At 26.1% G+C, this 224288-nt stretch overlaps 8 protein-coding genes across 18 annotated transcripts in view; 4 read left to right on the top strand and 4 right to left on the bottom strand.

Moving 5' to 3' along the window:
• Window positions 1–747: 747 nt before the first annotated feature.
• LOC112595821 lies at window positions 748–124766 on the top strand. The gene is made up of 6 exons (XM_025341187.1): window positions 748–839; window positions 78929–79105; window positions 85332–85502; window positions 104594–104740; window positions 111619–111850; window positions 122748–124766. The coding sequence occupies exons 2-6, from the start codon at window positions 78934–78936 to the stop codon at window positions 123340–123342; spliced, it is 1317 nt and encodes a 438-aa protein (XP_025196972.1). The 5' UTR covers window positions 748–839; window positions 78929–78933; the 3' UTR covers window positions 123343–124766.
• Window positions 124767–132484: 7718 nt separating this feature from the next.
• On the top strand, window positions 132485–134003 carry LOC112595973. The gene is made up of 3 exons (XM_025341397.1): window positions 132485–132995; window positions 133144–133293; window positions 133864–134003. Exons 1-3 carry the CDS (start codon window positions 132876–132878, stop codon window positions 133960–133962), a joined length of 369 nt encoding a protein of 122 aa, XP_025197182.1. The 5' UTR covers window positions 132485–132875; the 3' UTR covers window positions 133963–134003.
• Window positions 134004–135628: 1625 nt separating this feature from the next.
• LOC112596088 (rab11 family-interacting protein 4) lies at window positions 135629–158298 on the bottom strand. Of its 6 annotated transcripts, none has more exons than XM_025341578.1 (13): window positions 158046–158298; window positions 149927–150075; window positions 149772–149861; window positions 149615–149704; window positions 149457–149501; window positions 144778–144813; window positions 144574–144691; window positions 139655–139899; window positions 138529–138736; window positions 138239–138374; window positions 137713–137837; window positions 137300–137329; window positions 135629–136014 (listed from the first exon to the last, which is right to left on the bottom strand). In XM_025341578.1, the coding sequence occupies exons 2-13, from the start codon at window positions 150061–150063 to the stop codon at window positions 135892–135894; spliced, it is 1383 nt and encodes a 460-aa protein (XP_025197363.1). In that variant the 5' UTR covers window positions 150064–150075; window positions 158046–158298; the 3' UTR covers window positions 135629–135891. The 6 variants fall into 6 exon arrangements, with proteins under 6 accessions (XP_025197363.1, XP_025197362.1, XP_025197360.1 ...); XM_025341577.1 differs by lacking the exon at window positions 158046–158298 and adding an exon at window positions 157471–157998; XM_025341575.1 differs by lacking the exon at window positions 158046–158298 and adding an exon at window positions 154397–154415.
• A 167-nt stretch (window positions 158299–158465) lies between these two features.
• LOC112596087 (zinc finger protein OZF-like) lies at window positions 158466–161169 on the top strand. The gene is made up of 4 exons (XM_025341572.1): window positions 158466–158604; window positions 159482–160116; window positions 160188–160804; window positions 160867–161169. The coding sequence occupies exons 2-4, from the start codon at window positions 159483–159485 to the stop codon at window positions 161143–161145; spliced, it is 1530 nt and encodes a 509-aa protein (XP_025197357.1). The 5' UTR covers window positions 158466–158604; window position 159482; the 3' UTR covers window positions 161146–161169.
• A 7681-nt stretch (window positions 161170–168850) lies between these two features.
• Window positions 168851–169974, top strand: LOC112596009 (mpv17-like protein). Of its 2 annotated transcripts, XM_025341444.1 has the most exons (5): window positions 168851–168978; window positions 169064–169215; window positions 169279–169373; window positions 169460–169572; window positions 169647–169873. In XM_025341444.1, exons 2-5 carry the CDS (start codon window positions 169087–169089, stop codon window positions 169871–169873), a joined length of 564 nt encoding a protein of 187 aa, XP_025197229.1. In that variant the 5' UTR covers window positions 168851–168978; window positions 169064–169086. The 2 variants fall into 2 exon arrangements, with proteins under 2 accessions (XP_025197229.1, XP_025197230.1); XM_025341445.1 differs by lacking the exon at window positions 168851–168978 and having other exon boundaries at window positions 169087–169215; window positions 169647–169974.
• A 110-nt stretch (window positions 169975–170084) lies between these two features.
• LOC112595979 lies at window positions 170085–173804 on the bottom strand. Of its 2 annotated transcripts, none has more exons than XM_025341407.1 (4): window positions 173536–173804; window positions 172191–172301; window positions 171953–172096; window positions 170085–170298 (listed from the first exon to the last, which is right to left on the bottom strand). In XM_025341407.1, the coding sequence occupies exons 1-4, from the start codon at window positions 173679–173681 to the stop codon at window positions 170103–170105; spliced, it is 597 nt and encodes a 198-aa protein (XP_025197192.1). In that variant the 5' UTR covers window positions 173682–173804; the 3' UTR covers window positions 170085–170102. The 2 variants fall into 2 exon arrangements, with proteins under 2 accessions (XP_025197192.1, XP_025197191.1); XM_025341406.1 differs by having other exon boundaries at window positions 171953–172111; window positions 173536–173802.
• A 2966-nt stretch (window positions 173805–176770) lies between these two features.
• Window positions 176771–184725, bottom strand: LOC112595808 (sarcalumenin). Its single transcript, XM_025341158.1, has 11 exons — window positions 184553–184725; window positions 183131–183247; window positions 182928–183064; window positions 181352–182858; window positions 181239–181285; window positions 180885–181089; window positions 180693–180809; window positions 179275–179447; window positions 178559–178750; window positions 178086–178349; window positions 176771–177533 (listed from the first exon to the last, which is right to left on the bottom strand). The coding sequence occupies exons 1-11, from the start codon at window positions 184596–184598 to the stop codon at window positions 177168–177170; spliced, it is 3171 nt and encodes a 1056-aa protein (XP_025196943.1). The 5' UTR covers window positions 184599–184725; the 3' UTR covers window positions 176771–177167.
• Window positions 184726–206913: 22188 nt separating this feature from the next.
• The window catches only part of LOC112595780 (frizzled-5), a 71813-nt gene continuing 54438 nt past the window's right edge, over window positions 206914–224288 (bottom strand). For 3 of the 4 annotated variants that reach the window (XM_025341105.1, XM_025341103.1, XM_025341107.1), the window contains one exon: window positions 206914–209710. In XM_025341105.1, the coding sequence (XP_025196890.1) occupies window positions 207654–209564 (1911 nt within the window). In that variant the 5' untranslated portion in view covers window positions 209565–209710 and the 3' untranslated portion in view covers window positions 206914–207653. Of the gene's footprint in view, window positions 209711–220759; window positions 221200–224288 lie in introns of those variants that run through there. The other variant, XM_025341104.1, reaches the window with a different exon arrangement.

Below are 224288 nucleotides of genomic sequence, written 5' to 3'. Positions count from 1 at the left end.
CCAAAAACGATCGTTTCTTCGCGCGTCCTCGATCGTGCGACGGTATAGTTTTTAACGAGTGTCGTCGGTGACGTCGTGTCGTCGTCGTCGTCCACAACACTCGGCCGCACAGCGCACCGCCACTACCGGTCACCCTACGCCGACCCGGCGGCGGCGGCACCTCCGTCGTCGCTGCTGCCGCCGACACCGAACGAACGCGCCGACGATCACGTATCCGGCCACCAGCCCGAACAGGCCCAGGTTGCTGAACAGGTGCGCGAAGAACTGGAGCCCGCCGGAACCGCGGTTCCGCGGCGTATTGGACGGCCGGTGTCGGCGGCAGCAGCGACGACGGAGATGCCGCCGCCGCCGGAAGCGTGCGCCGGCAGGGTATCGGTGGCGGTGGCGCTGTGCGCGAGTGTTGTGGACGACGACGACGACGACGTCACCGAGACATCTTCGAAAACATACCGTCGCACGATCGAGGACGCGCGAAAGAAGAGAAACGATCGTTTTATTTCCGGAAAACGAACAAAACACGACGTAAAATTCGGAAAACGAGTCGAAACGTCGCAGACGTGCGCTCGCGGGAAACGGACGACGACGAGACCACGCGCGCACCACACACCTCACCGGCGACACGGCCACGAGACTACTGAAAACGGAATTTCGACGCACGACTGCGTGTGCTGTGCGCGCGGCGTTTGTAGGTCGCAGTTCGACGCGCGCGACAAGTCGTTCCTCGCCGGGCGCAGCGCACCCCGTGTTCCGGTTTCTGGAGGCCGGCAACGAGCGGCAACAGCGCGACCGCATCGGCCGGCTCAAGAACGACTGTCTGGGCGAGCTCTGGAACATCACAGGTACGTGAAAGGCTCTAGCCCCGAAGTCGCCACGGACGTCCGAGACGATAGGAGGCGTTTCGGTTTGAAATCTCTTGCGCGTTTGCGTGGATAGGTCAGGGCGCGTTCGGTGTTGCGCGCACCGGAAACGGCTGTATCATAAAACGTCTGTAGGCGGTGTTGACGGCTGCGACTGTATAGGACTGCGAAAAAACAAACAAAACCGTCCGGCCGACAAATCGTAAAACGCGGCGCGTCGATAGATATATTATTGTATCTGGCGGTTGATTTGCGGGCGGCCGACGACGACGGCGATATGCGCGTACTCGACTATTGCCCGATTCGTGGAATCATCGTACGTAAACGACTCTCGTGATAATGTTATTACCACGAACGAGCACTGCAAAAAATACGTCTTGCGGAAAACGGTTATTGATGCGGTATAGAGCGAGAGATTATTGTTGTTTTTATTGTCGTGAATTTTGGCGAACACGATGCCCCGCGCATACGCGTAAATGAGAAAAAAACACACACACACATAGCTTACGACAAATTACCAACATTTTCCGAATTCTCGCGGCTGCCCTAATTTATTACGCCCGGCCCGCACGTATGACCCGATGGTGATATTGTGTTTATATGCCTGTGTGCATGCGTGTTATCTATTGAAAATTTTACCACTTACCGTCAAAGCAGGCGACGGTAGAGGAAAACGTAAAAGTTCATAAAAATCGCATAGCGATGGATACGGGACTTATTACCTACCTGATTGTCAGTAAAAAAAAAGTTTTAAATAACTTTTGCGGTTTTACTGAAAACATTTTTTATACGACGTATTGTGTATATGTTATAGTAAAAGACGTTAAATTTAAATTAAAGTTATTCACGTTAATAGAATGTAATAATAAATATTTTGCTAGGCTTACAACGTTAATTACTAAGGGTTAACGTTAATTTAAAACGATATCAAATGATAATGTTAATTGTATTAAAATTATTTATTTTCATATGATAATGAACTAAAGTATTTTGAATTGCATAATTTCCAAATTATTACTCGACAGATGCATTTTATCGTTTACATAATTATTATTGTCTTACGTAGACGTCATTTAGAGCTTTGAGTGTCTATAAGGCTATTTACATCCTACTCCTTCTCAAAGTGTTGTCTTTTTTTCTCCGGATGATTTAAGTAGAGTTTTGAGATCAAATAAAATATTTTTATATGGTACAACTTAAGATCTTGTTTAATTGTGTTTAAGAAAATCATTTTCGGCACTTTATTCAATTGTAAACATATTAATACCTATACAATTTAATTTTGTATTTTATTTTATTTGCATAATTTATAAAATTTGTTGTCAAAATTAACAATAACTGCTAATAAATTGAGTAGGGGTCTGTGGGCTCTGTCAACATAAGGTATAGAAATAAAAACAGTTGTTCCGACTCCTAACTCTTGATATGTTTTTTTATTTGACTGTGTCATTATCCTTTCGGCTTGCTTTTTTCAAAAATATAAATAATTACTTCTTTCATTTGCAATATTTTATTAGTGCTTGTTAACTAAAATAAATTTTAATATTTAAAATAATTATAAAATGTCAGAAATACAAGGGTTGGGTGTAGTATAAATTATAATTATTATTTATTACTCATATTATTATATAGCCAATTTTACTATATAGTATATAGTTCAACTATAGTTATATTACATTTTTTAATCGTTTTTAAAATAATTAGTTTTTTTTTTTTTTTAACGAGCAATTAAGCGTTTTATTTTGAACATTTTAGAATTATTTTTAAATCAATATCGATCCATCCAATTTTTAATATTTGTATGTCACTGTTATGTTCACAAGATAAATTTTAAAATTAAGAATAAAATTACCAAATCAAGAAATTATTCGTCTCCGAATTAATTATCCTAATTAATAATAATAATTGTTCTCGGGCTATAGCATTATTTTTTAATATCTTTTTCAATACTTAAATTACAAATAACATTTATTGGAATATCAATTAATGGTAATTCAACTCTTGCTTTGCACCCAAATATTACTTTGTAAGGAGACCTTCCAATGCTTTTAAGTTTTAACTATTTAATATAATAAATGAAAAATGATTAAACAATATTAAATATTACAAAATAATATTAATATCTACCTGAATGCAATGAACGTTTTTTTGAGATCATAAAAAATGACCGATTTTCGCATTTATTTTGTGTCATCCACGCTAGCATGTTTTCAACGTTTTCGGTTAGCTTTCTCTACGGACCCTTAATTTTGTATGTGTCTAGTTTTTCCGTACACAATTTTTATATTTAGTTACATAGAATGAAATTCATTAATTATTGAATCAAAAAATTCTCGGCCATTGTTCAAAAGTAGAATGGCCGGTACTTCGAAGGTCGTATAAAGATCCAGAAAATGTTGTGCGATTTCTTCCACACGTTTGTTCAATAAAGCTCTGAGTAACACGAATTCTATAAGATGGTCTTGATAATTTAAAATGAAGTGGAACCCATTAATATTTTGTGATTGCATATCAATTAAATTGATTTGAGATTTTGAACTAAAAGTAAAATGTAAAATAAGTTTCAAAACTAAGCATCATCTAGGATTGGATCACTTTTTTAGCAATGTGTGCATATATTTAAATATGGCATAATAGTTTTGTTCGTGATAAGGTAATATTTTAACTTAATTCAAAATTCATTCTAAATCTTTAACCAACGATCAACAATAGAATGAGTTTGATGCAAATTATTGAACAAATCGTCAATTATAACGTAATAGAGTATAGTATCGTTAGTTACAGGTTTAATAAGACTCTCTTTTATTTTAAATTGTTAAAATATTTACGTTCCATTTGACAATCCCTTTATAGATTATTCTCCCTGGCATTTTCAACACGAAGTTTATTATTTTTAATTATTAAATACGAATATTGTACTCATCAATGATTAGGAATGAGTTATTATCGTTAAGTTTTTTATTATTTTTATCAGATAAAATATTATTAAATTTGTTATCAATTTTAAATTTATTTGTATTAAATTGTATTAATAATATAATTTAAAAGAAATGGATACAACATTTTACGATTATTTTAACACATTAAGTACATAATTTTCCTTAATATGCGGTTACTTATATAATATTAATATGATTAAAAATATCACTTATTAATGATATATAAAAATTCATATAATTTTAATTATGTCTGTTACCATTATATTTTTGTATAATTCGAAATCTTTTTAATCTGATATTTATATTTATTTTTTAGTTTTGTCATGATATATTGTGGTAATTATTTACTATTTTACCATCAATAATGACTATGGATTTTCTATAACCGTTGTATTCTATTAAACTTTATTAATTATTAATTTCTTGTAATCGATTCGTTAATGTTTTAATAACTGTACGTTAGTTACGATTAAGGTATTATGGTTCTCTTAACACTGACAAATCTATGCATCAAGATTATTTTTAAATTTCTATCTCTGCAGCATACTAACACAATAATTTACTAAATATTCACTATACAAAAACTAAGCTGTATTACATAAGCGCCAAAGGTACAAAAATTAGATATCATTTTCGCCAAAATATGTAAGATATAAGCGTCAATCTAATATTATATACCTGTTATACCCAACTTATGACATAAGTGCCAAAGGTATAGTTTGATGTTTCAATTTTATAAAAAATTATCAATAATATACATACAAATAAATATAATTTAAATTAATTAGTTGACTTTTTAATCAATTCTTTTTTTACATATTCCATATGATTTATTTCACCATCCTGGTAATTTCTTCTGTTGTACAATTATTTCTTTTGGTACACCTCAATGACATATTAGCACTGGCCATTTCTCGTAAAAATCTATATTTTTTATCTTCAAATAAAGTACATGCAATATGTACCTTAATTTGTAATAGTTTTTTATAAAATTCATTTTAACGAATACTAACAAAATATATAGTAACAATTAATTGTATAACATAAAATTGCTTACACAATGTCTGTGACAATCTATCGTAATCATATAATAAATTTGTCGATTAAGATTAAACGTTTGGAGTTTTTGAACGATATACTTAGTTTTAAAATTAAATAATTATTAAACTATCTAGGATTTTGGTGCATTTGTACGATACAATTTTGACGCTTTTGTAAGATTTTTTTTTTTTGTTCTTATCTCATTTTGGCGCATATATTTTCCACTACAAAATTACTAGAATTAGGTACATTATTTACTTTATTACATCCTATTATACCTATGTCTACTTATGCACTAATATCAAAAAAATAATTATATTCTCATCTCTAAACATTAATTGCAATATATTTTAATAATAACTGGCATAATCTACTAAAACTTACATTTAACAATAATAATTATATATATTTTTAAACTGTTAAGAAAATACAAATATTGTATAAATGTATGTTAAGCCAAAATATTAACTTGATATTTAAATACTAATTGTTGTTTTATTCAATTAACCATAATTATTATTTATAATAGTATCCATAATTAAGCTTGGTACATGATTAACAACTTGGACTATTTATAAACAGTGAAATAAATATTGAATTCGGAAACTTGTTTATAGCTTTAACAGATACACGGAAATTCCACTGGGATGAGTTTAGACGTTGAACAATCGGATTTACGATTAAATATGCCTATGGCCTAAGTGTTAAAAAATATGTTAGGTTAAAAAATCTCACGGTAGCAATAAAATCATACATTTTCCTGCATTTTAAGAAAATATACGTCGATACTCGATAGTATAAATCATACACTTTTAAATCACATAATTTTTATTTCATTAGTACGTGTGTAAAACAATAAAGTAAATTTATATTCAACGACATCCATAATAACAACAAAAATTATAAATGTGCTAATAATTTGAAATTCCGTATAGGATGTATTTTCACATAAAATAAATTAAAGTGATATTGAAAGTAAAATAAGTCCATAATAGTTGTATTATAATCAATTATTTAATAGTTCAATACCAATAATTTTTAAACACTAAATTAATTTAAATTACATTGCATTTTTTAACTTTTCTCTAATATTTACAAATATTTTGATTTTTATATAAATTAATAATAATAATTATTATTATTGTACAGAATATCTTTACAATTGAATACAATATTATAGAAGCACAGAACTGAGTAGTTTAATATTACCATAAGTCATAATCGCGTTTAGTTTTAATGTAATTTTTATCTATTTAAAATATTATTCATTCAAAATATAATACTTTTTTATTGGAATTTTTGATATGAATCAATGTATGGACAACTGAGCTGCTAAAATACTTTAAAATATATTGAATGAAATAAATCAAAACTATTCTGTTCTAGATTATCACCGTACAAGTATTTTAAAATTCAAATAACTAAAGACCTATATAAATATATTCTTAAAGTTGAACAATAATAAACAAAACTTTTTTTCACGATGAAATATATAGTATGGTATAAATTTACTTTAGATTTAACATATTTTTGATGGGTGATGTTAAAAAATGATAAACGAATGGAAATTTAATTTTTTTTAAATTATGTATACGTCGTTAGAATATTTTAAGCATACTTCTGTACTTTATTTTCATAGTACAACTTTTGATTGAGTACTGATTTACAATGAAAATATTTAATTTTATTTAATATGTCTACGTTTTAAGGACGCGTATACAGTATAAAATATAATATAATATCATATATTTCCCAGAGATGCATGTCTCCAGAGATTAATTTTTAATTTTATTATTATATGAATATAATGATAAATGAATGTTAAAGTATTCATGAAATGTTTTATTATTCTGCAAAATGTCTGTTTACACTCGTGTGTTGTTCTACACATGTGATGAAGTTTAACGACTTTTAAGGATAAACTATTTTGTAAGACATTATCAACACAACATACAAATAAATATATCAATGCAAATATGTTTAAGTATAATAATTATTTGGTTTGCTATTTCGATCGATATTCCTTTTAATTTTTCTACTATTATTTAAAATACGTGATTATTTGATCTCCAGTCGTAGATAAATTATCTATATTTTACCCTGACCCTTCACATACCAGTAATATATTTTTATGATAGTTTTTACTCAGCCATCGAAAAATATTTCATTCGTAATATTTATTATCTGCTTAGAGAGTTTTCATTTTTTTCTGCTTCAAATAATGTTTATTTTGCTTATCTAATGTACTTGCATAAATAAAATATGATTTAGATAATGTAGCATCTTTAAAACTCTTTAAATTATTGAAAACTTATATTTTATCTTAAATTGATTATTCTGTAAAATAGCTAATTACATTTCATGTTTAAAAATAATTAGCCTAATAAGTTATATACATTTAATATATTTATGTATTTCCATAAATATAATTTATTAAATTATTATCGATATAGCACTATAAAAATATAAAAGATTGTATAAAATGTGTCAGGAATCCATTTTCTTATTTATTTTTATGCCCGAACATTTTTACGAGACTGTATTTACAAGATGTTATAAAACAAAATTCAGTGAGGTAGTAAACGATGGAATTTTATAACAAATTTAATGATTTTTAAATGTTTACAACAACTAGAAAAGATATTTGATGTTTACAAATATGTACCTATGATAAATATTTTTATAAAAAACTATTTTTAATAAATTAATATATAATACTGTATATAAAAACAAAAAGAAAAAAAAACATTGCGAAACTTAAATAAACGTTTGTATAAACTAAAGTATAAATTCTCACTGAGGTGAGGGAGGTACAGGTAAATAGTTTCGAAAAAAAATTAATTCAAGCAAAATAATTTACCGTGTATTCATTGTATATTTATATGAACAACTTCCAAGTAAGTTTATGTTAGAAGATAAAAAAAAAATTCGTGAAAACAAATGGTGCTTAGAGGTATCAATATACACAACGTCCTTGTTACGGAGACATTTTAAAAGTATTCGTATAGGACGTTAGTAGGATAATTGTTTGGCATGTGCGTACAAAGTTTGCTTTAAGTCCTAAGAAAATCAACGCTCATAGACGGTACGAAAACATTTTCTTACTATAATATTCCTGTTCTTAGGTTATGGGATAGCACATATTTTCTAAGGGTGAGGAGTGAAAGTATGCTATGTAGAATTTAGTATATACCTAATGGCGATAGAAGCGGACAAAAAAAAGATCACTCCGAGGCCCAGGTCAAACGACAAAATGTACCTAAACGTTTGTATAATATATGCATATGTATATGTATTATATATGCACATATAAGGGACTTTATATCGTTAACCCTGCGGTAGCGAAAAAATCGCATCGATTTGCATACACACGGTTCAATTAAAATTTTGACGATAAACATTCTGCTATTCAACAACGTAGAGTAAACACACGGTAGAGAATACTGCATACGTTTTTATCAAAACCCATATGCGGAGAAGGCCGTGTTTTTTTAATACCAATATTGACGATATAAAATAAATAACTCTATAAATATAATATAACTGTGGTAGTTAAATAAGTATATATAAATATATATATATATATCTTTTTTTTTTATGTCGAGTCATAAATAATATTTTTAATAAGACGACGTTTTAAAAATGAGTTGCCATTTTTGTCTATTTTTCTCTTTCTCTCAAACGTTATTTTGATAATCGCCTATAATCTATTCAACTCAACAACAGTGGCTTATCTGAAAATATAATTAACCGCGTAATGTAATTACTAATGTTCATTAAAATATGTTTTTGATTTACGTGTAATTTAAATGAATATTTTTTTGTATATATATATATACATACTATACATACGGTAACAGTTATCTAAGTATAGTTGCTTTAATCGTTATTGTTTCTTGACTTTTTCTTATGAATCCACCTTAATAAATTTTCATTTGAAGGTGGAAAGTTTTTTTTAATTTAACCATGGAAAATAATTTTAGTATTATAGAACATTATAAATCAAAAAAGAAGATTGTTTTTGAGCAGTTCGAGTGAAGGAATAAAACTTTAATGATGATTTTATTTTTTATTTTAATTAAATTCATAATAAATTATTCTTACTGGCTATAAAAATAAAGTAAAATCACTATAAAGATTCAGAAGTGTAATATTGAAAATATAAGTTTTTATAACCTGTTTTTTAATATACCATATGTTGAACCTTGATTTAGGTAATACCAAAAAATGTTAGAATTTTTAAAATCATCGAAATTATAAAATTTAATTTTGTATTACTGTATAAAAAAAAAACTTAATATTATACGAGTATAATAAACAATATCCTTGATAATATGATATATAAATATATATATTATTATTATCTAAAGACTAAGGGATAGTTGTTGACATTCAGAGTTTATTATAACTGGACAATTAAAAATTGTGAAATGTGAAATTCAGATATTTTTTAGTTAAAAGTGCTAATGTACCTGATTTTTATTTATTGTTGGATAGTAAAATTGTAAATTTTCAAATTAAATTTATTGTCAGTAATATCTATTGGCGAGGGGTAAAATTTTGGCTCTACAGATAATGTATATTTATAATCATGATCTAGGCACTTTGTTAGGCATTAGTAGTCGATGGAGCATGAGAAGCGTGCATTGAGCGTTTGAAGAAAGGGGGGAGGAGAAATGTGCTACGAAAAAGTTTTCTGTTTGAAGGTTTTTCCCTGATGGGTTGAGGTATGATTCTGAACGATGAGGTTGTAGATAAACATATCGCGCGTTAAGATCTCATCTTTGTGTTAAGTGGTAGTTGCTTACATCGTTCGTAAATAGAATTTATTGTTAGGTACTGGTTTGTTATCGCCCAGTCAAGTGAACATTTTATAATTCAGCCATTTTGATTTTTTGCGTTCCGACAACCATAATATAATAGCAGTCAGTTTAAAAACAAAATATATTTAATTTATTCTGTGTTTAAACTGTTGTAGTGAGTTTGTTATGGTAAATGTTTGATTTATTAGTTTATTGTACAAATAGTGAATACCTAAAAAGTAATAGAAGTGATTTTTTTTCGAAAAATATCGGTACTTACCCATCATTTTAATAGTGGTATTAGTTTATATTTTACAAAAACAAAATTAAAATTAATTAATTTATATAAATCTACTTATACAGTTTTTTTTTTTTTTTTTAGTATATAAGTATATTTCAGATTATATAACACAAACTAAATAAATGTTCATCTTTTAATGATGTTAAATTTAGTATTTTTCTTTTAATGTAATTTTATGAATAATAAATTATTATAGCGTATTTTTAGGAAAAAAAAAAATGTAATAGTTTATTTTTTTATAATTTATTAAATCCAAGTGCTAGGTTAGTATTACTAAAAATCTGATTATTTTTTTTTTAAATTGATATCATTTACTGACCGATGTTTTCTTATTATAACACACATTTTCTCTGAAATATTAAATTTGTTTATGATGAATATTATAATATGTGATATATTGATTATAAGAGTAGTGAAACGATAACAATTTTATGCACCTTGACTCAAAAATAGGGCAATAACAAAAAAGTAGCTTGAGTTATTGTTTTTTTTTTTTTCAAAATCCACTTGACACCCATTTCTTCTTAAGAAAAAAAAAAAAATTATAATAACGCTTTTTGGATTTTTATTTGCAGTATGACAAAGCAATAAAGAATAAAAATAAGTTTTATTTATGTACCTATTTATTTGTTTAGTTTTTTGTAAAATATAATAATATATAAATATATGTGTTGTCATCGTGGTTACTGTATTTCTGTAACATATATATATATATATATAATGTACTAGAATTTGTCCGGAGTATATGTAAATAAGATTTTCCTGATATCGATAATAATATTTCTTAACATCATGAGATTTTTGTTACTAAAATCAGTCTTAAATGTTTTATTTTTGTTTTAAATAATTTTGGATAAGTATTTTAAATCCTAATAGATTAATTTTCAAATAATCCTAATAGTAATAATAATATAACCATGAGACACACAAAGTTCAATATTTATTTTTATTAATTAAATATAATTGATATTTATTATTAATTTAATTAATATTACATTTTTATTTCTATAATTAATCCTAAAATAATATGGCAATAAAGATATTTTAAAAATTGTATGCCAGTTTTAAACTTTTTCATTAATTCATGTTCCACAAATGTTATCTCATTCTCATAATGTATTATAATATGCTACAAATTAGCTTAAATGTATTTAATTGTCTACAAACATATTTGCATAAGCAAACATTTCAATTTCGTAACCTTCTTCAAAGTATAAATTTAACTAAGGCTACAAATTTAAACAATTATTAAACTTTTTTTTTAATAAAACTAGAATTTAAAAAAAAAAAATGATAGTTAATCAATGATTTTTTTTTTTTTTTAATAAAATGTCTTGTTAATTGTATAAAATTTTATTTTTACTTCAATATTTGTTATCATTTTATATTTTGTTTTAAATAATAAGTTATTATTAAAGCTTATTCATTCGGTCATGATAATACGTACTTTAATTTATGTATTTAATGTTGTATTTTAATTTGTGAATGAGAATTTTAATTAAGAATATCGTATTTTCAAATACAGTTGTATATTTTGGTAGAAAACCATTATTATTTTATCTTAAGAAAAAACAATAATTAAGTTACGTGATCTGTTTCTTTAAACTTATATGTACATCATTTGATTGAATTTAAAAAACAAAATGTTTATAATTACATTATAGGAATACTTATTGAGTTTAATAATTTAGTAAATTTGAGTAAATTATAAATAAACAGTCTGTGCTTTTTTTTTTTTTGTAATTTAAAGGATATTGACATATTTTAAGATTATCTCGAATAATAATTATTCCCAATAAACATTTATATACAAAGTTTAAACAAATAGAGTGAGGTATAATAATATGATTTACTTGCTACAGAGAGATATTTAATAACAAATTTGTATATAAACGTGCATTATAATATTATGATATAGGATTATAGTATGCAATATACTTGTATAAATGTATAATTATGAAAAGTTTTAAGTAGTTTATACTGAATTGTTTGATATTCACATAAATAAATAAATATATATATATATCAAGGAATGTTAGAATTTCTTAGATAAAGGCATAGATTATGCAACCAGACATCAATAATATTAAATTATTCCATACATACCTAATTCAATATTATATGTGATGTATATATATATTCTGAATAGGCCTGCAACCAATTACAGTTTTGTTTCTCGACTCTTGTGATATCAAATGTTGGTAAACCTACTATAATTAATGGATGAAACCGTTAACCTAATTAGTATGCACTATTATTATATTGTCCTAGACTTATGTAACCACGAATTCGACTATGTGTTAATTAGAGTTTTAGTAAAACTCTAGAAACATAAAAAACGTATTGATCTTATTTAAACATTAATTTACTTAGTATAAATTTTATTACTTTATAAGATCATTTGTATTTAATGCGTTTTTTTTTCTGAATAAATTGTAGTTTTGTTCATTTTATTTGGTATCTTTGAGTTAAAAATAAAATTAACATTTTGTTTTGAATTAATTGCGGAGCATAACGAACGGAAATATTCAAATACATATAATTTGTGCTTAAACCAATAAAATTTATTGTATGGTTCCTTTAATAACCATTCTCATTAATCCTCAATTACAATATCGTTTATATATTTTTCTTTTCTTTTATAACAATTATTATTATCGTAAAATTATGTATGAAATAAATTTAAAGAAATGTATCTTAGTACGTATTAAATTACTTAAAATTATTTTAACTGGGAATGTCTTGGACGGTCTTTTTATTTCTAATATTTAATTAAATTCAATAATTTACAAAGAGTAACAGAATAATGTGTTAAGGTTTTTTATGCAGAATATTATGAAGGTAAACACTTTGACAAAATTAAAGTTGTATAGGTACTTTTAACAATTTATTTTCAATTCATCTTTATTTATTTCCGTGGTTTTTTAATTTGTCATTGTTATGTAAATGTATTACATTTATTTAAAGTTAGTTTTAAATTTTCATTCTAAGTTGTTTAAAAGTGAGTTGCTTATAGTTATAATTGATTATATTTTAACTATTTTTACACTGTTAAAAAAGGTGACTTTTTTAAACAAAGCACTCATTATTAGAAACTATTTTTTTGTTTACCGAAAACAGTTTTTTTATCATAATAACTTAAGTAAAACTTTTTAAGGTCAATTAATACATTTTATAATTCCCTTTTTTAGAAATTATTATTTTTATGTTTAAAAAAAGAATATTTTGAAGATATTTTAACATGTATGTTTTTTATTTTAATATTTGAGACTGCTTTAAAATTTGTTTTGTGTAAAAATCCCTTTATATAAATAATATAAAACAACACTTTCGTAGAGTTTTATAATTTATAAATTATAATTATTTATCTATCCATACTAAAATATAATATTGAATAATAACTAGATTGAAACAACTTTCCATGCATATTGTATGCAATAAAATGGAAGAACAAGGTTTAAATTATTTAAAGTTTGTTTTCCTAAATTATTCTTAATAATATTTAATTTAATATTTTAATAATATTTATAATTTAAACAATAAAAGCATAGAATAATATTTTAATTATAAAACGACAGATTTCTTATAATTTACAACATTTTAAAGTTTTCATAAATGTTTTACACTCATTATAATTTTTAATATTTTATAACATGAATTATTTTTCATTAATTCTTCAAATGCCTCTAATTAAACAAACTAGTAGTGTAATTATTGATAACATACTTTGATGCAACATTTTTTAATTAATAGTAAGAACATATCTTACGCAGTCATGTATTTCGTTCTAGGATTATTATCTGTGGAAAAATTTGAAAATTTAAATTTTATTGTGTAAGTACTTTACAAAATAGCTTATGTTTTTTTTTCTTTTATTATTAAAATATACCTTTAAATTATAATTTATTCACATTTTACGTATGTTAAATATTACAATTCTTATTAAGACTTATATTCATAAAGTATTAAATCGGCAAAAGTGTTATTGTTTCGTTCTCGTTTACATTGTACATCAAATTAAATAATATTATAGTGATGAACTCGAAAAAAAAATGCTTAAACAACCTAGTGTAACTAGATACGATCTTCTAATAACAGTGTTTGAGTTTTGTCCGATTCGATAAACAAAAATTATTTTAGCGTATTATAAAAAAAATGTATATATTAAATATTGCCACAGACAATTATTTTTGCACATTTGTTTTCTCTTATACGTATGAGATATCGCTATATTATTATGTAGGTGCAACACATAATTTTGAAAGTTTCATTATTTTTCTCGTTGTTTTTAAACTACATCACCGCTATAAAATATTCCAGGGCGGTTTTGTCGTGGTTGTGCGTTTTAATTTGTATTCGTATTATTTGTACACTATACGCGTATAATATTATGTGAGCACAATCAGTATTTTATGTACCGTTTAATCGAGATATTTGTTATTTCAAAACGGTGGAACGAAAACCACACAAATCACCGAGTTTTGTGTTTGCCTGCCTAGACATATATAATACGTACAATAATATAATATGTGTACGTATATGGTTTACGGTAATTGGAGGTGAAGGTTCGATGAATTAAATTTCTAAATGTATGATTTCAAAAATTATTATTTTGTTAGGTAAATAAATAGACACGGTTTGTTCGTTAGGCAAATAGTTATGACTTTTTTTGAGTTTTGGAAAAAATACTCTTGATTTAGCACAGACGGTCACGTTGGAGCGTTTTAGATATCGACTTTTACATCAGCATTTGAAATTCTACATGCACACAAAATTTGGAATCATAATATATAAATATGGAGGAAAAAATAATGAATAAAAAGGAGATCATTTTTTTTTCCACCAAACAATAATTTTATCGATAAAAATACATGTATTGAAAGAATTTCTTAAAATATTCGTTACCATTTGTCATTTTCCAAGGATTTTTTTTTTTTACATTTTTATTATGTAACTGGAAGCAGAGTATTTTTTGGGGATTTTTATGTATAAAAGTTGAATTTAACATCATTGGTATGTAACCTAATTAATAAGTATTTTAAGTTTTAATTATTTTTAAATATTCATGCCTATGATAAAATTACATGTATGACAAAAAAAAAAAAAAAAATTATAAATTGACCCAAAATGAGTTCCTAATTTGGTACACAACACCTTTATACACGGTAAAAGCTAACTATATATCTAACTTCTTAAGCAATTTAATACGTGTGTATGGCGATTTTATATTTCAAAATTGAATTTTATAATAATTTTTGAATGGAAGTTTTTAATCATTTCAGAAATTTAATATTTTTTGAAAACGAAATCCAAAAATTTAAATTTTTTAAGATTAATTCATAAAACTTTGTAAATTTTATCATGATTTTTCATTTAATAGAATGGCATACTAGTTATACATACCGCGTGGAATTTTACCATACTTTTATCAAATACTTAATAAACAATTTCAGAAATGTCTTACTAACATCATGTCGCTAACTAATACTAACTATGCCTATAATAATAATAATAATAATAATACTATGTATGCATTGATGAAACAATGTTGGTAGAAATAACGCATGATGCTCTATGTATGATACGCATCGTCTGGACCTAAACTAATTACATCATGACAAACCGGAGCAATGTCGACCGTCACCGTTACGAACACCGTTTGAAATTAATCAGGTTATACGTGTCTCCTCGTAATTAGGGTAGCGGGTAGATAATATGCAGTACCTACATTTCTTTTGGGAATGCCATTAGCGGTGACGCCAAAGGCTCTCTAAATTGGGATTTAGGACGGCACTATATTGTACATGAGATTCGATTAATCCATGAGTATTTTGAGTATAGGTAGGTATGTAATATATTTCTGGGTTGAAAATACGGTGAAAATAAACTAAAAAGACAAAAAATAAAAAATAAAATAAACTCTGATAAAAAAAAAAAAAATGAAAATAGAGGAACCGGAAGAAATTGCTTTGGCGAGTGTCATATTATTTTAGTGTTATTATATACAATTGTATAAACTAGAAATCACACACTATTTAAAACATGTTTAACCACATTAGTAAAATTAAACAATTCGTATATATTTTCTTACTATAGGATTCATATAATTACAAGTACATGTCCTTAAATAGTTCAATGTTGATTTTATTTAATTTTTACTGCGATATTGATACACAAAAATAAAAAAAAAATCTAGAACACCTTTAAAAAAATACTAATAATGTAAAAAAAAAAACAAAATTTTGAATTAAATATTATACTAATATACTTTGAACCATTTAAAGATAAAAATATTGTAAAAAATTACTCAAAGTCATATTTAGTCATGCTGCACTTAAAATATTCTTTTCAACAGGCGTTAAGCAGTATTTCACTCTGAGAGATTTGTTGTTTGTGACAAGTCTATTAAATATCGTAAAATCTTTCTTTTTTTTTTTTACCGATTTTATACATAATAATTATTTTGGGCTAACAGTATTGAATTCCAGATAACATATTTATAAAGATTCACCTGACACATTATCAAATCAAAAAAAAAAAATAAATATTATTTGATACGTCCTACCTATACAAATATAATACTCTTCGCATTTTTATCATTTTTTAACACAAATCGGATTTTTAATGGCGTTTATTTATTCTATATTTATTCTATTTGTCAATTTATAAGTACTTATGAATATATTTTTTTCACGTTATCCGAGGAATATCAACTATGATCGTTAAAATGGCTTATAATAATCTAGCCATTTAAATATATTTTCAATATACAAAAGAAACCTTAACGAATTCTGTTTACTAATGTACCTAAATATCTATACGGCATTGTAATATTTATAGTATTTATTGCACTGGCGATTTAAAAATGGGAACAACGTGACTATCAGATAAAAGAAACTGTTAGAATTTTTTTTCTGAGCAGCTGTTCTTTTAAGCATAACGTGTAGGACTTACCATTGGCGTGAGTTTATAAGAAGATCCACAAAAGCAGAATAAATGGTTTTTTTTTTTTTGAAAATATTCATACATAAATTAATATTCAAACGATTACTTTCTGAGTTATTACACTTTATGTATTAAAGTTAATAGCCCCTAACTAATAATGGTTTTACATAAAATATAAAATTTATAGACGTAATATTTAGTTTAGTACTTATTATGTCCAGACAGTTTTTATAAAACATAAAACGCTAGTAGATTCATATTAATTTATGCAATTTTCATAACACCATAGATCTTTTATCTTTAAATTTATTAACATGAAATATTATCCATAAAATCTATAATTTTTATAATTTAGCAACTATTTTTTCAAATAATGAATAGAATAAATCAAAATTTTCTGAAAAATCGTCTACTAATTATTTAAAATACAAATGAGGTTAAATTGGACAAAAAAAAGTACTTATCGCTACAAAAACCTTCTTAGATGGCATACAAAATCGAATTATTTAAAATTTTACTTTTCATCAATTTGTAATGAAGCTATGCTCATTTGCACAATTGATCAATAGGTATTTTTATTTAAAAAAAGTGTAAACAATATTATTAATTTATTTCCAAATGTAATGTACAATAATTAGAAAAATAGTTGAAGAGTAACTATTCAACATGTGAATTTTTTAATTTTTTAAATTTTTTAATTTTCTTCGTTTTTTTTTTTTTTTTTTGGAATCTTTAAAATAATAAATTATCCATATGAATAAAATATGAAAGAAGATAACTATTAGATACTAGGATTATAATTCTATGTACTAAAACAAAAAATATTGATATTTAAATTTTATAAGTTAGTATTTCATTAGAAAATATAATTCTTTTATAACTTAATTTTAAATATTTTATAATAACTCTCAGCTAAAACTCGAGACAAAATAAACACTATTTATCACTCTTTACAATTCTAAAACTATCCCTTACAAACGGTGTATTCGCTATTATAATACAACTGTCTGCATTGGAATAGGTTATTAAATTTTATTCAAGCCTAAGGCATCCCGAGGGATTTTAACATCAGCACGTGGTGTGAATAAGTTCGCATATCATCGTGTACTGTATAATGTATATGTAGGTATTCACATGAAACCTACCTATATTAAGTTGGATTCACCACTACAAAATTGAATATATTTTTACCTTTGTCCGACTTAACTGACTTTTTGTTTAAAATTTAAAATATAGTAAATTTAAAAAGAATACGTTTAAATGTGATTTCTTAAATTTTTTAAACTAATTATCACTTATCTTAACATTGTATTTAAAAAAAAATATGTATTTATAAAAAGGTATTGGAAAAGTTTCTTTAAAAAGAACTCTCAAAAATCTAAAACACAATAGATTTAAGTAATGTTCTATAATATATAACTATGAATTACTTACTAATATTATAACATTTTGAGAAAAAAAAAATATTAATAATAACCCTTATTATACTGTCTAAGAAAGTGATGCAAAAACAAATAGAACATTTTTCTTAAATGGTTTTCGCTTCGAATGAGTAATATAGGTGCAGGCATCATCTGTATGACAAAAATATAATGACTTTCAATTTATAAAAGCACTGCAACTTTGTCTTAAATATATTATAGTCCAATCCATAACCTCCATAAACAAAAAAAAAAAAAAAAAGAAAAAGTTTTAAAAAAAAATGTAAAGCATTGGTTCTATTGTAAGCAAATTTTCTATAGTTTACGTTTGTAAAAAAAAGTCAACACAAGCGGATGTAGCTATTCTTAATATTTATGGTTTATAAAAATTTTTCAAGTAAAATAAATACTAGATCTGATATTAGATCTAATCTATAGACCATTTTTAAGAACTGTTATTCATAATTATTCTTAATATGAACATTTAAATAACTAAAAAACTATAAGTTAAATTGTTAAATTAGGTACATTGAATTAAAATAAAAAGTACCCACTAAACAGTTTACAATTAAAAATCGGGTTAAAATTATAAATGATCTTAAAGTATATTTGAAAATTTCAAAAATCAAATTATTGCAAATAGCGTTAAGTGTTGAAGAAAATAAGTGGGAAAGCATGTTTGGTGAATCATCTTATATATTTTAATAAATAACCCTTAAAACATACGCATAATACGTGTTGGTTGTTAGATATTTTTTTTTAAATAACACAAACTAACAGTTCACCATAATCTATACTTAAAATTATACAACACAATGCTATTATACCCTGTAACTATAACAGACCTTGTTGCACTTATATTCATATTGTGGTTTTAATGCTCATGTACACCACAATGACTATATTATTATACCATAACTTCAAAATTGCACCGTATACCATTACCTATAGGTTGTAACATCATAGGAATTGTGTTTTAACTTTGCTGAAATATAGCAATATAAATAATTAACCCGGAAAACTCGGCGGGATACATTTAATTTAGTAACTAAGTTTTATTTGTAGAGTGCTCCAGTCAAACAATAATTTATCATATACATTTAGGAAAATACATACGCATTGTTTCGTTTGAAAATGATTTATTATTTATCCTTTATTTTTAAATTTAATATTAATACAAGAAACTTAAAAAAAAAGTTTTAACCTATTCTGCTCTTAACTCAGATATTGTATAATTATATGGTTTGTATAGGTACAATTTATTATATTTTAAGTGCAATTAAAATTCACACTAGAAAAATTATTACCCACTTAAAATATTAATAGAATATGAATTTTATTGTGATTTTAGTTATGAATTATAATGTTTTAAATATATTAATTTAAAACATCATAGTAGATAATTACAAAACATATTAAATATAATAAATTATTATTATTATTATTTTTTTTAATTTTAAAATGACATGACATTGCAAATTTAACATAGTTAATCAAAAAAATTGTTTCACAAAATCTTCGAAGTTAGACAAGTATACTGTTGGAAACACGCCAAACTGCAATGGGCGGCATTCGTCGATTTACGGACAAATGTTTTTTATTTCTTTTGGAAACTATTCATTCATATATTTTTAGTTCAAATATTGGATCAACTGATTTTCAGTCTTCATTTATTTTGATAAAAATATTGGTTTCGTTGACAGTTGATATTATATACACTCAAAGAATTTCTATGGTATTTAGAAATTTGGTTTTTATTATTAGTTTAAAATAAAACAAAACAACTATAATAATTCAACATTTCTATAAATCTTTAAATAATTATTGGTGAATATTTTAATTTTATTATATAATAATGTATCAATATACTGTATATATAAACATAATAATATGATTACAGTACAAGTACCACCAACTATTGGGTACTCTCTATTTTCATTAAAATCAGCACAATAATAATAAATGATAAATCATAGTGAGTGGGTATTCGAAAAAATAAATCTCTATTTACTGTATAATATAGAGTTAATTAAAAAAAAAAAAAAAAAATGATTTACTCTTAAAATAACTAACTATCTAAGTTTTTAAAGTTTTGAGCATTTATAGATTATGACAATGCATAAATTAAAATTTTCAAGCCTCAAATCCAATTAAAATAAGTTTCAAAAAATAACATTGTTACATAATGATATTTATAATATTGATGGTTTAATCGATGCACCCTATCTTCTTCCCCAAGGAAAATACAGAGTTCCTCAATATTCCACTCGTTTCATCGATCCTTATGTAGTGTCCAGATGTGCTACAAATTATTTTCGAAATCATCTGCATTTAATGCTTCTGGTTAATGAGTAATGAGTTCTCCAACTAGCTATCTACATAGTTTTATTATCGTTTGTACTGAAAATAAATTTATTTACATCGTAATATATTTAATATATTATGTATAATGATTTATTGATTAAATTATAAAACACATATAATTTTTGAATTATTTCAGTAAGCATATTATAAAACACAAATCGTTAGTGAGATGAATGCCTATATAGTTTAACTTAATATTAGATATATTGGCCTCAACATTTGAATGCAAAAATGTAAATTTTTATTGCTAAAAAAATCGTAAAATAATATATTTGAATCTCGATAATGCATTGAATTTAATTACATAAATTCAAAACTTTTAAATTTTTAATGATTTCATAGATTACCATGGTGCATTTTGTAAAATTATTTTATACTGTTCATACCTTGTGTGTGTGTGTGTGTGTGTGTGTGTGTGTGTGTGTGAGTGTATGTTTAAAACTATTGAACAAAATATAAGTTAAAGGTAGTAAATTATTTCTTAAATGCTGAGAAAATGTATTAATCAATTCAAAACATAATTAAGTGAAGTTAATAAATAATATTATACAATCAATAAAAAAAAAAGTGCTCTATTTTTTACATCCGGTGATAATTGTTACTGTTGTTATTGCATTTAAGTATATTTTTATAGAATTATTAATGTTATAGATTTTAATTTTAAAAATATTAATTTTTAAAGGATACTTTTATTTTATTTTTAGTATATTTTTTTATTTTTTATAGATATTAGATTTTAAATGTTGTTAAATTATATTGAATAACATTTAAAAATTCATCCGTGTATTTAATGTAAAGTATTTTAAAATGGATTATATGAATGTAATACCGATTAAAAAAAATTGACTACATTGTTTTTTTTAAACATATTTTTAGTGTTTTTTGTTTAGATTTAACGAAATACTTTATCTATATACTTTATATGAATAAAAACAAAAAAAAATATTTATCAATTTATCAAACTTTATGCTTATTAATAAATTATAATATATATATATATAAGTATATTTTGTTCGTTTTAAATGATGGTTCTTTTTGGAAGGGGTCAATAAAAATTTACAACTAAAAAAAAAAAATACATTATACAACATCTGGCTAAAATATTCAGTCTATCTTGTTTGTATATTTATGGATCCATCTTATATGAAAGAGTTATATTTGTTTTTAATGTAAAATAATAGATACACACTATATTATTTTATCACATTATCCAAAAATTTTTTTCTTAGCATAAAACGTATTATGTTACTGCTAAAAAGTATTTTTAAAATAGCTAAAACGCTTGTTAATGTATATTTCGGTTTTTAAAATTTTAAACTAAATGCATCTTAATTCACTATCGAGTATTTCAAATAAATTTATGTTTCGCTTTTTTAGTAACTAAATAATTTAATTACAATATACTCCATGTCAAATAACATACCTATTTTGTTATTTTGATTACAAAAACTAACCTTATTTTATATTTATAAAAATTTAATGAACCTATTTCATTAAATCGTTATATTTCAATAACTTTTAAAATATATAAATATTTATCCCAAATAATTTTATAAATAAAAGCACAGTTTGAGTTTTTCATGGTAATTTTTCGTGTACTATCGCATAATTTTGACAGAAATAGATGTCACACTGTATACAAATTATTAAATCTATAGTTATTATTATAAAAGATAAATATATTCCTTACAATTATTGTTATATTAAATTTTTTTTTTTTTTTTTGTTAGTAATTTACGATATACTGTGATTATTTTATATGGTTTTTTACAGATATATTGTATCAATTGAAAATTTAACGGAAGTAATTATTTATAACTCATAAATTCATGAATATTGTATGAAAACTGCTTTTACGTTTATAATAATTCGTTAGTTTAAATTAAATTATTTTATTTAAATCATTTGTCAGCAATACATAATAATATAGACATAAGCAGATCTTTGTTTCACAGTTCCAATCTATTTTGATACCTAATTTTTTATCTAGAGAAATTGTGGCTTAATCCTATTTGAAATCGTTTGAGTTTAGTCCAAAAATAATAAAAAACACAATCAGTAAAATAATACATTGCCAGTTTATCATTACATAACGTTTTGTACATGTTTATATCTTGATTTTTCTATGACATAATAATATGTTTCTTACTATTTCCGTCATAGTAAATATAACGTTATTTTAGAATAACGCCTGTTTATGTTGAATAAATATTACTTATTATGATGAAGCTTCAGTGGAAAAATCTTCTTTTAAAGAAACATTCAAGAATTAAAAAAAAAAAAAATGCTAAATTTAGAATATTCTTTTAATTTATTAGTTATTAGTTTATCAATATATATTTTTTTTATTTAATATATTTTATATTACTCTATAATTATATATATAATATATGTGATAAATTTGTAGTTAAATAAAAATATATTATTATTTTTATAATGTGTTAAAATATAAATGTCTACTTTATGCTATTATAGAAGAAACTAAAATACAGTTTGTGTTTTGTCTAAAATCTAAATACATGATAGAATAAAGAGTAAGTAGATCTAAAACAAATTTAAAAAAAAAAACATTAAAATTAAGAAAAATTAATAGGTTAATCCTATCAACGTAACCACAAACAAGTTTAAATAAAAATGTTAGATAATTTATCGTTCTGATATAACAACATGCAAAACAAATTTAATAATGGCCAATAAGGAGAAGGTCTCTCAAATCTCAAATCTTAAGGTCACAAATTAGAAGACACAATTTTGAAACATTTTGAAACAACTAATTTAATATTTTAAACATGAGGAACAAACAACATAATTGTAATATAATTTTTTCTGTTTATGGAGAAATAAATGACGTTTTTATGAAAAAAAAATTTAAAAAAAATAATGAAGTCTTAAATATCCTAATTAATAACATATAAGATTTTTTTATCTTATGTTTTAAGTAAGTATTTGAAGAAAGAAAGAGTAAAATTAAATATTAAACCAAAATTACTGATATAATGATACGCATTAATGAAGATTTATTGATATGATAAGACTGGATAAGTAGAAATTGAGTTGTATAAAATGTTATAACTTTCTATTTTTTAATATTTAGAGGTACTTGGTAAATTAATTGTAAACCAATTAGACATACTGTCAATATACCGATTAATACTACCATTTGCAAGAGTTATAATTTTTCATTAGAGGAATAATTTATTAGACAAAATTATTTCAAAGCATCATAAAAAATTAGTTTCCTTGCATGTTAGAATGTAAATTATTAATACATTATAAAAATAGTTGAGAAACTAAATTTAAGCTCATTAGACAAGAGCTTAATTGAATCTGATTTGAAATAAAATGATTATATTTTACACTTTGTGTTTTGTTTGGCATGTAAGATAAAACAAGATTGTAAAAGATATGATTACCAATATTATGTAATTTAGACGTAAGTCTAGTTTAATTTTACGTGTGAAAAGCTTTAAGAAAGTTCGTGTAAATTTCATTAACTTTGAGATAGACGCAAAATTATCTAATATGTGTTCTTTATGTAACTAATTGATTTTGTAGCTGTTGATTTATCGCTTATAAAACTATGTTGATTAATAAAATATTATGCTGACGGTTGACAGAAAGAAAGATAGTTCAATATTTTTAAATATGATTGATTAAATATTTTAAGTATTATTAGTAGATGGAGACAATAATTAATTATTATACTAGTTTTACATATAAAATACCGTTTATATAATTTTCAAACAATTTTCTTTTTTGAAACGACTTCTATAATGAAGATATAAACCAAATCAGTTATTTACTAGAAGTTATTATTTTTTAATTGTTATTAATTTCTCAAAAAAAATATTGTAAATAATTTTAATAATTTTATTTAAACATTTATTTCTAAATAAACATTGGAATATAGATTTTATTAGTGGCTTATTTACAATATAACTAAAAAACAAAAATTAATTTAAAAAGTCAATATAATAATATAGAGGTTAAACATTTTATCTTCAATAATGGGAAAAATTAAAAGTAAAACTGGATGATACGGATAATCAATATGTAATTAATTTACTTAAAATATCGATTAACTTCAATAAAATTAAAGTACAGTACTGCTTAATATTTAACTAAATAATATAATAAATGATTTAATAGACAAATAATACATAATACAGAGACATGATTCAAATTATATACATAATTTATATTAATTTATCATCAAATTAATTTTGTTATAAAATTAATTTTGTAGTTGGTAGGGTAGTTTATTTAGGTTAGTCAGTAGAAACATGTCATACTAAAATGTTGTCATGTATTATTTTTATTTTTAAATAATTAAAGAACTATTTTTAATCATAATTATATAATTAATACTGTAATAATAATTAAATTGTTGACAAAACGAACTTCTGAAATACACTTATTAGTTATTAACATTAGTAATTAAATCATAAATTAAATTAGGTGGGTTTTGTTTACATACAATTTAAGCTCTTTCTTATAATATTCAACAAATTCAATATTAATTGTTATGCCACAAATATTATTACTTAATAATATTACTGTGAAATACTTAATGTACAAAGTGAGGCATTTGATAAAAAAATATATAATATTCCATAAAGATTTGATTTAATTTTTATAACCATATTTTTTTAATTTTTTTTTTTAGATTAACAAGGTGATAGTTTTATAAGTAAAAATTACATATTTAAAAATGTTACAAGAATAAATTTATTTTAAGTTTTCGGCTTAAACAGATTTAATTAATGATTTACTGTTTAATGTACAGTATAATAAACCTTTTACATTTTTTCTTTACAAATAAAATACTGATAATTGTAATGATGAAATATGCTTTTAGGTTTATTTATTCTTAACATCCCGAGTCAATATAACTTACATTAAAGGTAATCATGTGTCATGTTGTGATTAATATGTCCGGTTGTGTTGATAAAGTTTTTTTCTCAATGAATCGAGTTTTTTACGAAAAATGTTTGCAATAAATTTAATTAAATAATTGTTTTTGTTTGCCAGTTTTTAATGTTATTTTATCAAACTTGTTGCGTATGCTGCCAAAAAACAATCGATGTTTTACTTGATAATACATGATATTTATGCGGACACTTATTCCCTACCGTTGTCATTGCAAAAATTAGAAAACAATCAATTGGTATTGACGTTTGGTTTCTGGTTCGGTAGGTACTTAGACAAAGGTAGAAATTCTAAATACGGTGAAATGGATACTTTATTGACTTTCACATGGGTCAACTAGGTTTGACTTTATAACTTCTAATAATGAATTACTGGCAACTGCTGCTGTCGTCGGATCAGCACCGTTGGTTGTGCGGAGGGATGAGAGGATAAAGTTAAACACAACAATAAAATAAAATGTATAAATAGGTATTAATGGTATTACGTATACGACTGAACCTGGTATTAGTTTTGATTTGATGTTTATCACTGCCGAACAGGTATGTGTTGCAATAAATCAATATCTGTACGCTTTGATTTGGGTCTTCGTAGTTAATTATTTACATTATAAACGTTACGATATATTCACTATTGTGGCTTATTGTACTTCACGTGTATAGCGATACATCATAGAAAGTAATTGCTGAATCATATAAATATTACATGCATGATGTTTTATATTGACGTAAATAAAGATAAGCATACGTAACCTAGCGACATTACAACGAATTATCTTACGTTATTTGTTACTTAAACATAACATTTTGGTTAACTAAAGAGAAAAATTAATTTTACAATTTAGGGACGTAGATCCCAAAAACTCAAAAATAGTAGTTGTTGACAGTTATGTGTACATTAAATTGGCTGTTGCCTGTTTGTCATTTAATGGAGAACAGACAATGTGTATACAAAGTACCATGTGTAATAAACGCCAATAACCACTTATAACTGCCGCCTGTCGAACGCAAGCTAAATGAACACTGCCATCTCCGCATCGATTAGGTTGGTTGATTGATTACTGTAAACGACTTTTGTGAATTCTGCACACTTGTTGGCATGACAAGTAGCTCAAAACCTGGATATGTCTCCAAAAATAGTATTTGTCACACTCTATATATAGTTATATGGGAGTGATTCACTGATTTTGATAAGTTTTTTTTTCTGCTGTTATTCAAAATATGAATTTGTAATTTTTAAATATACTTTATCGCTATATTTTCGTCTATTTGAGATGTTTTTTTTTTTCATTTTAAGAATGAGATGATATTTACTTCTGTTTTTAAAATGACTATCACCCTTTTTACTAGATTTTTTTGAAAACTTTAGATGCATCTAAATTAAGATTCGAACGAGTAATTTTAACTTCTTTAATATTATTTATTAATGAGAGAATTTATGATACTTTCCTGAGAAATCTATCAAAAAAAAAAAACAAAATGTAATAGTTACTTAGCTATTACCTTATTAGTTATTTTAAAAATAACTATTATAATTTATCTATAAATAATCTATAAGCCCCATTTTATCAAATTTCTTATCAATTTTTTTTCTAAAATATAACATAATATTATATTTTATGTTATGTGTATACTCTTATCTATTATCCTTATTATGTATTGAATAAGAAACTACTCATTTGCATTTTTATTTAAACATAATAACATTTTAAAGAAAAAATAAATATTTTCTGAATAATTAAAAAAAAAGGAGTGGCTTTTGTTTAAAAAACGTACATGTCAACACAAAACAATTCTTAAATGGTAGTATTGGTACAACAATCTCAAGTATTTAAAAATATAATTTTAAGATGTATTAATTAATTATAAAATATTTAAAAATCAGATTTTTAACAACTGTATTTATATAAAATAAAAGAGTAAGTATGCTCAGTATAGACTACCTAATGAAATGTATAAGTTTACTATATTTATTTTGATTTTAACAGAGTTCGAAATAAAAATGTATTTTGCTTTGGCATTCAAATACTATTGAGTTCATGGAAAATTATTATATCTAACTCTATTATTATTATTGTATAGTTATTTAATTATTTGGTTGACTTGTATTTGAAACAATATTTCTAATAATGTTAAGATATTAATAAGATTATGATATAATGTACTATAAAATTATCTACGGTTAAATTCATATTTTACTCTTATAAAACATTTAATTCTTAAATTCATTGTTTGATTAGTTAAGAAGTTAAGATTTATGGATTATAAATAATTTAAGAAATCACAAAACTTTCATACATAATATGGTTATATTTATTTATTCAAGTTATAACTCTTATATTAATTACATTTGTACCCTAATGCAAGTCAAATACATTGTGTACATAAAGATGTCCGATCTAAATCAAAACTATTACTGAATTGGCTACAAAACATCATTACTTGCTTACAATTAAATTTAACTACCATAAATGATTCATTAATATTAATCACATCAAATGTAACTATCAGATTAACTACACTACTAATTAAAAAGGAAATATAATGGGGACCATCATTATCATTATAATAAAATCTAACATATACGATATGGATTAATAAACATAATAATAATATTTAATCGTCACTACAATGTTTTAAAAACAAAATTTTGATAAAAAAAAGGACGTTACCCAAATAAGTAATTTTTAAGTAAACAAAAAGCTAATGTTTCTTTGAACTTTTGAATGGAAAAAAGTAGCAGTGAAAACTGAAAACTGTCTACTACAGAATTATTTGGTAATCCCGCAAATATTCTGTCCAAAACAGATACTTATCCATTCTATTGAACAAAACTGAATTTTTTTGTCTAAACGAGTTAATATAATATTTTGCTCGAATTTGAGTTTATCTAACTAATAGGAATACACGCATACTTAAAATGCGTATTTAAATAATAATATAAAATATTATCAAATAGTTATTGCATTTTGGCATACTTATTGAATTTTATTTTTATTTAATTAAGTCATAAGACCTATTAAAATATTATTTTTTCACGTGTTGGTGTTTTTCTAATTATTTAATGAGTTAATTTTTAGTAAAATTAATAGGTAAATGCTTGTTGATATGCACTACCCATTTTTTATTTTTTAATATTTATTGAATCATGTTTTGCTTCTAAAATAATATTATTTAATTAATTTTTATATGATCTAATAATTTATGTTCTAATTCTGGGCTTATTAAACATTGATTATATGACTTAATAACCTAATTAAACAAATATATATATATATATATATATATATATATATAAAGGGAAAATATTAAAACTTAACCGTATGATTAATTATGATAATCATGAAGATATATTTATTGTTTAACATAAAAATAATTATAAAAGTATCGAATTATATTCAACATTTTATTTTTAAATAATTCGACATATTTTTTTTTCTATTAATGACAAAAAAAAACAATAGATATGTAAACATTCAGAATTGTTTTTTGTGAAATACATTTAAATTTTAATAGTGCTAAATGTGAACATAGATATTATTGGATCATGTATTGTTTTTACCAGTTTTCCAATGGCTTATGAGGTTTTTACTTGATATGTCTACTTATTAAGTTCAACTATATTATGTAAATCGACTTATTCATAGTTATTTTGTGCTAATTTGTAGAACTGACCTAAATGAGGATATTAACCCAAGGGTAACAATACAGAGGTTAAGTCCTATATGCATCAAAGAAAAACGCATAATTAAACGAGATCAAACTTAATCTGCCCGTTTAAATTACATTTACTGATATACTTATACATACTTGTACTGTATCCACAACGATTCACGATTCATTTGAATAAGAACCGGATATAATGCACTTAATACTGAAACTAATTTATTAGATACGTAAAATTACTTTGTCCTATATGCGGAAACAATGTAAAACTTTGTTATCTCTTTTATTCTAATTTAATTTATTTCATAAATAAAACTTTTAAGATGTGTAAATACATTGAAATACTATTGCAATACTATACTATATATTATTTACAAATATATGTTCAGTTCAAGTTCGAGTAAATTTCTTTAATTTTTAGATGGATCTAAGCGTCTTTTATTTATTTTCTTAACTTTGACAGGTATTTCCTTTTTTAGTCAACTCTATGTATTTATTAACATAAATCAATAAATTTTACGCTTATATTTTGTAATATTCAAATGTTTTTATAAAATGTGTTGTAAAACGTGAGATTTATCGTTATATATTTTTATAACTAAATTCTTTTTGAAAAATGTTGTATATTTTTATTCTTTTACTATTTAATGATGTAAGTACTATGTTATATTCAACTTTAATATATATATATATCTGTATATATATGTTATGAGTTTAAAACTTGTTAATATTAGAGTATTTTTTTATTTCAAGGTAATTTTAAAAATATATATTTTTAAAAACATGAATTCAAATGTAATGAATAAAAATATATTTTTTTACGTAGAAATTTTTTATTACACATCATTAATGATCTAAAATTATATTGTTTATATAAAATAATATAATCTTATATATAATATATTATTTATGAATACGAACAATACCAATCAATAATTTCGATCTTAAATACATTAGTACCAATTTAAATAAACATTCGTAAATTTTGATAAATAGCAACAAATGACTGTATTTCAATTACTTTATTTAACTTTTTAGTATATAATATGTATACATCAATGCTCTAATTATTATCTTAATATTCATATAATCAGTTGTTTTTAGAATTGATTATTTTATAAATCATATTATTTTTTTTTTTTTTTTTTAAGAATATAATATTAAAAGTTTCTAAATAATAAATTATCTTTTAAATTGTGTTGACATGCTTTTCATAAAATTACCATCACATGTGTGTAATACGAATATGTATGGTTTCCACCTTTAGTAGAAATATAGTGCAAATTTCCCATGAGATTTCTGTTTAAAATTAAATAAACAAACAGAACGGAAATAAATAATTTTATCAATTTACGATTTCAAGTTATATAATTTTTCATAAGCATACTTATATATTTTTGAATGACTTTTACGCACCAGTTAATAACACTTTTTAAAGATACATTTTCCATGATACTCTTTTCAACTGTTTTCTTCGCCATAATTAGCTTAGTATAGGTTAAGCAGTATTTAAAAAACGTACAATGGAGTGCTTTTGTGCTAAGTGATAATTTATATTTGTTTCGTGTCAGTACACAAACAGTAATATCTTCTATAATAATCACGCAATGACATATTATAGGTGACGGTTAAAAATAGATTTGAAAAGTTTATAAATATTCCTTTTTATTTTAACATAGAATTTATTATTTAGTAAACTTAACAGACTATGAAGAACACGAGTCACAATTAATGAATCAGTGGTAGTATTCATAGAAGAATTTGAAAATAAGAAATATTTTTTTTTTTTTTTTTAAGTTAAAATATTATGTTTCAACAATCACGTTGCAAAACTAAAATTTTGATAAACACTGACGTATTTTTATTTTTTAACTTTAATGGGTATTAGATATTTAGCCTATATTATGCTCATGTATATACAAATGATACATTTTTTAAGATAATTTTTTGATTTAATTAATATTTATTTAACTGAAAGATAATGTGATGTCTATAATTATACGGTTCCAGATTTCAATCTCTATTGTAATAGATCCAAAAAGTAGGGCCTTGAACAAAAATTAAAATTTAATGACTAATTAATGAAATTTTCAATTTTTGAAAATCTAAGTAGCTTAACTCTTTTTTTTTGCCACAATATATTATAGAATATTATACATAGACATTATTATATTATAAACATTTATTTCACTTATTTTAGTTATATAATATACAATACCAAATTATATATAATTTTATTTTTTTTAGAAGTTTTAACCTGGAACCATTTAAACATAATTATGGACGTCGTTAGTCGCTTTCAATTCAATATTTTTCTAATCTAATCATGATTATGTACCTCCTTGATTTATTTATATTAGTGTAGTAGCATTTAAAATATTTTTTTACAAATCATAATCATAAAATATTTTTTTCTTACTTTTTTTATTTGTAAGTAAATAACTTGTTCTAAGTACTTATTTTATAATACTCTTTTACTTGAAGATTGTCGATCTAAATCTAGAACTATAATTGAGGAAAATAACTGAACATAATAATTTTTCCATATAGTGTTAATGAGATAAATTAAAATATAATAAATTAATATAACTTCATCAGGTCAAAGTAAATCATATATTCTCAAAAGTAGAAAAGGTATCTTTACTCATTTATCAACATATTCATGAAAAAAAAATGTATTTTTATTTTTAGGTATTTTAAATTGAAGATTGATTTATGTTGTTAAACAGAAACAGAAAAATACACTTGGTTACCTTGGTATAAACATTGTTTACGATAAATTATTAGTAGTTTATTGTAATTGAAAACGGTTGCTTGCTATTTATTTATACTTTTATTATATTATTTTTAATAATGATTGTACACTTCTAAATATACGTATATTAATTTACAAGTATTAGTAAAAAAAAAGAAAGAATTATCCAATTCTCTATTATACAACTAGTAGTGCTAATTAGGAAAGTAATAGTTTAAAAGAATACCTTTAATGGATTATATGAATTATAAAATATATTATTGCATTTTGTAATAAAACAATACAACTTATATAATTATTTTTGTATTATACCATTTATACCATAGGTTATATCTGGATAAGAATTCTATTTTTATCATCGGTTTTTTTGTATATAGTATAAAAACTTAAAAATAAAATATAACAATGTACGAATGACTTATAGTATTAACATTTTTTTCTGGTATAATTCCTGGAACCTTATAACAATCATATCCTAACATCAAGGGATTCTTTTCATGTACAACAGACTAAAATATAAAGATAAATTTGAATCCTCTTACAACGGGCTCCATTTCAATACAAACTTAATATAGTAAAGGGAAAGTTTAACAATTTAACTAATACGTGGAATTTAAGCATAAAAATGTTAGGTAAAATATTCATATTTTATATACACTAAAAAAAACTAAAAAAACTTCAAATTTTAATGTAAAATTTAATTAATCAACATATAAAATATATAAGTTCAAAAAAAAAAAAAAAAAAAACAATTAAAATATAATATGACTTGTATTTTTATTTTGAAATTATACTCAGCATTTTTCATCATTTAATATAGGTGTGTTAATATTATTTAAGTATCTAAAATTTATATTTTGTTATTACTTATTATTGTTTTTTATTGTTACAAATTTATTGATAGGTAACTTATTATTTTGGGAATACAGTTTAAATAAAATTCATAAAATTCTTAAGGTTATGAATTATAACTTACTAAAGATTTCTTTCTTACAATAAAGCCACGATAATTATTTAAAAAAATAAAAATAAATACTATTTATTAATTATTTATTAGTAAAATCGGTTATATTTGAGAAAATAGGTACTTAAATGAAAAAATGTGGACAGTGGATACTAAACTATATCGTGCTCCAAAAACATTGAACGAGTGCAATACAATTTAAAACTGCACAATTTAATTTACTAAGTATAGGTTTTTTGTTAAGGTCTTTGAAATTATATTATATTTACAAAACACTTTCACAATATATAATTTAAATATTGATAAAAATGAACTCGTCAGCCGATTAGAATAATATAAATTAAGGAATTCAAGTATTTATAAATTACAATTATTTTATAGAACAAGTTGTTTAATTTATATTTAAGTATTTAGTTCAACAAAAAAATAAAATGATTTAACAAATTATATACCGCTAATTGCTATATTATATTGAAAATATAATAATCATAAATATGTAATAAGTAAATTATATAAAGTTATTTTATTATTAATATATAAAATAAGAAAAACTTTTTTTTTTATATTATGTTCACTGTAAATTATTAAAAATAAATAATTAATATATGAAAAACTAAAATATTAAAATGGATATATATATATATATATATATATATATATATAATACTAATTAGTGAATTTCATATCTCGTCTACAATCACAATCATTGTACACAAATTTAAAAACTAAAAGGAATCTTCTATTCCCCTTTTTTACACACGCATATACGTTTTTACTCGACTATAGGTTGGCAAATTGGTCGATTACGTCATACGCAAAAATAGATACCCAATTTTTGTACCTTGAGTTTAGTGTGTGCGTCATGTATATGGTTCAAAAATAAATCCTAAAATACCTTCATGACGACCCAATATCATGGAAAAAATAGGTATCATTTGCTCTGCTGATCTGAAAGACCACGTTGTACGTGACGAAAGGTTACATCTAAAACGTGAAGTTATAAAATATATAATCCGAAATTTCTTTGAAATACTGTTGTAAAAAAAAATGTATAGCAACTATTATAACACAAAATATTTAGCTTAATATTAAGAAAAGTTAATTTTTTTATTTTCGTGGATTTTTATCATTCCCTCTACTTTCGTTAGTATTCTAATAATCCCAGACTTTCAGATACTATCAATTGTTTTCATTTATTTTGACTTAAATTGTGGTATAATATCTGACAATCATACTGTACATTATATAATTATTATATATGTGATATGAAAGTAAGTCACAGCTAAAAATGTATTTAATGAATGAACTTATTTAAATTACTTAAATAATTACTCTTGCAAAACGATTATGTATCATAAACAAGAAGTAATCATAATATAAAATAAAGTAGTTGTACAAAATAATAATAGTGTAGGTACTTAGCAAAAGTGATTTTTATTTACTTAAGCATGTGGTTGTGTCACATTAATACAGTAACAAGCTCTTAATTTTTTGAGTTAAAGTAATTTATGAAGGAGTAAATAACATACAAAAACATAAGTTATAAAAAAAAATAAAAAAAATATTCATATTAATATTTGTAGTTTTATGTTGGTACTTCGTACATATTAGTAAATATAAAAATATATGTTTTAAGACTTGTCAGACATTGAAACAGAATTAAACAATATTAGTTTTATTTAAGAAACTGTATTAAACTCAATATTATATAATTGTCAATTAAGAAATTTAGAATTGAATGTATTGTATCTTACTTGTCATTATTAAACAAAAATATTTTTATCTGACTTAATATGTCTGAAAAGATATAAAGATCATAATTTTTTTTTTAATTGCATTTTACTCTTTAAAAAAATTATCAATCCAAATTTAACAAATCCATTACAGTGACTCACTTGAAACTTCAAAATATAAACAATGTTTAATAAACATGTTAACAATTTTTTTTTTTGAGTATCTATTTTTTAATTTATTTAAATTAGATATAAATCAATACATTTCTTTGTGCGTATATGCACATGTATATAAAAATTATATTTAAGCTTCATATATACACTTCTAACTACCTGGCTAATACATTGTATTAAATATTATTTTAGATATTAACCCTTGCTTCTCAAAACGTCTACATTTAATATCTTTAAGCGTATTATTTCGTTAATTATTGTTTATGGAAATTACACAAATCTCAGATAAGGTTAAATCCTAGATCCTGCATACTAGAACATGAAATTAAAATATTAATATTAAATTTGAAATAGTGCTCTTGATTCTGACTTGATGCTATACTAATTATGAATAGTTATCAGAAGAAATTACGGGAAAAATGTTATAATTATTAGGGTTATGAGAATCTATAATTTTACTTGTAATTTCCAATTTTAAAAATATAAAATTTTAAAATTATATCCTTCATGAAATAATTCAATAAAGTATTTAAATGTATACCAAATATTTGCGCATTCATTTTTCAATAATATAATGTATAATTGTAATTTACTTTGGCCTTCAGTTTTAAATAAAATAATTAACAAATATTATTTGCATTTTCTTTCATGAGCAAGAAGTATTCTAATAATATACATATTGATATAATATAAAAGACCATACATTTATAAACTTAAAAATGTATGTATTTTACGTAATTGATTATGGTATCAGTTTGTATATTAACACTAAATAATTTAGCCGTATATATTTAAAAATAATATTACGAAACGAATCATCGTTAATTACAGTATTAAGAACAAAAATTACATGATGATTATAACTTATGCAGTTAGTATTAATTGTTCAATAAAATATAAATAAATATTAATTTATGAATTTTAAAATATTTAAATATTTAAAAATAATTTTGTGTAAAATGATAGCGATCTGTTATGTAATGCTATATAATCATTTGATGTATAGATTGATAAACGAAGACTGATTTAATTAAATGTTTTCAATTAATCAAATAGTTTACCAATACTTTAATTAACATATTTTGTTAGCAGCTCATTTTTTAATATCTTTGGAACATTATTTGAGATAGAATACATAAGTACAACGTTTAAAACATTACTAAAAAAAATTGTGTGCTTGTTTCCGTTTGAATTTGAGACAGATTTTCTAATAAATTAATTTAATCTTTAATAATTTAATTTAATGCAGTAGGTTGCCGTACCAAAGAACAAATAAATCAATTTTTAATGTGAAGTATTCTATCACTATGATTTCATGTGCTGTAAAGAACTGCACGGAACGTTTTTATTACAATTCCCAGTAAAACAATTTACAGATATTAATCTCAAATCTTAATATTATTATTTTAATTTATGTTTTCACAGAAAATAAATTATATCTTAATGTAGTGTAAATTACACTATTCATATAATTAAAAAATAAAATAATATTTATTTTCTACACATACAAAAATGTGTTTTGAAGACGTTAGTCAGGGAACATACCTATCAATTCACATTTATTCGAAATGAAAAGTTTTTTCTTTCTCTTTATTATAACTAATATATATATTTATTTTTTTAAAATTAATCACTAGTTTTTGATTAAAATAATTTATTGTATTTATTGTCTATATTACCTAATAATATTTTTATAATTTATTATCAAACTAATAATCACCACGTATAAACTCATGACCGGTTAGATCATTAAAATAATTACAACGATACCGTGCCTTCATTTAAAGGAAAATATAGCTGTGAAGATTAATCCACCTCTTGAACAGAATTTATTTATATTTTTTTAGATCTTTATAATTTAAATTAAATCTCAATTACTTTGATTGAAGTTAAATAAAATTCAAATTTTGGAAAAACCCCATTAATATATTACTAAAATGAAATACACTTGGTGTTTTTAAACATTAACCTAAACATTTAGATTCGCACCTATTTATAATTTAGAGAATTGGCTAAAAATAAGCTATCAATCTCAGAGATTATTACTATTATGATTATTACGTTCTGTAAGTGCGATTTATATTTATGAAAAATTCAATTTAAAAATCATATATTCTGTATGTATATATTTGCATACACTTTTTAGCTGTCACAGATATTGACGTAAAAACCTTCGAATCCAGTTATCAAACCTACAACATTGAACATGCATATTGTACTTTTCCCAGACAAGTATATTGATTTCTGAATAAGTACATATAAAATATATTATTGCTTGCCTGAATATTATCAATTTCAGATTTACCCGTCATAGAAAAAATAAAAATAAAAAATAAAAAATATTGAAATTCTAAGTGGCATTATACTAAATGATACGTAAATAAAACCATTAATAGGTTAACTATTTTAGATAAAGATTTTAAGTATACTTAGTTCCATAAGTTCTGCCTCTTGTAGTAAGGTATATATTTAATAAATAAAACAAAGGAAGTATAAAAACTCAGATGTAATTTGTTCATTATTAATTTAGTAACTAAAAAAAAAAAAAATAATTACTATATTTAAAATATACACGATTTACTTTCACACACTTCTCTAAACGATCTGACAACTCATCTACCACTGCATGCATCATTATTTTAACGGTATTGAGGAAGCTAATTTTATCAAATCGGTTATTAGTTATTCAATATTTTAACATGGTTTAGAACAGACCATAACCTCTAAAATATTCTAAAGTAAATATTCTAAAGAATTTACTTCTAGACTTTCCGATGATGAATCTTGAGCTGCGATAAATTCGGGTAAGTTGATTTCCAAGCAACGTTGTGTCATTTTTTAATATATTTGTAATCATTTACGTGGAAAATAATCATACTAACCAGAAATAGTAAATACATTTTTTTTTTTTTTTTTTTTTATTGATCTTATTTAAGCTCAGTAACTAAGGCCATTAGCTGTGCATAGGAACAATAGATATTTTGTGTAAGGTTTGTTTGTAAAATTTGGTTAGTAGGGTTGGAACACGTAGGTTAAATAATAAATACAGTGCTTGGTTAAAATTAAATTTAAAAATAAAGTCATTATTACTGTTAGATTTATAGAGTATTGATAAATAGTGACAAAACTTATAGCATCAAAAGGTATATTTTGTATGAGATCCTTTTTACAATACAGATAAACTTTCTGTGTATAGATTAATGTAAATTATAAATAATATTATACGGATCTTATTAGTGATATTTAAGCCATTACAAACAAATTTCTACGAGTTCTCTGATTGTTGTTTTCACTTTTAGGGTAGGAACCCAGATCTAATTTACGCTAAAACTTCTTAGTGAACAGGTCTAAACTATTACAAGAACAACAGTTAATTACTCGTACTTCTCACATTGAGCTTAATATATATATTTAGTTAAACAAATTGTTGTATATGGTATGATATAGTGGTAAATATGTTTTTAGTTAAGTTAATTTATAAATTATTGAAAATCTATATTAAAATGTTTTGACAATATTTCAAGTTCATTCTAAAAGGTAAACTTAAAAATATTAATTTTAGTTTTAAGTTCCTACTTTGGTTTTTACTATTATTAATTATGCATCTATTATATGTCTATTACTTTAACACATTACTAATAGTCATAATAACAAGATTAGATCTATGTGTTATAAATAAAATGTTTTCTGTTACAAATATATTAAAATTATATGTATACTGTATCGTATATTTTAATCAGCATAGTTAATGATTGATATATAAGAAGTATACTAAATATTAATTATTGTAATTGGGATATTCGATAAAAAATAAATATTTTTATCAATAGATATTAAAATAACAAAATATATTCCTAGATACCAATAATATTTATTTATTAATTTTATTGATAAATATTGGTCAGATTTTATTAGGTATTTAGGTAAATAACTTATTTATTGTATATCATATTGTTATTATGATACATATTTTCTTTGTATTGTGATAATGGGACTTAAATTTTTAGGTTAAATTTATTCAACTGTGTGTTTTAACGGAAATTGCGTCAAAGAATATAAAATCTAGTTGAATATAAAAAGAGAAAAAAAATATAGTTTGAAAACAACAATTCCTTGTCATTACTATATTAGCATTACAACAGATTACCATTAATTTATTAGATTTACAAAAATTAATTAAATTGTGTAAGTAATAATAACTTATCTAACACATAATCATAATATAATAATAAACTGTTTAGATAGTTGATTTTTTAACTGTATGCTTTAGTAGATTGGTAAAAAATTGACGTAAAATGTAAAACAAAATGAAGAAAGACGTAAACAATTGAAAAGGCGTAGGTGTTATTATATAATATATTATTTTATTGACAGCCATCTCTGCAGCAGCCTTGCTACCTCCGTTCGCATACAAAAACTCATTCAATGCTGCAATTGCTTATGTGAAAATTGTTTTAAGACGTTGCTGTTAGAAAATGAGCGCACATGGTTTTGAGAAATGATCTAGTTGACGGTGATCATTTATCACATTAAACCAATGAACGAAATTCATACGGTTCTTGTCAAGTACGATACTTACTCACTTATTATTGAAACCTAGAGTATTTCATATTTAAAAACTTCATTAAAAGTATACGGTAGTCAAAAATATTTAATATAAAATAAAAATATTTTGAAACTAAAATTGTGTCAGGGTAGCGAAATATAAATACATTTTTAAATATTGTTTGAGCTGACTCAAATCAAAAAAATTTAAACAGTGCTCATGACACTTTCTTTGTTCAAAATTTACTTTTCCTTTATACAGACCTGTAGTTATTTAACCGTAATTACACCGTAATCAAAACCTATAAAGGTTCTCCACCATTTCTTGGTTCTAGTGGTTGACATTTGTTAAACGCTTAAAAGGCAAATATTTATTTTTGTGACACGTACAAAAATTCTGATCGTTATAATTTGGTTTATACACCATCTTTTTACAAATGCTATGATAAATTTACGATATACCAACTGGTAAAAATATGGGCAAAAGTATTTTAGATTAGTTGGAAAAAAAATACTATAGGTATCTATCGCATTGATTTTAGAGACTAGTCATTTCAGAAGTGATTAACTAAGTCCCAAATAATTAGGTTGATATTGGGACTAGATAAATTGAGTCCGAAAAACTTAAATGTGCTAGGTAAATTTAGTCCCAAGTAATAATATTTTTTGAAAAAATAATTTATAAATAACGACAATGTATCTTCTTAAAAATATAAAAATAAAAACCTTTGCATTCAATGAGTACTGTATAGATACTAGTCACTAATTAGTGATTATCGATTACCGATTTGCAAAAAATTTCAAGATTTGAATTCGTTAGGAGTATATCAAATACATTTTTATCATGTACATTATAACGATAAATAATATCTAATAATAATAATGAAAAAAAAATTGAATTGAATTTGTATATTATATATATAATTAATTGTGATTTTTATGTACAACGTAGTGAGTTATATAAGATATTAAAAAGAAAAAAAGTACATTTTTAATCACGCCAGGTTAGGTTAGGTTAGGTTAGGACAATATTAAGCCTGTAAAAGTGAAAAGGGAAATGTACTTTTTTGAAAACTAATTCGGGACTCAGTTTACCACAAAAATGGTATTTCGGACTCAATTTACCTAGCCCCAGTCATATCCACATTAATTAGTAACAAAAATCTACCGATTTTCAAATTAAAACTCAGCCCCCACCTCCCCTTTTTACTGTGAACTTTTGAATGTATAAGTTTTTAGAAAATATTTATGTATCTAATTCAAAATTTGAACGATTAGTGTTTTATTGTTTTTAAAATGCTGTAGTATAGACAATTTTTCTTAAAAAATAGTTTTACAAAAATATAAAATAGATGTAACACCGGATCTAGATTAATAGTAATCGATAAAATTGTTAAATAACCATTACCACTGTTCTTATCCAACCCATTATCGAATGGTTAATCTCAGTATTTTACATAGAAAATCTATTTTACAACAACGATTATCATCGTCTATTTAATTCAAAACGATATTCTATGCAACTATTTTTACGAGAGCATATTTTACTATTTTTAGTGTGACAATACAAATCTTGAACAAGCCTCTATAATATCAACTCCACATTGCAAGTATTAATTATTTTTTAAGTATAATTCACATCAGTTATCAATTATTATACCTATATAATTTTTTTCATAATCTTTGTACGTATGCCCAAAGAAATGACTACAACATTTATTATATTCACGCATAATGTTTTATATGTGTTAACTATATGGACTTGAAAAAAATCTAAGTAAAACCTTAATAAAATTGTCACACGATAAATAAATACACTATGTATAGGTGCCATTACAGAATACCGTTGCATCATATTATTATTCATGTTTATTCATAGGTGCAAATAGGGTGGGGCTTAATCCCATGATGGAAATTAAACAACCCTTCTACCACTACTCAACCGGTATATTGAATAATTTATTTTAACTGTTCTGGGACTGTGCACGCACTATTAAAAAATATATTTACAAAGACAATCTTAAATGATAATAATTATCAATGGTTTTTAAAAATTCTTACAATTTTAGAAAAATTATTTTCATTTAAAGTAGATCCATCCATTTGTAAGACTATTCATTTATAGGTCTTAAATTTATATTTTTTTTTAAAAAAAATTGTTTAACAAGTATGATATTGTTTTTCATTTACGTAACTTAAAAAACAAAATGTTTTATATAAACTTAGTTAATATACATCGTTGCATATATTATAATATATTGTGTATTATATTTTACGAATGATTTGTAGTCTGTAGCTAGAAAAATTTGGAACATCAAAAATAAAAATATGGAGTTGCTATGCGGTTATAACAAATAGTTTAGCATTAACATTTTTATAAAACTACTAATCTTTCATAAGTATGATACTTACTAAAATCTATTATATTAAGCAAATACAAATTATAAATTAAAACATTGTACCTTTATCACTCAATTAATTATAGAAATATATTTGTAATATAGAATTACCCAATTTACGTGATTCGTCGTAGGTAATATTAATTCATATTATTTTATTTTTAATTTATTGAAAAAATTAAAATCAAATAATCAGTTTTGTGTTCTAATAAATAACTTAAATTACAAATTACAAGATGAAAATAATCATTCATTGGTAGTGCATCAAGTAATTATTTATTTAATAGTATAATAAATTAAGATTTCAATTTCATTTTAGCTGGCGAGGAGGATTATCAAGAATATAAAAGGATAAAACATTTTTTATTAAAGGGTTAGTGTTTGAATTAAAACGTTTGTAATTAAATTTGGTAAAGTCATTAGAAGAAATAATATTTTAGTTTAATATTAGGTTAGTTAAATACCATTGGACCAATACCAGTAATAACACTAAGCGATACATTTTCGAAAGCTTAAATTGGATGGACGTTAGATGGTTTGGCTGGGCCCCAAATTTATATATTATTATATATTATGACCAACCGGGTCTTATCACAGAATTATATAGTAATATTTTGGTTCTAAGATTAAATTTTGACTTGAGAAGTGGGTAAAAATATGCATGTCTAGAATTTAATAATTTGTTTTTTTTTTTGTGATTTTAGTGTAAATTTTTCCTAGTACTATTTGTTATTCATTATTGATATTTAAAAAATACTTGATTATGTTTTATATTAAAATGTATATGTTATTTACCATAATTTTAGGAATTTACCTTGTTGTAGACTAGATCTTAATTAATTTTAATTATCATATCACGCCACGATAAGATTGATAATTTATTCTTGAAGGGCTTGAGCTTCTGTTTTAATATCGTTATTTGTCGAGACTATATAGCTAGGTCCTTTACTGTTTTAAGAGCGTAACAATATATTATATCAAATACTCAAATACTAAGTATACAAAATCAATATATTATACCATAATACTAAGTACATTATTTTCAAATAAATATACAAAAAAAAAACAAGATGTCAAGTATTTTTTCAGATCTCGTTATAAGATATATTAATTATATTTATATGATATACATATATCTCACTTAATAATAGTCTTATATAAAGCAATTTCATCACAGATATTTAAAACCTTATAACATTATTTTAGAATTTTTAAAATGTATTACAATAATTAATGAATTATTATCATAATAATTATTTAATTTCAAAATATATTATTTATTTTTTTGTGGAAAAATTAATGTTGGTAAGAATTATTATTGTATTTTTATTAAGATATACACAGAACAAAAAAATGTATTGAATATTTGAAATAAGAAGCCACCTATTAGTTACTCTTGACTGGAAGTTAAGAATAATTATGCACACATTATAATGTTAAATCCGTGCATTGTTGTGTTTACTATTTTATAAATATTTTATGAAATTATTTCTAATTAAAAATAAATTATATAATTTTTGAGGAAATATTGATTCTATTTATATTTACATTATTTATTTAAAACATTATTCACAATGTATATTACATTAAAATACTGATTTATTAACGTAACTTTATTTATTTTTTTTAATATAAAAACTATTTTGGAATGTATTATATTTTAAATTTTATTTTTATTTTTTTTTTGCAATAATTTTATATCATAAAATTCATATTATATATATGAACATAATTTTAAATAATCCTGTTTTTTTTTTTTTTATTTATATTTATAAATAATAACAAAATAATATACTTATTGATTTTCACTTTTTTCTATCTTCATTACAGGATATTGTATAGCTCAAACTTTGTAAAATAAAGTTTAAAAAAATTTATACTCCAAATGAAGTATAATTTTATCTTAATATGTTTGGAAATAATTGTTTTTTAGTATTATGAGTTATAACAATAATTATTTTTTTCTCGATTATTATTGTTGGTATATTCATCATTTTATTTTTACTGTCTATCGTTTGAAAGCGATTTAATACACTTTTTTTATTGTTTTTGTAAAAATTTACACAAAAATAGCTAACTTTTCACGGACTTTATACAGGTGAAATAGGTACACACACGAATTTGATAAAAAGTTCTTAGTTATTTAATTTAGTCTTGGTAAAATATTTACAATTTTAATTAAAATACAGTGTTAATAATTAAAAATGCCATATATATTTAAGCACAGTGTAGCTTAATAATTAACTGTAATCAACACATATGTCCCCTGCATATTGTATCCAATTTAATTTTATTACTGTAGTTAAACATTTTTTCAATGTAAGTACTCACCTTATACTATGTATTAAAAACGTTTGTTAATGAAATCTGTAGTACTCTTAGTTATATAGAGATAAAAAAAGCTTTATGTTATTTCAATATTTTTTTAATTTATTGTGATTATGGTTTTGAAAATTGAATAATCTATTTAAAAATAAATATGATATAATATTGTAATATATAAGTATAATATTTTTTTTTTTATATTATAAATAATAATATTAATTTGCATGTATTATTTTTGATGAATTATTAATAGCCATGTAGTATTTAAATTGTAATCTAAGTTTTTCTATTAAGACATACAAGTATACAACGATAGAATAGCGTATTATATATTATAATAGATTTGTATATATTTATGAATTCAAATATGATAATTAATTTTATTTAATTAGTTCTTACTATAATGAAATTACATTTTATGTGCAGCAGATATTCAAAATTTTTCCACAAATATCAATATACTTCAACTATATTGTAAGTTATGGATAATTAGGTACTTTAATTAAACATAAACGTAGCCATAAAAATGTTTTTTTTGGATAGAAATTCAAAAAAAAAAAAAAAAAAATGAATGAATAATATTATTATTATTCAATAATTTCAAACTTTTTATAAAGTATTTTATTTGAATAGTTAGTACAATAAAGTTTATAAGTTAATTTTTTCAATCATTTTAACTTTTAGATGCTATTAATAATAATAATTTGTACATAGTAGTATTCTATTATGTTGCTTTTACGATACAAGCGTTATGTACATTTATAAGAAAATACAAACATACAAGAATTGTAGTTATTAGATATTAAGATCATACTGACAAACATACCCTTTGCCATTTTTACTTATTACTTGGTAAAACTAGTCAATTAATACCTGGTCCCAACGTTCTGACGTATATCATCACTTGATCGTCACGTTTAAACCAACAGCATCCTAATGGGGTTTTCCCAGCTGATATATTACATTTTACCACGCGTATAAAAATATCTTCTTAAATCCAGGCATGACTAGTTCAACCGAGTCTTCTATTTTTTTTTCACTCATTATGCTGGCCCAATAGAGTTCCTTTATGTCTTCGTTGTTTCAAATTCTTCATTCACTATAGTGTTAGGGTTTAAGATTGGGCCATATATTTTCTTTTAGGTTATTATTTTGAAAAATGGCAGATTATTATGCCACAGTATCAAATAATATTATGTATTGTACATTTTTATACAATAACTATATAAATAATTCTACAAATAAATGTTCATTTTTTTTTTTATTATTATTATTATTATTTAACATGTTTATTTTATATTTGAGATATCGCTAATATTGATAAATAAATAAATAATTTGTACACGGAAATTAGGTAAATAAGGACCAACGTTTATAAAATATTCAAATTATCAATAATTAATTTTAAAAATGTCTTTTATATCCTCATTTGAATTCATATATAATTCATGATAACATCTAATAAATTATAGACCAAATATCCCCGCACAATGCATGTACAATATGTTTAATTTATAGTCTTCTTTTGAAAAATTTATATTTATAATTATTATAATCTTAGAATAAATAATTAATTTAACTTATTATTTGTACTATTTTTTTAATACAATTACCATCATTTAAATAACCTATACAGCGAGTGTTTAAAGTACTATTAGACTTATAAAATCTGAACTAAAAAAGAATTAAATAACTGTGAATAAATAGAATAGAGGAAATAATAAAAAACTGGTTAGTTAATAAGTTTAAAATATACATTAAATAATTACTTCATCACTTCATTATTTATTTTAAATTTTAATCATAATTAAGCATTATTTATCAACCGTCTCAAAATATTTTTTATTAAATAAATCAAAAATATTGAAACCAATTTATAAAACAAATGTGTAAAAATATTAGCTTGAATGATACAATTTACGAAAATAAGATATAACTGAATTTTGAAGTTAAAATATAACATTTAAATGTGTTAAAATTAATAATGATGAAATATTATTTATATTAATTGTAATAAAATTGATATATTGATTATAAATTAATGTATTGGTAAGTTAGCTTAATTATTTCATAACATAAAAACGTATATAATAATATAAATATATATATATATATAATTAAGTAAGTAAAAAATAGGCAGTTATTTTTAACAATATAAAATTTAATTAAATTTATTGAATGAAAATAATTTGAGCTATGAGTAAAAAATTGAAAACTTTTAGTCAAATATATATATATATATATATATATTACTGCGAAAATTGTAGTACAAATAATTTGATTTTTTTACTTAACAGATAATTAAAAATATATTTTATAAAAAATAAATGTTTAATACATCAGTTTTAAATTAAAATTCATAGTATGACTTGTCTCGAGTCTTCGTGACCTTATAGTTATGATTTAAACGTATCGTATTACTTACTTTTACTACTATAAATATCGTTAAAATTTCTTAAAAAAGCTAATTAGTTATTGCATTCATAAAGGAGTTGGACCAATTCACTTATAGTTTCGCGAGCATTCAGTAATAGTTCGGTTTAATAACATCTATTCGGAGCAATAATAAGGAGTTACTGTCAGTTATTATTTACGCACAGAAAACATCTAAGTAAGGTGGAAACTATATGAATTAGGTTTATATAACAGTAATGTTAGTGTCCATGTTTTTGTATGTGATAAAAAATTACAAGTTAACATTAAGAGTTATGAAAAATAAAAAAAAACAAAGCAAAAAGAGAAACGTGTATATATACATAATGTTGTTAGTGTATATGTGTACGCGCAAGAGATTTTTCTAGAGATAACATTGTGAAGGACACGCAGGGATGACAAATAAAAAAGATCTTAGTAAAGGTTTTTACGTCCCCCGTTCGCTTTTACCTTACCCCATCCTCCTGTCTTTCATTATAGATCATTTAATTTCTCCGGAGACATCTAACTTTCACACGCAACTCTCAGAACGCCAAATGGCCGCTAGAAGCGTTCGTCTGTAACGGGAAAAATGAAATATACGTATAACTATTGTTCTCTTTCAGCCACGGTAGACCGAAAGTGACAGTGAGAGAAAACACTTTGTTGGCCGCAGTGATGGCATTTTATTCAACAAAATAAAGTTGAATAAATAATAACGAAAAAAAAAAACAAAACAAATTGATATGAAACCTCGCTGTCTTCAGTTGACTACGCATTTGGGAATTCACTGATTTATAGGCCGATGACAAGACACAATCTGTAAATATGTCATTTTTACTATCGTACACAACACATATTCTAATTCTAATATAATTATTTATCACATTTTACGTTAAAAGATACTAGTAAATGGAGTTAATATGTAATTTTCGTTTATTATAAATTAAATAAACATGAAAAATATCTACCAATGATAGCTATTTTAACTTTTAATTGTTGAATAAAATGCTTGGGAAAAATGTATTAGTAATTACAGCCATTCACTAAAAAGTAACCCTTCTTGTTAATCAAATTTTAAAATGTCAATGTTACTTTATACTTCCAAAAACTAACCTAATCCACAATTTAATTTGGTAAATGAAACATTTTGACTTCATCGTCACGTATTTTATTTATCTCCATTGCATATGTATTGATATTTTCAATGTATTTTTTAATTAAGTACCTAAATTGATTTCAAATATAATTATCAAATGTTTTTATCAGTAAACTTTGTAATATATTAGTTTATCTAATATAATATACCAAGAGTACATTTGTTGAAAGTTACTATGTATAAAAGTAATAATCAGTCTTGAATACATTAAAACTGTGACCATTTGAGTATTAAATACAAAATATAAGATACACTAAATTCATAAAAATTCAATATTTCAATGTATAATGACACTGATAGGCTCATTTTAAACATTTTATCACATTTTAGTTAACTTTAAAATAATTTTAAAATTCCTCATTTTTGTATTTAAAAATATAATCTGTCTTCTCAATTAAAATTATAAGTATTAGTAAGTACATTTGTAAAGGGAAGATATATTTTCATTAAAATATTGCAAATTTTCAAAGGAATCATTAATTATAACAGAATATTATGAATATTGTAATAAACTTTTTAGCTCCGTTCTATAATTGAAAACTGTAAAACGTAGATTATTATCACTGGATGGATTATTTGCCCAGACATATTAACATATTATATGGATATCACGAATGCGATGGTATGCTATAGGTTATTAAGATCTATTGTTATTAGCAAAAAATGATCAATACCTGTTCATTTGATGGTATTTAAAATGTATGCTAAATATTTATAAAAATGTTGTTAAATCTTGTTCTCAATCGATCGATATTAATTACGGTCGATGGGTGAAATTATACATGGTTTTAAATTATATACTTTATTTTTTTCTAACAATGGTACGCATCGAACCTTTATGCCTCTTTCTCTCTCGCTGTTATCAGTCTATTTATTTATAGGTTCACGATCATCTTTTTTTTATTAATAAAATAGAAGTTTGGTATCGTTTTAATAGGGTGATAGAGTTTGTGGATTTTATTTTTGTTTTTATGTATTTGGCCAATGTCAAAGTAAATATATTTTATACAACTATCTGGAAATTTGGTGACTATATTTTGAAGATAGTAAATGCGTTGTATTGCTCAATAATAACTTTTATAAAAACGATAAAGAAAGAGTCATAAATATTTTTACTATCATAAAGTTAGTAGTTAAATAATACTCATTATGTACTGTTTATTAATGAAAATAAATTTACAAATTATATTAAATAAAAATCCAAAAAAATATTTATAGTTTTATAGATAATTTTAACTCTAAAAATATATTATCAATGTAAATTATTCCTATAATGGTGTAATATAAAAATTGAAAATTGAATATTATTGAAATAGCTTATCTGATTGTACAGTTTCTGTGATTTTCTGAATTTGATTGCTATATTTGTTCGAAAATATTTTATATCTTCGTAATATATTGGTGCTTATATATTTTGTGTTATAGTTTTATTTCAATTTCCATAATAGTGGCCTAAAAGCCTTCCGGAAATATAAAAACTTTACTTCTACTTTTGCTTTATTTCTATATATTTGATACTCCTAGTGTTCATTTTATTCAGGTGCTTTTTTTTTTTTTGGTTTTATATGGAAATTATTTGTTTTTTTAGAATTTACTTAGATAAAATACTAAATTACCTTATTAAAAATGTTATTCGATCGTTAACTTTTTAGCAATGTTTCTATTATCATTAGAATTAAAATTTATTAATTAATGATAATATACCTAGTAATATTTTAAATTAAAGTATTCGAAGAATTCACAATAGTCTGTAGATTTTTAGTGATTAAATTATTTAGAAATGTATAAACTTAATTAAAAATGTTATGTACTAAGTTTAGATTTACTTAATATATTATTGAATTACAAACGTTTATGGTGGTTAATGTAAAGTAATTATATCTACTAATAATACATATACTATTATCCTTATAATTAAGCGATATACAAAGGTATAGTAGTCAAACAATAATAATCAAATATATAAACTGCAATGATGAAAATATTAGAGCAGAATATGACGTATTCATTTTATTGTATAAATAATGATAATTTAAATGAGTTTGTGCAGTAGCTATGATAATTTAATGTAACCATATTAGTAAAATATCTACACATAATATTTTTAATGTTTTCTAACATAACACCAGAGTAACTATTGTCGAAAAGTACATTAGAGGCAAATTATTTATACGTTAATATTATTATTTATCTACGTAAATTTTAAGTTTTTATTTACTATTAAAATTTTTTTTTAAATACAATTGAGCTTGTACGTACAACATTATACTATTTAACATCTAATGGGGAAATTTACTAATATGTAAAATGTCATTATGTTTATTAACTTTTTTTCATTAGTCATTTGTTAATTGGGTTAAGTCCTTTTGCATACGGCCAAATATAATTGGCGTTCGTCAAATTTATTTTTTTTAATCCTTTTTTGCTCGTTTTTTCTTGCTTACTAATATGCTTTATTTTAACCAACTTCTATTATTTTACTTTCTAAGTAATTAAGGTATTGTGCTTTTTCTGTGTACCTATTCATTATTTATGTTTATAATCGGATTAATAGCATTTATTTTGATCACATTTCGTATCTGTTCTATAATATTTTGTTTTATCTTAAGTAAAGTGTTTTGTAGATAAAATCATTCTAGTTTAAATCAATATCGTTTTATTGGTATATGAGCAAATTAGTGAAAATTTTATTATAAATACTGTAACGTAATAAATGCGTATTGTAAATATTTATGCGTAAATGAGATATACCTAAATAATAATAATTTTACTTAGGAGCTTTATAGTTGTTATCATAAAAAACCACAAAAAATCGTAATTTTATTAAACGAAATACATTTTTTAACTATATTGCGTAACAATAAACATCTTGACACTATTTTTGGTTATCTAAGTATTTTAAGTACAATAGAAAATATTTTAATTTTTTTGATCAAAATCAAAATGTAATTTTAAACCAGAATAATGGGGCAGAAACTAAACATAACTGCGCCGCTGTTGTCTCGTTTCTAGGTATATATGTGCACCTGTATACTAGACATGGTTTTTACTACCAAAGTTAAAGCACCTCAAATTTGAATTTGAATTATTCATCGCGTTGTAGTTATAGTATGTATATTATATAATATATTTAGACGCGACGAAAAGGTAAGCTTAGTGCTTATATTATCGCCGGACAACCTGACTCGCGGAGCTCCTGTATAGCCTATAGGATAGTCTCCTTCTAAACGGACACGAAAAAACATTAAGTTTTTGCTTTGTGTATGAATTTCTGTGTAATGTGTGTGTGTGTGCGTGTGTGGGTTTATGCGTTTTAGATTTTCATCAGCGAGAGCGGTGACCGCCGAAAATGCTCGAGAGGCCCGTCTCAGTCGACCTTTAAGTACAGTTTTATGGTAATGTTAAACGAAGTGCACGTAAATCAAAACACCCAAGCGAATACACGTGTACTATTGTCGTTTTATTATATACTTATAAACGAATAAAATCACACTAAGTAAAATTTAAAATGTATCAATATTGAACAATAACGTTATTTAATACCGGCTAATTCATCAATAGCATGATCAACTACTATTTTTATTATTTTTATCATAATATCCCATGAACTTTTTTTATTACCTTTTTTTTCAGAACACACAATTCTACAATATTATTTTTATTACTATAAATACACAACCACAACAAATTATTAAAAATATTCTTAGTGACTGATATTGTAGTTATTTTTAATTGTTATTTATTAAATCTTTAAGAATTTTGTTTCGCATTTACCTTTTTTTTTTTTATTTTCATTATCAATTATCAGAATCTTCTCTTAAAAAAATAAAACATGAAAATAATGTTTTGTATTTTCTAAGATATTATATACTTTATTTATATATTTTGTTAAAATTAAATTTAAAAGTAGTATTTATACACACTATAATAATGGAGCCCTTATTCTTAGATTGAATTATTTTTTACCTGAAACAAATAAAACATAAATATCACCTATAATTTCGTCATTAAAAAATACATTGTTTGATAAAAAAAAAAAAAAAAAATAAATATTATACTAATATATAATATATATTACATTTCATACAAATTAATAATTATATTGATTGGTTATAATGACAAAATAGTCAATAACTTTCATAATACCTAATTATTTATTTGTTAACCATTACATATAAATTTTAAACATATACCAAGATACTAATATAATAAATTTTAACTTTATTTATTGTATTCTAATTTAGTATATGTAAAACCATTTTGTTACTTAATTATTTTTAAATAGTTATTCTAATACATTGTTTATAAGAATATCTGATAAACAGTTAGATTTTAAGATTTAAAAAATTTTGTAATTTTTTATTTTATGTCAATTAATGTATGCAATTGTACGTAAAAATATATTAAGCATGAAATGTAAACGGTGGAAGTGTAATAATTGACCATTCAAAGAAACTATTGTTAAACATATTTTTTTACATAGTTATTATTTTTGAGGTGATGTTCAGCAAAAAAAAAAAAACTCACTTTAAAAAACTAATAAATCTCAAAAACAGAATGTAAATAGTTTGATGTAAAAAAAAAAAAAATAAATAAAAAATTTGGAAAAAAAGATAAACGAAACCATTAAACAATTTCGGTCGTTTGTACTGAAAAGGGTTTAAGATGAAAAGAAAGTAGAATACGAGAAATGATTTTATTTAAAGACATTATTTCCCTTGTCGTTTTCAAGTGCATTGGTGTGAATAACAATGGCTGTTTGAAGTGCATATATTGTAATATAAAAATGTCGCTGACTTTAATAGACAATATATGGGCTTTTTTATTTAGAAAACAATATTATGTAAAATAGTATATCATAGTATGTCGTATAATATATAATGCATATAATGCATTCTGAAATGTTATAAATTATATTATACACACATATTTTTTTTTTTTTTTTTTATTCACTTCATGTTAAAGAATAAAAGTTTATTTATTCAAAGTTAATTCGTTTTTATTACGAGTAAGTAATAATTTTTAATTTTAATATCATGTTGTAATGTAGCTAAGGACTAAAAATTATCAACGAATAACGATATAAATTATTTTAAAATATAATTACATGATTATCCTTGGTGTTTAATTTTTATATCTAAAAATAATTTTAGTCACGAAATACTGAAATTAAGTTTATGTAGCTTTTAACTAAACTATAAACTTAAAAAAAAATAGATGAAGAACAAAATATTAGATGTATTGTATTATACGAGTATACATACGGATATAAATATAGTTATAATAAAACTTGAATGAAACATTATTTTAAATTATTATTATACTTTAAAAATCAATAATAATACTATAATGCTATTAAACTGCACTAATTATTACACTTCATTTTATGAATAGTAAAAAATACAAAAAAAAAAAATTAAAACTTGAATCATTTCTTTTTTATTTATTATTTATTTAATATTTTTACTGAAATCCAATAATACATAACCAAGTTTAATTAAACGTATTATGTTTCGAATTTACACAGTACGAGAAAATTTTACGTGTTTTTGTTACAAAGTGGTTTACTATTACCTAAAATCTACTATAAATTGGATCACGTACCACAATATTTCAGTTATATATTTATTATGTACGTAAAGTGTAAATCTATTAATAAAAATATTTTAAAAATAATAATAATAATATTTTAAATTACTAAAGCAAAAAGCTGGTTTAAAAATATTATTTTTTACATAATTTATGTAACCAATTAATTTAATCAAATTTATATTAATTTAAAAATAGATTATACAATATTTAAAAAATATGCTAATGTTTCAAATTAAAATGATGTTAAACCATTAAAGTATTTGTTCATTTTATTTATTATGATAGTTACTAATTTAGGAAGTAAATATTTTATCTTAAAATATTAAATCCATAATTTTTAATTGAATAGTAATATAATATATACATATTTGATATTATAAAATAATGTACTTAAAATTCCGAGCTATATTGATCAATTATTGAGTATATGTTTATTATTTGTTATTTAACTAAAATTTTGAGCTATATCATTGTACACCAATAAATTTGTTTTATAAATAAGTAATATTTGTCCACATTAGACAGATATCACTTATTGTATATTAGATTATATTTATATTATAAAATCAATTATCGATCATATTGTAATATTTTTTTTTTTTTTTTGTTCAACCTAATATTAATAAATATAAATAGGTAAGTATAACGTTAGAATTATAATAAAGTTTATTCTCTAAAAAATAAAACCATAATCATAATTATGATATTTAAAATATAGATAAATTTAAAAAATTGAATAGTCTAAATAAAGTAATAAGTTCTAATATATAAAGTATTATATTCGTGGTGTTTCGATTTTTTTTTACCATGTATTTTTTACGCCATAACTTACAATAGTATGAATGTTTTTGTTTACATTGTTGAAAAATGTCTATAATGTTAACGATTCCATATTGAATGTAAAATAATATTTTTTGAATATCGTTGACATAAAGGAACATCTACCGACAATGAAAATATAGTAAAATATTCTTACAGCATATACTCTAAGTTACATGTATGTCAGTACAATCATGCGTACACTGTCAAAAAAATCCATATGATTATTTACGTTTAAGAGAAATAGCGCTCTTTAAGATATTCCATATCTTGATCATAAATGATATGTTTTGAGTTTAATGTTAAATTTTTCTAAATTTTTTTTATTTAGCCAAAAAATATTATATGTAAAATATTGAATAGATGGAATATATTTATAAAATCTAACGAAATACATTCACGAACAATGGTCACGAGAATAATACATAAGCGAATATTCAATAGTCAAAAAATTACTCAATTAACCTAAGAATTCGATAGGATTATAAACATTGAATGATCGATTCGTTAGCTTATGGTTTTTTTTTTTTTTTTTACTCTAATCAAATCTAGATGTTATTTGACATTAGTTACATTTAAATTAATAATGTAATATAAAAATATAATGCAATATCGATCAAATATATGACCTCGTATTATGTCTATTATATTCTAATCTTTCGATACATAGTATTCATTATCGAACACATCGTTCAGATTCATTAGATTCCAATAATTGGATATACCACCGCTGTATTTTTGTAATTCATAAAATTAATAACAAAAACACCGCTAAAAAACCCATATAGGTACTGTAGTGGCGATGGCATTGATATCGTCAGTATACGAGTTTGTAGGGTGCACATGTGTTTCTATGTACGTTGTAGCGGGTATGAATTCGTAAGAAATATCGTAAGGGATTTAGGTGCTTTGTGGGGTAAGGTTTTTGTGTACGTTAACGCGTAAAGCACGCACGCGGCACGCGATTATGAGTCAAGAGACGACGACTAGCTGGCGAAAACGCCACCGCCACCATTTTACCACCGTACGATTTACGGTTTTTGTCGTTTTAGAGTTTGGGCACGAAACTGACATCAATCCAAAACTCCAGTCTTTTTACTTGGGCGTGCTCGTATATAATAATAATAGTATGGTCACATAGATCACGACCAGTGGTGGAGGGTGTAATAAGATGAAACGGATTTCGAACGAATAACCCGAAGTCGGCAATTTTTTTCGTTGTTGTTTCGGCAGTGTCCAGTCTTATGTTATCATCCCCGACACAATTATATCAATCGTGTTTTTACGTTATTATTTACGTAGTGACTACATACATTAATATAATGCAGTATATGATAATTTAATTGGTAATTATTGATAATTCATTCCAATCATAGATCTTTTAAAAACGAGTAATTCGTTTAAAATTGTATACCAATTATAATTGTCTTCACTTTCATCCCCTAACAACAAATAGAATACACAAAATTTACACACGGCTTCTTAATGGCCAAAGAAGAATTACCAATTTCTACCACAAGCGGAACATGAATTGCAGTAGAACACATATTAATTTAGTGCTTAAAATACAAAGAACTCAGGATAAAAAAACGATCTACTCGAACAATTAGCAGAAATCTTAAGACCTGACAAAGAAACAAACTTAAAAGTAATAAATTTCTTAAAAATGTCCAAACTATTTAATTTAATTTAATTTACAAAATAATATTTCAGTAAAAAAAAAAAAAAAAAATAATAATAAATAAATTCAAATCCTTATTTTTGAATTTTCGAGTATATCTTAGTTGGCTTGATATTTTTTAAGAAGTTCCAACGGTAATACAAACATTTTTTTCATATAAAAACCACCCTTTATATTTTAGATTAGATAATACAATTTCATATTAAAAAAAAAAAAAAAAAATCTGCTTAACCATTTACAGTTAAATTAAACGCTGTTAAAAAAAAATACATTTTATTTCTTAAAAACTTGTTTAACCATTGTATTTTACACCAATTAATTAAGTTAATTTTTTTTTGCCGTAAGATATTGTAATGCATTTTTTTAATTGGTTCATTATATATACATATAGACATAAATAAAAATTATATGTACAATGTACATATAATACAATCATAATAATAATTTATCTTCAATTTGTAGATGGATAGTTTAAGTAGTAAATCATTGATTCAAGTTAATTGAATTTTTATGATTAAGATGTATGTTTATGTTATTGATCTCCTAAAAATACACTATATTATATAATTATTTAAAATTATATGCAAAATAAAATAATAAAAACCATTTATCATACCAATCAAAATAGGTGCTGCGTATATAATATGATTAAAGTTTTTTTTTTTTTTTTTTTGTCAATACAAAAATATAATAATTTATTTAAAATTCCAATCATTGCTAATGGTATTGTATAGTTGCATATTAAAATAAGTATTAAAATAAATTTCTCATCATAATACAAAATTATTACTTTTTATTTTGAATTTTATAAAAAAAAATTAAATAAATTATGCAAATTAGGTTAATACGACTAAATTAAATTAAATATATTATATTATAAATACAAATAAATTTATTTGTAATTATGTGGTTCTGTTAATACATTATTTTAATTGTATATTAATTATGTATTAGAAACAAAATAACTGAATAAATTGATTGCCAATAATATGATAAGTACAGTTTTAGATTTTTATATGAGTGAATAAATTATAAACAATGGAAAAATTGCGAAACCTCAAGAGCATAAATAGCAAAAGTAATATGATATTGTCATATTAACATTCTTCTCAACTTAATAATACTGAAACATTTAAAGATTATGACACTGATAAAAACAGTACAAATCATATTGAAAAACTTATAAAAAAAATTATTTCCTAACCTTTACAAATGAATTAAAGTTGAATTAACTATCTTCATGATTTCAGTAACACGTGAACATCGTTTTTCCACGTTACTAAAATCAATAATTACTAAGAACAATATTATAATATCTATTACTAGGGCTCAAAAGTTGTAAGAATTGTATATTGTTCTGTATGATCCCTTATGTATAACAGACCAAGTTAAAAATCTTAACTGTTTAATAGAAAGTTAAAAAATTAAAAATTAAAAATACATATTTTGTTAGTTTTAATTAAAAAAGTGCATATTTCATTTATTTTATTCGTATATTATGCATATTTCATATTTTTCTAAAAAATAGACTTTTTTTCTATTTTAACCTGTATATTTCAACTCATATTGATAATAAAATTCAAAATTTTCAATGAAGGTATTTATTGTGATCTCAAAAATACTGAAAAAATATTTTGAATTATATTTTTGGCTCAATAACTTATATAAATGCCAACCAGTTATACATTTTTTTTAAATTTTAAACAGTATATATAATATACATAATTATTTTCTTAATTTATTAACAACATCTGATGTAGTATTTTTTGGAATTCAGAATAATTTTTTTTTTTGCATATTTAACATAATTTTAATGAATATTTTGTCATTTTTTTGTTCATATTTGCATACATATTTTGCCTTTTTTAGCTCCTATAACTTCCGAGCCCTACCTATTTCCTAATTTTATAATCGTTTCACCTACTTTAGTACCATAAACATTTGAAAAGATTAAATTGATATCGAAATAATATTAAACACAATTATGACTTACACAAAATTAAATAAAAAACACAGACGATCATTGTGTTTATTATTAAAAATTGTATGTTTAAAATGTTCGTTTAATAAGTCTAGTAAATTTTACTATAGTTAAAATTAAATATTAGGGAATTAGAGCTCTGTAAATATTATATAACTATAGTTTATTAAAATTTTAACAAAGGTGACATCAATGGTTGTAATAAATATCAAAGCAAATCATAAATAATATATATTTTCCATAAAACAGTATTTAATACCTTATTAATATAATATTAATTATAATCATATTAAAAAAAAAAAAAAAAAAAATCAAATATTTATAATAAACTATTTTATAGGATTTTTGTAAAATACAATAATATGCTTAATGTATATTCTCTCAATCATGATGATTTATTTATTTAAAATTATTAATGACACCTCTCTTACAACATAATGACGACCAATGATCTAGTCTCTTATTTTTTCTTAAATTACGTAAAAATAAAAATAAATATATTATTTATATGGATAATATTTTTATTAATAGCATGTTGTATTATAAAACTGAGATAACTTAAACGATTTCCACTTATGTTACCGAATTAAAAATGCTAAATATAAATATGAATCATAGTTACAAGTTTTTAAAAACTATTCTACACTTCTTTTTTTTTTAATTGGCATTATCGTTCTCAAATGTTTATAATAAATTCTGACTATTCGTAAATAACTTGACAAAATATGAAAATTTTAATTTTAATAATTTTAACTATTTTTTATTATTATTATTATTATTATTTACATCCCACAACGATTAAAATATATGAATGATGTTTATATAAACAATAAAATGCCCATTTAATGAGCAAACGATTAAAATATCAAAAGTGGGAGTTTACTGAGGTAAGGTCAACGAGGTCTTTGAACTTCTTAAAGGGAAACCGATTTCCTATTCTCATTATTATAATGTTCTTAACAAATAAAAGGATTGCTTTACCACCAAATACCCACAAATGAGAATACGACCCATGCAAACTGTTGTAAATAATTTAAATGCGCAATTTACACAGTGGTTTTAACTTTCCTTTAGCTTTAAGAACAATGCATATAAAGTGATAAATTGGTAATAAACAATTACTTGTATGAATACTATACTCTTATTACGTAGTTATATTTTAGCTCATAAATAGGATCACACAAGGCTCTTAAGTATAAGCTTTTATTTTATTATATTAAAGATATTTTTGAAAAATCTATATCAGATCATGAGAACCACATGCTATTGAAAACATCTATATAATAGGTAATTTAAATTGTATAAATATAATACAAATATTATTCAGTAAATTATAAGTATTTATGTAAAAATATAGTACTATCTATATATATCATTCAATAAAAGCGGTCTAGTAGTTAAGGTTTTATACGTACATAATAATTAATGATTATTGAAGAATATTTAACAAATTTATATACAAATATATGATTCTGTGTATTTTTATTTACTATAACAATATTATTTATTAAATTACTGGACAATTTGAATGATATTTTTATTAGATCAATTTAATAATGTGGAGATAACTTTTAAAAAATATTATGTTTTGAACAAATATTGCATAAAGAGTAATAAAGGAAAGATATAGAAGAAAAAAAAAACAATTTATATACATAAATATATTATTATTATTTTTTTTATTATTGTGATTGTATAATACTGATAATTAGAAATGTATTTTTGTTATTCTTGTATAGTTTATTGTACTCTTAAATGGAAATATAAATAAATAATATATTATGGAATATATCTGATATAAAAGCAGTATGATTCAATGAGCATACTTATTCTCCTTTTTTTCTTTTAATAATAAATTCGTTTAAATTCTGATTTTTGGATTTTTAAATACACTAAAGATTGTGTTTTAAAATTATAGAGTTTTTTGTACTACTTTTGGAGTATTTTATGGTGATACAAACTTTTGTTTTTAAAATAACAACTCATTATTTGTTATACATATTTTAGTAGATAATGTTGATTCACTAATCAAACTATACGTTTGATCGAGTAATTTTTCGATAATCAATATGATTAGCTTAAAACTGATTTGACAAAGATATAAAATACATATAAATTGAATTTAGTATTTATTAATTTAATTACAAACTTAAAAATTGGAAAAATATTTTTTATATTGTAAATTTAGTTACTGTTCATTTCTGTATCAATTATAATGCATTTAGTAAATAGTTATATATAATTATTGCATTGCCAAAAATTACATTTTAGTTTAATTTAACTCTTATTTTTTGTTAAGTGGTCAAATAGAGTGTAAACATCAGGGAAATTGCTGTAAAATAAACACTTATCGTACAAAAAACGCGTAATGAAAATTTTTTAAACGTGATGAAATGTGTATAGTGCTGTATCGTGAATATAAACGAAATGTTTAAATAGGTGTTATTAATTTCTGCAAGACAGTTACGAATAAACTTCACTAGTTACCTACCTATGAAAATGGTATGCATCCGGTAAATATATATTATTGTATCATAAGTCTATTTATATGTAAATTTACGAGGTCTGCATATAGAAACCGGGGTAGTTATATGCTAGCGTTTACCAAGTACCTGTAATAATAGAATAGATTTATTAGTTTCAATCTTTAAACTCATAATACATGAATAAATATATTAATCTATACAACCCAGTCGATGCCATAGCGCTGTCGTGCCATAGACTTGCTTGGTCGCATGTTATACAAATCGAATTCAAAGTTTCCGGTTAATTGCTGCTGTAAATTATAGCTTTATCTTAATAAAGTAAAAACTAAAGGTGTATAGGCAATATTTTTAATAAATATTTAATGCTAAAATTTAGATGAAATTAAATATTCAAACAAAGAAGAAACATTTTAATTATTCTGTTATAATTCAAAAATATTATTCGCGGAAACTCGAAACTTTTACGTATATTATTATATTTTATAATATGCATAATGTCGCATTGACGTCTTCAAAATATTTAGATTAAGTTTATTCCGTTACTTATTTATGCCATGAAACTGTTCACACCATTCAAAAGTAACTCGATATTGACTCAAACGTTAATAACAGTAACATAATATAATGATAATTAATTAATGAAATATAATATGCAATTGTTTAGAAAAACTTGCTGTGTTAAACATAAATAAATTATCATAGTAGCAATATAGTTATATTACAAAATAGACTTATTAATATAAGCTGAAATTTGACGGAAGACTGTCTTCTGTCAATATCGTTTTCCGTATGTAACGATTTATCATTGATTCAAATTTAATACATACATTACAGTAATATGATAACAGACAACTGTTTATTATACTCAACGATGAGGTATACTTGGCGCGTACTGTAGTGCAAAGCGGTTATCTAATTTACACTTTTAATATTTTATTTTAATAATTGTACATTATCGTTATTATTTACTTAATATTTAGATAGAATAGATATAAAATTTAAATTTCGATTTTTTCTTCTAATACATGAATATTTAATCTAAAATCGAGAATATATTATTTTTTTTTAACAAAGAAATAAAATACATAGTTTTATACAATTTTCGCATGTTTGTTCAATTTTTTTTTTTTAAATATTTGAACATTACTTTAAACTGTGAGATCAAATAAAAAAAAACAAAAAACAAAACTAAAATAAATTTAAGGTAATTTCTAAGTCGAACATTTTTTAATATTATATTAAGTATGCAAGAAACTGCTATTATTTTGAATTTAATTACATCTATACGTTTTTGTAGTTTAATATGAAATTTGTGTATTTGACAGTTAATGTGCAGTTTAGCTTGATTAATTTGAACTAATTGGAAACAACAACTGCAGTTGAAGTAGCTCTCGGGACAAGAGCCAAACGACGAATTTGACTATAATTGCATCATTTTAACATTGAATCAAATAAAAATCTATCTCAGTTTAGTCGTAACGTCTAGTATGAACACACGTTTGTCTTTTCGTTTTCGCTGCGTTATCGCTACATTTTTTTCATTAATTTGTTATGGTCAGTGTTATTGGCGATCATATAATTAATAATGTCTTCAAGGAACAAAAGTTTCGCTAAATATATTCATTTTTACTAAACATAACTTGTCAAGTCCTTCTATGTCACCTCGTCATAATGATAAAAAAGTCATAAACTTTCGTTTCACTAGAGAAATAGGGCTTACTCGTTAATAACAATACTAGTAATAGTATATTTGTCACAACTTAAATTAACTCTTCTGACGTTTTCATAAATCCGTCTCTTCTTGCTTGTGGCGTGGATCTTCCGACTCCACCGCTAAATATCAAAAATATTTTAAGCTACTCTGCTTTTAGTATCGTTATAACTTAACTAACTAACCCAAACGGTTAAACTTGCAAGTCAATACCTTCTTACCTTATTGTACCATATAACTATTGTAACCATGGCGTGTGATATGTAAAATATGTTGAAACACACCATACAAACGTGCGCAACAAAGATCGTAACAATTCAGCCAAATTTACCCTTTGCTCAAAGGTTGATTTCAGGGGATATTCAGTCTTCAAGTTTTCTCAAAAAATATTTAAAAACCCCACCAGGAAAAATTCCGGATTTATTCTAATACTTATTAAACCATTATATTTTATATTTTATATTGCAAACTTCTTTATATTATCACCTCTAATTAATAACCATATTAGCAAGACTAGTAATATATAAAATATGAAATATATAATCAATATATTTTTACTTTATTATATTATAATTATTGAGTTATTTTAATTTATACTAGTAGCTAAATGAAAAATGAAAAATAAATCTATCGTTTTTATACTATAATATTTATCGATTACTATTTAAAATGTAAAGTTATTTTAATTTTAGAGTACTTAATAATTTATTTTATTTAATTATAAATGATTCTATGGCTATTATAGATAATTATCAGGTGAATAAAAATATTTTTGATTTAATATTTATTATTATTATCTCTTTTTAACGGTATAGAATTAAGTTAATAAATTTATTATAAATAATTGTGTTATGATAACGTCAAATCAAGATTTTAATTTTAAACATTACTAAAATCACAAAAAAATATTTATTTTTTATTTAATGTGTATTAGTATTTTTATGTAAATTTCAAATTTCTCAATTCAATTTGGATGCTAGCTCGTTATGACTCACGGCAATATTTTTCGTTCATAAGTATATCTTTTATAGTATCTATAAGCAAGACATTAGAAATGTGTTTTCATTGTTTATTTAGTAAAAATAATTTTAGTAGCTGTTAAACTTGACAGCTATAGGTAACATATTATTTGTGTTATAAATCAACAAACGGTCCAGAATAATTATATTTGTTTAAGCGTCTAATTAAGGCGGACCGTTTGCAAAACTTCTTTCAGCCTGATCATCAATCAAATCAGTCTGGAATTAGTGGCAAAAAGACTTAAGGAGTAATTTGCAGAGCAAAGTGTAGAAGACCCTTGTAAATCGTATCATATGACAAATTATACGACAAGCAGGACCAATAAAATGACATCCTCCTCAGTACTTCGTAAGGATTTAAATGATTTAATGTTAAATTTCGTTATAGTTTGATATTACTAAAATTAAATTTATAACTGTTGTAACATTGAATTTTATAAAAATAACAATTACGTCTAATTAAAATTAATTTAACACTTTTTTGATTAATTATATAAAAATACTTTTAATATATTATGTATTAATATTAAATAATAATATATAAATTTATCAAAATTTATTCCTTGAAATATATCATTTTATTATTGTCAATATTATCATATTTTTCTATATTTCTATGTTATTTAAAATGGCTAACTGCATTGTATCTTATACTTAAATATAGGAAATTAAACTATTATATTAAATTAAAAAGGTATTATTATTTAGATACTATAATAATATATATTATTTTTTTCATTATTTTTACATAGTATCTTGGTTCAACACCCTAAATAAAATTTATCTATATCCATAACCAGATTTCGAGAAAAAAAACTAAATTAGTTTAAAATACCTAATTGAACAGTATCAATAATTTTAAGCATTTCATTTAAATAAATGATTAATTGTTTTAGAATAACACATTACGGTTTAAACATTTATTTTTGTCTATATTTTTAACTAGGTTTATAATAATATTTCTTACCTTTATTTTTAGAATTTTGATAATTATCAACCACAAAATATAAACTCCAGTAAAAATATCAAAATAACAATGAGTTTATTAGTTATGATTTCATAGTGTGATTACTTGGATTTTACGATTTAACTTTATTAAGAGATACGACATGGTGTTATGATGAATACCTTAATACTCCTGGAAATCTAAATTAAAAAAAATTATTTCGAAATTAACACTTTTAATTAATAAATACTTAAATACCTAAAATTAGTACAATAAATATATTCTAAATTCAATTAAAAAGTAGTCAACCAAATAGATATTTATAGTTACATTTATAAAATTTATAGAAAAACTGAATAAGTTATTTTAAAAATAATTTTATTTGAATATTATTTGTATTTCAATGTTATTAACCTTAATTTATAAGCTAATAACTCAGATCTAACTTTTTTTTTTTAATTAATTAAATTAAACCTTTACATTTTGAAGAAATCATATTAAATATTCACTTTTTATTTTTACCTGTCTAAAAACTTTAGAAACCAAGACAATATAAATATAGTTTTAAAACTCAAAGCTCTAATATAATATGTATATAAAATCAATCATTAATTTTACCCAAATTTTTAATTTTGAAATAACTATAGGATTCTATAACTACTAGCCATAATTTTTTTTTTTTGTGTTATTGATATTATTCTAATAATAGTGAACGTGATCGAATCAAATTTTTAGTAAAATTAATATTTTTACACGTATCAATGTGGTAGTAATTTCATATACACGTGCGTTTGAAAATTAAGCGTTGTTTAAAGACTTGTGTCATTTGTATATTTATTACTGAAATAATTTTATACTACTGAGAATTGATTTTTCTTTTTGTTTAATCCAAGTCTGTATTGACTAAATAATTTTCGAGCTATTATATTCACTGACAAAAAGCTAATTAAAAATTAAAGGACAGATGTCAATAACACGTGTCTTTTAAATATACTCTCAATATTGCCTATAGTTAACTCCTTAAAAACAATCAGTTTTGATTAAAATATATAATGTGAATTATAAGTATTTAATGTTACGTAGCTTTGTAATACACAACAACAAGATATATTAATTGAATACTATCGTATCTACATACGATAAAAATAAATCAATTACACGTTAGTTAGGTAAATGACTGATTCGAATTACTATGATACGAGTATTAGTATATTCTTTTCCATTATTCAAAAGTGATTATATAGATGGAATATTGAAGTATTTTTCTAATTGGAATTATTATTGAAGCTTTTTTGAATTGCTTAAAGAAAAATAATTGGATTTCTTAAACTAATTTTGTATTCATATAAATAAATATTATTTTAATTATAAAGCTAAAAAATATAAGTTTTAAAAGTTTTTTTTTTTTTGAAAATTATTTGTATTGTGCTTCTAAACGATGAATTTTTTAACTAAATGATATACATAATTTAATTATAAAACTTATATATTAAATACCATCGAATATAATAATCTTTCATTTGTAGGAAATAATAACATAGTTAAAAAATGAATTACATATTGTACAATTGGTAGTTAAAAACTATGTTCTATTTATGTATATACGAGTATATATTTTTTTTTTACTGTGAAAAACACTTAAGAATACTATAAAATGGATACCTACTTTTATAAGATTTCCTTACTATTTACCCTTGAGTTAATACGATATTAAACCTTTACAAAAAAGTTGAAGGTTTCAAACTCAAAACTTGCGCAACTTCATAAATAAGCAACTTTTCACGACATAGCACACATATTGAATGAATAAAATGTTTTCTTCAATAAGTTCGAAAATCTATTTTCGAAAATAAATTATCTGATTTCTATATAATATTATATTACAGAAGCTCTGTAAACATGATAAACTTTGATTCATTTTTTTTTAAATTAAACTTAATAATTTAATCTGTAATGTTATATTTATAATATTAATAACATAAATAGTTTTGTTTTACAAAATACTTTTTCAAAAAAAAAAAATTGTTAATAAAATTTATTTATAAGTTATATTTTTTTTTCTAAAACATACTTTTTAAAAATAATTTTTTTTTTCAATGTTATTTACCCAAAGTAATATTTCTAATTATATTAATATGTTTTTTTTTGTATTATGGTTGCAATGGAACTAAATAGCTAGATATAGTTTTAATCATTTTAGGGAATGTGGAACTAAAAAAAAAATGTTCAACCACCAAAATAATTTTTTAAACACACAAGACATATTAAATTTATGTATAGGATTGGTGGTAAACATTTTTCGTTTTATATCAGTGTTACGTATCAATAACATTGTGCATTAGTGATATAGAAATTTTAGAAATGTATGTAATTAATGTATTTGTTATACAACTTTAAAAAGCTAAAAAATAACTAAGCAACAATGATTTATATTATGAATCCACTAATGATTACACAAATATAGAGATTAAAGTAATTTATTTGTTTTTCAAATTAAATTTTAATACATAAAAATAATTACTTATTTTAATATTTTTTTTTATTGCTGCTCTTGATTAATATGACCTATTTATTTTTATAAACGAAAAAGTATGGTATAAGTTTAAACCAGCTTTTATCCATATTATTCAATAATCCTTAAATAATATAATTAACTATTCTACATCATTCATTATATTTTTCAGTTGATTTCTTCGTTCGTAATTTATATTTTTATTTTTCACTTTAACTAAATCAAATAATTTTCCCCATCATAATTCTTAAAATTATGAGTATTTTTTAATGCTTTAAATATCAGTATTACTAATCAATTAATCATTTTTGTACACGTGTTTAGTAAATCTGATTCCATCATTACACGTGGTAAGTTCCTTTTGAAAATACTGATGATCATAAACAAAGTGTATACAATATTGAAGTAAATTAAATAACCACGCATACATTCGTATATTTTGTTATTACTGCTGTTTTATTATATTTTGTATAACATGAAATGTAAAGGTTCTTTTTTCTTCTGACCATCATCGAGCCACGCCCAATTTAATTGAACTCAGGTTATAAATTAACAGCGCCACCCGGCCGATTTCATAAACGGTTTTAATTTCCTGCGTTTCTGGCGGAAAGCTAATGGCGGTTTCGTGTACGGCAAATTGACGACGTAAACAATATTTTGTACCACCGGCAACGCGGGTATAACATGGGCGCTGTAATAATAAACGCATGATAATAACAATAATAATAATATAATGTAATAATATAATGGTGGCTCGAGCATACACTTATACCATAGTCATATGGGTTTATATATGCATTCGGTGGGTGTATATATACTTAACAAGTTACTTCTCTTCCACGGCGTTATTGCGTGCATGAAAACTTTGGAGGTCCCAGAACTGCGACAGTTTTCGTAGAATTCACAATAAATAACATAATATTGAATAGAGTAAGTGCATGACGTATAAGTACACCATGTTTACAGTAAGACTTTTCTATAATAGGTACATACCTTGTAACTATTTAGAAATTAATAATATTATTGACATACATTATCATGACAATATTAATAAAATTATAATTATAGGTTTGGGACGATTATAACCTTAAAATCTATAAGATATAAATAAATATTATATTATGCTCATAAATATCACAGTTTACCCTTAAAATGATCAAATACGACTTTTAAAATCTTATTATTCATTATCCATTCAAAATATATAATATATTGGTTTAAAGGATCATTTAGGAATTACACATTTCATATTTGCGTGTTCTTAAGAAATATGACCCCGAAACAAATACTTACCCACGGTTAATATGCTCATGATCGTATGCCTCATGCCTGAATAAAACCGTGTACGATAGTTTCTAGATTATGCTTGAACGACCGCCTACACGTGGTAAATATAACAATAAAAAAGTTATTTAAATCTAAAAATTAAGAAAAATTACCTTTTTTTTTTTTTTTGTTAAAATTATAGCTAAAAATATGTTAAGTCAAATGTAATATAACTGCTTTTATGTCATATCAAACGAATTTATTATTTGGTCTCAATGTGCACGACTAAAAGAAAAAAATATAAAAAGTCATAACTCATACACATCCTAACCCTAATTATTATTATTATTGTTATCATGAAGAAGTAGAATTTGTTAATTGGGTATATATTAATAAAAAGTGTATACTTGGCAATCTTACCAGGTATTATTTTTCAGATCAAAACTTTTACTACCCCCTTCCTCTATGAATTGAATTGTGATGTTCTATTTCATATTTACATAGTTTTTTGTTTTTTTTTTTTATTAGTAAAGACAAGTCATTTTCAGCGGAGATTGGATGTAAATATTCAAAGTAAAACCAAATACACCTTTAGGCATTTATAGTATTTAATCACTTTCCGGATTCCTTAAAATCGCTTATCCTAAACGATAATTTAACGTAAAATATTTATAATATTATTATTAATATTAATAAACTTTTTGTTCGTTTCTCGACTAATATAATACGTAAAATCATATTTATGAATGACTTCAAATCTGTCAAAACGTGTGGCAAAAGATTAATTTCATAAATTGAAAAGTTTCAAAACTGTCTTGATATATTTTATCATAATTTCCTCGAGTATCAGTATAAATTTAATATTATCTGAAACTTTGTTCGATGACAACTCTTGTCAGCTTTACAGATCGCGTTAAAGAAACGAAAATATAACATGAACAATAGGGCGTTTATTTTTGTACAATTTTCAATTCATATGTATTTTTTATAAATTAAAAATATGAGTTGCTAATTTATTATTTGAATATAATTTAAAAAATGAAAATTTCAATTTCCTTGCTTTATTCCAATATATTCAATTGTGTTTAATGACACTATTTTTGAGCCTTACAAGTATGATATGTTTTAATTATATAACTTAAGTGAAATGGTTATTAAGCTAAATAAAAAAAAAAAATCTAACTAAAACTGACTCATGGCGTTTTTTTTTTCCAATGTATGAATGTTTTTTATAACATTTCAGTTATATTGTAATAATTATTGACGATATATTAATTTTAAAAATATAAAATAGTTGATAAATTATTTTAAATTTATAATGTCAAAAAGTACGAGCAGACACAACACAACAAAATAATAAAGAGAATAAATAGTTACGCATGGATTTATATGGAGTCTCTAATAAAATACTATTTGAATATAAAAAACGAGTGATATATTTTCAAAAAAAAAAAAAAAAAAAATAAAAATGATTTATCAATGGAATAATGACTATAAAAAACATTAACCTCATAAATCATGTAGAATATAACAGTGAACTCCCAAGCTCCCTAAAAATAATCAACAATTCCCTCTCTGAAAATATTTAAATGACAAATTTTAGAAGGACAATGACACCTACCTTGAAAAATTATAAATTAGGAAGTTTTAAAAGTGGCTACAATTGTAACTATCATGTAATAAACATATATTATAATATGTCCAATATCATTTAAAATATATTAATTTATATCTTTGGGAAGTAATTTTTCGTCTTCATTATTATCACAATATTTATATTTTATTTATCAAATCCATTTTATATAATATGCTAGTACGGTAAAGCAGTTAAATGCTAAACAATTACTTGGAAAATATATTATCGCCGATGTAATTCAGCACATTCTTACTCGACACATTATGCCAAAGTACCAAACATTTCACCCTTTATAAACTATTAAGTATTTGGATATTTCCTGTTTTAAATTTACGTATTCAGCCAATGTGTCATCCCTCCAAACCGATTTTTACATTACGCATGACTTGACAAGGCTGCAGGTTCGTTTCCTGTATTTAAAGGAAGTGATGACTCTTCCGCCCGTGTCCAAACCCACGACTCTAAATACCGGAATACACCGTTCGTTCAGTCAAAAACGTCAAGCACGTCTATTATCACGATACGACCTAACAAAATTAAATGGATTAAACATGAATACTATAAATTAAAAACGTAATTATATAAAAATCGATGATAACAAAAAAGTGTACATTAAATTTTGGATAAGTATATAATTAAAAAATATTCAAATTTTATTCTAGATAATTTGCTTTGAATGTGAAATTTATATCATATTTAATAATTATTGGTATCTATTAGTGTAATATTTTATTTAAAAACCATTAAAAACATTATGTAATTTTTTAGTTATTGTAATATTAAATTAAATACTAAAATATAAATTATATGTAGTCAAATTATGCATGGCATTCGTTACGATGGGTATTAATTAAATTTAAAATTTGTAACACTTTATCTTAATTACTACTTTTATTTTAAACTATATAGTAGTTTTTATCTTTAAATACTGCAAATTTTAAATAAATATATACAAATATAAAATATACATATATATAATAAAATAAGTCTTGTAATATTTTGAAATATTTATTATTTATTTAATTCAGTTCATTAACAATTTGTCATTAAAATAACTTATTTTGTTTTAAATTTATGGTATGAAAATATACTTATACGGTAAATACAATTACGTATAATTCTTTAACGATTAAATGAACTCAATTAAACTTCCATGAGTGATATTTCGACATGATTCTAAAAAAAATAAATAAAATCACTGCCCACATTCGGTCTGTTTGATTGTACACATGTACAACCGTTAACAAATCTAGAAAATTAGATCGTTAGAAAACTAACCTAATCCTAATTTATTTAAAAAATACCCCGAACTTCGATCTAAACTATTTTTAATCAGTTACATGAAATGGAATATGATATTATAAATAAAATAAAGTTGTTTTAAAAGTAATTTATAATGTATTTATACTAAATCTAAAATATATGGAAATAATAGAAAATTTAGAATATCTATAAATAGCTAAACGATACAAATTATCTTGAAAGTTATATGAATCATGTCTAGAAAGTTATTATATATTTTTAATATTCTAACGAAATTCGACATTTTGTTAAAAATAATCTTATTTTCACAGTAATATTCGTAATTTTTTTTTCCAATTATTATGAATAACAATGGTAAACTTTGAAAATAATACATCATTGTACAACAAATACATTCATCGCTTTCTAAAAAACCAACAACTCTTGACTCGACCAATTCTATAATACGTTTTTTCTTAAAATAGAATATTAATTAAAACTCAGTTTTATTAATATTTAATTACACGTTGTAAAATTATTTATGACATTTAAAATGCAAAGTATTTGTTGTATATAAGTTAATCTGATCGTTTAATTTAAAATCCTTTTTTTTAACTATCAAATAAAAAAATTAAATGGATTTACATCGTTTCATGCATTGAATTTAATAAACCTTTAAAAGCAATGAATTTCTTTATTTTCTTAAAAATAATTCATGAATAAATAACAATTTTCAGTTAACTAAAATTGATTACATATTTTATATTTTAACACTTTATACTTTTGTATTATTTATTTATAGATATATTAAAGCTGTAATATTTTATAATAAAGAGACTTGTAAAAAGATAAATTTAAGTAAATTTGAATTCAAAATTTAATTTTTTCCCCTTTTATTTAAAAGTCATTTTTTTATAATAACGATTTAAAAAATAATAATAACTATAAGTAAGTAAATCATTTTTTTATAATATGGGTAAATTATACGTACTATAAACATTTTTGAAATTAATATTGTAAAAAGTTTAATTAAAAGTCCTATTATATTGTCTTAGAATGCTAAAACATTTTTAATGTTACAATGATGATTATACATTTTAAATTATTATATTGTATTTGATGTATTTTCTTGAAATAAATAAAATAAAATATTAAAATTGTTATACAAAATAATTACATATCACTTCTCATACAGTTTTAACTAAGTATAGATTTTTCTCTATACAGAGTCGTTTTAATTTTTCGATAGATACACAAATTATGGAATATAAAAATGAAATATACATAATCAAATATACATAAAAATGAATATTTTTTTTCTCCATGTTTGTGAGGTTAAATTTAACTTACAATGTAATCAAAACGTTTAGATAAAATAATTTTTTTATATTACAAATATTAACTTTTATTCGTATAACTACAAAATATTCTGTACATTATCGAAACAATGTTTAAACACAATTCCACTAATATTTATATTTTATCCCAAAATGCTATTACATTTTGTAATGGCTGTAAAAATATCATAATAATATATTAAAAACTATGTACTTTATTTAACAATCAAAAATAATTGAATTTAGTTTTTAATGTTTTTAACTCAAAAACATACTAAACAAACTATAAAAAACTTATTTAAAAAAAAATAAACATTTATCTTGATTTAACTTATTGTGTGTTTTTGTTTGTTATGCAATTGATATTATCACAAATAGAAATCTATACGAAAACTGTTTAATTTTTACAATTATTTCACAAAGCTGCATACGTTTCATTATTAATAACATCTACTTTTTATGTGTTAAGTATATAAAAATTAAGTTTATTTGTTGTGTAAGGTGGTCGGGGAACCTTATAACAATATTAGTTATTCAGACAAGGTTTTCTAGTCATCAGGATTATCTTGGATACGTTTTCCGTAGCTGAGGATTAGAGAACTATATTAGAAGTATTTATCAGTAATAAGACATGTTTGATTTATATATCTTTGATAATTATTTTATTTAATACAATACGTTACTGAAAGGAAAATGGCTGTTATTAATTGTATTGTTGAGTTCCCTTGTGTTAGAGGTTATTGTCGAACTAGCTACCGTGTGTCATTTTAGGATATTTGTAATAATTAAAACGTGTTAAAAAGTGTTTAGTATGTATATTTTGTGTTGGTCAATCATATTAATGTGTTTATTGTGTAATGTATATATAAAGTATGTAACAAATATTACAGTAGGTACGGCATCTGGCGTTTAGAAGAGTAAAACGCCAAATTGTTCTAGAGTAAATTGTTAACATTAGTTTTTCAAATATAACTCGTGAGTTGCAAACATTGATGTGTAAGTATGCTCATGAAAAATGTTATCGATCATACAGAATATTATTCGCCATTACGACTAATACAAAAGTTTTTAACCCGTTCTTTCAACGCATAAATCATAATCATTGATGATTAGACCTACAATGTTTTTGAACAATGTCATTATTAACTAATTTATTAATCCAGGACTGACCACCATCACGATTCTTTATAATCTATACATATACTGTATGCACATTACACACAATTTAATTATTGGTGTAAAATATTTTTGATATAATATATATATATAATTTTTTTTTTATTTTGTTTAACAAAGGATTTACAGCAAAGCTTTTTACGCGCATTGCATTAACGCCATCATCAATCATTGCATATAATTCTTATTAAATAATTTTACGGCAACGATAATATTTATATTATATTTATTAATTATTCGGTATTGTACTATTATTGGTGAAAATATTTTTTTCAAATTGTAACTGTCTACTGACATTACTTTCAAAGGTTTTCGGATATTATACATAACTCTGCAAAACAATTATTAAATTATTTTAAAATCAATAATCTAGGTTACGAACGAATATGAAAAAATCGATATTGGTCACAAAAAAGGTTTATCTGTTCTCGGTTTAAATTTTTGTCGTTTCTGAAGTTTATGTTTTGTTAGTTAATTCAATCACATTATTTGATTATTTATATAAGTTCTCATCGTCTATCTACGTCATTTGCAGCTTTATTTCTTCTGTTTTATTGTCAAAAAATCAATATTTTATAACAAAATAGTCATTGAAATTATATTTGTAAACATAATTTGGAAGTCTCTTATTGTATATGTATATATTATGTCAGAAATTGTTTTATGTATCGTTAAAAATGGGAAAAACAGAAATATATTACAGTTATTTTGGTTTTTTTTTTTTTTTAATGGATCTACTGGTTTTTATTACTACTTTAAATGTAATTTGTACTTCAACCTCGGAAAAACGCTGGTTTATAAAACCTTTATATTTAGCTACAACTTGTGATTTTCTTCAATAACAACACTTACAACATTATTTTGTATTCGTTTATAGCAGTCTCAAATTATATTTCTGGTATTTTTTTGAGAAACAATTTTTCAATATAGATACATGACTACTTGGTTGTATTTCATCCATGCTAGATTTTATTTTTTTTCCTATTGTAAAGAAGACAAATGTAGTACTATTATATCCATTATCAGTCTATATTTTATCTTCGTGGGCTCACCTTATTACACATTTATCGAATTGATAATTTTTTATTTTTTATTATATTGCATACTAGCTTATTATATAACCTACTTTTGATTATATTTAACCATTTATAGAACATAAATACGGCGTCTTCTTAATTAAATTTTTAAATTAAATTACTTAGTTAAAAAATTAATTAATAAAAAAATCCGTATATTTAAATATTTACTTTTACTTCCACAGTAATAATAATAATAATACTACGTATAGTTATAAAATAAATATAAAACAAAAAGAACTATATCAATATTTCATGTCGTATTATTTATACATCAGAATACCTACTTTAAATTTATATAATAATAAACCAAACAATTAGATAAGTATTTAAAAATTAGTTATGATATTATTGTCTATAGGTAGATAAAATAAGAGTAATAATCGTATTTAATATGTTAAAACTTTATGTCCAAAATCACCGATTATTTTCAACATTATTATATCTATCATAATATTTTACTTAATGAACACAGTGTAGATAATGAACATTGTAAAAGTATTTCGTTTTATTTTTCTTCATAAATAATAAATTGTCTACATAATAAATTATTTATCAATAACTTAAATTTTAAAATATTAACATAAATCGATTATCTCAAAATTTAAATTATATTGAATACTGATGTATAAGTAATACAATTATAATTTTTTAAGTAAAATATGTTTCGAGTTAAAACTTAACGATATCAGCTATGAAGAACCCTTTGTGCAATATAAAAGTATATTTTTTACAACATGATAAATATTATTGCAATTAAATGTATATAAATTTATTTATTTTTATACATACCTAAGTATAAATATACATAAATATTGAAACAAATAAATAGTTTTGTAGCAATAATGAAAACAGTTTTCTTCGACAGTAATAAAAAACTGACAACAATGAACTATTTTTATGAATGAATACACAATAAATACCGTTTTTATTTATTTATTTTATTGTTATACATTTTTTATTTCCGTATTAGGCGGTCTTTTAGTGTATTCACATGATATGTCTCTATACTACCTCAAAATCCATAAAATTATTAAACGCTTTTTAGAAATTAATTGACTTTAACAATGAAACTCTTTGCATTTAAAATAAAAACAAATGACAAAAATGAAAGGTTTTTTGAAAATGTTTTTAACCCAGTTAAATCATCACTCGTAATCCTTTTTGTATTATCTTTCAAAAACATGTGATGTTATTTTATTTTTGTTTTGCTCGTTTGTCAGTAAAGTTACATTATAACCAAATATTTTGTTTATGTGACGAGGGATGTTGAAAAATAATAACACTAAAACAAATGTCTTTCAAATTTTATTCGTAATTAAATATAATGTTTTAGGATCGTGGTATCCTCTGACATTTAATAATTACAAAATAAAATTATTTCTAATAACTATATTTTAAGTGAAATGTCAAAATATCAGCGATAAATACAGCATTTTAAATAAAATGTATACCAATAATAAATGTGTAATAGTGTATGCATGCCCTCAGTGTTTATGATTATTTGTAATTATGTTGGAAAGTATTTGCGTATAATATTTTATTTTACTCTTGTTATAATACAATTCAAAAATGCTTTAATAATTAAAACAAATAAAGCTATACCATCGACTTTTTATGTGATTAATAAGCAGTTTATTAAAATTGACAACTCAAATTACATGCAGTAACAACTTACAAAACTAAAAATATAAATTGCTCAAACAGCATTTAACAGCTTTTAAATTTTATTATTAATAATATAATACTATGAAGCATTTAAAAATAAGTCATTGTTCGAAGTAAAGTATAAATGAAGCATTTTTCTATTGCCTTCGAACTCATTATAATATACGCATCTACGTGGATATGATGATCATTCAAAAACCTTCTTTAGCACACTTAAAATTGTTCAACCCCAGTTGCTGATAAAATTATATAAAAATTTACTGTACATCATGTAATGAAATATGGACACTTGAGTAGGTAACAATTTTTTATACATGTTACCTGCATAAAGCTGTAAAAAATTTAATGAATGCTTATTACTCTATAAATATCGTTAAAATAATAAGTCTGTATTATATGCCTTTACCAATGGATTAAAAGGCGATTTATCTACTACAATACATTTTAATATATTTTGTCATAACTTATAACACATAAAAAATAACACATCGGCAAATTATTTTTTGAATTAGTTAATTACATAGGATAATCACATACCAATATCTACTTTCAATAATCAATGTCAACAGTTGTAGGATATTTTTTTCGTAGCATAATGTCCATTAAGTCAAAATGCAAAATTTTTTATAACAAAAATGTATATTTAAAAATGTCTCTTCATTAAAAACAACATAACCATCTTTTTGTTTACTATTCATCATATTCTAAAGCTAATATTTAGATAATTAATTTTAAAAGACAAACTTAACACCTATAAACACTAGTACATTATATGCATTCTATAGAGTGCAGACCAATAAATTGTAGGTACACTTTTTTTTTTTTTAATTTATCTTAAAGATAAATAAATTTTATATCATACACTTAATATTTTTATATTTTAAAGCCAAACTCTTAAATTATATAGTTATATATATTTATATATTTGTTGTGTCTACTAAGATACTAAGATAATTAACTGAAAGGAAATTAAAAAAAGAAGAAAAGTTCTATTCTTCGCATAAATATTTTCTTTTGAGATTATTAAAAGATGGTAATCGTAACTTATTTTTAATCATATTTAACAAAAAAAAAAATGTATTACTTGTGACCTTGAGGAAGTTCGTAGTTTTATACTCAGTAGTTTCCGTTACTTAATCTGCACGGGGTATGTTAAATACGTCATACCATATACTGTACAGGCATACCCACATACACGACCCCACAACTATGTTATTATTATTACGCGCTGACGAAACATATGAATTATACTGAAGATTTGCTTACTGCAACTTTGAAAATTCACTCTACACAGTAGAAAATGAACGTAAATGACTCGTTATTGTAATATCGTATTCCGTGCTTCCGTACTTGGGTATACAAGACCATCACAAATAACGATAGAGGAAAGGTCCGTAGAGACTCACACGAGAATCGAAATAACAATATAATACTACAAAGAAGATGCACACCTTTACAACTTATATATAAGATATTATAGATGCAAGTCAGGTTGGTCGACTATCTCTCGCTGATTTCGTATGAAAAATGTTCATAATAATATGCTTTCACACGCCGGTGAGAGATTCAAGTTAAGTTTATTTATGTATAATACATTTTAAAATTTGTATGTACAGAATATTTTTTTGAAATAAAAATATGTTTAAAAAAATGAATAAATCATATAATCTAATATAATATATTATACATAACTTAGTTCATATCACAGTTTTACAACAAAAATTTCGTAAAATATGATGATACGTTTATAAAAATAAGTGTAAAATGTTTTAAATCATTCAAGAAAATTAAATAATTAATTTTGAACCATTTTTTTTTTTGTTTTGTTTTTTCAATTAAATTATACCTACCTACATAGAATTATATAATAAATGATTTCATAAACTCAAATTCAAATGGACATCAAACAAAATATTGATTTAAAATACAATAAATATGTAATTATTTATATTTTATAATAAAGATACCTCATGTATTATAATATATTCCATTGTTTTTTTCATTCTAGTAAGTACACATTATTTTTTATGAATCAGCGAACTATGTTGAAATTCCAAATACAGATAAAAATATTTAAAAAATTCTTTGAAAATATCCTCCTATAAATATATAATTAAATGTTCAATTAATATAGAACATTTTTTAGTTTAATTTAAGATTTAAATAAGCTTATAAATTAAAAACAATGGTTTTCATCTCAAATTTTTAATTATCATCAATATACATTACATATTGGTATATTAAAAACAAAAAAAAAAGAAACATTTTGAAGAGTATATTCTTTACAACAAAAACGATTTTCAAAAAAAAAAAAAGTAACAAGTACAACTCTGTTGTACTTGTACTTAAAGTATGTGTAGCAGAGTCGGTTTGTTGACTTAATATTATGTCCTATATCGCTAGGTAAATTACATGATTATTTTTTTGATATTCATAGCTATTAATAAATGAATTATATAGTCGATTAATAATTTTTTTTTCAATATTTTTTTTTTGCATTTATTATATTATAAGTATTAAATACTTTTGTAATGATAAATATTTATACTATATTATATTAACTTTTACAACTAAAAATTTAACAGTAACTTTCTGTAAATAACTCAAAACAGCAATAATAGGTTCATAATATAGATGGATAATATCTTAAAATAAATCAAAAATATTTATACAGCGTCTTAAAATCATATACTAGAACATCTTTTTTTCGTTTTTTTTTTTTTTATGTAAGCACTTAATATATAATCATATGTAATCATTCAATTTTGTAAAAGAGTAAACTATAGTTAGAAATTACTCTTGTCATAATCGACTTCTATGATATTTGCTACTTGCTGTTAATAACGTACATTGACGAATACAAATCTTCATTCTACAGCTATAATTTCCCAAACCTGAAAACGCACTTAATAGTACTAATTTATTCATTGGGTTAGATAAAGTTAGATAATTGCATTGCATTGTATTATGTTCGTGTATTTTATTATTTACCAACAAGCACTTAGTTCATTAAGTATATTTGATAATAAGGTATAATATTCGTTTCTTTTCAGTGAGAATGCACGTGTTACATGAATTAAATTGGACGAAATTAGTATACGAACCGCTGCACAAGTTCGAGACTCAGATCATATCAACGAAAAACATACAAGGATACGACAGCAAAAACACGGAACAGTGGTCATTAACAGGCGCGTTATTATACTCGGTCACAGTTATCACAACGATCGGTAAGCGCATTATACGTGATTCTTGATTGTATATTTTATAAATTATAATACTATTGCATTATTCGTTATCATAACAGTCATACGATTTCGAATTAGATTCAAAACTGAAAGTTTCACCGACCACCACGTAATATTGCCTTTGATACTCTGTGGTGAAACATCTCTGACAAACATTAATTTTGAACCGATCGTTTTATGAACGTTTTGTTTAATAGCTTTGCTTGTAATTGTTTCTTATTTATATAAAAGATACGATTGTTTTTAGAGTTTTCCGAGACGTAATCAGTTTTTTAGATCGGTTTGTGTAATCAAAATCCTTATTTTTAAAAGGAATAAAAAATATACAGTTTGTAATTATAATGGTATGCTTTAGTGGTTTCAATAAATTACGAGGTATTTAAATTAAATTTATATTTTAAGAAAATAATATACGTAATTAATTATCGAAATTATATCATTTAATTACTTAAGTTATACAAGTAAGTAAATCAATCAAATTATTTTACAATTCTCAGAAATAATAATGGATTTCAAACATATAATAACTAATAAGCATTATGATAATATAATATATTATAATATGTTGTGGGTAAATTGACTTTTATTAATAAAAAAAAGAGAGGGAACAAATTTAATTTATTATAAAGTTTTAACTTTTACATAATGATATAATTCGATAAATCTCTTTAAAGTAAACAGATAATGAATATTAAAACAATATTTTATACTAAAATTACCTAAGTAAATAACATATTTTTCTAAAACTAGAGCGATTAAATAGAACATATTAATAAACTAAATAATATTATTACTTAATGAACTTATGTATTCATATTATAATATAATAAACAGATATATTGCTGCATTCATAATGATTAAGAACATACAATATACTCTTTTTTGAATTTATCTTTTAATTTGAAAATATAATATAATCTATACAGTTAGTATAAATAATACATTATGTAACTTTTTTTAAATGTATATATTTTATACCCTTAAGTACAATAAGAATATTTACTAAATATTTATTAAACTACAAAAAAAAAAAGAAGTCTCAGTGAAAATGTTTATGTTTTTTTTTTTTTTAATTCTTTATAAGACACTTATTTGTAAATATATTATTAGTCCTTTTTTTTTTTTTTGCCTAAAATCTGAAAATTATTTTGGCAAGTAATTAATATTAGAGAATTTAGAATATTTTTTTTACTCATCTAGAAGTTTATTATTGATTTATTAATGTCAAATGCTTCTATTTGTATCTAAAAGTATAGAATTGACTTGCAAAACTGTGCGTGGATGGAATGAAGCTAAAAGAAGTATACCATAATCTAATGGCTTAAACATCGCGTGACTTAAACCTAACACTGTGTGTTATAAAAACTTTACTTTAAGGTGGCTTCTTATGACGTTGGGGCTCTTTATATTCATTGCAATTTCTGTACTTGGCCGAATAGTCTCCAGATTACAGTGGAAATATTTCGCATTTTCACATTTAATGTGGCCACAATATTGGTATTTTAGGCATTAGCTAAAAAATTTTATTTTTAAGTCTCTTCAATTTCTTCAATCTTTAACAATAAATAAGAGAGTTAATAGATTTAATTTAAATTGTTAGTTGATTCTAAATAAACAAAAAATAGAGATAGCGAACATTTTGCAATTATTCAACAACGTTGACGACTTATCTAACCGCTTAAAAATGCATTTTTTCCGACTTTATTAGTTCTGTATGTATAGATAGATAAAAGTTACAAATAACTACTCGTGTAGGTTTACTTTTTCGTAGTTAGTAATTATGATATTTACAATTTTTATTCCTTTAATATTGAATTATTGATTAATAGGATTTCGGATTTGGTGTCTATATTTTTAGATACCTAATCAGTAGCGGATTTTCAAAAAAAAAAAAAAAAAAAAAACTGTCATCTCCAATTTTCTCTATAAAAGTTGAACAAAAGCCAAAAAAAGTCTAAAATCCTTTCATGAAAATCGGTAAAGCTGATTTCACATTGTCAGTTTGTTATATTCTTTGAAAACGGTAGATTCATTAATGGGTGTGTCACAGTGTTCAACTATCGGTAAAACTTGATGCTTCAAATCAGTTATGATATGTAATTATTTTTCTGTATGAATTTATTCTTGTATGGTTTATTTTTAGATCTACACCGACCTGACATTATTATTAGAACTGCTCATATTCCAATGCAAAGAGCTAGAATCTAAGTTTTTTGTCAAATTAATATATTAATATGATAATTGATATAATTTGTTAAGCGAGTAGGTTAGTATAGTATTGTTTATTTTACCAGAGTTATTTTTATTATTAATTGGACCACGATTTATATTTGGAGTTGGAAACATAACTCACGCAAATAAAAGATACGATCCACTGAGTGTCACTTGCTCTAGCGTTTTATAAACAATAAGCTTGACAAATGTTAGGTAATGGAACTTTATTAATAGTAATGAGTAATGGCTAATCACTAATGAAATTAAATTTTTATAGAAGCACGAAAGAAACAGACATTTACTTATAAGTTCATAATTAATTTTATTTATTTAAATTGAGCTTGCTGTCTTTAACAATATTTACGTACTCATTTTATAATACTAATAATAAAAATCGCAAGCCATTTTTATTAAGTGAAAAATAGACATATGCGTTGCGCAATAAACAATTAAAAGAAAAAAATGAATAATGATAAGTATGAAAGGAAGTTTTTAATTAGAAACTCTTTATGCCTTTTAATTAAGTTATCATATCACGGCACCATTTCCGCTTGAGTCGTTACGTTACAATTTATTTAATAAGTGACATTAATTTAGTAATGTATTTTAATACTTTTATCATATTTTATGTATTTTGGTCTGTGTGTAATTTTAGTTTAAATAGAAAACATAAAGTATTATCTACATTGATCAAACAAGTAAAACACAAATTGTTAAAAAAAAAAAAATGTAGTCATATTTATAAGCTGTTTTTTGAGTAATCTGCAGCAAAGGGATGAATTTAATTTAGTTTAAGAAATGCTGAATATGAAAAATTAAATTAAATAATGATTCCGAGTGCATATCAGAAAAATAATTATTTATTTCGTTATTTAAACAATTACTTATAAAAATAAAATATTTATGCGTATTGTAACTAAAGATAAGATTTTTTAATGTACATTTAAATATAAATTACAAATAATTTTAATAAAATTATCAACTTCACTCCAGTCATTAAATTCCCTACTAAATTCCTTACAAAGAAATAACTCTATAATTACCTATACGTTATATATTATATAATTGCTATAATGCGTTACCTTACCTTATATAATTTACTACCATATTAAATTTCTTAACAAACTAAGAAGTAAGGATATAACAATTGTATCTTAACAATTATGATAAATGATTAAATATCAATATACAAAATATATCCATATTTTTCAATTTAAATAATTTGAGTAAATAATTTCAAGCTATGAATAAAGTGAGTATTCTGATTGGTAATAAAATTATTTAAATTTCTCAATTTAGTTTTATAAAAATGAACAATGTTGTTATTTGCAAAATTATCAAATTATTAAAAGGTAGCTTAAACGATGAGCAACAATATAAAAATTCAAAACAAATTTAGATAATCAAATAACATAAAATAATAAATAACAGTATATTTGAAAATATTAAACTTTCGAAGTATTTCCTAAGTTAAATAAAATCCACAAGAATAAAACCTAAAAATTGTTTACTTTTATACATATGTCTTACATTTTTTTTTCTTGTTTTGATGTTTAAATAGTTATTGAAACTTTATAAAAGATAAACATAATATTTTCTAACTACCTTATAAACTTAACTTCTCGTCAAAAAAACTATTTGCTATCAAATAAAACGCAGTACAAAACAATATAAATAAAACACAAAAGAACATGCATTAAACCCAAACGTTGAAAAACGATCAGACAAAAATATTGCAATTTACAAATATGAATATAACTTAATGATTTTATTATAACTGTAACTAATACTTCAAAAGTAAACACAATTGAATACGAAAACTTTGAATTGGTTCAATATAATATGTACATAATATTATGTACAATGTACAACGTACAACGTACACTATACAAACACATAATATATGTATATATTATTAATACAATACATTCGTACACCATGTATAAACATAAATCTATCACTTAAATCTAATACGAATATAATGTATTATGAATAGTTTCATTAGATAAACAAACACACACTACTTTTGAATTAAAAAAAATATATATATATATATAAAATATTTATATTTATATTCTAACATAGGTGCAAGCAAGCTTATATTTTTTTTTGTTTGTATAATTTATCATACTATAAAAAACGTGCAGTTTAATTTATTTATCTATTTGTAAACTTTAAACTTATAAAGTTATAAGCTTCAAATTAAAGCAGTTTTAATTCGGTACCTCTAATGGCTATAATCAAGATTTTTACTCGGTATATTTAAATGCGATTCTCGATATTTTAATTCTCTGAATATGTACATCATAAAATATTCATATGTTATTAAGTTGTATCAATCACTTTATCTTACAAATGATTAGTTGAAATTATTAGTATTTTACAGAAAACTATGGCCAACTTTACTTAACTAATTATTTTTATTTATTGATTATTTTTATGCATTATATGATTTACTATATTCACAATACTTTGGCTGTTCTGAGTTTTATGAACTTCTAATCTCGTATATTCATAATTCATTATAAATAGTGAATATTATAGTAGAAAATATTCATTATCAATTTCAAAAAGTATAAATATTTTTGAAAATTATATTATATTTTGAATCGTTATCATAGTTTAATTTAATTTTACTTTTTCAAGTAATTAAAAGAAAATGTAATTTTCTATTTATTTATCTAAATTATTCTAGAAATGTTAACATAAAAAAAAAAAAAAATTGTGAATACTATTAGTTGTGTACTTCTCATTAATTCTTTTTTTCGTGGTCTAACAATATTCATCAATAGAGATTGTAATTAAATATTTTTGACCTGTCAAAATTATTTATAACCTTCTTATAGACATTAATATCAATTATAATTAAAATAATAGTTAGATAGTTAAATATTCTAATTTAGAATGTATTCATTTAAATGATTTTTTTTTTTTTAGTTTAATACGTAAGTAATTTTTAAGATCAAAAATAGTTTATTTATTTCCCTTCAATAAAATAAGGTATAAAACAAAGAGTCTAAAAAGTTTTAAAATATACAACCAACGTATATATTATTATTTATTACTAAATGCAAATTTTAGAATAAACCAATAATTAAAATTTTTCTTATTATATAACTTATTAGGTACTAAACAAAAACTAAACCTTTATAAGTTATAAAATTTTACAAACATATATAATTTTTACAATACCGAGTGCTTCGATTAATAATCAATATTCGGTAGGTATCATAAAATATATTAATAATTTGAAAATTTATTTTTTTGTGATTTAAAGTCATTACTTATATTTTATATTGATTAAAAAGAACTAATCAATTGGGTTTATTTAATTACTTTGGATTTGAGATAATTTTTATGTATTTACAATTTATAATAATTTTCTTCACTAATACTAGAATTATTTAAATGGAGCGATTAATTTTACAATGATGTGATATTACATTTTTTTTTTTCATTTTTTATCATCTATTCTTGGAATAATGAAAATGTATTAATATTTAATCCTAGGGGTGGTTATTCATTATTAAATTATATCTATTTGGTATATTGAATTATCAAAAATAAAAAAATTTAAACTTAAGACAAAAAAAATATATATCTTAAATAATTAAACTTGGTGATATAAGCTGACAGACCATTTTCGCTCAGAATTATTTTTCATATACAATGATACATCTCATTGAATTAAAACTTAATAGTTACGTCTATTTCAATGAAAAAAAAAAACAAAATACAAAAACGATAATATATTGCAGAATTATGAGAGCTTATTGTTAAAAAAATCACTCTTATAACGTATTGTGATAATTCTCGTATAAATATAACGCAGAAATTAATGTTTAAACGAGTTTTATTTAATTTTCAAAAATTTTAAATATTATTTTAAATTGAATCATTTTATAAAACATATTTGTCTCTTATTCGCTTAATTGACTTTTAAAAAAAAATATATTATGTATATTTATTCACAAAACGAGTGTATTATTTTCAGGCTACGGTAATTTGGCACCGAAAACACCAGAAGGCAAAATCGTAACTATGGTCTACGCATTATTCGGCGTGCCGCTAATGTTGCTGTGCATATCAAATCTGGGGTCCCTGTTGGCCGGCACTTTTCAGTTCGCATACTCCCACTCGTGCTGTTTCTCCAAAAGGAAATCGGGTAAGGGAAAAAATTTAATTTAACATATAATAATAATAATAATAATAATAATAAAAAAAGTACCAGTCGTTGTAGGGTTAAAATTTAATATTATCACGTCTGCAACGTACACCTCTAAATATACGTATATTATATGTTATACGTATTCGAGTGTACCTCCCAACTACCACATCCAATGGACCCTACAAAAATCACGGATATCACGTGCACGGGGATAATGAAGTTCCGCTTCGACTTGATTGAATACCGAGACAGTGTTATATAACTTTATACATATCTACACGTCTTATACACACACACACAAATACACACATGTTTGTGTATATACATATATATATATATGGTTATATGTATATACACATGTGCGTGTGCGTAACATAAATATATAAGTATACGGTTTGTGTACATTATCAATTGTAATATCGTTAATGGGTTTTCATATTTAAGCTCCTCCCCCGCAAACACGGAACAAAGTTTTTTTTCTATATAAACGCGGTGCTTGTATATTATTATAATAATACGCCAAACGCACATTATTATAAATAAATAGTCTGTATACATATAGTTGTGTAGTAGGTGAACAAGAAAATCTAATTTTGAGACTAAAACGTATTTTTCTTGTAGATAATATTACTCTGACCTTTTCACGTTCCCATACACTATATTATATAATATATTATACTGCTTTATGGAAGATTACTTAAAGAAAATTTCGCGGTGCGCCAAAGGTATTTTTTATGACTATATAGGTTTGCTTGTGTGTTTGTGTGTGCTTGTTTAAAATATTATGCAAACTAATATTCTATTGTTAACAACACAAGGTATTAAATAACCTGAAGCAAAAAATGCTCGTTTAAAATATATTATCTCAGTGTATAATGGACTAACCTATTTTTTCTGTACCGATGATAACATTATATGCATACTGTGGTTGATGTTTTATTGGGTATCGTGATTGGATATCAACGTGAACCCAACATGAAATATAATATTTCTCTACATTAATAACTAAAGCAATGGTATTATTTTAATCATTGCTAATCCATTATAAACGTTCTTATATTTTTTTTCATCGTAAAAATTGTATTGAGGTTTTTAGAATAAAAATAATAAGTAATACAAACACTAAAAAAGATAAGAATAAAGCTCTTTATATAGAATCAGATTAAGTGATATGTAAAGTTGAAAAAATTTTAAATTATGCAGCTTTGTCTGTAAAACTCAAATTTCATAAAAAAAAAAAAAAAAAGTATTCGAAAAACACTTATATAAATAATAAGAATTTTGCTGTAGTAGTATAAAGTAGTATAAATAAACTTGTCAATATAGTACTTGTTTAGATAATGAAATCTAAACTTTTCTTTGTGAACTTAATAAATAATTATTTATTTTAACGTATTTATAGAAGTTTGGTTTAAGTTACATATCTTACAATGGTATTTTAACTAGAAGTTTCAACTGAACAAATAAATATTTTACCAACTACAATATTTATTTTTATCTTTTTATAGATATTAAATTAATATAATTCTGCAAGTATGAAAACTTCAATAAATATTTAAAAAAAATAATAGTATTATTATTATTTAATATAAAACTAAAAATAAATCATTAAATTCAAAGAAATTATTTTAATCCTACCCTAGTCCATTTCATATACTTTATTATATTCTAATAACAATGAAAAGTATTTAACACATAAAAAACTATAATTATTTTAAAAATAGCTTTATTATTTCATTGTCAAAATAAAACACTGTACTATAAAATTCATATTTAAATACAATTAAGTGACAGTGATAGTACTTTATCTGTTACTCGATGTAATATAAATAAATTTATAGTCATATTAGGTGTTTGATCAGTGTTGTCTCTTTAGAATTGATCAACTATTATTTAGATCATATCACTTGATGTTGAAAATATACAGAATATTTCAAATTTTTAATTTACAAAGCTGTAAAATTGAAAAATCGAGTAGTGATCAAATGGAACTAAGGTTTTTGCAAAATAAATTGTTTCCTCTTTTAGTTAACGATTTTCACCTGTATCGCCGTTGTAAATTCAAGTAGATATCTTAGGTATCAGTAATTTTGAAATAACATTTTTGGAAAAGTGCCACTTCAAAAAGCAACTAAAAATGAGAAAAAAACCAAACAAAAATTTTCGGCAGCGCATAAATAATTAAGTTACAACACAGTATCCGTCTACCATGACACTGGTGACACTAACTGTGATTCATATACATTTCGATTGCTGTAGTTTATTAGCCCTCTTTTTTTTTTTTTTTGGAGGACACCTGGTAATTTTTCACTTTATAAAGTTTATTATCTCTGCTCACCCAGGTTGTGTATTTTAATCTTCTAGTGGCTTCATACTAATATAAATAATCTTATTTTAAAAATTATGAAGTGTTGACAAATATATATGAAAAACTTACTTTCTGGCTACTGTTAGAAAAATGAATTATTTTTTTAGTACGAGAAAATATATCATCTAAATTCACTTTGTGTAATAAATAATGTTATGAAGAGTATTTGTCAAGTCTCAGTTTATTTTTTTTCATTATTTGTATTTATGCTAATGTAATTTATTTTAATAAGTACCTACTAGTAACATAAAATACATATAATATAATTTTTAGAAATATAGTATGATACCTTTCAAAAAAATAAAAAAATAGCCATGTATTAATTAAATAAAATATTATAAGACTAATTATTGCTATTTAAATAATTTATAGATTTTAAAAAATGTTTTTTTTGAGTTGACTTAAAATAAGCAATTATTTTTTTCTTGTAGTATACAAATTTGGGTTAATTGTGTATTCGATTTTATATTAAAAGAAAAAAATTATTTTATGAGAGTGGCTATACTTGTATTTGTTTTTAATATTGCTGTTTTCTGGAAGAAATAAATAAAAACAAATCTGAGATTTTTGAGTAAGATACAGTAATAATATAATTTAATTTGAAATAAAGTATTAGCCTTCCAAAATAAATTAAATACATTTTTCAAACAATTATTAACACAAAACTACAAAATGTAATTACAAAACCATAATATATTATTATAATAACCAATGACAGAAATTTTTGGTTTTCAAACATTGTACACATTTAAAATATAATATGATCAATGTAAGTATCCTTTGCAAAATTCATATTAAGTAGAAAACCACTTAACCTAGTTTGTATGAGACATTTAATCATTTAAGTTTGAAAACAATACGTTGTCGCATTCTATAAACAATATTAAGTGGAATACGTTTTCTGATAAAAATAAAACTCAATTTCGTATAAAAACATTATTCCTGAACTAATAAAAAATAGTTTGACTTCGAATATTTTATTTACTTCCCTCAAAAAGTAAGAGAATAATTGTTTGCACTAATTTGATGACATTTTTATACAAATTTATAAAAAAAATAAATAATATAAATAATTTTTAAGACAAAATAAAATAACAAACATATTATCAATAATTATTATTTTTATTGTTCAGGTAACAATTATTATAAGTTATAGTGTCTGTTAAATTAATTAGACATTCTAGTTACATATACATAATGTATTAGGTTATTAAAATTATTGTTAAAACTAATAATAAATAACAAATTATCTGTATTTTAAAGTACCATCTGTTTTTAAATTTGAACAAAATAGATTCAGATATACTATTAAAACGATAGTATTTCTCATCATTTTATACAATGCTAAGAATAATTTCTCGATAATGAATCGAAATACGATGTAAATATCACAACTATATTCCATCAGTTGTATGTAGTACTATACGTAGTTATTTGTATAAAATACTTAAAATACAAAACGTATGAAAAACAAAATACATAACATGTATTATAAATTTAAAAAAAAAAAGTAACGATGATTTTTGGACATTTAATAAATTGCTAGTATTAAAGGACAGTAAACCTAAACAATACGCCTATTCACATAAAAAAAATAGCCTTCAGCTATTCTGGACAAACATGACTGGACATATTAAGTAAACGATTAAGACATATTAAGCATTATTAAGACCGATTACATTTTTTATTCCTCTGCATATAATATTTTTTTTTCAGTGCTCATCCATCAGTTGACTTTTTATTATATCTCATTTAATGTGTTATTATATATAATTTCTAATTAAACACTATCGATACTAAATGGTTTGCCTCTTAAACTTAAAATAGCTAAAAATCGCAGTCAAAAAGTGAGCGTTTTAAAATAATTATCACAGGGAAAATTTTTTCTTCAAGAACGTATTAACGTATGAAAGTTACACTAAATCAAAATTCGTATACGTTATTTCTTATGATTAAATTGATATTAAAACATATACGAGTAATTAACTGCGCATTGAAAAACTGTTAGTAGATATATGTAGTTTATTGTAGTATTAAAGTGATCAAATTACTTAAATAATTTATTACATCTACGTGAAAAGAAGTTAAAGTATTAAAATGTTTAATATAATATATTAATGAAAATGTCGTAAAATAGTATTATCAAAATAGTTTTATAGAAAATTTAAAAAATAAATGAAACTGTGCTAACTCTACAATTATAATATTGATTTTTTATCATTATTTTGTGTCTTAATAAATGTTTAAATTATCATGATTGTTTTTCAATAAATGATTTATTTCAAACTAAAATAATATAAAAAAACTATACATCTTACTACAATCATAATAGAAAAAATACACAGTACCTTTGTAGTCGGTATAATATATATTTTAATAATTTGTTCAGAGCAAATAATAATCTCGACTTTATAATTGGCTTTTTTATGGTAAATGATTTCTAGTAACTCTAAAGTTTTTTCCTATCCTATTTTATAGAATTTAACATAATAATCTAATATAATAAATAAAAAATTTATTTTATTTAAAAAAAAAAAATGGTTTTTATGAAAGTTTTTTTTTTTTTTTTAATTTTAAATTTAGATGTTTGTAACTCAATCATTAACCTTGATCGTATATTGATATCACTTAATATTTAAAATTATCTGTGATTTAGTGTGTCATGTTTTTCCCTATTTTTTAAATTAAATTAAAATTAAAATACGTTATATGCCCTACTGAGAATCTCAAAATAATGACATCTCTCCTGTACGTGGGTAAGTAGTAATCAAGAAATTCATAATTCCTTCAATGATTTCCTTCTTTGTGTTATTCTGATTGCATTGATTCGTCTTTTCTTCCGTATCCTTCTTAAATTTTTATTGCTCTTCTTCGTCACATTGACATAATTCTCCTCTCCACACTTGATAGTAATATCATGAAGTCATTTTCAGCTCAGAAACCAATCATATTCTCAACAATATTCCTTAAATATGGTGAATTTATTCAGTTATCATTATTATTGAATATATATTATTACGTAATCTTAATCCATATCATTGTCGTATAACATAATTTGACATCATTTTAAACTAATTCTAAGTTTCTGTTATATACATAGATTAAATAATAATATCATTTAAATATCTATATAGTAAGCTGACTGATTAATTCGCCTTGAAAGAAATCTTCCAGAATATATACTTCGCTCAATTATTTTTAAATCAAAATAAAAATATATAATAGTTAAAGCATTAAGTTTTCATGAAGTATAATGAGAGTATTCAAAATTTATATTCTCAACAATTTTTTGTAGTCAATGATTTTATTTGGTTTTCCATTTTTCTAAACAATATTATTATCAATATTATTTTTATCGTAATAATAACAATGATAGTAATAAATCCTTTATAATATATTTATATAAGCACATTTACCTTTGATACGTTACATTTTTTTCAAAGTAGAAAACCCTATCTTTTTGTTTCCCGTTTTTATTAGTATATTATTACATTGTCTACAACAAAATAAAGTGTTAACCTCAAATTTTTATCATCTCAAGAATGTTTACTTTACGAATAACCATGAATATGAATTACAATACAATTAGTACATAGTCTGCGCACCAGCTATGAAGTAGATCCTACCTTCAACGTATGTATTCACCTGATGGAATAATATAAACTTTTTTATTTAATCTTTAACAAAATTATCAATTTTAATACTATTCTATGATCTACAATTACATTGAATTTCGGATACTTTTATCAAGATTTGCGTATTCCGTACGCGTTCGTCTCGTCGTACCATTTTTGATTATGCTTATTTTATTTTTATTTTTTATCTTAAGTTTATTTTCGATAAAATAATAATTTAATATATACACTTACTATATAAGTACAATAAGTTTGAATAAAGTCTATTGCTCTTGTTATCTTAAGATATTATTTTCTAAATCGAATTTACATATTGTTCATTCCACATTATTGATTTAATAAAAAAAAAACAAGATAAGTACTTATTCAAATACAACAAATTAGTGTATAAAACATAAAACATGATAATTTATTTTATATCTATATGTATTTATAAGTTAAATACAAAAATATAATATTATGGGATTTATTTATTTTCTATATATTTTCTATGCTTGCGTTAAATATATAATAATATACGAGATTAAGTTATTCTACAACCCAAAGAATAATACACAAGATAACCAAATTCACGCCGTAGAGAAAAAAATCCATTTATTTAAATTAGCTTTAGAAAAAATTGGAATGCTAATAAAATACTAATAATACTGCATATTTAATTTAACTCATCTTATCTATGTATTGTATTTTTTTTATAATACCGATTCGGAAGTCGTTAATTTTATTGTACTTAACAGTAAAACAGAAAGTATAAGCTACTTTGTATATTATATTTTTAAACAAAATAAAATGTAGTTTTTTTTCTAGTTATTATTATTATTATTATTTATTTTTTATTTTTTATAACCTACACAAATTAAACAAAAACTTTTAGTTTTTGGTTGCGTTATTTACATAACATTTTATTTATTTTTTTTTAATTACTCTGTAATCTTTATTCTTCAAGTTAAATTTAAAACAAATAAATAATAATCAATAACTTTATTATACAAGCCGCTTATTATTGTTTACTTTAAAAATCACCAAGATAAAATTAAATACTGTATACTAGCTTGAACAAGAGCCCACAATAACATACGAATACCTATATTTGTTCTATATTATAATCTAATTTGAGACACTGAATAAGATCGCGAATAAAAAATGTTCAACTCGATGCTAAATCGATTACATGTAAGCATTTAATACAGTCAATAGACATAATACTATCATCCAATAACTTTGATAATGAGATACAACTATAGCATTAATAACAATAACGTAGTATAAATTAATAGTATTTGGTTATTATAATTTACACACATTAAACGGATCGAATTCATTGAGACCAGTAAATAGCTAAGGATATAATTTGTTATTTGTGTCTATTTCGTAACTATTTTTGAATGATTCATGGCTATCGCTTAGAACTTAGAAGGGTGGTAAAATTAATAAAAATCAAAGAACACGAACTCACATGGATGAGTAAATTCGTGAATATTTTAAATGAATTCATATTTATTCATCATATTTCGTCAACAGTTCATGAAAATGATTAAAATACATATTGAATATTTTCGAATTTGATTTATTTTTCATCAATAAATGGATGACGAAACAAAATTGAAGTTAAATGCGATGACTACTTATGAGTGATAATAGCTATAAAACAACAACATTGTTATGTTTCTATTTTATCTGAACAGTGTTAACATGCATTTATTTAAAAATATATATTTCGCATTGTTAATATTTTCGTTTTTTTCTTTTTTTTTTTATATTATGCAAACATAAATTTTACAATAATTTAATACTCTATATATTTCTCACCAAATTTATAAACTCACTAATTTTCTATTATATATAGTTTATTTTTATTTTATCAACTTAGTATTAATCATCAAAAATAATCAAATGTTATTTTATACAAGAAAATTGTTAGTGCCTATAATATAATTTTTTTATTTTTCTATATTAATTTTTATTATTGCAATAATGAAATTTAAATTATTGTTTGTACAACTATACAATTTTAATATAATATTATTATATTATGTTTCTAACTAATTAAATGATGAAGCACTTCATATTTTTTTAAATTGAATTTATTGCCTTTTGCTTTTAGGTACTCGTATATGACTTAGTTTTTTTACAATTGACTACCAATGACTTTACATATTTTCTATATTATTCATAACTGTGAACTATGTTCTCTGAAAACAGTAGTTACATTATATTTAATACTCAAAAAAATAAATAACTGCACATCGTATTATAACCTAACTAATATAATATATGAATATATTGTACATAGTCATATAGATACAATTATAAATTGTGTAAAAAAAATTAATTTTAAACTTTTGACTATGATAAAAATATAATCTATTTGCTTAAATATTATGTAATTAATTTAAACAAGTAACTTATACACGATGATCAAAAATAATATATAATTGTAATTATTATTAAGTATTATATCAAAATAATCTATTAATATATTTTAAAATATTTATAAATCTAAATTAAAATTTGAATAGCAATTTATTTAATCTCAAGTTTATTTTGGAAAACCTTGCATATGTTGACAGCAATGTTGATACAATTAGATATGAAATTTTAAATACAGTTTTGTAGCTTTAATAATTTATCAATACTTGCCAAGACCCAAAGTAATACAGCAAACTTATTCTTAATATATATACACTTTCTCTTATAAATATCCTATTTGCTGAGTATGCATGGACTTATCAAATTAAGTATTACTCAAAATCTGAGGTAGATATTCAAAAAAATGTCCTGAACTTTTCCAAAGTCAGATAATTCAACAAAGTATTATACCCATTTATATATACATGAATAATAAAAAAAAAAATAATCGCATTAAAAGAAAAATGTATAAAACTCGTTATATCTTGTAGATTTATTAGTAAACCTTCTCATTTTTTAAACAATTTTGTAGTCCATCAGCTTCTGTATATATATATATTTATTTTTTTAAATTTTTTTTTTGTAAGTTTTCTATTTGCATTACACAAACATTGTTTATTATCATTACTCCATTCATCAATGTCGAAACCTTTGCTATGCCTTCATTACAGACATGTCGTAACCTGTATTTTCAAAATATAATATTTTTATGTTGGTTCCATAAACAAATAACTTAAACGAAAAAAAAAAACATGAACTACAAACCACTGATAATGAATATATACGAATAATGTTAAGGTTTAGTTCATAAATATTAATTAATAACAAATCTTAATAAACCACGAATAATGAACTACGAATCGCGAATACGTATATATATATATATATATAGGTACTAGTGTTATCTTAATAATCAAATATAATAAGTTTTTGTTTTATATAATTAAAATAACATTAATGCACTTTCAGTTTTAGTTATATCTTTAAACAATTTTCCGATGACAGTATACATTATGATAATAGTTATAAAATTTAATTTAATATTTTCATGTAATTTAAATTTTTAAATCTAATAGCTTTTAATGAAAACATCGAAACAAGTAACTAATGTACTTAGAACTGTGTAAAAGTTGTATATTCTAACATCTTGAATATAATTTGGTGATGTCTAAGTTGCGTGCTTATTGCTTTTGTATTATTATTTTCATTAAAATAGAAGTAAAATATAGAAATAACATTTAATAGTTTCATGAATAATAATAAGTTACAAACTAAAACATTTCTTGTTTACAAAATGTTAACCATGTATAAAAGGTATTATTCTTAAATTTCCAAATTATTTTATGTTTCTAAGTTTATGATTACATTCCTTTTAAATTTAGCCCATTTAATTTTGTATAAAAATGTCTTTTGAACTCTATTCATAATTTAAACTACCTATATTGACTTATTTTTACATTTTATTCAAATTAAAAATTGTAATATCTCTACCATTGATATTTCGTACAAAAAAGTAACAGATATTTTTATTAAATAAGATTTTCATTAATTTGTAAAAAATTATTCGACTATATTACAGTTGACATGAAAATATTTGTTTTAAGCATTAGTGAGTCTTATAACTAACAGTTTTAAAATCCAAGTTCGATTTTATACTTATGTAATAATTTAGACATAAAAAAATATAATTTATATTATGTACGTTATTTAAAAATAAAGTGATAAAGATCTAATGTAATAACGATAGATAATCCAAACTATAACATAGTAAAATATATTATAAGATGTTATTTAGGTTATACATTTTAATAAAATATGTTTAAGCAATTAAGTATATACTCGTAGATTAAACAACACAAAATGGATATGCAAACCCATGCAATCATTTACCATTATATACCTAACCATTATTTTAATTTGGATTTGACTCAATTGTGGTGTACAAAGGAAGGACACGATTAGATATATATTTCTCATCTCCTCCTGCCACCATGAACCACAAATGAGTCAAACCTAAATTAAAATAATGAACGATGAATAACTGTATTGGCGTTACATATTTATTATAGTATTTTATTATCTACAATATACTTAATAGCAGCATCTCGCATATCATACTTAAAGTATTTATTTATTTATTTATTTTATCGGGTTATTATTTATTATTAGTAAATGATTTCACTCATACTTACAGTATGACTTAATAGTTTTTATTATTTTTATTTTCAATAATTAATTTAATTAGTGTATATATTAATGCGATGATTCATCAGTTTTAATATAAATATAACTCTGAAAAATGAAAAAATACGGTACCTTTATGAACGTATAAAAATTATATATTGTATATATCAATTTTATATGTAATTCTTAAGTTGTTTTTTATATAGTCGAATAGTATATAAAAATATTTTGACAAAAGTATAATAGTTAGATTTTGAATAAATTTAATGATTTGATGGATAGACTAGTCAAATTAATGTTATTACTATATAGTCAAAAAAACAATAAAAATATTGTCATCAAAAAATCATTTAAGTTAAACAAAATATTTTCTTTGCATAATAAAGTACAGACCATTATTAAATACATTGAACATTTAAAAATTTACTTATAACTGTTAATTAATTTTTAATGTTTAAAGAATTTTTTTAATTAAAATGGTATACAAATTTTTCATTATTTGTTTAATGATAAATACTTTTAAAAATAACATTGCTAAATCAGGTCAATTTTTGTTTTAATTTAAAAATACATTTTTATTCCGTATAGTTCCGTGGTCTTAATAATTTTTATTTAAATAGCATTTAGCCAAATTTAGGTACTTATATTACTTATGTGCTGACAAAAATGTATTTATTTTATAAATCTTATTTCAAGATAGGATATTATATTTGTTTATTTATTATTTTTATAAAATATGCATAAAAAAAATGTTTATTTACTCATTCAATAAATATGAATAGGGTGATTTATAATGCATGCTCACTCCTATTTTTTCCTTTAATAATGAATTTATTCAAATTTTATTTTTGAAATTTTTAACTATAATTTCAAACACCATATTTTAAAATTCTTAAGATTCATTGGAGTGCATAAAAAGTATATTATGGATATAAAAATTTATATTTTTCAAACGAGAAATTTCCTCCCCCTCCCCCTATTTTACTGTAAATCGTATAGTTGATTATTTTTCACTTTTGTTTGGTAGTAAAATCGCATTAGTGATTTAATGTAATGTAACTTTATAAATAAATTCATTTTATTCATGTGGTATAAAAAATTAATAATTTTCCAATTTTACCATCAATAATACATACATTTTTTTTTTTTTTTTTTTAAATACGTATCTAAAAATCAATATACTTATTTATTTACTGCCGTCTTACCGTAAACATTCGTCTCGCAGTCTTTCTACATTGTAAAAACAATGTTTGCACTGTAAATGAAAAATAGTCGCGGCAATTTTAAGATGGATTCAATTTCAATCAGAAGTTATAAGATTGTCTGTCGATTTATATCATCTGGGAATAAAATAGAAGCATCTCGATGATTCTCGTAGTTTTGATTTACTGTATTTATTATTTACTGTAAAGCGGAGATCAAAAATCTTTCAGACACAAACCTTCCAAGAACAACTATAAACTTTTGTGTAATAATTATAACTAGATAGTTATTTTTTTTTTTTAATGTGATTGAATTGGTTTATTTAATCGGCATACTTCCTATATTACACTATTGATATTTCGTTGGTTGAACGTACCCCTTTATTTATACAGACCATATTATAATCGATATGTTAAGTATATGGATTACACTGAAACAAGTCAAGTGAATACATAATATTGTGTTAATACAAATTATCTAGCTAAATAGGAAATTAAATTAAACATTCGATATCGAATGTATCAATGCACAATACGCAAAAATAGTGCACCTAATACTAATAAGTTATAATTATAACATTGTTAAATTTTCCCTGAAATGGATACATTGTGTAGTCATAGCCTGTTTATTTATTCATATGTACGTAGAATACTAGTATAAATAATATTATATGTTATCGTTTTATAAACAAGTTGTATAAAAACGAATATTTATATAGTTTATAATGTATTATTATATTTAAAATTATGTATACTTGATGTTTATTCACTTCACGTTAATAAACAGTTCGACAAAGATTTAAAAAATGATTGAGTATATATAATTAATTGTATTAATAATAACACTAAAGTTATTGGGTTCTATAAAATTTCAAATTTTATCTATGACTTAACATTTCTCATTATTTTAATCATAATTATATTTCACAATGTCAAGTTAACTTTCCTACAATAGACTAACAAGTAATAAAAAAATAATAATTAACACAATTAAACCAGATAAAATGTGATATTTTTATAATATTATTCCCAGAACACAATATATAATAGAACGGAGGAACAACCACGCAAACGCAAACAAAACGTTCCGCTTGAACGACAACAAAGACTTTAGCCACCAATAATAGGTATATTATTATTTTTTATGCGCATTTTATTAACTTTGCAATTGAATCCTTTTTATTATAATATGCCTTGGTGTGAGATGAACTTAAGATAAAACACACGTAGGTTCACGCGATTTACGGTCTGTGGTTGAATAATAACATCCGAACTGCATATAGGTAGACAATATTTTCTAACCCATTTCGTTTCGAACAATAAGCACGTTGCATCGTGCATTTTCGGTTACATTTACATTCAGATAAGTTTCCATACAATACCAACAACGTGCGTAAGTCAGCCGCTTTATCAAAACAGTCTTGGATACAGAACATATTTTATGGTACGAATAAGCGGGGGTTGCTGATTATCGTAAATTTATTTTGTTTTTTACTCAAATCTCATAAAAATACACACCTATATATTTTATATATATAAACAACACGTAGTGAACTGTATATTTATAAACAACTATTCCTAATAAATGTTGGCGATATCATTTTTCAATAACTTAGGTACCTACTTTATTTTACACTCAAAATTATTTTTGTTTAATTTTCAAATGTCTCCAGTAGGGATCTTCGGGATGTACAGTAATGTTTTCAGATCAAAAGTTATAGAAATATTATATCTAAACAGCACTCAAACATAATACATATACCTAAACGAAATATCCGTATCCTCAAAGGGCGACCCACAATCCGTAATGGAACGAAAATCTATTTGGATCACATGTTAACGATTTAACTTTATTTAGACGATTTGAGTAGGTCATTGTGAATCGTGACTTTATTACAAATCGTCAACGAACGCATATTATTTGAACTGTCTTTAACTGGCGAGTATCTTTTCTTAGTCTGGTCTCAAAATTAATTAGTTTATAATCTTATATTTATATTTAAATAATAGTGTACACTTTAAAATCATACTATTATTACAAGTATAGATATACAATATTTCTAAAAAATAAAATAAAGCGGCTCATTTGTTAATATAACATACCAATGAACTCATAAAATTAAACATGTAAGTAATGAAATATTATACAATAACGTCATAGAGCATGTAAAACTATTCATTATTTTAATTATTTTTCGTATAATCTGTAATTATATTATGAAGAAACAGAGAAACGCGTGGAAGGGAGAAAAAAAATATTACTACATTTGTTTACCATAATAAAATATTTGTCTTTAAAAATAGATATTTGAAAATTATCAGTGAATTCGATAAAATAATAACTAGGGTATTACTCATTGCAATTAGTTATTTGCAGTTTGTGTATATTTTATACAAACTTTTGAAAAACAAATTATTTCAAATAATATTTTTATAAAAATATTATATAGTAGGTACTATAGGTACATAAAACGATGGTAATATACATACTCGTAGAATGCAGTATTGCATATTATAATATCATTAAGTATCTAAACTGTATTAAAATGCGATATATGTTGTATTATCAGTATTTATATACGTCTATAGTCTGTACTGTACAGCAGGTTGATCGTATATAACAACGGCAGCTCGAAAATGCCGAAAAACGAAATAAACCATAATCTGCAAATAATTATGATATTATGTTAATTTTGTGTTGCATAGTATTATGCATATTATTTTCTTGCCATCGGTCAATATATAATATATATATATATACGAGTATATATGTATGTATAATATAATGTACGTTTATACAAATTGTAAATGAAACAATTTTTTTTCTTGAAACTATATAATTTTTTTATAACCTCCAAACCTCTAGGTCATTATCTAAACGGCATAAACCTTTATTCATTTATCAAGAAAGTATAATAGGTAGTTAGACGCTAATAATTTTAATATATTGATATTTTTGAAAAATTATATTCCCACACAAGAGAACCGAAGTCATGATTAAAATCCATAGTATTTTTGGTCGATGTCTTATTAAATTCATAGTAAAAATGTTTTTAACTTTGTGTGTGTGTGTGTTTCTCAAATGTATGTTATGAATAGCCTATGCCTATTGTTATGAAGTTAATTTATTCATGTCAATATTTTAAAAGTAAAATTACTAATTCATAATTAATATTGGTTATGCGTGTTGAATCCAGATGTGGTTTATAATATTTGTTCTCATATGCGTATTATAATAGGAATACGATTAATGGTTATTTGACAGAAAAAACAAAGAGACACCCGCAAAGTGCAATCGGTATCTATAAACAAACATTTTAATAATTCGTTAAAATAAAAGTACGTGACGTTAATCTAATATCGTTAAATTTTCTTCAAATGTTTAATAGGATTTTTATCAGAGATGGAAAATAGCAGTGAGTGTATCTTTGTTCGCACAGCACTGCACGGGAGACACCTTCCAGAGTACATAATCGCTTAGCTTAATAAAAAGACATGATTAATGGTGTTTTATCTACTATAGACTGACGTTAGGTCTCTTGTCGCTGTGTATCTCCATGAAAGCATTTAAGTCAAAAACATTGGTTTTTAACCTATACACAATGCAATAAATCGTTACACTACACGCATCTTATATTTTGTTAATTCTACTGATGTGTATTACAGTGGAAAATAAGACGCGCTATTATAAAAAGCGAAAATATCTTTAACATAATATTATGTACTTCAAGTAATATAATACTTTTTTCAAACCATATTCTAAAATTATAAGTCATATTTAAAATTATTTATATTACGATATGATTACATTCACGTATAAAAAAAATGTATGTGTAATAAATAAATAAATGTTTGAATAATCGAATATTATAACAATGCTAATTTTTAAAGTACCAATTATTGATGAATTTATTGTATTGTTATGCAATAAATATTATAATAATAATTATACTATATTATGTGTGTTATACGATATTTCATCACAATCCATTAATGATTTATTGAAAATTATAGAAAATAAACTAAATAGAACTGTTTACATTGAAATATATATATATATATATATATATATATATATATATATATAATATGGTCAATATTAAACATAATTAATAATTTCACAAAAATATATGGACACTACTGTAAGTTTATGAAAAAATTCAAATAAAAAATGTATTCGATTTTAAGTAAATACTGATAATAATTAGTTTGCAAAAGCGATTTTCGAACAGATATTTAGGATAATAAATATGTGAAAATTGTCTCAAATAATAAACTACCTATCTAAGTATATTATCTAAATTGGAGATATTGAATGTACAGCCTAACTTGTCTTTATTTATATTTTAATCATTTAATACGTATTTTTATAACAAATGCGGCCTATTAGGTGTTTTAAAAATACTTAATAGCCCACTGCCTAAAAATTATGGTATCGGATTTAGATAATTCTAAAATAAAATAATAAATCATATAAACGACTAATTCTCAGATTTGCTATATTCATCATAATCTAACAAAAAAAAATTATATATATATAAATATTTGTCTACAATTTCGTTTTTAAATAAAATTATAAGGATAAATTATTTTATACCACCAAAAATTGATTACATTTTTTAATAAAAAAAAATATGATTTATTATTAACATATTTTATATAATTCTCCAAAAACTTTTTCCCTAGTAAATAGGAAAACAAAGCGAAATGTTTGACTTTAGTTGCATTTTTGTGAATTACGTGAAAAAAACAATGGGCAATATAAATATGACAGAGGGATCGCCATTGGGTGATAAAAAAATGTATGCAATAGGGAACGTGATGAAAAGAAGGTAAACAATAGTGTTATTAGAGACAAAACCAAAATATCATTTACATGACAATGATAAAAATATTTTTATGTTTTTACCCTGACATTTAAATGATCATGTGTATTAAATTAAGTACTGAGAGCTTATTAAAAAAATTTAGAACAAGGGAATTATTCGCTCATAAATTTTATTAATATAATTTTACCTTGTTTTATTTTTAAAAAATTCACAACTACTTGTAAATATGATATTTTACATCAAATGAAGATATCTTTAACTTTAGAAGTTTTTACTTAAACCTTTCAAACGTTGAAAATGAGTTTTACATAACATTGCACATATTGATGATTCAATAATTTTTTTAATCTGTTTTTGACCACATTTTTCCTGATGAAAACAATAAAACTTAATGTATAGGACATGTGTTTTAAATTTTAATAAGCATTATGTACAATAATTACGCTACAATTATTACTCTACATAATATGACATTTTTGAATAAAACATTTTACTACGAACAACAAACTGATAATCGCTTTTTAAAATATATATATTTATTTAACATTATATAGACATCAATAAATTATAATAAAAAAACACAATCAAAAGTTTGACTTATCATTATTTACTAGTTTGAAAAAAGAAAATTATAACAAAAAAAAACCTCTTCAATCACGAAAGAAAATAAATAATTTATTGAAAATATTAAAAACTAGTCGTTTATATTTTAATTCATTATCAAGAGAACAAACAAAACAATATTTAAATATTTATAATATTAGCTCAATCACTTAAAGACTGTACTAGCGTGGTCTATATGGGTTGACTAAATAAGCTCACTTAAGGCTAATCCCTCTGAAGCCAACTGCAGTAAGAGGGTTAGAAACCCATATTTCTTCAGTAGTTATAATTTTTAGAAAAATAATGATTGTTTGATCTATTTTTTGTCAACTTTATCAATTTTTATCAACAAGTAATTTTATGTTCTTGGTTCGATTCCCGAATAATGACAAACATTTTTTTTCATTTTTTATAGTCGTCGCTAAATTAACATTATTTTTCTATAATAGATACAATATTATTGATGTATTGAACATTTACTAGCCTATGAAAATATTATAATCATTGTAGATTTACTGAAAAATCGATTACAAATACGAAATACTGTTACAAGAAGTCTGAATCAAGTGTACTACAGCAGCAAAAAATAATAAACAAACAATATTCATATTATACGTGTTTTTTAATGTTTATTTATTTAGTTATAAGCGTGAGGCGTGCATAACGCCACTGCTATATATTATATGTTTATAATGTTTATAAGTGGTGTATTCAGAATAAAATAAAATCATAACAAAATTCGATTATGCATATGTATAAATATATATTTTATTGATATAAAATCAAATAAAAACTTTACGCAGTATAAGTGATCTATGTGTATGAATTTGACCAATAAATCACATTCTTCCGAATAACCGCATACACTGCAACTGATCCATTAAAGCTACAACAGTTTTCTCATTAATCTTATGTGATTTTAAACAATAATTATATTATTATTAATGTATTTTATTTTAAGTGATCTTTTTTCTTTGAGATGATGATTTGTAGAAATTAACTTACATTAATATAACTGGTTAAATTTAATTACTCTATCTGTATTTAGATTTTTTAGATCATGGATTAAGTATGCACAAGTACAACTGTTATATGCAATAACTCTTTATATCAAAAAATCAGAAAACACTTAGGATTTTGAAATATTCCTTTCATTCTCATACTTTATAAAACAAAATTTCCAGAAAAAATTAAATGTTTTACTTATTTTATATCATTATTTTTTTTAAACTTTTTACTCTTTTGAAAGACTACGGACATTTTTAATTTCATATTTCAAAACAAAATATTATTCAGAGAATTCGACCTATCAAAATCATATTTCAAACAAGTGGTTTATTGGTTATAACTGCCATGAGTATTTACTTTAAACCTCAAACAAATGGGTAGACTAACATTTTGCGGAGTATCCCTTTACCACTACACTCCGCTCATCAAAACTTTTAATACTTACGTATAAACCATAAGCTACTCGTATAAAATTTGATTTATTCATATTTATAAATAATACAAAAATATTCTACTCTAAAATAAGGTATTAAAAATACACGTTGCTATTAAAAAACAACAAAAATTTAAAAAAAAAATAGTAAGAATTATATAAGTACTTGTTATAAATATAAAACAATATATATTGTTCTTTAACAACTTAATACGTATTATGTAAAAATAAAATATTTCCAAAAATTTCATTATTATTTTAAATAATAAATGGCTTACGTTAAGTTGATCGCCGATATAATATATAATAAATTATATTACTATTTGTGTGTATGTTGTGGCGATAATCATATAGATAATATAATTAAATTTTAAATTATATAATAATAATAATTTTCTCTTCCCGACTATTTTGCAGGAAATCGGCGAGAAAAGTCATCGAAAAAATCTCCATCGGCAGTTGGGGGAGGGTCAGTGCAACACACTCCACCACCTCCACAACAGTGCAACACAAGTCATCACCAAAGGGCAGAATTGTCGCCTAAATCACGAAAACAGCAAATAGGTCCGTATGATGTATATTTAATATTATAGTAATGTTATTGGAGTTTTAAAAACAACAACATTTCTATTGACTATACTTAATATAATTCTTTAAAAAAAAAAAAAACATTTTTCAATTTCTTATATTTTTACTATATAAAAAAAATAAATAAATAAATAAATAATTCATATTTTAATATGAAATTTAACAATTCCATCAAAGTAATTAGAATTAACTTATCCACATTAGTTTTTTATCGTTGAAAAACATTATCTTGATTCTTAGGACTGTGTTATTCATACTCAACTCTTACAAATATAAAATTTAAGTTATAATGAACTATGTTACTTGTACGTTCAACTCTTTTACACATGTTAAATTTTAAGTATTGCGTCAAATCAAACAAAAATATATATTAAGATAATATTTTGAATTACCTTAACTTGAAAACTCAAAACTATACAAATATACAATAAAAATAAAAATATTAATTATCTAAAACTGTAAAAAAAAAACCTCTCTTCTAACTATAAAAGCATACAAAATAAAAGTTTCATTTTTAAGATATCTGTAACATTTATTAAATTATGTACATAGAAGGCAATCAATAAAACACCGCGTTTTAGAACACCTAAAATAAATGCACTTACGATCATATCCTAATTACTAAATAATATGCATGTTTTATATAAACAAATCACGTGCGGTCTGTTTAATTCCTTCCTTCTCTTCTCACTACTAGTGTTTGTTTTTCAATTATTTTCATAGTATATATGTAATATATATTATGTATTTACTGAAGTCAAATTGAAAACGAAATCATAATTTCGAACACACGGTAAAAGTTAAGACAAAGACGGCATGCATTTATTAATAATAATTATTATTATTATAACTTATTCGAATATAGTGGCACGATATTATCAAATTACAGACCCATCTCGCATGTGTCCCGTGCGGTGAATAATTACGTCAGTTAGCTGAAAACGACGTTATTTATAGCATTTTTTTTCAATGTTTGTCTGTTTTTTTAAAAAGCTTAAAAATGGCGTTCGTGATAGTTATTATACAAAGTATAAACTGTGCATTGTAAATATATTATTATATTTGCCAGTAAAACGCCAACATAATGAGTTAAATTGGCGGTAACAACGAAAATGCAGTGTTGAGATTGTATAACATATACATTACACGTTGTATAATATATATTTTATTACTGTATAATATATTTATATATATATATATATTATATAATATGTATAATTATAATATAATATAATAACAAATATTACAGTTTGGGTTTTATTTTTTTATTATACATTTACAGTCAAATCATAGTTAAATTAAATTCTCATCCCATGTCGTCATATAATACTTACTTAAGTTATTTCTTATAAATCGAGATTTAATAATACGTATTTTCTATTTGATTTTTCTCTTTAATACGTATAAAATGTATAAATATATGTGTTCAAAATATAATCATGCTACTTAAATATAACTTAACTATACTACTTCCCTCTCCCCTACCCACTACTACCAATAGTATTACAAACACTTATTGAATGATTTAAAACGATATGGCAATAAAAATGTTTCATGAGAACGATTTAGTTTACGATTGAAAAGTTGTGAAAAAAATTAATAGATAACATATATTAGCTATTTTGGAAAAATATAGTCATTGTAAAAATCCAATCCCACCAAAAATTGAAAACTTGATTTAAATTTTATGACAAGTTATATTATCATAGTGACAAATGTATGACTTTAGGACAAGTCAATTTTAAGTATTATAGCCTATAGTGTTATAGTTTCGGTTTCATGAATTAATACACATTATCCTAATATACAATAAAGGAATCCCCCTTCACTTCTTTTTACTGTAAACTATATTTTAATTTAAAATTTTAACAGGTAAATAAAATTCTCAGTTTTTGAAATGTTTATACTAGGAATAATAGTTTTAAAAAATATAAAGTAGTTTCAGTATATTGGATCTAGTATTTATAATACTTCGACTATTTTTAAAAATTATGAGTTTTTCAGATTAATATATATACTATAATTTTTAAATTAGGTACCAAGCCTTCTAAAATTCTCTACTCGTTATACTCATTATAATGGAACTATTATTTTTAGTAGATACACAAAGTAAAATAATTCATTTGAATTTTAATTGTTACTCGTTAAAGTGTAAAATTACACTAAATAGCTTACAGTAAGTTGTCATTTGAAAAACAGAAAATTTTAATTCCACAAAACACTATTAAGTAATAAAAAAAAATTAAAAATATAGTCTATAAGTATATTTAAAAATTACAAGAATCAGTTTTTGAATAACCATAACATTGAAGAAGTTAGAAGTGGTAAATATATAATATATTTTACTATATAAATAAGTATGTTAAATAAATAAATAGATTATAATGGATTGATATATTGTATGCAAAATTTGATTTTATTGTCTCGTTTAACGCAGTACGATACAATCATCTATCGAAACGTATTTATTTGAATGGCAAAAAAACATTAAAAATACTATATGTATCGTGTAAAACTAATTTGCATTAGAATTTCTTTCGGAAGGCGTGTATTTATAATATACGCATTGCAGCATTTAAAACGAAGAAGTTTTGATAATTTTGTTTTGAACTACAAACTCATAATAAAGTTTAGTAAAATCCATCAGAATATAATTTTTTTTTTTAAAACGTGCATATGTTATTAATAATAATAATCATAATAACTTATTACGTATGATGCACAGAATTTCTAAATAAAAAATATTCGTTTCACCTATTACATATAACTATAATACAAAGCATATATTTTTTTCGATTCATAATTTCCCAAGACACATCTCTAAATTATGCAGTCATAATATAATATGGTATTCATATCTATTATATTATTAACGTATTCCGTTTGATGACTTGGAAACTGTACCGGAAAGGTGTCTGTCTAGCCACGACTATTTAACGCATCTTATTTTGGACGTTAAATCAATATCACTAGCGACTATTTACATAAATTATTCTGTAAATCATAATAGAAAACGGATACAATGAAAATACGTGATATAAACCTAACCTATCGGTCTATCGCGCGACATCAATCATTTTATTACCTATATCATAAGTATAAAAATATTATACTACAATATGATCTTATACACTAATATAATTTATTTTATTTTAAGCATTTGTATTCATGTTCCTGTGCGTATTTCATAACTTTCTCACTCGTCATTGTGCTTAGAGTACAAAAAAAAAAATGATAAAAGTACTAAAGTTCACACAAACTTTGTGACGCTTTGTTTTACTTTAGCCGAGAATAAGAATAGTTTTGAACACTCTCGCTAAATTACTACGTTAATAAAAATGAAGAGTAATATGAACACTTATTTAACAACGCCTTGCAGGTGAACTATTTACTGTGAACGAAAATTTATTCTAAGAAGGTGGTTTTAGAGCCGAACAATTGTTTATGACAAAAGTACAGTGTGCCTAAATAACATTACAAAACACAGTCTATAATAATTATAGCATCATATATATATATATTACATTATAATATTATAGTATTATTATACTTAGTGGCTGACGACTGTCAAATTTTTTCAAAACTCGAAAAATGAGACGAGTCCATTTTCCTCAAAAAATAAGATACCGTTTTCCTTCACTGACTATTTTCCTCCAAAAAAAAAATGGTTAGATACGATTTTCTTCGAAAATATAACTATATATTTATTATATCTCAAAAATTTTATATGTACTTTTATTCTATGATAAAATAAAATAATATACATAGTAAAAATTTTAAATATTTTAAATTTGTCATACTGGTATTTATAATATATTTACCCGCATTGTTCGTTGAAAAGTATAATCAGGTATATATTCGTAACTTTATATAATATACATTAATACTTGCCAACAAATTGAATCATTTAAATATAACTATATAGTTTTGTAGGCTCTGAGTGATATGGTTTATTAGTCTTACAATAATTTGTATGTCTGATCTCACCATTTTAAACAATGTGAATTCTTTAATCTTTAATTTTTCAATATTTTTTAAATAAAAATAAAATAAATAATAACAGATATTTTAACGCAAAATAAAATTTCGATATAATTTATTTTATTTTAACACGAATAAATGTAATAACTTGAATTTTCATAAAATATTTTTAAAATGAAATAGCTTTTTTTTATGCTATTTATAGGCATTTGACATTTTTTTTAAATCTTTTAAATAATGTATAATTTAATAAATTGTTTTCTTTTGTTGAACTTGTTCAATTCACACATATAAAACGAATGTATTATTGTTGTAGTATATTTTATCCATTTGTAAATGTCTGAACCTGCTTGCCTTGATTTCTCAATCCTAAATGGGAAATTTAATAGAAAGTAATATATACAATAATATAGTCAGTATTTTATGATATTGAATTTTTTTCAATGAGATTTAGATGAGCGCATTTGTGATTACATTATCCAGTCATCAACCCATCACTGCTGATGTGAGCATATAGACGAAGACATGTATACCTAAATGTATTATTGGATTTTCTAAATAGCGACAATAAAATGGAAAAAAATTTGAGGGATGATTCTTAGGAGACAGTGTGGATGTCCAAATAGTAATACATTTAGATAAAATAACCGGAATTATAAAGGTACTGAAGAACAATACTATTATCCTTCGTAGAGATGGATGAGTAGTACATATATATTATATATAACCTCTCATAACACGAAACTGAACAGTAATCACATGCTTGAACGATAACAAAACGCAGAAACCCAGAAACCTCAGTTATAGTCGGATATACAGATGCAAATAACTTTAATCCTATTCAATATATTATGTACCAATAAAAAAAAAAAATACAAAATACAAAATAATTCTATCTAGCCGTATTATTTAGATCTTATTTTATTATATGCAATCTGCTTATAATCATTTATGCGTATAAATAACGTAAAAATATATAATTCGTTTAATATAATTGAATATAAAAATGTAATCAACCGAACATAATTTAGAAGGTATGCTACAAAAAATGAATAAATATACAACTTCCAGCTACAAAATTATTCAATTAGCCGAAATATTATTTTATATTACTAAACACACTTTAACCACTGAAAATAATAATCAACGATACAATATACAATAATAATAATAATAATTATATATATATGGTAGTTAAAACATAGGATATTCTAATGAATTCAATTTAATAACGGTGTGTTAACAACGAGTTGGTGAAAATTAAAGTATTTATATCCTTTTCTAAAATTTATGGCAATCTTATTTTCAAATATACATCTAATTATTATAGTTCGTTATAAATGAATCATGAATACGCATGGTTAGTTAAAAATAACTCTTAAGGAAATATAAATTAAATCTTGATAATATTATATATTTATTATTATTATTGTAAATTTCAATTAGCGGAATTATATTAAAATATGTTTACGTTTTACGCCAATCAATCTGATTTTGTTTTCCTCAGTATATACCATAGCTGTCAAACTTAACTCAACTTTTGTTGATCAAAAACCATATATCGACCATTTTAAAACTGTCCCGAGGATTATATTAATGATGTTTACGTTAAGTCATGTAGTTTGAGTTTAATAAGCCATGCCAAAGAAGAAAAATATCGTTAATATTATAAAAATAATGACTAGAAAAAGTAATTGATTGAATCAACTACAGGGAACCCCTTGTATGGATATTTTATTAAATGTGTACGTTATATATATATATATATATATATATATATAAATAGGTACTGTACTTTATTTTTTAATTTCAAAGATTTAAAAATCAAATTTGATGTTTCTGGCGCACATACTATAAATTTAGGCCTTAATGCCACGAAAAAAAATTTCAAGGATAGTTGATTATGAAACGAATTTAATTTTGAATATTCAATGTATCTTTAAAAATTTCCAGATATGGTTACAAATCGTGACTGTATAATATGTATAAATTAAAATTCCGGGATAAATTTTTAAAACAAAATTAATAATTTCAATAAGTAACAATATGAGCTATTTGATTTTTAGAACATTAACTGTATAAATTTTATTCCATTAAAATGCTTACATATAGCAAATTAATAAACAGAAATGTAATATATATATATATATATTATATGTATATAATTTACTTAGTACCTATAGTTATTGTCACAATTATAACATGAGGACATAAACCTGTAATGAATGATACAAAACTACATCACTAAATAAGACATTTAATTAAAAAGCTTTGAAATTAAAAGATTTATCATACATAATTATTATTATTTCCATCTTACATGTGCTTAACATAGCAAATAAACATTCAGCAGTTCTTGTTAAACTAAAAGTTAGTTTAGTATAAAAACCAATTTGCCTGCTATTAAATAGGTAATAAAATTTCTGTGGTTTTTTTTTGAATTGTTTATATCGATTTTTAAATTTTGTAACGATAAGCCAAGATCATTATTATATAATAATATTTTACATAACTCGCTTAGAAATTAAAGCTTGAGATTTAATTTGATGGATAAATTTACGTACTTAAATATTAAAACAAATCGAGTTAAATGAGAGTTGTTGAACAAATTTATTTTTTGTATTATGCGCGTGAGACGTTTTCTTAACGACTATAATAGTACATTTTGATGGTAAATAATAAGATTTTCAGCGAAATCACTACTCTATACTTAATATACTTAATCTTTATGTACATACTCGCTACCCTCAGAAATCATGTAAATTACGTTATTTATTGTGATATAATACTCGTAATACTTATATAAAATTAAATTGCATTTATAATATATTGACATGACAAGTCCTCATACCATTTGTGTCTTTCTTATATAGGTAGCAACGGAGGAAGACCTGTATACCGTTTGACGTCCGAGGCCAAACATGTCCTGTGTGAATGCGCTGAATACCAACTCGCCAACTCGCCAACACACGACCACGTGGCAGCGCATATCCTCAGGCAACTGGGCGATCGTCCAGACTTGCCGGCGACGACAGCGAAACACGAAGAATACACATACGACGACAGTGTTGGCGATGACGACAACAGCGAAGACTGTTATCAATGGTGAGCACAAAAAACAAAACAGATCAACAAAGAAAAAAAATTATGTGCACATCCTTTAGACTGGATTACAAAAAATAAGCAAATGGGTGCATCCAAAAATATACTTCACGAGTTCCACAAAAGACCTTTCATCTTAAATTTAACGTGTGAAACGATGTTTTTTAGTTCAATTATTTAAATGAAAATTTGCAGGAAAATTCTCATTCGACAATAAGATTTCTTAAAAATAAAAATTGAAAAATATTAATCTGCCATTGAAACATTTTAAGCCAATGCACGTGGGATCACTGGTAACTTATTACATAAGCGCGCATTAATTAATAATATCGTTGGTTTTACAAAATGTTTATTTTATACGTTTAAAAGAAAAAAACATTTTATCGTATATTGTATCTATTTCATAAAAATATAAAAATACATTTTGTAAAAAAATTTTATGAACAATCAGAAAAAAATTTAAAAGATTGTAACGATATTTATCGGTGTGATATTCCAAAAACATGTTTAAATATTTCAATTTTTAAAAATCCAAAAACATTTTCTTCAAAAAAAAAAAAAAAATTAATACATTTATGAATTAAATACCTAATAAATTTTTGATACATGAAATTTTTTACGCAACAGTAGAATCACTTTTTAACATTGTAAACTTACGTTTTTCTTTTTCTAAATATGTTAAAATAATTTAAAAAAAGGATGCGTGGTGATGTGAATAAAATAATACCGTTTGTTAATTTTCGGAAGCATCTAGTGAATATGTTTAGAAATCGTCTAATGGGATAGTAAGCCAACCATACGTCCCAACAACCATACTTCTCAATGACCTAATCTAAGCCTACCAGCCAACGTCTTTATAAAAAGCGTAAGACGTTGCACACGTTCGTGTATCAATATTGCCTATACGACAAGCCGTGTTACGTATAACGATGGAAGTAGGTACACAATTATTAATAATATTAATTATATTATTGGTAGTAGACGGTGACTCACTTCGGTGCATTATGTTTTTATACCCAGATTATAACAATATGATACCACTCAATGATTAAATGCGACAAAATAGTGTGGATCGATCAGAATTTATTTACATTATGTTTACGACGACAAATGCTTTTACTCGCAGTGGCAGTGCACAGAGTTGTTAAATGTATAATAAAACGGTATGAAGTTTTACGGTAATGAATTTTTAAACATGACGCCGCGCGGCGCCGTACATTTTCAGCAGTCAGATGACCGTATTGTGTTTAATGACGCGAATAGCGATTGTTCGGATCGTGGATTTTTATATAGATATAAATTTAAAGGCAAAATAGTGTTGCACGTAATTTCGTATTCGGAATAGAAAAAATATACGTAATAAAAAAAAATGTCTTTACCGGATCGAGTTTAGTTGCGCAAAAGATATTAAAAAAAAAAAAGAAGAAACTAGACAAAAATCGTTTTTACGAAATAAGTACAAAAACACAAATATCATTCTCAACGTCGTCCTCTCAAGTTTGACGATTCACGAAAATTGTTTTCCATTGTGAAGGTTCAAAAGAAAACGTTTCGTTATTATCTTGTATAAACTATCTTTCTGCTGCATTAGGCAGACATATTTCGGGTGGTCTTTTATTTGCGGGACTAGCCTAATAGGCTTGTTATAGTGGTCGTCGGCGACGTTGGTAGTGGTAGTTACGCCAAAATGAATTGTTCGCGGAATCGTCGTTCGTCTCTGTCGTAATGACTCAAACACGCGTATTTCAGCGATCGTTTGTATTCATTATAGTTACGACCTACACAGTGTACGCATTACTCGCCCACTAACACAATATATACAGAATGACTTACCTCCCTTTTTTTAAGCCGTTCATTAAGCGTTTATTTAAGTTCTTGGTTTTAGAATGTTCAAACAGAATTCAACACCATACTTTCAAATACTTTGATTTTTTATACAATTTAAAGAATGTTCAATGGAAATAAAAATTTATTTTCTTTAAAATCCACCCTTTTTTTACAGACATTGTTAAATATTTTAAATATTTATCATCTAAATCAAAATGTCCTAGTTATTAAATTATTAAAAGATATATATAATAATAAAACTAGAAGATATGGGAATTATAATCATTTGCCAATTATACTTACTTGTTAATATTTATGATTTATTTAGGTTATCCAAATATAATAAATTAAAGATATTAGAATAAATATTACATAAATTTTGTATTTTATAAAAATTATTATTTTTTTTATAAGCACTATAAAGCTAGCTAAATTGATATAATTACAAATATTAACGACAAATAAACATAAATAAATAATAATTAAAAACATCAAAATAATAAGTATCTATGTTGTTAACAAAAAGAGAAGATGGTTCCACATTAGCAATCCATGTAAATTAAGTGTATACTGCAGATTAACAGCATCGTTTTTGGTACATATTTAAACAAAAAAAATAAATGTTATTAAGTACGTTAATAAAAAGAAGGAATTTTAAAATGAATGCGACGAAAGAAAAAATGACTTATGGAGAGTATTTATTTTATTTGAATGTAAATTGCTAAAAAAATCCAATGTTGATAAAGTAATCTATTTTTAATACACAATCGTACTCGATAAATTATAAGAATTTATACTGTACATGCTTTAAAAAATAGCTAATGGTATATGAATCCCACAATATAGATGCATTTTCCGAAATGGAACATTATCAAAAAACATTACCCTTGGTGCAAAAAGTTTGATAGCTAATAAACAACTCGTTTGTTTTTCGATTTGAATGTATCAATATTTAAATAGGTATATATATTATATACAACAACTCACATGTAAAGAAGAATGGTTCTCATTTGAATAAACAGAAGTTTAGAACGCAAAAGAACACTTTTTTAATGGTATACAGTACACAATACATCTAAGTAATTGAAAATATGATCTTGTTATGTTTCATTCTCGGTTATATCGGTTTCTGAGTTTTATATTCGTCTTCGATGCAGACACAGATATGTTTAATAGAAATCCCTAAAATGTGTACTTTTAGAAGTTTAGGTTAAACATATTTTTTATAATTAACACCATATTTTTATTGAATATATATACACTAAAATAGATAAGTTATAATATTTAATCATACGCAATGGACATAAAATATCGAGTATGCGGAATAGCATAAGACTAACGGTGATAAGCAGTCAGTTATAAAATATCGACGACAGTAATTATGATAAAATGCTTATTTTACATTAATTTACCTTAAAAACGAAGGGTTTGTAATAGTGTCGTAACTATACTAAGAAATTCCAAAAAATTTAATGTGAATAAATTTATTATAACATTAAAGAACAACACAAAATAAGCAAACATGGCAAAACACTCCAATTACACTTCACTTATGTATTTAATGTTTAATTTGTGGATTATATAGTTGTATAGCCTAACTGATGCACGATTGTGTGCTTTAATGTATAAAAAAAATAAATCGGTAGTGCTAGGACATATAAAAATAGCGTACGTGACTAAAAAAAAAAATTAATCGAAACTTATATTGTACGTGTATAAAAGATGGTGAACGAAAACGAGTGATTTGGGGATGTTTTATTACAGCCAAATGTAAATCGCGTAGTACGCCCGCGGTAGTGCGAGAGACGTATAAAAAGTAAGACAGCCGAAGCTTTTGCGCTTGAATAGTTCACGTACAATGATTTCATCGAGTGTTTCCGCCACAAAAAAAAATGTACATACGTATATATACGCACACGGATAATATACACGCGCATTACGGTTTGCGACTGCAAAGTAAACTCTATTCGAATATAAATTTCAAAATTCCAATTTCCAATTGCTTTTTCAGGTTTAAATAAAAAACATTACAATGCGTTGCTGAAATAACCATCGTAGCTTACAATTTACGCATATATTCTGAATAAATAACATAATACGCACGTCGGTGAATACAGAGTGTTGTCTACGTCAATAATACTATTATCGATATTAAAGGGAAAAATAATTGCTGTGAAGTAGTATAATTTAAAGGACGTCACTTGTGGTTGTGTTGATGTGCATTTGCATTCCATGGACGCTGTTCATATTTTTTAGTTTTAATGTTGAAACTTATAGACAAATAATAATTTTTTTATGCATTTTATGCATTTTAAATAATGAATATGATAAATTTTCAATGATATATGTTGAGTTCATCTTTATGTTTTGAAGTAAAACGTTTGCTCCAAATATTCATCAACATTGAGAGTAGTTTTTGGTAGAATTTTATTGTATACTTTTCTTAAAAATTTTGAAAAACTAACATACATTACTACTTGCATTATATTTTAACCAAATACTTGAATCAACACTATTTTTTACTTTTTTTTTTTTTTATTATTATTAAAAATGTGCATATTATTTTGTAGTTAAAATTAAAAAGTGAAATGAAAATAAAAATATTATTTTCAATTTAAATACCTAAAAATAGAAAATTAAATACAAGGTTTCCAATGAAAATTAGCATAAAAATTTGTTAAAGCAGTAACAATTTGTTAAGTGCATTTGACAATTAAAATTTAACACAACTTTAACGAAAAATAATAATTTAAATTACACATCTTATACATCGTATTTTACTAGTGAGCAGCAATAATCAAATTTTGTTGATAAAGAGCTAATAGAGAAACAAAAACCAAAATTGTTTATCATATCATACGTAGATAATATTGTTACATATTTTTATACACAGTAGTCACCGCTTATTTGATTCACTAAAAAACTACTAAATCAAAGTATTTGAGTCCACTAGCTGAATAATGCGAAAATTCGAAGAATAAAAATACATAAACACGCATTGTAATAAACAAATTAAATTTAAGTATGTACTAATGAATATAAATTATTATGTAGATATTAATTTAAGTATTTCAAATATGTACACATTTTGTCATAAAAAAAAAAAGAAAAAGACAATTTATAACGACAAAATTAAAAAATGCTTTTTTTCAAAAATATTGTCTCAGAAATAGTGAATAATTACCTCAAACAATATATTATAAAATATTTTTTGATTTGATAAGTCGAGAAATTAGTTTTAAATATTACTCGTCAACGATAAGATGACGGAAAATCGACAAAAAATTGTAAAAATATACTCTTAATTAATATATGTTTTCACAATGACTCCATTAACCAAAGTAGTAAATACAATTTTTGGTTTTTTTTCCTGTGCGTAGTTATACGTTTGTATAAATCGGAACCAGTCTATTTTAATCCAATAAGCGATTAAACCCATTAATGGTAAATATTTTCCTAATTTTTATTAAATAAAAATGTAACCATATTGACATACTGGTATATGCAATATAACATTTTATATATTGTAAAAAGAATCCCATTTTTTTTTTATTTTCAATATTTGATCGTCCTACATTAACCGTGAATCCAATAAACGGCGACTAATATATAAGCAACGACGCATGTTGAGTGACGAACATCGTTTTAACGATCATCCCGGCTCAGTGTTCTATTACTTCTATTCCATAACAACAAAATTTGTGAAAAACTGACCGTGTAAGGTGTACTCTATGTTATATTTATAGATTAAGATCAAAGTTCGAAAAACCGAGATCGAAGTCTTGCGAGACGTTCCTCGAACTTTCAAGAATAAAAGTTTTAATGAGACGACATATTGATAATCTTGATTTATAAGGTATCATATTATGTTCTAATATAGTAACGTAATAAAAAATCTATAAAAAATAAGGGTAATTGGGTTATTAGTTATTACAAAACGTGACTGAAATATTATATTATAAAATATATTATCGTCGTAATTATTTTTTATTCATCGTTTCCGACATAAACAAGTATAGTATTTATAAAATATAATATTATTATGAGGCTTTTCAATATAATAAAAATAATAGTACACTAATATATATAATAATACTATATTTTAGGAATTCGCGTCATCAGATGACTTATTTTTTGATAAATATAGTATTATTTAGGTTTGTTGTCTGCTTATTTTTATTATCATTATCGTTTTTTCTCGTCGAAATTTATTTTGGTTCTAATCCAACGACGATTATAATAATAATCATAAGTTATGAGTCATAACTATTGTTATGATTATCATTCTTAGCATTATCTTAAAAATTTATTTCTGGTAAATCATGTTTAATTGGGAAAAATATCGTTATCTTTTTGCAATTTGAAATTAGAGTATTAATGAGACGTATATCGTAGTGATGTGACACTTATTTTATGCTGATTATGGTTGGATATAAATCTTTAATAATTAGTTAATTATTTTTAATTATACATAAAATTATGAAATAACGCTTCTTGAACCTTAATTTTCATATTATATAAAAAGCCACAATTTTATTTCTATTATTTAATATTTGTTTAATAACAACTAAAACTATATGTTCATCGTGTTTCTTAAAAGTCTGTAATGGCCAATTTATGGAAATATGTATTATATTAAAGGTCAATTAATTTGACTTCCGTTAAGTGTTATTTTAATAGTAATTTAAAATATTTAAACAGCTTTAAACTTTAGAAGAGAAATGTTGTTAAGTTGGTATACACGAAGGTAAACGTGGTTAACACCTCTTGTATGATAAATAAAATGTTTTACTTTTTATTAACATAAAATCTAAAAATTTTCTAATATCTATATTTTTTATATTTTTGTTATTAATATAATAATGTGTATATTATATTATATTATGTAAATAATAATATGATAAAAAAATATAAGGTAAACAACAACAGTTCGATGCAATCATATTGAAAGATATTCCATGAATTCTAGTTGAATATGAAAATTTTACCAAAATGTGTACTTTAGCACCATTTAGCTATCACAAATAACTGTATTTTAATCTAAGGTCATAGGGATGACATATTTAGTGGTACATATAAAACAGAACATATTGTATGGCGTATATAATAATATATTATAACATGTGATAATCCACTATATCGGTTGTAGAAGACTACCACATATATACGAAATACATTATAATATGTATAATATTAAAATAATGATATGATGTTTTTATTCGTTAACTTTTTAAAATATATTATATTAGCTGATTTAATATTATAGTGTGTATACATTGTGAATTTGTGATGTATATACTTTATTGGTTAACGATCGCACGACAAACGTCTCGCTCGTTTAGATAATGTTGTACTCAGTATTATTCCTATAGTACGGCGGTAAATATAAGATATCGCCATCACGAAATATGCTGGATATTGGCACACATAAAATGTACATGTAATTTAATTTGCATGGTTCAAATTTAATTCTAAAAAGTACTTGTAACCCATTACTGTTTATACAAACAAAATATATAAGTTTACAAACCCTAGAATTTCTTAAGCAATTAAAATACATAGAATATCTTCAAAACTCTTCTTTTTTTTATCAATATGATAAAAGTAACTAAATCTGATTAGTAGCCTATTTTTCACTGAACAAAAATTTTTGAAATAATTATAATTACAACATGTACACAGTTCAGTAATAATACAAAGAGTATTCAAATAAAAGAATGAAACTATACCTATTATATTATATTTTATTTTTTATAAATGCAACAATTCCTATTTTTTATTAACAATTATACAAGTTTATAGTGTAAGATGAGACGAAAAAAAAATGCATATCAAGCTTTAGAGTACAATCCATTCAATCCTGATAGAGAATTTAATAAAACTTGTTTCGCGTACCCCTAACCATTTTTAAGATAGCTACACCCGGTCGACGAAATCGTAATGCGAAGTTGTTCCTTATTGTTTTTTGTATGAATTAATGACTACATAAACCTTAGAGAAGATGAAATAAGTATACGAACACATTTTTTGATGGCATAAACTGTTTTTAAAAAGAAAAATGACAACATAATCTTTATTTACCCACTCAATCCATCAACAACATCTAATGACGTTACTGTTAAAACTGTGTAGCAACCATATTGTATAAATATCGTTTTTTCACAGTCAATCCTTAAACCATTACGCTAATACATAATAGCAAAATATTGAATACTACATCATGACAAAGTGTATTTTAATTCTGCCAAAGTTTTAGATCAACATGAAATTAAAACGAAGCCCCAACCTCCTTATTCGTCGTATCTCAAAACCTTATAGTTATTTCCCCGACATAAGACATTTTTTCGAAGAAACAAGTTCAATTCAAATTCTTGGATCAAGCAAAGAATTGAGGGTTACCTTAAATATATTTAAAAATAATTATTTTCAGATAGGTATCTACTGGTGGTGGGAGGAGAGGTGAAATCAATGAATTCTACACCAGAGACGTTATTCTTAGAAGGAATGGTTTTTATTTTATTCTAAATAAAAATTTTGATTTCTAAGAATTTTAGTATTATTTTTTGTTCAAACTCCCTACATATAATCCCCTAATTCTTCAAAAATTAAGTAAGCAAGCAACCACACAGTTATTTTAAATAATTAATTGGAAATCATTAAAATTTCGATTTAGATGCATCAACATTTTAAGAACAATTAAAATCTGCTTAATAATTTACAGAAAAAGGGGATTCTCATTTGAAAAAAATATGAACCACCACAAAACTTTTTAAATAGTATAAATAAAAAAATAAATGCCAAATATTTAAAAATATAGTTTTAATATTTAAGAAAGCTTGATGAATCAGCCTGTATAATCTATATATTTTAAAATCCAATAGGTAAATAGAATTTTGGTTTAATATAAATTTAAATAATGTTTATAATCAACCGTTTCATATAGAAAAAACAGTTTCACATAAAATAGTCCTATTTTCATTCAAAAAAAAAACTGAATTCAATTTTTCATAAAACGCTCAATCTGTAATCCTGTACCATAATCCTACCCGCTAAATAAAAAGAAAATATTGTATTGACCTACTCAACTAAAATAATATATACAGGATAATTCACCTAGATTATTGCTTACACAATGTTTTTGTCTTTTTTTTTATTTACTTCTAAATGCATTCATACAAATAATTCTGATTTTTATAATATTAAAGAATATCTTGTAAGCCGTATTTTCAAATATTTAGATTTAAAAAGTGTCTAAGTTCTAGAGCGATAAAATTGTTTTTTTTTTTTTTTTTAAATAAACATTGTATTTTTTTTATTCCAAATAATTAAAAAAAGAATTTTATAGATGTGTGACGGTATATAAATCAAAATTCAACAAGTTTTCGAATATTTATAATCTTTGTTTTACTACGAATAATAAATTCATATAATACGGTTAGATTATATAAGTATTGTAATGTTTAAAAATTATGGCAACTTATACTAATCTATAAATATTTTATAGTTTATAAAAATTTGTAAAATAAGTTGACTTAAGAATTCTAAAATTCAGAGTTTGAACAAATAAATTACTAAAAGATAATAAGAGAAGTCGGTTAAACACACCGTTAAATCAAGCTAGATATGTAATATACTATATATATATTATAATCATTAAGTTAAATAAAATATATTGGGTTCTATAACTAAATGATCTACTTGTTCTCACATTTATAACATTATTCTTTTTTGTACTAGACACATGGTTTTCAATCTCACGAAAATTCGATAAAAACATTGACGTGTACAAGTGGTACAACTTAACTCTATTACGGACGAACGTGACTGAATAAATATATCGTGACTTTTTCCCATGCTGTATAAAATAGATAAAGCATGTGATCTCTGGGTTTTTCCAAAAAAAAACTCGCGAAAACAAGTCTGGACTGCCACTACAAGCCGACCTCTCGCAACCATCGCTCAAACCACTATCGGGAGATCGTGTATCAATGACATTTTGTCAAATCATATACGACACGTTCTATGGAAACCGCCAGAGTCTAGCCTTCACTGAATATAATATATTAGATAGTTATTTTATTCTAAAAATAAAGGTTTCCGATTTATGGAACTTGTGGTTGGCTTTCAGTAATGCCACATCTATCGCGTCAGTAAATAATTGTATTTTTCGAGTGTGCACTCTGCTCTATTATATGGGTACTTGACACTTGATTGTGCTTGACGTATTTATCCGTGTGCTAGACATTATTTTCGTAGTTATTTACAACCGTTAAATGTACGAAATCTGTCAGGAAATTTCAAAGAAGTATGAACAATTTTTGGTCTCCCGTAAAATTAACAAAATTAAAAATGTAAAATTTATTATTATATTATAAACAAACTTTTAAATGTTCGGCTATAAAATAATGATAATAAACAAACTGCTCGTCCTCTCTTAGACTTCAAATTAGAATCTAATTTTGGAGAACATCAAATTACTCGAATATAAAAACCATACAATATTTCCAGTCAATATCTCTCAAAACAATAAACTAACCTAACCAATGCCCCGTGGTGTGATAGTAATCGAACCTTTTATAATAACCATCTCCGGGCCTTGAATCAAGCATATAAATTTTGCTAGCAATTCAAAAATAAAAATAAAAATTACATAATCATTCAGATCATCTCATATCAAATTTATCCTCCTATGACAACCCGTCGACTGGAAATAAAATGATCTCGAAATCTTTTAACTTGATTGTTATTATTCGTATTAAATTTTATTGAAAACAATACATTTTTTAACTCGAATGTCTAGTTAACGCATTTTTATTATAATTTATTTATATATACGTGTATTTATAATAATAATAATAACAATATTAATACGTACTCGTATCGGCGAGTGTTTTTTGTGTCCACGCGTAGGTACCTCGTGTCGTTTTCGTTTTTTATCATCTGGTCAGGTTTACTTATTGTAGGTACACTAGTCAATGTAGATCCTAAATAAAAAAAATGCAATTATATTCGCCTTTTGTTTATTTTTTATTTTTTTTTTTATTTTTTAATATTGTCGTTTTGTGTTCCACAGTCAAATGTACAGCGGAACGCACGGAACGCCCAGCCGACTGCCGCTGCTAAGCGGCAACCGTCAACAGCAGCGGCGGCGTGGCGGTGGCGCGGACAAGGACCGACGACACAGCGCCGCCTCGTCCGAACACTATCGTCGCGAGGTCGCTGCGGCGGCGGCGGCCGCTGCCGCTGCGGCCGCCGTGGCCGCGACCAACAGCAAGCGGCCGAACAAGAGGCGCAACGGCGCTCCGCCCGGCGTACCGGTGGCCCTGGTGCTGCTCGTGTTGACCGGTTACATCTGTCTGGGCGCGGCCGTGTTCGCCGCCTGGGAGGGCTGGACGTTCATCGACGGCGCGTACTTCTGCTTCGTCACGCTGTCCACGATCGGGTTCGGCGACCTGGTGCCCGGAAAATCGTTCCAGGGCACCGACACGCAAAACGGTCAGCTGCAGCTGGTCGCGTGCTGCGGTTACCTGCTGTTCGGCCTGGTCCTGATCGCCATGTCGTTTTCGCTCGTCCAGGAGGAGGTGGTGTCGAAGTGCCGGCACGTCGCCCGCTACGTGGGCCTACTCAAACAGCCGCCCCGGCCCGGCACGCAGCCGTACGCCCTGTAATGCCAACCGCACATCCCCGGACCGCCCGCGCCCCGCGTCCTCCCCGCCCGTAACCACAGTCGGCCCTTATCTCATCTCGTGCGCTAAAAAAAAAAAAAAAAAACGAAAAAAAAAAAATGAAAAACCAGTCAGAATTTAAAAACGCGTCCGAAAACGTTGTGCGCGCCCTGCGCAAAGCATAATCAGACCACGACAGCACCGCGTCACGCGTTGTACCCGACGAGTACAGAACGACAAAACCTACTTTTGAATACGCTGTCAAACGAGACCAACAATTAGTAGGCAATAGCCTTTCCCGTAGCAGCCCGTCCGTACCGATTTGTGTCGAAAGCCCGACGTTTGCAATTTTGAACTTTCCGGGACGCTGTCGTTTTTCTCGGGAGGGGGGGGGCTGTGGGGAAAACGATGTGATGAGAACCAGCTGTTGCACACGTTTCAATATAGGTAATATTAAAACGGAATTCGCATCTACAAACCGCACCCGACAGTATCACTCGATCGATCGCTACGATATGTGCGTTGTGTGCGATAATGTGACGTACGATCTATAATACGTTTACCAACGCTGTTTTTATAATTTGAAAACCCTCGACTTTAGCTCGGCGCGAGTGAGTCTGTACCCCGAACTCTCCATAAAGTATAGCGTACATTATACGGTCGTATAAGGAAACAACCCCTACGGCGACCGATTTCCTCTCACCTTTTTACTTGATCGCTTTCTCTCGCCCTCTCTCACTGTGTGTGTTCGTGTGCTCTACTGCTCTGTCAGCCTCTCGCACAACTTGCTGTCTGGTATGCCCGAAACGCGCACACCTGTTGACATGAAATTTTATGTAAATACGCAGAAGTTTTTGAATCGTCTCCATATCATTGGTAGGTACCTACAACGAATAATTTATTCGAACACGGTTCCCAAACATCGTTGTTGCAATTATTGTTCAACGATTTGTTCAAAAGTCTTAGCAAACAAAAATCACTTTCACGCCATAACGTTATATCTATTATTACAATAATATTATATTGTTGTGACACGCTGTGTAAATTACCTACTGGGAAACGTTGGTTTGGACGAGTACCTAACGACTAATATTACTGACACGTAGCCTATTATACTATTTGCGTTGTGTCCATCACTCCGTTCTAAACTAAATATACCTGCTTGACATTTTCCTCCGTATGAAAAAAATATATCACCCGTACAACTGCTGCGAACGACGTTTATAAGCTTAAAAAAGTTGATTTATTATATTATTGTGTTATGTTGACGTTTTTTAAAACTAGTTTTATTCTTTATGATGCATAAGTATTATCATATCGGAATAGATGCCTCCTATTTATTGCTGTATCAAACAAAAACTGAAAAACCACGTACCTTTATAAAATTATCGTTTTCTAGTCAAATGTACCTATAAAATTATTGTATTGCTGAAAATGTATATTATTTTAAGTATAAATTATTATTTTTAACTATAAATATTTATACATATTATAATATCATTTTATTATCTATTATATAAGCTATAAATATTATACTATAAAATATGTTAAATGATATTATCTTGTAACCGTATATAATTCATGAAAACGCATTGTAAATGTTTTCAAGTATCTATATTGATAAAGTTGTAAATAAAATATGTTTTATTTTAAACTAATTGATCTTGCACAGCGTTACCAGCTGTGACAAATTTTTAACATAAATATTTGAATGGTTTTAATCACATGTAAAATACAGGTCTTAAAAATTAAATACAATAATTGTATTATTATAATGAGTAATAACAACTTTGTTTTATATATAAAAAAAAAAAAAAAAAATGGCAACCTTATAGAAAAAAAAAATATGTTTGTTTTTTGTGAGTTAACAAAATTAAAAATTCTAAAAAATGGTTTCTATGTGCACATCTTGGTTATGGAATTGGATGCACTCAAATAATCGCTATTATACTATTAAAACGGAAAAGGTACATTATAAGAAGCATATAACATTATAATTTATTTATTTAAATATATATACCTATATAGTATATATGTATTTTCAATTGTACAAATGCAACACTATATTTATAGCTGCCGTACATATAGCCATATAGGAATAACTAACATCATAGGTAATCAACCACATCGATCACTAATTATATTGGAAACACGTAGTATATCTAAAATGTATAAACGCTCACAATAAATTTATATAATGAATAAATAAAATACAGTAATTTATACCACAGTAAACAAATCATATTAAATTTGTTGTATAATAAATTTTAATAATATCGTAAATTTTCCAGTACGCCACCGCACTGTAAACTTTGCAAAAACTTTCTCGTTAAAATGCGTACAAGTAATATAATATACCTATAGGTAAATTAAAACTATATTACTATACCTACGACTAATATATGTAATTAATATGTTTATATGTATACAAGCACTTATGTATACACATGACTACGTGGTAGTATATTACATATGCTGTATACTACTTGCACCCCCGAAAAAAAAATTAAGCAGATCATTACTTTAATAACCAATTTACGTACGTTTTTAATTTTTAGCAGAGATTTTATCTTTTGAATTTGCCTAGGAGAGCGATTCCTCAAACAATAATAATTTTATAGACTATAACTCATGCAATGAAATGTATATAATTGTGCATAATAAAAAATAATGTGTTGTTCAAGAACTCATACGTTATGTAAATATAATATTTATGTATACTATGATATCGGAGACTAAAGTGGTAAGTAATATTAATAATAATGATAATAATAATCAAATTGCTTTTATCTTATTACACAACATTCATTATCAATGTCAATTAGTGCAATTTAGCTCCAACATTATTTGACAATCATAAACTTGCAAGACGCATAATTATTGAGTCCGATATACTCGGTGTGTGTTTTTTAAAAGTTACATACATGATTATAAAATGTTCAAAAAAATTTTAGAAAATATTCACTTTTTTTGTATCTTCCACAAATTAACAATTCCCCTTACTTCTTATTTATAAAAATTATTTTATTTTAAACTATATAATATAACTTTCAAAAATAAATAAGAAACTGACAAAAATATTTTATATTTTTGTGACTTAAATAATAAAATATGAAAAACGAGAGATTTTTTAGTAACGTTAACATCGCTTTTTACAAAGTGTCAATTTTAATAAATCAAAGTGCGTAAAACCATTGTCGGAACAATTATTATCTTACCTGTTGTGGAAGCTATAAGTTCAATGCAAATATAAATATGACTGACGTAACTATACATATTTCTCCGGAACGGTCATGTGTTCGAATAGTAATGTTACCGAAAAATTATTTGTTCGAATAGTCGTATGTACAAAAGTTATTTATTTAAATTAAAAATAGCTATCTAATATTTTAAAAATTAACAAAAATTAAATTAAAAAAATTTCTTTAACGGTTCTTCACGGATTCGCCTATATTGCTTATATCAAAATTCGAAAAATTAGCCGAAGTTCAATTACCTTTCTTTGCCTGGTATAGGGTCAACGGCCACGACGGTGCTATATTCAGCTATATCGAAGTCACCAGATTAGACGTTTAACAATTATTACCTATGCGACCTTAGCTGATACACCAATAATATTTTTTATTTTTTTAAATTAATCTAATATATACCTTGACGTAACAAAAAACACAATTTTTGGGAGATATTCTAGCCAACATCCACTTGGTGTCTCCTGGGTAACCCAAATAGGCTATTCCCAACTCATATACTCTCAATGCTCTTTCATGATATTTAATATGTTATTTCGTTCATACGACTTTTCGAACATATATCTATTCGAACAAATAACTTTTCTAACACTTGTCATTCAAAAACATAACCTTCGAAGACATATACCCCACCCATATTTCTCTTATTAATAATACTGTGTTTAACTAAATTAATGAGATGACGAATGCTATTACAATCAAATTACATACATTTTAAATTAATCATTAATCATTAAATGTTTTAAAACTATTATATTTTTTTCAACAATTAGGAAAATAACATCATAAGCTTTTTTCATTACTGATAAATTTCATAATCTTTCTTTCACGCTTTCCATTCTTTTTCATACTTTTCTGAAGAACTTTCAAAGAAATGTATAAAATTGTCAAGTTAAATTTTTAAAGTGCTTTTAGTAATAGTTATCAATTTAATGGCTTCAACATTAAAACGGTTTTTTCATGTATCCACAATAATTTATTATTGACAATATTCTTTCTACAGATTGTTATTGACAATATTCTTCTACAGATGCATTTTTCCAGGGATATTCAATAATTCAATAATTATTATTAAGAAGTTGTTAATGAAAATGACAAACACATCACGTCATTTTTCTGTCTAATGCTTATTGCTAATTTAATTGTTTGTCGTCATTAGCTCTCGATCCTCATTCCACGAAAGCTGTTATCTGTTATTAAATTTATAACTTTGGTTATAAAACTGTTTTAGATATTTTCTTTCATACATCGATTTCTGTTTAAGATACAATGTAATAATACGGGAAAACGGGATTAAAATGGGACTATCATCTAAAAACGGGATAAAAAAACGTCCCGTTCGAAGTTTGTCGTGATAACGGGACATGATAATTTAAAAAGAGACATTTGGTCACCCTATTAGTCACTAATATAATACCCGGAAACAAAAAACTACTATTCTTAATATATATTTCCTCATCATTAATAAAAAGAGAACATAGGTGCTAACTTTTTCCACCAATATATTTAATCACAATAAATCGTTAAAAAAAAAAATTAAGACTATGCTGACATCCATTGAACAAAATATAACCCCACTAGCAACAAACCATCAACCTCAAGTTACTAAATATATTTTTTTTTGTTCAACAAACATTCAATTTTTTCAAATAATTAAATACATCGTATCTATAATTTATATTCTTAATAGTATGTGTTTATTTATTTTGAGCCATACTGATTAATATAAACATTTAAATAGTAAACACAATCACAACTTATGTGTATACAGTAATTTTAATTTACATTTAATCATTGAATTGGCGGTCGCAATAAAATTATTTTTAAATAGGGAAGGAGGGTGTATATTTGAAAAAAATATTTCAACCTTAGTTTTTATTACTTAGTCATTTAGAATAGGTATATTATAAGTAATATCCCTACAAATTTTTAAAGTTTTCCAACAATGTCCATTAATTATTTATCAAAAAATTTGTTGGATTAGTCGAATCAATGTCTGTTTGTGTTGTGTTTCTCAATTCGCAGAGTTATAAATAACGTAATATTCTGGGAACAGCTTGTCTTAAAAAAATGCTCTATAAATACCTAATGAGACAACATTGTTAAGTTTTCACCACCATCGTGAAAATAAAAAGATTTTTTTCAGCGATGCACTCACTTGATATTGAATATAAAAAATTTACTTTCAAAACACAATACACTTGTAGCACGAAATTATAGTCGGGTGCATCGTAAAATATGAATAAAGTATAATGCGAGGAATGTTGTGTTATTTTTTTTTTTTATTCATACTTTGTATAACAAAAATACTACAGTTACCTGTATTATTATATTTATTTTATATATCCATGTTTTTAGCAACCTCGTGACTACTAGATTTTATATGGAACATTTTATAGGTAACTTTTCATGTATTCGGCCATTAACTGTGTTGTTGAATTTTAGTCGTAAATGATCATTAGCTAAAGTATAATAAAACAGGCATGGTAAACAAATGAGAGGTTTTTACACGTACTCGCACGAAAATGTCAAAAATATATTCAACGACCACGAAAAACAATTTATTTTTCGATCAAAAAGACGGTTCCAATATTATTCCAATAGTGCAATTAATAGTGCCTACTCTGATTTCATACAGAAAAAAATATATGTGAACTCCCCAGATCATGGAATGTCCAAAATATAAGTAATAATATTTAAAAATAATTTTTGGTCGGTTGAATAGATTACATTATATTTTAGATTAAGTTTTGAACAATAAATTATTAAAATTCTAAGGACGAAGGTAAAAAAAGTGGCTTAACAATTGCCACACGCATACACACAGTTGAGAAATGAAAGTAAGTTGTGTTTTTTACTAAAATTAAAATTATAATGGTCTGATTCCATAAACATTCTTGCTCAAGATCAATTCATCAAGTCATTTTTTCATAAACCCCATTTTTCACTTTTATCGATATTTTCATAAAATTATGAATATTACTTAAAATATAACCTTCGATCAATGAACTTGCGTAAGTATTTTTATTTATTTATTTTTTTATCTATCTAGTCAAATAAAGCGCTTTTTCATTTCGTTTCACATTGCAAAGACAACTGTCGAAAAATTCAGTTTTGTTTTTGTTTAAAAAATGTTTACTTTGCTCGACAAAACATGATATATTACGTATATAATATAAAGGTAGATAGGTACCTACGTTTTTTTTTATATTCTATCGTTTTGAAAATTTTACATCATAGTCTTATAGAAAAAATAAAGTATATATACATCAACTACTGATGATGAAGTTTCAATATCCAAGTTTATTGATAAAAATAAATATCCTCCACGCCGATGTAAACGTAACAAAAATAAATTGTATTTTTATCACGTATGATACACCAAACACACTGCAGAATAAACATACTTATATTTTTATTAAATATGTGTTTATTTTAAACGTAATACTATTTTAACAATCTAATAATATAACTATTGTGATCAGACAATTTTGACGTAATATTATAAAATTCACACGCACCAATAATATTATGTAAATTTTAACATCGTTCATGCAAGGCCAGATTTGGTTATTTAAATATTTTATCCATTTTTATAACACAAATAATAATATTTTATGTAAGTGCAATAAATATAAAAAATCTAGTATTTTATAGTTCTCATTTTTAAAACAGATACATATAAATAGATATACAAATTTATTAGATACCAAAATATTATGCGCTAACGCATGTTGCGGAATTATCTTGAAAAATTCTTACCTTCTTTAATACTTTATACTTTCCGTGGAATTAGAACATACCTGGGCGGTGAACCAAAATCACTACCTAGGTTCTATGACAAAATCGCACCACGGAACAAGTCTGCTGTTTAAATAACGACAAAATCCTCGTATGTTCTTATTCCTAAGCGAGTATACTGTCACTCTGAGCCTATTAAAGAATTTTCAGATTTAACAGTCGATTCCGTGTACCTACTGACTAAAGGGAATAGGGATTCCATTAACTCAATTTCTACCTCATTGTTGTCTTAAGAAAGAAATAGTTTCCATTTTTTCTACGTACCTCTTCAAGAGACTTTTCCAGGAATTTTGTCATTTAAAAAAATACTTTCCTAGAACTTGAGTAAACTACTTCATTGGCTAATCTGGTATTGATATCCCTACGTTGTTCAGTTCTGAAAGTAAAAAGACGATCGATTATAAGAAAAGTTTAATACAATATTTTCTCGACAAAACACGTTTATTGGTTTAAATCACAAACATATCATAAAAATCATTCAACTAGGAGCGTCATATTAGATTTTTTTTGGGGTGTGCGGGATTTCAAGCAGGCCATTTTGAAACTTCACCGGGCCATATATATATAACGTATATGTACATATTCCTAATTTAATCATTTCCATATTTTCCACATACCGAATTATTGCATCACTTTACATTTTAATATAATTATTTATTTTATTTTCAAATAACTTATAACAAAAGGCCTCAAAAAACTGTTTTTTAATGAAAACCACATTTGATGCAAAATCTAAATAAAGTAATAAGAATTGAATTTCGAAACGTCATATCCGCCATTAGATGAGATGTCAAATAATTATGAACATAGAAAAAAAAGTAAAAATAAACAACTTTATTTTATTTTTTGGCCCACAGTAACCTGTTCATTTATTATCATTAATAATATTATAGCCATACTACACTGTTTCATCGCAGATAAGTCATTGGGAGTGCATGGGAAGAAAATTATTCACGTCACGACGGCTGCAGCAGGTTGACTTCAAATATTATCATTATACATTTATGCTAGCAAACCGTGAAATTATTAAAACGTACCTAACAGCCAATGACATATTTAATATTTTTAAGCGAAAAACTTGTAAGACTGAAAGCTGATGACTTTTAAATTTGTTTTTAAATCAATGGAAAGACACTTTGGTACCTAACTAGACGTTTAAAACGGTTTTAGAATTTCCATAATCAAAAAAAAAAAAAAATGTTTACTAATATATCAGTTGTATGCGGCGGCAGAAAATACTAGTAAATCTTTAAAAATTTATTTACATACTTATTACACGACACTATGTGACACGTGTGTGCTGCACCACATTCATATTATATTCGAAACCGACATTACAGAATCATAACGAGGTATTAAAATCCCTATTGGAGCATAAAAAATAACCATTTTCATATTTGTATGTGGTGGATTATAAATGTTTATTTTTTTTTTTTGTGACGATTTCAGAGAAAATAATAATTCTAGTCATCATTTGTAGTGTTATTGTTTTGATACACTTTGGGAGGGAGGGGTATTATACTATAATTGACTAAATACTTATACGGTCTCAGAGATTGTGTTTCAAATACAAGAAACATATAGAATGCATTCTTGCCATAAATTATCAAATTTATTAAGAAAGATAATATCATTAAATTATCATTAAAAAATAATTCAATGTGAATCGATGGCGTTAAAAATCGAAATAGATAGGGAAATACACGAGTATGTGAATATGTGACCAAAATAAGTAGATTCATTAGATTATCAAATTCATATTTTATAAATGCGTCGAACGTTTATAGCAAATGAAGAATACACATTTTAGACTTTGCTATGCAATTTATTGAATTGGACTGTTAAGGTTAGGTGGTAACATTTTTATAAAAATTAATTAAAAAAATATAATATACAAATAATATATAATAATTAATAGGTATATAGTCAATTTAGAAGATAGAATAAATTTAGCACCACCTACGTATCAACAATACCCATATTGTTTATCGTGTTTGACTCGATCGTAAATAAACGCCTGCGCGTCACCAATATACTGTTATCTGCGTATCCACTATTACGTAGATATATTATTACAGTACAGTACCTAGGTCCTATAGATGATAATATACGGAGTATAATGTGACTCGATGATTAGTAAGTTCGCAAACACACCTAAAAAACTTCACTTGAAAATGATTATTGGTCAGAAACTACCTATTTTTTTTTATTATCAATTCATTATCAGTAGTAGGTATTAAGTATAGTTATCACCGCTCAAGATAGTAGGTACCATAATATTATGTGCGGTTAAATCGTTTTTAATATTTGCTCAAGTAGTAAGTACTATTAGTCTGTAGTTGTGTACCTACTTGTAATCTGTATGGACTATAAAAATGTTGCAAAACGATCATGATTCGTGACGGATGATTCACGTGATATGTTAGCTTCGGCGAGATTCATGAAGAAAAATCGTTGTTTACCGAATTTTGACCACCGCATCAGTCGATGGACCGCCGACTTAAGAATGCCCTATTCGCCGCGTCCGCAGGAGTCTGCGGTTCGTCGGCCGGCTTGTTCAGCAAGATTGGAATGAGCGTTGACGAGTTCTTTGGCTACGACGATCAGGTAAAATGGTATAGATCGTTTTATCGTACAAAACTCGTGTGTAGTATTGGTATTACAATCCGTGAGTAAATCCGTCTATAACATCGTCCGTGACAACGGTGAAAGCGCAATTCCTAGCGGTCTATTAATTTTTGTTTTCCCCTCGTAGGCTCTGTACACCAATTTGGCCAGATTCATCATGTTGACAATGGTCGTGCTGGCTAATATCGGCGTTTGGCTAATGTATACCAGATCCCTGCGATACGGTTCCACGTTGGTATCCACCGGCATCAGCATTGCTGCCAATTACATCTTTACTGTGAGTATCAAGCGGCCTACTATTTGCACAATTGTATGGCTTCCCCATTCGTCTTTAACGTCATAACAATACTTTAATAAAACCAATGCATTGGGCACTTAAAATTGTCATCAGTTGTAAATTGAAAAAAACCAAAAAAGTAATCTGTATGTATATCTTGAAGCAAAAACTAACTCAAAAATGTATAATATTGACTAATGTTTATTGGCAGAAAAAAAAATCAAGTACGATAGCATTTGGGTTGCCTCTTAAAAAGTTGACTGCCTTATGTTTGATAATATGTAACATCCGTCGAACTGTCAAATATTCTTCTTCAGATTTTATTTATACTTGCCATTTTGTCTTAAGTTTTGTCTAAAATACTCAGCCAAGGTTCATAAAATTACTGAGTACATAAAAAATGATACTCAAAGCATTTGTAAGTTCAGTTAAATTGATTTGGTAATCAAATTGTTAATTTTAAATACAAATTATAAAATACATATATTTATTAGTTACCTATGTATTAAAATAAAATAAATAAATATGTATTAGATGTCCTTAATATTAATAACAGTTTAATTTTTTCAGGCTATAACTGGTGTATTATTGTTTGCTGAGAGTTGTTCAATTCTTTGGGCATGCGGCACATTTTCTGTCATGATTGGAGTTATACTGATGTCAATTTGAATATTTAATAAACACAAATGTTTACTGATCTCATGCACATATTATAATGGTTATAATTATTTTAATAAATTCACGCATAAAAAAAAAAAAAAAAACACTTACATATTTTATTATTACTAAACATACAATTTTTCATGACCTTAAAAAAAACTACTTTACCAAAAATTAAAATATGTGTTTACAATGATTATATTTTTTTTCTATTTCAGATAATTTATTAAAAATAACCTATTTTTTATTAATAAAATTAATATATGTGTGTAATCATGTAACAATCGGGGACAAACTGAAGACTCGTGTTATTTATAAATCAAATTACAGTATATAATATTTCAAAAATAAAAATAAATTATTTTTATACTTCAATCTCAAAAGAAAAAGGAATTTTAGAATAGTATGCACATGTATGTAGTTACATGCTGTAATTAATTTTAAGCCTGAAATTCTGAGCTTAACAAAAAAAAAAAAAATACATGTACATTAAAATCTGAACTCTAAATATAAAATTATATTATTTATATTGAATATCTAGTATCTTATAACTTGTCAAGTTAGAAACCATAAATAAATACAACTCATTAAAAAATTAGAATAAACTGCCAATTACTCTATCATAAAGAATAATTAAAACAGTTGTTTTGAATAGACTTTTTTTTTTGTTAGGTTAAAACTGTTGAATATTGTCATTATCAAGTTATTTAAATTTGCAGTATGATCCATTCAATTTATTTAGTAGATTTTCCATATCAGTTGTTTTGTTTAAAAAAAAATAAATAATACTACACTAATTATAAGAAGTTTAAAGTAATTGTAATGCTATATTTTTGTAAATAATTTAAAATATGTTCAATAATTTAATTTATAACATTTTACTAAAAATATTTTACTTTAGATACGATTAATGGAATGATAAGACTTTTTGTAAGTATTTCAATTTAAATACATAATATAGAAATGGATCGATGACTAACATTTATTAGAGGAATGTATTTATTATGGCAGTATGCAATATAATACTTTTATAGTTGTTTGATGTAAAAAATATTATAATTATCCAAAAGTAGAAAAATATAAACACACAAAGTAGTTCATTATAACAATATATAAAACAACAATTAATTTAATTATTGCACTAAAGAATACACATTAAATGAACTAATATCATGAAAACGAATAAAAAATAATTCTTTATTACATTAATTTGGAACTTTCAGGATAAATAAAACAACTTTTTTCTTTACTAAAAAAATACTGTTATATTTTATGTTGTGAACTGGCACAAAACTCAAATATTATAAAAAATAACTAGCTAAATATTGTTACCACATCACAGTCTCTTTGGAACAGATAACAATTATAAAAATTAATTAGCACTCCAAAATATAATATAAAGTAACAATAATTATACTATAACATATCGGCGGACTAACTGATATTATATAATATTTTATCTTTTAAAAATTTAAAACGTTTACAATACAAGTGAATGAGAAAAATTAAACAACATATATGTATGTAAATATAAATAATAAATTGTAATACTATATAACTGGACGGATACAATTAAATATAATTTTAAAAAATGTTATCCAATATTTCTTAAAAAAATATGATAATAATTAAATAGTTTTCATTTTATTTTGCTTTTTACAAAAATGTTTACAACTATTTATATACACAACAAAATATATATAATATATATATAACACACTATAATTGATAACATTTGTTGGAAATGCAAAAGGAAAAAATTGGTAGACATTTAATAAGGCGACAACATATTATGTAAGTACGATGACAACAACAATTGAGATAAATCTGCCTATTGAAAGACACTAGTCTCCAACTTCACCAATCAATAGTATTAGGAACATTGTGTGTATGTGTATGTTTGAATATCTGTTATTATAATTAAATTATAACAATATTTCATAAATTTTGTTTGACTTCTAGCAGTTCAGGATGGTTTTCGACAATGTTTAGCAAAATATTGTCGATGTAAGCTCGCAACTGATCATTCACCTCCTGCTGCTCCTTCAAGGCAGTTTTCATCTGAAAACAATCAAAATTGTCTATAACATAACCTATACTAGTAACTATATTATGTAAATAAGAAATTAAAAAAAAAAAACAATGTGCAACCAATACAGTTACTATAGTATCCAATTAATATTACAGATTTAAGCTATCTTCAGGTGACAAAAAAAAAAAAAAAACATTGAATAAACACTAAAATAAAATATTTCTCAAAGATAAAAAATATAAAAATTAATAAAACTTAAAGTTGAACGTTAATAAAATTGTGTTTAATTTATTACCATCATAAACAATTAAAATGTATTTCATAAAGTTTTATAATTATTATGATATACTTATGAATAATATATTTTGTTCATTCAATAATTATTTATAATTTTGGGAATTTATGAATTTATATTGAAAGTTATCAATTAATTTTTGAATATTAAAATTAAATAATGGGACACCAACCCATATCATGGGAAACTTTGCATTTTACATTGTAATTAGTTATAAATGTTATAATATTATATTATTATAATATATAAAACACAAGTGAAAATTATATTAATTTTTAACTATGTGTATAATAATAATTGAATCTTTTAATAAATAAATATCTATTTTTATTAGAAAACGTGAAGTTATACAAAGATTATAACTGATAAAACATACTAAAGAGTAACATTAACAATAACAATTTATCAATTTTATTGTCAACCAAATAATAAATAATAAAAAAAATAAATGGTAAATTGTTATTTATTATTTTTAGTACGCATGCAAAGCCCATTCGAAATTTAATAAGATTTCAAGTGTGTTATAAATTCCATGCAAAAAGATTTAGGTAATACATAAATTCTTTTTTTGTAAAATCTTATCGCTTTTGCTCGCATGAGTATGTGTTAATTTATATTCCTGTAAATTTGCGTAAACACAAAACAAATCTTGTAATCATTCATTCAAGCAACTCGAAGACACAGCAAAGATGAGAAGACACCGTGACAATAATACTATTGTTTATGTTCCCTTGTTGCTACGGCTGCTAGACAACGACACCAATGACACTGAGAGTTAACAACCGCGACTCGATTGAATCGTTTTCAACTGTGATTGTTGAACTCGCGGCTAGGTTAGGTAAAATTATGATTCTTTTATCTATTAATCAATATTAGTCGGTTCGATCTTCGATTTAATAAATTATGTGTTGTGGTATATTTACCGGGTGCGGTTAGGAAAAAAAAAATTAAGAAAAAAGCCAAACACTGTTAATTCGTTTGAAAAAAAAAACATATTCTAGTAACCAAATTAAAATTACCTTGTTTATTTGCAAAGACGAGGGACTGTGCTGTGAAAAGGAGCAAAAAAAAAAACAATATTATATATAAGTACTTCAAGTGTGTTGTTATATCTACATTTTACATATTTTTAAATTGTATTATATTATTAGGTGTATCATACATATTATCATTTGTACTCGCGTGATGAATATTATTTGCTCTCACTATTGCTTTATTACGTGTACTACTACTTCTACTTACATTATGAAAATGTTTATTGACATAATTCGGGTTAGATTCGTTATTTCGGAATTGTTTTTGCTTTTTTTTTTACGGTTTATAAAAATATTACTTGTAAGCACGTGTACGCGATATTATTAGACAAATGATATGTTATAAAAGTATATTCCAAACATGAATAACCATTAGACATTGTTAATACCACACTTACGTCATCGTGAGTCAAACCGTCGAGTTCGGATGCGAGGCTGGGTGACTCTGTCAACAGCAATCTACCTCTCTCAATGCCTTTGGCTATGGAAGAAGCTTGCAGTTCGTCGTACGAGTCTTTCAACGCTAACGAAAAAATAAAATTAAAATAAATGCAATTAACTCGCTCTAACTGCCATATTATATAGGTTAATGTATTTTTGTGTATATCGAGTGTAATGCGATAAAAGAATCATCAAGACTAGTAAATTACATATCCTACTATAATCTTTTTAGTAGTAGTTTTCAACTTTTTTTAAGCACATCACATGTTAGCAATAAATAACTTTTTTGAAGACCTATTTATTTTTTTAAATTGCTTACATCAAATTAGATAAACAAAATCATATTTAATTGTACATTATTATTGATTAATTTATATTTCATAATAGTTTTATTAATTAGAAGTAATTATTAATTACTATAAAAAACTTTCAAATGGTCACAGCACATTTGTTGAAAACCACTGCTTTATAAGTAACACTTACACCGATTCTGATGTTTTAGTGACTCTAACTGGGCTGTAAGCTCAGTGACGTAGGGCGACGGTGAATGCAGTTTGGTGATCATAGCTTCCTTTTCAAGTCGAGATATTTCTAAATCTTTGGTTAGACCTTCGATAATCTATAAATATAAATACGACATAAATGTATAATATAACTTACAAGTAACATAGTCAAACAGCATACAAACAAAATTCTTTATATATAATATACAGTATTGTTATTATTGTTTTAAAAATTATAAACGAGACATTTATACATTTTTTTATACTGACCTCTTCGTTGTCCCTTTCTTTTTGTTTTAACTTCCTAAGTTCGGCTTCCAGTAGACGTATTTCATCTTTGAACGACTGAGCACCCACATTGAGATCGCTCACTCGTTGTTCTAACGAAATCTTTTCACTTCGCATCGCCTCTAGCGCAGATTTACATTTTTCTGCCTCCAATCGTAAATTCTCATTAGCCGACTCAATACTTTGAAGTCTATAAACATTTAAAAAAATATTTTTAATTTACAACTATAAATATTACAGGTATATTATTTACTGCTTGAATGCAAAAAGAAAAATGTTAAAAAGACCCATAGCATTAATAAGTATTTTATGTTGTACAATAAATTAATTAATTTAACATAAAAAATACATGTAACTTATACAGCATTAACTCAATTTTTATTTTTAAATAAAGCTTTAAAAATATTTGAATATTTCATTTATAAGCCCTTTGCTTATTCATTGTCGTCAAAATAATTCATTTTTTACCATCGTTAAAAATAGAAATAGAAATAATATTAAATGAATGCCTAAAAATGAAAAATTATTTATGTCACGTCACTCTATACAATGATTTTGCTTATTACTGCAAAGAGCCACCAATTCATCATTATTCGTTCGTATACTATTATAATATAAATTATTTTAAAAGTATACATTTAAATAGTTAAATCTATTAAGATTCAATTATATCATATACAATAATTATATAGATTACATAATATAATTAGTAATATACAAATTATATACGTGGTCACATTTTGAAGTCGACCTTATTAATTATTATATACATCGATGAGAAATAACCAATAACTTTATAAGAAATAAGAATAGAGATTTTTGTGACAAATGGTATATCTTTTACGATAATTTACTATTATTTATTACAATTAATTTATTTCACGAAACGTGACTACATGATAACCTTAGTTACACAACACATACATTTTCGAACACTGAATGTCCAACTACACGGCGAGGTAAAAATACATACACGATAAAGCCAGCTCATCATATTATTATAATATTATACGTCTACATATTTTACAATTATATAAATATAATATTTGAGTCCGTACATAAGTAGCTAATATACCTAGTAACTAATGACACATTGCGTAATATTTACCTTATGGCACAATTATCAATATGCAATTGTTTTTCCCTATCGACCCTGGCGACGAGCTCCCTGTGTCTACGCTCTTCGGACGCCAGCCGCTCCTCACACCTGAGTTCGGTGTCGCGGAGTTGCTCTTCAAGCATGTGGACGCGGGCTTGGAGTGCAGCGTTTTCCTCCTTAGTGCGCGCGTACCGTTCGTCCGTCAAGTGTTGATTGTCGGTCAGAGAATTCATCTGTTTTTGCAACACTTGTACCTGCAGCACATACGTACGAATACATTACAATTTAAATGACGTCGGTTGGTGTAATTGTTGTAGTAATTATTCTAAACACAACACGCTGCAAATGCACGCGAGTATTTTTAATAAATTACACGGATAAAACAAAGGCGCGTCGGTGTGACAATATACATAAATTATAAACATATAAATAAACCTATTCTTAATGTAGGTATACGCAGCAAACACTGCACGCGAGAGATAAGTATAGGTAAATGTAGGTAAATATAGTAAAAAAAAAAAATAAAAAAAAAGTCATAGACGAATAATGCGACAAAATTACTTTTTGCACGCCAAAAACATGTGAGTTTCGTGAAATTTTAGGCAATTTCAATACGTCATTTCCGATGTGGTTCGCTTCATAGGCGTTGCCAACAAACTCGAACTGTCCGTCCCACATATCAAACTCAAGCTCGGAGCAGCAGTTTTCCAAAATATCGGTCTTATTCTTCTTAGACGACGATGACGATGACGACATGACTAACAACATAACTATTCTAAAGAATGTGACTGTACGAGCGTAAGTACGATACTACTGTGTGTTACAACTACCGACGGCCTTTTGGCCAATTTTCAGAAGAGAAGCCATTGCGCTTATCTAAATATTGATAACGACAGCATCAATTAACTATATTATCGAACACGAGCATGTATATGTGTGTAGTATGAATGATGTGTGCACTACCATTAGAACGTTTGTCGAGATATAAAATATTTTTTTACTGAACTTTGATCGCACTACGCCGAGAAAATATGATGTGCACTCTAATAATAATATCAACGATGACTTATTTTGGCTCGTTGACAACAATTTTTTTTCCCAAAAGTCGACTATTATTTTTTAATTCGTATAATAAGTAGCTACTAACGTTCAGCAACGTATTTACACTTCAATGGACGGAATAATAAGACAGTAATAAACAGATGATAAAGGTATGCTGTACAACATTCAAACCCCCTGTAATAGTGTTATATTGTCGTGGATACATATTTCAACATGATTTACTCAATAATATAATAAAAAAAAAAATAAGAGCATACGCGAAAATGTTTCCTCACCGACGACTATAATTATACATTATGTATGACTACGACACTGACACACACACACATACACAGATAACAATAACGAGATCTGCACGCAGACTGAACAATTATTATTTAAAAAAACCATTTATAATAACTACATAAATATATACATTTATAATATTGTAGTATACTACTCTATACTATGGTAACATTAAGTACAATTATTCGTTCGTTAAACGATGACGACGACGCGCGACGATGGGCTTTTATCAAGTGCCGCCGTCACGTTGGTCCCCACCCAATACACGCGTGGTTATTTTATACTTATACTACAGTTGAGTTCGAATAGGAAACGTTCTATCATAAATTATTGTTACTCATCGGATACACCATAATACTAGGTAATTCCTTTAAAATCTATTAACATTTTTGAAACAAATATGTATAATTTCTAGTCAAAATAAAAACAATATTTTTTTATACTTATTAATATAATTTTTTAATGACAACATTCACTTTTAATTTTATACTCTAAATATGAAATTAAAAGTGTATGTTTTCATCAAAAGATAAAAATTTAATTTATTTCGACTGGAAATTATGTAAGAATAATTGTCTTCAAAAACATTAATAAATTTAGAAATAATGAGTGTTGTTCAATAAAAAAACCACCCTGTATACTACTATTACAAATAAGAACTTCAATTATTACTGTGTGCGTATATACGACGACACACATCCGTTTACGATATACATATAGTAACAACCAATAGAAATCTGACGATTAGTTGCGAAGACGATTCTGCCCGACTATGAATACGAAAACAACTGTGGAATAATAAGCGAAAATGCGTGATATATGAAAAAAAAAATTAGAAGACGAACGTGAGATTATAAGACTAATTAATAAATACATAAACATTTAATGAAAAATAACATTATCGCTAAACAAAATGTTAAGCCAAAAATAATTACCACATTAACTAAATTAAAATATATATATATAATAACATCGGTAATCAAAAAAAGTAATAAATCAAACATTGAAAACTATCGCCCCATCTTACAAATGTGAAATATTGCTAAAGCTTTTGAAAAAATTAATAAAACTAATGAGTTAATTATTTTAGAAATAAAAATCTCCTAACACATACTCCATTCGATTTCAGGCCAGGTAAAAACACTGAACAAGCAATTGCTATACTATCAACTATCAAACTACATTTATAACTCCTTCAAATTTAAAAATAATATACTATTGTTAATTTTGATTTATGAAAAGCATTTGACACTACAGATCACATAATATTGTTAAAATATTTTAATAAATTCAGTATTAAAAGTATAACTTAAAATTTATTAAGTTAATATTTAAAAATATAAAACAACACATTCGAATAAATAATGAACTAAGTGAAGAAACTTCACTAATAACTAATAAGTGATATACGCCAAGGGACTCCTCTATCGTTTACACCAGCGGTTCTCAACCTTTTTTTCGTTTCGTACCCCTAAGTTTAATATTTTGCTAGATTGTACCCCTCATTATAATTTTTAAACTTTTCAACATAACTACTTTTAAAATATTTAAATAAAAAATAACGAAAAATTATGTTTCATGTTATACTCCATATCTATTAGATAAGTTGACGGTTAAGTTTTAATATCAGACACAAGTTTTCATTTTTAATAATATATCATGAATATTTTCGAAATTAATTGTTTTAAATAAACAAATTCAACATTTTCTGCCATTAACCAATTTTTTTTTTCACGTACCCTTTAAGATTATGTCGCGTACTCCTTGGAGTACGTTTACCCTAGATTGAGAATCGCTGGTCTACACTATTTAATATACATATAAACCAAATTAATTAATTGAATACACGTGGTAAACTAATTTTCTATAAAAACGATACAGCACTTTTCGTCAAAGAGCTGTCTTGGAATGAGATATTTGCTAATGTACATTGCAATTTGAGAAAAATCCAGAAATGGTATGCGAAATTAATTTGTTTCTTAACTTAAAAAAACTAACTTTTTATCACATTAAATAGTTAATCCTAATCAACTAAACAAAATAAATCTATGTATAGATGAGCATAAATTGTTTAGATCAAAATATATATAACTGTCAAACTTTTGTTAAGATAGTAAAAACTGTAAATACTTAGGTATGTCATAATTTTAAATGGAATGACCATTTGACCATTACAAATAAATTAAGAAAAATAAAACACGCTTTCAAAAATCTAACAAATTGTTAAATTTTTAATTAAAGTTGAATTTCAAACATTAATAAAATTCATAAATAATTATGGCCTTTCTATACAGGGAAATATTATAAAACGAATATATAGACCCACGAATAAAAATACTAAATAAAATACTTAAATTTATTCACTTAAAATACCACACAAATGACTTGTACAATAATATAAATATACTATTATTGTAACAAAAATTATTTTAAAACTCTTTGATTCTTTACATAACCAAAAATAACTTTACTAGACAAATATTTAACATAAAAGTACCGACCATGCATGAAAAATAAAAACAATCCACATTTTTATATTATATTGGTCCAACAATTTACAACAAACTACCACTGGAAACAGTAATTCGTTCAAAATTGAAAAAAAAATTACACTATGGCTTCTACAAGAACAAAATATAATTATATAGCAGGCTTATGACATAACTAAATTACTTTAACAAAAAATTATTTTAGAAATTATTAATATTTGTATTACTTTATAATGTATTCTTGTACTATATAGTTTTATAAATAATGTTGTATTAAATATAAGAAGAAGAATAATAAATATATATTAAATTTATTAATATTTTATTTATACAAGAAAATTATAAGTATTTTAATTATTGTCATTTTATTAATTTTACTATTTATTTATTTAATTTAAAATCTAAAATTTAAACTCAAGGTCCCCATACGAACTTAATCAGTGGGGCTCATTATCTTTTTGAAAATTAAATTAAAAAAAAAAAAAAAAAATAGAAAACCTGAGATACCAATTTGGAGTTTAGAAATCAACTTATAGGCATTCATAAGTACGTATTTAATGGATATTAAGTAAAAAATACAAATAAAACCAATTTGAGATTAAATGAAAAAAAACATTTCTGAAAACTGAGAATTATTTTTATTTTTATTGATTTTCAATCGAACTACTATTACTTGATTCCGTATACATAGGTAGTAAACGATTATCATTTTCATCATTCACCTAGCAAATCAGTTACATTATTTTTTTAATAGAATTTAAAAACAACTCTAATTGACAATCACTGTTGCTTTAACCATAGCTGTCGAATATTCAGAACGTGCAAATAACATTGTAAACATAGGAATACTATTCAACAGCACGAACCCACACCACTTTATTTCTATATAAACAAAAACCGAGTACACAGCTCGTTTCCTGCGGACAGCGATGGAAATTTACACGGCAGCAGCACGCACAGGAATGCTGTTTAATAGTCATGATGGAACTTATCACGTATAAAATACGAATAGAGAAATAATGATACGTCTTAGTAATGGCGGTGAAGTATAATAATAATGATTACATGATGGCAGTTATATTATAGTCTTACCTTATTGTTGAGGTCGAGAACGTCCTCTTCGATAGATGTATCAGAGTACACATCGTCAGGTGTATCGCAAATGGAACTGCGACCGGACGAATTGAAACTTGAACTCCGATAAAGATCACTGAAACACGACAACAATGATATTATTATCTAGTAACATGTAGAAACTAAGAAACAATAATAATAAAACGCCGATAAATATTTTACCTGGCGAGTGCGTTTGAACTGATCCTTTTACCCGATCTGTGTGAAAAGAAACACAAATATATTATCATTTAATAGTCATACTCAAATATTACACAATAATAATAATAATAAAAACAAATTTAAAAAGGAAAAGTAGTCGGTAAACTCTGCTAAATATGCATTTTTAAAAGACCATAACGCGTTTTTCTTTGAAATATCTATTCATTAAGATAAAAATAGCTACGACAGCATCGAGGACGATGGCTATGCAGCTGATATGGAAAGCTACTTTCTATGAACGTTACTAACTTTAAATACTGTTCTTAACGCCACACACCCATTACACGTCTATTAATTATAATTATAACAAGCTCCGTTATCAAATTCAGACAAAAATAATAAATGCATTCTTGCTACATACACAGATAAATTTACTCCGATTACGATCGGCAACTGTTACAGTTATAATCGCATTAACACGATACAACGTATGTTATGTACGTCGTCTTATTTCACCTTAATTGCAAATTTTCCACTAAACTTTGTGAACTTTTTTAGAATCTATACACATAACTCAAGTAAATCAAATAATTATTCTAAAACTATATAGAAATATTTTTTGATATTTTAAAACGATAATTACTCCTTTCAATTTAAGTGATAATTAAATAACTGTAAATCAAAACAAGACCACAAAATACGAGTAATATCTAATAAATAATATGTGAGAGATTAACTACCTAATTAATAATTAGTGATAAACGTATAATTGAGTGTAATCTAATTTTCAATTAATTCTCAATATAGTTGCACACGACTATATTGAACATAATTGTTTTAAATATACATTATACATATATATATATATATATGTATTATTTCACAACTAACATTTAAAATGGTATGACTCCTATCTACTAATACTCAATAGCTATCTAAATGTATATACGTATGATGCATATATACATTTGCTTCCAAGGACATTATATAAAACATAAATTTATAATTTTTTTACTCACTCCTACTTCTAAACAAAAATATCTACAGTGAAACTTATCGGGAAACTAAATAAAAAGAAAAACAGAGGTTTTCACTACATTTGTATGCGATGATAATTACATTTTCCTAGTACTCGGGAAATTATTCTAAAAAATCATTGTAACGAGGTCGTTGTCCGTATGATAAGTATACAGAACACGTACCGTATAGTATACACCCAAAAATTCAGTATATCCAAAAAAATTTTGACTCATAAGATGTCTTAAAAACAAATAGATGAATAATATTAGTTTAAAACTAAATAGTATATCTTTTACAGAAATTAATATATTGCATAAAATTTAAAAAAAATTTCCATTGTTACAAGACAAGCTAATAGCAACTAACATCTTGTGAACACTGTTTTTATACTACTAGTTATAATACAATATATAAATATATATATACTCTCACTGTTATTTCTAGTACATTAAACACGAAATTTCTTGACTACGATTAAACTATGACGATAATAACGCTGGTCGTGGGCTAATTTCGCAATTTTTCCGCAATTCTGGACCGGAATTTACGTGAACGTGAAAAACACGATAGGTGACAATACAATTCACCATATGGAAGAACGATAATGACTACTACACCTATAATTCATAATAACAGCATAATTATTACATAGACAAACGAACATACCTACGATGAAAAAGAAACACTTTTTTGATTTTTAAATTAATACCAAAAATAAAATACAGCTTTGTTGGACTTATCTGAATAATAATAATTACAGTTGTAAAAACCAAGGAAAACATAGTATGTTTTAGGTAAATATGGCATGATGACCATTACATACCTTCTCCATGAAGACCGATTATATTCCTGTTTCATGTCTTGTCTATATGCACTATACTACACCGATAAAGCATTAATAATGAATCATGACATTTTGACAAAAATAATAAATATAATATATAAATTACTAGCACATGCGATAAAAACGCACTTTTATCTCAGGCAACACACGACCGCGTTTCCAGAGAGAAGTGATCAAACTCGTCGGCTGTCGCGCACTATAACTATATGTAGGTGAAATTACACACTAACGTGCACACACACACACACAACAAAATCATACTATATATTATTATTATACACACAAGTCACGTGTGTGTGCGTGTGTTGGACGAGAAGGGGTGTTATGTACGTTCAACTGCGTGTAAGTCTGCTAACACGTAGTGGTGGTGTGTGTAGAAGTAATAATATACTAGACGCTTAAAACGCGTAGTCAGTAACTACGGCTACCACTACAGGTCTCACTAGGCAGGTTATATACAGTGGATAAGAACAGAGAACGGCCCCTCAGCATTCCTTCCTATCGTTGCATTTCGCCTTTCATTTTTTTTTCAATGCATCACTGGGTCATACTCATATAGTGCTCGGCGAATAATATTATTTTACTAAGCACACTCAAATAGGACGATGACAACGTATACACATACGCATAACCACGAAAAATATTAAATTCTATTATACACTTCAGTACTATAACCAGCCTACCTAACTAATATATATATATATTTAAATACCATAAATAATAATATAGATAAAGAATTACAGTCACCATGTATAACCGACTTGGATTAGCTAAACTCAAGGACACATAAGTATTTGGCGTGAACCATACTCCAACAGTGCAAAAAGAATCGACCCGATAAAATTAAGAGGAAAAATCTTAACAGTTTTATGTGTTTATATGAATTTTGACAATACGATGGAATACATATATAACATATACACATAATTATAATATGTACCCTATTTTTCACTATAAGTGTAGATGGCGCAAAAAATAAAAATAAATATTGCGTAATTTAAATTTTTGTTTTTTAAATATAATATGATAATCATTTGTAACATGAAAAAATGTTGTATTATATGTATAGAATTGTTGTTTTCCTATCTGCAAAAGTAAACAATCGACACGCCTGCAAAACCGCGTTTACTTTCGCCAAATACGCCCACGAATGCAGCCAGTCCGGGTTGGGTGTGTGTGTATGTATATTGTAAAAAATAAATAAAAAAAAATATCATCCTCTTTCGCACAACGGACAAGCGAGTTTCAATAAAATCTCTTTTACTATACAATTTAAGTTATAACTACCATATTTGAAATGTTAGAATACACTAAAGTTGCTGCAGCACTTCAGTATAATAAGTATATTATGTAGTATAGTTGTATATAGAGGTATTAGTAGGTTAGTGAGTGGTGTTTATCTTTATAAATAAATTTCTAAAACATATAATGTATACAACTCTATAGGAGCAAAAGAATTGTAAATGTACATGTGAATTCGGTTTTATCGAGATATGATTTTATATAATTCGAGCATAAAAAAATATATTAATGTCGCCTACACAAATCGTGCGCCGATGTGCACGCGTTGAAGACGCGCGTAATAACATCATTGTAGTCGGAAAATTATATGGTCTAGAGAGGAAATTATTACGTAATACACGTAAATATTAATCACAAGTATTGTCTCGATCTTTTGTGTGTGAATGTAACTATGACGACAACAGAATACACACACACACACACACACACCCCAATCTAATAACGTTTGTTCGATCACGTGTTTTAAAAAGAAGGAGAACGGTGTTTGGAATTATTTGAAAAGTAAAATATTCGAAGTGTATAATATGTAAAACATTTTACATATCTAAGCATGCACAGAAAAATGCTTATGCGCTAAAAAAGTTATACCAACACATAAATTAATATATTATATTACAACCGAATATTGAAACCGATTACTTCAACAAACATAAACAAGTAACGTTTTTCTAACAGATATTTATATAATATTAAACGCAGGGTAACTTCACATAATCGAATTAAGGGCATCAAGTAAACGTAACAAATCATAGAAGTTCATACATAATACACAAACAGAAATAACATTACACGAAGCCAACTCTGGACAAATCATATTATTATAATAACCATACCTAGTGCCACCTTAATGCGATTTCGAGTATACCGTAGGTCTATATACTCGTAGTTAAATATATACTTATAGACAAAAGTTATTTTGTGTCAAACGACAAACCTACACACGATTATACAGTCTGTACCGAATAAGGATCAGCTGATGGATTTTTGACGTAGAGGTCATACCGATCATAATGGTATACTACATTATATATATAAATACAAGCACCACTCTCACCTTTCTCTCATATAATTAGTTACCTATCTGCAGTCACAGTGACACAGCGTCAAAATAGTTTTTAATAAGTATTAAATTACTTAAACTTGATGATTTTCATACCAAATAATAAATAAATAAAAATGCATGTCTAAAAACTAAAATATTTTAAATAAAAAGAAAAATTTTAAAAGAAAAAACTTCACTGCAGTAATAATATTATTAAGTAGATATGTAGTTTTTACTTAACACGAAAATATAATAATTTACGAGTATATAATGAAATAATATTTGTTAGCACGATTTTTTTTTCAAAACTTAAAATATGTAAGTACAGTTACGAACTTTTCAGTCTGTCAAAATGACCATTTTAATCTTTAAGTTTTAGTGCGGGCGTAAGTAATAAACTGCCTTAACGGTCAAAAACAGTATATATTATTACATATATATTATATAGCGTATTAATATACAATAAGTTGTTAAGCGATGTTAAGTACTTACGAATGTCTCATCGAACCCCATTTACGGTTTGGCAGTATTTCAGAGCTAAAAAGATTAAATAAAAAAACACAAACAATTAACATTGGATATATAAGTAACGTGACGTAAACAAGCTACGACGCGGTAGTTAACGGTAAGTTTTACGATAATTATTATACCTATGGCCGTTTGCCGTCCTCCTCAAACTTGTCCTCAGCCACGTATTCCTTTTTAGCCCCAACGCGTTAGCGTTTGTATTTTCGACAACACTGAAACGAAAAGAAATATATCACATTACTATATTCGCCAACGCCGTGTAATAAGGAATAAACAAACTTTGTGATCACGTTAACAGGCGAAGAATTATCCATGTCACCTTCGCCGTAACACTCGTAACTCTCTTCATCTGACATGCTCGAAAACTGGCTGTACCATAGAACAAAAGTAAAAATAAAATATCGTTTTGGTATATCACACACCGTTCAGCACACCTGTTATTCGTAGAATTCGAGTCCGTGTTCCCACCGTGCACAGCCGTGTCTTCTATGTTGAGTTTGAACGATGGAGAATCACCTTTGTTGTTGTTATTGACGATATTTTCATCTTCTTGTATTTTGGGCGCCATCATCCTAGCCAAAACCTACAAACACACGTGACAATAACGGACAATGTAATACATCGCATTATATAGACATTTATACAAATATAATGTTAAGAATAATTAATCGCGATTCGAGACAATGCATTTCGAATGGTCGCCATGATTACATGTCATTACAACATTAACTATGAAAGTAATATTAGTAAATAATAGCTTCGTCGAAACGTTATATTAATGCGTGTAATTCATACAAGAGAATTCCAAATGTAAATTTAATAACATCATTGTTTTCCAATACCTGTGATCGGACCATAGTCATGATTTTTTTTTGCGGACAACCTTCGCGATATGTTCGCCTACGCGACACGAGATGATGCACAATATTAAAATGTATAATATTAATATACTATGACGTATCGAGCTGTGTAGTGAAACGCGTAAAACAGACTGAGCCCATTCGCGTAGGATAAACCGGCACACACTAAGCACCCGGACGAACACCTACACCCTTATATATACATGGTTACAGATGGACGTGATGAGGCTCCAATGAGGGGGTTGTACTTTTTTTCTTCGGAAAGGTGATAGGCACGTGTCCCGGCGGACAGATGTAGATTGTTGGTACCTATTTACAGAAGCACACCCGTCAATAAAGCGGAACATACCGTATTGTGTGTCGCCACACACGTTTATCGTTACGTATTTATCATATGTATATTGTGTTATTATATTGAACGTACATACGGCGAAGTTAAGGGCAAAAAAACAAGAGAAAACTACGATACGCGAAGTATATAATATACTCCCTCTTTTGCAGCTGCGTCGCTTAAGACAACGTGTGCGTTTAGATACGGCACGTTCCCCGCTGCCGTTTCCGACCAGGAAACGCGTGTTTCTTAGCATAGAGGGTTGTTAGTCGGGTTTCCGTTTCTTTTGTTTTTTCTGCAACCCATTCAGTGTAACGACTAGAAACGCGATAGTTTTAAGAATTATCATGGAGGCTGCGAAAAACGATTTATCGACATACGTTTACACGCGCCAATTTAAGAATCTAACCAAAACACGACATATAATTTTTTTTAGTTAGATTTAACTTTTAATGAATTAACTATACCTTCTTAACAGACTTTTTAACCAACACCAATTATATTGTTAAATTAACATAAATTTAATAATTTGAAACTCTCTACTCATTAAAAAAGTGAAATAAGGACGCGACCGTGGTTATGATTTATAAATTTAACATTTATATAAAATGCACACGGATAATGAATAAAAATAATGAATAATACATTTCACAAAAAAACAATAAATTTAATTATGTAATTTATTATAATTAGAAAATTTTGTTTACATGATAAGCATTCATATTATAAATTGCAGAGTAACAATATTTTATTGTCTATGCAATAATATACTAATTTACTGTACGTCTACATCTATAATAAAATACAACATCTTAATATTACAATTACAATTCAGTATAATACCTAAAAGTACAGTCTGCTAAATAATATATATATATATGTGTGTGTGTTAAGAATAAAATATTGCATCCTACTGACGTTTTTTTTTTTTTTGTATTATAAATTAAAATTATTTTGACTATTGGATCAATCAATGAAAAGCTAGATACAACATTTAAATGATTATAATTTCTTATAAATTAATATATACCGCAAAAACATGACTGACATTGGTATTTTTCATGAAATTAAAATTTTTTTTTAACTAACAACGTAGACTTATAAAATAAAAAATTAAAATAAATGTATTTATATTTCTTATTGATACATATATAAATACATACTTCAAAGAAAAAAAATTACGATTACATTTTTTGTTATAATTTATAACTTTATTAGGTATGAAAGATTTTTTAACTTACATAATCAATCATATTATGTTAAATTACCAGTGTAATGAGAATAATAAAATTGATAACAACTGAAAAATAATGAGTAATAGATTCACTGATTTTATTAGTATTATATTAATATATTGTTTCATAAATAAATATGATATGGTATTAGTAAAAATACATATTTAATTTTTATTTATATGCAATACATGATTGATTGGTTATGTGAACTATATTTTTTTTAGAAAAGAAACTAGGTACCTACCTACACTTAATAATACGAATTCATTATTATTATTTATCTTGTAGTAATTTTGATAAAACAAAACAATATTTTGAAATAAAAAATAAGTAGGCATCTTTTAAACGCTAAAGAATGTCAGACTATAATTTTAAATGTGACATACAAGCTTAAACATCATAAACAAATACACTTTTAAGTATAACACAAAAGTATGAACTGTTAATTTATTTATTCACGATGTTTAAATGAAAGCAATAATGAGTTTTCCAAAACATATATATCCTTATTCCTTAAAAAAAATATCTACGTAAACGTCATAATTATTCATTAATATATTATAAAAAACATAAATTATATTATTATCTATTATTTAATAACCACTATTTTCGCGAGTTAATTTAAATAATAAAAAAAATTATTTATACTATTATCTTTTAAGAAAGGCAATATTATTATAAATTATATATAAAATTTTAAAATTATACACAAATATTAAATACCTTTATGATACGTCAAAGTAGAATAACTCACATTACTGTACTTGATACAACACCCAATCACTGACTAATTGCGTTTTGTCGCATAATTTATAAATTATTTTATCAAAGAAAACTATTAAATATAAATACCGAAATAAAAATAAACAAAGGAATTTAAATATCCCCCTCTACCTCATATAAAATGACACATTTCTGTAATATTTAAATCTAAACTTGTTGAATGATGACTAAATATAACATTAAAACCAAGTTAAAATTTATGAATAAGCGAATCGGACATAAATTTCCGAATAGGTATGTAGTTTTAATTATTAACGAACAAAGAATAGATAAAATTACTATTATTTGTGGTATAATGAAAAAATGAATATTATCAAAGCACGTCATAATATATTATATTATATGTATAAAGGAACGACCTTATACAATTTAAATTGCAGCGGCAACAACTATAGTAGCTATTCATAATACTTTTTTTAACAAGGACAATTATTGTATTATGCTGTTGAACATATTTTCCTGGATCCACACACTTGAATGTGTAGTTTTGGAAGTGGGGTGTTTTAGATACATCAAAATAAGTGTGTGAGATTCAAGTCAAAATTTATGTTTTCCCCGGTAAAACGAGTAAGTGTTCCGGCCAGATGTCACTTGTATAGATACGTCTGGCTTTAGTTACGAGTATTAAGTGCGGCACACGTTATTTATAATAATTTTTAGAAGAATATCAGACGTGGAAAATAAAATATGACGATCTATAACACTTAAATAAAATAGACAAGATAATATTAATAATATAAGGATTGGAGAGTCGGAAACAAACAACGCACATGATAGGTTCAAAACAATATTAAAGAACATCTCTATTGTCATGAACCATTACTCCCATCATTTTTAAACTCCTTAGAGTGTAATGAAGACGAATAAAGATTAGAATATAGTTACACAGTGGAACATTTTTAGTTTCAAAGTCTCGTCCTAGTAGCACAATTATATTATATAGTACACATTATTATTTTCTCAAGCCGCAATAACCCCGGTTAACACGCAAAACCAACATTAGCCTAAAAAAGCATACACAATATGAAGCAATTGGTGGTGGAAATTGCTTCACTGAGATACGGTCTAACGAATATAAACCGTGCGGTTTTATTAAAGATCTATTATATATGTATAATTAACACATGAAATATCGGTTTACCTATACAGATGTAAAAATATAAAATATGTATTACTACAAACAAATAAGTAATAAATGAAAAACACATGCATTACGTGTACGTTGAAGGTGTATAACATAAACGTTTTTATAATCAATAAAATATGCAAATGCTAACACCTTAGGAGCAGTTATTGATAATTAATTTAGTATTAAACTATAGATTTTTTTAATTTAATTTAATTTTTTTCTATAACCCATCAAATTATTTATTTTAAAAATTTAATTAACATACTACATTATGAACACTAGCAAGTAATTAGTAAAACGTATATATATTTATGTATAATTATAAACTGCCGGTTTCTAAATAACGTTTAGGAACATGATATTATGTAGTATTGCAGTACTCGTCATTTTTATTATTAGTTTGACAACAGCCAGATGTCGATAGTAATTTTTTATTTGGCAATAGAATAAATACCATATGGTCAAAATAAAACAATTATTAATAATTATACTAATAACACAATTCTATAAAACCTATAGGAAAAATAAATTTAACAAGTAATAATGTTAAAAAATATAATATTTACCATGATTATGCGTCTAGTTAACTTTACAATTATTAACAAGTTTTAACCCATAAGGCATAAATAGACTGATTTTAAGTTTCTAACTAAATATCATTGGTAATTTCACTGATATTAAAAAGGATCAACAATAATATTTTACATCATAAAACACACTACTTCTCATTTAACAATAATTTTAAAAATTACTCTTGTCAATAACACAGTAAATCGTAATAATGATGTGTTTACTGTTTCTAGAACGAATATAAGAGCATCGGTAATGCATATTTACACTTCCTTGGTTCGCGAATTGATAAATATATTAAACGAACGTGTTTAATTACGTATTATAATAAAAACCTATTTAAGAACTGGTCATGGTAAAAAATAAAACTAAAGATGCATGTCAAATGTGTATTGTGTAGTTTCCTAGTTTTCAGGTTAACGCCGCGCCGTCGAAGGTCGTTAAGATTGACTTGCATTTTTTTCGTCATAATTTATATTCTGTTGTTGAATATTATCATCAAGTCGCATACAGTGTAGGTTTAGTTTCCTTTGTCGTTATTAAGTATGCAAATCAAAAAAACTAATTGAATATTGTTTGAAATAGGTACCAACGCAGTTTCGCGTCAGAAGAGAATCAAAATATTTTTTCCCAGAAATGGATTTAATTTTAAGAAAAATACGTTATAATAATGATCGTATTATTGTTAACTGTTGTACTTTATAATATTTTCTAATATTGTATAGAGTAATATCGTGATCCATGCATTATGAATAATTCATAAATCGTTCTATTTTTTTTTTTTTAATCCAAGAATATTATGAGAAAAAACTTCGTCATGATAACAAATAAAATAATGAGATCGGTACAGTCTTAAATTCTAAAACCTGTTAAAAGTTAAAAATAATGAATGTTAAATTGCTAAACGATCAGCTCTCCAACTTTATATTATAACTTATGTTATACCTAATAAGAATATACATATAATAGGTACTATAATATATAGTAATTCTTGACAAATGGTCAAAACCGTATCTATAACAAATATGTAGATAAAAACTCAATATTGTTGACATATTAATACAAAAATATTCAGTTCATCGTAGATAGGTTAGGTAGTTATTAGTTATATGGAAAAATATATGATACGTGTATCTACGATCTAACCGATATCGACTATACAAGTAAAGAAAATGTAGTAAATACAACGAATTTATGTAAATTGAGGATTAACGAAAAGATCTACTATATAATACAATGTAAATAAATAATATAGAACAGCATTTAACTTGTAGAATCTATTATGAGTTTGGGAGTTGGAAACCAACAAAAAAATTTCAGTTTTGCTGGGTTTCCTAGAAAATAGGTTTTTTTTTATAGGTATCCATTTTAAGAGAATTACAAGCGGTCATTTTTTTGTCTCTGTCAGCCACGTAATAGTAACACGAGAATTTAGACGTGATCTATTTCCAACGTATCAATTAATCTAAGAAAACAATAAGAACTTTAAAATTAGATTTCAATTTTTATTTAAGTCTACTTAAAGCGTAAAAAAAAGTTATACACTCTAAAATATAAAAATTAAAAAATGATCATAAACTAATTCTTGGAGAAGTTCAAATCAAAAATGTATGAAAATCAATGTCAAGAAAATTACTTACTAGTAGTAGGTTAGGTAGTAACACTACTACAAGCTCAAATTATTTTTCAAATTTTTTATCGCTTACTAGATTAATTGGTACGTTAGAAATAAAAAATGTCTAAATCACTACTTTCTAAGTTTTACTTGATAAAAAAAGAATGAATAATTAAAGCCTTAAAAGTTAAGTAAAATAAATATATTTAAAAAAAAATAATTATTATACCTAAACACTTTCAAATGTTTGTTATGTAAATACTATTTTTCAACATAGGTAAACTAAAAATATAAATTATTATTACTTTTTTTTTTTAAGTGTAAATAAAGCCATTCAAATTATAATACTTTAAACTTTAATTAAATTACAAAATGTTAAGAAAATTTTCCATCCAAAAACAAACATACCAGCGAGATAAATATTATTTCGATAGGTAATGATGGTTTAACATTAAGATTCTCTGTTGATTATTAATGGTTATCATTTAAACATTTTAAACAATGGGAAATACTATTTGTCAATAACTAGTAATCTTATAATGGAAAGAGATATGCACAGAAATATTTATTAAGTATAATATTAGTTGGTATTATTATTGTTAGTGTTTAGTGATAAATGATAATACACATTACACTAAAAAATTATAATATTAAATTATCTTTATTTGATTTTTTAACTTCACAACAAATTAAAAACTCTAAGAAGAATCAAGTTAATAATAATAATTAATAACTAACAACTTATATTTTATATGAAAAAAGTTGTCAATATATAGTTATCATAAAAAAAATGTTACTTTTTCTACTTAAAAATTGTCTAAGTAAAAATTATACTTATTTCTATTATTTTTAGTTACTATTGTTACCAAGAAATATTAATTATAATATTTTTATCTTGTTTAAAATAAAAGCATTAATAATTAAATGAAAATACTCTTACCAAAATTGATTAATTGTAATCACTACTTCAGTTCTTACACTCACATAAATTAATATTTTAATAAAAAAATATAAAACTCTTGAAAATAGTTTAAATAAAACATTTTGATTATGTAAAAGTATAAAATGCAGAACAGTCATGTTTAAAAAGATTGCATTGGGCAACACTAATATCAACTTTAGATTTATTGAGCAATAAAAATTAATTTAGTAATAATTTGATATCCAAACGGTCAAAAGATTATCAGTAGACACCTTTATAATTATAGGTCTAAAAACGGTAAAAGATAAAAGCTAAATAGTCTTCTGTAGGCCCAAACATTATAACACAATAATGTAACACGCTCAATTCAAATACAAACTGTGGATAAGATTACCGTGCAGAAACTCAATAAAAATTTAGAAAAATTGGATTAAATAATTAAAATCAGAGTGTAATTAGATTACACTGTACATAAATTATAATAACTAGGTTAATCAATAGTAAAGTGAAGAGAATATTTAAATATCACCAACCTTTGACTGTCCTATAAGCGTATGTTGTGATATGTATTTGATGAGTAAATGGTCACAGAATCTTCATCACATAACTATAGCAGAGATGTCCATATGTTGTACGACACCAAACACAATTGAACAGTTAAACTGACATTTTAGAAAATAAATAAATAATGCACACACAACAAATTTCAAGCAACTCAGCAGTCACTGACAGGTCTGAGTATTGACAACCCCAGGGGTTTGTAGAACAGAGAGTTGCAGATAACAGTGTACAAAAACCAGAGCCCGACTCACACTTAACGGATAAGATAATACAATGTACACGAGAACGTGGTGGGTGGGTGCCGTCGATACCGCAGTAATAAACCAACTGATGTGTTCATTTTTCGATGACAAAATTATTTAAAAAATTTAAAAAAAAAAAACAATTATTATTATAAAAATTAGAAAAAAAAACAATCGAACTATTCACGGAGTCACTGCTGCTGCTGAGGCGGCGGCGGCAGTGTGGCAATAATATTTCACCTCACCTGTATAACAGAGGTGCCTCACTACCATAGTACCTGTGTTACCTGTAATAATATATTCACCTGTAATTTGTGTTTTGCTTTTTTTATTTACACCTATCCACCATAATGACAGTGCGTGCGGCCGAAACGACTCGAAATATCGCCATCGAACGAAACTGTTTGCGGAAGTCGTAGTACGACAGAATCTGTAGTCAATGAGATCGATACGTCTCGATCGTTTCCGTCGTGTCGGAAAACAATAACACGAGTGAAGAATCTCATTGTCTAAGCAGTTTTGTTAAATTCAATAGTATGATTGACTTGATTTATGTGATTACAACTGAGTTCAAGTTTGTTATTATCTGTGTGACGGGCACTGAGCGTTATCAGGCTATCAAATATTTCTTCTGTAATTTCGTCTATTTGAATGATAACAAATGAACTGCCGCCCATCGCCGAACGATAAATAAATGTTTGTTTATCAAAATATCGTATTTTTTTTTCAAGATTTTTCGTTTTAAATATTAGTTTATTGTTTTTATTTTTTTTTTAATTCCTTGGACAGTAACTCGATCGTCTTTATAAATAAAATTGTTCATCGATTTATGTAAACTGTCGCTGTTCCGTCCACGTCATCGAGGTAAGTGTTTACGAAAGATTATTTTACATTGATATATTTCAATCTTATTAACGACTTTCAACTTATGTTTGGTCAATTTTATAAACTATCAAAAATTACAATATTTTCTATCACTTCAAGAATTTTTACATTTGACTTAACCAACTAAACCTTATATTTTTTTTTCTAAAGACAAATTTAAATTTGATGATATAAACCAATGCATTGAGACATAATATAACTTTTTGATAGTCGAAAGAAAATATAATATAGAGAGTAGAGACTTATATATTTTAGTTTGCTTAAATGTCTTCATGGCTATAAATTAAAAAAATATAGGTATTTATCTCACAATTTAATAGATAAAAGATATAAATTAAGGAAGTTAATTTCTCATGATATTAGAATGAAATAATTAACACTTTTGATTAAAAGTAAACATTTCTTAATTCAATATGTTATTATATTTTTAAATTATAAATAAAACATAAACAAAAAAAACTTTGTTAAAATATATTTCAATGATAAGTACCTAACAACATTTTACAGTTTAATTTTATATTATAATTTTCAATAAATACTTTTAAAGTGTTAAAACTTAATACCAATTATTTTCAAACACACAATTCAAAATTAGATTTTTAATCTTCTAAACAATTGTTAAACTTATAAGGTACCTTTAATAGACTAACATTGCAAAATATATTAGCTTTACATACCATTTATATTAATATGAGATTTTATTACTTTAGTTGACCATTATCAAACAAATTCCAATTCTCGTGTTGAATGTAAAAATAAAACTTATATTTTAAATAAGTAATAAATTTTACAAAAAAATACATAACTAAAAACTAATAATAAATTGATAATCTAATGATTAACTTTTAATTTTTAGGATGATGGACAGAGACGATGACAAATATTTGTCAACTATATCTTACGAAAAAAAGATATTAGCCAAGGAAAATATAGAATTGATATCAGGAAAAGATGTCAAAGATTTTTTGGACAAAAATCTTATTTTTCGTAATATTTTTAAATGTCTACGCTGTGAATTAACTTTTGAGAATGAACACCAAGCACATAATTGTATAGCATTACCTTTAAACATTAATAAACAAAAGAAATTAAAACGAGTGTTCAAATGTTCACTATGTAATAAACACTATCTCTTCCCATCGTTAGCTATGCTTCATTTGAAACGCCATCAAAAATGTTTGGAAAGTAAAATAGAAAACATATGTAATATGTGCAACGCTAAATTTGAATCTGCAAAAGAATTAAAAGACCATTTTGAGGCTAAACACAATATCATTCAATTTCAATGTAATATTTGTGATAAATTATTCAAACAAGCCAGGAACTTACATTATCATATGATGAGTCATTCAGGAGACAAACCATACCAGTGTGAGTTGTGTGGACATAAATTTACTAGGGCCGATCATTTGATCAGACATCGAAGAGACAATTGTGATCAAATGGAATTTGAATGTGACTTATGTGGAAAAATTTATAATACTAAAAGAGGTATTGTATAGTAAATAATTTTATTCATAATAGATAGATTAATTTATTGATATTGTGGTTATTATTTTTAGGTATAAGAACGCATTTGAAAGTACACTATGACAGCCCAAAGCCTGGTACTATATGGGCGTTATATACAGAATCAGGAGAAAAATATTATGAATGCACACTATGTAGTAAAACATTTACTCAATTTTCTAGATTCAAGGAACACATACGAACTCATACTGGTGAGAAACCTTTTGAGTGTCAAATTTGTAATAAAAAGTTTACTTGCCATTATAAACTTAAAATGCATGGTGATGTGCATACAAATGTTAGACCCTTCAAATGCAATTATTGCGAACTTAGTTTTAAAAATAGAAGGTACCTTAATAAACATATGCGCAAACATGATGGAACTAAGAAATACCAATGTAAAATTTGCAATAAAGAATTTCAATGGTACAATAGTCTGAAATATCATATAGTCTCACACTCTGGTGATAAACCATATGTGTGTATTGAATGCAACAAGTCTTATTCACATCTAAGTACCTTAGTAGCTCACCAACGAACCCATGGTGGGGAAAAACATTATGAATGCCATATTTGCAATAAAAAATTTAGTCATTCTAATACATTAAAAAATCACATTATCACTCATAGTGAAGATAAACCATTCAAGTGTCATCTGTGTCCAGCTCAGGTAAAATTTGTATAATATTAATAGTTAATAATAACAATTATTTAATACTTGATTTTTTTCAGGTTGCTACATGTGCATCATTAAAATCTCATTTGAATACGCATGGTGGAGATTTTCAATGTAGTTTCTGTGGCAGTACTTTTTTTCAATTATCCAATCTTAGATGTCATGAGCGTAAGATACATGGCAAAACAGATTTCTATGACTGTGGAGAATGTGAAGAAAAATTTAGTTCAAAATTGCAAATTAAAGAACATTTAAAACATGAACATAACATTCAATTCACAAAAACTGTTACTGTATATGATGTGGATTTTATACAAGGTCTCTATAATGACTGATCAAATTGTATCAATTTAATAATTTATTTTATAAATATAAAAAGTATTTAAAAATATTGTTGATAGTCAATAATCATTGATTTGTTTTTAAAATATTATATTATTTTATGTTATGTAAATTTAAAGGTTTTTCATTATACCTTTTATCAAGGCTGGCTTAATGGCAAAGTAGTTGTGCCTTGTATATTTAAATACTCCATAGCCAGTCAGATAAATTTAACTCTTGGATATTTATGGCTGGTTGACACATTTACACGCGATCCAGTTATTTTAATATTATTTAAAAAAAATAATATACTTAAGATTAACTTATTAAGTATTTTAAAATTTTTGCCTCCTCATCAAGCAACTTTTGCATTTTTATTATTACTATTGCATACCATTATACCAATATGGCTTTAAATGTATTGTTAGCTTATTGACTATCTTAATCCTTTTAAAAAATAATTTCATATAATTTAAAAAATGCCATTAACTATCAGTTGTTTATTAATTTAATAAAAAAATTATTTAATCAAAATTATGTTCAAAGTTAAAAGTTTATTTTATAATAAGAAAAAATCAAGCTGGTATGAAAAGTATAAACAATATTTAAAGTATTAAATTCAGCTATATTATTCTTTGTAAATGATTCAAGCATAATACTAATTTGTAAAACACTGAATAACACTATTTCATTATGAATTGTATTATTTTTTTTTAATTCAATAAGTACCTATGTAGGGTATTAATAACAGTTAGTCAACTAACAATTATGAATATAGAAGTAGATACATTTCTGAAAAACAACACAAAACGACAAAACACATACTAAAAGTGATTTTTATCATTTATATGATTACATATGTATTTGAAAGTTGAAATGTTGTACAACTGGTATTACAAATTAGTAATTACAAAAGTAATATCAAACAATCCGATTTTTCAAAGGACTGGTGGGTGAGTAGACAGCATAGTTAATAGGCATTAGGTAATAATTTAGCATTAACTGAAATATATTTTATTACAAAAAGTAAGTATCTAAAAATAAAAATACTTTAGGTAGGTCGTGAGTCAGTAAGATATTATATTTGTCTTTTTCAAATAAAATCAAGTTTGCCACACCACTATACCAAATAGTGAACCTCTTATAACGATTTTGTCAATATGTAAACTACCTATACAATAGTATTGGCCGACGTGTAGAACTTTTGGTCTAAGAAAAAAAGAACAACATCGTAATTATGTACCTATATGAGAGTTCGCTATAGGTACCTACCTATAAGTACATAGTTTTCAGATGTAGGTAGGTACCATAGGAATAGTCATTGAGTCTAAAGCACCTTCATGTCACACGTCGTTTGTACAATCGTGTACCTATTTAATTTTAATTAATTTTATATTTTATTTTTAATTAATTACTATTTTTACTTTAACTAATGCAAATTTTTTAAGTTAATTAAATCACTTTATCAAACATAAATTCTAGATCGCTGTAGAAGCCGCACGCTACTTTAAGTTATTTTTCTTCATTTTTTTAGCAAAAAAACATTTTATTTATACCTATATATTGATTAAACTGAACACTACTAAAGTACAAAAAAACTATACATACCTTCTACTACTTTTCTAATTATATTGCTTATTATTATGCAACGAGTAATACTTAATCAAATCCTTAAGATTTAACACACCACAAACATATAACATAGTAGGTATATGTATAAGTATATAATTTAATACGTAATTTGAAAGGAATACCTACTATTCAATAGTATATTGGTATAATACTCAATATTATACTATTTATACTATATATTATATTACATACAAATATGTATGATAGAGATACATTGTACAATGTGCATAAACTTAACCATTTATTTCATACTATATATATGTAGTACCATGAAAAATTAGATAGGTATTATCGCACAGTTGTAGGTACTAGTTTTACTTTGGCTACTCGTTAAATAAACAAATCAAAAAACACTATTTGAAGCACAGAATAATTATTTTTTATCCAGTGATAGAAGTAGCTAGTAGCTAAGTAAGTACACTAGCTGTAGTTACCTAGTAGGTACACAGAATAAATTAGGAAACAATTTACGAATTAAATATATCTTCAATTAATTAATTAATAACATTTTTTATTTACACGGCAATGATTGTGTCAGCCAATTAGAAGTGGAGAACTATGATATAGGTGAGGTGGAAGAGAAGAAATATTTGAGCGAGGGCTATATATCAAAAACAGTTGTGTAAATCGAGTGGTATAAAAGTTGCACTTGCAACGCCGCCCAAACCATAGAAATTTGTATAATTTCTATTTTTAATAGTCTATGTTTGTTTATTAAACAATAGTATGACAAGTATTGAAGTATGTACATTTCACTGTATACTATAATAAATTTTATAAATTGTAATAACTGTCGTGAGAGTGTCGTTTTTTATACTAATTAGGTAAAACTAGGTAAACAATTTTCCAGCTAACCTAACCTAACCACATCACTTGAAGACGAATTTTTAATAAAATATTTGATCAAAAATATGACAATATTTTCAGTATGTGGCTAGTTATAGAAGTAAAAATAGAATGTATAAGACAAAAAGGTTTTCCATTTATATTAACCATAGTCCATAACTACCAACACTGCAAGTTGTTGTATATTATAAAATGTAAAAAAATGTTAAGTTTGTATTATTAAAATAATTCAATATTTATTAATTGATTTTATAAAAAAAAATTAATTATTTATTAGTCGGGGATTTACAAAGGAAGTTGGAGACATTGGAGTATTGGTATAGGTTAGAAATTTAAATATTTATCTACACCATCAGAAATTTAGGTCAATTTACGCCACTGAATCATTGTTATTATTATTATATTGCATTAGTGTACTTAATAGTGTAATAAAGAGTTTACACTGGTATACTATCAAAACGTTAAAATTCTTAAATGCGTGTTACGTACCGTGTTATTTTACACATATATATTATACGAAGAGGTGATGTGTATACCGATGGAATAACATATTCAAACAGTGTAGTATCGAACGGCTATGGCGATCACCTGCACATCGTGATATTTAATATAATGAATAAGACATGATCACACGTCCTGGACTTCTCAGAAATGATGAGTAAACGATAGTGTTAACATTGTACTATTTAATATGACAATTAAGACTTGATCACACGTCTTGTAATTCTTAGAACCGATGAAATCGCAGGAAAGGCACCCAACTGAATAATACATTTAATTTAGAGAGCTCCTTTAGGTCATCGGAAGTCACCACCTCCTCAGTCACCACTCTTGACGGTTAACCATATATAAGGGAGACCAGGGCAAGAGCTCAGCAGACGGTTAGGGATATTCGAGACGCTCAGAGGCAGGTCGTAACACCACTCACGGTCTCGTCTATCAGTATTTCAGAGGCAGGTCGTAACACCACTCACACCATCTTGTGCTTATAAAATTGTATTCTTGTACGAGTTAATTGTATTAAATAAAGACTTAATCTTTTAACTTGCAAACATTAGTATTTCTATTTCTACGTTGATATATGTATCGACGTTGACATAACGGACGCAACATGCGTATAGGAAAGAAAATAAAAAAAATACGTGGGTAAACGATCATATCCTGTTTGATGATAACCATATTACCATAATTTATTAATTACATATAATTTGAAAATGTCTGTTTTTTTTTTTATTCCTATCACTTCAAGAGAATATTGGTGTACCTATCTACCAGTACCTATACCACAGAATAGATTTACTCATATACCTAATGTAGGTATAATTTATATACGTATAATAAGTACCTAGGTAATTACTAATAACATACTGAATTATATTTTTTTTTATTTCATATATAATAATATTTAAGTATATAACATGTTCTTTCTTTCCCTTAGTAGTCATTTTTACATATTTACTGGGTGCCTAAGTGATTTAGGTCAAACTTTTGATTTTTTGAATGTTATCATTACCGTATGTATTATTTACACAGTTATAAATGAATTGTGGTTTTAAATTTCATATCGTTTAAATAATTTATGGTGATATAAGCTAATTCAATGATTTCACACTGAATGTCTGAATAATAAAATATGATATAATATCTCATATAATATTTTGTACATAATATTCGTTTTCTATTATGACGTGCAGTATTTGAACAGCAAATTGAATGAACGACAGTCTCACACTCTCGCGATCATATTGTGAATAGGTACTGCGAATTCAATTGAAAACGACACCAATACATACCTACCTATTTAGTTAATAAACGTAATTGGCTGTATGAAAACGATAACCGTCAATATTATAATAATATGTCTATACGACTATACGGTACACCACTGCACCAGCCGATATCCATTCAGATTGTATGGTATAAGTAGTATAAGTACTGTTAATTGTTATATAGGGCAATGTTGCATTGTAAATTTGCAAATGCAGGGGTTACTAAATATCAAACCGGGACAAAGTTTATAATATGGACTGCAGACAAAATATTATTTTTGAATATTCACGGTGAATTAAATGAGGTTTCCATCAATTTTCATTTGATTTTTTTCTTTACTTTCTTTGTAAGTGATACATTACATTTTAATGGCCATAGAAAACTTCCTAGATAAACCTAATCTTGGTATATAAATTCGAAATGTTTCAAAATATAACGTTAAAAAAACTAGTAAATGCCCCCCCTCCTTTACATCACAAACAACACATTCCTACCTATAATAATTGAATATATTTCACGAAGAAGCAAAATACATTACCAACTACTAACATTTTCAAAGACGTCTTATTACCAACATAATAACCCATTAATACGAAATTTACGTGAGACATCGACTCATACGAAAATGGTAGAATTATCCACGACCGTAAAGTTTAGACTGCTTAGAGAATAGTTTATGCCACGTTTAAAAACATTCTAAATGTTATATTTAGTCCATCGCAGATGATTTCTTATCTTGGCCGAATTAGTTCACACTTCAGTACTTCACCAAGCGAGAAGCACAGACGCCGCAGACACTGATTTATCCATGAACTGAGGTTCATTAAAATCGAGGTAGACCGTAGCGCCATATTTTATATTTGTTCATTTATCCCCGATGAAGTTAGATTTTACAGCTAGTTTATATTAATGATATAAATAAAGAATACTTAGTACTTACTAGGTCTATAATATTAGCCTTATCCGGTTGTACTTTAATGATTTAGTACTATTATTTGTTAAATGTTTATAGCGGGAGAGAGGAGGGCAAAGATATAATTTTGCTCCTCGAAATAAGTTAATAGTAGAAAATTTTTAAACTTCTAAGTTAAAGAAAGAATACAATTAATTTAACATACTTTTATGAAATATAAATAATTTTTTCTCAAACTGTATACTAGGTGGTACCTAAATAAGTATATTTTCTTTATGATTCTCTTGTTATAATATATAGGCATTAGCACATGGCGTATTGTTAATATTACCGCATTATTTGGGTTGCAAAAATAATTAAATAACCCATTACTATTATTACCTATCCCATGAATTAAAAACATTTTTGAATTTTTAATGAATTAATCCTTGAATAATAATATTACTGGTGTAGCGATGTGATTAGATTATTTTGTTATATACATACGCGTATTGTGTACGTATATATTATTATAGATACCTACACGTTTTGTAGAGCGGTTACTGTCGAATGCAATTTCCATATCCTGCAGGTCGTTATAAAACAATAAAACATTTTCCCCACACATATTATGATATGTTAATCAGTCTAAATTCAATCTGCTCGCTTAACTTTATACAGGTCGAAACTACAAATATATACATAACATATTATATACTCAGGAATTGATCAAAAAGGAAGGGGATTCGAATATTTCAAATAAATGTAATATAAAGACATTTATGGCCCCTTTCTAGTCATTTTTTCAATTCTATGTATTTTAATAATAAGTACCCACATTATAGGAATTAATATTTACCTATATATTTGCATGCAATTTTATTGTCATAGAGTCTTGAGTAAATTCATTATGAATTTTATTAAATGATAATAATATTATTTCACGATGATATTTTGAAATGTATAAGTATTTAATTCGATTTCTCGTGTATCTAAGCGTTATTTTTAAAGCTTAAAATTACCTCTCACTTGTCACTGTGGTCACGTGGAGACCGCGGAGTGTTACTTACTAGCTAATATTTTGAATAATAATAGGTAGTAGAAGTTTATAATTTTGTAAGTAGAAGAAAAAATGAGTAAGTTATGACGATTATATAGGTAGGTAATAAAAATCTTCCAATATCAGCAATTTCTTTCATAAATGTATTAGTTTTTCAGTTTCCACAAATCTTCACTAGATAAGCGGAATTTTATATAATATTAGAAAATGTCTATTGTCTATAAATAGCTCAGTCAAAATATTTTTAAAATTATTCCATGTGTTCAAAAAATGTACATTTAGTGAACATTTCAAGAATACGGTAATTCATTTTCAAATTACAATTAGAAAATAAGAAAATCATAAAATTTTATGAATCGAAATACTCCAAAAAATATTCTATTTCAGAACATGAAATTAAGAACACATATTTTTGTTCAAAAAAGTAAAAAAAAACTTCAAAATAAATTACGATAAAAAATATTTAAAAATGTTGTTTTATTTCAACTGGAAATTGTGTAAAAGAAAATATTTTTTAAAAAGTTAATAGATATTTGAATAAAGTTTGATAAAAAAATCCCTCTGTTTATAATATACATATCCATATTCATAAGCAGTTAAACGTCAATGACCATATATACGTATTTCTTGCATTCTAAGTTAGAGTACAGCAACTCGTAAAAATTTCTCAAATTTTACATAAGACAATATTAAAACATGATGTTGAATTACAGTATTATTACGTTCGTAATACAATCGCTAAATAAATCTGTTTAACAAATTATAATTTTAAATGATGTATCGTACTATCTAGTGCTTATAGTGCTTACGGTTTATGGGCTACTAGTGCGTATTGCACATAACATACCTATCTATTTTGTAGGCACTGTCGGGGTGTCTATCATTCGCATTTGTTGCTATGGAATGCTTTGTGATCAGAAGTTATAATTGTAGTGTAATTTTTATAGATACTTAACGATAATACTATTGACAATAATAAAACTACTCAATACCTAGTTAGCTTCTACGACTATTGTATAATAATTGTTATAAGATGATTCAATAGTGCATGGGTATACGTATTACGTAGGTAATAAACTAAAACCAACGACTAATACATAGCATTTATACTGAATAAATATATTTTAGTTTTAGGAACTTAATTCATATACCTAATTGAATAATTGAATAGGACGAATTCGTTGTTGTTATAAATGTAACAAAACTAAGCGAATCTTTAATATACCTATGCAGTAGGCACTAGGCAGACATCGATCGACGTTTTCAATATCTGTTTGATTGTTTATATCTTAGGTAATAGGTAATTAATTATTATTAAAGACTCGTGTACATTGTTTGTACTCGTCTACAAGTTAGATAAATGTTCAGTGAACTGTGGATTATTATGAATTAATGTATAATGAAGTACCTATTACGCTGTACTCGAAATCAACACCATCAGCGCTAGAAAACCACAATGAAACCAATAAAAAACGTGGGGGAACTTATAAAACGAAACAAAACCACTAGGTATACAAATTACGCATGCTATCTCAGTAGTATCGAATTCGGTGCGACCATATTATGTAAAAATAATTTTAAATGTATAGTAGGTAATAGGTTATAGACCAGTCCTAACGTTTTCCTTACCGTTTAATAATATTCTAGGTGAGTAGAATCTATACTTACATGGTTTTGTATAAATTTGATTTAATAAATTATAAATATCTAAACCTAAATTATTTAATTTCAGAAAAATTAAATAATTTTTCAAAAATGTTAAGACTAATAAGAATAGCGAAGGAAACTTTTAGAAAATATCCAATGCTAGCTAATTCAGCAGTCTATGGTACAATGAGTGTCGGAGCAGAATTTTCACAACAAATAATGACTAAACGTATATTGGTAAAGTACTTAATGGCATTGTATAATGTATTTTATCAAAATTAAACATTTTCATTTTCATAGAATAAAACTGAACCACGAGAACCGATCGACTTGGATGTATTAGGACGATATGCTATAGTGGGCACTCTAATTAATCCAAACATTTTATACATATGGTAATATAAATAATACATTTTTCAAAACCATTTTAATTAATAGTTTATATATTTTTTAATCGATAAAATAATATTTATTTTTTCAGGTATAAATGGCTGGACAAAGCATTTGTGGGTACTACACCAAAGATTATTGTTAAAAAAATGTTATGTGATCAATTTATTATGACTCCACCACTCTACGTAATTTTTTTCGTTAGTAAGTTCAATTTGTTATAAAAATATAAATGAATTATTTAATTGCTCTTCATAATTGATAACAATTTTTTATAGCTATGAGTCTCCTAGAGGGTAAAAAAGATCTATTTGAAGAATGCAGACAAAAGTTCATTCCTACATTCAAAACTAGTTGTGTGTTTTGGATACCAGCACAAGCTATTAATTTTATGTTGGTGCCGCCACCTGCTCGTGTAATATATGTTGGAATGTGTTCATTTATATGGATAAATATGTTATGCTGGATTAAAAGAAATAATCACAGTGCCATTAAAGAAGAATAGTTAATCAAAACGCACAAATTCTGGTATCAAATATTAATCACCTTTCAGTACCTATATTTAAGTTTATATTATTAGTTTTTAAGCTGTTATAATGTAAAACTGTTTTTATTAATAAGATCAATAGAAATAATAAAATTGATAAAATGAGCTCTGAGAAAATTATTTATTTTTTTTTTTTACAATATATTTTATAGAAACAAGATGAAAAGAATAAATAAGGAAATCAAATTTATACGCAAAGCTGTTTAACCTTAGTTTTATTTGTAATAAACTTTATTAAACTTAAGCAGCTTTGCATATAAATTTGTGATTTTTGTATGGTTGATCTATCTTTTTCATCTTGTTGAATTGCTTTGACTAGATTCGCCGCTGATTCTTCATCTAATACAATTAATGACATCATAGCAAAATCAAGTTGCATATATCTAAGTATATTAGCTAAGGAAAGTAATTTTTCTATAACTTTCAACAGAATGCATGCATTTATAAAAAAAACTTATTTCAATGTATATTACTAAAATGATTAAAATGTTTAAAAATAGAAATATTTGCTTTAAAAATGTATACAAATTAAGATTAAAATCATAATATATGTTTGTATACAATCATTTTATTAGTGGAGTATTAGAACTATATGAAATAAAAAAAAAGAATTACAAAAGTAGCTGATTTCTTAAATATTATTAACATTTAAATATAATAAATAATAACACAATGTATTTGTACTACATAAGTAAATTTAATGAAATATTTATGCAGAATCTAAAAAATCTCTAACATAAACATGACATTATAAAACTATTTAAAAGAAAAAATAACTAAAATTTGATTTTTATAGTAAAAATACTATTACTGGGAACAGGGTTACTTCATATTTTGGCTTATTATATTTTTCTACACTTTTTTTATCATAACAAAATAAATATTTATTGATTTGCATTTAATTAATTAATTAATTTTAATTTTTTAGATTTATATTAATATATCTTAAATTAAATTTGAATATTAATTGTTCCATAAATAAAGATACAAATAATCAAAACAATTATAATTTATGATACACTATATTAAATTCATTTGTTTTATATTTTTAATTAAGATATAGTTTTTTAAATTTTGCTATAATCATATGAATTTCAAATGTGTAACACAAAAATATGTTTACTGTACATAGATATAGTTATAGATACTATACATAGAATCTATTGATAAATTACATCATATATATTATAAAGATGTTCTGATTAAAACTACATTATGATTAAATTATTAAATCAATTGTTTTTTATTATATTGGGGGAAATCCTAAAATAATTATAATTTGAGGATAAAAAGTTCTATTTATAGAGAAATTTGACAGCTTAAAAATAAACTTTGTTAGAATTTATCATGTCTATACTATGTTCCAAATAAGATGACTTGTGTTTGCGCACGCAAAAACATTGGTTAGGCGGCACGATGTGGCGACCGGTTTCACAACGCGGGTGGTAGCGAGCGATCTACTCCGATGTAAACTGAACGTAATTCGGTCGTTTGCGCATAAGTCATCTTATTTGGAACAGAGTATACTCTCATTGAATGAAAGTTACAAGATTATGTATATAATTACATACTGTAAAACTTTTTCATATAACAAATTTTAATTTTACAAAATATGTTTGGAAATTAAACCAACTTTTTTATTAATCAATTAAGATCAAATTTATGAAGATATTGCTGTTTATTAATAATAGTATTTATTGATACTACTTTTATTAAATTCAGTAGTTTAAATAAAATACACTTACTATAACAAGCACATTAATAAGAATTTTACTAAAATATACATGAAATTAAATAAAAAAATATTTTATTTAATTAAACTATTTTGTTTTTTGTTCCCCATGATATTTCATAGTATGTTTTACTGTAATAATTATTAAAACAACTTAAGCTAAGTTTTTTATCACACTTCAAGATAAGATTTTGGCAACATTAAGAATTTTTAACCAAGATGGTAGATAGCATTCAATATTCGCACTTTCTGTTATTTCCTTGTAAATCACAAGTTTTGATTAAATACAAACTAGAAAAGGATACAAGCAATGAAGACATGTCCAACAGTCTTCTATCCACATGACATGTTCACGGACTGAATGCTTAAGCTCATTATGTTCTTCAAATGATATTTGCTCAAGTTTATTGTTAATTTTATCCAATTTAGTTTTAAGATGTTCATTTATGCTGAAAACACGTCCACTTAAAAAAAAATACAATTACAACACAAATATGATCATTTTATTTTATACAATAATATGACTATTATAGTTATACCTACATAAGTAAACGCAAGACTGTAAGTTGATCATTTCCAAGCCATTCAAGTTTTTTTGCTACTTTATTTCTAATATCAGGGAATTCTTCTAAAAAATCTGTATCCAAAGGAGCCCTGAAATAATGAATACTATATTATTTTTCAGACATATTCAGTTCTTTTATTTGATAATAGTATATTATATTCTATAGCAAAAACAAAAAATAAGCTATGGCAGTTTAGGGTGTTTAACTGTTACAAATCTTAAGAGAAGGTTGCATTTTGCACATCCACAGATCGGATAAATATCATTTTCCAAAGGTTCAATTGCCATCAATTATCAGACTCACATAATTAACTTGTGTATTAAACAAAAAAAAAATATTTTAGATATTATTAATAAATTTTGTAACATTACTCACTAAAATGTACTAATTATACAAAGCAATTATTTTAAAACAAAAAAATACTCATTATCGCAATAAAATGTTGTTATATTGCAAAAATGATATGTAAGCTGCTAAAGAAATCATTTGATAAATTATTAACTATTAGGTAACTTACATAATATTTTTGAAAAAAATTAAAAATATTATTCATGACATAAAAAAAACTATATGAAGAATTTCTTTATTTTTATTACTATAAATATTAATGAGGAGTAAGAGTTAAGATACAAAAAAAAAGTCCAAAAGTGTAATTGACACATTCAATAGAAATATTCTGTTCTTATCATGTTAATGAAATAGATATTGGTAAAATAATGTTTAATTATAATATAAGATAGGCAGGTAGTTAACATAAAAATAATTCATCAAAAAGTAAATTAATTACTAGTATCTATACGTACTGATTTTTAGGTATCAAAAAATTTTTTGTACAGATAATTGGTACATGTACTATACTAACAACATTTTTTTTTAATAAACTTGGACTTAAGTAATAGGTGTATTTAAATAGTATCTTTAAATAAATCTCTTGTACTTAAATATCCATCTATGAAATTCTTAATAATATACATTTTTTAATCGCTTTAAAGAATTTTTAACATTGAGACCTCTTTAGATGTATTTTATTTTGTTTTTTTGTTTACCAATTATTATCAATATTATTTTTCATTGCAATTTAAAAATTGAATGTTTGGTTCATATTTAATACAATTTATTATAAACAACATAACTTTTAACTTATATTATTATTTTGTTTTTGCACATTATATGAAGTAATTGGTCAGTAAATTATCAATGTAAGTATCTAATATCTTAATACTAAATTTAAACAAATACAAATCTAGAAAAAGACCATTTAGTTAAATTAACTTTAGCAATATCTTTTCAAATTCAAATATTGTGCCATAATGATTCTTTACCTCCAGGCCACGTTAATTTTTTCAACAATGCCTGCATACAACTGTGAGCTTCGATCCCATGTTTCTACTACTTCTGAAAGGTTAGACAGCACGCTTCTGGACACAAACTCAATACATTCCAAAATATCATTTAAAAGTTCGTACATGATGCGAGAACTAAGAAGTAATAATACTAAAAATAGACACTTCCTAAATGAAAGCAACTGTAGGAATAATAATAATAATATATTTATTTATCAAGACACTAACCCATCGGCTATCGTCCACTGATAAAGAGAAATAACAGATACAAGTTTTGTTTCATTATCATCATTATCGCGGTCTTTTTGTAAAGTGATAAAAAAGGTAACGATAAGCCGAAACATAATAAACTGATAAGACAGTAGTTGGCTGTTGCCTGTTGGCTTCAACTGAGTTTTACTATAGTAAGTAATATAACATAATAAGGTATATTATAGTCGGGTTACAGGTTATTTATACAATACTATGTATTAACATTATGATCTAAACATTCTAAACCTGTATAAGATAGTATATTCTACTATATTTTGTCGTGAAAATTAGATGCTATTCCACCATTATAAAGAGACTAAAATTCAATTTATTAGTTATTATTCCGCTTATAGTAAAGTTTATAAAGATAGTGACACGAAAAATAGGTACAGTCTGCACTGTAGATGAATCAGTAACTATTAACTTAACACTTTACCGTACCTAGTCAGTAAGTAGATATTAAATAATAGGTAAGAGAAATTAGATATTATTTATTTGCCATGGTTTAAACGAGTTACATACACCTCCTATCTAAATCAAACAAAAAATGTCTACTGTTAAGACGAAACAATGCTCTATTACTTATTACTAAATACTAATATTTAGGTACTATTATAATACTTTATGATAGAACGTGGATTTGTTTGAGATTTCATAATTTTATAATAGGTACTCTGATTGATCATAATTCATAAGCCATAAGACATATTATGTTTTTAGGCATAGAAAATGAAAATTTTTGAAACACTTAGTGCATATTTTTAACTTGTGATGTTTTAAAGACTTGTACAATTTCAACTCAAATATTTAATTTTTTAATAAAATCCTAGATATTATGTAGGAATTTTTAAAAGTTATTTATTATTGTCAAAACAAGAAAAAAAATTATTATTTAAATTTTTATTTTATTTTTTTTTTTTTGATTAATATAAATATTAATGTATTTTAATAATTATTATATTGGATAACCTTCTGAGTTCTTAGTGAAAACAATCCCTAAACAAAAAACCTATTGTACAGCTAATAATCTTAATTCCTGGGCTTAAAAATAAGATAAATAAAAAAAAAAAAATAAAAATAATTATGTATACAGATTACCTGGATGGCTGAATATGTTCAACAGTTAGGTAAAGATAAATGTGTCTATAAACTGTAATGTTATTTTTTTATCAGGTAATTTACATACCTACTAGTAAGAAAATGTCGTTTCAGATTTCGGAACATTGATTTATTTATCAAATGTTTAAAGTTTATTACTAAATAAAATTGAGGAAATAATTTTTTTTTTTATATAGAATTTAAACGCGTATGAGTAAGTATATTATACTTGAATGGTTTTTAGTGCATATAAATCTTTGCGTAGAAAGATTAAGAGGACAACTTTATGTGTTGTCTCATAACTTACCTATACTAAATTTGCGTTCAGCAGAATTCATTTTACGTTGTTTGTTTTAATATTAGAGTCAGTTTACTTATTATCAAACTTAAAAGTAAAATATTATCTAGGGCTTCACGTAGACTTGAATTGACGTTTACATTTGAAAGATATTTATGATCATTTTAAAATTTTGATATTATAATTATAAATTGCATGGTTAGTTTAAAATTAATAAATCAATAAAAGCTTTCATTATGCCCTAGACCAGTGGTGGGAAACTGGTGACCCGCGAGCCTAATTTATTCTATAAACAAAATAAATGCTAATTAAAATGCATATTTTGAATGACTTTTTTTTTGTTTTTATGTTTTGGATAGCTAGATTTTAATTTTCTAAAAATTAGCCCTCTAGTAATTTTGAGTTGCCCATCTCTGCCCTAGGTCAACAGTCGGCAACAATTGACGGACCACAATTCGGTCTCGGACTACGAAAATTAAAATGCTGGAGCATCAAAATGTTTAAATATCTCAATTAGATTATGTAAATAATTTATTATAAAGATTTGACAAAAACATTTTTTTTGTCTGGACTTCATTCACTTTCTATTTTAATTTTCCGAACTCTATTAGAAATTGCTTACCAACCTCTATTCTAAATAATATTCTCATCTTTAAGTTATGTGATGAGTAAATTGTCTCCAACAGCATAAAATTAATTCAGCTTCTCTTAACGTGTTGACATAAAATTTTAACAGTATGAAAAATAATTATTTGTTTTGTTATTATAATAATATAATATTATATTGTGAATAGTCTTAAATCTGCATTTAATTAAAATGATACTATGAAGAAACTTTATTCATTAACCGTTTGATAATTTTATTTAAATATATACAGATAAACATAAAAATATTTTTAAATTTCTTAATATTATTCATAAATATGTGATTATAATAAAATCTATTACTTACAATATGTAAATTGTGAGTATATAATCAATAATTCAATTTTATAGCAGTTTGGATTGTATAAGGTATTTAGACGGTCAGCACTAGCTATTTTTAGTGTAGATACAAGATATACCTCTCGGTTATTGTATAATAATTGAAAAAACACAATTAAGAATTTCTAATTAAATATTGCTTAAACTGTAGATGATAAATATTAGATATCAATGTTGAACATGATATTCATAATAATTTGCAAATTCGTTTGTTGGCATAAAACATTCTTGTAACTCAAATCACAATATATACATAGCAAACTGTAGTGTTTTACCGTCTTACCGTGGTGATAACTATGCGGAATATTGGAAAAAACACCACCAGCTTCCTGTATAATATTATACTATGTGTATGCGTATACCTCCCACCGAGTAGTTCAATTGCCAATAAATTATGTGAACAAACTAGCCGTTTTGGAAGCCGCTATATGGTATACGCATCTCATTCGGTTGGATTCACATTTCCAACTTAAAAATAGCATCTTAAACACGTCACTGGTCCCAAAATCTTACTCGACCGAAAATAGTAATTAACGAAAATTAATAAACTTAAAAGGTGTTCGTAAAAAAAGACTACCGCGATAATATTATCAATAAATTATAATAATTATGTAATATAATTATATAATATTGTAATGCGGTGTTTACCATAATGAACTTCGTTTGATGACCATAATGTACATGATATTATCACAGAATGGATTACATTTGATCTAGTCTGTGATATCATATTATGATATACTATTATTGCAGTGGTCACGTTTTTAAGATGTACTTTTTTGTTCGTTTGAAATGGTAACATTTTTTTTGGGCCCACACACATTATTATCTAACAATTTAATATAAATCAAAGAGAGAAAAAAAACATTCTACACGAAAACAAATAAATAATTGGTAAAACCATAATATTTGAATATTAAACAATATAATATTTCAGCTGTTTATACGATGGATTTCAGATAACATCATCGTGACATTTTCAAGGCGCCTCCACCACCAGTTGCTCTTCTTGTCTTTTATATTGGCCGATCAGGTCAGGCAGATCATAAGCAATGGCCATGTCCAGTTTGTTGATCGGACAACCTCGGAAATACGTACATGTATCGGATAGCCGCTTAAACTCATACACAGGGTTGAGTCGGAAGAAGTCTCGGTACACGTCCGGATCAGGCAGATCGTATCTCGATATATTAGTCAGCGTGCTCAAGCCCTCGTAAATGTGATAGTTTTGTGGATTTTCAATGATGTCGTCGCTAACGGTCTTTCTGTTCGCGAAGAACGACTTGTGGTTGTAATACGTGGTCAGGTAACAGTCGACCATCTTTGCGTGGTTTCGCACCCTCACCTGTAATATTGTAACATATTTACTTATGTTTATCTATATTATTACTTATAAAATTGTCAAATATAATCAATAATCATAAAATAGTATAAATTATATTGTAAATATGGGGAGATCCATTTTAATATTTAACCGGTTAAAACAATGAGGGTTTAAGTTGATTTTTGCAAACTTGAAAATAAATGTTTAAGTATAATTTGAATTACTATATTATACATTTTTAATATTTTTTTTTAGAAAAAATTGATTATTTATATATTTAATTTTTCAACTAGTATTTTAATAGGTATTATGCTATAGTTTATATTTTTTTCCTAGAGTAGAATATTATATTTTCATAATTTAAATAATTATAAGAAATCTATAACTAACCATAATTTAAAACACTAAAATTAAAAATCACTTTGATTAAATATTCATATAATAATATTTATGTAAAAATAAAAATGTTTGTAAGCATATGTTTTAATTTTGAGTAGTTTTTAGTTAAAAACTGTGTATATACATACTTTAGATAATTATTAGATCATATTATTATATTATAGTTGTTCGTACCGCGAATCGCCGAGCACTGGCTATTTTGTTTTCAACACGCCTGTCGATTGCCGAACGGATGTCTTTCAAGAATGACAGTTCTTGTGAGTGAAGCAGCCTGGCTGGAGACCCGATTTCGTACGGGTTTGACCACAATGACACTGAGTAAATGACTGGAGGTTCGGCGCTGGACATGAGCGGACTTATATTCCATATGAGCGTTCCCTGTATGCGCATCAGTTCTTCAGCGCGAATTTTGTCAGCTTTATTTAACAATATCCTTGTCTAAACACAAGACATTGAGAAGGATAAATTAAACAAATTTAATGCAAGTATCTATTAATAATATAATAAAATTATAATATAGTAGGTAACTACATAATAAATATGTGCCATGCACGTAATAATGTTGTTAGGCGAGAGACCAAATTAAAAAAAATAAACCTTACTTAACGGTGGTAATAAAGTATACTCTATATCCTTAATATATTAACCTGATACTCTCTGCCTTTAAGTTGGTCCAATATTGCTTCGGTTTCCGGGCCTACGTCCAATTTCGCCGGGTCGTACACTAAGAATATCATATCAGCCCTGTCGATGAACCACTGACACACATCGTTGAACGGGAATACCCGGTCCACGTGTTTACGCATTTCTAATATTCCGGGTATCTCTACGATGTTTACCTGCGGAAAAAGCACATAAGATTTTTGATATTATGATGCTACAAACTAGAGGGTGATTCTTTTAACAGCGAATAGTCATTCGATTGGCTCATTAAAAAAAATAAGAAATATAATATTTCATTATACACTATAAAGTTGATAAAGCAAATAAAAAAAAAAAAAAAAAATGTAACATAGTATCCATTGTTGTTTTCTTTATCTAATTAGTAATTACTGAAAGATCAAATTTGGATGAATAAATTATTCTTGTGTTAGGTAAGTACTTGATTTGTTTTACAATAAAAATATTCTTCTTTAAGTAATGAAATCTACAAAATTATATAGGCAATTACTAAAAAAATATTAAATATATAGGTACATAAAATTTTTTCAAAGATAAAAATAATGAGTGTCATCTGTTAAAAGAATCTATCTATAATTCATATAGATAAATTATAATAATACTGCATGCATGGACATGATAATACAAGTCGGTGTTCATTAACTATGTATACAATTTACCTAAAGATTTTAAAATTGTTTACCTTCTCTAATAAAGGATGAGGTAATTTGAGTCCACGGAGCTTGTCCAACAGACCTTGCCCGAATTTCTGAAGACCCGAAAACGTCCAGTCGGCTGCTAATTGCGTTCCATCTAGAATTGCTTCGCGATTATTGTACATCATTATGTTAAAATACGCTGGAGATGGTTCCGCTCCTTAAATGCAAGCAAACATAACAATCAGACATTCAAATAATGTGTATTCGGAAATAACATGTTTATATTTAATAAATTAAGTGAGAAATTAGAGTCTTCTTAGTTCTTGTCTTTTAGGATAGTATATTTTATCTGCAATCCTGTTCTTGAGAATCTACGATGACACATAGTTGGCTGAATTAAATATTGCGATGTACCTATTAATATTTATGTTTATCATGTATTGCTAAATCAATATTTACAAAATATTTTGTAAAAAAAAAAAAGAAACCTAAATATAGTACCGTCCCATGTGTTCCTATTTGAAAAAAGTAGGAGTAACACTATCTGGTGATAATTTTCTTTTCCGTGACCTATTAAGTAAGTTTATTTAACTGTAACTATTTTATTAATTTCCATCTGTTCTTTGATTTTTACTGCACGTGGTAACATTAAAATAATATCCTCAGGCAATCACTTTTTAACCGTGATATAAACTTTAGCGGTGTGATCGCGGTGCACATTGTGTACAATATTGTTTCGAGCGATTAACCGTAATATTCTCATCGCCTGTCAATCAATGAAGTATAAATGCTGTCGTCGTCAGCTTTTGTCATTTATTTCTCGATCAAACCGCTTTTGCGTTATCGACCATGAACATATAATATTTATTAATATGGTGGTTAACAGTGCCAGTGCTACGAAATTACAGAGAAATGAGAAATATATTATTTTTATAAATTAATTTAAAAAAAGTCTTACTTTGTATTTTTTAAATAGTGTCATTGAACAGAGGACAGTGAACTTACCTTTTACTTCCATGCTTTATTATAAATTGTACTTAGGTACATCACATATTTTTATATAATGTGTACATTTTTTAATTAAAAAATGAGTTTATTTTATGAATGATAACTAAATGTTACTTACATAATATATATTTTCACGAACTATCAATATTATTTAATTAACTACATTATATTAATATGTAAAAAGTATTTTGCGCGAAGATCGATATTATACTTGTATGCGTAAAAATACGCATAGGCTAGATTTATCATTACATTTACTGCAATATTAAGATTTTGAGTAATTCAAAATTACGTAAAAATATATTAGAACTTATAACATATAACTGATACCAATTAAGTAGGTATTAAATACAATAAAAAAAGAAATTGTCAATTTAAATTTTGATTTTAAGAATTTAGATTAGTTGTATAAGGAAATGATTACACAAATTGGTCTGCATATAGACCTACTTACCAGTTCTTAATGCAAATTGAGAATGTTCAATGTCCAAAAGATAATTAATTATTGAAGATTTACCACCACTCCAAGGTCCCATAAACAAAATAAGAGGCTTTGAGAATATTTCTGGCTCTAAAACATAATAAACAGTACGTGTTTAGTAACTATGTCATAGTGTAAATGTTATATATAAATAATTTTAATTACCTCCAAAATGTCTGTTACTAAGATCTCTGTACTTGAAAGTCATTTCCAAAGGTTTTATTGCCACTTCATATACTTTTTTTAGTTCTTTTAATGTAGAATCTACAACCTTTGATAGAAAACTATCATACTGTGCAATGTTTTCACCTATTTTTAACGTTTGTTTTATATGACTTTTATTTCTTAGATTCTTTGGTACCATTTCGTCCTAAATTATTAAATTATAATTATTTTTTTGAGATTTTCATTTAAAAATTAATAATGTTTTAAAAACTATCGTTAATTTGTTGAGCTACCCCATGATATTATGCTTAGCTTAAATTATGACTTAAAAGCTATTAAATTAAATAGTATTACCATTGTCAAATCTTCTTCTGGTAGGTATTCTTCAACTATGACTTCATCTAAATACATAAAAGTAATCATAAAAATGTGTTTGTCAATAAATTCTAATGAATTTTTATTTTTACCTCCAGTACTTTTAATTTTTTCGTTATTTGTATGTTTTTCCCATTTTGGTGATTTTTCTTCTTCGTCTAATTTCCAATACATAGTTCTTTGAGTTTCTATTAATTTTTCTTTTACTGGGTCTACGGGTTTTTCATCTGTTTTCCAATATTTATTTTTTTTAGATGTTATATCTTCATCTTTCACTTCTTTTTGTTTTTCTGTTTCTTCTGTCTTCCAATATTTATTTTTTTTTATAGTTGGTTCTTCTAGTCTTATTTCATCTTTGGGTATTATACTTTCCACTTCCTCAGTTTTCCAATATTTATTCTTTTTTAGTTTTCCTTCTTCATTTTGATCATTTTTTTTTGTATTCTCGTTAGGTTCATTGGTTTTTTTATACATGTTTTGTTTTGATTTGTCTTCTTCTTCTTCTTTATTTTCTATTATTTTTATGTCTTCAGTTTGTTCATCAATTTTCCAATATTTATTTTTTTTGTGAGCTTCTTTTTCTGTTTTATCTTCTTCAACCGTTTTTTTAGGTTCATCGAGTTCATTGTCAGGATCAAATTTCCAGTATTTAGGATTTCGCTTAGGTTTAGCTACTGGCTCTTTTTTTATTTCATCTTCATATTCATCTGGGTCAAATTTCCAATATTTCGGATTTCGTTTTTTGGTTCCTTTGAAAATTTGATTTGAATCTTGTTTTGACGTATTATCAATTGTTGACGATTTTTCGGTGTTAACTTCTTTTGTCTCTTCGTCTGGATCAAACTTCCAGTACTTAGGATTTCTTTTACTTTTCTGAGGAACTGGTTTTATTTGTTCAGTCTTTTTAGCTTCCTGTAACTTGTACAATTTTTCTTCTTCAGGATCGAGCTTCCAATATTTAGGATTACGTAATTTTGGAGTTTCAGCTGGTTTGGGTGTTTCTTCGAGTGGAAATTCATCGGGATCAAATTTCCAGTATTTTGGATTTCTTTTTGGTTTTGGTTTTGGTTTTACAATTGGAATAGTATTTTCAGGTTCATCGTCTGGATCAAACTTCCAATATTTTGGGTTTCTTTTTTTTGTCCCTTTAAATACTTGTTTAGGAGTTTCTATTTTTACATTAATATTAGTAGTTTCTATTGTTTCTTCTACTTGTGTCTTAGTCACACTAGGTTCTACTATTTTTTCAGAATTTTTATTTCTGATATCTTCAACATCAATTATAATTTCGACGTTATTGTTAATTACATCTTTGTCTAAAATAATAGGTACAGGTTCTATTTTAGGTTCTATTACTTCATTTTCAACGACGTTTCTACTATTGTTTTCCAGATTTTCCTCTTCTTCATTAACAATTTCAATTTCATTATCTTCCTCTTCAGTTTTAAATGTTTGATTGTTTTCTGTTGTTTCGTGTTTATTAATTTCTTCAGCTTTGATTATTTCATTATCACGATTTTCAATTTCATTTATTGAACTAACGCTTTCAGTTAAATTTACTTCGACTCTGGTTGCTTCTTCTTCTTTTTCGAACTTTTCCTATAAATAGTACAAAAATAACTTTCATTTCATATCGTATCTTTTCATTATTACAGAAATGTATTTTACCGGTTTGGGTAGTGTACTCTGTCCGCCATCATCCGGAGAATTACCATCTTGAGAACTCGAGCCTGTAACATCATCATTTGGAGTGCTTCCACTTGTGGGGCTTTCATTCTGAATATTTTGGTCGCGTTCTGTACTTCCTGAATATGACACACTTCCTGAATATAATATGCAACGAAATTTACAAATATTAAATATCTAACTACCAATAGGTTCTGAAGTAACTAATTCTTTGATGGCTTTTTCTACGTATGGTTGACAGTCCACCTCTGATGGAGCTATAGACGCTGATGGTACACTGGCAAAAGTCTCACAAAATGTATCTAAACCAAAATCAGCGATGGAGTAAAATTGAATAATGAAATAGTAAATGATCCTACAGTTTTAAATAAGATATTATATTAGATAGACAATGCACTAAGTTAAAAAACGAGAAAACAAATAATAATCGACAATAAATAAAACAATACAATAATAGCAAGTATAAAGTAATGGCTAATGATCATATATTGATCAAAAAAAAAAAAAAAAAAAAAATCGCCAACGAGAGTATTTAAAAATCCCAGACGTTCGCTGGTAATATAAAAATAGAAAATTGCAACCAGAGTGTCCCAGTTGTGTTCTGTCAGTACACTATTAATACACAACATAACCCAATGCCCCTACAGAAATAGAAATGTCGCGAGCCGCAAGATCGCGTAGAGCGAGGGAGTTTCCAATTTTATGAAAATTCGCGTTTTTATACGGACGAATTAGGACATTATAAATTATTTTTAAATACTATCTTAATAATTTTGCTAATATTCCAATGTTTTCAAGCACTTTTAAAATAAAATAAAATTATATTCAATTGAAAAATAAATGTAACAACTTCAACTACAATGACAAATGTGATCATTCCAATAGTTTTAACACTCCTACTTAAATATATTATTGTATATTAAATTATATTTTTAGTAAAATCTCAAACGCATTACACTACATTAAAATCATTTTAAGATATTATTGTACATAAATTATGTACTACATAATATCAGAAAACTTAAAAAGATAAAAAAAAAAAAATAAAAAAATGTTATGTTAAAATATAATTGTAGATAATTATTATTTATACGAATAAAATAAAATTATAATTTACATTAAACAAAAGTCACTAAAAAATACCATTTATCGATAATTTATTGTAATAATAATAATAATAATAATAATAATAATTAAAATGTTATTAAAATTTGCAAAAAAGGAAAAATAATATATATAAATATATGTTCTTAAAACATTTTTAATATTTTTAAACGGTTTATATACTATTTTTACTCAAATAGAGTTTTTATTAGTCATGTTCCAATTATAATGCTTCCCCGTACAGACCTAATGGGGTCATTTATTTTATAATTAATTGTATGCAACATTATTAAAAGGTAAAATACACATATTATAAATACACTTTTTAATGTTATAAATAATATATATATATAAAAAAAAAACTATTCCATTAAAGCATAAACACAAATCTCGTTCCTGCCTAGTACCTGTAGGTATGTGTAAAATTTACCCATGTGAATAATTACTATTTCCATGAGACAAGATAACAATAATTATAAAATATTATTAAAAAAAATAATTACCTCTGACGCTAAGCAGGGTGATAATCAAAATCCATCTAAGATCCATCGAGCTCCCTAAAAGAAAAAATATTCACTACCGAAAGCACATCACACGACACTCGGTTGACGCGTTCGTTCGTACTTACAGCCTGAGCTTAACTCCCTGTCGTCTGTTACAGTTCTGCTGGTTGGCAATGAGATTTTTTGTTAAACATTCTTTTTTTTTCTGGCAACCATACTGTACTGTCGTCATCTGTTCTGCACAGGGCAATATTTCGGACAATATATATAAAAAAATACAAAATATCACAAAATATAATAACAGTTTATAATAATTGCTTTTAAAACAATTGTACAACTATACAAGTAATATAATATGTCATAACATTTATTATATTATTAATATAGTGGAAATAAATTAAAATTAAAATATTTAAAATAACAACTAAACAATTATTTGTGTATGTTTGTCATGTCACGGATATTATGGATAAAGGATAAATAATAATTACACAGACTACCTTGTAATAGTTCGTAAAAAAAACAATTTCATTACAAATTTACAATGATAGTACCTATACAATATTACAATCCCGTAAATTATATTATTGTGTATAAAATTATACTGTGGGTACTTATTAATAGTGTAAAGTATATTAATTAATGACGAAATTTTAATATTGCTTCCATATGGCAACTCGTGAAATTACTAAATATTTTTTATTTAACATCTACCTTTGCTCATGTAGTATATACATATTAATAGCTATTTATTATACACTGTAATATGTCTTTATAGATAGCGATACCCAAGTTCCCCTCGTTAAACTTTTGATGATCAATATTATTATTTCAATGCTATAAAAAACAAAAAAAGCTATAAAATAAAAGTCAGTGTGTATTATCACTGCCCATTTATTGCTTTCGGTGCAATAATACGTTTACATAATATTATTTACAAATTTTAAATTAATAAAAAGACGAAGGGAATTTATTTATTTAGAAATAAATATTTTAAAATTACGTATTTTATTTATTAGCACAAAATTAGACGATCAAAAATTATTAACTAAAAACAAATTTTTCATTTTAATTAAACTAAACGTATTTTTTTAATTGGTGCAATTCGGCATTTTCCTCGTGATACTTATGAAATAGTAAAAAAAAAAAAATAAGCATCTACCGATAAGTTGATTTATGTCATTTTTTAAATTCAATTTTAAAATTTCACAAAATATTTATTTTTATTAAAAAGATTTATTCAAAATTATAACTTTCAATATTATCAATATCACGAAATAAAACTAACGGAAGGGTTTATGAAGTTATATATTACCTATGTGAGTATGTGACCTTTGATAGTATTTTGGGTGATGAAAAACTTGAATATGCACTTTTTGTATTTGTGTATAATAAAGGTTAAACACGTATAATATTATGAATGCATATAGGTAGGTTTGCGTAAAATAATAATTATAGGTATATCAATTTTCATAACACACACACACATACATATTTATGGTCAATCGTAATTATTATTATTTATCTTTAAGCTCTACAGTTTATTTAAATCCAATTTGTTACTTAATATAATAATTTATAATAATTAATCACAATAACCAAAAAAACGTTTCGTTACAAGGAACAAAAATGATTTCTATCACGTAAGGCATTTGACGTCGGTAAACTCGATGATTTATTTCCTAAATAAATTCGTCGGTTCAAAAATTATGCACGAAACTATTTTATACGAATTTCTGGCTATAAAGTACGTATAGATATTATGTGCTATATGAATATTGGCCAGGTCTTTTGGACATTAGCCAAGGTAGCGTGCGAAACTAAAATGGTACTCTTATTTTTATTCCAAAATCTTATATTACCTATAATATAATAATATTATATTTTATAAACAAACCACTGAAGTTCATTGTAGAAATTTTATAAATTATCAGAATAAAATAAAATATTCTTACATTTTAAATTACCTTAGATTGTTATATTAGATTGTTTTTAAAATTATATATTGGATTATTAATATTTGATTATAAATAATGTGTTGGAAACAACAAACACTTGTCTTTAACATTGTTTATGATTATTATTAATAATAAAAAGTTCTTAATAACCTTGTTTATTCCTTTCAAAATATATTATTTTACTTCTATTAATTTGGTGTTTTTATTTTTTGTATATTAAATTACTACAAAAAGATAAAACGAATACGGTAGTGTATATTTAGTTGCGTTTAATTTATCGAAAAGGAGAATAATAGTTTTTGTTTTATTTTATTTTATTGTCATTATTACACATTTTTAGTACACTGTTATAATAATGATTAATCGTTATCACCATCGTTCCAAATGCTTTTACAGAATTTTATTTTTCCAAAACGAATATAAGCAATAACGCACAGAAAAACGAATGTGTAAAAGTGATGCTTGCTAAATAATTGAACGATTAAAACGTCCTTAGTTGGAACACTATGATAAACAAAATTAGAACCCAATATGTATTTTTAACATCTGATTTATATAATCATAGGACGTAATATTTATCTAGTAACGCATTCAGCGCCATTAGAAATTTTAATTTATTATGTTAATGTGTTTACACGGCAATCAATATCGAGCTAATGGACGATGAACAATTATTATTATTTGTTAGTTGTTTATAGATAGACTAACATGCCGTTAGAATAGCAATATTGAGCATCTGGTTGTCAGCGTTTACTTTATTATGCCACACGATATGCACACGATTAGAGTACATCCACAACGATTGTATACTAGATCAGTAAATAGTAGTCGCGTAGTACTCAGTTATGCATTTAGAGGCACTGAAGCATATATTATTATGCTTGATCTCATACCAAATTTTAAGAGCAAGATAAAAATTTAATATCAACCTATCTGGTTTTTAATAGTGGTTAAGGAAATATTTTTTTGGTACGAATACTTATTGATTACTTCTCCCCCCTTTAAAAGTTATAACTAGTAAATAAAATATATTGTTGATGTAAATTACTTTTTGTACAACACAATATTTTCCATTCTATCTAACAGAAATAAATATTGTTTATGTTTTTCATACGAGTCTGTCTATAGAGTGGCATAGTATTGCGGAAATTCCATGTTGTTACTAAATATTATCTAGAGATAACATTAAAAAAAACTTAAGCACTCGCTCTGTTCATAGATTAAATGAATGTGTATTTAATATATTGTCAGTTGTTGATTTTGAGTGTACGAAAATTTAAGTTCAATGATAAGTCATAATATCCCTACATAAATACGATTCTAAGATAAAATGTGTTAGTCTCTATACTTCAATATTTTATTATTTATTATTTAAATAAAATTACTATGAGTATTTAATTTTGTTAATAATAATACAGTAGGTTGAATTTTAACTAGTTTTTGATTAAATTGTTACATACATTAAATTATTAATTATTAACTTATAATTCATTGCCGATGTACAAATATTATACACAAATTAAGTTAGCTTAAATATTTTTAAAATTTTACTATTCTTTAAGATTAATATTAAAAGTATTCGGTTAGTAAAATCTTATAGTTTTTTCTAAAAAAAAGTCCGTTGTTTGGAGGTGTCCGTCAAGGAAGTTTTATTGTATAATAATATATTTATATTTTATGTGCAATGTGCAATGTGCAATTTTTATCATGAAAAGAAACTGTGTCCAAATATTATTTTTCTAACAGAACCAGTGAAACTATTTAAAACAGAACGCAATACAGGACAAAAAGATCTCATTTTACTTAATATGTTTTTAACTTTACATTATCTGAATACAGTAGAAAACTGACCTAAATGGAATTTCTTATCTCTTCTATCTCTTGCTTTATCGTTTTAAACTTTTCTTGCAGTCTCGTATAGTTGTATATAAATATTTCATTATAAAGTGTACACGGTTTTGATGTTAAATATTATTGTTATCATTGCAAAGGTCTAAGAGTTTTATTCCTATATTCAATTACATATTCATTTTTTTTATTCGAAAATCTCATGGTTTTTTTTTTTTAATTTTTAAATACTTATAACTCATTAACTACAAGTCTAACACAGACAGTATGCAATCAATTTTATAATAATATTAAATTGTCCGCAGCTTAAAAATAATAAACGTACTACAAATCGCCGTCGATCCATCCGTCGTCGCCACCGTGTCCTCCTCCACCAAGAATTACCGCTCATGTGTATACATAGTATTACCTTTATGTACATATACATTGTGTGTACATTATTATTATAATTTCCACGTCCGTTCGGTAAACAAGATCAATCCAGTTTGCCTGCCTACCTGGTTTTTTTTTTTACTAGTCTCATAGTACGTTCATGGAACTGAGTCTATAATTATTTATTAACCCAGCGCCAGCAGGTATTATAGACGTACCTATCCTATATATACACGCAGAATATATGGCCGGGGTTACGCGTGCACTCTCCAAAAGCGTTCTTCAGCATGTTCTGTACTAATACATGTACAATGTATAATCACACACGAATATATACCTGTATATATTTGTTTATATTTATTTATTATATATTAGGTTCAGTCTCCCCGACGTGGCGCGCACATGCAAATAGCATAATATTATTATAACAGTCGAAAACGACGCGAGACCACACAGGCCGCAGATTATCGGCGTTTTGTATCTCATGCATGGTATGCGTGTGTGTATAAATATTATTATTTTAATCATTATCAAATGCGTGTACAAGTTTTTCGAATTTAAACGTTAACAGGTTAAATACGGGTTGTGTCGTCCTCAGAATATTTCATAACATAATAAAATAATAATATACCTATACGTACTTAAAACCTACTATGTATTTGTATTATGTATATAATATATATTATGGCACTAATATACGTGTATTGCATATTCGCACGTCGCATGTGTATCGAAAACGGTCGAATAATGTTTTATCTATATGTTTTATTGAGCGTTGGTTGGACAAGTAGCAGCAGCTATATTATTGCGGATCGACAACTGTGGTATGATATTATGATAATGATAACAATTTGTGCGTTGTTGGTTGCAATTTCTTGATGACATATATTTCAATAGGTATACTTGCTGTATTATCCGGCGTTACCCGGGATAAATAAAATCAAAATGAGCAATTCATCTGCGGCGAATAGAAATTATAAGTAACAATTTTTCTCACATATATCGAATCAATTATAAGCAGAAATGAATGTATATGTGTTTATGGTTTTAATATTAATGATAGCGGATAAGCCATTCTAAAATAACTTGTTTAATCTATATTATTTAAATCTTCCTTAAATCGTCAAAATCTATCGACTATGTTTTGATTCCATAAGCTTCAGATGTATTATACTTTATTTCCTATGTAGTTATGTACATATAATAGTTATTACTCAATTCAATATTTACATATGTAAAATAACTTTATTAGTAATATAATACAATACAGCGAATTATACTTAATCATAAGAAAATTTTATTTTCGTGAGCCGAAACAAAATGCTCACGTGAGCAGCTCTATAGCGACCTATATGGGTTAAAAAACGAAACTACAAACTCTCTCCGAATATCAAAGAATTTATTGATATAACTTTGATTTGATACGGTCTAGTAATAATTTATTAGTCTAGCGTTATAGAAGGTGTATTAGTTATTATAATAATTTACTGTAATGCTGTTAAATTCTCGCGGAACTAATAATTACTGCTAAATTAATATAAAAATAGAAAATTTGATCCTTAATTAAACTAAGCAATTTTCTTCTTCATAGAAGAAAAAATAGACGGTTAGTTGTCCATGGTTAATTCATGACGGACTTTGATTGCTTTTTATCTTATTATAATGGCTGTTCAGTGTCCATAATTCAGGTATAAATTATTGTATTCATTTTATGGTACAAAGTTGCTTTAGTTATATCATTTTTATCCAGTAAAAATAAGTGTGCCATAATGGTAAGACCTTTTAATTTTTGCGTATATAGTTAGTTATTTTAGAACCTATTTAGGAAATTTTAAAATTTTATTTTTAACGGACACAAGTGTATAATAGAATAATAAAAAATGTATCCCATAAACTCAACTTAGCTGTAAAATGTTATACGACTTGTTTTAGTCAGCTGTTATAGTCATATCTCATCTATAAACTTTGAATACAAAATAAGAGTAATAATAATATTTAATAGTGTGCACCGGATGGTCTTGAGCGCGACAACCGCAATTACCATAAAGAAGCTATTATACATCTAAGACCGAACATAAACATATTATAATGTGATTAATTATAATATACTATTATACATTTTATAATTATACGGCGACTATAACTACCACATATTATAATATTTAATTCATATTGATGTTGATGTTTGTTATAGTAATTTAATATTAATTCAATAATTTAATTAATGTCTAAGTATACGAATTGTAACTGTTACATTATCTGCGTACTGTGTGTTTGTATGTATATGTTTATTTTATAGCTGTAGTGGAAATAAATAATTAATGATGGTGTTAAAAATATAGTAGTAGATATAATAATAGTTAAGGGGTAGACCTGATGTTGTGCAATTGTGGAGCAAGTGACTAACACAAAGGAATGAGCCTTAGGAATCAGAAGCCATTTTCGAATAGTCTAGGACTATTAAAGTAATGCGATTATTAGTCATGACTCATAAGTAAAGATAAAAATATATATTATAGAAATAAAGAATTAAATATATTTTTATTATCTATTGATATTATATAAGATTTTACAAGGTAATCTATATCTTTCGGAGTCTGGCTGAGCTATTTCATCGCGTCGAAACTCATTTTACTATCATCATTCATTATAATACACAAATATATTTTGTAATTTTAAAAATTTTTTTTTATTTTAATTATAAATATTAATAGGTTGTATTCGTTGTATACGTATATAGTTAAATACTACATATGTATTAAGAAGATACATATAGTTCACTTAATCTTGACATTAGATACAAAATAAATTAATACATATACAAGAATATATTCTTATTATAATAATTATTGTGTATGATATGAGCATATATGCATAATACCTTTAGGTATTGCAAATTATTATGTAGTTAATAAGATAAAATACAGAAAATAAATATTATTCCAATACAAAGGTAACCATTTATTTTTTTGAGAATCTAAAGTTTGAATTATTCATATAATGTTAGTTTATACTTTATAGTAATAGAATATTAAATATTTATTATATAAAATGTTATAATAATTTTTATATCTGCTTAGTATATCAAAATTTATTTTTTGAGCAATTTAAAATGTAAATATTGGAGAAGTATTGTATAATATTATTTTTGAATTTTTTTGTAAATATCTACAATATTCTCGTCATTATAATTTTAAATGTAAAGATTTCTCAATCATCATTGTAAAATATTAATATAATTAACATAAATAATTTATTTTAATATGATCTATAAATTTGATAAAATTGCATTATAAACTGGATAATTAAAATCTTAAGAGAACATTTTACACTTGTATAGTAAGTATAATTTTTTATAAATCCTAGCACCCAAGTATGTTTATATAATACAAATTACAGATAAACAATACTTCAAATAGAAATAGGTATAGCACACATTATACATTATGACTTCTATTGCCAAGAGAAATTGCAGGTAGGTATAAGTTAGGTAAGTATCATTATTTGTTTATTACTATTACTATTATTGTTTAAAAAAAAGCCACAGAAGCTATGGCCTTTGGTGGTCATAAAAGAGGTTAATACCTAAAGGATTAAATATATTATAGCTTAACAGCTATCGTATCGAAATACTTTGGTAAAAGAAATTTTAATTTGGTTAGATTAGTTTGTAAATAATTGTGTGTATAAAAGTCTCTAGCAGGTTTTTTGTCCAATCACTTTTAAAAAGGTATATTTTTGCTCATGTTTAAATTCAAAAAAAAATCATAATAATTATTTTCAAATTTTTAGATCTAGTTTTGTTGTTATTCAAGACAGTGAATTAAACAAACAATTTTTAAGTTTGTTTGTTTTTTTAATATGTTTATATATTTTAATAAAAAAAAAAAAAAATAAATAAATATTATAATATTACATAAATATTAATTTCTTAATACTATAGCTGCTACATTAATTTATTTTCATTGTTTAAAATAATATTTATAATTTTATTATATCACATGCATCATAGAAACAAAATAAAAGTAATAGTTAAATAAATAAAAAAACAAAAATAATTCCTTATCCTTTCTCATTATTATTATTGCGAAATACTAAGAAATTAGATATTATTTTTAACGTGACAAAATCGATATTACCAGTAGGCACAGTGTGTTTCGGAACACCAAGTGTCATTTTACGTTTCACACCTCGACGAAACCCGACAAGTTTAGGACGATATCAGGTTTCTGTTGCGCATGAGGTGTCTCTATAATAATATAGAATAATATTATTATCTAATATATTATAATGTACTATTATAAAATACGATCCTGTGTTTTAAGAACATGTAAACAGGGGTGCATCGGGTATTCGTGTGTGCCATCATGATCCGATGGTAAACGGTATTTATTGGCAACGTATAATTTATCATTTTCGATCGTAAATAATTGTAGGAGTGAATAACAATAATGATAATATTGGCTTCGTGATAGGCGTATAGAGTTCTATGTGCACATAATAATGTTGTTTATAATAATATTGTATATCATTGAAAAACAATTACTACACCCATTATAATATACAGCTGCAGTGTTAGACGGCTTAATATTTCTAGTTTATGGACTATAATATATTATACGAGCAATCAGAGTAATAACGATTTTAATATAATCTGCTTACAGCGTTATTCTGACGTTATGTTTTGTCCATTTTACATGTTTAAACATTTTTTTGGTATACGCAAAATTCGTTGTTCGCACAACGGATTGTTTCGTAGGTACTATCTGCCCAGGAAAAAAATTATGACCTGAATCATTCATTTTATACCTGACGTCTCATAAATCGACATTAATTTTTTTAATTCACATCGTATATTTTAAATGATTATATCGTCTTGTGTAATTCGAGTAGTTATATTTAAATGTTTACTCATCTTGATTAAAAAGCGTAGGATTACAGCTATGAAAAAAATAAAAATGTTTCATCGAATTATTGTTTTATAAGCCCAATCAGTTTTATATTTGAGTATATACTTGTAATAATATGATGTGATATTTAAATGTATTATAGGTGTATACACTTATTATAGGCATTACTTAATGCATTATTATATAATTTAGATGTTGGTATTATTATATTATACGTTTGTACGTTGCGAATAATATAATATACGCCCTATACGGTATTCATTATATCAAACTAATAAAATCATTAGAGATAATACAATTATTTTAAAAGATGCAATTAATTTGGTGTACTTAAACTTATTAATACTTAATTAACCCATATAATAACGAGAATTGGATACGTTTTAACAACAAATAAATACCCAATTCATTTTTAGAAATGTATTGTCAATAAATTTAAAATAAAATAAATATAATTTCTAACTCGTAATTTACAAAGATACATAAATGTTTATATTTTCATTTTTTCCAAGCAAAATTTATGACTTGGAAATTTACACAAACTTTAATAATTAATATACAACAATAGACATTTTTATCCATTTATTATAAGAATAATACATTAGTAAATAAAGTAATTTATTGACTTTAGACTTTAATGAATAAATAAAGTAATTTATTGACTTAAGACTTTAATACTAAAATATATTAATTTTGAATATTGCTTGTATTTTTGTTACATTTTGATGTTTTAAATAAGTAGAAAAATAATGTTAAAAAATATAATTCAACTATTGAGTTAAATCAAAACTTACTGTACAATAAAACCAAGTTGAAAGTTTTTATTTAAAATTCTGATTTAGTTGAGTATTTGTATTTAATATTAATGAATATCATGATGCAAATAGACAATAGTACATGCGTATCATGACTACAAATCAGTTATATAATTATGTATAATTATTTTTTTTACACTCATTTTTTATTAATATTGTGATAAATCAAGCTAATAAAATTGATTTATAACACAATTTGTTTATATATTATTTCTAGAATGATAAATTAAAAAATTGAATTTTCACGTTGGCTTTGATTAAATGTAAAGACCATTTTTTAAATTAATTAAAATTGAATGTTGTTAAGCGTTAACCATGTTTTAAATAGAACTTTTTTTAACAATAGGTATTTCACTTTAACACTCGCACTAGTTAAATACTTATATATTTTATAATTAAATTATAATATTATATACCAATGATAGTTAAATAACACTACATCCTTGAGGCTAATTATAATTTAAGTACCTATATAAGCATACTATAGCAGTTTTTATTGTTATTTTTGTTTCATATATAATATAAATTACTTACCTCAACTTGAATTGAGCACTAAGACACTAACACGTCTACTATCGTTAATCGATAAGTGTTCGTTAGAATATAAATAAAAAAATTATACATGGGTAATTAATTATTATTCGTCGAAGAATTTATATATTCGACCAAAATCCTATGAAAATAAATTAAATGTAACTTACGCAACTGGTAACTAAAAATGTATTTTAATTATTATAGTATTGTTGGTGTATTTTAAACAAATAAAATGTTGACCGTGAAATACAGGTTGGAGTCTGGTAAAATTGCTGCTGTGAAATATTTTTCGAATAAAAATTTAAAACGACTACAAAACGAATGGAGATTATTAATTGGATTTTATAATAGTCGTTATATTATTAATTATGCCATGGTCCATGATATATTTTGTAATAAAACAATAATCAAATTTTCAAATTTTAATCGAAGCGAACACCTGCACATTTTGTCATTGACGAGTGTTATGATATAGGCTATTTTTTAATACAATCGTATAGAGGTAACAATTTAAATTTTTAATGTGTACAAGCATAAAACGAACCGTACAACTAAAATTAGACACATTGTTTTCATAAGAATGAATTAATCTATACGCTAATAATTATAATAATATTCAAAATGTACGTTTAAATAACAAACAGACGTGAGTTATGTACGAATCGATTTTAATTTTAATAAGTAATACATTTTAATCTATATGATGCTTTTTTTTTACCAGTAATCGTTGGCGCTCGTGAGATACGAAATAACATTTTAGTCTTGTCGCGATTAATATCCAATTTATATAGCTTTATATAGTACCCACGTCATAACACGTAATCACAACAAAGCATTTATTTCTTTTTTATCCAAAACATACTACAATACGGTCATAATATCCATAAGGCTATGGCATCATTATACCTATACGGTTATACGTATAATATATTTACGCAGTGACACAATCAAGAATACATTGATAGTCATAAATTATGCCCAACACTAAGATAAGTTTACGCCGTGTGGTTATATAAATACATATACATAATATATATTTAACGACACAGCAGCAGTGCTGTAGTAAATCATTTGCATAAGATATTTAAATAATTTTAAATCACCGAACATATAAGGAATCATTATATAATAATTATTATATTTCTATAATATAGACGGTTACAGTATTTAATTTAAAATTAAAGATGAAGTATATTTATTTTGGGTAACTTATAATGATAATAATGAGTTTTAATTTGTTTATAGAATAAAAGAATCGTACATTAAAGTGATGTTTTACATGAAAATTTAAAATAAACACAATCATAAATGTAGTTTAGAGTGGGCTAAGCGTATAATATTAGTAGGTATGAGATAATTTAAAATTATGTACCTAAAACCATCATAAAAAGCCTATAGTTACTATGTTTTTGATCATTCATTTTATTCATTATTATAAATGTCAGGATTATATTCGTAAATATTATATTATATTTATTCAAAACTTTGTTGGTTATCAATGTAATTTATTTGTATAGGCAACCGGATTAACTATTAATCTATACAATTCAATTATATTTATTATTGCAACACAAAATGTTTCAACTTAATATTATTAGAGAATAATTATAGAATGTATTTAATATTTAACTTGTTATAATTTGTTGACACACGTTAAGTATAATAAATAAAATAAACTGGGAATTGCTTTGTTGTAGAGTAAGTGTCGAGTATAGTCATTAAGTAAATATCCTTAATGGATTTGTTGAATTTAAATTCAATGATGAGTCTTTGTACTATTTGTCTATATGAAAAACCGGATACATATTTCTAAGAATATTTTATTATTTAATTATATTTTCCTAAATATAAATCGAACAAAATAAAATTTTAATATTTTTGTAATAATTCAAAAGTATTATATCTATAAAATTATGCTGATGATACTGTGTATTCATTTTTATAAAATATTCATAAAAAAATGTTTTGTATATTTTTATTGCTCATTAATCATTTTTGTTTTATAAAATGCAAGCTTAAAATATTAACGTTTAATAATATTCTTTTTATGCCTTTAAATCGACCTCTATTATTTTTGAAATGTGGAAAGATCTTAAGAGTAATCGCCTTTCCAAAGTTTACGGTGTCAGGAAATAGTGAATTACTAAACGTAATAAAATAACATTCTTGAGTATAAAAAATAAGTTAAATCTATTTTATGTTTTGGAAACTTTTTTTGCAGTAAAATATACATTTGGAAAAAAAAGTATAAATTTAAATTCTTGTAATTTGAACTAGAGGACACGTACCTGTTTTATTATAATATTACAGGTAAATTAAACTAACAGTCTGTAATAATGTATAATATATACATGCATATATTATGTATATGCATGTCAAAGTACATCATTTATTCAGATGATTTAATGCAAATCGTTAAATTATTTTACACGATGTTGTATTGGTTTTTGTAAATAATTGTTAGTTTATCTTAATTTTAATAATTTTTACATTATTGGCAAATAAAAATATTTAATATGGATTTATTACAGATACAAGGAAATTAGTCAGATAATACATTAATTTCAAACAAGCAAATCACAGACACGTTTATTTGAAGTCAGTGGAGATAAGCTGAGTATGTTTAAATTACTAAAAAATAAATTCTAAATAACAGAATTGTGTAAAAAAAGTAATTATATAAATATATTATATTTTTGTAAGCTCTGTTGTTTTGAAACTCATTTTTTCACATTAGTTTTTGAATTACAAGAATCTACGAGAATGGAATGATTTTCTGAGTTTTATGAATCCAACAAAAAAATTACATCAATTTTATTTTTCCTTCGAATTCACATTTTTGAAGTCAACTGTAGTCTATACAACAATTATTATTACTGTGGATTTCGTGTTTCAGACATTTCGTATTTAATTGAAGGATAAAAGAAAATTATGCTATTCAATTACGATATTGCGCGATAAATGGAAAATGGGCCCGAGATCGATGATTTTATCTTTTATAGTAACAACATATATTGTACATAATATAATATTATATTTCTTTGGTACGACATTACTTTTAAGGTCTAATAATAATTTTTGAATTTCACGGTTTTTATACCTTTTAAATTCTGAAATGGTATATATACATCTTAAATTATTTATGTATAAACATTTTTTTTAAATAATCTGTTATTTGGTTAAATTTACAGTTACGACATGAAAAGGTAGTAAGTGTATTATATATTGATTTAGTAGTAAAAAAAACAAGTTATGATTTTCAAAGAATCATACAATAATGAAGTATAATGAATAACATTGTAATATTTAAAATGGTTATAGTTTTTTTTTTTTTTTTTTTTTTATTGATATTTATCGTAAAATATGAACATTCTACATAGTATATAAGTGATAATGTAATATTATATTATAGTGTGATAGGTACAATAGTTAAATACAGTGTCCTTCACATAAAATTGTATTGTATGTGCGGATACAGTGTAGAAAATTCAATGTATTACTTGGAGCGTGTTAAATTACGAGAAAATCGATTTCTAAAAATATGATCGTCGTCCAACGGAATACAGCCGATGTCGAGATGAGTGCGTCATTGTTACACGTTATTTGTTTTGTGGGGGCGGGAATAAAAAATTGTTTTGCATAATACTGAAATAATTTTCGTTTACTGGTTTTTTAATTAAAGCGGTGGCGGCGCGGGCGCGAGCGTTGATTAAATTTCAATAAAAATGTTTACAATATTGTGTAGGTATTATAGGTTCCCACTTGGCAGTGCAGGACTGCAGGAGCGAATAATCAGGAGGATAAAATACCTACCTAGGATCTATGCACGCGTTTCTGATATATAATATGCATATTTTCAAAGCGTATAATATATATATATATTACATGTATAATAATACCGTATTATATTATACACACGGTTTTAATCGGATCGATCGATTGGAAATGAGCAGTTAAGATTTTTTTTTTTTTAATACAAATAATCATATGATAATATGTATATATATATGTAAATATATATTTATTACCCGCACACCATACACATATAAAGTTACACATATACACAAACGCACACTTACTACGATCCAGTCAAGGTCTCGTCGTCGTCGTCGTAGCGCTAACGAGTCTCTGAGTTATTACCGTGTCCGACTTGCTCGCGCGTTTATATACACATCGTATGCACACGTACACACGCTTACACACACACACACTCGTGAGAAGGAAAATAAACCGGTCAAATTTAATTAAAGACCGCGTCGTGCGTCGTTGACGGGAGAGATAGATAGATCTGGTCTTGTGGGGAGCGAGACTCTGGCTGCAGATAGATAGAGAGAGTGAGTGAGAGACCCGTCGATATACCGTGTGTCGGAGAGACGCGAAGAGTACAAAATATACTACGTATATATACGAAATATAATATAATATATAAGTACGCTCCGGGCGCACACACAAAATACGCGACGTCGGCGGACCCGAGAAGACGCCCATCGTGTTTGTTTTCCGATTATCGCGCGCGCGGCATATACATAATGTAATACTAGGTACACGTCCGACACTACGTTATTATTAAATGGTTATTTTATCTACCGAGAATTTTTTGTTCATCTTACCTGAAAAAAAAAAAAAATAAATAAAAAACGTTCTTCCCCGACTCTGTGTTTATTATTATTATTATTATTATTATCGTCATTATTTTTTTAAACAAATATACACTAATCCGATGACGCGGGGTTTACGTACGGAGGAAGTCTAGGCGATTCTGATCTCTCGATCGAAAATATTTCGTGCACGCAGTCACGTCGCATCGATCAGGTTCCTAGTGCAAAAAATGCATTTAAACGTACGATAGTAATACCTATACGTTAATATACGTAGTTAATAGGTTAACAACGTATTACACAATTATATCCGTATTAAACGGCGTTTCTACTGTTTGTTCTATAGAATAAATAAAAACCATTACGTCCGTAATTATCGTTTTGTATTGATTTTTTACTCTTTATATGATATTTATGGTATTTGTGTTTGACGACTCAATAAATTGATTTGAACATCATACTACAAACGTCTACAGCAGTGGGGGTAATTATAGGTATTAGAAAAAACTTTGAAAATGCGTTCTCGGCGAAAAAATTTTACGTGGATTTTTTATTACAAATTCATATTTAAAAAATATTATTCAAATCGAAATATAATAAATGACCATATAAGTATTATGACGAGTTACTACATCGTAGGATATCAGTATTTTGTATATTACAAATGCTAGGTTGTAGCCCGGCTCCCGTTTCTCTAAACTCCTCCCGTTTTACAAAAAAAGTCAATTTCCAAACGGCTCCCGTCTAAAAGGTCTAACGAGTAGGTAAATTCAACAGTTTTTTAAAACACAAATTACTTCTTACTTTATACAAATTTAGGACTGTCTCAAAAGAAGTGGTGGTTAAAAATGTCTAATAAGTAAATCATTAAAATTATGTAAAAAAAACTTATAGTATACTAAGAAATTTAACGTTAAAAAATATAAATAATGTAAAAAATTTTTGTATAAATAAAAATACCAAAAAAAAAAAAAAAAATCATATAATGGTAAAATTTTTAGGCACAATTTTTTTTTATATTGCCTATGTGTGCTATTTTATTTGATGAAAATAAGTAAACGATTTTTTCGACGAGCTCTTGTTTTTTTTGATCAAACAGGCGTGCATATGTTCAATAATTTTTGTAGGGTTTACAATTATACAATTATACTAGTTTGTACACTTTTTTTCGACGGAAACCGTTTGGGAATTTATCTGTTCAGGCTGTTCGTAGAACTTTTTTTGACGGGAGCCATTTGGGATCCGACGAAATGCTAAATCATATGATATATTTTTTAATCAAAGCAATTTCTAAGTAAAATTGGAAGTTTAAAATTTTTGTACTGAAATAATTTATATACAAATCGTTAAGCACTTCCAAATAAAAAATTTAGTAAAAATTATATATACATTTTTATGTCTATATATATCAAATGTCGGAACTGAACTTTATTTTTGGGAGTTTTCTATATCCGTTTCCGCGGCACGTCCGATAAATGTTTATTGCTATGGCCAAAAACGATTTATTTTCTACCTCTTGGAGTGTCTACCTTTTGTAAAGGGCTCTTATGGGGCCACTGACCCAACTCTGTAAATCGCCTCGGGAAAAGTGTCGATTTCATTTGTAATTTAGAATCTGTAGCTTTTAGGTAGTCAACGATTTGAAAATTAAATTTTTTTCTATTTCGTGAGTTCAATAAATAGTAGTTTGTTAGAACATTTAATAAGTTACCTTTAACTAGGTTTAATATAATTAACGTAGAGTCAATCAAATTCATTTTATTTAAAACATTAATTAATAATATTTATTTAAAAATATAAAACGTTATGTATTATTTATTATAATTTATAACAATTAACAACTATGTGAAACAATTTTATATTTTTGATAGGAAATAAATATGCATGCTATTTGATATCTTAATCTAATTTTAAAATTTATATATTTATGACATCTATTAAGTTATCTACTTATTTCTTTTGAAGTACATACCAATTATTTTTACTTTTAAATATATTGTACAATTAATAGAATTGTGGTATATTCAGTAAATTTAGTTAAAATATTTTATTGAATTATTGTTTATGAATAATTTTTACGGTATAAATTGAAAATCTGATTTACGATAACTAAAAGGGTGGGTATCACCCTACAGTTCAACCCTCTGTTTAAACAAATAATATTAACATTTAAACAAAATTTATTGGTTATTGATGACCATTTTATATAATTTATTAGTGACACCATCTGTTTATGTAAATTATAATATATATACATAGGTTAAAAAATAATCTATAAATCTTAAAAATAAACGAGCCAATGTCCTCAAAAAAAAAAAAAAAACGTTAGTAAAGTTTTGCATAAAATATTCGATAAAAAAAAAATCGGTGTGCAGTGAATGTAAATTTGGAAGGTACAAAGTGTTTGTAATTTTTACAAAGTCAATAAATAAAAATAAAAATTATACATTTGTATTGATAAAAAGTAAAAACACAATATACATACCAAGGTATTTTTGTTAATAAAAAGTATTAAAAATGTATATTTAACGGTTTAAAAAACAAATATAAATTATTATAAAAATTAAAATTTACTCAAATTGATTCCTCGTATAGTTAATAATTGTTTAATAACCAACATGAATACTAAAAAAAAAAAAAAAAAAAATGACGAGATTAAATTACAATTTTATAGATATGAATAAAACAAAATATACTGTGCAGTATTAAAACGTAATCGTATTTGATAGCTGTCATCAAAAAATTGTACTTGAGATATTATTAGGGTGTTATAGCTTTAAAATTTGAGCAAAGATAATACCTAGTCCTCTGATAAGATCGATCGATTTATTATTATGCTAGTACATGTTCGTAACCATGAATTAATATGTTAATCCGTATAGATGATTAAAGAAACGTACAACGTACATCATAAAAATTTTGTTTTTACACACAAAATATTTAAGTAGGTTTATATTATATAGGTATAATTGTACACGAAATCCGTTTACATTTTGATTATGCATAGACAATACGTAACTATGGAACGTCGCGCCAATTGAATCGATCACATGCCAAAATATATTATATATTATGTACGCATTATGCAAACTAAAATTGATTCGATAATTTATCATCCCGAAGGTGATTGCACGTACGAGTGTACCGAAATTATCGTAGTATTAGTCATGTCTTCTATAATAGGTGTTTTAATATTCGAACAAGCTAACGTGAATAATTTGTTCTTATGTTAGTAGATACATAGACTTTGTTCAAAAAATGTATTTCATAAACACTGCAGTAAGAGTTAGTTGTGGCTTGAGAGATACGATGTAGCGTCTTAACAAACAATAGATACTAAAAATTCACTAGCAACACGTGACACTGTGGCAACAATTATATTCGATGTCCACTTAAGTCATACGCTATCCTATAATAATAATTCTCTTTGAATACCTTTGATGTCTAGAAAAAAAATACACCACTTATTGGAAAAAATAATGAAAAGTGATGATACCTACTCTATCGTAATTCGTAGATTATATCTCTCACTGTTAGTGAGTTTATTGATTAATATTTAATATTAGAACTTATTAGATGAAGATAATGGTTCTTATACATACTAATAGCTGACTTTGATAGATGATAAGAAGTTCTGTCAAACAAAACAATAATCATAAAAATTTTCATCTTTTTATGTTTTAATTATAATAATGAATATTTAATTCATTTAAAACTTGTGGTTTTTAAAAAATATATTTTGAAAAGGTATTTGTATAATTGATGAGCATTCAACTTTTTCCATTAAATATTAAATACGAGTGAATAGTTTTTAATTAAATTTACGTAGATTTTAGAATATTATAATATTCATTTGGTCATAATTATTATAAATGATTTTTTAAGACCTTTTTATTTCTGGTCGATATTTTAGAGACAATGTATACGTTTAGAATATATTGGTTAAGTAAGAGCAATTATTACGTTTTATCACGATATTTAGTAACTGATCTAATATTTTTATACTGATTTTATATTTGTTACTTAGGTACTGAAAAAAGAAAAAAGAATTAAGCAATTCTCACAATAATTATTCATTTAAATTGATAGAATAAAACCCTTTATAACAAGTTGTAAAAATTATGTTACATGAAACCTATGTATACATATTAGCTGACCCGGCTACCCGTTGCTGTGGATGTTTTAATTCGTTGTATTAATGTTATACTAAACTATTTACAAAGTTTTTAATTGATAACATGAAAATTTAATTTTATAAATGAGGTAAATAACGTTAATTTTTAACTATTTTTAATAATTATTTTTATTATTTTAAATTATAATTTTATTTATGTTATTTTCTGTCTGTCACCCGACATCAGTTCTTACCGCAAAATTAAAATTATTAATGATTTAGAGTTATTTTTTAGAGTTCTAATTAGAATTATAACACATCAAACGCACTATTCCAAAATCAAACTGGTTATTATTTTCTTCTCTCTCCCTCTCTCTCTCATATATCTCTCTTATATATTTTTAATCGAGATATGAACTAGGTATTCTATACTTTAAGATGAATCAAATCACACATATAAGCAAAGTCAAAATGTAAATTATAAATGTACTTTATCTCTAGATCTACTTATAAAGTTTTCTAAACATTAAATAATACTAAGGTATAATGATTAATAAAATAAAATATTCGAGTGCCTAAATATTTTTTATTAATTTTTGCATAACAATTCATTGTAGAATATAACACAAAAGATCAAGAAAATAGTTTAGTTCTTACCTTATTGTACATGATTTTTATTTTATAGAAAATATTTTTTTTTATTATGTAACAATAATTCTTAACTGGGTATCAATTAGTATTAACCTACTAATAAATATATTTTGTATAGAGCTTCTCTTATTGTCTACTAATTTAACAGAAAACATTTATTATATAAACCAATAACTAAGATGAACTACACTCCCTATTTATTTTTATAGATAAATTTAAACGATCTTGCAAATTATTAGTTATTATTTATTGCTGTTTTAAAAGCTCTACAGTTGAATTTGATTGATTTCAATTACTTCAGACCAAAAAATAAAAAATAAAAATAGTTTTAAAATAATAAAATCTCGTTGACTTATTTCAATATTATTTCGTACTCTTATTGAGTTTTTTTATTTAGTTAGGTTTAAAAAACGTAGTATAAATTATATTGAATTATTACAGTATAAACATATAGTGCACAATAAAAAGAAGGAACTAAATTAAAAAATAAACTAATATAAATAGTCACGATGAAATGTTGTTAAGTATTATGTATTTAAAAAATAAAATTCAATATTATGAATAAATGTTTTTTAAATAAACCGTGATGAATTTAATAAGTAAAATAACAATGGACAAAAGCAATTATACCAATTTTACTTTTAATTACTTTTCTATATATATATATAAATCTTTTTAGATTTTAATTTTAATGATGTAATGTATTATGTAAATAATATTTTTCTGACCACGTGTCGGCCTCCGTATTCGCAATTACCATGTTTGTGTATTTTTTAATTAGATTTTTTTACACAAAAATTTTTTTGATTTGAAATAATATTCGAATATGTTCATAATAATTTAAAAATATAACTGTATATACCAGTGCCCAAGCATAAACAACATATATCATTCATAATATAAGATTTAATTGACGTATAATATTCTTTGAGAATATCATATATGACGTAGAAAAAATGTATCTGAGATAAACTAATTAAAATAGAAAATACAAATTTAAATCCATTATATTAACGGATAAGAGCGTGTTCGTTATTAAACGTAGAATATTAACTGTACCTATTAATTTTTTCGAACTTAACTACACTTTGGACATCATGTCATTTTCAAGTATCTATACTAAACCAATTTATAATTATAATGTTTGAGTTGGGCGGGAGAGAGGTGTCAACAAAACAAATTAATCAATAATAAACCTGTGCGGTGTCTTAATTTTTTTCTATTTAAATCACGCAACTGTCAAAGGTTCAATTTCAATTTTTACAAAATTAGGCGCATATACATGATACACCACAAATGCATATTAAACGCAGCTAGAATGATTTAATTGTATATCATGAAGGTGTCACAGTAGAAGAAACTAGTGAATAATATAACATTAGTACCTGGTGCGAGACCCTCGGTTTTATAATCCTCGGAAAAGTGGCGATGTGTTCAGTTGGATTGTGAGCGACAAGATTTCTTAGGACATGTAATAGGTACATTTTTTTTAGTCATTTGTGGCAATGTTGTGTCGCACCGCCCAAAATTTAGCGAACGGTGGCACTAACACGGTTTGTTCAAAAATTCATCTAAAAATTTCAGTTTTAAGACCTAAATCTTAATATAACATTTATTCTTAAAATTTTTTGTTCTTAAACTATATAATCTATAATTTAACGTCTATCTTAAATTAATATAATTGGCCAATAGAGCATCAAACCTATAAGTTGTATTATAAATACAAATATTACGACAAGGATAAAGGTGCAAGTCTGGAGTATATTTATAGTGATACCTTGTATTTATAATCAACGGTGATACGTTTAGTGTAGTGCTTATTCTTCATTGATTATCCATTTATTATAATACTTTAGTAAATACGTGTAAACCGACAGCTGCTGGGTAAACGATTAATAACAATAATGAACTAATTTCACCGATAAGACCTGATACACTATATAGAAGTTTGACTAAAATGTTTAATCCCTTAAGATTGATTCATTTTCCAATCACGAACCTGTTGGTTGTTAAAAACTTAAGCGTAATGAATACCTATGCCAATAGAAAATATAATATACATATTTAAAAATATCAAATTATTATGAAATTATTAAGGAAATTTCTAAGAAAATTATATAATTATAAGTATATAATTAAAATGTATTTTAATTCAATTCCATTCATTGAAATGAATAATGACGAGATTTAACAAGTTTTTTATTGTTAGTTCAGGAAGTCAAAAAATTTACACTCAATTATGAAAACATGAACTGTACAATTTTTATTTAAAACATATTATATTATGTACATTATTTTCTGCTACAATAAAGTAATATATATATATATTATAAATAGTATAAATAATTTGTATGCATGAATAATAAACTTACTTGTATATGTTTATAATAATATTATCACTTAATTTACGTATACAGTTTGTTTTTCGTATAATATTAGGCAGTAAAAGACTAAAAAAGACAAAAACGTCTGTTATAAATAAAATGCCTTATAAATAATAAAATTGATGTTTTTATCAAAAAACAAAACATTGGAATAATATATATATATATATTGCACGAGTTTGGCGAACAAATCATATTTTTTTTATTTTTTTTTTTCTTATAAAAAAAAAACATGAGTTAATTATAGTAATTTCGGATAACCGAATGTCGTCTTTTCCTTTTATATTAATTACAGTATAAAAGGGTTCCTTAATGTTAACACAAAACAAAAAAATACACAACTTAACAACTACGACTAGTATACGCTTCTTAAATTTAAAGTTATTTACAAAATGAAAATAATTTAAATTGAAATTGAATTGGGGAAAGCACCAGAAAATAAACCTAAGTTGACGGGGTAGCTACACGTTTTTTTGTTTCAATTATCTAGTCAACTCGTCAAACCAGTCGAAAACGTCACATTGATAATTTGGTTTAATGACGAAGTTACATAATATTTTACTATTTCTAGTGTGAACCACGTAGCAGGTTACATATTATAAGCAAAGAGACACGTATATTTTCAATGTAATGTGTTCCCGATGCCGGTCTGGGTTTTAAATGTGGTGGGCGGTTCGTCTATTCGAGTAGGAGGTATATTGTACAGAAATAATAATAATAATAATAATAATAATAATAATAATAAAAGTTCATATCGAGATCATATTTTATTCTTCTGATGGGTTATTGGTTCATCATTATTCCTCCTGCCTGACCCTTTAAAGAGGACCATAGTCACTGAGCCCCGTGGTGGAGGGCATCATGTCCTCGGACGGGTCTGGTTGCTCGTAGCTAAGGGCAGGAGTGGCGTACTGATGTCATACGTGGCTAAGCGGCGCCTGTTTGATGATGTGGTGGTGCAGGCTGGACGACGGGGCCAGGTGGTGGGACGAAGGCAGCGTACTTCCCGGGACGGAGGGCGCTGGCATGTATTGTAGCTGCTTACGTTGTTTGCCCGAGTTGACGAGCACCGGATTGGGGCCGCCCTTGGACATGCGACCGCCGCCTCCTCCGCCACCAACGCCGCCGCCGCCAAACAGTCGACGGGACAGTCGCTTCCACGAGCCAACCGTCTTGCCAGACCATATCCACACACCTGACGTGACGCCCATCACCAACGTCATGAAGTACTTGAGCATGAGCATGGTGTACACCGGCTTGGTGTCGAGGTCCGGTTCGGAGCACGGGCACGCCAAGTGGGCCACGCGGTCAGGCATGTACCGGGCTTCGTAATAGTGGCACCCGATGACGACTGAAGCTGGCACGGTGTACAGGACGCTGAACACGCCGATCCTGATCATGAGCTTCTCCAACTTGTCAGCCTTACTTCGGCCCACTTGTTGCTTGATGACGTTCCGAATGCGGAATAGCGACACGAACCCGCCCAATAAGAACGATATGCCCAACGCCAGGTAGACGACGAGCGGTGCCAAGACGAACATTTTCAGGTTGTCCGGGTTTTGGTTGCCCACGTAGCATACGCCGGCGAACGCGTCCCCGTCGACGGCAGACATGACCAGCACGCCCAGCGACTTGACGGTGGGTATCAGCCAGGCAGCCAAATGGAAGTATTGTGAGTAGGATGCGATCGCCTCGTTGCCCCACTTGAGGCCGGCCGCCAGGAACCACGTGAACGCCAGTATGACCCACCAGATGGACGAGGCCATGCCGAAGAAGTATAGCAACAGGAACACGAGCGTGCACGGCGTGGGCCCGGATGCGTTGTACTTGACGGAACCGTCGGGCTCGCAGGCGACCGCGTCGTGACCCGCGTACACTCGGATCAGGTACCCGAGACTAACCATTAGGTAGCAACCGGACAGGAACACGATCGGCTTTTCCGGATACTTGAACCGCTGCGTGTCGATGGTGTACGTGGTGAGCGTCATCAGCGTGGTGACACAACATATGCTCGACCAAAGCGCGATCCAGGTTGATGCGAAGTCCTTCTCGTCGTCGGTGAACATCACGCCCCGGCACGGCATCGCGCAATTATCCACGCCGGCCACGGACACGCCACTGCGGTTGTACCGGACCGATTCCCTGTCGACGGGCACCAACGGCGGTCGGCACTTGCACTCGCACCCGTCTTCGTCGCCAACACCGCCGCTGCCGAACGCGTACTTCTCACATCCCTTGGCCCTGCTGCCCGGCTTGCACTTGTTAGCCGGTGACCCGGCCGGCTTCTTGGTCGGTTTCACTGATCCGTGCTGCTGTTGCTCGTACACGTCCTGGGCCATGCACAGTTCCGGGCCGCCGTTCACCGGCAGCTTGTCGCACTGCATCTTCTCCGGCCACACGAACCCGTACCGCTGCATGACCGGCAGACACCCGTCCCGTGCCCGTTCGCATACGCTCCGACACGCCTGCAACGGTCGCTGGTACTCCTCGATGCAAATGGGCGTGTACACGGAACACAGGAAGAACTTGAGATCAGCCGAACAGTTGATTTCGACCAGCGGCCAAAACTGATGCACCTCCATGCCGGCCTCTTCTTGCGTCTCGTGGTTTAGCTGGTTCGGCATCGATGTCATGTTGTACCCGATGCCCCGGCACATCGGTATGGTAATCTCTTCGCAGCGCCCCGGCACCGGAACGGCCGCCACACCGGCCACAGCCCCAGCCGACGCTGCCGCCGTGTTCGTCACGGCCACCGGCTGCATGTTGCAGACGGCGGTGGCCGCGATCGCACACAACACGGCCACCACTAATGTCGGCGCCGCGCACATGTCTGCGGCACCTATCGGTACGGTAACGTCTGGTGCGCGCGTACCTAAGCAGTTGCAGTAAATTCCAACAAAAATGGATCCCTTTCACGCTCGAGTTCTGCGCAAAGACGATTCCGAATGTTTACGAAACTTCATGATCTCGACACCTGAAACACACAAACGAAAAGATTTGTAAATATATTTTCATTTCGATAATAATTATATTTTAACATGGGTAGTGGAGCTGGGAAGGGTATTAGGCCAGTTCTTAGAACACATTATCTGAGGGTTTGAACTCTTTACCCTACCTTCTAGGTATAGTTTTAGTTAGGTGCCTAAATTACAAATAATATCAACCATCACAAATATCTCATATACAGCTGGATTTTCCCTATACCGTTTCGTGTAGAGATGAATGTATTCAACTATATTATAGGTAACAACGTTACATTAATCACCAACAACAAATACGACATGGTGTAATTGAAAGCGATGGAAATCCGCGACTTAATATTAGTGATTCTCTGGGTTCTGTAAATAATAACACAATCTACGCACAGCCTATAGTTCGATACGTCCATGTAAATAGCATACACGTTTCGTGTCAGAGACTAAATGGAACGCTAATACGATATTCACAATATACTTAGAACATGGTATCTACATTAATAATAATGTACTAGCTATTGCTTATTACTGCAAAGAAAATTACTATGAAATAATTAATCAGAACCAAATAATTTATAAGTGATTAAGTGATAGTGAAGCTTCTTATTTCAGTTTATAAACGGATTAAGTAAAATAACCAAAGTGACTTTTCATTAAGTCGAATCATCTTTATCAGTCATTTACGATTTATCTTTAAAATAAATCGAAAAATGTTTAAAATAGATTTTAAATAATTTTAATTAATGAAAAATCATCGATTTATTATTTATGTATTCAAATTATTAACGTAATAATATAACGTGACCTTTATTATATTTAAACTCTCGCTTAACTATATCGCAACACGTGCATTTTTCATATTCATAATTAAAATATACAATGCTAAAAATTAGACATAAATCATATAAAAAATAAAAATTGATTGTTTGTACGTCAATATGACGAATATTCGTTGACAGTTATTTGTTTATTATTAACTATGTTTGTAAAAGGACGCTGCAAAATAAACATGGAAACGCATATAAATCTTATTCTTAGCGATCGCTATTTTATATCATGGTATACAATATATTATTATATTATTATATTGTATACAATTATTACAATGTGAATTCGTATTGGGTTCTACGAACGATTGGGTCTGAGAAAAATACACATGCTAAAGATTAATATTTTAGCGCAGTGTTGTCGCATACGTTTCACGCGCGGGTCAAACGTGTCAAAATACGAGATACCCCGGCAGCGTATCGAGAACAGATGTATGCATTCATGTGATTTATTTTTGTCCAAAATGGGTACATGTTATGTTGTATATATATATTATATATATATAATGTGTACATTGAAGTGGACAGACAAACTCCAGAACAATTTCGGTGAATATTGTTATTTACAATCTGCGACGTGAATGCATCATGACAGTTTTCACTTTTCAGCCCATTCCGTTCTCGAAGGTAAACCATATTACCGGTTGCAGAGCGTTGATTGCTATACGACGAGGGTACGCGATGACAGCGAAATCGAATTGCTATATTATGCCTAATACATATGCAGTATCTCGGGTGAATGCCGAAAACTAAAATAAGGGGCTCGGTAATTGCAGCGGAACCCAAACCCCGAAACGATTGAAAATGACGAGTCGTCGGGCTAACGAATTTAGTTACTATGTATTCTACAGTGTATATGATGAAATTTCATTATCCTCTTCATCGTCAACAACGACCGCGACGTCCGTATACACGTACATACACACACACACACACACACACACACACACACACACACACACATATATATATATATATATATAAATTATTTGAAGACTTGCGAAATGTATGTAATCTCGTTTCTGAAATTGCAAGCCAGATTCTATTCGCGGTGAATAGCGAGCAAATAACACTACCCCCAGTCATCCACACTATATATACGTATAATATCGTGGGCGTCACACACACACTATCACACATACTAGGTACGTACATTTCGTTTCTCCCCGTTTCGGAGGCAAACAAAATGTGTCGACTGTAATACCATAATATAATGCGTATATTTGTCGTCCGTCTGTCGTGTCTAACGACGCGGAATCGACGTACAGCTTTTGTGTGTGAACGGTGGTGACGATGTCCTCTTCTGTTCATCATACGTGTTATAAAACGTTACAATACATTACATATTATAAACGATATTACGCACGATGACGACGACGACGACGTGTGCGCAGTGGAAATCACGAGTTTGGGCGAGTTTGGTTGCGGTGCAGAGAAATTTCTTCGTTGCCGTATAATAGTTATCGTACTCTATATACAGTACGTATACAATATTATCACACCCGACATATACCCAAACGAATCGATTTTCGGAAAGAGAAGAAAAAAAACCGTACACATACAGGATCGGTGTACATATTATTATTATTATTATTTATTATATAATACCTTCGCGACGACGGATGGGTACGTTCAACTCGACGTGTTTGAGATGTACGAACGAGTATATTGTACGTATAAAGAGAGGTATCATGTGTTGTGCTGTGTGCGCTTATTAACAGTTCGCGTGACAAATCGTCAAGACTGCTCAGTACACATTCACACACACACACACGTACGAGGGTATATAATAATATGATTTATATATTATATTATATATATATAATAACGAAACACACGGGGATCACAATAGACGAGAAAAATAGATTGAAAAGCGATTCCGACGTACTACGAGTACGTGGCGTACGCAGTATGTGCAGACCACGGTGTTCCGTCTTCGGCCAATATCGCTGGCTAGAAAATAATATAATAATAATTAACTCTCTCGTCGTTGTATTATTATACTCGTGTGTGCGTGTTGTGTACGACGACACCACGCTATAGCGTTGTAGCAATATAATTCATTGTCGCGCGCTTCTCCGGTGGTGCAAGGCGCGGGCCCGCGATACGGTCGAAATGTTTTATGTGTACGAACGACCGACTCTATCGTTGGCGTCCCCGACGTATTATCTCTTCTAGACGATCTCGGGGTCTTTTTATTATTATTACTATTATTATTATTATTATTATTATTATTTCTTTTTAAATAAATCGACTTGTCCGACGTGTCCGTCCGGCCGGTGGGTTATCGGGTTCTTTGTATCTCACGTTTTCCACCCGCTGCGTTTTCCACCACACTCCCTGCAGCCGTCGCGTCGTGTACGCGCAGTGTACACATTTGAAACTATTAATACCGTGCCACGTACGATTTGAATAAAATACATCACATTTATTATTATTTAATCGACAGCCGGTAGTCTATCCATCGCGATATATCTATATCCCCGAATAATCTTCAATTAAATTCGGTATCAACAATTTAATAGATACCTATGTGTCTTTAATCCATTTTAATTGGAATGCCGCTACTATCACCTACGTCTCTCCCCATAAGACACACATTTTGTGCCGTCTCGAATAACACTACACAATCTACATTTAACTGGCGACCGTATGGTGTACATAAAAACGTCCGTTTATTATAATTTGTGTAGACACGTCCTTTTTGCTGCGACCTTAAGAATGTGATTAAATGTGCCGTAAACGGGCGATCTGATTCATAGAATACAAGATCATGAGTGTATGTAATAATATAAACGCTTCAATAAAAGACGATGAGAAAAAAAACCGTATTGGAATTATTTGTAAACCAAAAAAAAAAAAATTACCTCCTGCGGGGAAGTAAACATTGGGTAAACAGAAATTTCACGGTTTCATATGCATAGGTACCGTGTTTTAAGTTATACGTATCATCGTCATGCATTCATCGATATCTATTCATCGCGAACAACCGAGTTATAAATTGTAAAATCTAATTCAAATATTATATATTTAACCAAAACTAAACAACCAGAGGATTTTAATTTTTTTTAATGATAAATAAACATAATGTAGATTAATCGAACGAACGTACGTTATAAATAATTGGAAAATTATTATTATTCATTTCACTCAATACGACGTGAAGAATAACTTTGTGCGGAGCGAACAGAATTTTTCAACGTTCAACTATTAACCTTATAGCCGTGATTAGCATATTATAAAAATTCGAATGGTAAACATATACGTTCGCAGGACTCGAATCGCGCCAATCGTCTTGTTTTTTTATATTATTATTATTTGTTTACCGGTGGTCGGATGGAAAATATTATACTTTAACGTTGTCGCTGTCGTCGTGAATTATTTACATATGTAGCATATTATAGTAATAGGATTCTGAATATAAAATCATGTATCGAACAGCAAAAAAAAAAAAAACGTATTGTAAGACGTTCTACGTTGCAGTGCAACCGCAGTCCGAAATGAGGACGTTTCATTCATGGAAACTACACAAATAATATTATACGCGTACACGCGCACCCGAGAAATTTATATTATTATAATATACCGCCACGATTTGCTCCCGTCTGTTGTATTCAAATGCGGTTAGCCTCGCGGCCGTTGAAAACCCGGTAACCGGTGCACGCGAAACTTCTGCATGATAATCTTGTTTGTTGTGCAATAATAACTTTACTTTTCCCTCTCGCAGCATCTGCCGTCTTGTAACGCATTAATATCTATATCAATATGTATATACTGTAATGTATTTTCCCGTATTGAAAACTACAGCAACTTTAGATGTGGACAACAATCTAGTTACGAAACCGCGGTCATCGTCATATCCCGCACACGTGTTACATCGACAAATTTAGTATGATACCCATCATTATTATTTATTTCATACGACATGCTCGCCGTTCTATCAACGAACGTTTGGTCATCACTTGGCTGAAATTAATTTAGGACGCATGAATTTACCAAAAGTTTACCTACCGAATATTTTAATGTAGTTTTACAAATATTATATTAATATTCGACGATATGAAATAATATATTTAAAATCTTTGAACTTTAAATTAATTGTCCTATAAATTATGAGTTTGTATTCGACAAAGACGTACAAATCAAAGTAGTATATCAGTTTCGCTGAACGAGTAAATAGCGCCTATTCAGAATGAGTTATACGACGCGGAGAATGTGATGATATTTTAATACCGTAACGAGTGTACGATGTATATGCATGGAGTAGTATATCATATATGATATAAGTATATATGAATGTTTAAACATCATCCCATCATGAACTTTTTAATATTGTCCACGTGCCAATAACGAAGAGTGTTCGCAGAACTGGCGACGATAAATTCGATAATAAAATATACAAGCGACCGTTTTGAACTCTGTCCAAAACGCCCAAAAATCATAATAGTACCGCGTCGAAGACGGTCCGATTCGTAAAAACAGGCGTCCGTATAACGATGTAGGTATTTCGTATTCTGTACATATTTTCATCGGACATGGTCGTTTCGGTTTCGTGTTGTGTTGGTTATAACCGAATGGCGTGACCAGTAGTACAGCGCAATAAATAATAATATTCCATATATCTGCGCCAAAGCGACGTCGGGTTTGCTCACGATATTATATTATAGAACACGGGGCTACCGGCTGATAATTGGTAACCTCTATCGGTGCAGCACGATTGTTTAACACACACGCACACGATGCACCCGAGAGTGCAATACGGGACAGTCGCCGTCCGCCGGCCACGACGTGCATTTTTCTTTTATTATCTGATTCACGATGCGCGGGCAGTTTTTTCATTCTACCTATTGTCTGAACGAGGGTCACGCGCCCGTTTCAAGTTATTCAAATCGTTCATCGTTGGGCAGTAACTTTGTTTTTTCGTACTTATAGTAATATAAACGTATTGTTGCGTAGGTATTACAGTACACGCGTTGTTGTTTTGTCGCTCGTCGAACTATCCGATGATAGTGTATTTCTTCGGGCGATAAACATTTTTCATAAAAATTATTATAATGTGCTTATTGACATCTAATACCATGCGTCGTAGCCTTTGGTGGTGGCGACGCAAAAGATAATATCGTCCCGGTCCGACGGAGACACGCTAAATATCATAATGCGCACCGAGTCCGCGAGTTTACGTTTTACTGAAACCGGTTCTTATGTTATATCCACGTCCCCGTATGTTGGTTTAATAAATTAATCGCGCGCGAGCGAGGGTCGTCCGGACACAACGGGTGGCCCAAAACGCGATCCTCCTATATTGTATTGTACATGGGTGTGCACCACCGAGTGGGGTGAGGCCACGTGTACTGTGTACGGGACACAAGATTTTCATCCTTGAGAGGAATTTCGTACGGGGTTCGGAGATTTATCGATTCGCCGAGACACACCTGAGTATTATTGTAGGTAGATGCCTCCTTAACTATACGCACACGTTCGCGCCAGACAACAGGACACAATAATACGCATAGGTTTCTGTGTATTTTGAGTGTGCGTGTGCGTGTGTGAAATGTAAACATTTTTCACTACCTGTCCTGCGACGAGTGTGGGCTCGTATACGTCGAGCGTCGTGGAAGACGCCATAGGGCGTTTTATTTCTTCATTTTTTTTTTTTTTTTTGTGTATAACAATAGAAAATAATAATAATATTATAATAAAAGATTACGCGCTTTTAATGTTACATTTACGATTTCTGAATCACAAGAATACGAATCGAGAAACTGCCGGGGATGCTGTAGAACTGCTACAGAAATCTGACGTTCTCGGAACACTCGGAAATCACCACGGGCCACAGCTGTAATATATTATAACAACATGGGAGTACCTACGTACATTATATCTTAAACGTCGTTCAACTATTCAAGACATCGTTAATATTTAAATATGTGTGCTGAAGAGTAGAACGCGGGACGGTTTCATTGTATGATACTGATAGATAAGGTTAAGTGATATAGGACGTCATAACAACAAACGTTTACAGCTGTCACGGGAATATAATACGGACGGAGAAGTTAAAAAAATAAAAAAAAAAACTCCATTATATATACAATAGCCATTAATCATCCTCGGACAGAGGTTTCATTTTATATATATTCACGATTGTTATAACTTATAATAATGTATAATGTATGGATGTAATATTATTTGAACAGACATTGGTCCGAACACACAAATGATATTTTTTAGAATATAATACGATATTGGCGTCTTGAAAATCCCAGGGTAACGACAGAAGTGGGATTGTTTTTCATTTTTTGGCGTCATGCGTGACGGGGGAGGGTAGGACAACGGCGACAAATTTAATAACAACATAATATAATATATAATATAAAAAGGAGTTTAAGCCCCCTCCACCCCCTCACATAAATATGAGTGCATTCGGAATGTATACAGTATGGCGTGGTTGTACCTTCGTCATTCCGAGGTGACAGCTGTCTAGGAATCATTTGTAAAACGGTTTTTTCTTTTATCTCCTCTTGTATACAACGAGTTTCTTACCTGTCACGTTTTTAAGGATTGGCATGTACGTGCATATATATACACTAGTTTTATTTTTTTCTCGTTCTAACACCAGTGATTGTGTTTGAGTTATTAGTGTGTATTTGTCAATTGTCATAAGTATAAGTGAACACAATCGGTCGACGCTTAACAAGCTGGAGCTAGTTGCAGATAGGTAGAATGAATACGTAATTACTTTCCTGTTCTCGCGCATCGTACGTTTATATATAGGTATATAGGTACCTAACCAGTAAACGAAAACAACCGCATCGGTCCAGAATCACTTATTATCTGCAAACATGTATAATATATACAGAAGCTCAAGTGTGGTTTTTGACGCCTATTTAATGAAATAGATCCCGTTAATTGCAGTCCATATATAATTATATTTTTAGTTTTATAAATATATAGATATTGTAGGTATTTGTAATTTAAAAAAAAATTACAACTACAATAATATACACAAAAAACAATAAAATATAATACATGGTTCATTAATCATAAATGGAATATTCAAAAATGATATTGATACTGTACACCACGTAAACCTATTATTTGATATGTTAAATAGATGTAATTAATACGAGTACAAACGTATATTCAGCTAACTATCAGTCGTTCTAGTATACCATGCGTCCATGCTAGTACTTTATTGTATACCTACTATATATTTATAAACTGAACATTTCATTTTACAATTGTCCGTTGACTCTGTTGTATAGTAAACATGTATTGTTTTTCGGTTAATTAGTAAAACCTCAAGGCGCCTAAATGGACTATGTACGAATTATTAAAGAACAATGGTTACACGATTGTAAAATATTCAAAGGCACATAATTAGATCGTTTTTTTTTAACTTTCTCATGTTACGCGCGTGTATTTAGTTAAAGAAACACTTCTAATTACAAAATAATAAAAGTAGAAAAGTAGATCGTTAGTATTTATTTTTTTAGTATTACAGCCTACATTTAGTCGTCATATCTATCGAGATTTTGAATTATTATTATTATTAAACCAAATAATACAGTCGTTAGCTAATATAACATTCGTTTATTTTCAAGGCCACGGAATCGTTTACTTAAAAATAACCCTTATAATATTATTGACCCATAATAAATATGTTTAATCAACTATTCAGTATTAAATTGATAAAAATAACAGTCCATTAATTTGATTAAGAGCTTATGCTTGTTAAATAATAAAGATATATTGTGTGTGTTCATAGGTATACAGTTAACTTTATTTAATATTTATAAAAATAAATTATTAAAAAAGGGTGGTCTTAATATTTTGAATCAAAAACAGGAAGTGAAGATTGACAAGTACTTTGAAAAACCCTAACGACATGTCATTTGGCAATTATAAAAAGTCAGACGGGTGCCACAGACACAACTGTGTTATGTTGAACTAAAAACAGTTTAAAAACAATAATTTTCATTTAACCGATTTTATTATTATGTTTGAACACAAACTATATTCATCAATGCAGTATTTTTTTCTTCTTTAATTAATGATTTCCACTTTAACATAATAAGTAATAACTATAAAAACGTATCATGAATAATAACCGTTTGAAATGTAATAAACTTGATAAATTCTGTTTCATACAAAAAAATAAATACAATGGAGTTTGAAGAACTTAAAACGTATTTTTTAACCATTGTAGTCGAGGTAAAATTAATAGGCATTGCACAATTGCAATTTACTGGTGTTCTCTGTATTAAAGTAAGTATAAAGTACCTACTCCGTAATGACAGGGAATAATAATTATTTATCGCACAGCACTCAGTAAATCACACCAACGACTAAATAATAATAATAACTATAAACAATTCCATTATTCTTAATTTGTTTAGATTTGCTTTAATCGTTATTAATAATTATATTATTTGTGCGTGTGCGTGCATTAAAATTAAACATATTTTCAGGAATTCAGTTTTTTTTTTTTTTTTTAATAACTAAAAATAAAAATAACTTTATAACGGCAAAGTTTTAATACGAGGATCAAAAATACATCTATACCACTAATTGCTCACAATAAATTAATAATATTATAAAAGGTGCCCCACCACACCTGTAACTCACCCTGCTATGGTATTTATTTATAATTCTGCTATAGTTTACTTTAGATCTTAACAAACTCAAAACTTAAATCATTATTTTTTATTTTACAAAAATATACAAGAGAGCTTTAATACTTGACTTTTTACTTCTTCTTCTATAATACTAATTAGTGATAATTTATTGTTTTGAAATAAACATTTACGCTGTTATATCTTATATTATAGTAAATATGAATATTGTTTCATATTTATTTAAATCTTATAGATAAAATAAATGGTTTTGATTATATTTTAATAAATATATGTTTCATAACTTATAAAATATAATATATATATATTTTTTTAATGATAAAATAAGCAAATAATTATTATTAAGAGTAAATATTTAGGAAATTGCAGATAAACCAATTATATTTATAATGTAAATATTTAGCAAAGATGTTCAAGAAAAGAATAATGTGAATAATGACGGAGAAATAAAACAACCCTATTTTTTCCGACTTAACTTTGAAAATAAAATACATTTTAATTATTTTTTCTAACCAAAAATGTATCATTTTTAGTACAATTGTTATATTTTAAAATGAAAGAAAACTGTCTAATCATTGATTATCTAAATCCAAATATTACTAAACTAAATTTAGTTGGTATAATGTATGTACCTATATAGTTAGTAAAAAATTATACAGTAGTCAGTAATGAAATGTTGAGAGGTCACGTAGTTGTTTTAATAAAAACATTCGAAATGCCTGTTTGAATTTTTTAGGTATAATTCGTTAGAACTCAGAAGTAAACCAAATAATCAAATCAGCATTTAAGTGAAATACAAAACCCTAGCAAAGCGATTGCTATCTGATTAGTGATATGTTGTTATTTTCAATTTTATTATTGCAATGTAGTTATTATTAGTTTTAAAACCCATTTCGTAGATCTATTCACCTTTGAGCTTAACCTAACTAATTTCATCTGGTTAAACATAAAATACCTAATGTTAATATAAAATACAAAATAAAAAGAATCTATGACGTTCAATGCACATAGGTACTATTATTATTTATTATTAAAAGTAAACAGAAAATTGATTTCAAAATATCAAAACTCCAAGCGCAACTTATTTTTTGACTTATTGTGTATTTAGTATATATTATTATTTGATAATAGAAAATAGTAAAATGTTATCGCAAGCGATACGGGGCGTATCATACATAGCCGATGCACACGATATTATAATTTATAATATTTATAGTGTTTAACCGAGTGAGTACGTTTCACACGTGCGGTTCGTGTGCATTCTAAACCGCATACGCGTTTTAGATATATATTATAGGTGTATTCGATTTGACTAGAAAATGTTTATAGTAATAAACCGGTTTGTGTGCGTTAAAAAATCCGAAAATCCCTCGTCCGGGCGGTGACTTACAAATAAGACAGTCCGAAACGATAGATGATACGCACATTCGGTGTGTACGTATTATATATTATAATAATATCGGTTTGCAGTCATCGTGTGATTGACGTGTAGTTTGCACGACTAAGACTTCACGACGTGTAAGAAGTTCGCTTAAACTATATCGTCTCGGTTTTCGGACGATAATCTATGTTATGGTTATTCACTCACCGGCGGTGGAAAGCTACAGCGACGATTGACCATGCCGGTCGGTGCAGGAGACGATCTTGCGGCGTCGTCTCGCCGTGTACACTCGATACGAACTCATTTGTGGCACGGGATCGAATGATAACGATACGGCGTATTAAAAAAAAAAAAAAAAGTTAATGAAACGATAAATACAATAATAACTGTATAGCAGCAAAAACAACGACCGCTGTCCACTTCGATGTCACGCGACGTCAGTGTTCATAGATCGCCCGGTGAAAAGTCAGAGGACCGACGGTTTTATATTTTTTATCGTTGATATCGTGCGGGAAAAAAATAAATATTGTCTTAGATCGCGCGGCTTAATCCGATTTCAATCGATCGAATCCGACGCACTACCGCACGACACGAACGGCGTTGGTCGACTGTGGTGCGCGTCGTGTACGAAATACGACGGCGGCAGTGGTCTCCGACCGGTCGTCTCGGATTATCACTACTATTGGGTACGCCGCGTGCGTGCGTGTGAGGCACGTCGTACGTCGCGGTTGTTGTGTGTATAATAATAATAATAATAATAATAATATAATAGTTGTTGTAGTGGTCCCCGCCGTCGCCGATATATTATTTCACCCGGTTAACGAGGCGATTCGAAATCGTTCGGGAAACGAGTCTGCCGCCGCATGAAAACGGTCAGAAGAACCTCTTGTGCGTGCGTGTGTGTGTGTATTCGTGTGCGTGTGCATGTGTGTGCGTGTGTATATATTATATTACTCGCGTACGCACATTGTTGTTTGGAATGACGTGGTGGACCAGCTGGCCGGGGTGTTCGCGGGAAGTTCGGGGTGGGGGGGAGAGATGTGAGGCTGTGCTCTACACGTAGACCAGGGCGATTGTATGTGTGTTGCTGTGTGTGTGTGCCTCGGGCTCAGTGGGCGGCGGGGTGAAGGTGAGAGGTGAACGGCGCAGATGGTTATTTCAGAAAAGAATAATAATATTATTTATATTTACGAGTATATAGTATATGTGTGCGTTTCGGATACGCGGGCGTCTTATTATCGTCTTTTGCCCGTGTTCGCTAGGCGTCGATCATGACGTATCGATCGGTCGATCGATCGACTGCGCGGATCGACGACGACGACGACGACGACGACTAAACGACTGCGGTGTTAAATACGCGGGCGCGCGAGCGTAATCATTGGAATTTTTGACGGTTTTTTTTTTTTTTTCTTTTTTATTATTTGACTTTTTTTTATATACTGGCACTGTTTCACGCTCCGATTGATAAATCGAGTAGAGAAAAATTATAAACAGCGCGCTGGCGTAAAATACTTAACGACGACGGTCGCTGCGAACCGTCACCAATTATACGATATTATTAGTGTGTGTGTGTGTGTGAGTACCATTCGTGGCACCGATCGTGTACACAAATCGCCCACGAAAAACTATTCATCGACGGACCACGCGAGAGACTACAACTCCCGGGCCGGCCGTCGACGGATTTAGTCGCCAGCGTTTTCGCTGCTGCTGTACGCTGAGACTGAGAACGCGTCGACGATTGCACGCGTATGTGCAGTGTTTACTTACCATAACCTATTACCGAGTTACGACGCGCGCCTGGTGAACCCTGGCCCGTTATGATGACGCGTGATGTGTAAACCGAAGAAAGTCTTATGGGTTTCTCGCTTTTGTTTTTATTTATTTTTTTCTCATCCTCCCGGGTGTGGAGCGTTCACGAGATTCCGGAGTACGGTACATGATTTTGTAATAATAGTATACAATAATATTATATTATAAAAAATAACTTGAGTATGAAATTTGTTATTATGGTTTTTAAATGTATTTATAGGGACGATACTGATGCGTGTGAACTCTCGTTGAGATATTGTTACGACGCGATAATTGGAATATTATCGTTAAGGGTGCTTGCAGTATACACAAAATAAAGATTGCAGTTTTATGTACAGTTATGTATTGATATTATCAATATATTAAAATATATATATTAAATAACAATAAAATAAATACTATATACCTATGTGCATATAATAAACTCGATTCAGTAATTTCGCATTTTTATAAATAATACGAATCGAGGAATGAATAGATAGATGTAAGTACTAAAACACTTAATGGAAATAAGATGTTTTATAACGAGATTAAATCTACACAGCGTGGCCATTCGTTAAGTGTTCGATAGAAAAACATTTTCCGCACAGTTAATGATTGTTTTTTTTTGTAAAGATGCATTAAAAAATGAATAACATCGAAATCGGACACATTTAATAAATTACCTTGCAGTGGTGGATTTTTTATTTGTTTAAACCTAGCTATATATTATTTGTCTTCTTTACTTATGAAAATTGAAATCACATTGCCGTAACAACTTTTTAGGGTTATCTTGGCTAAGATATGAAACGGTAATAATTATTTATGACACGGAGAATCTTGACAGATTCATTAGTAATTTATGCAGACATGACGAAATAGATGGAAGGTGTTAATGAGCTCTTAGAATGAGCAAAAAGATAAAGTTTTTTAACTTTATTTAAATCTCTATATAGTTAACGTGTTGTAGACAATTAATATTAAAATTACTTTTGACGTCAATTTAATATGTAGTAGGTAGGACAGTAAGTTGTTAGGTTTAAAATATAATATTCTGAATTCTGATGTTATTCCGATAAGTGTGTTGTTATATCGTAACCCAAAGGTGCGACGACGTGATCAAAATAAAACTGTTAGCTGATTACTAATGTTATTCGATTGAACAATACTATTATTAAGCTTAGTAAAATTTTCACGATTGTTGAATCTTCTGTATGATATTGTTTTAAATTAGGCATTGAAATACGAGTAAAAATAAATAAATGGAATATTTATTATGTATGAATACGATAACCAAACACGAATAAAACACAACTAAAATCTAAATATAACTTACTGTTGTGAAATCGTCTGAAGTTTTTTTCAAAAAATATACCTGTACATATGCAATGTGCATAAACAGTCTAATAAAAATTACGTTCGTTTTCGTAGGCGAGTCGTTTGACAAAATATTATTAAAATTAAAACCATTAACAAACAAAATTATCTCAAAACATTAATCATTGTTCGAAGAACGTGTTTTGAATTCATTACTCCCACGCAATATTATAATAATTATATAGTGGTATTATATAGCTGTGTATGTGAATAGTATATATATATACTATATTATACTTGTGGATAAACAATGACGTGGCGTTTAAACGGCATAGGTATAGGACCATTGTGTTTAATTGATTCCGATAGGAATGTCGTTACTTGTTAACTCATTAGTAAACAGTACTATAAATAGTTGTACTACAAACACTATATCACAATATTATATTATTTTAATTGACGTTGTATTACAGGCAGTTTTAAATGATAATATATGATAACTACTAATATTTATTATTTATGGTTGTCATAATATGAAGTGTAATAGTGATTTTTTTGTGATATAATTAAAATATTTCCTATCAGTGTTAATTACAAGAAATAACGCTGAATTTTGACATCATAGTGTAAT

Source organism: Melanaphis sacchari, unplaced genomic scaffold (genome assembly GCF_002803265.2).
Source record: "Melanaphis sacchari strain LSU unplaced genomic scaffold, SCAv2.0 Contig2_pilon_pilon, whole genome shotgun sequence".
NCBI lineage: Eukaryota > Metazoa > Arthropoda > Insecta > Hemiptera > Aphididae > Melanaphis > Melanaphis sacchari.
Note: the sequence above shows the minus strand (reverse complement) of the source record. Positions and strands in the feature narration are given on the sequence as shown.

What these genes read in the sequence shown, in the direction of transcription:
- LOC112595821 (XM_025341187.1), top strand. Translation starts at nt 78,934, where the DNA reads ATGCACGTGTTACATGAATTAAATTGGACGAAATTAGTATACGAACCG. An exon ending in CACAGTTATCACAACGATCG is followed by an intron (nt 79,106 to 85,331) that starts GTAAGCGCATTA and finishes TATTATTTTCAG; the next exon opens with GCTACGGTAATTTGGCACCG. An exon ending in AGCGAAGACTGTTATCAATG is followed by an intron (nt 111,851 to 122,747) that starts GTGAGCACAAAA and finishes TGTGTTCCACAG; the next exon opens with TCAAATGTACAGCGGAACGC.
- LOC112595973 (XM_025341397.1), top strand. Translation starts at nt 132,876, where the DNA reads ATGGACCGCCGACTTAAGAATGCCCTATTCGCCGCGTCCGCAGGAGTC. An exon ending in TCTTTGGCTACGACGATCAG is followed by an intron (nt 132,996 to 133,143) that starts GTAAAATGGTAT and finishes TTCCCCTCGTAG; the next exon opens with GCTCTGTACACCAATTTGGC. An exon ending in CTGCCAATTACATCTTTACT is followed by an intron (nt 133,294 to 133,863) that starts GTGAGTATCAAG and finishes TAATTTTTTCAG; the next exon opens with GCTATAACTGGTGTATTATT.
- LOC112596088 (XM_025341574.1), bottom strand. Translation starts at nt 150,355, where the DNA reads ATGACTATGGTCCGATCACAG. An exon ending in TGACTATGGTCCGATCACAG is followed by an intron (nt 150,076 to 150,334) that starts GTATTGGAAAAC and finishes GTGTGTTTGTAG; the next exon opens with GTTTTGGCTAGGATGATGGC. An exon ending in AGGACGGCAAACGGCCATAG is followed by an intron (nt 149,502 to 149,614) that starts GTATAATAATTA and finishes TAATCTTTTTAG; the next exon opens with CTCTGAAATACTGCCAAACC.
- LOC112596087 (XM_025341572.1), top strand. Translation starts at nt 159,483, where the DNA reads ATGATGGACAGAGACGATGACAAATATTTGTCAACTATATCTTACGAA. An exon ending in AATTTATAATACTAAAAGAG is followed by an intron (nt 160,117 to 160,187) that starts GTATTGTATAGT and finishes TATTATTTTTAG; the next exon opens with GTATAAGAACGCATTTGAAA. An exon ending in GTCATCTGTGTCCAGCTCAG is followed by an intron (nt 160,805 to 160,866) that starts GTAAAATTTGTA and finishes GATTTTTTTCAG; the next exon opens with GTTGCTACATGTGCATCATT.
- LOC112596009 (XM_025341445.1), top strand. Translation starts at nt 169,087, where the DNA reads ATGTTAAGACTAATAAGAATAGCGAAGGAAACTTTTAGAAAATATCCA. An exon ending in CCAAACATTTTATACATATG is followed by an intron (nt 169,374 to 169,459) that starts GTAATATAAATA and finishes TTATTTTTTCAG; the next exon opens with GTATAAATGGCTGGACAAAG. An exon ending in CTACGTAATTTTTTTCGTTA is followed by an intron (nt 169,573 to 169,646) that starts GTAAGTTCAATT and finishes AATTTTTTATAG; the next exon opens with CTATGAGTCTCCTAGAGGGT.
- LOC112595979 (XM_025341406.1), bottom strand. Translation starts at nt 173,681, where the DNA reads ATGTACGAACTTTTAAATGATATTTTGGAATGTATTGAGTTTGTGTCC. An exon ending in AAAATTAACGTGGCCTGGAG is followed by an intron (nt 172,302 to 173,535) that starts GTAAAGAATCAT and finishes TCATTATTTCAG; the next exon opens with GGCTCCTTTGGATACAGATT. An exon ending in ACAGTCTTGCGTTTACTTAT is followed by an intron (nt 172,112 to 172,190) that starts GTAGGTATAACT and finishes TTTTTTTTTAAG; the next exon opens with TGGACGTGTTTTCAGCATAA.
- LOC112595808 (XM_025341158.1), bottom strand. Translation starts at nt 184,598, where the DNA reads ATGGATCTTAGATGGATTTTGATTATCACCCTGCTTAGCGTCAGAG. An exon ending in CACCCTGCTTAGCGTCAGAG is followed by an intron (nt 183,248 to 184,552) that starts GTAATTATTTTT and finishes ATTTTGGTTTAG; the next exon opens with ATACATTTTGTGAGACTTTT. An exon ending in AGAGTACACTACCCAAACCG is followed by an intron (nt 182,859 to 182,927) that starts GTAAAATACATT and finishes TACTATTTATAG; the next exon opens with GAAAAGTTCGAAAAAGAAGA.